Source organism: Heloderma suspectum, chromosome 6 (genome assembly GCF_057233095.1).
Source record: "Heloderma suspectum isolate Gila_16-S chromosome 6, 16-S_ref, whole genome shotgun sequence".
NCBI lineage: Eukaryota > Metazoa > Chordata > Lepidosauria > Squamata > Helodermatidae > Heloderma > Heloderma suspectum.
In genome coordinates this window covers 86,488,905-86,773,846 of record NC_139463.1, presented here as the reverse complement: position 1 = coordinate 86,773,846, position 284,942 = coordinate 86,488,905, and the positions used below count along the sequence as shown (strand labels likewise).

Sequence of the window (284,942 nt, the reverse complement as noted above, 5' to 3'; positions counted from 1 at the left end):
TGCCAGGGGTGGGGAACCTCAGGCCTGAGGGCCAAATCTAGCCCTCTTGGGTGTTGGGAATGTGCAAGTTACAGGAAGGGGGCAGTGTCACAGTTAGCCAGTTAATGCATGGGAATTTGGGGGGCATAGCTAACCTTAGGATCGCTATCGCCTACAGAGTGGTTTCCTGCTCTTCCCCTTCCTCCCCCCACCGACTTTCCATTAGGGATGTATGAATCCTGCGACTTCTGGGCCGGGGGGGGGGTCTGCAGCAGGGAAATCCAGGCCGCTTGGGGCCACGTGGATTTCCCCAGAGCCTTACCGCGTCTGTTGGATTTTGCGGGACAGCTCTCCTCCATTCTAACAGCACAGTCAGTTATTGGCGGCCGCCATTAGCCAATCGCAGGAAAAATAAGGCCATAAATTGTATAGTTTATGGAATTTGCAGCTGTGAAGCGCTTCCTTCTGTGTAAATTGTGGCCGTTTATGCCACAATTTACAAAGAAGAAAGTGCTTTATGGCCTCAAATACCATAAACTACGCAATTTGTGGCCGTATTTTGCCCACGATTGGCTAATGGCCGACACCATTAGCCGATTGTACTGTTTAGAATGGAGGAAAGCTGCTCCACAGGAAATACAATGGACCCGGAGGTAAGTGGGGTCGGTCCGCTACAGACTTCACAGGTCAGATGCTTGAGAATCCAGCCTTATTTGAATCCACAGCGGATTTCTCAGCTATCCCTACCTTCCACCACTGCTGGGAGCACACGTGTTTGCTCCTTCCAGTGTTATAGATCACAGCTAAATGGACTGAACAGACTTTGCCTGAAACTATATGCTGTACCTGCATTTTTATGCAAGAAACTGTGAGTAAACCATTTTACCTTTTCTTCACTAAAGAAGGGCGTGGTCTCCTTTTTTAGCCTTGTATGTGCATGTGTGGTCTCCCTTTTTTAGCCTCATGTGTGCATGTGGGACTGGTAAACCCACATTTTGTTCTGCCTTTTGTTTTTTCTCTGTTAACTGCCTTTTTAACAGGAGGCAGCAATATCAAATAGTTCCATCATTTTTCCCATTCTGAAAGGTTGAAATACCTCTCCTAAGGCTTCATTACTGGCATTAAGAGTAAGCAAGAGCTTTGAATGAAAATATGCGGGCCTTTTTGGTATTCTGGCCCCACCTCTTTTGCCTTTGGTCCCACCCCTTCTGCTTTTGGCCCCATCCACAACTGGAATACGGCCCACTGGAGTTTCTCCAAAATTTAATTTAGCCCTCAGGCTGAATGGGATTAACCACCCCTGCCTTACCACAGCTGGTAAACAGAGCCAGCAGCCTCCACTGTCCCCACTAACTTGTGGCAAACAGATCACAGCCACACCCACACACTTATGTCCAGGTTGCTCCAATGCATGGTGCAGGGCTGCCAAGTACCATGCTTGATCTCCCCCTGTCCTCCTCTGGCAATCTCAGTAGAATATTAACATTTAACTTTCAGCAGTGGGCACCCGGAGCAAAAGGCAGTGAGGCAGGGCTGTTGGGAGAGCGCTCTCCCTCGCTGCTAACATGTGGTCCTGATCAGGCTGACTCGAGCCAGTGCGGGCGCTAAACACCTGTGCAGGGCCCTGAAATCTGCCTCCAGTCCTCCTGTCCCTTGCCTGAGGGTAAAGCCTGCCGCAGCTGTAGGGCACTGCCTTCGTGCAGGCCCCTCACATGCCCTGGAAGAGTCTTGCTGGGTGTCGGTGCCTCTGTCTCTTCCTGCTGCCTGGCTCCTCTTTGCCTGAGAAGCTGAGCAACTTGGGGCCCTGTGGAGGAGGGGATGCACCCAGCATGGGGTGGGGGATAGTCTCAAACATCCTTCATAGAATCATAGAATAGTGGGGTTGGAAGGGTTTCGGGAAAACTGATCTGCGGACGACAGGATCCGAGTAATGAGTTTGGGGGATATGGATTTTGGCGTGATCTAGAAATGTTCTTGGGGCAGGATCTGGCTGGCCCCAAGTTTGGAGGCTTGGGGGAAATTGACTTTAGGGGGATTTTTCTATTTGGGGAAATAATTGGGGGAAATACATTTTAGAGTAACTTGAGGTGATTTGGGGGAATTATTGGCTTGGCTTTTGTGAAATGGATGCTCTGTTTGAGCAAACAAATGTGGGCTCAAAGGACTGCTTTGGTGTTGTTGTACAGGCCAGAAACACCCCACCCCTACCCCTCTGCTTTGCACTCATGAATTTAAATTTAACTTGCAAGTCTTATATTGCCCTTTCTGTGCAAACAGGAGTACTCTTTGTTCCTCCTACTGTGACTGCTTGGCTCCTCCTATGCTGACCTCCTGGCTCCGAGTTCCATTTCTTTCTTGCCTTCCATCCCACCATCTCCAATGGGCACTGGCCACCACTGAATCTAATGGCAAGACCTTGGAAGGTGTCGTGAATCATTGGATCTCTGTGTGAAAGGTCTGACATGAGGCTTTACTACCCATAGCTGTCACCTTAGCACTGGAAAGATTCTCATCTCCAACTAGGGATGTCAGTCATGGGAAAATCCAGCCCTTGGGGGGCCCGATTTTTGTGGTGCCCCTGACTTGGCTTGCATTTATGAGCCAAGCTGGGGGTTTGTTGCCAAAATCCGGGAACGTTTTCTTTTCTTTTTTCTTGGGGGCATGGGGGGTGTAAAAAGCAATTTGCACACATTACAGCTGCAATTTGCACAAATTATGCAAAGTTTGGCTGTAATTTGCGCAAATTCAGCTGGAATTTATGCAATTCCTACCAATTTCTTCGCACAATTTTTTTTAAAACCTGAAATCTGTGAGCTGGCCTGAGTCAATGAGATCAAGTTAGGCCAGTTTGTAGGAAAGCGAGCTGAAGTCCGGGGCACTGAGCTGATTAAAGTTTGGTGAGCTTCACTCCATGGACAGATTCCGCCAACATCCCTATGTCCAACCCTTCCCCACTGCTTTACAATAGTACATTATCTTCTTCTCCCACAACTGGGGCAAATCCGGTGTTCTCCTGGCTCAGCTCTCCCTAACTAGCCACTTTTCATTCACTAATGACCACAAATGAAAACAAAAATGTTGGACTTAATCCTGTTGCCTCTTGAGCAGGCCATACCGTGGAAGCCACTAAAAAAACCAAAAAGTATTGAGGTTTCTCTATCCTGATAACCCACATCATGTTCACAATTGTGCAGAAGAAACTGGATCAGGTAACTTAAGGGTTTTGGAGCACTGGATTCTAGGAGGCTTTCTCCTGCAATTTGACAATCCAGACCCAAAGGCAAAGGGACAGGATTCTCTAAAACAAATGAGGATTTTGCCTTCTGACTGCAGTCTCTTGGTGCTCTTTTTATAAGAGTCTGTAATGTGGACAAAACTGTTGACCCAGCTGACATAAAGCCACAGCATGGCACATGTGACAAGTTTAGGAGCTGTTGGGGAGATAGCAAGATGAGTACAAGATGTGTGTTGATAAAACGACTTCCTTGTGGCATGGAGACATTGTCCATTATCTCACTGGTCAGACATGTGCCTCTTCCATCTCTCTGAGGAAATGGATTCTGAACCATAAAATGGCTACTCTGCACCATAATGGCTGAAACCTGGCCCAAGTTACAGCAAGCAGGCTGGTGATGACAGAACAACTTGGAGAAGAATGTGAAGAGTGGGTTTGAAAAGTTTGCCTCAGCCCTAGGATATAAAGACTCAGAAGGCTGATAATGTAAACATGCATGCTTGTCAAAGAGCTGAGGATGCCCCTAGGGACTCTAATATTGTGCTTTACAGAGAACTTGGCAGACTCCATCCAGTAGACAAGCAAGCCAAAGATATTCCCAGACCTTGAGAGATTCCATACAACTGTATGTACATCTGTCTTCCAGGTAGGGATGTACGGATTCCCCACCGTCCGTTCTGGGGGGGAATCTGCCGGGGGGGGGGGGAAGCAATCCATTCCTCCCCTTGGAATCCTTGCAGAGTGGTTCCACTCTGCAAGGATTCCGCAGACCCGAGGGCCTCCGCTTGCCTGAATCAACCAGAGCCCTTTGCCTCTGCGCCGATGGCCTTTTTAAAAAAAAAAAAGAAAGGCATCAGCAGGATGTCCCCATAGACTTATACGCAAAATAGAGCCGTGAATCTTGCGTATAAACCTATGGACACATAGACTTATATGCAAGATTCATGGCTCTATTTTGCGTATAAGTCTATGGGGACATCCCACCAATTGCCTTTTTTTTTTTTTATGGCAATCGGCGCAGAGGCGAACGGCTCCCAGTGCAATAAGCAGCCATGCCATCCCACACAGAATCCTCCAGGACAGGAGGTAAGTGGCACCAATCCGCCATGGATTCCTGAATCTGCGACGGATTTCTCTAACATCCCAACTTCCAGGGCTTCCTCCTTGAGGTGTTGCCAGACCTGCCACCAGTGAGACATGAAAATGAATGACAAAAGTCTCTGAGATATTAGAATCACCAAGAGGTTCAGCTGGAAGAGGAGGGCTGAGGAGATGTTCCAGCTGAATGGGTTCTGCACATATGCTATATAATGGCCAGGCCCTGGACTCACCCACAAGGCAGCTATTGCTATTCCCAGAGAATTGTTGTGTTTCTTAACTACAGCCTGCTGCAATGTCTCAGAATATATTTTCCTGAGAAAATTTCTGAGATTCTCCTTTTTTCTCATCCTCTACTCCACCTCACCACCCCACCCAAACATAAGGCCACTCTGCAGAATTTTATTTATTATTTCATTGTATTGATTTATTTCATTTCTATGCCACCGAAGCTCTCTGGGCGGTTCACAACAATTAATTTTTCTCTGAATATTCTCCGCCATTTTTTGTGGTGGTTGCCACCGTCACCACAACAAAATTTCCCAGAACAAGGCTAGGTCCCGGGCATTGTGGAGGATGCAAAATGGTGGCCAGGCTGACAACACAGTCAAAGCTGCTGTCACTTGCAACAGCAACAAAAAAGGGGGGTGGGAAATGGGGGGGGGGAAGAAACACATGGTTCTACTGCCACTGCTAATGATGAGTCCTACCCCCAAAGAAACTCTTGGAGAATGTTCACCTGAAAACTTTTGGTGAAACTTTGGTAAACCACCCAGAGAGCTTCAGCTATGCGGCAGTATAGAAATGATGATGATAATAAAAATAATAATGCCTCTCCACTCAATTTCTCTGCCCACAAAGAGGGTGGAGACTTTTGAGAGACCATTTGCTGTAGTCTGAAGTGGAGGATTAACCGGAAGACCACTTTGTTTGCAAAACATTTGGCAGATGAATTATACTCGGGGCTCCATTTGTCCAGTTTCATTAGATATCTTTCACCTTTGGGGCGCTGAGGATGTGGACAGCAAAAAAGAATCCTTCTAGAAGTGTGACCAACCACTTGTGCTCTTGACCCTTGTCCATCTTAACTTGTGAAATCAATACGGTCGGGCGTGCACACTTGGGTCCCTAAAATAATGAATGCTTCCTTTTGGATCCCAAGCAAGCAAGATTGGGAGAGCCTTTACAAGTAGGTTGTCCACTATCAGAGATGCCACATGGTATAATTGCTCCTGGATCTCTCCCCTTCGAGTTGGTACTCTTGGCCCAAGTGTTGCAGCATAGCACAGGGTTGCTATGTTCAGTGTGTTGAATGATTTCAATCTCTCTTCCTTGCATGCACACACGCACACGCACACACACTATCACTTATGCCTCTGATATCTTCTCCAAATCTATTAATGTATCAGTGAACATACCAGTTTATGGGTTGCAATGAGGGAAGCAATAAAACAAAAACAACAAAAAACATTGCCTTTCAATCAGATATACGTGCTTGCTGTTTCTCCTTATGCTTCCTTTTGTGAGTTCTGTCTTTCAGAGATGAATGTGGGGGTGGGAGGCAGGCAGGATAGAGATCTAAGATTCTTTAAAAAATCTACAGGGGTCTTATGCCCAGGTTGTTTGGTATTAGGGATGCACTAGCATCTCTGCATTCAGCCCCAAAGAATCAAAAATCATAGAATATTAGAGTTGGAAGGGGCCTACAAGACCATCGAGTCAAACGCCCTGCTCAATGCAGGAATCCAAGTCAAAGCATCCTTGACAAGTGGCTGTCCAGCTTCATCTTGAATGCCTCCAGTATGGGACAGCCCACTACCTCCCTAGGTAACTGGTTCCATTGTCGTATTGCTCTAACAGTCAGGAAGTTTTTCCTGAAGTTCAGATGGAATCTAGCTTCCAGTAAGGTGAGCCCATTATTCCATGTCCTGCACTCTGGGATGATCAAGAGATCCTGGCCTTCCTCTCTGTGACAACCGTTCAAGTTCTTGAAGACCGCTATCGTATGTCCCCTCAGTCTTCTCTTCTCAAGGCTAAACATGCCCAGTTCTTTCACTCTCTCCTCATAGGGCTTTGTTTCCAAGCAAATGACCACAATTACCTCAAAGGCACTTCAGAAGCACTTGCAGCTGCCTTCCCCTTCCACTGCCTGAAGGGGAAAGAAACATAAGAACATAAGAAGAGCCATGCTGGATCAGACCAAGGGTCCATCTAGTCCAGCATTCTGTTCACACAGTGGCCAACCAGCTGTCTGCAGGAAACCCACAAGCAGGCCATGTGTGCAACAGCACCCTCCCTCTCCTGTTCCCCAGCAACCAGTGTACCTAGGCATACTGCCTCTGTTACTGAAGGTAACATAGAGCCACCAGGACTGGTAACGATTGATAGCCTTCTCCTCCATGAATTTGTCTAACCACCTTTTAAAGCCATCCAAACTGGTGGTCATCACTATGTCTTGCGGTAGCGAATTCCGTAGTTTAATTATGTGCTGTGTGGGAAAAGTACTTCCTTTTAGGTGTCCTGAATCTGTTCCTTTTACCTTTCCTGAATCTGTCCTAAATTTACCTTCAGGCAGGGGAAGGGAACAGCAGAGGGAACTCTCAGCCCTTGGTAGCATCTTTTCCCATTGGGACTAGACACACAGAGTCACTTTCCCGCTCGGGATGGAGCTGGGATTACATGGCCCGGCATCCCAGTGAGAAAGTGATGCTGTGCATCCAGTCCTCAGTGACAAAAGATGCTACTGGGGCTGGAAGTGCCCACAGCTGGCTCTGCCACTACCACTTCCACCTTTACCTTCCCTGTGCCCCAAGTAAAGTTTCAGGAGAGCCTTGGGGCAGAGAAGGTGGTTACAGCATAGGCAGCTCATAAGATTAGAGCAAATAGTTAAGAGCAGAGACATCACACTGACAACAAAGGTCTGCATAGTTAAAGCAATGGTATTCCCCGCAGCAACCTATGGCTGTGACAGCTGGACCATAAGGAAGGCTGAGCGAAGGAAGATAGATGCTTTTGAACTGAGGTGCTGGAGGAAAATTCTGAGAGTGCCTTGGACTGCAAGAAAATCAAACCAGTCCATACTCCAGGAAATAAAGCCAGACTGCTCACTTGAGGGAATGATATTAAAGGCAAAACTGAAGTACTTTGGCCACATAATGAGAAGACAGGATACCCTGAGGAAGATGCTGATGCTAGGGAAAGTGGAAGGCAAAAGGAAGAGGGGCCGACCAAGGGCAAGATGGATGGATGATATTCTGGAGGTGACGGACTCGACCTTGGGGGAACTGGGGGTGGCAACAGCTGACAGGAAGCTCTGGCGTGGGCTGGTCCATGAAGTCACGAAGAGTCAGAAGTGACTGAGCGAATAAACAACAACAACAAGCCTTACATTTGTAAGCACCCTTGATTGATTGCTCAAGACATCTCTATTTGGCATGCCACTTGAAGGATCAGTGCAGATGGATCTCTCCTCTTTGAGTTGGTACTGGCCCAAGTTTCCCCACACAGCATAGGGCCGCTACATAACAGATGTTGAAGGATTGTGTACACACACAGACACACACACACTCATTCAGTCCTGCAGTAGCTTCTCCAGATCTATTCAGATATCAGTTAACGAGCCTATGGGTTACATAAAGGGGAGTGATAGACCAACGGCAACCCAGATGGACAGATTGTCACTAACAGATCTGATTGTTGACCACATTACACATACTTGCTGCTTCATCTGTTTCCTTTTGTAATTTATGTCTATTGAAGAAATTTAAGATTATTTCAAAAATATATAGTTAAGCCTTTCAAGTTAACAGGAGATGACAGGAGATCAAGCAAGGGGAATGCGTACATGGATTTTGATGAGAGTTATGGTACAAGATGTCACTTTGCCTCTTTGCTTTTGCCTCTTTGCCTTACAAGGCCCCTTTTGTGATAGCTTCTTTTGCTTGTGTTTTTGTAACAGGTTTCTTGCCTGCTCCCTAGTTATGGTAAGCTTAGGGATGTCAGAGGAATCTGTCCCGGAGGATGACATTTACCAAGCTTTCAGCAGCTCGGTCCCTGGACTCAAGACTCAAGTTCGCTTACCCATGAACTAACCTGACTTGATCTGTATGAATTCGGGGAGGGGGATCTTAAATCAGCATTTATGCAATTTGAGCAAATTTCAGCTATGACATGCTTAATTTACATAAATTGCGGCCGTAATATGCTTAATTTGAGCAAATTTGAGTAAGATTAAGTATATTACAGCCAAAATCTGCACAAATTACACAAACTGTGGCTGTAATTTGCTTAAGTGGCAATTTAAGAAAAAAAAAGTTGCCAGCCTGAAAAACTGCTATAGGGACATTAATTTGAATCGTTGATGGTTGCACCCATCAGGTACATCCTTGCCACCAGGCACTCCCCTGCATGTCTGGGTCTGGGATCCACCATTTTAATTTACCACAGTGGAGTGCTTCTGCTGCCATTGTGTGTTGCTGCTAGCACCAGGTAAGCCTGGGGATAGGAGACACCAGTACAGGAGGGGATCTATCAGAAGGCATTTTTCCAAAGGCCCCATGAAGTTGGCCCTTTATGAAGCCATTGCTGGTCATGTTACAAACATTTCTTTAAAGACACAGGAAATGTGCTGTGGCTGAAGGGGCTGATCTGTGGCTATTCTTTAGCACAGCTAGTCAAAGGCAGCCTGTAGCTGGTAGGCCATGTGCCACTTTCTTCATGCTCTGCTCTCTTTCAAAATAGAAAAAATAGTCGGTTTTCAGATGAAAATATTTTCCTAGATGTCTTGTATCGCGTAATGCTGCACCAAAGGCTATGAGATCGGGGAAGCAATTATCTCCCTTGTCATTGTCAAAATTACTGGCTACTCTCTCAAAGGATTTCAAAAGGCCTCTAGCAAGAGGGAGGCCAACAATAACTGAATCTGAAAGGAGCCATTAAAAACCCACCACATTGTCGTTCAGAACTGGATTTAGGGATAAGGAGAGTTCTGCTGGTCTTTTAGATGATCATCTCCACTTTATATTTCTCTCCAGCCAATTACCCAACTTTAAAACACAAAAATACCTATTTTTGAACAACTCTGCACCCTAAACCCTTCACTTTTAGCAATTAGCCCTCAGCTTCAAAATGACCTCAAAAAATAGATATTAACTAACAGCAAATGAGGGAGAGAGACTTACTGCAAACTCTGTTATATGTTCTTTGGACAAACTGTATAAAGGTTTTTAACCTGCTTCATACGCTATCACAGGTTTTCTAGCTACTTTACAATTTTAAAGAAACTGATTGAAAATGCTGACTTTTAAGGTCTTTGTTTTTAGTTTTCAAGGGTTCTGCCCTTAAAGGCAGCCTAAACATAATTTTAAATAAGTATTTTAATTCTTTTTAATTTTTGCACATTGAGGCAAACTTCTTGATATCTGTAGCTTTGTTGTAGTTGTATGAGGATTTTTAAAAATATTCAGGACAAAACTACCATCCATTCATCTTGATACAAGATGAGGAGATTGAGCGAATACTCTGTTCAGAGATACTGATGGGCAAAATGTAACAAAGGGAGCCCTATTAACTGTAAGACAGATGCAAAGAGAGAGACCCTTAAGAGGCCAGATATTACCTCACTGTACCAACAGGGTTATCCGCCATTACACAGGGTTGTCTGCTATTCAAAGAAGGCTGTAACAATCTGATGCTAGCCAATAGCCAAGCACTGTTAATGATTTGGAGAATCTATGCCTAGAGGGGACATTTTGTCATCAGGGCCATGCTGATACTGATGTTTCTGCTTGTTCTACTACCAGATACTGCATGCAGGAAACATTAAATTAATTGCACTATATATGATGATCCCCACCCTATTCCTCATGCATTTTATCAGCCAGGTCACTTGCTCATTGGTGAGATGGTTTCTCAGGTCTTCTTCATGCATGACATTCCCTCTTTCATGGAACGGATGACACTGACGGTGCTTGACGAGCCTATGTAAAGAATACTTTTTCTCTTTGTTGGAAATGTACAGCTCATAATTAAGCAATAACGTGCTTAGGGGCACAATCCTATCTAGGCATGTTTAGACAGAAAACAGTCCTACAGCTCCCAGCATTCCCCAGTCAGAATACTGGGAGTGGTAGGACTTTTTTTCTGTCTAAGCATGCGTAGGATTGCACCCTAAATAAGATTTACCATACTTCCAGACAAGGCTTTATTGGGCAATAGCCCAGTCTTGTTCACACAATTCTACAGAGGGTCCAGACATTGTTGTCTTCCATTTGTAGCCCTCCTGTGTTTTCCCATCACTTCTTCCTTCTTTCTTTTTTTTTCTTACCACAAAACTTCCGTTTAGGAGGGAAAGACGGAATAACCGCACAATGTATTTTTAGCTGAGTGGTGGGATCTCTGAACAGGAGAACTCCATACTGCAATATTCTGCTGAAGGTTTTACTTATCCTTTACAAATGGCCTAGTCATTGTGTCTGAGTTGTGTCTGTGTGCAAAGAGAATGATTCCAAGGGGGCCAGCAAGCAATTTATTAAGTACAGCAATCCTAATCGTTTAAAGAGTTTAGCTCTTGCTCAGAGGAATGTATGTTTTAGAGGTCTTCCTTTTTTAAATTTTCGCCAGAAGGGAAGGAACTTTTAAGAAATAAGTCGACTGTTCTCTACATGGTTTTGAAATTACAACTCTATACACTTCAGTATTAAAAGCATGGAGAGTTGTAATGGACCACTAGGGAGGTGGGAAATAGCCTGACCTGATCTTGTGCCAAGTTAACAGCCATTCATTTTATGAGCAGTAACAGGTAACACTTTAAAGAATTGAGATACACTTGCAAATTGCTGCTGATCAAACAGCTATTAAAGGCATAGCTAAAGCAGACAGTTCAACATGTAGTAGCCCTACTGTGTGAGTGCATTTAACTGTTGCTAAACAGCCTGTCACCTTTGTTGCAGTTCAGTGTCAAAGAACTACGCGAATGTCTTGGCTTTGGTGTTTGCTGTAAAAGAGATCAATGAGAATCCCAACCTCCTACCCAACGTGACTTTGGGTTTCCACATCCTCAACAGCTACTTCACTCCAAGGCTGGCTTATAAGGTCACCCTGAGCCTGCTCTCCACACAGCATAGATTTGTCCCCAACTTCAAGTGCAATACTCAAATGAATCTTGTAGCCATCATTGGAGGACTTATCTCTGAACTCTCTGTCATGATGGCCATCCTGTTAGCCAACTACAAGATTCCACAGGTAGGCTGTATGTATGGGCATATAGGTAGGCTGTATGCAGGAACACAATATGCATGTAAGAACTGTAGCATATTAATTTCCCATTTGCTTGTAATCCACCTGAAAAAAGGACTGCACTTTTCTTTCAGCTCACATATGGATCATTTTCTACAGTGCAAGGTGACAAATTGCCATTCTCTTACTTGTACCAGATGGTCCCAAATGAAGCCTATGAGTACATGGGGGTTGTCCGGTTACTTCACCATTTCAAATGGACATGGGTTGGGCTCCTTGCTGCGGATGATGATAATGGGGACACGTTTTTGCAGACGATGGTGCCATTGTTTTCCCAGAATTACATCTGTTCCGCCTTCATACTAAGAGCACCAAAGCAAAGTTACTCAGATGAGTTTGTCAGCTCTGTTTTCAGAATTTTGGAACATTATCCCATTCTCTTGGACAGAAAAGCAAATGCATGTTTTGCATATGGAGAGCATATGTCACTTTTGAGAGGGATGCTGTTTGTGGCAGAAGTCTTGTCCTTGCCACCACTGGGTAAAGTGTGGATTGTTACGTCCCAATGGGATTTCACATCAACGTCCAGTCAAAAGGCTTCAGATATGCCAACTTTCTATGGTTCCATATCCTTCACCGTTCACTCAAATCAGCCATTAGGATTCCAAAAATTTGTCCAGATGATAAGACCTTCCTGGGCCAAAGCAGACGGTTTTATCCAGGACTTCTGGGAACAGGCATTCAACTGTTCACTAAAAATGTCTGATATGATGAAGGGGAGCAAGGACACCTGCACAGGAGAGGAGAAGCTGGAGTCTCTTCCTGGAACTTTGTTTGAAATGAACATGACCGGCCACAGCTACAGCATCTACAATGCTGTCTATGCTGTCGCACATGCTTTGCATGCCATGTACGAGTCCAGCTCCAAACACAGAAGATTGGTAGAAAGATAGAGACTGGCACTTCAGAATGTGCAGCCATGGCAGGTAATTGCATGTCAATACTTTTTTAAGAAGTAGGTGAGCTTATGATCCAGAGGAAAGGGAACTCTAATTCTGCATTTAAAAATGACTGCAAACCTGTTTGGTTTTGCATATCTATTTTGATGAGTAGTGTGTCTTAAATCTGGGGCCTGGTCCAGCCAGAACCCACACTAGACAATGCACAGTGGCTGTTACAGTCTGTACTTTCTTGTTGATACGGAAGTTCCTTTCCAAGGCCAGCCCAACACTTTTTGCTGCCTGAGGCAAAGGACAAGATGGCACCCTCTTCCATTCCATGTACAAAACCTGACTGGACTGGTGGTTGAATCTTTCTGCAGTGGGACAGCATCCTTCACCACACCCAAAGGCAACAGGCTAGCTTAGGAGCTGCAGGGCAGGCCGTGTGACCCACAGCTCTCTCCTCCAACACCTTACTGCCACCTCCCAGCATCTGCCTCCTGAAGCAATGGCTTCACTCTGCCTAATGGTAGGGCCAGCCCTGCTCCTTTCTATGCTGTGAGAAATTTACTTCCCTGCCAAGAGAGAAAGGCCTCCTTTTCTCCTTCTGGGTGAAGGCAGGATGTGTGTGTGTGTCTTCTGACAGTCTAAACTAGGTGATGAGACCAGCTGAATAAAATCCTGAGCAGATTGGCCTGTTACCTGTTCTCATCTGACAGGGGGAAGGTGCACCATCTGCTCAGATAAACAGCCCCAGGACAGCCCTGTTGCTTCAAGGGAACTGGAGTAACACCAATTGTGGGGACCATGGTCTACCAATTGAAGGGTGTGCATAAGCTTCTTTGCTTATTTTATTCTCTGCATCCATTTTCCATCAATAAACCCTATCATTCTTTCACACAAGTGGGCTTAAGTCATATTGGTACCTTCGAATCTGGTTAGTCTGGATCCTGGCTGGACCAGGCCCCAGATTTAGGACACAGTGTACATGTTCAGAAATCTAGAGCACTACTGGAAGGAGGGAGGCTGAAATTCTTGACTGTGGAGCCATGGCGGGGAACTCTACCTCAAAGACACAGCTCTATGTTTTTAAAGCAGGCCAACATATGATCCAGAGAGGGAGAGAAGTCTAACAACTTAAATCTGCGTAAAACAATTTCACTGAAATTGTGGTCACTCAGCTCTTTGAATGCATGCCATTAACTAGTGGTCCAGATGATAAAATACTGAATGTTCTACATCAGTCAATAGAATTGAGTGGAGGATATTTGTCTCAATGTTTAATTCATTTCAGTTTGTGCAGTAGTTGTATTAACTGGATTTTTAAAAGTCCTAGTCCAAGCTGACAGCTTAAACAATTATGTGTCTGAATTTTTTTAAAAATGGAATGAATGAAATCAGTGCAGAATTTCCCCTCCTCTGAAGGTTCACACTTTGCCATTCTCCTTTTCCATCAAGATACAAAAACTAGGGGGAAAAGACAGAATTCTAGCCAAATACAACCACCATATATACAGTGTTGCATAAGAATAATCTCACTCCAGATAAGCAAGAATTGACCTTAGTAAAGATTTCAGTGCCTTTTGCTCAGTGTGTTTCATTCTCTCTTTCAACCTAGCTACATCACTTTCTAAGAAACATCTCATTCAACAACAGTGTCAGAGACACTGTGCATTTTGATGAAAACAGAGAACTGGTTGCCGGTTTTGATGTTACAAACTGGGTGACTTTCCCAAATAACTCTTTTGTTAGAGTAAAGGTAGGAAGACTGGAACCTCAGGCTCCGCCAGGAAAAGAGTTAATCATTAATGATGATCGAATTGCATGGCATACAAGCTTTAACCAAGTGAGATACAGCTGCAGATGTTACAGCTATAAAGTAATTGGGGAAAGTTGAGTTTTAGCCCTGTGTCAGGTAGTGGTTAAGAGTGTTGGACTGGGACTTGGGAGATCTGGGTTCTAGTCACCACTCAACCATGAAGTTCACTGGGTGACTTTCGGCCAGTCAAGGCGCAATTCTGTGGGGATGGCTGTAAGTCTCCAAACTCAGAGGCTTATGGCCATCCAGTGCAGAGAAGGAGGAGGGGCAGAGGCAATGTTTGCCTCAGCGCTCCCCCAGCCCTGCATGTAACTAGACAGGCTTTTTCACCTGTCTAGCTGAGGCAATGGGGAGGGAAGGAGGTTGGGGAGTGTTGGGGATAGCTCATATCCCTGCTTCCCCAGTCCTCTCCCTTTCCCACCCACAGAACCACCCCCTTTCTGTCCTTTCCAATGTCATCTTTATGACCTCAGAGAGGTTCTTTCCATGCCAGCTCCGAGAGGGAAGGGGCAGGGAGCTCAGAGACTCCTGGGTCCAAGGTCAGAACGCTGTCTCCAACCTCAGATCCAGAAATCCAGGATAAGTGTTGTATGCCCCCCCCCAAAAAAAACCTCTGTCTAGGGCCCATAGGATTGCTCTCCCCTGACTCTCAACCTAACCTACCTCACAGGGTTGTTGCTAGAATAAAATGTAGAAGAGGAGGACCAGGTAAGCTGCTTTGGGTTTCTTAGAGGAAAAAGGGTAGGATATAAATGTAATAGATAAATGAAAAAAAATAGATAAATGTCTGAGTTCTGCCTGCCCTTTAGCGGCTGAATCGTCCCGCGTAGCCTTGCATCTTTTAAAACTTCAGTTCCTCCTCTTGGTTGCAAAGAATTCATACTATCCTGCAGAATAGCACAGAAAACATCCAAGCTTGTGAATTCATCTCAGACTAAAAGCTACCTCACCAACCATTTCAATTTTTGAGTTACGATCAACTTTGACCATGTATTCAGACTTTAACTCATGAAAACATCTTACTGGATTCCAGGCTTAATTCGGCTAAAATGTCAGAGCATTTCTGTCCTTTCATGAACCAATTTCTGAAAATAAAGAGCTGCAGATCTTGTCGCCAAAGCACCTTTATCATCTTGCTAAATATTTTTGCATGTGCCGCTGGGCATGAGGACAGGCAGCAAAGCATTTCCAATGGTCACTATCTATGCTTGTGAATCACTAACTTATCACACCTGCAATCATCCTTTCTTGACAGTAATCAGATAGGGCAAGTGTGGGCAGATGGCAGATCTCCAGGTGTTCTGGACTTCAACTCCCAGAAGTCCATGTCAGCAGGGCCAATGGTCAGGAATGCTGGGAGTTGAAGTCCAAAACATCTGGAGATCTCCCTTCTGCCTACCCCTGATATATGGGATTGCTAGCAGCCTGCTCCACAAATGGAACTCAGTTTAAAAACTCTGTGCTGTTACTATTTCATGCCAACAGCCTAATACATTCAGATCAGCTGTTCTCAATTCCTTCTGTTAATGCCAAGGTCCTTTTTGTGTTTTCGGACAGGTGCTGCCACTTTCTGTGTGCAATGACAACTGCTATCCCGGCTATAGCAGGAAAAAGAAGGAAGGAGAGAAATTTTGTTGCTATGATTGTGCTCCGTGTCCAGAAGGGATGATATCTGACCAGAACGGTAGGAAAAAGAATGCACAATAGGTTGGCCAGTAGGCCATTAAAAAAAAATTCAGACTGCCTCTTGTTGCTGTTTGAGATGCAGAAATCAGGCTGATGTGCAGACATTTTAGTGTAAGACTCCTTGCTGCAGACCAGACATTTCTTAACAGCATAGCTGTATCAGCACCACTGGGCAGCTTCTAGAGCTTGAGCCCCTGGCAAGTTCTACTGCCACTTGCAAAGAAAGAGAAATGTCTCAGGATGCTGGAACTAGGTTTTATTAGTGAAAAGCTTGACGCATTTCAGCCTGTTTTTATATTTATTTTGAGGCCTTCTTCAGGGGGCTGTAACAGTAATGAAAAGGTAGGACAATACATAAGTTCAAATATTAAAGCTTTTTTTTTTTTTAAATGACAAGGTACATTGCAACAAGGCCTGTGCATACAATTTACCATTAAAAAAAATCGATTTTCACTAATAAAAACTAGTTCCAGCATCCTGAGATGTTTCTCCCTTTCTTTGGCTCACCTTGGATGCTCACCCACCTTTGCGCGCGCGCACACACACACACACACACACATCCTACTGCCACTAATACTTGTTTTGACAGAGAATTTCGCCATGAATCTCGGGGAGGCCGAATGCCAGCGCATTCGGCCCCCCGATATTGGTGGTGAAACGGTTGCCACCCCCCGCCACCCCCCCCAGGACGGGACTTACCTTGGGCGAATCCTCATGGCGGTGGCGGCTCCGGTGGTGGTTCGGCGGCAGTTCGGCAGTGGCGGCTGCAGCGGCCGGTCTTCCGACCGGCTGCCACCGCCGCCATTTCCAGTAAAAAAAAAAACACCAAAAAAACGTGATAGGCTATGTAAAGATTTACGTAGCCTATCACGGCTAGATTTTAAAAAAATACCGTGATAGGCTATGCAAATGTTTACGTAGCCTATCACGGCTGAGTAAAAAAAACAAACAAACCCCGCGTACGCAAATGGCGGCACCCATGGGCGCCGCCATTTGCGTTCCTTATTTTGGCACGTCTAGTCTACGTAAACATTTACGTAGACTACAGCGAAAATAAGGGGAACGCAAATAGCGTAGCGTAGACGCTATTTGCGTTCCCCTTATTTTCGCCGTAGTCTACATAAATGTTTATGTAGACTAGACGTGCCAAAATAAGGAACGCAAATGGCGGTGCCCATGGGCGCCGCCATTTGCATATGCGCGGTTTTTGTTTTTGTTTTTTTACTCAGCCGTGATAGGCTACGTAAACATTTACGTAGCCTATCACGGCTGACTGCAGGGACGCAAACGGCGGCGGCTATGGCCGCCACCATTTGCGGCCCGGCCGGCCAGGATTTGTGGGTGGAGGGACGGAGCACCTCCCCCCCGGCCAGAATTTCGGGTGGAAGGGACGGAGCGCTTCCCTCCCCGGCCAGAATTTCAGGGGGGGGACGGAGCTCCTCCCCCCGCCAGAATTTCAGGGGGAGGGACGGAGTGCCTCCCCCCCACCGCAAATCAAATTTCATTCAAGGTAAGTGACTTTCGTACATCCCTAGCACCCCTCTGTTCTTTCCCCAGCTTCCCCAACAGCAGTTGCTGGTTCTGGAAAGCTGCCTGCCGTTTTAAATTCCCCACAATGCCCCTTAGGTCGTGATATGCCATCACTTTAGACCAGCCTTCCCCAACCAGGTGCCCTCCAGATTTTTTTTTTTGTACTACAACTCCCAGCATTCTTGACCATTGGCCATGCTGGCTGGGGCTGATGGGGGTTAAAGTTCAAGACATCTGGAGGGCACCACATTGGGAAAGGCTGCTCTGAGCATCCTGAGAAGTCATAAAGGTGGTTGGCTTTCCAGACTCAGGTGCTGCCAACAGGTAAGCTCACGACCAGCACCTTCACCTTGCCAGAGAAACCTCAAACTTGGAGTCAGCCCTGGACAGAGGTAAAAGGGAACAGTTCAATAATCAGCATCTTTAATGCAGGAGTACAGCTAGGGCTGGACTTTGGGGACAAATTCAAGGTCCTGCAATCCAGGTGGGGCCAAAATGACTTCCTAGAGAGTGGCAGGTGATAGGGGCAGCAGCAAACAGGCCCAACCTCAGCATCTGGGCAGGCAGGGGGCAGCTCACTGGGCATGTACATGGCTACAGATGCTCATTTTAATGTTTTTACATATATCCTTTTCTACAAGGAAGTGGTGCTTCTCTCCAAGTAAATGTGTTTTGCATGAGACGGTTAGATGCATACTCCATTTTATTCCTTAGTCATCATGGTGCTTTGATAAAAATGGGTTTAAAATGTAAAACTGTACAATGTTCATAGTATTTTTTTTTTTAAGATAAGAGTCTTTTTCCTCTTAACCTATCAGGAATATAGAAGCAGTTCTAATGTATGGAATGGAGGGGGCTGGAGAAGAGAAATATTAGTTGCGTACTTCACAACTGATTTATTGCACATGTTCATCTAAAGCAGGCATGGGGGGGCACATAAGAGTATTAAGTCCAGGGTGTAAAATAGCTGCTCTATGGGGGATGTACAAGAATTCTGTTTTCCATTTCCAAGACAGCGATCCTTGGCAGCATCCGGGGGGGGGGGGGGCATAGGATAGTTCAGATTCCTGGATCTGAGGTTGGAGTCAGCGCTCCAACCTCGGACCCAGGAGTCCAAGCTCCCTGCCCCCTCCCCCTCACAGCCACTATGGAGAGATGCCAGCTGCTTCTCTATGGTCACAAAACCAACCTTGGAGTATTCCAAGGGGGGAATGCTAAAGGGGGTGTTCCCATGAGCAGGGAGGGGAGGGGACTGGAAAGGATGGCTTCAAGGAATCCTCTGGCCTCCCAAGCCTCCTTTCCTCCCCCTCCCCGACACCTCAGCTAGATGAGCAAAAAAAGCCCATCTAGCTGAAATGTACAGCGGGAGGAGCGCAGAGGCAAACATCGCCTCTGCCACACCTCCCACTCTGCACTGGATGGCCATAAACCTCCAAGTTCAGAAGCTTACAGCCTTGTGCCCCAAATCTCTTAAAAATGCCCTGTTCACAACCCCAAATATGAGCACAAACAGGAGCACATGTTCTCCAAAAAAGATCGCAAATTCCCGAACTTGCATTCACATTTGGCAAATGTGCACTTTAAAAAATGTGCACTTTAAAAAATGCACATTTCAAAAAATTCATATTTTCGTGCTTTAGTCAATGGGGGGAAGGTGTGCACTTTTGAAAAATCCTCACTTTTCCCATTTGAAATGCATACTTTTCCCGTTCGAACAATGGGAAAACCAGGTCACAAATGAGTACAGGATCAAGCTGAACAAAGCTTTGAAACGAAGTTCAGAAAATTTTGGTGAGCTCAAGCATCCTTGGTTCACCCATCCCTATGCTCTATTGCCCTAAGGTAGAGATATCCTACAACAGAACATGTTCAATAAAACTAATGTATTTAAGGTTCATGAGGGAATTAGAAGAGCAGCTCCTCCTTGCTTAATAAGGTACATAAGCATAGGTTTCTTTCTCTTCAACTCATCAATAAATAATCCTGAAAAGTCAGGCTGTGGCTATTGGAATGTGTTTCCTTTCCAAAATGTTATAATTGTTTTGACTACATACATTAGACATAGCAATCTTCATTCAGGCCTTTGTTTTTATGGTCTTCTCACTGCTGTGGTTACTTTGAAGGATGTCCTTCAAGAGAGAATTCATAGATAGCTCCTAATGGAGCAACCTAACGATGGACTACTAAGATCATGTTATAGAGGGCTTCTCCTCTAGAGACCCCAACATCTTACTTGGGGGGATAAAACTTTAACTGCTGATTTTGACTTATAAAGACTGAATACAACTTATGTAGCTTCTCTATAATCCAAAGTAGTCTCCCAAATCAAATGTCATCTTGTCATATCAATAGTGATAATAAGCATTTCTAAAGTACTTTTTGAGTATTCAGATCACAGCACATTCATTATCTCAGTAATCTTAGGATAAGAGAGCAACTTGCTGAAGCCCGTCTAGTCAGTTAAGGGCTGAGATGAGATGTAAATCAAAGACTTCCTGGCTCATAGCTGACACTCTTAAGGAATGATCCTGTGGCCCCTAGACAGCATCTGAGGGGCCATAAGTTAGTTTGGATTCCCAGATCCGAAGTCCAAGACAGTGCTTTGACCTTGGAGCTGGTAATCAGAGCTCCGACCCTCCTCCCCCTCCCCATTGCAGCTGGTGCGGAAGGAACCATGCTCGCTGCCTCTTTGAGAGGCAGCCTTGGATTGGGGGGAAAGGGGGGAATTTCGCTGGGAGGGAAGGAGACTGGAGAGGCCAGGATATGAGCTATCCTGAGGCCTTTCCAGCCTCCTTCCTTCCCTCTCTGAGACAATTTTACTAGATGAGCAAAAAAGCCCATCTGGCAAAAATGCAGGGTAGGAGGATGGGGAGGCAGAGATCACCTCCATTACTCCTCCTGCTGTGCATAGGATGATCATACGCCTCTGAGTTTGGAGGCTTACATTCATCGCAATACAATTTCACCCTTAGTCACTATTGAATTGATTCCTCAAAACCCACACTTTCCAAGAACCCTTTGGCACAACTGCTGAGATTTCTTCCCTATGTGCAATGGAGAGCTAAAATACATGTTAAATTCATAGCACGTAGGTGAGCATAACTTTTTATTTTACTTTTATGTAAGCATGCAGGGGCACAATCTGGATTGGAACCACCACGTGTATGTATGGGGGAATTAAAGCTTCCCATCCAGCTGCTCTTTTTTTTTTTTTCAATCCTCCCCTGCCCCATTGGGAAAGAAAAACTCAATTGAATGGTGGTGATGGTGGTGATGTCTTTAGCCATGGTTCCAAGTTTTAACATACTTGAACATCTGCTCCTTTTTTCAGACATGGATGCCTGTGTCAATTGTCCAGATGACCAACATCCCAACATTGACCAAAATCAATGCATTCCCAAAGTTCTAAGCTACCTCTCTTACGCAGAATCTCTGGGGACCATCTTAGCTATCTTGGCTCTTTCCTCCTCCTTGATCACAACTTTGGTGCTTGGAACCTTTCTGAAGCACCAGGACACCCCCATAGTCAAAGCCAACAACCGGAGCCTCACCTACGTCCTCCTCAGCTCTCTGCTGCTTTGCTTCCTCTGCTCCTTGCTGTTCATTGGTCAACCTGGGAAGGTAACCTGCTTTCTCCAACCAACAGCTTTTGGCATCATCTTTTCTGTAGCCCTTTCCTCTGTGTTGGCAAAGACCATCACTGTGATCCTGGTATTCATGGCTACCAAACCGGGATCTGGGATGAGAAAGTGGGTTGGGAAAAGACTGCCGAACTCTATCATCCTTTTCTGCTCCTTTCTTCAAGCAGGAATTTGTACTCTTTGGCTAAGTACGTCGCCTCCATTCCCAGATACAGACATGCACTCGCTGGATGGGAAAATCATACTGGAATGCAATGAGGGCTCAGCTTCCATGTTTTACTGTGTCCTGGGCTATATGGGCTTCCTGGCCACTGTCAGCTTCACTGTGGCTTTCCTAGCCAGGAAGTTACCTGACAGTTTCAATGAAGCCAAATTTATCACCTTCAGCATGTTGGTGTTTTGCAGTGTGTGGGTGTCCTTTGTTCCAACCTACCTGAGCACCAAAGGAAAATATATGGTAGCTGTGGAGATATTCTCCATCTTATGCTCCAGTGCTGGGTTACTAGGTTGCATCTTTTTCCCTAAATGTTACATTATTGTGATTAAGCCTCAATTGAACAAGAAGGAGCAACTAATAAGGAGGAAAAAGTGAAATTATACATTTGTCTCTCTATTCTGCTTTTACAAACCTTTCTACATGAGGCTGTCATCGGCTGTTAATCCACAGTATCTACTTTCAGTTTCATTGCAGAATTGAGATTCAAGCACTACTCAAGAAGCATTTCCTTTCCTGCTTTTCCGCTACAAAACCTCTAAGTGGCACTGTGGCATAGCAAAATAGCACAAATACACACGTGAAAAATGCAGTTACTTTCACATTCACAAATTAATGCCGCATTTCCCCTGCTCTAAAAAAAAACTTGCTGAAAGTGCTGGTTAGACACAGAAGCTAAACTGGAAGGTCACAATGTCTTCTAAAGGACCCATAAATCACCATGAGTAGAGAATGACGAGCGCACAGTAAATGCATTGTATAGAAATGCCCCAGATGTATTTCTTTGGAAATTTCTAAAAACAATACTTCCTAAGCCACCTTGTGGGAAACCCAATCATTATGGTTAAACTGGTTTGGGACTGGTTTAAATGTATATTATCTTATTCTCTGAAAGAAGTTACTCTTTGAACTTGTGGTATGCAAGTCGTTAACCTCCAGGGCATCTCCTGCACTAAATGACCTTTATTCCATTATTAAATTGATTGGAGAGAATGAGGTATCAAATTACCCTGCTTGAGTTCTGTTTGAGTTCCCTCCAGAAAAAGGGAAAGCCTCAAGAAGAGGAGCGAGATCAATGAAACATATGGAAGACTCAGATAAGGGGGAGAAGGAGGGGGAAAGGGGATGGGGGAAAAGAAGCACATGTCAAGGGAGTCTGTCATGATCCTGCATTTAAAACAGAAGCAGAAAGCTTCTTTAAAATGTTCTTTAAAAGAACATTTTACTTTCAGCTGGCCTCCACATCTCCTTGAGCCTTGACACCCAAGCAGCCTCTCTTAATTTTACCTTCAACACACTTGAGGAGGTTGCTCAGTGTTTCCTCCACTATGTAGAACCCAACTGGAGGACCACAGTTGGTATCATGTAATCCAGAGAATTATCCACAGCTATTCTATAACATAATTTTGCCTCCCCAATTGGGGTGGCTCTTTGGTGTCTCTCTTGACTCATCTCAATAAAGATGAATATGTTGAAATGTTGAATTTTGTTTTATTACTGTTGTAAAATACTTTAAGGATAATGATGAAAACACTGTATACATGTATGTGTGTGTGTGTGTGTGTGTTTGTAAACTAAAGATAGTCATTCATATTTCTTTGCGCATGGGTAAAGTTGGCTCCAGGTTTTGTCATGCTTTGAACAGACCCAGTAAAGCCAATGGGACTTAAGTTAGATATGACTAAGAGAGCAATCCTGTCGGGATAGGTGGCCGCCTCCAAACTCAGAGGTGACCACCTATCCAATGCAGGTTGGGTGGAGCGTGATCTTCTCCTCTGCATCCTGGCCGCCCTGTATTCATGACTAGATGGCCAATTTTGGCTGTCTAGCCGCAGGACTTCAGAGCAGGGGAGGCCGGACGATGCATAGGAAGCATTGTATCAGCATTTCCACACACCCTGGCCCCTTCCAATCCCTGCGAACACCCCCTTTTGCCCCGCTCCATGCTGCTCTTCCAAACACAAAGCCCAAAGACAATCCGCACTGGCTACAATGGGGTGGGGGAGGAGCGTGGAGGTGGTTTTCCAGGAACCAACCTTGGAGTGCGGGCTCCGAGGTAGGTTCCTGAAAACCAAACAATCCTATGGCCTTCTAGGCACTGTCTAATGGCCATAGGATTACACCCTGGGTTAGATATGACTAACTTGATTTCTGTGGGTCTACTCTAAGCATGGCTAAGTCTAGATCCAACCCAGTCTGCTTAGGTGGGCTTTTTATCGGCCTAGGTTTTTATGCCAACTCTAATAGTTTTAATTTATCTTCTGTATTGTCTTTTTTGTTTTAAATCGTTCTTTTAATTGTTGTGAGTGTACTATTTTAATATTGTTAGTTGCCTTAAGCACTATTTTAAAGTGGAAATCCAAGATATAAAATTGTGCGTGTGTGTGTACAATTCATGATAGTTCTAATTATTATAACAATATAAATGTAGAATAGCAGTCTAAAAAGGTATAAAACTACAAAATTGCTAAAATTTTACACTTACAATGTAGAGAAACAACTATAAACATTAGTATTGGTATTACATCCAGGCAATAATAGGCTGACATTCAATCAAAAATCTTGGTTTCTGTTACTTTCCATCTCTCAATGTGATGCATTTAGATTAGTTAGGTGTGGCAACGGCCAAACATTCATAGAATCATAGAATCACAGAATAGTAGGGTCGGAAGGGGCCTACAAGGCCATCGAGGCCAACCCCCTGCTCAATGCAGGAATCCAAGTCAGAGCATCCCTGACAGACGGCTGTCCAGTCTCCTCTTGAATGCCTCCAGTGTGGGAGAGCCCACTAAATCCCTAGGTAATTGGTTCCATTGCCATGTTGCTTTAACAGTCAAGAAGTTTTTCCTGATGTTCAGCCGGAATCTGGCTTCCTGTAACTTGAGCCCATTATTCCGTGTCCTGCACTGATGATTGAAAAGAGATCCTGGCCTTCCTCTCTAAGACAACCTTTCAAGTACTTGAAGAGCGCTGTCATATCTCCCCTCAGTCTTCTCTTCTCAAGGCTAAACATGTCCAGTTCTTTCAGTCTCTCCTCATAGGGCTTTGTTTCCCGTCCCCTGATCATCTTTGTTTACTTATCTATTATTTTAAAATAAGGGTCTTGGGATATTATTTAAAAATAAGGGATTAAAATTGGGATTTTTCCAGTTTTAGCTATGACCAGTTTAGCAGCAGTTAGGAGATTAGAAACTATTACACAGTGTTTGGGGCATATTTAACTTAACAGTTTAATTCTACATATGCATGTCTACTCAGAACTAAGTCCCACTGAATTCAATAGGGCTTACTCCAAGTAAGAGAGTATGGGATCGCAGCCTTAATTCCAGAAGCATTTGTCAGGATCCTAGCGTTAGTTCATATCCAACCATTCCCTATCTTTTTTTTATTTGGGTCCAAGTTGCTTGAATAATAGGATACACAATCACCAAATCTGTAAATGTTCTGCTGCCCCTAAACCATATCTCCAACAAGCATCTGTGTTGTTTTTCAAAATTGTGTTCATTTTACGTGGTGTCAAAACCCCAAAATATTTTACCTTATGGGGGTGGAGGGCGGGGTGTCTTTTAAATTGACACATACAGAATTGATTGCTTCTCAGGAAAGTGCCAGTTTTCATTCAGTCTACTTGTTTATTTATTAGATTTATATCCTGCCCTTTCTCAAGCAGCTCAAGGCAGTGTGCGTGGTTCTGCTGCCCATTTTTAGCATCACAACAACCCTGTGAGGTAGGTGAAGCTGAGAGATAGTGACTGGCCCAAGTGAGTTCCATGGCTGACTGGGGATTTGAACCTGGGTCTCCCCAGTCCTCTGACCTTCTAACCATGAACTGTTCTCCCAACAGGTCTTAAAATAGTCCCCTTATGCAAGTTAATTGGTAAGTTTTTAGTCGCAGTACTCTGGAGTTTACAGTTGTTGCCAATAGTCTTTCAGACTCTGTGAAATGAGTTCTAAGGAAACCCTTCGTGACCTAATTACTAGTCCCAGACTACAAATCTATAGAAACTTAACCTTGGAGCAAGTGCCATAACTCATTGGGTCTTACTTCTGAGATGACATGTATAGGATTGCACTGTCATGCTTTGACTGCAAAAACTGAAAACACTCTGGTTGTTCAGATTCAATGTTTTTCTTTTGATCATCCCAGCTCTTACACTGTTGTGCCTTCAAAATATTACAGAATGTTAGTATTCCATGTTTTCCCCGGAAGGAATCTTTATTAGTAATAGGGGGAAATGGTGTTAATTAAAGATAATGATGGCCTTCAGTATTTTCCAAGTTTAGTCCAAATTTGTAGTGTTGCTAAAATCAATAGATTTCAATATATCGTGCTCCATTTGTTCCAAAACATCCCTTCAAATATAGGTTTATCAACGGCATGGGGGGGGGGTCACTACGGAGAGTGCAGCAACCGGTGAAGCAGCAGCCATATTGGAGAAAGGAGATGAGGAGGAAGTCAGTGTTACTAAAAAGAGCAAGGGAGGGTGAGTTTGGGTTGAAGAGTAGAAAAGGTGATGGCAAAAACTCTAGTTCAAAGCATAGGATTTACATTCAGATGAGGGGGGCAGGTCAGACCCCAAATCTTCATGGGGTTGGCATTCATTTCATAATGAATGAAAAATGGAGCACCTCTGGTTCAGCAAATGCCATGGGTAATGAATGAGTACGTATGGGTACAAATGGGCTGTTTTTATTCTCCCATCTGTACCCATTTGTCACTCACCATTTTATTTTCTCAGAATGCCTCAGACATGGCAACACTCAGAAACATTCTGGAAAAAAATGGCAGCTGCAAGAGGGGGCCTTTTTGTGGCAGCTGCCATTCCCCATGCCATTCCAGAGTGCCCTGGAACAATGCAGAGCTTGAGGCATGACTACTCAAAATGGCTATATACCTCCTCCAGTATCAGAGGGCTTTTCTACATGAGGCTTTTAACGCGCACTATTACCAAAGCTTCTCCTTCTGGATACTTTGCAGGATTCAGCTTGGCTCCTTTACACATGTTTTTTTCCACTGTTTTCCCCCTTCTTTTCTGCATGTTCCATTACACAACCACTAGGTGGTGCTGTGATGTAGCAGAATTGTGCAATTGCGCTACATTTCTATAGCACCATTCAGAAAAAATACTAGACTTCCCTCGTTAGGAAAAAAAACATGATAATAGTTGCAAAGCATGAAAGAGGTCCTGGAGGAGGAGGAGGATGTGTAAAGGACCTGCAAACTACAGTGAGTGAGCAATCGTGAGTGCACAATAAAAGCCTCCTGCAGAAAGGCTCAGAGGCAGTATGCCTTTGTGTACCAGTTGCTTGAAAATGTAAACGCTCATGTCCTACTCGTGGGCTTCCCACAGACAGCTAGTTGCCCACTGTTGGAACGGAATGCTGGAGAAGATGGAACCTTGGTCTGATTCAGCATGGTAGTAATTTTGGGGTGTGATGCACCCTCCCTCCCCCCTGACGGGTTCCAGAGGGGAATTGGCCCACAGACCTCCAGAAGTTGCCCTCCCCTAACCCTTAACATGATCTGCTGTCAAGTTCTTTTACAGCAAATAACCCCTTTTTCACATATCTCTTTTGCTCCTGGGTATGCAAGTGGAGCCAGGCAGCACCTCTCACTTGGCTAGGTTGGCCCGTGGCCCTGCAGTTGCTAACCCCTATGTTCCATTAAAGAATAATCTTTAAATTGTTCTCTGTAGTAACTGGGTCATGACTAACTTAAGTCCCATTCATTTCCATGGGTCTACTCTAGGTAGTACTTTAGTTGGATTCTACCCACTGACTCCATGGGGGAAAACTATTCATGAGCACTGGCCCACCAACTGCTTCAGGTGATTCTTCTTTAAAACCTTTAATAAGCTTTAAGAGTAAATGTCTGGGATGGCATGGAGAAAACCTGAGAGACAGCATCCATACTGGGAAGTTTAAAGTGATCTCCCCAAGGTGACCATATCATAAGCTCTGCGGGCCATGAGAACCCACCAGACCTTGAGATAGTCCCTTAGAAACAAGGACAAACAGAATGCTGAGGGGGTGGGTGGGGAGCCTAGATTATGTGGGGAAAGGGTAGCTATGTTGCAAGCTGCCTTGTTTGCCTCGTTTATTCAGCCCACGATATACAACTTTCCAGGCCACCATATTTGGCTGTTTGGAGAACAAGTTCTCCAGGGCCTAGCAAGGCTAGAAGAGACAATGGAACTCTCTGACTGACACTGAGTCAGCAGCACAAAGCTCTGGTCTGCCTTAGTCAGAGGCATTACCTGTAACCCATGTTTATCTGAATCCTACACACACACACACACACATCCCTTTATCTCCTGCCTTTTTCTTCATCTTGCAAAGAACCCAAGGGACATCTGAGGCAGGGAAGCTTATACCCATAAGCCTCCCTGCCTCCTGGAACCCTGCACAATCAGGGTTCCAGGGAAGCCTACACATGTAGGCTTCCCTGGCTCACATAGACAGGCTCTGCTTTTAACCTCTACTGAGTAGAGGAGCAGGCACAGGCTAGTCTAGAACAATCACAAAGCTAGACACAAAAAGGGAAAAGAGGCTATGGAAGGACAAGACTCTCCAGTGGTGGTGACCTGCAAGGTGTGTGCGATGTTTGTTTTCTTGCCGGAGAACAACATGGCCTACACCTGCAACAAGTGCAAGTTGATCACGCTGCTGGAGGAAAAAGTAAGTGGACTGGAGTGGCGACTGTCGACCCTCCGGGGAATAAGAGAACACAAAGAGTTCTTGGACAGAATGGGGGAACTACAGCAGCAAAGTGAAGACCAGAAGCTTGAAGAGCAACAGCAAGATGAGGCTGTGGGAAATGCTGAGGTGAAGAAAAATGGAATAGAGGATACTCCTTGGAAAAGGGTGACAGGAGAAGAAGAACTAGATGCCACTCTGCACCGGTGGAAGCAGTGGAGCTGTGGAACTGATTCCAGGTACTTGCAGATGAGACTGGAGGACAGCCTGCAGAGGAAGAATCACAGGGGAACCTGCATGAGAATGAGCAAGAGGCTAAAGGTCAGTCAAACAGAGGCGATGAAACCCAGGCCTACAAGAAGAAGAAGAGAAGAGTGGTAGTAGTGGGAGACTCCTTGCTGCGTGGGGTCGAGAGCCAAGTATGTCGCGAAGACCCATGGACTCGCCAGGTATGTTGTCTCCCAGGAGGACAGATTAGAGACGTGACTGAAAGGTTGCCTGCACTCATAAAGCCCACTGACAGGTATCCCTTTCTTCTCATCCATGTGGGAACAAATGATCCCGCCAAGCGGAGCTACGAAGCGATCACGTCAGACTTTGAAGCTTTGGGAAGGAAACTCAAGAACTTTGGGGCCCAGATAGTTTTCTCATCCATCCTTCCAGTAGTTAGAAGAGGGATAGAAAGGGAACGAAAAATACTCCGGGTGAATGACTGGCTACGAAGGTGGTGCCGACGAGAGAGATTTGGATTCTGGGACCACGGGCTATACTTCCTGGAAGATGGGCTGTTGGCTAGGGATGGGTTGCACCTCACAAAGGATGGGAAGAATGTGTTTGGCCACAGCATGAAGAACTTCATCAGGAGGGCTTTAAACTGAATCCTACGGGGAAGGGAGATGTAATGTTGGGGGTAACGATGGACATAGGCGCATGCACTGCAATGGAGAGAACAGCTCTGAGAGCACCCAATAATAGTCTTCAGACACATGTAGGAAGAAAGCCAGACTATGAAGCACATGGTCTTCGATGTCTATATACTAATGCCCAGAGTATGGGAAACAAACAGAACGAACTTGAACTCTTAATACAAGAGGGAAATTATGACCTGATAGGTATAACTGAGACTTGGTGGGATGACTCTCATGACTGGAATACAGCAATTGAAGGATATCACTTGTTCAAAAAGAACAGGAGGAACAGAAAGGGAGGTGGGGTTGCACTGTATGTGAAAAATACATATCTCTGCACAGAAATACAGGAGGAGGAGCTTGGTAGCCCCATCGAGAGCATCTGGGTTGAAATAAATGGAGCAAAGAATAAAAGGAACCTGGTGGTCGGAGTCTACTACCGGCCACCCAATCAAGGAGAAGACAAGGATGAAACTTTTGAAAAGCAAATAGCCAATGTTTTAAGGAAGCATGATGTAGTAGTAATGGGGGACTTCAATTTCCCCGATATTTGTTGGGAGACAAATTCTGCAAAACATGGCCCCTCCAGGAAATTCCTGACTTGTGTGGCGGATAACTTGCTCCTACAGAAAGTAGAGGAAGGAACTAGAGGATCGGCTATCCTTGACTTGATCCTAACCAACAGAGATGACTTAGTGGATAAAGTAGCAGTTACAGGAACTCTGGGGGAAAGCGACCATGTTGTACTTGAGTTCTTGGTTCTAAGGGAAGCAAAAGCCGAGTGTAGTCAAACACGTACCCTGGATTTTAGGAAAGCTGATTTTCATAAACTCAGAACAATGATCAGTAAGGTCCCATGGCAAGCAATGCTAGCGAGAAAAGGAGTCCAAGATGGGTGGGAGCTTTTAAAAAAGGAAATTCTCAAGGCGCAATCACAAGCAATTCCAACAAGAAGAAAAGGTGGAAGACGACAGAAGAAGCCAATGTGGCTTCACAATAAGCTTAGGGATGACCTGAAAACAAAAAAGGACACATATAGGAAGTGGAAAGAAGGCCAAGTAACAAAGGAAGAGTACAGGCAGATAGCACAGAATTGCAGGGATGGCGTCGGGAAGGCTAAAGCTGAGAATGAGCTGAGGTTAGCGAGGGATGTTAGAAACAACAAAAAGGCTTTCTTCAGCTACGTGCATAGTAAAAGGCAGAGGAAAGAAATGTTGGTTCAGCTATTAAATAAGGATGGCAAAACGATAACAGATGACAAAGAAAAGGCAGAGGTGCTCAATTCCTACTTTGGCTCAGTCTTCTCCCAAAAGAGGGTCTATGACCCCCCTGGCAAAGGCGAAGTACAGGCTGAAGGGGCAGGATTGCAGCTTGAGATCGACAGGCATATGGTCAAGGAACACCTCATTACTTTGAATGAGTTCAAATCTCCAGGGCCAGATGAACTGCATCCTAGAGTCATAAAGGAACTGGCAAAAGAACTCTCAGAACCGCTGTCTATTCTCTTTGAGAAATCATGGAGGACGGGGGAAGTGCCAGATGACTGGAGGAGGGCTAACGTTGTCCCTCTCTTCAAAAAGGGTAAAAAGGAGGAACCTGGGAACTACAGACCAGTCAGTCTGACATCAATCCCTGGGAAAATTCTGGAGCAGATGATAAAGGAATCCATCTGGAAGCACCTTGACAACAATGCCGTGATTACTCGAAGCCAACATGGATTTGTCAAAAACAAGTCCTGCCAGACAAATCTGATCTCATTTTTTGATCAAGTAACCTCCCTTGTAGACCGTGGGAATGCTGTAGACATCATATACCTCGACTTCAGCAAAGCTTTCGACAAAGTGCCCCATGATATCCTGATGAGCAAACTAGCTCAAAGTGGGCTAGATGAAACAACGATCCGGTGGATCCACAGTTGGCTACAGAATCGGACTCAAAGAGTGCTTCTCAATGGGACCTTCTCAAACTGGGGAGAGGTAACGAGTGGGGTACCGCAGGGCTCAGTCCTGGGCCCAGTGCTCTTCAACGTTTTTATTAACGACTTGGAAGAGGAGGTGCAGGGAATGCTGATCAAATGTGCAGATGACACAAAATTGGGAGGGATAGCTAATACTTTGGAAGACAGAAACAAAATTCAAAGTGATCTGGATAGACTGGAGCACTGGGCAGAAAACAACAGAATGACATTTAATAGGGATAAATGCCAAGAGAGACTGAAAGAACTGGGCATGTTTAGCCTTGAGAAGAGAAGACTGAGGGGAATGATAGCACTCTTCAAGTACTTGAAAGGTTGTCACAGAGAAGAAGGCCAGGATCTCTTCTTGATCATCCCAGAGTGCAGGACACGGAATAATGGGCTCAAGTTACAGGAAGCCAGATTCCGGCTGAACATCAGGAAAAACTTCCTGACTGTAAGAGCAATACGACAATGGAACCAATTACCTGGGGAGGTGGTGGGCTCTCCCACACTGGAGGCCTTCAAGACGAGGCTGGACAGCCATTTGTCAGGGATGCTCTGACTTGGATTCCTGCATTGAGCAGGGGGTTGGACTCGATGGCCTTGTAGGCCCCTTCCAGCCCTACTACTATTCTATGATTCTAGACGTTCATGCTAACACCTGGATGGCAGGGGTATCTGTGCACTGGTGGGGGCAGAGGCACTGCCCAGCAACCCCTTTCTACCCATGCTGTTCTATCACACAAGTGATGTGTGAAGGAGGCCATAGTAATTCAGAATGCAGTGACTGAGAACCCATAGTGGGAACCCAGGACCAACAAGTCCAAGTCTAGCAGTCTGCCCACTATGCCACAAGGACTCTGTATGTCAGATCATGGTAAGGCTTATTTGATCGTTCTCTTAACTATTTATAATATTTGTATACTGCCCAGTAGCACCCAGAAATGCACTACATAGCCATGAAAACAGAAGGAGTCAAAAGACAATAGTACCAAACACAGCACTTGCCATATGTATCAGCTGGGGTTGCACGGGCTGGAAGAATCGAAGAAGGCTGAAGTGGGGCAAAAAGTTGTAAGGATGTTCCAGCAGGACTTCACTATCTAAAATCCTCTGTGGGGTGGGATAAGGGTTTCAAACCACTAACTCTGAATTCATATTTATGAATGAAACAAATATGCTTCATTTAATATATAATGTATATGTAATGTGTGTATATGTAATGTATCTGTAACATGTGTAATGAATACATGCCATATATTTATAAGGTAAAGCTACCCTGCCATGGCTTACCATCTTACATAACCATCTAATTCTTTTCTTTTTTTTTAATAAGCAGTCACTGTATTATAACTCATTACATTTTTTAAAACGTACGTATATTTCTACCCCACCTTTCCATCTAAAGCAGGGCTGGGAAACTGTGGCTCTCCAGGTGTTTTGGCCTGGAACTCCCATCAGCCCTCATCATTGGCTATGCTTGCTGGGGCTGATGGGAGTTGTAGGCCAAAACAGCTGAGGGCCGCAAGTTGCCCACCCCTTCCATCAGAAAGGCTGTGCGTGCACACACACTTTTAAAACACTTCAAATACTTTTTTTTTTATTACAAAAGCACCAAATAAAATTAGTTTAAAAAATGTAGACAAGGTACTGAAACGAAACTGAGCAGATTAAATGCCCGGTGACCTGTGGCTAAAAGGCTGGCTTTTGGCTTATGTCTTGTACTGGCCAACGGCAACCTGTTCCTAGCAGGTCATATGCCACTTGACTTTGTAACTTCAAAGGAGAAAATAATCGATGTAGGGTTTCAGGAGGAATCCCAGAAATTGCATCATGTCTGGGACCACAACAAAAGCCTACACTCTAGGGAAATGCCACTTATGCATCCTACCATTGTCAAAATTACTGTTCTCCTGCTAGCCAATGGATTTCTAGGAGTCACCACCAAGAACAATAGCAACAACAGTATCTGAAAGGTGCTATAAAAACCCCACATGTTGTTTAGACCTGGAGGTAGGGGTAGTCAGGTACCCAACAGTATTTTATACGACTCTTTCCCCTTTTATATTTAAGCAATCTTTTCAAGCTGATTTCCCCACGATCTGTAACACAACAATACATATCTGGGGTTACTCTGCACCTAAATCTAACATATACAAGAGGTATTGTCTCTCATTCTCTTTGTCACTCTCCCACACCATATTACCACAAGATCGATTTATGCTCTTTTGGACAAACTTGGGATATAGGCCTCCTTCCTCCACTGCCACAGGTGTTGTTCCTAGTTTCCATTTTTTTAAAAGTCTGATTCAGTATTCTCAGCATCCCCCTCCACACATATACACACAAGCAAAGTCAGTGATATTTGTAGCTGTACAGTTAACGGAGAGGATTTCAAAGGACGGAACCTACACTGGGTCAATCCAGCAACCCAGATATCCTGAGAGGAGCATATGAGAGGAGGTAGAGAGAAGATGCTGTGTAGAGCCAAGGATTAATAAAAGGTAACAAAAGGAAGCCTTATTAAAAGCAAGACGGAGGCACTGGTGCAGGAGAGATAATGCTGTAAATGGAAATATGGGAATCTGCATTTGGAGGGGATGTTTTGTCACCTGGATGGTGCTGTTACTGGTGTTGCTGCTTGCACTGCTGTGTCATACTGTATGCAAGACACATTCTATTAACTGTACCATATACAGCGATCCCCTCCCTATTCCTCATCAATTTTATCAGCCAGGAGACCTTGTCATTGGTGACATTGCTGCTCACATCTTCTTCTTCTATGAAATTCCATTGTTCATGGAAAAGCCCACACAGAAGTTGATTGACAGACATATGTAAGGAGTCCTTTCTTTTCTTCCTCTAACATGTTCTGTTCATGATAAATGAGAGCAGGAAATAATTAAACAACACACACCTTTAGCAACACTTGACTTACCTTTCAGCATGAAAAGTAGCACTCGGGGAGATATTTTGGGTTCTCGGTCATTTTATTCTATTTCCCCTGCCTTTTACTTTCTTGCTGGGCACATAACATTCCACAGGGTAGTTCTCCTGTAGAAGCCCCATTGCAATGAATGAAACCTGTGCAATTCTATGGGGCTCATGCAGAAGAACCTGATGGTGGATTGTGTCCTGCCTTTAATTCATTTTTGATGTACAATTCCTGTATTTTTAACACTTCATTCCTTCTCATCTTCTGCCTCCATTTTGGTCTCCTCCATCCCTTTCAATGTTTTGTTCTTTTGAGAATATTACATTTGACAAATACCGTAATCTTTTCTTCTGACTACAATTTTCACCCCTGTGATTTTCTCTGCCCAATTTGGGGCCTTTTCATACATTACACAGGGGCAAACCAAGATTTGGTACTTGCGGGGGGAGGTATAGGGAGCTACCTACAGCCAATCCTGGCCCAATAAGGTTTGTTCATATAGATATAGATATAGATGTGAGATGCCATTCTCCTACCTCCATATATCTCTGATTTTTGATAGGGGATATTATCACTTCACTTGCTTAAACTGACTTCATTTTATTGTCTGTTTCCTGTTTTACTGAACTGGTTGGTACAGAGATTCACAGTGATAAGCATATATCGTTTGGAATTCCAAGAAAAGCAGTGATATGTCAAGAAAGTCATGCTCTACATTCCCTGTCTCCTTAGAATTGGCTCATCTGCTTTGTGCTGTGTTGTTTCTGGGTAGAAAGAGAATGACTCTAATGGGGTGCAGGAAGGAGTTTATTAAATGCAAGGATGGTACCAAACAACCCATTACAAGCATTTAGCTCTTGGTTAGCTGAAAACCTATCTTAGAATTCTTCCTTTTTTTTTTGCTTGCTCAAAAGTCCTGCTGTCTCCTGCAAGAACTTCATTCTGTATTTCTATGTAGCTTTTTATGCTGCACCTCAGACTTAAAAACTGAGCTGTGGTATAGAGCCAGTGGCAGGGAGAGTGTGTACTTAGACTGCTTATATACCAAGTTAAGGACCAACTGATAGACAGAAAGCACTAAGTACTTGTTTTCACTGTTACACACCATCACCTGCTAACTTCTGCAGATCAAAGAGCCGTTAGAAGCAGAGCTAAAATTGCCAAATCAAAAGCTGGCAACCCTACATGTGCTGATGAGGTGTACAAGCGCACTCTTTATTCTTTGGTGAAACCACCTGTAACTCTCATTGCAGTTCAGTGCCAAAGAAATACCAGCACATCCTGGCTTTGGCATTTGCTGTTAAAGAGATCAATGAGAACTCCAGACTCCTACCAAACATCACTTTGGGCTTCCACGTCCTCAACAGCTACTACGTTGCAAGGACAACCTACAAGGCCACCCTCAGCCTGCTTTCCACAAGACACAGGTTTGTCCCCAACTTCAAGTGTGATACCCAGAACAATTTAATTGCTGTCATTGGAGGGCTTGTGTCTGAAACCACTGCCAATATGGCCACCATCTATTCCATCTACAAGACTCCACAGGTAGGCCATATGCAAGGGGTATGAGTATTCCTCATCTGTGGCACACAGTCCAGTCATTCTTGAATAAGACTGATTATATAGGTCCTTCTCAAACTAGTTTCTGCCCTTGCATTAGGGCTGAAATGGCGGTCACCCTGATGGATGACCTACACAAGAAGTTAGGCAGGGGGAGTGTAACCTTGTCAAGTCTACTGTATCTCTCAGTGGCATTGGATAGCCATTGTATAGATGGGATGGGCTGAGGGGCATGGTTTTGCAATGGCTCTGGTCTTCCCTGGAGTGGCATTGTGGCAGTCACAGAAACTGGTACTAGAAGACTTCTTCTCCACCCTGTAGCCATAGGTCTATAAGGTGTTGCAAGGATCCCTCTTGTCTCCCATGCTGCTGAACATTTACATGAAACTGCTGGGTAAGGTCATCTGGAGATTTGGCCTTGATAATCATAAACATTTAGATGATACCCAGCACTGACTCATTATTTTCTGCTACTCCTGGAGCAGGCAGGCAGGGGGGTGCTTGGGAAGTCTTGAACTGGCTTTGGCATTAGTATTGGACTGGATGGGGGCAAGCAAGCTGAAATCATAATGTAGAAAACATAGAGGTACTGTTGATTGGTGGCACTGATGATCTGGGATTATGTTTATGGCCTGTTTCAGAATAGGTTTGCAGTCCCCCTAACAAACCACTTTGTAGCTTGATGGATGCTCCTGGAGCTAACCTTGCTCTTAGATTGGCAGGTGGTAGCAGAAAACAAGTGTCTTTTATCAGCTTTGGCTGGTATGTCAAAGAGAAATCAGACCTGGATTCAGTCATTCATGAACCATTGTGTGTGGATAACAACAAACTGTGGCAAATTCTTAAAGAGATGGGAGTACCAGACCACCTTACCTGTCTCCTGAGAAACCTGTACGAGGGTCAAGAAGCAGCAGTAAGAACCAGACATGGAACAACCGATTGGTTCAAAATTGAGAAAGGAGTATGACAAGGCTGTATATTGTCGCCCTGCTTATTTAACTTATGTGCAGAGTACATCATGAGAAACGCCGGGCTGGATGAATCACAGGTTGGAATTAAGATTGCCAGGAGAATTATCAACAATCTCAGATGTGCAGACGATACCACTCTAATGGCAGAAAGCGAAGAGGATCCAAAGAGCCTCTTGTTGAGGGTGAAAGAGGAGAGTGCAAAAGCTGGTTTGAAACTCAACATTAAAAAACTAAGATCATGGCATCTGACCCCATCACTTCCTGGCATATAGAAGGGGAAGAAATGGAAGCAGTGACAGATTTTATTTTCTTGGGATCCAAGATCACCACAGATGGTGACTGTAGCCATGAAATTAAAAGACGCTTGCTCCTTGGGAGGAAAGCTATGGCAAACCTAGACAGCATAGTAAGAAGCAGAGACATCACCTGGCTGACAAAGGTTCATATAATCAAAGCTATGGTTTTCCCAGTAGTAATGTATGGCTGTGAGAGCTGGACTATAAGGAAGGCTGAGCGCTGAAGAATTGATGCTTTCGAACTGTGGTGCTGGAGAAGACTCTTACGAGTCCCCTGGACTGCAAGGAGGTCCAATCAGTCAATCCTAAAGGAAATCAACCCTGAGTGCTCATTGGAAGGACAGATACTGAAGCTGAAGCTCCAATATTTTGGCCACCTAATGTGAAGAGAAAACTCTCTGGAAAAGACCCTGATGCTGGGAAAGATTGAAGGCAAAAGGAGAAGGGGACAGCAGAGGATGAGATGGCTAGATAGCATCACTGATGCAATGAATATGAACTTGAGCACACTCCGGGAGAGAGCGGAGGACAGGAAGGCCTGACGTGCTATGGTCCATGGGGTCATGAAGAGTCGGACACAACTTTACGACTGAACAACAATTCTCTCTGTGTGAGGCTGATTTGGGAGATGGTTTGGAAGCATTTGCTGGTTCAAAAATATGGACCAGACTATTAACTGGAGCCAGCAGGCCAGATCATGTCAACCCTGTATTAAGCCATCTTCAATAACTTCACTCTATTATTTCTTTTTGAGTTCAATTCAAGTGCTGGATTTAAATTGTAAATGGTCTGTCTGGGACCAGGATATCTTAAGATCCAGCTCCTCCAACCAACCAGTCTGAACAATGAGTTGACCATTACAGGGCTGTTCCATATCCTGCCCACCCGTTGGGCACCAAAGCTCTGGAATGCCTTCCCAAAGGAGGTCTGCCCACTCCCATCTCTTTACATGTCTTCTGGCAGGCAGTAGAAACTGCTTTATTTTGTATTTGTTTTATTTCAGTGGGCCTCTGGCCCTTTTAATGAGCATTTTGGCTAAGCTAGTTCTCTATTTCTTTATCTTTTGAATCTTTTGATTATATTTATAGATGTTTCAAATGTTGTTGGCCATGGTGGTCAAAGTTTAGATGGTAAAGCAGAGAGTAAATGACTGGAAGTCAATCAGGAAACATTTTCTTGTAATCCAAATGGGGACACAATCCCCACATATTTTCTTTCAGCTCACTTATGGATCATTTTCCCCGGTGCAAGGTGACACAACTCTATTCCCTTCCTTGAACCAGATGGTCCCAAATGAAGCCTATCAGTACATAGGGGTCATCCGCTTACTGAAGCATTTTGGATGGATGTGGGTCGGACTCGTTGCCGTGGATGATGACAATGGAGAAAACTTTTTGCAGACAATACAACCACTGCTTTCCCAGAACGGTATCTGTGATGCCTTCACATTAAGGACTCCAAAACGGGCTTATATGGAGGGGATAGCAGAATCATTGTTAACTCTGCTGGAACAATATCCAGTTCTCTTGGACAGGAAAGCCAATGTATGTTTTGTATATGGGGAACCTCCAACTATGCAGGTTTTGAGAATGTTGCTGTTTACAGCAGAATTATCTCTATCAGCTGCTTTAGGAAAAGTGTGGGTTGTTACATCTCAATGGGAATTTGCGTCACTATCCATTCAAACGATTTGGGATACAGAACCCTTCCATGGTGCTATATCCTTCACAGTTCACTCAAATGAACCACCGGGATTCCAACCATTTCTTCAGATCATAAAACCTTCCTGGTCCAAAGAGGATGGTTTTATCCAGGATTTCTGGGAGCAAGCATTTGGCTGCTCTTTGGGAAGTTCTCATGAGCACAGTCCAATTTGCACGGGAGTGGAGAAACTAGAGAGCATTCCTGCCATTCTGTTTGAAATGAACATGATTGGCCACAGTTATAATGTCTACAATGCTGTCTATGCTGTGGCACATGCTTTGCATGCCAAGTATGTCTCCAGATTCAAACATAACAGATCAACAGAAGGACAGAGGATGGTGTTTCAAAATGTAGAGTCATGGCAGGTAATTAAAACTTAAACACACAAATCTTTTTTTAAAAAAAGTAGATTGGCATATTATCCAGAGAGCCAGTGTGGTGTAGTGGTGAGAGTGTTGGACTGGGAGATCCGGGTTCTAGTCCCCACTTGGCCATGGAAGCTCACTGAGTGACTTTGGGCCAGTCACAGACTCTCAGCCCAACCTACCTCACAGGATTGTTGTTGTGAGGATAAAATGGAGTGGAGGAGGACCATGTAAGCTGCCTTGGGTTCCTTGGAGGAAAAAAGGTGGGATATAAATGCAATGCAATAAAATAAAATAATCCAGACAACGATGGAGCTCTGCCCAATATGACTACACAAAAAATTGCTCCAAAAGCTTTCTCACACATTTTTTCAAATGAATTTGGTGAACTAGTGCCAGTCTTGTGATCAAATATTGAAAGGTTGTTTATATATAATTGTGCTGGGTACCACTGAATTTTAAAACAATAGTTCCTTCCATCTCAAACTCCAAAGGGGGAAATGGCAGCATTCTAGCACAATAAAGCCAATGTATATGCAGTGTCAAATAGATCTAAGAAAGCCAAGACTTTATAACCTTCATTGTAAAGATCTCAGCGCCACTTTATTTTCTCTTTCATCCTAGATCAATAGCTTTCTAAAGAGCATCTTGTTCAACAACAGTGCCGGAGACATTGTGCATTTTGATGAAAATAGAGAATTGGTTGCCGGTTTTGATGTTACAAACTGGGTAACTTTCCCAAATAACTCTTTTGTGAGAGTAAAGGTTGGAAGACTGGAACCTCAGGCTCCTCCAGGCCAGGAATTAACGATTAATGATGACGAAATCATCTGGCATAGAAGCTTTAACCAGGTGAAACGTAGCTGTAGCCTATTAGGGGAAATAGCCATTTCAGACTTCTACCTGTCCTTAAGGTTGAAATTGTGCTGAGTTTCACTGAATTTGGAAACCATAGGTGCTTCCCTTACCTGTAAAGAAGCAAGGCAAAATTATGAGATCTGTAACACAACAGTAACACCTTCCTTGGTCTTATTACAGTGGAACAGACATGTGGTCAATAGACTTTTTCTTAAGGCTTCTCTCCCTTTATGTTTCTGGACAGGTGATGCCCCTTTCTGTTTGCAATGACAATTGCTATCCTGGCTACAGCAAGAAAAAGAAGGAGGGAGAGAAATTTTGTTGCTATGGTTGTGTACTTTGTTCAGAAGGGATGATCACTGACCAGAAGGGTAGGGGACGTAATGCACAGTAGGTCAGCCAACTGGCCATTCAATATTCCAGTTTGACCAGTTCTTCTGATTGATTTCTGATATGCAGAAATCAGGAGGTGATGTTTTTCATGGCAAGGGGATGAACCTCATCACTTGTTCAGTGCTGCCAACCAAACTTTTGTTAAAAGCACAGCTATCCTACAATAGCTGATCTTCAATAAAACTAATATCATAATGTATCTCACAGTCTGTGATCTGGAGGGAATGGGAATGACTTAATTTAACCAAGTTATTTTCCAAAATATCAGTTGGTTTTTCCAGTCAAATCGGTTTTTCCAAGCCCAATCTAAATTTGGAAGCCCTATCAATGGGAACACCACAGATTTTCTACATGCCTGTAAACACTGAATGAAGCTATTCATCGGCTGTTAATACAGTGTATCTCCTTTTAAGATCTGAGAATTGAGCACTACACTCACTACACAAAGTGTATGTCCTTTCCTGCTTTTCTGCTAGATAACTCTAGGTAGCATTATGCAAATACACAGTGAAACGAGAGGTTTCCTTTGCTTTCGCAATTAAATGCTGCAACTGCTGTGCTCCAAAAAATCTAACCAAAACTGTTAGTTAGACACAGAAGCAAAACTGGAGGGTCATGATGTTGTTTAAAAACCCATAAACAACCATGAGTAGGGAGTAATAAGTGCATGATAATAATAATTTTTTAAAAACATGTGTAAAGGAGCCTAATCCTACAAACCAACCAGAAACAGAAGCCTTGGTAAAGTGGCGGGTTAAAAGCCTCATGTACAAAGCCAAATGTGTGTACATAAGCCTGCATGTACATAATGAGCTGATTGTATATTTTTATCCTGTTTACTCTCCCCTCCATCTTCATTCCCCCCCCCACACACACACACCCCTGTATTGCCTGCCCTATGTTGAAATTTGTATTCTAAGCTTCTCAAGGCACAGATCAGACCATTGAGATTGGCAGTGCTAAATAAACAATACTAATACAACAAATAATAGGTGTCATAGTCGAAATGAATAACAGCTGTTTCAAATTAATTTATTGAGGATATTGATCAAAGCCTGGAAATGTTTCTGTTCTTTCAGACATGGATGCCTGTGTCAATTGTCCAGATGACCAACATCCCAACATTGACCAAAGTCAATGCATTCCCAAAGTTCTAAGCTACCTCTCTTACACAGAATCTCTGGGGACCATCTTAGCTATCTTGGCTCTTTCCTCCTCCTTGATCACAACTTTGGTGCTTGGAACCTTTCTGAAGCACCAGGACACCCCCATAGTCAAAGCCAACAACCGGAGCCTCACCTACGTCCTCCTCATCTCTCTCCTTCTTTGCTTCCTCTGCTCCTTGTTGTTCATTGGTCAACCTGGGAAGGTAACCTGCTTTCTCCGACAAACAGGTTTTGGCATCATCTTCTCTGTGGCCCTTTCCTCTGTGTTGGCAAAGACCATCACTGTAATCCTGGTATTCATGGCTACCAAACCAGGATCTGGGATGAGAAAGTGGGTTGGGAAAAGACTGCCGAACTCTATCATCCTTTTCTGCTCCTTTCTTCAAGCAGGAATTTGTACTCTTTGGCTAAGTACGTCGCCTCCATTCCCAGATACAGACATGCACTCGCTGGATGGGAAAATCATACTGGAATGCAATGAGGGCTCAGCTTCCATGTTTTACTGTGTCCTGGGCTATATGGGCTTCCTGGCCACTGTCAGCTTCACTGTGGCTTTCCTAGCCAGGAAGTTACCTGACAGTTTCAATGAAGCCAAATTTATCACCTTCAGCATGTTGGTGTTTTGCAGTGTGTGGGTGTCCTTTGTTCCAACCTACCTGAGCACCAAAGGAAAATATATGGTAGCTGTGGAGATATTCTCCATTTTATGCTCCAGTGCTGGGTTACTAGGTTGCATCTTTTTCCCTAAATGTTACATCATTGTGCTAAGGCCTGAGTTGAATAACAAAGAACAGCTAACAAGGAGGAAAAAGTAAAAGAATATGCTTGCCTCACTATGCTCTTTCTATATGTAGTTCCTTGAACATTTCAGAAAACTATAGTCCCTGTGGTTCACTGTGGGAAACCATGATGGGCAAAAGTGATAATAAAGAAAATAATCTCTCTCCATTATGAACAAACATTGCCCACATTTGAGACCAAAAAAGAAGGAGGTGAGCTTGAGACTGACATGCTGCATTTCCACTCACTCAGTACCTTAAGCCCTGTCTGGCACCTTATAGTGACCTTTAAAGTCACATGGCCACAACTGATTCCTTATCTTCATCCTACCTCTCATACTTGAGCCTTTCCACCCAAGTAGCCCCTCTCAGTGTTAACCAGGGCTCACCCAAGACACGTTGCTGCCTGAGGTGAAGGACAAGCTGGTGCCCCCTCCCCATTCCATATACAGAAGTTGACCGAATGGGGAGATGACTTATTTCAACACTGGAAAAGTGTTCTCCACTGTACCTGAGGCAGCAGGCTAGTTTAGGGGGCACAGATCAAGTTGTGTGGCATATACAGGCCTGTCCTCCCACAGAGGAGAACAGCTAGGGGGTCTGGGAGGAACTGCCAGGAGGCTGCCACTGCTGCACCCCAGCATCTGCCACCTGAGGCGATCACCTCACTTTGCCCAATGGGAGGGCCAGCCCTGGTGTTCACTTCAACGCAACTCTGCAGACTTATCCAGTCCATACCCCACACACACATAGATACTTTGCGGAGGCCAACAGGAAGACCAAAGTTTGGAACATGGGGTAAAATCCAGAATAAGCCCTACTTAAAGTAGACCTATGGAAAGGAATGGGACTCAAGTTAATCGTGTGTAACTGAAATCTCATTCATTTCAATGGGTCTACTCTAAGTAGGACTTACACTGTAGTTACCCCTTGCGTAAAAAGATCCCATTTGACATGAGTTGGTGGGCCATCAGAAGCAAATAAATGGGACAGATGAATGTGTTTTGAGGGAAACCTAGAAGGATCTTTTTATGTGTTAGACTAGATATGTGCAGATTTGTGATTTTGACGCTTAAATCGAGTAAGTGGTTGGTGAATGAGGGGGCACCAGATAGCTGGTTCAGGTGCCTTTGGTCCTGGGGTGAGTAAAGGAGCAACTGTAACTTAACCCTGTGGTAATGGGAGACAGAGACAGCAAAAATGAAATTGCAGGAAGAAAGAAAAATTCAGAGCTGCCTAGGGACAGAAGTGGTTCTATATTTGGGACAAATGGGTCAGGGACACCCCTGCCTGTCCACCCCCCCCCCCACTTATGGCAGAGAGATCACTCAACAAACAGGTACATTTGCTCCAATGTGTAGCTGACAAGTGCCACACATGGTCTTCTACTGTCCTCCACTGGCCCCATCAGACCCACCAGCCACAATGGGCACCAGCCGCCACTGCCTAGCAGCATAGGGTTAGAGCAGGTGAAGGCCATTTGGTGCCTTCCAGATGTTTTGGAATACAACTCCCTTCAGAACAGCTAGCATGGCCAATGGTCAGGAATGCTGGAATTGTAGTGCAAAACATCTGGAGGGCACCAGATTGGGAAAGGCTGGGATAGAAGATTATTGGTTTAATTCAACCCCCTCCCTGGTCCTGGCCATCAGGACTGCTGGCAAGGATGGTATGGGAAGGGGAGTGAGCCCTGGTGGGTGCCTGATTTTAAAAAAAGAGAGAGAGAGCTGGAGTCCTTCCAGCAGGAGGACTCCTATCGCTAACAATCAAAAGATATTGTGCAGCTATTCCATCTTTTCTTCCTTACCAGATTTTTTTCTGGCAAGAGAAAAGATGGAAGAAGTAATAAGAAAACACAGGATGGCTACAAGTAGAGGACAATGACATTTGGAACATAACAACCCACACACCATAGCATCCCATGAACGAGGAAGGCCAATTGCACAATAAAAGCTTCATCTGGAAGCACGCCTAGGCCAGATAGACACCTTGTATCATATCATTACGATCCCATCATGGTAACGCTATATCCCTCTTGTGCATTCTTACCTTGTAGAACACACAAGGACATTTGTTGCGGTATTTTGGATAATGTGGGATAAAAAGCAGGAAATAACACTATGATGGCAATGTATCGAATGTGTAATGTGGCCCAACAGTTATCAGTGCACTTCAATACCGCTATAAAGCAGTAGTGTAGATCTAGCCCTAATGATCACTTCCAGATAGTGAAGCGAAGTGGCACGGCGATAGAGGACAAGCTCCCAAAAAGTCAGCGCACATGTCAAAACTACACATTCCAAAGGATGGAAGCATAGCCCGATGGGCATCTACACATACAAAGACAGAGCTTCTCTTCCATTCCTTTCACACAAAGAAAGAAAAGTCAGGCTTTCTGCAGTCTGAGAGAAGATGGAATAAGCACAAGGAAAACACTGCAAGACCCTGACTGGATGATAATGGTGTCATGTGGTTGGAAAAAGTGAGTGAATGAAGACTGGCCATTCTGGAGTAAATAGACGATAATACACCTTTGTGTGTGTGTGTGTGTGTGTCTTATCTCGCTGGGGAGAGCGGGGGACACTAGATTATTGGCGAGGGGAAGCAGCCACTTGTAAATTTGCCTTAGAAGGGAGAGCAGTCAGTGGCCTTGAAGTTGCCCATCAGCAGTCAGCACATGGTCAGTGTTCCCCACTATGGTGAGATGTGTTATATTTCTGTTTAAATTATAGCTATTTCTAATATTATATATGCAAATGGTATGCAAATTGGTGCCCTCTCTTTTGGTGATGCAAACGGCCACTCTACCACCGACCTACCACTCGCTTCTGACAATGTAAAAAGCCTTTAAAAGGGAGGTGTGTGATGGCATGGGCAAATCCTTAAAAAATGGCTGAGTCATATGAACTGGCTGTGATAAAACTGGCCATGATTTAAAACACTTATACATACACACATGCACACACAATGGTCGGATGAGAAAAGGGACAAAGAAATGTTTAGCAGGGTGGGGGAACACTAGGTTATAGAGGAGGGGAGGCAGCTGCATGTAAATTTGCCTTGTTTATTCAACTCACAAAATTCAATTTGCTTTAGCACATGGTTTGAATGGACATAGCACAAAGTACTCGCTGCCTTCACCATACGAGCAGCCTAGCAGGGTCAAAAGTGAGACTGACCCAAGTTGGAAAGCCTTGATAAAACTTTCTGATATGTATTGAGACAACAGCCCAAAGCTCTGTTCTAACTTAGTGAGCGGCATTGGCTGCAACCTGTGTTTACCTGAACGCTGTTCTTGCCATTTAGTGCTCGCTCCCAAAGGGGCATCTCCCGAAAGTGCAAAGCCTACAATTAGGTCTAATTGCCACAGGCTGATCCAGCCAGTGTAATTACAGGTCACATCAGGCACACAAGCTCACTTTGGAACAAACTTTGCCAAGCAAATCGACTTGGCAAAGTTTGTTCCAAAGTTAGATTGCACTAGTATGGAGGAAGATGCTACATGCAAAGAAACCAACTTGACACTCAAGCAACAAATGTCATACCCGGTGGCCAAAGGCAAACACAGAAGTGTCCAGGGTAAAGCTGGCTGATGTTTCACTCTTCCCCCAGTGCTCTCAGGGCTGGCCCAAGGCATTTTGCTGCCTGAGGTGAAGGACAAAATGGCTCTCCCCCCACCCCCATCCTACATTCAGTGTACAGAAGCAAACTACACTGGAAGTTGAAACTCATTTCAGTACTGGTGACAGGACAGCATCCACCACACCTGAGGGCAGCGGCAAGCTCGCTTAGGGGGTGCAGGGCAGGCCTTGTCACACACACAGCTCTGTTGTCCAACAGAAGGGACTGGCCGGGACTCAGGAGGAATCAAGGCTCTTGTCACTGCTGCCCTCCACATACACAGCCAGCTGCCCGGTTCATTTTTTTGCAGCCTTTTTTTCCCCTTAGGACAGGTTGTGTTCCATCTCTAGTTTCTGCTTTTGTCCACACCTCTGAATACAAACTCCAGTATAAGAAACCACCCTCAGGGCCGGCCGTACCTCAGCCGATGGGTTTCCATGATCATGAATGGCAGAATGAGCCACAATGGCTTCCCCCCACCTCCCACGCATGCCGGTTGTGTGCTGGGGGGGATTGGCATAATTACCCTTAGCAGAGCTAAGGTGGTTTGTTGCTGTGGGTAAAAAACCACCCAGAACCCTACAACATCCCATGGGTTCTGGGTGGCTTTTTACACACAGCAACAAGCCACCCTGGGTTCGCACAATGTGAGAAGCTCCTCTGCCAAGCTGCGCTGGATTCGCATAAGACGGCAAGCTGTGCTGCTGAGGGTAATTTTGCTAATCCCCCCCCCAGCACGTTACTGGCATGGCATGGAGGAAATAAGCCATTGTGGCTTATTTCCCCCTCCATGATCATGTGAACCCAGTCAGCATCTGCCACCTGAGCCAGCTCCTTACTCTGCCTAATGGTAGGGCCAGCCCTGAGGGCGGTTTCTTATACTAGAATTTGTATTCAGAGCTGCAGACAAAAGAAGGGACTAGAGATGGAACAAAACCTGTCCAAAGATAAAAGGATTTTTTTAATGATTTTTTAAAAAATGAATAGAGTTGCAAGATAGGTAGGTAGATAGATTTTACTTTTAAAGAGCTGCATGAGTACCAGTGTTCCTAAACACGTATCCATCTGTATACTAAAATTTTGGGTTTAAATTTAAATACAAGCTCCAACATTCCTCAGGCCATTTGGGGGTAGGTGGGGGATTAAAGATTCATCATAGTTACTATCAAATAGCGTCCCTAAATGGAGATAAGTATATTACACCAGCAGCAATCACTTTTTTGAGGTTATCGGTTTTTCCAAAGCACTACTACAGGAGCACTTTTAAACAAACTTTTCAAAGCAGTTTGAGTGACGGCCCTGGCAAAATAGGGAGAAAATAACTAAGTGATGGGAGAAATCAGCCCCATGAATTATGAGGAACAGTACAAAGGGATAATGCCAGACTTTAAATAAGGGAGCTCATAATGCAAATCCCGCCCGCCAAAGGATCTGGCCTCATTTCAAGTCAGCTCCAAACCCCTTTGACTTGACCCCAACTTCAACTGAGTTTTTAACCCCGCCTACACTGCTGACCCTTTCCATGTGTGCCCTTACAACATTTCCCAGAATCCTTTGCAGCATGTAGGGTGAGCTTCCCCAACCTGGTACCCTCCAGGTATTTTGGACTTCAACTCCGATCAGCACGAGCCAACATGGAGAATGGTCTGGAATGCTGGGAGTTGTAGTCCAAAACATCTGGATGGCACCAGGTTGGGGAAGGCTGACATAGGGGCTCCAAGGCAGATGCATGCAATCCCAAGGCAGACAAGTCAATATGGAAGGTGCTTCCTGAAGATAGAGGGTTGGATCTAAACTGTTAGTTGTGCTTGTTTCCCACTGAAATCAATATGGAAAGCAAGTCATGACTTAACTTAAGCCCCACTGATTTCAATTCACTGGGAATGAAGTGCGACTAGCTTAAAATGGATCCTACCTGAGAAATTTGAAAACTGATGATCCCAAACTTTCAGTAATTGGGGGGGGGGACCTCAATATTTTTCAGATGGGCTTGGTGGGAGAGGCACTTATTTTGTCACTGAGTGGTGGTGACTCCCCACTTCCTATCATCATCATCATCATCATGTAAGATTATAATTCCCAATAAATCATATGGTTGCATTTCATTAGTCCAAAACATAACGAAAATAGACACTTTACCACTTAAAGGGAGGGGGAGATGACTCTGGTAAGTGTTTCTCCCCCCTACCTAAACCATTTTTTAAAAATACACACACACACAGATCAGCAAAATGTCCTCCCAAATTCACCATCTTCAAATGAGGTGGTTGGGCATTTCATTTCAGTCCTTGATAGCCATTCTCATCATGACCAACTCAGCTAGAAAACTAAGAAAAGTTCCCAAATAGGCAATGTTACAACTTTTATTGGATCTACTATCCTTCCAGTGGGGCTCTGCCAGTCAGATTTCTTACAAGGAATTCAAGAGCATGGGTATAACCCCACCACCACCTCCACCTTCCCCAATATTACCACTGCTTCTCAGAACTTCCTTAATTAACAAAATATAGCTCTTCCTCTCTCCCTCCTGTGAGTGTGAGTTCTCCTCTGGGACCAACCACTGCCAGCACTGGTGCTGACTGGAAAATGTTGGGCTGCCTAATAATGCCCTTTGGACTTGGCAGAGGGGTGCCTTCCATTGTCCTGTTCATGGTAATGATAGCTACATAGACCTTGGGAAACTGCTCTTGCCAAGAGAGAAGGTAGGATTTCCATCTTTGATATTGGCAGGAGAAACAGAGCACTGCTGGCAGAGCCGGGCCGAGGAGCGACTCAGCTCCAACAAAGGTAAAGAACTTCCTTCCTAATGGTGTTATGGTAGGCTAAGCTTGGAAATCCCCAATATTACACATATCATGTCTCATCTGTTGTGGCTTCTGATTACAGCTCTCCATCCCAATACTTTTTTTTTCTTCCCAAAGCTTGGGAAAGCAGATTAGCTAGCATATTTTACAGCAATGATGATGTTGACCTACAGATCCCATCATCCCTCATCACTGGTATGGCTGGTTGGGGCTGGAGTCCAACAACATCCAGAGGGCCTCAGGTTCCCCAACCCTGTTTCACAGGAACTGCATGTACATGCAACATGACGGCAACTCCCATACATCCTCAGAATGTTGCTCTCTTGGATTTTACTCAGGACTGTTGCTACTCTCCACAAATGTGAACATCTTCTATGAACTGCCTGAAAAACCTTTATGCACTAGATGAAATCAGCCACAGCCCTTTGTGATTTGGTATATTATTGTCATTAATGCTACTCTCTTTAATGCAATGCAATGCAAATGTTTTTTAAAAAATCTACCAAAAATAGAATTCAGGGAGAAATGTCTGAGCTGCAGAAACAGGAAAAGAGAAAGCAGGGAGTGAGAGTTCTAGACCTCTCTGAGTTCACAAAGTGTAAAGTTATGCCAATCAGGTTGCAAGAATCTTGAAGGAGAAGTGAGATTTGCAATGTGTGTTTGAAAAGTTCTACTATGCAGGGCTTTCTCTTGGAACATAGAAAGTACTCTTATAACAACTCAGACCATTGGTCCATCTAGCTCAGTGCATTGTCTCCTCTGATGAACTGCTGCAATTCAAGGTTTTATACTTGTAAGAGATTTGAGGGAGTGAGCCTGGGCAGGGCTGGCCCAAGATATTTGTTGCCTGAGGTGCCATGATTTCAGTGAATTTAAACTGCAGAACTGCATATGTTCAGTGTGTGTGTGTGTGTGTGTGTATGTATGTGTGTGTGTGTGTGTGTATATATATATATATATATATATATATATATAATAAAATATCAGGGTAGAGTAACAGAGTTTTTCTAATGTTTGTTTGGTCTAACGTATCAGGAATGTAGAAGCAGTTAAGCCATGGAACAGGGTGGGGAGAGAAGAGGAATATTATTTGTATGTTTCACAACTGAAGTAATGCACTTGGCTACTGAAATAGGGGACCCCTATAAGACCATTCAGTGCAGGGTTGAAAATTACCTAGCTACACTATTGCTCAAAACATATCCCTGAGCTCAAAATTCTTTCACTGTAAGGGTTCTTCCCAGTGAGACTTTTGGTATGCACAGACCCTGCCTGAAACACAGAATTTTATGGTAGGGGAGGCGGTTTACAGATGAGATGGGCTTCCATTTGTAACCCTCCTGTGTTTTCCCAGCATTTCTTCCATCATCCTTCAGAAGATCAGAAAAAATCTGTTAAGGAGGGAAAGGCAGAACTTTCAAATATTCTTTTGTTTGGTAGTGTTCGGAGCCTTCCATTTGGAAGCACTCTAAATGTGCGGTCCTATCGATGGTGCCCTCATCGATCAGAAGCTCCTAAATTCAGAGGTGTCCAATTATCCAATTCAGAACTGGGGGAGTGGCAGAGGTGATCTTCACTTCCCCATCCTTCTGCCCTGCAGATTTCACTAGATGGGCTTTTTTAGCCCGCCTAGTGAGGATGCTTTGGGGGGGGAGGGAAGGAGGCTGGAAGAGGCTCAGGATAAATCATATCCCAGCCTCTCCAGTCTCCTCCCCTCCCTACTCACTGGAACGCCTGCTTTTCTTCCCTCTGAGGTTGACTTTCCAACCTCAGAGTGCAGCCAATGTGGTTTTTTCCATGCTGGCCGCAAGGGGGTGAGGATGGAGAGTCGGATCTCTGACTCCCCCTTCTGAGGTCGGAGTGCTGTCTCTGACCTCAGAAGGGGGAATCCGAACAAACCTATGGTCCTTGGGATGTTCCCCCAGGGACCATGGGATTGCTTTCTCTGTGTATGTCTTTCTCACCAAGGTCTGACTGGTAGATCTCAAGGTTCTAATAAAAAGCAAAGTGGATCTCGTAAGCCTGACATCTGCCCCAATCCTGGCTTAGGGGGCGGAAGACAGCCTCACCTCACACACAACTCTGTCCACCACCACCTGGCCACTGCTCCCTGGCCTCCAGCATCTGCTGGCTGAGGCAGCCGCCTGAGCTCTCCTGATGCTGAGATGGTGCTGAATGGGTGTGGCTGGGTGGCAGTGAACAGATGTCCCAAGGGGGTAAGTGAGTGGGAAAGTTGGAGGGCACAGTGTCTACAGCGTGGGTGGGGAACCTCTTTCAGCCTGAGGGTCCATTTCAGTTTGCAGAAGCTCTCCAGAGCCATATTCCAGTGGTGGGCAGGGCCAAAGGCAAAGGTGGCAAAGTCAAAGGCCGAAGGGGTGGGGCCAACATACAAAAATATCAGCATTTTGTAGTTAAAAGTGCTTACTGCTGGTAACAAAAAATTAGGAGAGGCATTTCAGCCTTTCAGAGGGGGGGGATTCACAAAAACTAGGAAACCACCAAATGGTCAGTAGTTGGAGGAAAGATGTTAGGGCTGGGTAAAGAAGCATGGCTTTCTGGGGAATCCCAGAGGGCCCAATTGGGACCCCACGAGGACTGGTTTTGGCCCCCAAACCTGAGGTTCTCCACCTCTGGTCTACAGGATGTGAGATTGGGTGGGTGGAGGCTGGAGGGAGGGGCAAGGAAGGGAGAGGAAGATGAACAGTGCATGGGAAGAGGGAGAAATGGGGTGCTGGGTCAGAGGCTGTGAGGAGCTCATATATACAGAATCATGCATAGGTTCCAGGGCATAGTCTGAAGGTACATGAGGCAGCCACCTTGCTGAAGCTAAGGAGGTCTGGGTCTGGTCAGTAGGGAGACCACCTGGGAACACATGTAGCCACTTTGAGTTCCACAGTGGAAGAAAGGTGGGATATAAACGTAATAAAAATAGATGAATCCATAGGCAATTTTGCCCACAGGGTGCATCCCATAAGGTCAAAATACACGGGGCCAATATGCATGTGAGAAGGGGAGACACAGCATGCAGAGGAAGTCAAATAGAATAATTTTCAGGCAGGCCTTTGGCACAAAAGCTGGTCTGTTGCTGAAGGGGTTTTCATTGGTTGATGCTCTTCATTTCTCTTATTGTTGTGTTTGTCATGGTATCTTTAATGTATTTGTTTTTATGTTATGTTTTCATGAAAATTTTGTTTTTAATCCGGGTTTTGTTAGTGGCCTTGAGCACCATTTTTTGGCGGAAGGCAAGATATAAATAAACTAGATAAGTACATTTTGGGAATGGAGCAGAATTTTTTGGGCAATCCTATCCAACCCATGAGTGTGTGTAAAGACTGAGCTGGCTAGGCAGGTGGGTGACAGGGAGTAACTTCTAGGAATGTAGGAGGGGAGGTTGAGACACTGAAGCTATGCTTTTTGAGGGGAGGGGGTGGGAAGCACTAATCCAGTGCAGTTGGGGTGATCACCCCATAAGGCTATGCCAGGGAAGGAACATGGCTGGAGAGCGAGATAGGGGGAAGCAAAAGAAAATGCTAGAAGCACATTGAGGAGATGACACACCATGCCCCAAGAGGGGCACAAGACCCATGAGGTGAGAAAGCAGCAAGGAACCAACCCAGGGACATGCGGGAGGTAGACAGAGCTGTGAGAGGAAGGAAGACAGAGTGGTAGAAAGCCAAAGTGGGCATTTTGCTAAGCACAGCCTGGAGTTTGGCTTGCTCACTCGCTCCTTTGCTGTTCATGCATGCAGTTGCCACTGTAGCAGTGGCAAGGGGGAGCCAAGTCAAGAGGTTGACTGGCCAGCCTAGTCACATGTCCACCTGACCTATGATTAGCAAGGGTAGTAAACCCTATTTTACACTCCTAAAGTGGCCTTCCTCAACCAGGCACCCTCCAGAAGTAGTTGGAGCAGTATCCAGTGGGGCCACTCCACCTCTGGTGGTTCCATTGCACTCGTGGGACTCACCGCTTGTGCAATGGGGTTTTGCACTTCTAAAGATAACCTAGAGACAAGTGGAAATGCTTATTTCCAGATCAGGACAGGTCAGTGGAGCTCCCATATGCTTAGCCTTGAGAAGAGAAGACTGAGGAAAGATAGGATAGTGCTCTTCAAGTCCTTGAAAGATTGTCACAGAGAGGAAGGCAAGGATCTCTTCTCGATCAGCCCAGAGTGCAGGACATGGAATAATGGGCTCAAGTTACAGGGAGCCAGATTCCGGCTGAACATCAAGAAAAACTTCCTGACTGTTAGAGCAATACGGCAATGGAACCAATTACCTAGGGAGGTGGTGGGCTCTCCCACACTGGAGGCCTTCAAGATGAGGCTGGACAGCCATTTATCAGGAATGCTCTGACTTGGATTCCTGCATTGAGCAGGGGGTTGGACGTGATGGTCTTAGTGGCCCCTTCCAACCCTACTATTCTATGATTCCATGATTCTAGGACCTGCCCTGTTCCAGAAATGACTGTTTCTGCTCATTTCAGGTTAATTTTAGAACTGCAAAAGCTCCGCTGTACAATTGGTTGGTCCCACAAGCACATGGGCACAAAAAGATACTACCCTTGTATTACAACTCCCATCAGTCCCAGAATTTTGGAAGCATCCCTTCTTTGGAGTTCGCTTTCTCTCTTCCATTGAGCGTCCTAGCAGACAGACCAATTTCTATTTCTCGCTCCCCTTGCAGTGCATCATATTTCCTCCACGGGTGTGCACAAAATTCACATAAACTGAAGAATAACGTTGTGGCTCTTATTTGCCATTCTGGGGGACTTTTACTATTTTGTAGATGCTTGGGAGACAGTTGTTCTTGAGCTTTACTGACAAAAAGCACGTTTTCTACATATGTATTTACAGAAAAGAAATATAAGCTCCAAATCAAGTAATTAAAAAAAAGCATGATATTTAGGATAGCTGTGTCATGGTCTTCATGACATGCACTAGAGCCAGGAATTTTCACAGTATTTCTTTTCTGATTGGGTCCAAGCATATGGTATTAAACTCTCACCTTATCCTGGGGCAGGCAAGTTTGCATCAGCAGTTCCAAGACTCACCTGTCACTCTCTGTTTCTCCACAGATGAATTCGGGACAAGCCAGATACTGGGACAACCAGAGTACAGTGAATGAGTTCCTCTTGTTGGGATACCAAGAATATGAATATCCCTCTCTCCTCTTCAGTGCCTTCCTAGCCACATATATGGCTATATTACTGGGCAATGGTCTGATTGTGGTGGTGACAACATGGGACTCTGCCCTGCGCACCCCCATGTACTTCTTCCTGCGCAGCCTCTCAGGGCTGGAGATGTGTTACACCTCAGTCACCCTTCCCAAGATGATGGCCAATCTGGTCTCAGGAGATCTCTCCATCTCTCTGCCATCCTGTGCATCACAGATGTTCTTCCTGCTCTTCCTGGGGGCAACGGAGTGCTTCCTGCTGGCGGCTATGGCCTATGACCGCTATCTTGCCATCTGCCTGCCTCTCCACTACTTGTCCATCATGAGCCAGAGGGTGCGGGTGGGGCTGGTGGCCAGCTCCTTTGCCGTCAGCCTCCCAATGCAACTGGTGCAAATTGGGCTCATCTTCTCCCTACCATTCTGTGGCTCCAATGAGATGGACCACTTCTTCTGTGACATCCCACCGGTACTCAGCCTGGCATGTGCTGATCTCTACGCTAATGAGTTGGTCATCTACACTGAGAATGTCCTCTTTGTTATCATCCCCTTTTTTCTCATCTTGGCCTCCTACATACGCATCACCAAGACCATACTGTGCATGCCATCCACCACAGGGCGCCAGAAGGCCTTTTCCACTTGCTCCTCCCACCTTATGGTGGTCATTCTCTTCTATGGCTCTGCAATGCTTGTGTACCTGCGTCCCAAGACTCCCGACTCTGTGAAGGTTGACAAACTGCTGTCCCTGCTCTACACAATCATCATTCCTCTCTGCAACCCTCTTATTTACACTTTGAGGAACAGGGAGGTGAAGGCTGCCTTTCGGAGGCTCTTGGGAAGCAAAAGACCATTTGAAGTGGGCACAAGTGTGATGGTTTGAGTCCACCATCACAAGTTCACTCATAATAATACTTAGCATTGGTATAGTTATTCAAAGTGCTTCATGTTATCGTACAACAGTCCTGCGAGGTAAATGGGTGTTACTTTTCCCATATTGCAGATGGGGGCTGAGGCTGAGAGATTTGCCTAACATCACCCAGTCTCATGGCTCCAGGTCTGGAGGATCAGTGTCACCCCAGAAATGGTCTTGAGCTGAGTGAGACACTACTTACCCCACTCCAGGGAGGATCCTCAGAAACCCCTAACACATCCACCCTCCCGTCAGCCTCAGCCTCCAAGAATCACTCTCCCAACAGTCCCTTGGCCATGTAGAAATGTAAGGCTACCACAATTAGCTTTATTTATTTATTTATTATACTTATATCCCGCCTTTTTTTATCTTGTAAGGAACCCAAGATGTCTTACATTATCCTCCTCCTCTTCATTTTATGCTCACAACCTTTGAGGTAGGTTGGGCTGAGAGTCTATGATAGGCCCAAAGTCATCCAGTGAGATTCCATGGCCGAGTGGGGACTAGAACCTGGATCTCCCGGCTCCCAGTCCAACATTCTCACCACTACACCATGCTGGATCTCTAAGCCCTTTAAGGCTGCAGTTAACACCTAATGGGGGGTGGAGCTTCTGAGAGAGCTGAGATGACCAACCTACTTAAGCCCTTAATTGCTGGTAGCCTCTTGCTGGAGCAACAACTCCTTTCATGAGGAACTATCCCCAGCCCAGTAGATCCTGCAGAGCACTGTCCAAAGTGCTAGCATTTTCTGCCTTGCCCATAGTAGCCTCCTGCTACCAGAGTTACCTTGAGTGTCTGATTGACCAGCTGTTTCCCCTGGGGCCAGTGGCTCTGATGTCATGGGGCAGTGAATCTGCTCTGAGTTTCAGCCAGACCTCTAAAGCAGCTATCCAAGGTACTGGACCTTACTCCCGAACTAGGTTCAGCACCTTGGACAGCTCCTTCTGACTGAACCCAGAGTGGCTTCACTGCCCCATTGACATCAGAGCAACCAGCCTCCGCTGTCTGGGGCATAACCCCAGCCAGGACATGTGGTGAGTTCATAACAGAGATTAAAACGTGAACTGGGGACTTCCGGATCCTGAAGCTCAGTCTTTTAGTCACTGTGCTGCATCTCCTCTCCTGCCATCCGTTTGTTCAAAATCCCCTTTGTCCAAATACTGCAAAAACATGCCTAAGCGTAAAGTACAAACAAAGATGGCAGCCTTCACCTGTCCAATAGATGTTGCTATTGGGAGCGGGAGGGGGCTTTCCCATACAGATGTGGCATCACAAGGAACACACAAATCCCTGGACTTTTCCCTCTGGACCCAAGACTGTCTCTTCGGCAGCATGGCGTTCACACCGCTGGTACATACCACAGCTCATGGGAAACTAGATATAGCGCTGTTGTCAGATATTGGCTCCAAGCTTGAATGGCACTCATCAAAGTGCCCTCCATAGGCCCTCTACTACATCAGTGGGTTGCTCTGCCCATGGGCTACACTGAGGGTAGCCAGGTGTCCTACTTTACAGAGGACTGTCCCCTATTTGAAGAGCTATCAGAGGGCAGTCCTCTATTTCAAAAGGTCTGCTCTTTGATGGACTGCCTAGTCCATGTCTGGTTTAGAGTCAAAGAACCATAGGAAGGGAAAACAGGGGCTTGGACTTTGCCCTCCAAGAGCGAGCACTTGGACTGTAGACTGAGCAGGCACACAGGTCACCGGGTCAGTCTACCTCACTATGTTGTGATGCGTTGTATTTCTATTTAAATTAGTGTTATTATTTCTAAATTTGTATTTATTCATAGAAATTAGCATATGCAAATTAGTGTCCTCTTTTCTTTTCTTTTTTTGGGTGATGCATTTCTTTGAGGGGGGGGCTATCTTGGCCTACCTGGTGGCAGCATCAGGCACCACCCAGCTGCCATTTTAAATTTCCTGCAATGCCCCACAAAGATTCTGCATCAGTCACTTGGGGTCATGTAGGATATGTAAAAAGGCAGCTTGTAGCTGCCCAGGGCCCAGGGGTAGGACTTGGTACTGGTGGACCCTGGAAGCTACCCAATGTCCCTCCAGACATTTTTGGACTGCAATTCCCAGCAGCCCTAGCCAGCACAGCCAATGGTGGTGTAGTGTGTTTGATGGGAGTTGCAGTCCAACAAAGTCTGGAGGGCCATGCGATCCCCATCCTTGTTCTAGAGAAAAAGAGATGGCTTTCATTGGAGGGACTGATTTTCAGAGGAGGGACTGATTTTCAGTGGAGGGGTAATTTTCAGTGGAGGGGGTGATTTTCAATGGAGGGGGTGACTTTCAGTGTGTGATTTTCAGTGGAGGGAGTGACTTTCAGTGTGGGGGGTGATTTTCAGTGAGGGGGTAACTTTCAATGGAGGGACTGATTTTCAGTGGAGGAGTGATTTTCAGTGGAGGGGGTGACTGTCAATGGAGGGGGTGATTTTCAGTGGAGGGAGTGACTTTCATTGGAGGGACTGATTTTCAGTGGAGGGGTGATTTTCAGTGGAGGGGGTGATTTTCAGTGGAGGGGGTGATTTTTAGTGGAGGGGGTAACTTTCAGTGTGTGGGGGGTGATTTTCAGTGGAGGGGTGACTTTCAGTGTGTGGGGGGGTGATTTTCAGTGGAGGGGTGATTTTCAGTGGCGGGATTCTCTCAGCTCGGGTTCTCTGGGTGCCTGCAGAAGTGTGCCCCTGCTCACACACACACCCCGGATCCACGCTCGGGCCACCCACGAGCCCGGCAAGTAGGGATGTACGAAAGTCCCTTACCTGAACCCGAAACTTGATTCGCGGTGGGGGGGAGGCGCTCCATCCCTCCCCCCCGAAATTCTGGCCGGGGGGGAGGCGCCCCGTCCCTCCCGCCGCAAATCCCAGCCGGCCGGGACGCAAATGGCGGCGGCCATAGCTGCCGCCGTTTGCGTCCCTGCAGTCAGCCGTGATAGGCTACGTAAATGTTTACATAGCCTATCACGGCTGAGTGAAAAAAAAAAACTGCGCGTACGCAAATGGCGGCACCCATGGGCGCCGCCATTTGCATATGCGCGGTTTTGTTTTGTTTTTTCACTCAGCCGTGATAGGCTATGTAAACATTTACATAGCCTATCACGTTTTTTGTTGTTGTTGTTTTTACTTGGAAATGGCGGCGGTGGCGGCCGGTCAGAAGACTGGCCACCGCAGCCGCCGCCGCCAGGGACATTCGCACAAGGTAAGTCCCATCCCGGGGGGGGCGGGGGGGCAGACCTTTTCACCACCAATTTCGGGGGGTTTCACCTCCCCGAGATTCGTGGCGAAATTCTCTGACATCCCTACCGGCAAGTTGCCTAAACTCAGTGTGGTCCTGTCCGGTGAGCACCTGCCATTATTGCCGCCTTTGTTTTGTGCCTCTAATATTGCGCACAGGGCCCCAGACAGCTTTCCTGGCCCCAAACTGTGCATATTTAAATATGCGTGCTTTTTTACTTCCTTTTTGTGCACACAACAAAGGCAAGGAAATGGCAGGCGCTCACCGGACAGGATCGCAGTGAGTCCTGGAGGACACGAGTGGGGCGCAAGTGGGCACAAGCGGGGGGCGAGCGAGGACAGCTTCTTGGTGTCCAGTCGTCATGGGCAATGGACTCCCAGACCCAGTCGGGCACCCGCAACATCTCTACTTCTGGAAACCAAATCCGAGACAGCATCCTCATATGGAAGTATGAGAACCAGGAATGATTTCACATCTCATTCGTTCACTGCAATGCATCTGATTCTGACCCAGACACCAGCATTGGTGTAGATTCAGCCTTAGGCAAACACAGAATCAGTTTCTAGGACCTGTTTTTCCCTGAAATTCTTCCATGGTACATTGGGAGGTTCCAAATGGCCTTTTAAAAGAAAGAAAAACTATTACTTTCTGGAAGGAGAGATTCCAGAACTTGATTCTGCCTGACATCCGTTGATTAATTTCCTATAGATTAATCTTGATTTCACTACCTCAAACTGCACACATTAATGCACTTTAATGCACACGTACAGTATACACAAAATGACATACACTCACACACGTTCCTTTTATATGTTGTATAACTGGTATTTTTACTTTTGTTAGGTATTGAGCTCCCACCTAGGCCATTTTTGCTGTAGATGTTACATAAGCATATCAGTTATAGACTAAGATTTATAATTCATGAATTCCTTTGTTTCTTTAGTGAGTTTGAGTCATTATTATGTACATTCTTCTTTGTGTTGCCTTTATTTTGTTAATTTTATTTTGCAATAAAATAAAACTTCATGATTAAAAAAAGAAGAAACTATATATTCAAAAGTACATTTATGATCATGGAAAACCATACGAAATGTGATCCAGTAACAATAGATCTTTATGAACAATAGATCTTTATGAATTTTATAAGAGAGAACCAGGAGCTGAAGGGGCTCAAACTGGGACTGTCTGGGTCTCTGCAGGACTGCCCCAGAACTGCAGGTTGGAGCATCTGTCTAGGCCAGGATTGGGGAACCTGTGGCCCTTCAGATGGCGATGGATTTCAGCTCCTTTCATCCCTGTCCATTGTCTATGCTGGCTGGGGCTGATGGAAGCTGAAGTCCAACAACATCTAGAGGGCCACAGGTTAACCACAGTTAAGCACTTTAAGGCCCTGGACTAGTCCTGTCCACCCATTGGACCCTCCTGGACTGGAAGGAGTAATGCCCTGCGTATGCAACAAGGGTTCCCTGGCTCTGGTGCATTCCTGCATGTTCTTCAGCTTGCTCATCGGTCCTGTTGCCTGCTTGCCCTCTGACTGTCTTGCTCATCTTCAAGTTCTTGGTTCCTAGCTCTGAATTAATCCTGAGCAACTGCCTACAGCCCAGCCCTGGCAGAAAATGGGGGAGCTTTGCTCTCATTCTCACCCATAACTTAGTGCAGGAATGGGTACACTTCCGGCTTGAGGATATTCTTTTTTTCTTTTACTAGAATCCAGAGATCCACCAACTGAAGCCTGATGCAAACAACAGACTTAGGTTTAAAAATTCTGAGCCCAGGAATGTGTTTTGAGTACCAGAACTGAATGGAGCTCACAGACGTTCCACCCAAAAATCCCACCCCCCATTACTCCAAACTCTCCTCCTTTCAGCGGTTTAATGTAATACGTGTGTGTGTTTCATTTTGTTGCTGCTATAGTTAAACAACTGGGAGACAGACAGTCTTGCTGATCTACTGCAAATCACCCAGAGATCTACCGGTAGATCCAGAACTACCTTCTCTCCACCTCTGTCTCAGTGCATGAGATTGTATTGTACAAACACCCATTTTAAAGGCTTTTGAGTTCTTTTCTTTCGAGAAAAAAAGCTCAGTCGCTTCACCTGTACCCTCAAGGCCACTACATAACACATTTATTGTTGATTGAATGGGGTGGTACCCCACCTCCAGATTCGTTCAAAGCAAGACTAGAGGTGGTGGTCTATGAAGCATTTGTCTAGCAGCAACTGCAGGTGCTTCCTTACAAAAGGCCTGCCTCACAACTCTGAAAAACCATTAGCTGAGGATCAGGCCACCTTTCAGGTCACACACTAGGGATGTACGAAACTCACCTTTCCGCGGAATTTTTCGCAGTGGGGGGGAGGCGTTCCATCCCTCCCCCCAGAATCCTCAACGGGGGGAGGCGATCCAGTCCTCCCCCGCGGAATCCTGCCCGGCTGGTTCCGCTCCGCGGCAGCTCCGCGGAGCAGCCAGCCAGGCCCGTCCGCAGCCGGAGTTCCGGCTGTGGATGGGCTGCTGCGGACGCAAATGGCGGCCGCTGTAGCGGCCGCCATTTGCATCCAGACAGGCTGCCGTGATAGACTACATAAGTATTTACATAGCTTATCACAGCTAACCCCCCCCAAAAAAACCAGCATATGCAAATGGTGGCAGCTACGGCGGCCACCATTTGCATTCCCTATTTTTCGCCGTTCTAGCCTACGTATATATTTATGTAGGCTATTACGGCAAAAAAAGGGGAACACAAATAGCGTAATGGGCGCTATTTGCATTCCTTTTTTTTTCTCGCCGTAATACCTATGTAAATATTTGTGTAGGCTAGAACGGAGGGGGGGAAAAGGAATGCAAATAGCACCCACTACGCTATTTGTGTTCCCCTTTTTTCCACCATAATAGCCTACGTAAATATTTACATAGGCTAGAACGGCGAAAAATAGGGAACTCAAATGGTGGCTGCCGTAGCCGCTGCCATTTGCGTACGCTGGGGGGGGGTGTTTTGGGGGGGGCTTAGCCGTGATAGGCTAAGTATAAATACTTATGTAGCCTATCACAGCTGCAAGGACGCCAATGGCAGCCGCAGCAGCCCGACCACGGCCAGCCAGGAGACCAGCTGCCGGAGCTGCCACCACCGAAGCCGCTGCCGCCGGAACCGCCGCCGCCACCACCGAATCTGCCGCATCTGCCCCAGGTAAGTTCCATCCCTGGGGATTCCGCAGGGGGGTGGGGAGGCAGGAGGCCATTCTGCCATGGATTCCACCTACGCAGAACTCTGAATCATGCTTAAAGAAAACATTGCTTATTCTCAGCTACACTTTGGACACAGCTGGGTAAAAATGCAAATCTTTTTAGTCTTGCTGCATACATAGTCTCCAGCTTGTTGTCCTTCAATGAGACTCAAGCCCCACATTTTAATATTAAGGAGGTTCTGCACAGGAGGGGAGTATGGGGAAACTTGCCCAATTTCTGATGTACACACAGTGCATGCATAGGCAGGGCCAGGAGCTGGCATTGCTGGATGCCTGTGGAGGCCCAGACCCAAGCACTGCCAACCCTGGCCCTGATGTGCCTCCTCGCTGTCCCTTTCTAGGCACCTATCCTTCCTGAGTAAGTACACAAGCAGTGACAGGAATGCAAAAGAGAAGTCACCTCTGCTTGTCTCACCCTCTTCCTCTGGGTGGCTGAGTGGGTTGGGCGCAGAAGAGAAGAGAGCAAGCAAATGGGCAGTGGTGACAATAGCAAGAGAGAAGTGGGCACACTCAAGGAGGGAAGCCACTGAGGGCAACTTGTCCAAGAACCCCTGAAAAACTGGAGCCATCACTGTGTATAGGTCCTTCATTCTCAATCCAGTGGAAAAGTCTACACATGGGCTGTACACACACAGGTTCCACATTCAGCCCTTCCACCAAACATGAAGAGGTCAAAGGGCAAAGCTGGGAGGCTGTCATGGTCCAAGACCCTAAAACCTCATCCTCAGAGGATCCTGACCCCTTGTCCTCTGAAGAATAAGCTCCAGAATTAACAGTTCTGGGAGATGATTTAGTCACAGAAAGGCTTTGTGAGGCTTCCACCTCCCCAGCACCTAGTTCCCAGAAAAATCCTAAGAGTCAGCTCCCCTGTGTCCGAACAAGATTGCCTTGCCATCTTTGGACTCTGAGGACCCCAGCCATGAGGACAATTGCATGCCACAGACAATCTCACATTGTCACATCCTAAGGCTGCTAAAACAGTCCAGGCCCCCTTAAGAGACAAAGCCTCAGTCAGTGCAGAGATGGAGCCAACCAGCTTAAATGCTACCAAACTCCAACTTAAGGCTCAGTCCTGCACTGCTTCTCTTTGGCACAACAGTACAGATCTCTTCCCATTTTGTTTCCTTGAGAAACCTGACCCCTACTAAAGATCTGACCCACAGCAGAACCCATCAACCCAGGCTACAGTGCAGAGTATCAGCAGAAGCTATGGCCTGAAATGGGCACAGGCACATTAACATTTGGGTGGTGGCAGAAGGTGCAGCCTCACTCCCTCCGCCATGTGTTCAGTGAATGCATGGGTGGCACTTCTGAAAAGAGGGTTAGAATCAGCATGGCTTCTGCAAAGGGAAGTCCTGCCTCACCAACCTTTTAGTTTTTTTAAGACTGTCAGCAAGCATGTGGATAGGAATGATCCAATAGACATAATTTACTTGGATTTCCAGAAAGATTTTGACAACAAAGTTTTCCCACCAAGTGTTCCTCAGTGAACTTTGCAGTTGAGGAGTACAAGTATGGATTAGTAACTGGTTAAATACTTTTTTCTTAATAATCCCTAACAAGGAATTTGCCAGTTTCAGTGCCACAAAGTTTACATTTTCATGGAGGTATCTGTCATGCCTTCAAGATTTCTGTCCTGCTTAGGCACCACAAGTTCGGACTCCATCTCTGTAAATGTGAAATTGGATTTTCTACTCAAAATGTGCATCATGTTACACTTACATTGAACCTTGCTTACCATTTTGTTGCTCATTCACCCAATTTGCAGTCAAGGTTTTGGAGCTCTTCGCAGTCTGCTTGGGTTTTCACCATCCTCAATAATTTGCTGTTATCCACAAATGTGGCCACCTCACCCTTAACTCCAGATCATCTGTAACAATAAAAGATGTGGGCCTGTCCGTCCATTATGCCATAGTGCCAAAACCATGAAACCTAGACACCTAAAACTTGACAGGCATACTAAGAGGACCCTAAGGGTGTGCACCTCAGGCTTATTTTGCTTTTAAGTTGCATTAATTAATTTTAATTAATTTCAATATGTCTATTTGAAGCCTGCAGTATCATAATCAGTGGAGGCTGGTGGCTCTGATTTTGGCAGGGGGCGAATCCATTCTGGGTTTCAGTCAGAACCAGCCAGAACTCTAAAGGAGCTATCCTGGGTTCTGGACCCTATCACAAAAATACTGGATGGCTCCTTTAGAGTTCTGGCTGGTTCTGACTGAAAACCAGAATGGATTTAGAGGGCTGCCAAAATTGGATCCACCAGCCTGCACTGATCATGATGCCCTTATATAAATCTCCTTATCTGGAGCACTGTTTATGGCTCTAAATGCCCCATCTCAAAAAGGAGATTGCAGAGCTGGGGAAAGGTGCAGAAAAGGCAACCAAAATGATTGAACGGTTGAAGCCTCTTCTCTTCATGGTGGAGAACAGGGCTGGGGGACCTGGGGGACCTCCAGATGTTGCTGGACTCCAGCTCCCATCAAGCCCAGCCAATGTGGCCAGTGGTCAGGAATTTTGGAAGTTGTGGTCCAACAAGATCTGGAAGGCCACATATCCCCCCACCCCGGGGTAGAAATGATGAATGAAGGGAGACGGGAGGATAGAGGTTTGTAAAATTATACATCATGTTGAGAAAGTGGATAGAGAGAGGTTCTTCTGTCTCTCCCTTAACACTAGAACTTGGGGTCATCACCCAACTAAACTGATTGGCAGTATAGCCATTAGGGCTAGGATGGGCCTGTCAGCAGCAATTTGCCATGATAGCTATGTAGAACCTTCAGATTTAGAGGCACTATGCCACTGAAAGCCAGCTGCTGGAGAGAAACAGAGAGAGATGGTTATTGCCTTCAAACATAAGGACATAAGAACATAAGAAGAGCACTGCCGGATCAGACCAAGGGTCCATCTAGTCCAGCATTCTGTTCACACAGTGGCCAACCAGCTGCGCACAGGAAACCCACAAGCAGGGCATGAGTGCAACAGCACCCTCCCTCTCCTGTTCCCCAGCAACTGGTGTACATAGGCTCACTGCCTCTGGTACTGGAGGTCGCACATAGCCATCAGGACTAGTAGCCATTGAACCCTAGTGGTGAGCTTCCCCAAGACCACTGTTAAGAGATAGGATCCTGGATTAGAGGAAGCTTTGCTCTTCTCCAGCAGGGCTCTTCTTATGTTCCTAATTTTAAAAGTTCTTCTTCTGTTGTTTACCCAACTGAGCATATTATTCCCATTGGAGTCTGCCACTGCCGGAACTGATGCCAATGGAAAATCTTGGTGGTTGTCTAACAATGCCCTTTGGTGGTTGGGTTAGTTAGCAGCCAGCTATCCTCCATGTTATCCATCTTCACTATATCGACATTGGGGGAGGACTGTTCCACATGATAAAGGCCTGGAACTCCCTGCTGTGACCCTGGCAAGAGAAATACAGCACCCCATCCAGAGCTGTGAACAGGGGCAACTTGGCTGCAAAGAAGGTAAAGGTCCTCTCCTTCTAGAATAAGAATAACAGAGCTCTATCAGAACACCTCAATTACAAACCCTGAGGCTGCAATCCCATATCCACTTACTTGGGAGTAAGCCACACTGAACTCAATGAGACTTACTTCGGAGTAGAATAGAATTATGCTGTGAAAATGCTTTATTCAATGGAGTGTATGTTCATTTGATCCCCCAAATTACTTTGATTATCGCTCTCTGTCTTCCTCGTCTTGTTCCCTCCTGTTTTGGAAGGGCCGTGGCTCAGTGGTAGGGCACATGCTTTGCATACAGATAACCCCAGGTTCAATCCTTGGTGTGTCCAGGTTGAGCAGCGAAAGACTCCTGTCTGAAAACCTAGAGAACTGCTGCCAAACAGTGCAGACAATACTGTCCTAGATGAACCAATCGTCCGACCTAATATAAGGCAGCTTCCTGTGTTCCTGATCCTCACGTTTGTTTTGGCACGTTTGTTTTGGCCACCTGTTGCTGCTGTTGCTTATCCTATTTCATCTTTCATAGAATAGAGCAGCCTTCCCCAACCTGGTGCCCTCCAGATGCTTTAGACTACAGCTCCCATCATCCCCGACCAATGGCCATGCTGACTGGGGTGGATGGGAGTTGAAGTCTGAAACACCAGGTTGGGGGAGGCTGATAACAATATCCACAGGACCACTACAGGAGACGAAAACATTTGGAGGGTGGCACATTGGAGAAGGCTGCGGTAGAGAGAAGCAGGTTCATGGAACCAGTGAGTACAGTATACATAGTGCACCTTTCCCAATATGGTGCCTTCCAAAATTTTGGACTATACTATGCTGTCTGTTGTTTGTTATATGTATGTGTTCTTTATTATGTTGCATTTTATTCTTTTAAATATTTGTATATTTTATATTTTTAACTGTTTTAAAGTGGCATTTTGGTTTTTTAACTGGTTGTAATCCATCCAGAGAATACTGCTTATTGGGCAGATTACAAATGTACTAAATAAATAAATAAACAAACAAACAAACTATAGCCCCCATGATTCCTGGCCATTGGTCATGCTGGGGCGGATGGAAGTTGATGTCCAGAACATCTGGAGAGCACCCGATTGAGGACGGCTAAGGTAGCTGATAAGACTGCAGCCTTCCTCCATCCAAAGCTCCTGTGACTTCTTCTAAAGCAGGGGTGAGCTACTTGCGGCCCTCCAAATGTTTTGGCCTACAGTGCCCACCAGCCCTAGCCAGCATTACCAATGTTATGAATGATGGGAGTTGTACTCCAAAACATTGGGCGGGTATCACAAGTTGACCCCCCTGTTCTAAAGAGAGCATTCTGTACTGCCTATCTAATAATCTGTCTCATCAAATACCTCAATTTCCAATTCCTCAAGTTATTATGTTCAAAAAGTTATTAAGAACAATGTGATTTCCTTTATTGTGGATTATTTTATTTTATCTGTCCTGTAGATGGATATGATCAAATTTTGTGTACAGCCAACTAGGATTTCCTCTTGTGCAAGCCCCATTGAACTGAATTTGCTCAGGAGGGCCTCCCAGTCAACTGTACCTTTTGTTATTTTGACATCTCTGTCAGATTCACGGTCATAATACGTCTTCCTTAATTGTGTTGGTCTAATTTATTTTTGTTATTGCTGTTTTTATCCTCTTTGCCACATTCATACATGCTCAGAGATTTATTTATTGTTACTACCTGTTAGGACAACAGCCATGTGTGTCCAGTTGCCCTTTTTATTTGCTTGGTATAATACAATTTTTGCTGTACATTCAGAGCACCTTGAAATTCACCAGAAGGTCTTCTTTAAACCATTATGCTGAAGGTATGTGATGCTGAAACTGGCCCTGCCATAGGCAAAGTGAGCAGTGGTGTCAGACCTCTGAATTTAGGTGCCATGAATGAGTAGCAAATTGTTAGTTACTTAATGCATTGCTGTTGTATTTTTACCACCAGGGAAGGAGAGAAGTGCTTGAGGGATTTTCTGCCTCAGGTGGCAAAATGACTTGACCAGCCTTGGGTGCTATTCTGCACCTTCACTTTGGGGAAGGGGGGCACCATTTGCTGCTCTGCCTCAGACAGCAAAATGCCTGGGGTGGCCCTCCACACTGGAATTCTATAAGAAGGACCTTACTGTAGACTCACAATGAAATCCAATGTAAGTCCTACTTACAGTAGATCCATTGAAATGTCCAATGCCAATTCATTTCAAGGGGTCTACTCTAAGTAGGACTTAGTTGGATTTTACCCTTGGGAACTAAAAATAGTTCAGCCACCAGAAAACCTTCCTTCCACAACTTGAAAAACAGGACTTAAATGTTCAGAATTGGGAGGAAAGCTGCAGTCAGCCTGTGTTTGTCTGCCTCTTTGCATGCTCCACCCAAGTGGAAGCCTATAAAGCCTGCTTGCTGGCAGAGGACTTGAGGAAGGAGTTTAATTTAATCTGCTTTTTTTTCTTTTCTTTTTTGACTGAAGGTCCACTTTTTGCAGGTGGGCATAATTTGGAATGTTCTGTTCCATGATTAACTACAATAAATGTCTTAATTTTCAAACTCAGGAATCACCTTTAACTTTAATTTGCAAAAACGGGGTGACCTTTTTTATCCATTTTCTTCTCTTTCATGCTTGCTCTGTCTGTTTCTCTCCTTCTTTCCCCAGTTTTATCTTTCTTCTGTTCTTTCCATCTCGCACTCATGGTCCAATCCTTTATATGCCTACTTAGATGTAAGACCCATTGGGTACAGTGGGGTTTACTCCAAGATAAGTGGGTATAGGATTGCAACGCCATTCTGTCTCTCTCGGGCTGCAATCCTATACCTACTTACCTGGGAGTAAATCCTGCTGAACTCAATGGGACTTACTCCAGATGAGTTGTGCACAGGATAACACTATCAATCTATCTCTCTCTATCTCTCTCTCTCTCACTCGCTCTCTCTCTTTCTCCATCTTTTACCTTTCTCTTAAAATGTAAACAAATAAAACAAGAAAAAGGTGGCACTGGGGCTGGTACAACCCATGCCATTGGGGAAATTCCAGGTGACAGATCTATCTTCAAGGTTACTAACGAAGGAACAATGGAAAGGGGACCTATCCAAAAGATGAAATGCAGTGTAATCCTATGCCTGTTTACTCAGAAGTAAATCCTACTGTGCTAGATAGGGCTTACTCCCAGGGAACTGTGCATAAGATTGCATCCATAGTCACTACAGTGGCATAGTGTGAGTGTATGTGAACGCTGCTCCCTCTAGTTATGTGCCACAGTTCCTGTGCATCATATTCTAATGCTGCATCATTAATTTACGGAATTCGCTGCCCCTAGATGTGGTGGTGACCATTTGTTTAAAAAGGGGATTAGTACATTTTAAGCCATTAATATTTGTTTAAATCCCTGTTATTGTCTCCATGTGGAGTTCTGTTTTGTTTTGAAATGAAAAGTAACCATGGGAAGTTTCCAGTTTGAGTGCAGGAATGTGAGGGTGAGGAGAGATGGGCCCTGCTCAACCCTTAACTTCACATCTGACTGCATGATATCTAATTGCCCTAAATGTGATTACTCTGAGCTTGATGACCTGGCTCACATGGTTACAGGGTGATTAATAAGTCACCATGGTTTGTTCAATCCCCTGCAGGTGCTGGGGGGATTAGCATAATTACCCTCAGCAGCACAGCTTCCTGGCTCCCGTGAACAGGATGGCTTGGTGCTGTGTTTAACAAGCCACCCAGAACCTATGGGCTGCTGTAGGGGTTTGAGGTGCCTTATTAACCACAGCAACAAGCCACCCTGGCCAGGTTTGCATGACATGGGAAGTCAAGTTGCTGAGGGTAATTCATCCCTGCCCCCAGCACGCACGGCAGGGGAAATAAGCAACAGTGGCTTATTTCCTCCACCATGATCAAGCATGATCAAACATCCAGGACTTGTGCCTGGATGGGCACTCTAACTCCAGTGAAAAACACTGCCCCATTCATTGATCCACTAAGTGATGCGAGACCAGTGATGTCCAGCAATCTAGCAGGGACAGCACCAGTGGGGGTCTGACCATGCTTACTGGTGGCAAGGGAAAACTTGGATACACCCTCTGCAGTGATCTGCAAGCCCACCATTTTCACTTCCCTGCAATACTCTGATGTAACATCGCTCTGGCAGGGCACTGCAGGAAATTAAAAATGGCAGGAGGTGTCAAGCTGTCCACACTGACGTTAAAAAAAATAAAGCAGAATCCGGTACGGGCCATAGCCATGCTGGCTGGGAATGATGGGAGATGTAGTCCAAGAGAGCAGGGCACAAGGTTGAGGAAGGCTGGCCTAACCCATTCCTACTTGAGGTTTCACTACTTGAATGAATGGGCATCTGTCGCTGCATTACAAGTGCTCTGCAGACTATTATTTGGAAGTGGAAATTGGCCCTTGGACTCACATGCCTCACTTTCCTCTGCAGATGGATGCTGAGCAAGCCAGACACTGGAGAAACCAAACCACAGTGAAGGAGTTCATCTTGCTAGGATACCAAGAACACCCTACTGTCCTCTTTATTGCCTTCCTGGTCACCTATCTGGCCATTTTACTGGGCAATGGTCTGATTGTGGTGGTGACAACATGGGACTCTGCCCTGCGCACCCCCATGTACTTCTTCCTGCGCAGCCTCTCAGGGCTGGAGATGTGTTACACCTCAGTCACCCTTCCCAAGATGATGGCCAATCTGGTCTCAGGAGATCTCTCCATCTCTCTGCCATCCTGTGCATCACAGATGTTCTTCCTGCTCTTCCTGGGGGCAACGGAGTGCTTCCTGCTGGCGGCTATGGCCTATGACCGCTATCTTGCCATCTGCCTGCCTCTCCACTACTTGTCCATCATGAGCCAGAGGGTGCGGGTGGGGCTGGGGGCTGGCTCCTTTGCCGTCAGCCTCCCAATGCAGCTGGTGCAAATTGGGCTCATCTTCTCCCTACCATTCTGTGGACACAATGAGATGGACCACTTCTTCTGTGACATCCCACCGGTACTCAGCCTGGCATGTGCTGATCTCTATGCTAATGACTTGGTCATCTACACTGAGAACGTCCTCTTTGTTATAACCCCCTTCGTGCTCATCTTGGCCTCCTATGCACGCATTGCCAGAACCATACTGCGCATGCCTTCAGGCGCTGGCCGCCAGAAGGCCTTTTCCACTTGCTCCTCCCACCTCACTGTGGTTAGCCTCTTCTATGGTTCAGGGATGCTTGTCTATTTGCGCCCACTGACCAGTGACTCTGTGAAAGTGGACAAAGTGCTCTCCCTGCTCTATACAGTTATTATTCCCCTCGTCAATCCCCTCATTTACACTCTGAGGAACAGGGAGGTGAAAGCCAGCCTAAGTAGACTGCTGAGCAGGAAACAACCCTTCAAGGTGGCCACAAGATGAGCCAAAGCCACCAAGCAACTACTTTCATCTGTCTTTTAACTTGCTTGATAATGTCTTTCTCTAAAAACTCAGTCTACCTTTGAAGGATCCCAGCAGGGCCTTGACAAAGAAATCCAAGATGGAAACATTGGCAGAACCAATCAGTGTCACTCTCTAGTATAGGGGTGCAGAACCTCAAACCTGTGGACCAAATGCGGCCCTCCAGGGGCCTCCAGGTGGCCATGCCCCTTCCTCTGGCTCCATCCCTTTCCCCCCAACCACTGGTTGTTTGGTGGTTTCCCGGCTCTTCCATGTTTTTTTCCCCCATTCTAAAAGGTTAAAACGCTTCTCCTAAGTCTTAGTTGCTGGGAGTAAGCATGTTAAGTTAAAATATACTGTTAGTTTTGGCCCCACCCCTTTTGTCACCAGCCCTTCCCAACACTGGAATGTGGCCGCTGAACGTCTTTATCAAATGAATTCAGCCCTCCAGCTGAAAAAGGTACAACATTCCTGCTCTCCCTACCCCCACCCCACATTACTTTATTGAAAAGGTGGTATCCATTGATCCCGTGATCTTCAGTTTTGCCACAAATGAACGTGTCGTGAAATCCAAAAATGGTGTCATCCCTTCCACTGTCTTTGGGCTGTCTTTAAACTGGCTTGTGGAAGTAGGAGGAAAAGGGGAATGTTTCAGGAAAGTTTCTTACAAGCCTGACTCTTTTATTTTCTGCTCTGTTCTCCTGAATAAATGATATTTTGATTGAGTCCTCTTGGATTTCACACTGAGGGACTCAGGAGTTTTTCCTACGGCTTTCTTCACAAGGAGCTTTGATCCTGCAATTGAGATTGATCCTTCGTGGAAGTTTGCAGGCTCTTTATATGACGCCATGGCCCTCCAGGGCATCTCCTGCACTAAATGCCCTTTGTTCCATTTTTAAATAGATGGCAGATATTCCCTCCGTGAAAAGAGGAAAAGTGGCAAGAAGAGGAGCGAGATCAATAAAAGATAATGGAAGACTCAGATATGGAGGGGGGGGAAGGGGAGGGGGAAAGGAAGCGGGTGAAAAAGGGAGTTGTTGTGATCCTGCATTTAAAACGGAAGCAGAAAGGCCCATTTTAAATGCAGGATTTTAGGCTGGTGTAGAGATGCCCTCACGGTGGCTTAGTGGTTAAGACGCTGAACTGCAGATCGGAAGGTTGGCAGAACAGCAGTTCGAGACCCGAGTGCCGCGTGACGGAGTGAGCTCCCGTCTTCAGTCCCAGCTCCTGCCAACCTAGCAGTTCGAAAGCAAGAAATTGCAAGTAGATAAATAGGTACCACTTCGGCGGGAAAGGTAACAGCGTTCCGTGCACCTCGGTGTTCAGTCATGCCGGCCACATGACCATGGAAGCGTCTTCAGACAGCGCTGGCTCTTCAGCTTAGAAATGGAGATGAGCACCACACCCTAGAGTCGGACACGACTGGTTGGGGACACCTTTACCTTTTTACCTTTAGAGATGCCCTACATCTTTAAAAACCTCACCTGTGGTGCTGATATTACTATCCTATGTGGCTATTGCATACTTGGAGAGGGGGCTTTGAGAAAGGGAGAAGGCAGCAGGGAATTCCCTTCCTAGTACAAGGAAGCTCTGATTGTGTGCCTCAGATATCTGGCCTGCAGGATTAAAAGAAAGAACCAAAAAAAAACAGTTAAGTAGTACCACTAAAAAGCTAATAATAAGTACTTGGTCAGTTTATTACTCACTGGTGTATTTCAATTAGGGGTGGGCAGAAGTTAGATCTCTAAATGTTTTGGACTTCAATGCCCAGAAGCCCCTGCCAAGCTGGTCAATCATCAGGAATGCTGGGAGTTGAAGTCCAAAACATCTGGAGATCTAATGTCTGCCCATCCCTGATTTGAGCTATAACATATGACCCTATATATATAGATTACAAACATCAACAAGGACCAAAGGAGTTTGAGCATCTCAGACTGTACCAGCTATTTTATTCACTCCAGCACACTTTTCCCCTTTAGGATTGTCATGTTTTTACTAGGGATGGACGAAAGTCCCTTACCTGATCCCGAAGCTTGCTTCGCGGTGGGGGGGAGGCGCTCCGTCCCTCCCCCCGAAATTCTGGCTGGGGGGGAGGCGCCCCGTCCCTCCCCCCAAAAATTCTGGCCGGGGAGAGGTGCCCCGTCCCTCCCCCCCAAAATTCTGGCCGGGGGGGAGGTGCCCCGTCCCTCCGGCCGTGAAACCTCCTTTCCTGCCGGGATGCAAATGGCGGCGGCCATAGCCGCCACCGTTTGCGTCCCCGCAGTCAGCCATGATAGGCTATGTAAATGTTTACGTAGCCTATCACGGCTGACTTTGGGGGGGGGGAAGCGTGTATGCAAATGGCGGCGCCCATGGGCGCCGCCATTTGCGTTCCTTATTTTGGCACGGGTAGTCTACGTAAACATTTACGTAGACTACGGCGAAAATAAGGGGAACGCAAATAGTGTTCCCCTTATTTTTGCCGTAGTCTATGTAAATGTTTACGTTGACTACACGTGCCAAAATAAGGAATGCAAATGGCGGCGCCCATGGGTGCCGCCATTTGCGTACGCGCTTTTTTTTCCCCCCCCCAAAGTCAGCCGTGATAGGCTACGTAAACATTTACGTTGCCTATCAACGGTGTTTTTTAAAAATCTAGCCGTGATAGGCTACGTAAATCTTTACGTAGCCTATCACGTTTGTTTGTTTTGTTTTGTTTTTTACTTGGAAATGGCGGTGGCGGCAGCCGGTCAGAAGACCAGCCACCGCAGCCGCCGCAGCCACCGCAGCCGCAGCCGAACCGCCACCGAACCACCGCCGGAGCCGCTGCCGCCAGGGACATTCGAACAAGGTAAGTCCCGTCCCGGGGGTGGGGTGGGGGGGCAGACCGTTTCTCCACCAATTTCAGGGGGCCGAATGCGCTGGCATTCGGCCTCCCCGAGATTCGTGGAGAAATTCTCTGACATCCCTAGTTTTTACTGTCCCTTCTCTTGTACTTTTAACAGCATCCCAGCATTGTCAGGGACATAGTACAGAGATAAAGTGATGGAAAAAGTTTCATGCATTAAATGTCTGCATGTCCACCTGCTGTTAAAAGTGCAGATGCGGGGGGGGGGGGGCACCCTTATGTTGGTTGACAATTACACTTTAAAAGTTGAAAACAAAATTGGATGCAGACTTTTTTCTTTAAAGTAGGGCATCTCAAAATGGGATAGTTGATCCCTAGGGGGGAACCCATGAAGCAAATGGGGCAATGAGTAGTTGCAGACAGATTGCAAAAATAGCACCACCCTGATTTTCCTGTAGGGTGGTATTAGACTTGCCTTTTTTTTTTTAATCGACCCCTACTCCTATTCCTTAAGTAGGAAGTTGATGTGCAGAAATTAGCAGGTAATAATGTTTATCTTCATGCAATAGAAAGGTTCACCTACTGATTTCTGCAGATCAAGCTCCTTTTGATAGCACAAGAATAACTCTGAGCATTTTTTCCTGTCGGCAGCCTTGCTTGGCATGGATGAATGTTGTAATCTTTGATCCCAGAAGTGAAAAGTAAGGGCTTCACCACACAAGGCTAAAATTCCACATCCTTACCGGGGATTTTGCTTCTGGATTCCTTGCAGGATTAAGATTATCTCCTTTACACAGGCTGACATGTATTGTTTTTATGTCTTGGCATGTTCTATATGTTTCATTTTACAGCCACTAGATGATACTGCTGCTATAACACCATCATGGAAGTACACAGCAAGTAAAGCACTTCAGTGCGCTTTGAAGAGAAAAATTGGACTTTCCCCACATTTTACAAAGGCGGGATAAAGGACATAAACCGCAGGAGGGGGGCCTGGAGGTTGACGATGTTGTATCCCGCAAACTTCCATGACCCGCAAACTTCCATGAGTAACCAATCTTGATTGCACGATAAAAGCCCTGTGTGGAGAACCCCTAAAAGAAGTCTCTTCCACTACACGATTGTGTTGAAACTTCATTCATTTATTTTAAACAGCAACAGCAGCTTGGCACTTCAAACCAGCCATTACAAGGAGTCCTGAGTCCTTTCCCATCAAAACAAAAGCGTGGGTGGGTTAAGAATCAAGTTTCTGATTGGCCAGGCATTCAGCCAGACTGAGTGTAGTTCATAAGTGTGGTGGAGGGAAAGGACACCTCAGTCCCCACTGCACCACCTGAAATTGATTGTTGGCCAAGTGCTGAACCTTAGCCCTTGGAGGCTTCTGAAATTCCTATGCCCTGCCAGGCTGAAGCTGGCAGAGCAGGAGGAGTGGTGGAGGAGATCTTCACCTCCCCATCCTCTGTGTTTGGTGTTTTTTGCGAGATAGGCTTTTCAGCCTGTCTAGCGAGGGTGCTTCAGAGGGGGAGAAGGGCTGGGGAAGGCTGAGGATATCTTGTATGCTGGCCTCTCCAGTCTCCTCCCGTCCCACCAAAATGTCTCCTTTCCTCCTCCTCCGAAGTTGCTTTTCCAACCTCAGAGAGGCAGCCAGCACAGTTCTCTCCATGCTGGCTGAGAGGGGATGGAGTCTCGGATCTGATCTCCAACTCTCCCTTCTGAGGTCGGAGCACTGTCTCCAACCTCGGAAGGGGGACTCCAAACAATGCTGTGGTCCCTGGGACACTCTCCCAGGGACCACAGGATTGCTGTCTTAGTCTAAAAAATATAGACATTCATGGGGCTCAAACTCTTACCGCAGGGATGTAGGATGTGTGGCCCTTGAGATGTTGTAGGACTGCAGCTCCCATCAGCCCTAGCCAGCATAGCCAATAGTATGGGATACTGGGAGTTGTAGTCCAATTACATCTGGAGGGCCACACATTCTCCACCCCTGCCATCCTGTGTGAGGCTATATTTTTATTTTATTTTTTAGCAAGCTGGGCTAAGTGTAAAGGGTTTTGACAGATCAGGGGCTGGATCCTAGTGAATCAAGAGTCAATACAAAATATTTTAAGGGCACAATCCTATGCAGGTTCAGACAGAAAAATGTCCCACAATTCCCAGCATTCCCCAGCCAGCTATGCTGGCTGGGGTATGCTGGGAGTTGTAGGACTTTTTCTGTCTAAACCTGCCTAGGATTGCACCCTAAAGTCCCCCCAGCTCAAAATATCTTGTTTGTTTAATAAAATACTTGAAACCAAACCTGAAGCCTTAAAAAAAAAAAAAACCTAAATGGACAGGAAAAATACTTGACGGGTGGCAACCCAAGGGGCCAGTTGTACCTCCTGGCTCTCCCAAATGTGCAGGGCCTACTACATTTTAAAAGTTCTTTTCTCCTCTCCATCTCCCTCTCTTTGTCTCCAGTGTGTTCCTATGGGACTCTGTGCAGCCAGCTATCCTTTCCCCTCCTCTACATGAACGACTGCTCTACATATGCCTTGGGACGCTGTTGCTTGCCATAAAACTGTGCATGCAGAAGCTCACTGCTTTGCTCCTAGCAGGAGGAATGCACTCAGAGCTGGGCACAGGGGCACCTTGGCTGCAAAGAAGGTAACTGTTCCTCCTTCCCCGTGGCACTTGAGTAGAATTGGTTAGAGAGCAGACCCACAACTTTAGAGAGTGTGAACCAAATCTCTTTCCCCTATAATTTCTTGTCTTTTAACATTGGTTTCTGTTGTCTATATGACTGCCTGTCAAAACTCTCCTATTTATCTCATTTCATCACTTTCAGAGATGGGGGAAGTAAAGTGAAAGCACAAAAAAGAAGAAGAAGCAAGGATTTAGATCTAGAACCCTGTTAGGCCAATAAGGTTGACAAGAACCTCAGAAGAGAGGTGAGAAATACTGGGCCAAAATCCAAAGTATACTTTAGGATGGCATTCCACGGAGGTGAATTTGGGAAACAAATGGTGAGTTAGCTGTTGAGAAAATGAGAAAAGGGTGTTTTCAGGAAAGGTTAAACAGCCAAAGGCACAATGAGGATCCATCGATACAGGACAAAAATGTTGGTCATTGACACATCATTGCTTTTGAATTTATTCAAATCTTCATGCTTCCATCCTGCTTCCATTGAGAGGAAGATGGGCTGATTTCAATGCAATTTACTTGCCTGCACTTTGCTTGGAAATTGGATGTAAAATGGAAATAACTTAAAAAATAATAACAGAGGACAGGCAATGGGGGAATGGTATAATCTCATACCCAGACATATGATGTGTTGGTTTCTTTGGAGTTATATGTGGTAAGCAATATAATCAGGAGCAAACATCTCACCCAAGAGGATCGTCCTGCCCAATCTTACAAGAATCTAACGCACACGGAATCCTTTTGCAGCGACTGTGATAATCAACATGACAGTCTTGTAGAACAGTGCAGGAGGTGCATTTTCCAAGCACATAGAAAAAAAATCATCTGAACTTTGTCCACTTCCAGACATGGAAGTCCTGCTTGCAGCGAAGGTCCGTGATGCAGGTGCAAATCTAGACGTCCATGAACAGCACTGCTGGAAGTTCAATGTCTGTAAACGGCACTGATCATGGATGGAAAGAAGTGCAAGGTAGGCGATTTCTAGAATGCTGTACTAGAAATGACCGATTCTTCTGCAAGAAACCCCATGCTCTGGAATGCATTTGCCTAGTTGAGGTATGTGCATGATCTATATGAGCTGCATAATTTTTGTCCTAAATTAATACAGAAGAAGGGTAGGAAGGGAAGGAGCTTGGTGTTATGGGGAGCAGGGGGGACTGGCATCCCCAATTCTCAGAGAATCTATTTCTTACAGGGGCCACTTGGCCAGCCAGGTGGGAAGCTCATGTGGCTGCAAAGCAAGAACGCAACGGCCCATCCCCTGTTGTCTGTCTCCAGCCCCTGGTATTCAGATGCTGGATAGACTTATCCTCCATGAATTTATCTAATCTTTTTTAAACCCACCTAAGCCACCACCACAACTCATGGCCCTTAATTCCATACATCAGTTTTGCAGCAGGTGAAGAAGTAATGTCTTTGTCTGTCCTATCCTATTGCCAATCACTTGTACTGGATGAAAGATGTTTGCATGTTATGAGAGAGAACCCTTCCTTCCGGATTATTATCTTTTTAAGGAGCCCTTTCCCAGGATTGCATGTGTTCTGTTGCCAGTGGCAAAAGTCAGTGTGGAACTGGGGATAAGATCAAATATTGGTTGGTGGGGTGGGTGTGATATTTAAGAGAGCCAGTGTGGTGTAGTGGCAAGAGTGTTGGACTAGGAGCTGGGAGATCCAGGTTCTAGTCCCCACTCAGCCATGGAAGCTCACTGGGTGACTTTGGGCCAGTCACAGACTCTCAGCCCAACCCACCTCACAGGGTTGTTGTTGTGAGGATGAAATGGAGAGGAGGAGGATAATGTAAGCCGCCTTGGGTTCCTTGCAAGAGGAAAAAAGGCGGGGTATAAATGCAACAAATAAATAAATAAATTTAAATCACCTTTTCACACAAGACAAATGTGTTGGCTTGAATGGGGCATTCTGGGAGGTAAAAACTTTCTCAAAAGGCTCCCCCAATCAACTGTTTCATTGCCTCATCATGGTACTGGCCAGTGTTTGCTATTTGCAGTACAGAACTGGTGAAGGGAAGAGTGATTGGTGAAGAATAAAGGAAAGCACCCCCCTCCTTGCTGCCATTTCACGCTGTATTAGCATCAGGCAACACACACTGGTTTGAAAACACCACGTTTGTGACATAGGCTTTGATCCAGATTTAGTCATAGAGTACACCCTCTGAAATCAATGGGATGTAAGTTAGTCCAGTGCAATCACCCCATTACGTCTCGTGTGGCTCTGTGGCACATGGGATGACTCTCCAGTTTCTGTTCCAGACTCAGTGGCTAGCTTTTAGGCATGTTAGGTTGCTTTGTGCATCACCAGTTCCAAAGTGGGAAGTGCAGGACTGTCTTCTCTTTAGAAGAACTGTTTGATTTAGAGTGCTAGAACACAGAGACAATGCTAACACTCATTCCTAACCAAGGGTCCCAGAACCAAGCCAGAACCATTCCTCAGCCTAGGAAAATCCAAATTACTTCTCCAGTGCTCTTCTTGGCAACATTCTGAGGGCAGCAGGAATGCAATACCTCACCTTCTGCATGCATGTGTGCACACACAGCCACAGACACACACACACCTTGATTGTTAGAACTGTAGCAACTCCATTTCGGGAATCCTCCCACAACCCAGGATCCCACAGTGCTTCCAAATGAGGCTTTTATCACACCATTGCCCTGCCTCATTCATGGAATATTATGGGGAATCCAAGGGACGTGGTCTTCAACTTGCAACCCTCCTGTGTTTACCCACCACTTCTGAATGTTTTCCTACTGCAGAAAATCCATTAAGGGCACAGTCCTACACGATCCACTCTGGGTACTCGTAAGCCTCCTGTGCAGAGCGGCAAGCACACTGCATCTGCCACTCTGCATTTAAGCTAGATGGGCAATTTTGCCCATCTAGAGGAGACTTCATGGGTGGGGAGGGAAGGAGGTTGGGGCATCCATAGGATTCCTCATACGGCTGATGCCCTAGTCTTCTCCCCTCCTCACCCCCAGGGACACCTCTTTTTCCCATCTCCATGCTCCATTTCTGAGCGCAGAGACATAGCCAGCGTCGAGAGGACCGCGCCAGCTACAAGGGGGAAGGGGCAGGGAATGCGGTTTCTGGTCTCCAAGTTCAGACCCTGTTTTTGACCTCAGAGCCCATAAGCCAAACAATCCTATGTCTCCCACCCACCCACCCCAGACGCTGTCTGGGGGGGGGGGGCATAGGATAGTTTCCTAAGAAAGAAAAAATGGAATAGCTGCACAATGCCTTCTGACTTGTAACACAAGGAGCTCTCTGTCTGGAAGCATCCCTAGAGTAGAAACTATCAGAGCTTTCTTCCAGTTCACCAAACCTAGAGGCAGCCTCTGCCAGTCAGAAATGTGACTTTGCTGGGGATCTCATTCTTAGGGGTGAAGTCCAAATCCTTTACCCTACACAGGAAGAAATCAAAGGCAGTAGACTGAAATATTGCATGAGAGAGATTTCTTTCCATTCTATTGTTGTTATAACCTGGGTTAATTTGGGGGTTAATGGACTAGTAATGGGAACAGTAGGAAGGGCATGTGGATGATTTGCAGAGTAGAGGCCCATTTCCTTTTGAGGTCAAAGCACCATCTAGGAAATGTTCTGAAGCTAGCAGCTCCATCCTATTGCTAATGGGTGGAATTGGAGTCCCTGTAAAGCTGAGCCTCCTTAGTTCCTACCACTTCAACAACAACAAAATACAATCTTCCAGTACTAAGCACAAATGTAAACCAAAATCCCAGGCCAGTCTAGAATTTCAATAAGGCCGTCACTTATGGCCAATGCTTCACATGCCTTCAGTTGTACTTAGCGTGCATTCTGTTGAACTTGCCAGTCTAAGATTTTCGTGAGGTTACCACTCTATGGTGAAAGCTTCACGTTTTCTTGTTTAGTTAACTGACTGCAATGATACATTATCTGTGTGCAGATGAATAAAGTGATCTAAGTAGGTGGTGGAACTAGTAATTGGCTGGAATATTTTAGTGTAGGTTTCATTCTAGTGGTAAAAATGGGGCTTTTCAAAACCATATAAATTGGCTTACCTAGGTGACTCTTGTGGTAGCTGATTAAGGAGCCGGGTAAGAATTCTCTGAAGGATCCCAGGATACATCACGCTCGGCAAGTGACATGGAGAGTGTGTGTGTGTGTGTGTGTGTGTGAGAACATACCTGCATGCTGGACAGCCCTGTGTAGAATGAATTGTTCATTTTCGTTCAGGGCACCTTAGGCCTCCTCAAATTCAGGAGTCATATATACCTGTCTCCAGATGGATATCAAGCAGGCCAGACACTGGGGGAACCAGAGTGCTGTGAATGAGTTCATCTTGCTGGGATACTATAAGCACCCTGCCTTCCTCTTCATTGCCTTCCTGGCCATCTATCTGACTATTCTACTAGGCAATGGTCTGATTGTGGTAGTGACGACCTGTAATCCTGCCCTTCAGACCCCGATGTACTTTTTTCTGAGAAGCTTATCAGGGCTAGAGCTGTGTTACACCTCAGTCACCCTTCCCAAGATGATGGCCAGCCTGGCTACTGGGAACCGCTCCATTTCCCTGCCAGCCTGTGCCTCACAGATGTTCTTCCTGCTTTTCCTGGGCGGGACTGAGTGCTTCCTGTTGGCAGCTATGGCCTATGACCGCTACCTCGCCATCTGCCTGCCTCTCCGCTACATGTCCATCATGAGCCAGAGGGTGCGGGTGGGGCTGGTGGCCGGTTCCTTTGCTGTCAGCCTCCCAATGCAACTGGTGCAAATTGGGCTCATCTTCTCCCTACCATTCTGTGGCTCCAATGAGATGGACCACTTCTTCTGTGACATCCCACCGGTACTCAGCCTGGCATGTGCTGATCTCTACGCTAATGAGTTGGTCATCTACACTGAGGACACAATCTTCGTGCTGGCTCCATTTGTGCTCATCTTGGCCTCCTACGTGTACATCACCAGAGCTATACTGAGGATGCCATCAGCTGCAGGACGCCAGAAGGCTTTTTCCACCTGTTCATCTCACGTGATTGTGGTCAGTCTCTTTTATGGTTCTGCCATGTTTGCATACCTTCTCCCAAAGACCCCTGACTCTATGAAGGTTGACAAGCTACTCTCCCTTTTCTACACAATCATCATTCCCCTTTGCAACCCCCTCATCTACACTCTGAGGAACAAGGAGGTGAAAGCTGCCCTGAAGAGGCTCTTAAGTAGTAAGCGACCCTTTGACATGGGCATGGAGATGCGTTGAGAACATCCGTTGAATATTTCCCATGCTTTCACTCTGTCCAAAATACCTGCCTTACATATCCTCAATGTTTGTTCTGGGGAAAACTCAGCAAAGCCTCAATAAGGGAAGCAGAAATGACAAGCTTTTGGCCATCTTGGACTGACTGTTGCCCTATGATCCAAGATGGTGGCATCCATTGTTTGCTTCGCTAACCTCTTATCATTTTGAGTTGTACTTCTTCTATGGGAGAAGTGGGCCATATTTTTTTCTATTGAGGGTTGCATTCCTTCATGTGTAATCTGTTGGCGGCCACATGACATTGGTGAGTGGGGCAAAAGCCAGCACTGGGCAGGTCCAGAGCCAAAAGTGGATAGATCACTCTTTTCCATTCTCTTTCTGCCACCCCTTTTCTCTCTCCCCCTCTTCCTTCCCACACAATGGGCTGCCAGGGGACAGGTGGCTCTTGCCAGGGTCTGAACTGATGACATACAGCTTTTGAAATTAGGCTGAGAGACACAGGTTGCCCACCCCTGGGGCGACCAGATGCAAAAAAGGGCAGAGCTCCTACACCTTTAATAGCTGTGTAGAAAAGAGAACTGCAGCTGCTGTAACTTGTCAGGTGAGCTACAGCTGCTCAAATTCCCTGCTTTGCATCTGACCATCCTAACTTCTTCTCCTCCCTGTAATGCAATTTCTGGATACTACTAATAGTATAGCTGCATTATATAGTTGTATTACAGAATAGATGGATAACAGTTTTCTGATTCTTTCCACAGTTGGCCACTTATACATTCATTTTCACATTTCTTTGCTTTTTAGGATAGTTCTCTCCAGAAATGAAACTGCATTATACTCAACCCCAATATTTAAAAATAAGGGCTTACGTGTCCATCATTACTTCTCATTCCTCTTAGATATAAGGCAGGCTACAAATACATGGGATGAAGGAATAAGTAAGATCTAAGAGTTCCATTTACAAATACACAGGTTGAACTTAGGTAGAGGCACAGTGTAAACCAGGGGTAGGTGACCTTTTGGGGCCCATGGGCACATTTGGCAATTTGAGCAACTGTCTCAGGCACCACCACAAAATGGCCACCATGGGAGGTGTGGCTAGTCACAAAGTACAAGTAACCTGCCCAAAAGATTAAGTACAAGGTAAACTAAGTTTACCGTGGTGGGGTCTGAGCCCCAACACAGTAAACAACTCCTTTGCACCCAGAGTGTTCAGAAACCTGTTTCACCCAGCCCTGCAAGTTGCTTCAGCTGGCTCACGCAGACTCCGCTGGCTTCCTGCTGATTTCCCTACCCCTCTCCCTGCTGGATTCCCTGACCCCCTCTGCTGGCTTACCACGACCCTTCCTGCATGCCCCCACTGCTCTCCATAGCCCCCACCCAGTGGAAGCTGGTGGCTCCGATTTCAGCAGGGCTGCAAATCCTTCCTGGGTTTCAGTCAGAACCAGCTAGAACTCTAAAGAAGCTATCCAGTGTGCTGACCCCTATCCCCAAAATAGGGTTGGCACCTTGGATAGCTCCTTTAGAGTTCTGGCTGGCTCTAACTAAAACCCATCATGGATTTACAGCCCCACTGAAATTGGAGCCACCAGCCTCCGCTGCCCCTATTATTATCTTTAGCCCTCCCCCCAGGTTACCAGACAGAAGTGACAGGAGTCCTTTTACTTCTTTTCCCCTGCTTTTTCTTGGTAGCTGGCCATGCTGTAGAAGAAAGCTTCTGCCTGCCAGCTTCGTTTCCTAAGAATGTCTCTGAGCTCCGCCATGTAGCCCAGAGGCAGTCATGAAGATGACAGCAGCTGGAGGTCCCTCATTTCACTTTGAAGTGATCCCAGCTACCAGTAAGAAAATGTATTAATTCTTTTTAAAGTGGGAGGAGTAGGAGACCATGGCAGGCAGCAAGAAAGGTATATTGGGGACACATTGGTAGCCATGGGCACCACATTGCCTGTCCCTGTTTAAACACACCAGCAAAGCAAATCCCACATGTCCCACATCAGATCTCCAGAGAGGCACCCCTACACTTCCTGCATGTGACGCATTTGTATCTGATGTAGTATTAATATTTACTCGCCACTCCTTTGGTACGCATGGTACTTCAGGAAGTTACACAGGCAGATCCCTGATCCAAAGAAGCATGTTCAGCAGTAAACTGAACAGTGGTGAAACAGCAAAGATGAGGAGTGTAAGGCTCCAGGGGATCAAACCAGGGGCTCTGGCAACCGAACTCAAGCACCTTACCCCCTATGCCACCACCAGGGCAGCTTCCAGAATTATTGCCCTAATTTCTTCTGTGCTGCAGTGATGCCTCATGCTACGGCCAAAGATGGTATTGCTGCTCTTGAGTTCAGCTGGACCAGGTGATCTGAGGAGCCAATAGGGGCCTAGCTGGCCCTATATAATTGTCCTTCCATGCTTGATTCCTCAGCCATGTGTCTTGGTGAGTAGCAAACACAGTGCCAGCCTTGCAGCCTGACCATTGGCCTTGCAACATGACCACTGATTTTAGCCATGCACCTTATGAGATAATACAGGGATACCTTGGAGGCTTGAGGTGCCCTATAGCCTAAACTCCCCCAGGCTGAGTAAGATTTACATTTCCTGAATACAAAGACTTCTCTACTGCAATAGTTAGAAATTACGTTGCTTATGAGCACCCACAAAGAGGAGTGGTTAGGTTACCGGACACAAGAGATATGGCCTTCACGGTGGTGGCCCCAAAATTAAGGAACACCCTCCATTGGGAGATACCTTTAGTCCCCTCCTTATTGTCTTTTAGGTTGGCCTTGAATATGCTTTCGTTTCAATCTGCTTTTCATTCAGGATACAGTTCTGAGTTTTACTATGTTTGTTCTTGTGGCTCTGGTTTTAGATCTTATGGTTCAAAATGGCTGGCTAAAATAAGATGATTTCACCGCTCTTCTTGTTTGCTACTGCTTTGTTACTGCTCTTAATATTTTATCTTGTTTGATATTTTAATGTTGATGTGCGTCCTAATTGTTTATATTCTGTGTATGCCATCTTGGGGAGAACGTGTATTTTGAAAGGTGGCTGAAATCTTCTAAACAGAACTATGGAGAGGGCAAACCCATCAAATGCATTTCTCTTGGCACACATACCTTTACCACAGTTTTGTAATATTGACCTGACGTTATCGATGATTGAAACGAAATGCCTCTTCTAAAACTCTGCTGTTGTGCTAATCAATTTAAATTATGTCTCAAGAGTCAGTGAGCCAGACTGAGCGGGCTCCAGGTTTGAGTGGAATCTGGGCATAGTGCTGTCAGTGCCCCCACCCACCCACCCCCCCCAATAAGTTGTGCCAGCCACGTTGATGGCAGCATTGAGAGGAGAAAGGCCCAAGCATTTGGGGGGCCCAGTACAAACTTGTAACATGCGTCCTGTCCCACACACTTACCACAGTCCTATCCCAGCCATACAATGTCATGAGTTCTGAAAGAAAAATCTCCATCTTTATTCTGAATTTTATTCTGAACTGAATTTTCTATGTTTCTTTAACTACACCACGGCCTACACTGGGGCTTTTCTACGAACCCCTCCCCCATACCTTTCCTATTTTGCCTTTTTTATTTTATATATAACGTCCTGCCTGAAGAAAACAATGTATTCATATAACTTAGCATATGCAATTTTATGCAAATCAGTATCCCCTTTTTTGGTGAAGCATTTCCCCTTCCTTGCCTATTTGCTCACTTGCCCGTTAAGCGAGCACATGGCAGCATCAAGAGGAAGAGGATGCGGACCAGAAGGAGCTGGTGACAATGGTCGTCAGAAAGTCGACTCACTAACAGAGGGGGCCCATTGAAGGTGACATAGAATCATAGAATAGTAGGGTTTGAGGGGGCCTATAAGCCCATCGAATCCAACCCCCTGCTCAATGCAGGAATCCAGGTCAAAGCATCCATGACAGATGCCCAAGGGCCCACAGAAACCCAGAGCCGGTGCTGATAGGAAGGTTGAATAAAATTCAAGAGTAGGTGAGAGAGAAAAACTGTGGTTTTGTTCAGGCTGCAGCCGAAAAGACAGGCCTCCCTCTGAACGTTTTGAATGTTGCCATTGGTGGGAAAAGTAGAAATGCATTGTAAACATAATGAGGATGTGCTGGGATGTTGTAAAGCTGGAATGTTGTAAGTAGATAAGAAAACTGTGCTGGAAGGTTTTGTTCCCTGTATGTACGCGATTCAACTGTAGTAGCCCCCACTAGCATGTGATTGGCTGACAGCTATGGCACAGCAAGAAATTGCAAAATATATGTTACTGCTTATCTGTACCAGGGTGTGGACCTCCCGTGTGTGCGATTCACACATGCTGGTATACTCGGTTCAGAAAGGAACTTTTGATCAAGCGATCCACCCATACTCGCATGCTCTGCTTAATAAAGGCTCACAGTGTCAGAATACACCCCGCCCACCCAGCCTGCTGTGTTCCTTGGGAACACTTTCCTCCACATAGGTCCCACTTCACAACTTTGCTTGAGAAGCGCTAAATCTTTTCAAAATGTGTCCGCATCATTCTGAACATAGGGGGCGCTGTAAACCAGTCGATCAACCGAAGGCCGGCCAGGCCATATTCCCCGCTGGATTAAACTGGTCCCGCTGGTTCGTCCATAGATTCGGGTGCGCTGCGGCGTTTCTCGACGCTTCGGCGGGGGGGGGGGGGGGGGGCCGGAGTCGAGGGCGGAGATCGGGAAAATGACTGCGGACTCGCTTCTCGTGAGTTCAGCTCTGCTGCGGCAGAGGACGGGCCCCGGGAGCAAGACGCAGCTCTTGGACCTCCAGGTAGGGGAATCCTTTCCTGCGTGTCTGTCTCTCTCGCATCGAGCCACACCCTTCTTTCCCCTCCCTTCAGCCAAACACGCCTCCCAACGGCAGCCTGCGTCCTCCTCCTCCTCCAAGTCTCTCGCCCGCTTAATCGCCTCCTCCTGAGCCGGGACCTGTTTTGGAAAGCGCCCTTATCCACGCTCCTCCTTCCGCAGAAGCAACCGCCTCACCCGCAGCCAGCCCCGGTTCAGCCGGCCGCGCTCGCCCTTTCTCCGTCGCGATCTGGGTTGCCCCGTTTCACCCCTCGGCCGTCCGCAGGAGCAATTCCGCTTTGACGCTTGCGCGCGCCCTGCACGGCCTCCCTGCGCCCCTTGATCGTCTTGGCCCCTCCACTGAACCAAGGAGCATCCCGCCCAGGCAGTGTTGCCTGGCCAAGCTAGATAAGTAGCTTGTTGTTGTTCAGTCGTTCAGTCGTGTCCGACTCTTCGTGACCCCATGGACCATAGCACGCCAGGCCTTCCTGTCCTGCGCTCTCTCCCGGAGCGTGCTCAAGTTCATATTCATTGCATCCGTGATGCTATCTAGCCATCTCATCCTCTGCCGTCCCCTTCTCCTTTTGCCTTCAGTCTTTCCCAGCATCAGGGTCTTTTCCAGGGAGTTTTCTCTTCGCATTAGGTGGCCAAAATATTGGAGCTTCAGCTTCATTATCTGTCCTTCCAATGAGCACTCAGGGTTGATTTCCTTTAGGATGGACTGATTTGACCTCCTTGCAGTCCAGGGGACTCGTAAGAGTCTTCTCCAGCACCACAGTTCGAAAGCATCAATTCTTCGGAGCTCAGCCTTCCTTATAGTCCAGCTCTCACAGCCATACATTACTACTGGGAAAACCATAGCTTTGATTAGACGGACCTTTGTCGGCAAGGTGATGTCTCTGCTTCTTACTATGCTGTCTAGGTTTGCCATAGCTTTCCTCCCAAGGAGCAAGTGTCTTTTAATTTCATGGCTACAGTCACCGTCTGCGGTGATCTTGGAGCCCAAGAAAGTAAAATCTGTCACTGCTTCCATTTCTTCCCCTTCGATATGCCAGGAAGTGATGGGGCCAGATGCCATGATCTTAGTTTTTTTAATGTTGAGTTTCAAACCAGCTTTTGCACTCTCCACTTTCACCCTCAACAAGAGGCTCTTGAGATCCTCTTCACTTTCTGCCATTAGGGTGGTATCGTCTGCATATCGGAGGTTGTAGATAATTCTCCCAGCAATCTTAATTCCGACCTCTGATTCATCCAACCCGGCATTTCTCATGATGTACTCTGCATATAAGTTAAATAAGCAGGGTGACAATATGCAGCCTTGTCGTACTCCTTTCCCAATTTTGAACCAATCAGTTGTTCCATGTCTGGTTCTTACTGTTGCTTCTTGACCCTCGTACAGGTTTCTCAGGAGACAGGTAAGGTGGTCTGGTACTCCCATCACTTTAAGAATTTGCCAGAGTTTGTTGTGATCCACACAATCAAAGGCTTTAGCCTAGGCAATGAAGATACGCTAGCAGTCCTGGTTTAAGTAAGATAAGTATTTAAGATAAGTAGCAGTAGGTTTAATTGCTAAAAGGGGGGCGGGGCGGGGGCGGGTTCAACTATGCTTGGAAGTCACGTCATCTCGTCGCTCCCAATCCCTGTTCCTTTGCGCGTCATGTCTTTTTTGATGCTAAGCCTTCAGTCAGGGGCAGTCTTGTTTTTATCGCTTGTATGGAAGCTACTCCAGGTGGCTGCCTGGCTGGGGAGATTAAAAAAATAAATAAATACGCAAAATAAATATCCTAATTCCTCCGTGTTGGGAATGGGGAAGTGGCTGTTTAGCGCGGTGGGACAGGGCACTCTGTATGTGTTCCAGCGCTCAAGGACGGGGGATCGGGGAACACGCTCGAGGACACGCTTTGTATTGTTACTTTCTGGAAAAAAAAATGTGCTGGGAGGGGCTGGGCTATAGCTCAACCCAAGATTTTGCGGGGCAGGGAGAAGTTCTGCCAGTGCCGTTTCTCCATTTTCTTGAGGTTTTAGCAGTTTTGCTTTTGCACCACCACCACCACCCCCCATGCTGCTGGCAGAACAGATTTCTGTGCTGTCTAGCTGGCAGAGAAAAGAGCAGGCAGCTGTACAACTACAGAGCATGGATCCTTTCCAGGAGTGATTTGAAAAAGAAACCCTCCCTCCAAGGAGAAGGTGGCCGCATAAACAGGATCTTGGACTCCCTGCACTCTAGAGAGCACCAGACTGATAAATAAGGGTGCGATCCTATGCATGTGTTGACAGAAAGAAGTCCTACAACTTCTGGCAATCCCCAGCCAGCCCAGCTGGCTGGGGAATGCTGGGAGTTGTAGGACTTCTTTCTGTCTCAGCACGCATAGGATTGTGCCCTCAGCCATCCTTGACTCACTACACCAGCCTCCCGCAAATGGCCTTGGGCTACAGCTCTCCTCATCCCCAGCCAGCATAGCTACAACTCCTGTCATCCCCGGCATGCTGAATTGTAGTTGAACACATCTGGAGGACATCAGGACAGGTTGGGGAAGGCGGTAGTACCGTAATCAGGGCTGACATCAGCAACCAGTATATTTATCTAATTTGTATCCCACCTTTCTGCCCTAAAGTGCCGCTCAGGGGGGCTCCTTGGGCAGCGGCCGGGGCGAGGCCTCCATTGGCACGCTTCCTTGCCAGGCTGCAGGCAACTACAGGCCGCCATTTTAAATTTCCCGGAGTGCCTTCCATGGCATCACTCAAGGGCACTGCAGAAGGTCTGCCTAGCATGGAATTGTTGGCTGCCCATCGCTGGGTGGGTGGCCAACACTGGTCAGAAGAGCCCCACCACAAGGTAAGCCCAGTGGAGTAGAACAGGGGCAGAAGGGGGCTGGCAGAAGGCACCATCCCAGGCCCCCCACTCCCGAGCCTGTAGCCAGCCTTGATGATATCCCTTTATGAATCCTTGTTTCATTCCACAGTAACTGTTCCTAATAGACAATAGCATTCCTGCTCCTTTAGTTCCAAGAGTAGCTACTGACTCGTCAGAGTAACCCTATATTCCAATCTATATCTAAAGGGCAAAGAACAAGAGTCCAAGCAATACAAGTCCGTAAAGGATATCTTGGAGATTATGGCCAGCAGTCACTCTGGAATTGATGCTCAGACAGGGGTCCAGACCATTTTGTTGGCCTTTAAAGTGTCGCAAGGCTGTTCTTTTCATTTTGATTTCTGGGACCTAAACACAACTAACCTAAAGGGGGTTTAATGACACCCCCTCACACATACAGACACACATGCACTGAACAAACGTGTGATATATTTATTTATTTGGAGCATTTTTATCCCTTCCCTCAGCCAAAATGGCACCGGGAGCAGCTTATAGTCAATCAAAAACAAGACAGTCCCTGCCCAGACACTGACAATCTATAAAGACGCGACGCAAAAGGAAACAGGGATGGGGAGAGAAGATGAGATTTTGTCGCTTCCAAGCATGATTGATCCTACCTCCCACCTTTTAGAAATTAAAACCAGAATTTTAAACTGCATGGAGTGTTTGGGTGGGCTGTTCCTTGCGCTGTGTAGCCCTGCTCTGCACCAGCATATGTCCTAGCTATCCCCACTGGCTGCACCTTTGGTAACCATGTGAGGATGCCTTCCATGTATGGACCTGTATGTGTGTGGAGTGCCTTCATGCAGCTGCTGAAGAGGCCGCCAGCATGGGCACATCCAGCATGCGCATTGGTGGCGGGGTTACCCAGTGCGACAATCTTTTGATGTGCGAGGGGCTTCAGGTGAAGCCCCTTTTCATCTTGATCCAGCCTGCCATTACTCCCCCCTTTTCCCTTGATGTCTTCATCAACTATATCCCATGGTGAGACATCAGCCTGGTTTCACAGGAAGCCTGTGATGGGTCTATTCTGGATGATCAAGTGAGCCTTGCAGCTTCCCCAACCTGGCACCCTCCATATGTTTTCCACTACAGCCCCCATCATCCCTGGTTCGTGGCCATGCTCGCTGGCCTGACAAGAGTTGCAGCCCAAAACATCTGGAGGGCCTCAAGTTGGGAAAGGCTGCTTGGGGTTCATGGCCCTCTGTCTCACGCTGGCATCGTCGGCAATCTCCATCTATGTAAGCACAGCTGCTCATCTTTGATTTTAGCCTTTGCTCAGTGGCAGACCATATTCCTGCAATGACACAGCTGTTTGTCAAATGCTCAGCCCTTTTTGTAGGAAGCCAACAGTGCCAGGAGCGCTGTCACAGACTTGAGGCACAGCTACTGCCGTGCAAGAAGAAGCGAAGATACATGCCTTTTCCAGCATTTCCTGCCCGATTTTGGTTTCATTGCAGGTCCTGCATCTGTGTGTATGTGCTAGGGTGGCCAGTCATGAATTGCCAAGGAAGGGAAAATGCATCACCAAAAAAGAAGACACTGATCTGCAGAAAATTGCATATGCTAATTTATAGGAATAGATGCAAATTTCAAAATAATTATTCGATTTAAATAGAAATACAGTACGTCTCACCAGAGTGTGAAGAACTGGGACCAGGTGACCTGTGTCCCTGCCTGTTCAGGTGCGAACTGGTGATGGGCAACTTCAAAGCCCCTGCTCTCCTTTCTTATATCTTTAAGGGCACCATCCTGCCGGCTTGGCTGTAAGCCTCCAAACTCAGAGGCTTACAGCCATCCAATGCAGAGCAGAAGGAGCGGCAGAGGGATTTTCGTCTCAGTCTTCCTCCCACTCTGCATGTTGGCTAGACAGGCTTTTCACCTGTCTAGCTGGGGCTCTGCGAAACAGGAGAGGAGGCTAGGGAGGCCTGGGGATACATCGTAAGCTGGCCTCCCCAGTCCCCTCACCTCCAAGCCCACTGGCACGCCCCCTTTCCCTCCTCTCCAAGGTCACTTTTACGAGCTTGGAGAGGCAGTCTGTGCAGCCAGCTGGGTGGGGCAGAGGTGGGGAGCTCGGATTCCAGGAATCCAAACTATCCTGTGGCCCTCCAGTCTCTGTCTAGGAGCCATAGGATTGCTCCCTAAACTGGACCTGGACAGGACAGCCTTTCAAATAGACGACTGTTCTCTGTGTGTGCTCACAAATTTCTTAAAGTTAACAAAACCTGTTAGGTGACCCAAAGGTCATTTAAGAGTTCAACCCCCTCCCATTTCTTATTCATTTTGAGTTATTTTGGCAAAGATTGGCAGGGGGGCATCATGTCAGAGAACAAAAATGACACATTAGGCCTGGACGCAATGCTGGGGTGTCTTGTAGGGGACATCCTCCTGATAGTGGGGGAACGTGGGGTGGCCTAAAGCTTATTGGGGGGGGTGTAAAGGGGCCTGTGTTTCCTTTTTCATGGCTAGGGTGGCAAGGAAAGAACACAAGTCTTTTACATTTGTGTTATTATAAAATGTATAGCCTGCCCTGCAGTTCTAGCAGAACTCCCAAGGCAGCTACAGTTATTAAAATAAAACAAGGATGGGCTGCAATGCTAAGGACACTCCCTGGGGAATAAAGTCCTATGGTATACAGAATGGGAATGAGTAAAATCTTGCCCATGGGCACAGGCACTGCAGGATTTTAGTGGGGATATAATGCTAGATTTAAGGCAGTTCTACTTGAGGCTTCTGTCCCACAGATTTACAGGGCTTCTGCTTCTGGATTCTTTGTAGGATTAAGATCAGCTGCTTTATACATGCTTTTTTCTGGGGGGTTCTTCCTTCCTCCGCCTTTTTATATGTTTCATTATGCAGCTACTAGATGGTGCTATGGTATAGTGGAATTGTGCAATTACAGGCTACAAATATAATGCCATTCAGAAAATACTGCACTTTTCTTGATCTAAGCGCGTGCACGCACGCGCGCACGCACACACACACACACACACACACACAGAGTAATGGTTGCAAAACATGGGAGAGGCCCTGGAGGAGGAGGACGTCATGTAAAGGACCACCAAACTAACACGAGTGAGCAATCATGAGCACACAGTAAAAGTCTCATGTAGAAAGGCCCTAAGTGCAGTGTGGAGCCTCCGTTTTAATTACGCTTCCAGCTGATTGTGGAATAGCACTGCTTCAAGGGCCTGAGTGTGGGAAGGACCCAAGAGAAAGAGCAGAACCAAGAGGAGAGCAGAACTGGCACTTGAGATTCGGACACCACCACTGGAGACTGCTACATGTTTTGCCACGGTGTTTTGAATCCAGTTCATGTAGGAAGTGACTCGGGTGTAGACCCCGGGTCGGTTGGGCTCGGAACAACTCAACCCGAAGCTCACCACTCCAGCCAGGAACCAAGTGCCGTTCTTCTTGCAGACCAGGGGTCCTCCAGAGTCACCCTAGAAGAAGAAAGAAGGAAATGGGGACCCTCTCATGAGAAGCCAACGGGCAGTGAAACGCAGTAAAGATTTATTACATTTAAACTGAACTCTGTGAACATGACCCATAGGCCTTTCTTCCTGACCTTGTTCCAGCTGGGAGATGGCCTCATCCGAACCCTGAGGCTCTCCCTTGCTTGAAAAGGAAAAACAATATTTTTCCCAAAAAGTACTAAGGCTGCAGTCCTGTGGTCCCTGGGAGGGTGCCCCCAGGGCGATAAGGCTTTTTAGCCATCCCCCTGCTGCATCCTTGGAAGGGGAAATCTGACCTTGGATGCCTCCTACCCACTCCCATGGAAGTCTCTGCAGCCCTTACCTCCCTGATGTCAGAAGAGGCAAAAAGTGAGCAGATCTGGGGAGGCTTTGGATCTGCAGGACCGAAAGCCCTCCCAGTCCCCAGGAGCAACCCCCAAATGGGGGAAAATCTATGCCAGCCCTGAAGCTGGTGTACATAATTTTCCTCCGATTAGTTGCAATGGGAGGGAAATAGTTTCTTTTAAAAGCCGCAGCTCCCCAGAATAGGAAATAAGGGAGTAAAATGCTTCTCTTCCCTCCCTTCTGCCCTGCTGCGGTGAGCCTGGCAGGGCTTTGGATGAGGCCGTTTGTCTGCCTTGGGATTTGCTGGCCACGCTCAGTAGGGACTGCATCTTTAGTGTTTACATATTGTTTCAGAGCAGGGATGGGGAACCTCCAGCCCACGGCCAGATGTGGGCTGCGAGTCCCCGTTCTGCCTCTGCCAATTTCCCCTCCGCTCTTCACACTGCAAATGAGGCTTTTAAAAAGCCTCCATCGGTGACCGTGGAGGCTTTTAAAAGTCTAATTAGAGTGTGGGGGCATTTGGCAGGGAATACTACTGGGGAGGGAGGGGCTAACCCCTCCCTCCCAACCCCCTCCTGAAAAATTACCCCTCCCCTGCTGCATTAAAGCTTTAAAAGAGCCTCCTCTGTTGGTGCCAATGGAAGCTTTAAAAAAAAATCACAATGGGGAAGGATTTGCAGGGGAACACTGCTGGGGAGGAAAAGGCTAACACTCCCCTCCCCAACCTTGCAACAACCTCCCCCCACATTGCCCTCCCATACTGCATTTTGGCTTCTCAAGAGCTTCCATGGCCACCGACTGAGATTTTTAAAAACCTGATTTGCAGTATGGGAGGGGTGATGTGTGAGCGTGCGTATGAGTGTGTGAGAGAATGAATAGGGTCTGGGCAATTGTGTTGGCACCACATGCCAGCAGTGGGATGGCCCCGCCCACTGCTGACATGTGACACTCCGGCATGCTCGCCCAGAACCCATGCAGCCCTCTGCTAGAAAAAGGTTTCCCACCCCTGCTTTAGAGTGATCGAAGCATTTTGCCTCCGTTATTTCAGCAGTCCTTTTAATCTTGTATCAAATTACTTTGGCGGCTGTTCTGGGGTAAGGAAAATCAGTCAGATCTTCAAAAGTGCAACTGGTTAGCAAACAAATGCCAAGAACTATAACTCAAGTCAGCGAGCCCAGCTGAACTCTAACCTGGCTTCTATTGAACCTCATGTTGTGAACTGTCACTGTAAGCTCTAATTCTGGTTAGCCTACCTTTTTGCCCGTGTAAAATGTGTAAAATAGATGCTCGGTTATTTAAAACATTACGTGTTGCATTTTTGCATTTGTGTTCCACCTAGGGCTAATATGGAAATAAAACTAAAACTGAACAATCCCATGAGTTGGCATGATTGTCCTCCATGGCTTCATTAGTAAAGAGAGAGAGAAATAACGGCAATTACAACAGCCTCGAACGCACACCAGACATGGGGCTGGAGAAACTGGCTGTGGTTACTCTTAATGTGCCCAGGGGCACTTCCTTCTGAGTTATCTGTAATTCTTGATTTCACTAGGGATGTTGCAAAATGTCTCCCAATTTGCCTCAGAATGCAAACCCAAATGACTGTCTTTCAGGAGTCACATGTCAGTGGTGGGAGGGGCCAGATCCATCCCAGTCTCTCTCACACTCTTTCGATCATCACTGTCCCACACTCTTTGCTCCATCTCTCACTTATTTTCACAACCGCAAAACAGCTCAGCGAACTGATGGATCTCTTGAATAAGTGACAGTCTACATCTGTATGTTCCAGACCAAACCCTGATACTGAAAATGGGTTCTGGTTTAGCCCTGTCGTGGCCAGCCCTACTATTTGGCAGAGTGACATGGCTGCCTCAGGTGACAGACTGGGTGAGCAGTCATCGGGTACTGGAGGACAGCATTGTGTGTACCTGCATCTCCTAGGTTAGCCTGCTGCCCTCAGGTGTCGTAGAAGACAGTGTCGCATCCCCAGGGTTGAAGTAAGAATTCATCTGCCCACCTTGTTTCTGTTCATGGAACAGAGGGACACCATCTTGCCCTTCACCTCAGGCAGCAAAATGTCTTGAAACCTTATAGTCAACCTCAGCCTGCTTACCTCCACACAACACACACACATAATATCCCTTACCTGTGATCCCCTGCTCTGATCCACAGTTCTTACCTGGCAAGAGTCCTTCTTTCCTTCTGGGTACCCAGCACAGATCATGTCATTGTAGATAAGCCTGTACCCTTCTGGCACTGTCTTGGTCTCACTGTCGGTGGTGGAGTCATTGTGGTACATTTTGTCACACTCGTCTACATCTAGGATTGGCACCTCCAGTTCCTGCAGGGTCCGAGTGAAGAAGGGGGCTGGTGCAAGAAAAGGGAGGCACTGAAACTGAGCACAGATTCGATAGCACTTAATGTGGATTGCTTATCCCCCCTGGGCCTTTAACAGTCTCAAAATGAGTGATGTCACTGAATCTCATAATTGTCTGGTTCAGAATAAAGTTTTGCCCAGCTCGTAACTCTTTGGGTGTATTCCGACTAGAGCGTCATTTCCTCAAGAACAACATAGAGTCTTGGGTCACATTAAAGGCTAGACAATTTATTATGGGGTACACTCCTGCCATATTAAATGTGTTAGTCTTTAAGGTGCCACAAGACTCTGTTCTTTTTCCTGCAGCAGGCTAACAGAGCTAGCCCTCTCAAAACTATTTTCCCCAAGAAGTTCTTAAAATAAGACGCTGCCCATTCAAGAGCTTTCCAGGAAAGCCTCCCTGTGCCTGCTCCCCCTTGCAAAAGGCCACTTGGCCCTGTCCAGGTGCCAGCCTGAGAGACTAGATATGCTAGTCCAGACTTCTCCAGCCTGGTGCCCTCCAGGTATTTTGGACTTCATTTCCCAGCAGACCCTGCCAGCATGGCCAGTAGTAGCAGGGAATGCTGGGAGTTGCAGTCCAAAACAGCTGGAGGTCACCTGGTTGGGGAAGACTTCCCTGGTTCCACCTTCTTATTTATACGTTTTTGATCCAGTTTCCAATCTCCCAAACAGATACGATTCCAAACAAAGCCTGTGCTCCCTGCTCTGTCCCACGCCTCCCACAACACTTTTTCCCAAAGCAACAACACTTCCTATAAATCAGGGATGTGGAATCTCTAGCCCATGGGCCAAATGAGGGCCACAGGGGTTCCCCATCCCGTGTGAAAGCCTTTTCTTTTTTTTGCTGTTATCTTTGATCACTGATCAAAGATAAGAGGACCTTTAAAGGCAATTAACCTTGAAGCACCCAGCAAGGAATTGAAGTTGCAAAGATTTTGAGCTGTGCCTTTTGCAGGCAGGAGAGCTGCTTACTTGTGAGTAGGCATGCTTACTTGTGAGTAGGCTTGCTTACTTGTGAGTAGTACTTGGGATACTATTTGAAAGTGCTGCTGGTTCAGTCCTGCTTACTTCTGAATATACATGCAGAAGCTTTGTCCTGCTTACTTCTGACTAGGCATAAAATCCTAGTCACTCTACCTTCACCCCTGCCCACAAATAGAATGTGGCCCCTGAGTCCTTTCCTATTTTGCAACTTGGCTGTCGAGTTGAAAACATTTCACCACCCCTGCCATAAATACATGCCTGATCTAACAAGGCCCCAGCTTCATTCTTACCATCTGGATAGAGGTTGCCCCAGCCAGTGACCCAGCATGCCATCCCTGCAGGGAAGGGCTCAGGGTCTGAAGTACTGGGCAGGCAGACAGGCAGAATGGTTCGGGAGAAATTTACTGGCTCTGCCAGCCGCACCAGTGCAATATCAGCACTGAGTCCATCTCCGGCATAATATGGGTGCACTATAATCTGTCCGACGGCTGATGAGACCATGGAGTGCGCAGGTTTGGGGAGCTCATACTCCCCCAGGTGTACTCGATACGCAGATGGATTCAGTGGCCTGTGAAGCAAAAAAAAAAAAATCAGTGGGAAGGTCTGAGTTCGAATCCATGTTGGACGTTGAAGTTCACTAGGAAACCTTTGGGGAAACACTATCTCTCAGCCTAATCTACCTCACAGGGCAGTTTTTAGGATTGGGTGGATTAATAGTTGTCAAACATTTTATACATTTATACTTAACTGATCCCAGCTAAGTTGACTCAAGTTGCATTTATTTCACTGGAGTTTAGAAATTCAGCTTAAAATTAATAAACTTGGTAATTCAGTGATAAAGTGTCCATTAGATGCATGCAGTATTAAGTACTCAAAAGAACAGAACATTTATATAGCGGTTTTAGGCTGCAATTCTATATCCACTGACCTGGGAGTAAGCCCCAGTGAACATTACTTACTTCTGAGTAATCATGCACAAGATTGCACTGTAAGAGTGCTTCAGATACATTGTCCAGCTTTGGCTACAACAATCCTGTACATTAGACAAGTTTTATTATGATCAGATAAGGCTGACAGAGTAGCTTCTTTGTCAAGTTCCCAGCTAAACTACAATTTGAACTGGAAAAGTCGTGGCTCACAGCACATGTTTGAATCATTACTCTTCATCAGGTAAGAGTAAAACAATATAATAAACACAAAAATCATGAAAAAGTTGATTAAGTTTTAAGTTGATTACATTGGCAGAAGTAACTCTGCATTTCATGTGATGTACTATAACAGTCACTGGAAAAGACCCTGATGCTGGGAAAGATTGAAGGCAAACGGAGAAGGGGACGGCAAAGGATGAGATGGCTAGATAGCATCACCGATGCAATGAATATGAACTTGAGCACACTCCGGGAGAGAGCGCAGGACAGGAAGGCCTGGCGTGCTATGGTCCATGGGGTCACGAAGAGTCGGACACAACTTAGCGACTGAGCAACAACAACTGTAACAGTAATAACAATAATGTGTATTTATATATCCCTTTGGAGTTGTTAATTGGCTCCATGACTGAGATACACAGAGATACTCTTAATCAGTCCTAGCTCCCGTTGCTCCTTAGCTGGAGAACAACATTTCAGGTTCACTGATGCTCATATCTAATCATCGTTCATAAATGTATGCCATTTTGGTACAAGCAACATGGAGTTCATCTATTGCTGAATTATGCTGAATTGCCTCCTGAATTATGCTGAATTGCCCCCTGTTGCTATCTCCCTACCTCCACCTAGTGGTGCATTATGGCTTGCAGACACTCTGAGGAGAGCAAGAGTGCCTATTATTTATTTATTTATTTTGTACCCTGCCTTTCTACCAAAAAATGGCACTCAAGGTGCCTTATAAAAACAATTAAAATTGATTAAAAGAATAAACAGTACATTAAAATATTATAAAAATATAACAATTACAGAATAGAAAAAATAGCACTCAACCCAACAGACCTACTTACAGGCCAAAGGCCTTCTTGAATAAAGCGGTCTTTGCCAGCTGGCAGAAGGACAGCAGAGAGGGGGCGAACCTAGCCTCCCTTGGGAGGGAGTTTTTCAGACTGGGAGTGGCCACTGAAAAGGCCCTCTCTCAGGTCACCACCAAATGTGTCTCTGAAAGTGGCAGTCTCGAAAGAAGGGCAGCTCCAGAAGATCTTAAGAACTGGCAGGCTTGTATGGAAGAAGACAGCCTTTCACATGGTGTGGTCCCAAGCTGTTCAGAGCATAATAGGTCATAACCAGCACTTTGAATTCTGCCTGGAAAATACCGGAAGCAAGTCAAGCTGTTTTAAACAAGGGAGTCTCGTGATCCCTGTAGCTGGCCCCGGTCAACAGTCTGGCCACTGTATTCTGGACCAACTGAAGTTTCTAAACAGTGTTCGAAGGCAGCCCCACATAGAGGGGTTGGACTCGATAGCCTTGTAGGCCCCTTCCAACCCTACTATTCTATGATTCTATGAGAGTGCATTACAGTATTCCAAACAAGATGTAACTAAGGCATGACCAGGTCAGACATCTTTAGGACCTGAGCCAGTTGGCGCACTAGCCACAGCTGTGCAAACAGACTCCTCACCACTGCTGAGCCCTGGGCATCCAGGTTCAATGCCAAGTCCAAGGGAACACCCAAGCTGTGAGCCTGAGTCTTCCAGAGGAGTGTAACCCCATCCAGCACAGGTTGAATCCCTAATCCCTGATCTGCCTTTCAACTGACCAGGGGCATCTCTGTCTTGTCTGGATTAAACTTCAATCTGTTTGCCCTCATCCAGTCCTTTACCGAGATCAGGGACCAATTTAGAACCAGAACAGCTTTCTTTGATTTAGATGGAAAGGAGTGATAGAACTGGGTGCCATTAACCTACTGGGGGCACTGAACCCCAAAACTCTGGGCAATGTCTCTCAGCAGTTTCATGTATATGTTAAATAGCATGGGGGATAAGATGGAACCCTGGGGGGGGACAGGCCAACGAGCACAGTATCAAACCAGAATCTGCCAGCACCACTTTCCAAGAACGTCCTTCCAAGAAGGACCAGAGCCACCATATAACAGTGCCTCCCAGTCCCACTTCAGACAGACACCTCAGAAGGATACCATGGTCAATGGTATCGAAAGCCATTGAAAGCTCCAGCAGAACTAACAGGGACACACTCCCCCTGTCCAGATCCTGGTGTAGATAGTCCACCAAGGTGACCAAATCAGTCTCTGTCCCATAACCAGGCCTGAAGCCAGACTGAAATGGATCTAAATAATCCATCTCCTCCAAAAATCCCTAGAGCTGAGGAACCACCACATGCTCCAGCACCTTGCCCAAGAATAGAATATTGGAGACGGGCTGGGAAATTGCCCAATGCATGACAATGGAACTATAGAAAGTTCCTCTACCCGCAGATCGCCATCATCCCACCCTACACAGAAAACCAGATCCAAAGTGTGCCCTGCGGAATGAGTGGGGCCAGATACTAATTGGGACAGACCCATGATTGCCATGGAGGCCATGAAGTCCTGCGCCACTCCTGACAAGGTGGCCTCAGCATGTATGTTGACGTTTCCTAGCACAACGAGCCACGGAGACTCCAACACCAACCCTGAGACCACCCTGGCTAGCTCAGGAAGAGAGACTGTTGCGCAGTGGGGTGGGCAGTATACCAACAGAATCCCTATAGGAACATAGGGAGCTGCTTTATACTGAGTCAGACGGTTGCTCTGTCTAGCACAATATTGTCGACACTGACTGGCAGCAGCTCTGCAGGGGTTCAGGTAAGAGTTTTTCCAGCCCTACCTGGAGATGCCAGGGATCGAAGCTGGGACCTTCTGGATGCAAAGCGTGTGTGCTCTACCACCGAGCTATGGCCCTTCCCAAGGTATACTACCTAAGGTAGTATATTTTCAACACAATTTTTGCTGCTCACCCATCAAAGCAATGAGCAGCAGTCACCACCCACTGGGATGAGATAAGGCTTCCACCACACAAGTGCAATCTGTTTTCTCGTATGCTGACTTGCCACGGCCATTCCCCTTCGTCGGCCTTCTGCCCCCCAACGATTCGAGAGGAGTGCACTTTGGGTCGGCCACAGGCTGCAGAAGAACCAGAAGAGACGTAAGACATGGGCAAAAGCAGGGGTAGGTTGATGAACATCAGTATATAGGTGTTCATTACCATTCCACAGCAAATGCAAACCACACAGAGGTAGGTTTGCACAAGCGACCACTCTGTTGTGGGATATATTGCACACATTCAGAATGTTGTTGTAGATGTTTCTGTGGGACTGCAAAGGGGAGGAAGATTACAAATTAGCACAGAATACTTAGTCCACTGATGGATGACTTAGATAGAATGCAAAAAATGCAATCTGCGTATTTAAAAATTTAGTCAGCATAACAGATTTTAAATTTGGATTCTGATATGTTCAGGGCCACCCAGAGGAATCTGGGGGCCTGGGACAATGGAATTTTCAGGGGGGGCCTGTCACACACAAACATTACAATCGTTTTGAAATTATGTATAATTGAAAGACTATAAATCCCATTAAAAAGTTCCAGGTTCTTGAATAATTATAGTATACATATAATACCTACATAATTAAAATGTAAATATAAAAATATTTGTACCTAATAAATAATTATTCGTACATTTAATCTTTCTTCAATAGGTAATTAAAAATATTTCAGATCTAATGTTAAAGTGAGTTTGCAGAGCAGAGTCCCCTCCATTACTGGGCTGAGTATTTTCATGTTTAAATATATGTTGTTTATCTCTTACAAACTGACCATTTTTAAGGGAAATTTTTGGTGATTTTTTTTTTAAAATGTACTATTTTTCATTTAGTTAAAATTGCTGGGAGAAAAGGTATATGGCCTCCTCCTCCCCTTACCGCCACCCCTATCCTCCATTCACTGCTCCTAGAAGAACTATGCACACAGAGCTTTCAGATGCATAGTAACCACTGCCTGGGAAGTATTCCAGAACCAAGTTCTGAGGTGCTTCCTCAACTTGTTTTTGTCAGAAGCCTGGAACAGAATGCAATATTAATACAAAATATTAATACAAAACAACATGAGCTGATAGTTCATACTATGCCCTGTACCACTGTAATGCTATGCACAGTCAAGAGTGCAAGAGCCAGTACACCAATTGTGGCTTCAAAGTGAAAATGCATACGATTGAAAGAAGGCCTACAAGGTACACCACATAACCAGCCAATGTGGAGTAAGGATTATGACCAGAAGTTCTGTTATAATGGGTGACCTTTATAGGAAGAAATGATTGAAATGTTGCCCTTGAATATTTGGTATAGATAATCACAAGCTTTTTTTAAAGTGTGGCCCAGCAAGCAGGAAAAGGAGGAATTTAATCAGGAATATGTGTTCTAAGGCAACTTATCAATGATTGGAAGAAATGGGGGGACCCCATTTGACACACAGGGAAACTGAGGCAGCAGGCAATTGAAATCAATGCTGAGTATGGGTTACATAACCACAGGGTTTAAAACAATATTTTTGACCAGCAAATAGAAAACAGGAGAAATTTAGCCAGAAATGTGTGTTCTAAGGTGTGTTACTTTCCACCACCAAACGAAGGAAAGGGTAAAAACAGACTGAGAAGCATTGTACATCACCACAAAATGGAGGCCAATTAATTACTTAAGACAGGTATAACGGAAGACAAAAAAGGACCCAATTTAAAACCAGTGCAGACCACCCCAGCCCAGCCCCACCTCAATTTATCCAGAATAGCAACACAGAGAAAGCAATTTCTAGCAGAAGCCATTTAATGATTTTTTTTCCAGGCGGGAGCGGGAGAGGGGGGAGAGATGGTGTAAACAAGATGGGAACAAAGATTTTTGTTGCATTTTACAACCCAGCACCACCTATGAATTTCTCTAGACACCTAAAACAGAGACTGGAAAGATTTTTAAATGAAGGACATAATGTTATAAATATGAAAAAAATAAATACTGATGGTCTGGTCTGGTGTGGTCTCCCCCCTCCCTCCCTCCCTCCCTCCCCCCCCCCCCCGCTTCTACACATGAAGTAGGGTAGAGTGGAAATAAAGCAGATACTGAGCCTGTCACTCCACCCACTCCATTCAACTGGGCTTGGACCACCCAACATACCCACAAGTCGCTCTGATTGGCCACTGACTGGCCAGCCAGCCACCTACTCCATTTACTGGCCAGTCAATCAGCCAGACTTCTTGCTCTGTGCAACGCTCCTGCCCCACATCTCCCAAAAGTACCCCTCCCTTGTGGAGGGAAGGGGTCATCTTTCATTGGCCAGCTCAGGCTGTTAGCCTGAGCTGACCCTATTTTTTGTGGTGATTCCCGTCTCAATTAGGGGGGGCTGGCACTGGGCACCAGGCAGACTCTAAAGTCTTTCCAGTCCAGGGAAAGGCCTTGGAGCAGCAGGAACATTCTAAGCATGTGTGAACATGTTTTTTGAAATTTAAAAAAATGCTCTCCTTGCCTTGGCTCATGTGAATGGCTTGCATTTTATTAAAATAAAATAATGCTTGCCTACCCCCATCCCACCCCGCTGTGTGGGGCCCAGGGCAAACTGCCCCCTTTGCCCCCCCCCCCGAGCGGGCCTGGATATGTTCACTTTAAATTACTTTTTTAAAAAAAAAAAAGTTGTTTGCAAAGTAAAATCTATCATAATGACATTCACCACAACAACTGGGATAATTGGAATGGGAGAATAAATAGAATAGAAGGATAAAGAGAGAAATGGATGGATGGTGTTAGGGAGAGAGAGCTAAGCAGTCATGGGAAAACTGAACGTGTATGGGAAATAATGAGTGAATTAACAAACAAGGAAACTAGATAATTAGACAGAGAAATGTGGTAGAAGAATGTGTACGTTGTGGAAGGTTCGATGATGCGTTGAATAAATGACCATACATTCTATTATTATGTATACAGTGCGCTGGGAACCACTTTTTGATCATTGTTTCTCTGCATCAGGTACAAATAACATTGGTATGTGGACAGGTGTTTTCAGTTGCTGCTGCATACCTGTGGAATTATCTTCCACTGGGGTCTCACGAAAACCAGGGTCTAAACATCTCCAGAGATTATTTTTTAAGGCATTCTTGGTCTGTTTGGCGAAGTTGTTCATGGTTTTCAATTTTCTACTCAAATGTTTACTCATTCTATTTATTCTCCCTTTCTAATTATGCCAGTTGTTGTGGTGTATGTCATTATGATTGATATTATGATTGATTTTACTTTGCAAACAAGTTCTTTTTCTAAATCAAATTTAAAGTGAACATATCAGAACCTAAGGTCACAAGCCAATGGGGATAGTTGGCCACCTCCGAACTCGGAGGCGACTGACTATCCAATGCTGGGCGGGCGGAGTTTGGAGAGGATCTGTGGAGCCGGTGACGAAGCGCGCTGTCTATGAGGCAGCAGGGGAGGGGAGGAGTCGGTTTTCTGGAACTGACCTTGGAGCACTGGCTCCAAGCTCAGTTCCCAGAAAACGAAAAATCCTATGGCCGTCTAGCACTGTCTAATGGCCATAGGATTGTTCCCTAAATTTTAGCTCTGTTATTCTGACTACATTTTGAAACAGACAGCTAGATTGCGTTTTTCACATTCTATCTAAGTAATCTATCAATGGACAAGAATTCTGTGCTAATTTGTAATCTCCCTCCCCTTTGCAGTCCTGCAGAAACTTCTACAATAACAACAATAATTCTGAATGACACCTTCCATTAGTGTAAACGCCAGGGTGGTTCATAACTGGAAATAGTTAAATCAAAGCAAATTATACATCACGTGACTATTGTGGGCAGAAAGGGAGAGAGAGAGAGAGATTATGAGATTATGTGGGTGGATGGGTGTGGATCAAATGACAACGAAGTGGTGGGTGGATAGACCGAACTGTATGCTAAATATTAGGCTGTATAGAAAGATAAATAAGAGACTTATATTCGACTAGTTTTTATGAACAAAGAGAGTTCTGGAGAATGATGGGGTACTCCTGCTCATAGGTATTTTGGCCTCAGGTATGCTCAGTCAGTACATCTGAGGCCTATCCGTTACATAGCATCCACACACAAGCCATCCTGATTTCTCTCCTATGGCAGATGTGGGGGCAGTGACAGACTGTGGGCCTCCATATAGGGAAATCAGCTGTATGTGGGTGAGAAAAACCCCACAGCACACTTCGAGTCTTTTCTCTGGTGTACGCTCTTCCTTCCGACGTTTCTGGCTTTGCACTATAATGATGCACATGCAAATATGCCCTTCTTCAAACTGGAGAAGCTGTGTTCATTATTAATTTATTCAGGGTGCAATCCTATGGGGATAGGCAGCCATCTCCAAACTCAGAGGCGACCGACTATCCAATGCAGGGAGGGCAGAGCGCGGAGGGGATCTTTTCCTCTGCACTCCAGCTGCCCTGCATTAGCGGCTAGATGGCCGATTTCAGCTGTCTAGCCGGAGCGGGTCAGAGCAGGGGGAGGCCAGACTGCACATACGAAGCGTTGTAACGACGCTTCCGCTGTCTCTGCCCCCAGGTACACCCTCCTTTTCCCCATTCCACACTGCTCTTACAAGCACGGAGCCAGGGACGAACCATGCCTCTTATGAGGCTGCAGGGGTGGGGAGGTGGTTTTCTGGGAACCGACCTCAGAGCGCTGGCTCTGAGGTCGGTTCCTGAAAACCAGATAATCCTATGGCCATCTAGCCGCTGTCTAGCAACCATGGGATTACACCCTTAAAGTATTTTTATGCAGCTCCACAGCTCCAATAAGTAAAATTAGACAGTCCCTGCCTGCAGGCTTACTATCTGAAAAGACACAACAGGAAGGAAAAAGGAAAATAAATATATTTTCAGCAGGACTGATGGAATGGCCCTGCTTTGCCTCTCATCTCCTTGGAAGGAGCAGTACAAATGGCGCAGGCCCTGATGTTTCCTTGGCCTGCCCCTGCCTCCCTTGCTCCTCCATCTTCCTCACAGGGCATTTGATGTCAGGTAGCCCTATGGGGGTGAGGAATGTTGCACTAGCTGGACCACCACTGGTTTCTCTTAAGAGAAGAAAGAGAGAATCTGAGAAAGAGAGGGGGGACTCGGAAAGTAAGATATGTAGGGATATCCCTGTCAATCAAGGAAGTTTTGTATGTATATATGTGTGTGTATATACATATATGCACACAGCAGCATTAGTGAGCATTGTGCACTAGAAGAGGACAGGTCCCTGTCCCAAGGAGTTTACAATCTAAAATTCAGCACAGGGGAGATAACATAAGAAGTGAAGGGAACTGGAGGCAGAGTAAATAGGGAAGGAATAAATGGTTGTTTCAGTTGCACGTGATTAGTCTTCGATACAGGCCAAGTAACTTTTCTATCTCCCCATCCCGCAACCCAGAGTCTGTTCCCATTCCTCATTAAGTCTGGGTGCCTCTTGCAAGGTGTGTTTTCTTACCTTTTTGAGCAGAAGTATTTTCAGCACCTGTAAACAGAAAAACAATATGGAGTCAGAAGGACAGAACAGGGGACTGTGAGCATTAGAAGACAGAGGTCTATCAGTATGGCTTTGCACTGGTCCTGACTCACCAAGCACATTCTATAATGACACAGGTACTTCAAAAACCTGGGCTGGATCTACATGGCAACTGAATGTGAAGTGCTTTCACGTTTAATACGGATTTTCATGAAATTGGCTTTGGTCGATCAGGGGCACCTGAAGCAAAAAATGCGGAGTACACACTACCTTAAAACCCGCGTTTCACAGGTCAAACTGCAGTTTAATCCGCCTTACTTTGCAGTTGGAGGGGGGAGTCCCGCCAGTAGAAGCGAACGTCATCAACCCCACAGATGCTGCTCAGCCAGCGAGAGAGGCTTGCTCCCGCCCCTCTCCGTGCTCCACTGCTCAGGGAAGTTTAGTAGAAGAGATGAATAATGTGGGATAGTTTACCCTACACCTCTCCCCTTGCATCCACCGACCGCAAACCAGCAATACTGAAGACTTGGGACAGACCAAAGGGTGGGCAGACAAGAGGCACCTAGGTCCTGCATGGAGGTAAAGGGCTGTAATCTAGGACTCTTGAGTCAGCAGCGGGGACTACTGCTGCTGCCGCCGCCTTCACTTCCCTGACCAGATCTAAGCTTCCTTCCCCCCCCCCCCAAACATGCAGGATACATGCCCACATACAGGGGACTATTCTGAAGGGAAGACATGAATGAATCAGAGGCTGCTGTTTGTGAATGGGAAAAGCAAACTGCTGCAATACTCTGAAGGGGTGACCCAGCGCAGTTCCGTGATCGGGGAGGCTTGTTCCCAGCCCTGTCCATGCTCCCTTGCTGTACCGGCCACCTTTTCTCCTTCTCCTCTATGTATTCCTTCGTTGTATTGTGTGAATATAAAGTTGTAGGTGTATCGTGCAACTTCAAAGTTACAGGTGTATCACGACTGTGAAATACCGCACCTGGCCGCCCTTTCTCATCCCCTCTTTGTATTCCTTAGTTGTAGAAGTATTGTGCGAGTGTGAAATTGTAGGTGTATCACAGTAACGCGACCACGAAATAGCGGCTGCAGGCTCCTGCTACTGGCTGCCCTTTCTCCTTCTGCTCTGTATATTCTTTATTGTGCACTTCATATAAACGGGCTACTCCACTATTGTGAATGAAACAGAGCTACTGCTATTATGAATGGGAAAAGGAGGCTACTTATTGTGAAAGCAGCCCTACTGCAAATGGGGAAAAAAGAGGGAATGGGGGTCAAGGGGTGGCCCCACCCTTTGACCACATCACTGGTCAAAGCCAGTGACCACAGCCAGGTCACAGAGGCATACCCGGGATTTAATGCTGGGGCGGGGGGGGGGGGATGGAGCACACTGCTGTGGAACCACTCCAAAGCCACATTTAAGAAAAACACTAGAGTAAAAGGACTTTCCGAAAATGTGGCTTTTCAAGAGGGAAGCTGCTGATTGGCTTCAGATTGGCGGCAACATCATGTGTTGCAAAAGACCTCAAACTGCTCTCCCACTACTCTATCTTGCTTGTATAGATTGGCTCCAGGTCAGTGGTGAAAAGCAGCTGAGTCCGGGGTATGGCATGTTAAGCTGGGCCAGTAAAAGCCACAGAGGAATGCCAAAAGGAAACTTTTTGTCTAGCACTGTGATGAGATCTGCCTCTGACGTGTGATAAGCAGCAGTCCTAATCTCTCTAGCATTGCATTGCAGAAATGGGAACAGAGAAGTAAGCCAAACCTCCCATGGGGCCTACAGAGGCTAAGACAGTTTCAGTTCAGCTGAGAGTTTGCCGCGAAGCTAATTGTACAAGACAAGAAAATCCCGAATTGTTGCGTATTTAATTGCTGGGAGGGGAGATCTTCCCACATTCCAAAGTCCACAGTCTTCTGCACAGATGCATGCATGCAGAGAATCAGGATTACTAATGTGTTCTGGTGTATGGTGTGGGAGGCAGAAATAAAACAGGTGATTTCCCCCCTCCCCCACCATGCCATTTCCAAACCAGGGAAAAAAGTTACACCTGTTGAACATTTGCCAAGTGCGTAAAATGGCACAGTAGCCCTGGCAGGGGCATAAAGCAGTATCTAAATCTAAGAATTCGCTTTTAAATCTGCAGTTGGTATGGGTATTATATTGGATGTGTTTGTTTTTGTTATCATGTATATTGCCCTGGGATCTTGATGAAGGGTGGTTTATAAATTTGAGAAAGAAAGAATCAAGAAAGAATATTATTTAGACATCCTGGTTCTAAGACCTCCATGTGCTAATCCATTAGAACAGGGGGTAGGCAAACTGGTGCTCTCCCAGTATTTTGTACAACTCACACAAATCCCAGCCAACATGGCCAATGGTCAGGGATTATGGGAGTTGTAATTCCAACTGGAGGGTACCAGGTTGCCTACCTTTGCACTAGAATAATTTCCACCCATACCCCACCTTCCCCAGGTTGAGTGCACACAACACGCTAACCCACCCTTAGTGGTTGAGTGTGGGTTGTTGTTGAACTGCAGGGTTGTTGAACCGTGGGTTATCCCGCTGTCTGAATGCAACACATTTTCTGCAAGGCGAGTTATCATCTTATCTGAACACAATGTATTTCGTGCAGGGTGGCTTGTTAACCATGCAATGTGGCTTGTTAACCACCCTGAACGACCCAACAAGAAACCATGGGTTCTCAAGGTGGCTTGTTTGAGAAAAATAACCTACACCGCATGGTTAACAAGCCACCCTGCAGAAAATGTGCTGCATTCAGGCAACACAATAAACCACCCTGCAGAAAACGCATTGCGTTCAGACAGCATGATAACCCACAGTTCAACAACAACCCATACTCAACTACTGAATGTGGGTTAGCGTGTTGTGTGAACCCAGCCACAGAGTCCTGGTTCCTAACACCTCTTGCTTTAACAGACACACACACACACACACCCCTGAGAACTCAGGGCTCCCCGGGCCTTAGGACCACTGCTATGGAATTGCCCTCTCAAAGAATCCTTGCTCCCACATCCTCCCACCCATTAGACCTCTCCTCCCCAGAGAACCCAGGAGTCCTGAATCTTTCTTTTCCAAGGCAGGATTTGGTGGCCCAGGTGGGACACAGAACAAACCTATCTTCTACCATCTCTGGGGCATAAGTCCAAGGATTGTTCCCACATCCTTAGGTCACACACACACACGCATACACACACACTGCCACTCACCTCTCAGCAAAAGGAGTAACAGCACAATCTGGGAGCAGCAGAGACTCTGCATGGTCCAAGATCAGCCGGCTCTGATGCCAAGCAGGGAAGGAGAGAGGACAGAATGCCGGGGCTGGGATGCTGAGGCCAGGCACCTTCTGACTGGATTGGTGCACTGCAAAAGGAGTAGCTTCTTGGCGTGGCTGTGTACCAGGGAGGCTGCCAAAAAGCTAAACCTGAGCTCCTGAGTATTGTCCTCCACACTCCACCCGCATTTACCTGGTGGGGCCAGCTCAGCTGCCTACTCACCGGGAAGCCAAGCTGTTCCAACCATACCTATCTCCACCTCCATCGCTGCATGGGGAGAAGACACTAGTGGCTTTAGGGCAATATGAAAAGTAGGCAGTGTGTGTGCGCGGGGGGGGGGGGGAGGGAGAGAGGGAGAGAGAGAGAGAGAAGTGCCAGTAGCAAAGGAGGACAGTTATGGAGAACAGAACATTTCAGCTTCTGCAGGTTTTCATTTAGGAGAGAAAGAGAAGAAGCTGCGCTCCCTGATATCCCCTTTCAAGAACTGCACTGGATACTCATTTGTTTCTGAGCATAATTCACAATGCTGCTACCTGACCTTTTCGAGCTTTTAATTGGCTTGGAAACAGGGTACCAGAACTGCCTGCTCCACCAATCGGTCCTTTTCTTTAGTTCAGTTAGATGTTAAGGAATTGTACCGCAGTGCTTTACGTCTTCTAAGAGCCAAACTACAGGTTATGCTAATCGTGTCGTGTGTAGCTGAGGCTTGCCTTTTGTTTTACTCTAGTGTAAGTGCACGGGCCCCAATTTGGATTGGGACCAATGCACTCAGGGAGGGGAGGATTAAACCTTATACGTGTGCGCGCGCGCACATACACACACACACACAGTTTGCTTCCTGAAATCTACACACACAGACACCCATGGGGAAGGGAGGTTAACAAAAGGGGGGAAGTCTCTGTTGGTGTCCACATAATGTGTAGTTTGGCTCTTAGTATCATTGTAAGGAGGGAAAATGGGGACAAAACTGGAATCCGTTGGCTCTGCCTACCATTGCCTCTGGCTCTGCCTACCACTGGCTCCAGCTCCTCCTGCCTTTGCCACCCTGCTCTCTGCCGAACCAGCCACAGTGGGCACCAGCCGCCACTGTGTCTGTCTGTCCAAATCTTCTCAAGAAGCCCTGCTCCCTTTCTGAGGTGAGGTGGGTGGCAAACAGTGCCCTTTTGGTCATGCCACCTCACCTTTGGAACTCCTCCTCCCCCATCCATCTGCCAGGATCCTTCTCTGTCAATTTTTAGGAAGAAGTTGAATGCAATGCTTTTTCTTCAGCTTTTCAAATAAGGCCTGTTGCTGCTGCGGGTGCATTTATTGCATCCTTCTCTAACCTGGTGTCCTCCAGATGTGTTAGACTATAACTCCCAGCAAGTCCCCCAGCCAGCTAGTTGACTGTTTTGTTTATTGTAGGTTTTATCTACATTTCTGTGTGGTGTCATAGCCCACCATCTTATGTTCTTTGTATTTTTATCTTCCTTTGGGAATCTTGGCAATTAAGAGGCAGGATAGAAATGTTTTATAAAAATAATAAATGAAGACAACTGTGAAAAGGGCCAGAGACCCATCGTCCTTTGCATCTAGTCACTTTCTCAGCTGACGTATTCAGTCCAGAGATAAAATGGGCAGAGATGGAGTTCCACCAAAACCTTATAGACTTCCCATAAACCAGTTCAGCCACATTCATTAATGAGTAGCACTGCGGAAGTAGTTCTGGGCGGGGAAACACATCATCCGGGGATTCTTCCAGATGAGGCTTTTATCACATAATTGCTCGGCGTCATTCACAGAATTTTACGGAGGGGGGGATTACATTGTTGTCTCCATCTTGTAACCTTCCCATGTTTTCCCACCACTTCTACCCATCTTTTTTTGCACCACAGGAAATCCCTTATGGAGCAAAAGATGGAATTGCTGCACAGTGTCTTTTGACTGACAGCACTAGGAGCCCTCCATTTAGAAGCACCCCAGTTTCATTACTGAGTGCAAACCTCCTTGGAGGACTGCTTTGATACACAGTAGCCATGGGAAAATCCTGCATGGTCCAACTCCCAACCAGGGGCAGTCTAACTTCTGCAGAAGTACCTCAAGAAGTACATCAAGTACATTGGGTATAATCTGTAGGAACACTAACAGAGCAAATCTGAGAGATGTGTCCCAGGCAAAATATTAAAGAAGAAGGAGAAGGAGGACTGAAATTTGCCAGGATGTCTTAATCGGAACAGATGCTCCTTAACCTCCTATGCAAAAGATTGTCCTGTGGTTGTTCAGTGTTGAGGGAAAGGGATTCTTGGCCACGCACAGTAATACTCTCTCCTTTATGAGACGAAGCATTATGGCTAAGTATGCATCCCATGTGCCATGGAGTCCCCTGGCTCAAATCTCACCTTGGTCACAAACTCACTAGATGGCCTTTCACAAGCTGTTATTCTTGCAGCCTCATTGTCACACACACACACACACACACACACACACACTGCAATATGGTGGCAATAATGGCAGCCTACCTTGTTGAGGTGTTGTAAAAAGGAATATAATAATACATTTGAAAGGTTTTGAGCACGCTAAAGCATACTTTAAAAGCCAAGTATTATGCTCTAGAACAGGAATGGGCAGACCTCAGGCTTGCAGGATCTGTTCTATGTTACAAGGCCCACAAAATGGAGTCAGGTGCAAAACAGTGGCTCAGGTAGATAGGAACTGAGTGCCTCTGAGCATCTACTCAGCCCAGTAATTTGTTTTTCAGTACTAGAACTGAGCTCACGGTCCTTTTACATACACACAAATTCACTCCAGGCCCCTACCCAACCTTTCTTCATTTCTCCTGCCTAATTTGGGGGATGTGGGTGCTTTTTGTTGTTGCTATTCTTAAACAATTGGAAATCAGAAATTGTTGCCAATCACCTGCATATCACCCAGAACTCTCCCTTCTGTCCGCTTCTGCTCTAGAATTTGAATCTTGGCTGCTCGTTCACAGAATCTGGGCTCTGGTCTGTCTCTTATTTAGGCCAGCAAAGCACAGCTACTATGCATCAAAATCCAATCGCTGATGACACTGTAACTCCCCCAGTTTCTCCTACAGTGTAAACTCAGCTTCCTTCCTGGCTTCTCTGGTTTTCTGATCTGCCCTCCAGCTCCACTCACCTCCCATGGGAGCAACCGTGAACCTGGGCACTGGAAGAGCCGGTTTCCCTTACATCGTGCTGGCAAACAGCATTGTAACTGAGATGTCAGCATACGCTGCAAGCCAGGTGAATCACACCAGCACACTTCCAGAAGCTGTCAGTGTACATTTCTCATGTACATTTTCTAAGAAGGGCATTCCATTTTAAAATGCACCATTCTCCAACTATAATGCATTGCTTGAATATACTTTCTATCCATTACAATTTCATAAGCAGCTTTACCCACGGGTGACATTTAGGGAATGCCCCTCCCCAAGTCCCCACCTGAGGGTCCACCATGTTTCAGGCTGTATGCAGGAGATACCAAAGGTTTACCTATATCTCTGACCAGCTCACTGAGCCCACAGAGTGACAAAGTTCCAAGGGGCAGCCATGTTCAACTGTTGTAGCAATAAACAAACAGGGCTGGTTTTTTATTTTGTTTTGCTTGGCGGGGGGGTTCATTTTTCAATACGAAATTGTTGCAGAATTTAAGTTTCCTGCTTCTCCCCTCTCCGTCACTGACCAGAGATGGTAGTTCGAGCAGATGTTTTATTCAAAGCAAACACCAAGGTGTGGTACAATCAAGAATGGCTCAAGACTGGACCCTGAACAATTAGCTTACACAAAGTTTTATATACACATGAAAAAAAATCCATGGACAGGGCATTCTTCTTTAATATGATTGGTCTTCAAGATTGAAACATGTCAGAAGCATCAGTTAGCCTTCCCCCTTGGGGTGCTAACAGTCAACTTATTTTTACATTGCAATATAATGAAAAATTGAACTTATAGAAATTGTTTTTCAGCCAGAAGAGACACACTCAGCCACAGATTTATTTTAGACAACTTGTGGTTGCAGTTGTCTGCTTTCAGTTACCTTTAGTCATTTCAACCATTAAAGAAAGTGTAAAAGGTTAAGCAGCTTTAGTTCACTGTTAAGACACAATCAGCTGAAATGACAGAACAAAATGGAGGCACAGAGGCTAAGAGATTTCTGTCACAATACAAACAGTAAACTCTCCCTGCCCTCCTGCCCCCATTCCATCCCATTTAGGTTCCCTCCTACCTTCTTCATACCATCTTGTACTTAAAGAGTAAATGTTCCATGTGTTTATTTTATATCTCTGTGTAACAAAGCTGTTTTTAAAAGTGCAAGCAGACACAAAATGAGTAACCCTGTGAGTCCCCTGGACTGCAAGGAGGTCAAATCAGTCCATCCTAAAGGAAATCAACCCTGACTGCTCATTGGAAGGACAGATACTGAAGCTGAAGCTCCAATATTTTGGCCACCTAATGCGAAGAGAAAACTCTCTGGAAAAGACCCTGATGCTGGGAAAGACTGAAGGCAAAAGGAGAAGGGGACGGCAGAGGATGAGATGGCTAGATAGCATCACCGATGCAATGAATATGAACTTGAGCAAACTCTGGGAGAGAGCGCAGGACAGGAAGGCCTGGCGTGCTCTGGTCCATGGGGTCACGAAGACACGACTGAACAACAACAACAACAACAACAACAACCCTGTGAGTGTAGCCCACTGCTGGAATGTCTACAGTTCAACCCCTTTTTGACCCTGAGGGCTCTGACAGGAGAGAGAGGTTCTGTGGAGACTGTGACAAGAAGAAAGGAGGCACAGATCTGGAAAAGAGCTTCTGAGGAAACTCTGAAGGCCAAAAAAAAAAGAGATCTTCAAGAGGCTGGGAACAGAAAAGAAAGCAGAAGCATTCTGACACACACAGCTGCTAGTCACTTGATGCTTGACAAACTGTCAGTAACTGAGGACTATAGTTATTTCTGAGTCCTGGACTGCACACTTAGAGGCAGGTTGTAAGAAATCACCTACCTCTGTGGACTGTATGACTGTTGGATTCCCTCCATTTTATTCTTTAGTGGTTTACTTTAAATTGTTTATTTATCAATTTAAATGTTGTTTTGCTTCCTCCATCCTTTTCCCCTGCCCTGTTAAATGAATTCAATAAAACAAAAACATTTTGGTTTAACATATGCTAAGGGCTTTCCATGTTCACTCAAAGCTCCAAAATGCCAAGGAAATTATGGCTGTTAAGGGCCATGCCCTTAATAGATGTGTTAATGAGGCAATATGCATATGGTACAGTATCCTCAGCTGTGGTTGGTTCCAGGTTCACTACCCCCTTGCAGCTGGGTGACTATCCATGGCAGAAGTGGTGGTCCTCAATCCCAGATGTATCTATTTGCTGGAATAGGCACATGGAGTCTACGCAACTGAAGCTCTCATGAATCTAAAGCTACCATTCTACATTACAAGTACCCAGCTGGCAACATGATGTACAAAGTGACTGATAACAATATGAAATGTAAAGTCTGGGCTCCTCTAGAATACCAAACCCTGATCAAGCATACTCATTTTCTCCTCCTCTTGCTAAAGACATTCTCCACAGACTCCACTGCTCCTCTGAGTGTTCACCAATGTTTCAAAGATCAAGGAAATCATTCTAGAACACGAAGACATGTCACGTTCCTGACATGGCATGTGGAAAGTTGTAGGGAGAAGAACATACTCTACCAAGTGGTAAGGTGGTACTCTAGCAGGTGGTAATGTGTAATGTTCCTGACATGTCATGTGTAAAGTTGTAGGGAGAAGAACATACTCTACTACTACTACTACTATTATTGTTGTTGTTGTTGTTGTTGTTGTTGTAACACACACTTCCACATCAGTGAGACTCTGCTTTTAACCTCTACTGAGTAGAGGAGCAGGCACAGGCTAGTCTAGAACAATCAGAACGCTAGACACAAAAAGGGAAAAGATGCTATGGAAGGACAAGTCTCTCCAGTGGTGGTGACCTGCAAGGTGTGTGCAATGTTTGTTTTCTTGCCTGAGAACAACATGGCCTACACCTGCAACAAGTGCAAGGTGATCACGCTGCTGGAAGAAAAAGTAAGAGGACTGGAGCAGCGACTGTCGACCTTCTGGGGAATAAGAGAACACCAAGAGTTCTTGGACAGAATGATGGAACTACAGCAGCAAAGTGAAGTCCAGAAGCTTGAAGAGCAACAGCAAGCTGAGATAGAAGTGGGAAATGCTGAGGTGAAGAAAAATGCAGTAGAGGATACTTCTTGGAAAAGGGTGACAGTTAGGAGAAGAAGAACTAGATGCCACTCTGCACCAGTGGAAGCAGGAGAGCTGTGGAACCGATTCCAGGTACTTGAGGATGAGACTGGAGGACAGCCTGCAGAGGAAGAATTACAGGGGAACCTGCATGAGAGTGAGCAAGAGGCTAAAGGTCAATCAAGTAGAGGCAACAAAACCCAGCCCTACAACAAGAAGAAGAGAACAGTAGTAGTAGTTGGAGACTCCTTGCTGCGTGGGATCGAAACCCAAGTATGTCACGAAGACCCGTGGACTCACCAGGTATGTTGTCTCCCAGGAGGATGGATTAGAGACATGACTGAAAGGTTGCCTGCACTCATAAAGCCCACTGACAGGTATCCCTTTCTTCTCATCCATGTGGGAACAAATGATCCCGCCAAGCGGAGCTACGAAGAGATCACGTCAGACTTTGAAGCTTTGGGAAGGAAACTCAAGAACTTTGGGGCCCAGATAGTTTTCTCATCCATCCTTCCAGTAGTTAGAAGAGGGATAGAAAGGGAAAGAAAAATACTCCAGGTGAATGACGGCTATGAAGGTGATGCCGGCGCAAGAGATTTGGATTCTGGGACCACGGGCTATACTTCCTGGAAGATGGGCTGTTGGCAAGGGATGGGTTGCACCTCACAAAGGCTGGGAAGAATGTGTTTCGCCACAGCATGAAGAACTTCATCAGGAGGGCTTTAAACTGAATCCTACAGGGAAGGCACCACATTTTAAGAAGGATGCAGACAAACTGGAGAAGGTTCAGAAGAGGGCAATGAAGATGATCAGGGGACTGGAAACAAAGCCCTATGAAGAGTGACTGAAAGAACTGGGCATGTTTAGCCTTGAGAAGAGAAGACTGAGGGGAGATATAGTAGCGCTCTTCAAATACTTGAAAGGTCATCACAAAGAGGAAGGCTAGGATCTCGTCTAGATCATCCCAGAGTGCAAGACACGGAATAATGGGCTCAAGTTACAGGAAGCCAGATTCTGGCTGAACATCAGGAAAAACTTCCTGGCTGTTAGAGCAATACATCAATGGAACCAATTACCTAGGGAGGTAGTGGGCTGTCCCATACTGGAAGCATTGAAGGCGAGGCTGGACAGCCATCTGTCAGGGATGCTCTGACTTGGATTCCTGCATTGAGCAGGGGGTTGGACTCGATGGCCTTGTTGGCCCCTTCCAACTCTACTATTCTATGATTCCAGCAGGTGGTGGAAGCAGATAGTGCAGAGAAAATGGACCATATGAGCCCAGTATGCCAAACCATGAAGGAGCTCATTTGCATGTTGAACAGAGTTGTTCATATGTTTTACTGTAACTGTTAAAATGAGCTTTAAAAAAAAAAAAAAAAAGCAAAAGAGGTGTTTGGGACCCTTGGGATTTTGTTTTCCTTGTAAGCCACCCGCAGTATAGGTGCTGGCCTGGCATGAACATTTTTGGCCCTTGGAGAGCAGGAGTCACATTTCTGGTTGGGAAGCGATTGTGGGACTGGGAATTACTGTTTCCTTTTGTGAAGAGAAGAGTTGAACTGCACTGGATTAGCCGCATGCTGGAAGCTATTTTCTGTTTATGAGGAGGAGAATGAAGAGCTGAGCTATTCCCCTGCTGAAAGTTTAAAGCAGGGAATTGCTAAGCTTTGCTAGAGTGTTCCTGTTCCAAATCACTATTGGCTGAAGTTACTACTACAACAAAAGGATTAGAGCTACACTAGTACTGTGAGCTGCAGAGTCACAGAAGTTCTGCTGCTGTCTGCTGGTGCAAGAAATTGCATGCTCCCCAATCCTGCACCTACCTTCCTACTGAAATTGCATGCTCCCCAATTGCATGCTCCCCAGTTGCTCCCCATTTCTGCACCTATCTTCCTACTGAAATTCTGCTTCTGTCTGCTGGTGCAAGAAATTGCAAGCTCCCCAATCCTGCCCCTACCTTCCTACTGCCAGATGCTGCTGCTAACACCTGTGGGTACAAAATATTGCAATGTTCTCAAATCCTGAGAGGGTCCTTACGCATTGGCTGCATCCCTGGATGAACTGTGAGTAAGGTTAAAGGACACAGACTCCCACTGGCATATCTAGACCTTGGGAGTAAGTGGGACATGTTGGATTAAATGGCATTTTGTAATTCCCCTCTATGTTGCCGATCTCTTCAAGATTCACTGTTGTTTGTTGTTGTTGTTCAGTCGTTAAGTCATGTCTGACTCTTCGTGACCCCATGGACCATAGCACGCCAGGCCTTCCTGTCCTCCACTCTCTCCCGGAGCATGCTCAAGTTCACATTCATTGCATCGGTGATGCTATCTAGCCATCTCATCCTCTGCCGTCCCCTTCTCCTTTTGCCTTTAGTCTTTCCCAGCATCAGGGTCTTTTCCAGTGACTTTTCTCTTCGCATTAGGTGGCCAGAATATTTGAGCTTCAGTTTCAGTATCTGTCCTTCCAATGAGCAGTCAGGGCTGATTTTCTTTAGGACTGACTGATTTGACCTCCTTGCAGTCCAGGGGACTCGTAAGAGTCTTCTCCAGCACCACAGTTCGAAAGCATCAATTTTTCGGCGCTCAGCCTTCCTTATAGTCCAGCTCTCACAGCCATACATTACTACTGGGAAAACCATAGCTTTGATTAGACGGACCTTTGTTGGCAAGGTGATGTCTCTACTTCTTACTATGCTGTCTAGGTTTGCCATAGCTTTCCTCCCAAGGAGCAAGCATCTTTTAATTTCATGGCTACAGTCACCGTCTGCGGTGATCTTGGAGCCCAAGAAAATAAAATCTGTCACTGCTTCCATTTCTTCCCCTTCTATATGCCAGGAAGTGATGGGGCTAGATGCCATGATCTTCATTTTTTTAATGTTGAGTTTCAAACCAGCTTTTGCGCTCTCCTCTTTCACCCTCAACAAGAGGCTCTTTAGATCCACTTCACTTTCTGCCATTAGGGTGGTATCGTCTGAGGTTGTTGATAATTCTCCCAGCAATCTTAATTCCAACCTGTGATTCATCCAACCTGGCGTTTCTCATGATGTACTCTGCATATAAGTTAAATAAGCAGGGCGACAATATGCAGCCTTGTCGTACTCCTTTCCCAATTTTGAACCAATCGGTTGTTCCATGTCTGGTTCTTACTGTTGCTTCTTGACCCTCGTACAGGTTTCTCAGGAGACAGGTAAGGTGGTCTGGTACTCCCATCTCTTTAGGAATTTGCCAGTTTGTTGTGATCCACACAATCAAAGGCTTTAGCATAGTCAATGAAGCAGAAATAGACGTTTTTCTGGAATTCTCTTGCTTTCTCCATGATCCAGCAAATGTTGGCGATTTGATCTCTAGTTCCTCTGCCTCTTCGAAACCCCGCTTGTACTTCCAGTAGTTCTCGGTTCACATACTGCTGAAGCCTAGCTTGTAGGATTTTGAGCATATCTTTGCTGGCATGTGAAATGAGCGCAATTGTACGGGAGTTTGAACACTCTTTGGCATTGCCCTTCTTTGGAATTGGAATGTAAACTGACCTTTTCCAGTCTTGTGGCCGCTGCTGAGTGTTCCAAATTTGTTGGCATATTGAATGCAGCACTTTAACAGCATCATCTTTCAGGATTTTAAATAGCTCAGCTGGAATACTGTCATCTCCGCTAGCTTTGTTATTAGTAATGCTTCCTAAGGCCCACTTGACTTCACTCTCTAGGATGTCTGGCTCAAGTTCAGTGACCGCACTTTCATGGCTATCAGGGACATTAAGATCTTTCCTGTATAGTTCTTCTGTGTATTCTTTCCACCTCTTCTTAATCTCATCTGCTTCTGTTAGGTCCCTGCCTTCTTTGTCCTTTATCATGCCCATCTTAATATCCTTATTTGTATATACATCCCAGGAGTGTATGTTGGGGAGAAGGTTGTACTCAGACAACCACGTTGGTGTCTCAGGTTTCCTGGGTAGGGGCTTGAGTCAGAGCTAGAATAAGGGAAGAACAAACCCTAGGCACTGACCCAAGGGTTACACATGTGATGTTAGCACTGTTGAGATAAGGGCATTGATGCCAGAAAAGATCCAATAACACATTCTTAACTGAAACTGCAGTACTGTATTTGTGTATCTGGTAAAAATCCAACAGTATGTTGGTGCATCTGTGTGTGTGTGTGTGTGTGTGTTTGTTTGTTTGTTTGTTTAAAAAATCCCTGCACATAGAAAATGAATATGTCCGTTACACTAACGTTCATGCACAAACACGTCAGGCACCTTAGTGTTCATACACGATCATTTGCAGGCATGTGCACAAAAGACAAAGTCTTTATTTCCCCACTCAGAGATTAAACCCTTGGAAGGGTTGTCTGCCATTTCCTAGCGGGCCAATGTGGTGTAATATATCGGCTGTTAGATTTTAGGTTCCCACACACACATACTGATGTGAGTTATGTTCTAAATTAATTATGTTTAAAACTTGTGATTGTAAGGCATGTTGGAGGCTCCATGTGAAGCTGAAAGGTGGGATTTTAGAAATACATAATATACATTCTGACCAGGAAGTAGTTGGTTCAAATACAGTAAGGGCCAGAAATATTGGAACAAGGATAACTGTTTTGGCAGTTGGCCTCTGTATACCACCACATTGAAGTTGAAAGGAAACACACCCAGATGGAAGTGAAGTCAGGACTTTCAGCTGTAATTCAAGAGGTTTGACAAAAGTGGGGCACTAACCATTCAGGAAGTACAGCCAGTGGCATACACACACACCCATCATGGGTGGCTCATAAGTAATGGAACGAATGGCTGGCAAGCAGCTGCATGGCCAGGTGTGGCCTGTTTCCTAGGTACGCCATGACCAATCAAGCAGATAAGAGGCTTGGAGGTGGTTCTGAGTGTTATATTTGCATTTGGTAGCTGTTCACTGGAACTCCCAACATGAGGTCCAAAGAGGTGTCCATGCCAGTGAAGGAGGCCATCATTAGGCTGAGGAAACAACATAAACCCATCAGAGAGATAGCAAAAACAGTGGGAGTGGCCAGCACAACAGTTTGGAAAATCCTGAAAAAGAAGGAATTAACTGGCAAGCTCAGCAACAGCAAAAGGCCTGAAAGACCACGGAAGACAACTCAAGTGGATGACCGCAGAATTCTGCTCATGGTGAAGAGGAACCCTTTCACAAAATCTAGCCAGGTCAAGAACACTCTTGCGGAGGTAGGCATGTCATTGTCAACATCTACAGGCAAGAGACGGCTTTATGAATGTAAATACAGAGGCTTCACAACAAGGTGCAAACCACTGGTAACACTCAAGAACATAAAGACCAGATTAGCCTTTGCCAGTAAACACCTTAAAAAGCCTGCCCAGTTCTGGAATAAGATTCTTTGGACTGATGAAACCAAGATTAACTTGCACCAGAATGATGGGAAGAGAAAAGTATGGAGAAGGAAAGGAACACCTCATGATCCAAAGCATACCACATCATCAGTCAAACATGGTGGAGGCAGTGTTATGGCCTGGGCATGTATGGCTGCCAATGGAGCCAGGTAACTGGTATTTATTGATGGCCTGACTGCTGATAAAAGCAGCAGGATGAATTCTGAAGTGTATAGAGCTATACTTTCTGCTCAGAGGCAGCCGAATGCTGCCAAACTGATAGGACGCCGCTTCATATTGCAGATGGATAATGACCCAAAACATACAGCAAAAGCTACCCAAGAGTTTCTCAAGGCAAAGAAGTGGGATGTTCTTCAATGGCCAAGTCAGTCACCTGCTCTCAACCCAATAGAGCATGCTTTTCACTTACTGAAGACAGGAATGAAGGCAGAAAGACCCACAAACGAGCAACAGCTGAAGGCAGATGCAGTAAAGTCCTGGCAAAGCATCTCGAGGGAGGAAACTCAGCATTTGGTCATGTCCATGGGTTCCAGACTTCAGGCAGTCATTGACTGCAAAGGATTTTCATCCAGGTATTAAAGGCGATCCTTAAGTTTGAAATGATGTTGGTTTGTTCCATTACTTATGAGCCACCAACGATGGGTGTGTGTGTATGCCACTGGCTGTACTTCCTGAATGGTTAGTGCCCCACTTTTGTCAACCCCCTTGAATTACAGCTGACAGTCCTGACTTCGCTCCCATCTGGGTGTGTTTCCTTTCAACTTCAATGTGGTGGTGTACAGAGGCCAACTGCCAAAACAGTTATCCTTGTTCCAATATTTCTGGCCCTGACTGTACTTGTTTGGCCATGAAGCTGACTGGATGATCTTGGCCAGTCACTATATCTCAAGTGAACCTGCATCAAAGGGTTGTTGTCAGGATCAAATGGTTGGGGTGGAGGAGAGCTCCATACGCCATATGGAGCTCTTTGGAGGAAAAGACATATGATCTCCTTCTAATAATAAAGTGGGTGGAACCAAACCTGCATGTATGCCCTACCGATCTTTTGGTGGCTTCCTGGCTTTTGTGCTATTTTTCCCCATTCTAAAAGGTTGAAATGCCTCTCCTAAGGAATAGAGTTACTGGCAGGAAGACCCTTAAGCTAAAATATGCTGGTATTTTTGGAATTTTGGCCCCATACTTTTTTCCCACCACCAAATCCAGCCCCTGAGAGCTTCTCGGAAATGGAATTCGGCCCTTCCTGAAGGAGTTTCTGCACCCCTGATGTAAGGCAACAAAACCACCCAAGCGGGGGACTGTGTTCTGCACACAGAAGGTCCCAGATTCCATCCCTGGAATCTCCTAGTGGGGCTGGAAAAACTCCCACCTGAAACCCTGGAGACCTATTGCCAGTCAGCATAGGCAAAGCTGGGCTACGTGGACCATTGATCCAACTCAGGATTCTTTCTACATTCCTATTAGTTGATCTGCGGTTAGTCTTATGATTCACCAACTGAGGTGAGGAGCTGGGGTGGGGGTGGCTAACATAACCAGAGCAGCTCTAATTTCTTTGCCACCTGAGTCCCCAGACCAAGAATGGCCATAGCACTGTGAGAACTCATGTCTGCTAAGGAATTTGTTGACCCTCCTTGACTGGAGGTGGGGATAACAGAAATCTCTTTAGATCTTCCCCAAAAAGATTTACTTTCAGTTCTGTTCAGCTGTTGCAGAGAGAGGTACATAGGGAAAACCTTTCATGCAATTCCTCTCCGTGGGCTTGTCTGTTTAGCTTCCCCAAACAAGAAAGATTTGATTTTTCACCTAAGCACATGTTCTGTCCAATTGCATCCTGGACCCCTCCAGATATGTTGCCACAGGCCATGGCATCCTGGACCTGTTTGAGACCAAAACTAGCTCCCTTTGCTATATTTTCTGCCCCACATTCCTTGCTTGGTGGTCACTGCTGCAGCCATGGGCACCATGTTGCCAAATCCTGATATAAGTAGTCATTTTTCAGTATGTGGGAATTCATTATGTGTTGTTTGTTCTGGATTAATATCGGTGTAGATTGCATTTGCTGATCTGGATTAAAATAGTGCTATCTAACATTTTGTGGAAACTTGAGGAAATGATTGTGCTAAAGGCAAAGCAATCACCACTGGGTGCCTCATCTCATACAATACAAAATGGTCTGACCAAGCTAGTGGAGGTGCTACAGAGAAGGGCAGGAGAAGCCTCATTGTCAGACTCACAGAGAATTCTAATACATGTCTATCAGAAGTAAATATATGGAGGATTGCATTGTTACTCACATGGACACTTCCCATCTCTCCAAACAAAATAAAAACAGAAATATAATATTTTCCACAGTTAATCGGTGTGGTGCTAGTGCTTCCTCTTCAGTGATTGTCATCAACTATAACTACCTGTGGCCTTCTCACATCATCTCAGGAACCAGGTAAACACCCTGCCTACGGTTATTCAGTTGTACGTCTGGAAAATGACAAGTATGGTTTGCATGTATAGGCGACAAATCATGGATTAATTAACCCATGATTTCCTGAGCCGTGTGCTAGTGTCTCTTTAAATATACAACCTCCAATCGGCACGATTGGAGGTTGCTCCATGACATCTGAACTCAGATGCTATGGGTTAATCATAGGTTAAACAACCCAAAGTTAATCTACAATTCATTGTTAGGTTAACTTTGGGTTGTTTAACCAATGATTAACCTATAGTGTCCAGGTTCAAACGTCATGGAACAGCCTCCAATTGGAAGTTGCATATTCAAAATGGCAGCAGCACATACTAGACATACACTATGGCAGGCCACGATTTGCCACTGTTACATACAGACAAGGCCACTCTATACTGTTTAAAATATCCACTATAGAGCAGCTTACTAGTTAATGGTACACAGTTGTGTGGCTTTGCCGATCCTAAACCACCTGGCTGCCCTAGGAGTGGACTTAGGAACCCAGGTGACTGTAGTGGGCTGTGAACTCTGGGGGCCAGGGCTTCCTGCTCTGGATCAGGCCAGGCCTTGAGCTAACCTTTCTGCTTCACTGTTTCCTTGCCCCAGTGCCCTTGCGAAGCATCTCCGTGGATGTGGTGGTCCGGGGCTTCGTAGCTGACCTGGTATCTGAGCTTTGGTACCAGAATGAGGGGAAGAACCCACTGGAGGTGGACTTCGTCTTCCCTCTGGACAACGAGGCTGCGGTGTATGCCTTCGAAGGCCTGATTGGTGGGACGCGTATTGAGGCCCAGATCAGAGAGAAGAAGCAGGTACTGCAGGAGTCCTGGGAAGATTAAAAGTATTCCCAGATTCCCATAGCTCCTTTCATCTCTTCCAGAAAAAGAAAAAACCCACAGGGGATCCTGCAAACACAACCCCCCTTTGTCATGTCAAGTGAGACTTTTCACATGCCATAGAATTGCTTAATCTGACTGAATAGCATGTGTGCTCTGACATCTTCCATTTTTACCCATCCTTATTCTTTCTGTTCCCAGATCTTGGAAACTGCAGCGCTTGTAATCAACTTGCACAAGCAAATTCGAAAAGCATGAAAGCCAATTACTCAAAACCTGTGTTCTTAACAAAGCCCAGACAGGTCCTTACTTGTGAACAAACTGGTCTGTGCCCTTGATTTCTCCCCATCTGACGCTCCCTCCTCTCCACCCCCCGACTACAGGCAGAACAAGAGTACGAGGATGCCCTCAGTAAAGGCCACCAGGTGTTCCTGCTCAGAAGGGAAGACAACACCAGTGACGTTTTCACCTGCAGTCTGGGTAACCTTCCCCCCGATGGGGAGGCCACGCTGACTCTGTGCTACATTCAGGTACTGGCTCCAGAGCCTGATGGGGCCGTCCGCTTTGTCCTGCCCGCAGTCCTGAACCCCCGCTACGTGCCGCAGGGTAAAGGCCTGACTCCCAAAATTCAGACGCTAATAAAAGCCTCTCCTAAAAGTTGTTTGCTGTGCTGCATATGTAGCCCAGACCTAAGTCTAGGGTCAGGTTTGCCACCACACCTTCTCAAGGTGCCTATATTTGGATCAGCCCGATTCCTCCTCCCTTTGATGCTAGAAATGTGCATCATGTAGTGCCAAGGTTCCCCTTATGACCGGGACCCTCTGAGCAACTCCTTAAGGATCTCTTTCCTCCTTAAGAGTCCCACTATCCTTCTTTTACCTTCCCTTTTCCAATAATGTGGGGTTTAGGCTCTAGATGTGGGGTGATTGATGCTGTAGACACAGAGTTTAACCAGAACAGTTTAGTGGTAAATTAAAGCAAGCAAATCACAACCAAAGGTATTTAGCAATTAAGCTGAGTGATACAAAAGGCATTTAGCAAAAATAAACATTGCAAAAATGCAAGTACCTCTACCCTAGCTGCACTGAGACTTCTTCAGGCTGCTTCTTCCTGCTCCCTCTTCCTGCTCTGCTCTTCCGGACTCTGCTCGTACTGCTCTGATCCTTATGACTCTCACCTCTTATGCCCTCCTCCCTCAAAACTGAAAGTACTGCTTCAAACCTGAAGAAATTAAACTTAACTAGGGAAATGAAACTGAAATTTAACCGAGAAAATGAAACTGAGCCTTTCAGAGATGCCCCCTCCCAACAAAAAAAAAACCAGGCTGCTAGACCTGGCCTTTCTCTTTCCTTGCCTCTGTAGGCCTCAAACCTTCACATGTAGCATATGTATATAGTGGAGCATCAGTATGCGTGCTGTTGATGTGCTCCTCAGCCCCTGAGAGATTGCCCACTGTGTTCTATAGCTGTGGCCTTGGATGTGCCTCTCTCCACAGGTTCAGAAGGCATCACCATTACCAGGAGCTGCCACCAGTGCCCAAGGGGAAGATTTCTTACAAACTGGCCCTCAGTGCCAAGCTCGAGTCTCCCTACAGGATCAGGCGTGTGGAATCAAAATGCAGCCTTGAGCCCCTGCGCTACACAGCAGAGGACCATACCACCGCCCAGGTAGGACTAAGGATGAACTCAAGATGTGGGGTTGGTGGGAGCTTGTGAAAAGGGGTGCATCTTTTTTTCCTTCGGTTCTCCACTGAGAATGGAGAATATCCATCCCACCTCAAATCAGTGCTGTTGGTGGTTAGACCTATGAGCCAAACTCATCAGTTTGTTGTTCACACGGTTTGGCTTTACACAACTGATTATCTTTTTAACAAATGCCCAGTTTTTATGGGGAGGATAGACTGGGGCCATGGCATGTGTGTGTGCGCGTGCGGGGGGGACCCTTCATCTCTTTGCTCCTGCCATGATCCCGATCGTAACCTCCCCACTTCTCCAAGCTTATTGTTCATAGGAAAAAGAAATTATCTTTCCAGGGTTCACGCTGGTCTGGCCCAATGTAATTTGCTCACTTGCTCAGCCTGCCTGGGTGACTGCTTGGCTGGCTGGCCAGCCCAGCCGCTCCTGCCTTGTGTCCCAGCCATGGAGCTCTCGCAAGAGGTTGGCCAGACGACCTCTCATGATAGTTTAGCCAACTTCTCCAGTGAACCTGGCAGCTGGGACATGAGGCATGAGTGGCCACCCGCAGGAAGAAGAAGCAGCGGCGATCTAATCAGGATGCACTGGACAAGCCTGCCAGCTGCTCTCTTGCAAATGCCACCGCGGGAGAGCAGCTGCCGGGGCTCTCCAAAGCACCCACTGGAGGAGGCCGGGAGGCAGAGGAGGGCCCTCCTGGCTGTGTTGCAGGGCGTGAGAATGGTGATATTTGCCACTATGCCCACTGTGACACCTGATGCACATGCATGACGCCACGTAATGGTAAGGCCAGCCCTGGACTCACCCAGACGGCAGGTCAGTAGGCTGTCGAACACTTTGACTCACACAAATCTTTCATAATTGGGTAAATCTGTTATCAGAACTTTGAAGTTATCTCATGACACACAGTATGGTAATTAATCATCTGCAAAATGCACTTAAATAGAGGTGTGAGCGGGGCTCCTTTGTGGAACTGAAATCTTTTCTAGTAAGTGAGGATGTTCGTTTTTGTTTGTTTGCTTCTCCTTGCCATCCCCAAGGTCTCCTTGGCTGCAGGGCACCAGTTTGACCGAGACGTGGAACTGCTGATCTATTACGAGGACGTTCACAAGCCCAGCGCCCTCCTGGAGGCTGGGAAGCCTGGAGCTGCCTCAGGTGAGCAAAGCCTGAGGTGATGGAGTGAGGTGGGTGGGGACTGAAATGCAAGGGTTGCTGGGAGGCGAAGGGGCACCACCTTGGGTGAAAATGCCGACTGGGTCTCCTTCTCTCCTGCCAACCACAGGGTCGCTGATGGGGGACCCGGCCCTTCTGCTCACCCTGTACCCCAACATCCAGGCCAAAGCCAGGGCAGAATGCCCCTGGGGAATTCCTCTTCCTGCTGGATCGCTCTGGCAGCATGGATAGCAACACCGACCACAGTCTTGATTCACCATCACGCATTGAGAGTACCAAGGTGCCCTGTGGATGGAAGACTGCATGGGGTGTTTGTGGGCTGCTAGGTATAGGTTGGGTATACAGGAGGGGAGATAAAGAATTGTACTGCTTCCATGGCATTTTTGTCATGCCCTTCCTCCAAGATGTGTACGTGGCTCCTTCCTGCTCACCCATTTGATCCTCACGACAATGCTGTGAGCAGACTGGGCTTGGGGATCATGACCGGACCAAGGTCACAAAGTGAGGCTCATGGGTGGAGTAGGGTTTGAACTCAAGTCCTACACTTCAGCTGCTACAATACACTGGCAGAAGAAGGGCACTGTGAGAGACTGGAGGTGGATGAATGCTTGGGAGGAGAAGGGCCCTGTGATGTTGAAAGAGGCCTGAAAGGGTAGGTTGGGATGGCCAGGGAGACTCCAGCCTCTTTCTCTCCCCCTCTCAGGAGACCCTGATCCTCCTGCTGAAGAGTCTCCCTCTGGGATGTTACTTCAACATCTATGGCTTTGGATCTGGCCATGACTCCTTCTACCCGTGAGTATCAGAACAGCCAGCATTGTCAAACGCTCGTCTCTTTCAATGTTGTTTCCCTGTGTTCTTGACTGAAAATAAAACTGGGTACTAATTAATTCTGTGGAGAGTTGGATGTTCCTCTTGATCATCTAACTCAGGGGTGACAAAACTTGTCACCGGAAGGGCCAAAATTCCATTTCAGAGAAGCTCTCAGGGACCGCATTCCAGTGTTCAGTGGGCCCAAGATAAAAGCGGGCGAGGCGCAAAAACAGGTGTGGCTGAAAATTCCACCCCTCCTGCAATTGTTAACCATTTATAGCATGAAACCTGTCTATTCAAAAGTAAGCATGAGCTCAATGTCTACTCAGAAATAAGAAGGACCGAATCACTCAGAAGCTTCTTCCCCTGTCCCTGACCCCTCTGCCCCACAGCGGAGAGCACTTCGATTAGCACTGATCAGAGATAAGAGCTTTTTCCTCTGAGGCAAAGAGGACAGGACCAGGGGAAGAAGATGCCATGCCTGATGGGAAACCCCTCCAGACCTTTTCAAGCCCACGGGCTGGAGTTCCCTCTCCCTAGTCTAAAATCAAGGAAAAGGAAAGTTTAAGAAGTGCCAAAATACTTAACCAAGTACTTGGAAAGAAAATAGAAGCCCTGTATTTTCTTCTTGAGGTGAGAGGATTGAATCTGCATTATAGGGTACTGATTGGCATTTGTAATGGAGAATAAGTGGGTGGTCCCCATGGGTGTGGGGAAGGTTGAAAAATAGCTTGGTGGGGAACTTGGCAGAGCTTGGGGAAAGCACGTCCTCTGCCTCCTTGACTCTCTGGCTCCCTCTGCAGGCAGAGTGTAGAATACACCCAGCAGACCATGTCGGATTCCCTCCAGCGTGTGAAGAATCTGAAGGCTGATTTGGGGGGCACAGAGATTCTTCACCCACTGAAGGCAATTTACAGCCAGCCATGCCGGGAAGGACATCCTCGCCAGGTACGGAGAGCTTTGTTGGCAGCCAGCTCCCTTCCATGGGAAGAGTCATGAAACATACATGGCCACATTGAAGATACTAGGTTTGATCTCACCACCCCAATCCTAGGCCATTGTCACACTCATATAAGTGAGCAGAGATGAGTAACTGAGCGTCCCGGCAACTCCCAAGTCTCTGGGGTTGGTTGAAACTTTGCTGTAGGGCTCTAAGTGGGGATGCAGGGGAGAGAACATGCTTGTACCCGGAGCTCGAGACCAAGTGCTGTGTTGACCCAATGGAGTGTGTGTGTGTGTGTGTGTGTGTGTGTGTGTGTGTGTCTGGTGGTAGGTTCTTGAAATACCTTTCAGGAGTACCACATTTTAAGAACCACTTGAATAATATTTTTGAAGGTTACTCTCCTATTCTCAGGACAGAACTGGACACAAGAAGGTTACTTGAATGAGACTGCCCTTGCCTGCTCTCCAGCTTCTCCTCTCTGCTATTGAGTCATCTCATGCCTAAGATAGCCTTTGATCTCTCATCTCTCTCTCTCTCTCCAGGTCTTTGTGTTCACTGACAGTGAGGTGTCTAATACAGACACGGTCATTGCTGAAGTTCAACATCACAACAACTCCCACAGGTAAGAGAAGGCAAAGTGAGTTCTGCCCTTCTCAGGTCCCCACACCCTGGTTTCTGTCCCATTCTGAGACCCAGTCTCTTCTTCCCCTCAACCCCCAACAGGTGCTTCTCCTTTGGCATTGGCGAAGGGGCCTCCACAGCCCTCGTCAAAGGCATCGCTCGGGCAGCTGGTGGCAGCGCTGAATTCATCATGGGCAAGGAGCACATGCAGGCCAAGGTGAGGTCTTGGAAGCTCTGCCTTCCTCCCCCTGTCCTCCTGGACTCCACCAGTTTCACCTGAGCTGTATGTAACTCACTAGATTCCTCTCAGCCTCTCAAAATGCATTTTGACTTTGGAAACCCAGTTCCCTCCTCCCCAAAAAAGCATGCAAGCTTAATCTGAAAACCATGCCTGAAACCCAAATAAACGAGGAACGGTCCCTCCAGATTTTGCCTCAGAGCACGGAGGCCAGGCCTTGAAGCATACCTTGTATCAGTAGTTTAGCTTAACCTTCTCCTTCCATCCCACTGTTAAACTTAGTCATGCCCAATGGATTTACAGTGAATATTTCTTGGGGGAGGGGAATCATGCTGGAAAACAATAAACCTGCCTTAAAGAAGTACACCTTTGAACTGATCTTTTGGCTCAACCTGTCCTCTCCTCTCCCTGTTTCCCAGAATACCCATTTAAACCTTGCCCTGCTTGTAAGGTCCGATGGTCTTTACATCAAGATTTTCCTTCAGGGAGTGGGTGATGATACTTTAATGGATCTGCTGGAAAACAACATACTTTCCAGTTCACTACATGCCAAAGTGCTTCCCAGCCTCTGCTCAAGGAGCTTCCAAAACACCTTAAAAGGACCGGAAAAAGCTGAGGATAGGTTATACCGCACCCACCCCTTCTGGCTTCTTTCAAAGCATTGTCCACACAGTTGTAAGCACAATTTCACATCTATAAGGACTAGAGACTTGCGTTTATTTATTTTTAAGGGATGGATGACTTTTTTATTTTGCAGGGGCGCCCAAGTTCCCTCCTCCCCCCATTGTAAGATTGTTATCTTCCTGCAGGCACTGCGGTCTTTAAACAAGGCCCTGCTGCCAGCAGTGACGAGGATCTCTTTCTGCTGGGACTTGCCCTCCCGTCTCGAGGCCGTGGTTGTGGGGTCAGGCCCGCAGGTCATCTTTGAGGGGCAGCGCTGCCTCATCTATGCCCAGATCTGTGGGCAGCATCAGGCGAGTAACCTTCACCCACATCTTAACCAGTTACGATCCTCGCCTCCCACCCTACATACCAGATCCTGCCTCAGCCTTTGCTTGTTCAGTCGTTCAGTCGTGTCCGACTCTTCGTGACCCCATGGACCATAGCACGCCAGGCCTTCCTGTCCTGCGCTCTCTCCCGGAGCATGCTCAAGTTCATATTCATTGCATCAGTGATGCTATCTAGCCATCTCATCCTCTGCCGTCCCCTTCTCCTTTTGCCTTCAGTCTTTCCCAGCATCACGGTCTTTTCCAGGGAGTTTTCTCTTCGCATTAGGTGGCCAAAATATTGGAGCTTCAGCTTCAGTATCTGTCCTTCCAATGAGCAGTCAGGGTTGATTTCCTTTAGGATGGACTGATTTGACCTCCTTGCAGTCCAGGGGACTCGTAAGAGTCTTCTCCAGCACCACAGTTCGAAACCATTGATTCTTCGGCGCTCAGCCTTCCTTATAGTCCAGCTCTCACAGCCATACATTACTACTGGGAAAACCATAGCTTTGATTAGACGGACCTTTGTCGGCAAGGTGATGTCTCTGCTTCTTACTATGCTGTCTAGGTTTGCCATAGCTTTCCTCCCAAGGAGCAAGCATCTTTTAATTTCATGGCTACAGTCACCGTCTGCGGTTATCTTGGAGCCCAAGAAAGTAAAATCTGTCACTGCTTCCATTTCTTCCCCTTCTATATGCCAGGAAGTGATAGGGCCAGATGCCATGATCTTAGTTTTTTTAATGTTGAGTTTCAAACCAGCTTTTGCACTCTCCTCTTTCACCCTCAACAAGAGGCTCTTTAGATCCTCTTCGCTTTCTGCCATTAGGGTGGTATCGTCTGCATATCGGAGGTTGTTGATAATTCTCCCAGCAATCTTAATTCCGACCTCTGATTCATCCAACCCGGCATTTCTCATGATGTACTCTGCATATAAGTTAAATAAGCAGGGTGACAATATGCAGCCTTGTCGTACTCCTTTCCCAATTTTGAACCAATCGGTTGTTCCATGTCTGGTTCTTACTGTTGCTTCTTGACCCTCGTACAGGTTTCTCAGGAGACAGGTAAGGTGGTCTGGTACTCCCATCTCTTTAAGAATTTGCCACAGTTTGTTGTGATCCACACAATCAAAGGCTTTCGCGTAGTCAATGAAGCAGAAATAGACGTTTTTCTGGAATTCTCTTGCTTTCTCCATGATCCAGCGAATGTTGGCGATTTGATCTCTAGTTCCTCTGCCTCTTCGAAACCCAGCTTGTACTTCCGGTAGTTCTCGGTTTGCATACTGCTGAAGTCTAGCTTGTAGGATTTTGAGCATCACCTTGCTGGCATGTGAAATGAGCGCAATTGTACGGTAGTTTGAACACTCTTTGGCATTGCCCTTCTTTGGAATTGGAATGTAAACTGACCTTTTCCAGTCTTGTGGCCACTGTTGAGTGTTCCAGATTTGTTGGCATATTGAATGCAGCACTTTAACAGCATCATCTTTTAGGATTTTAAATAGCTCAGCTGGAATACAGTCATCTCCGCTAGCTTTGTTGTTACTAATGCTTCCTAAGGCCCACTTGACTTCACTCTCGAGGATGTCCGGCTCAAGTTCAGTGACCGCACTATCATGGCTATCAGGGACATTCAGATCTTTCCTGTATAGTTTTTCTGTGTATTCTTGCCACCTCTTCTTAATCTCATCTGCTTCTGTTAGGTCCCTGCCTTCTTTGTCCTTTATCATGCCCGTCTTTGCACAAAACGTTCCCTTGAGATCTCCAATTTTCTTGAAGAGATCTCTAGTCTTTCCCATTCTCTGGAACTCTGCATTCAGTTGGGTATATCTTCCCCTTTCTCCCTTGCTTTTCGCTTCCCTTTTTTCGTGAGCTACTTGTAAAGCCTCATCAGACAGCCACTTTGCTTTCTTGCATTTCTTTTTCTTTGGGATGGATTTCGTTGCTGCCTCCTGAACAATGTTACGGACCTCCGTCCATAGTTCTTCAGGCACTCTGTCTATCAGGTCTAATCCCTGAAATCTATTCCTCACCTCCACTGTATATTCATCAGGGATATGATTTAGGTCATACCTGAACGGTTTAGTGGTTTTCCCGACGTTCTTCAATTTAAGCCGAAATTTTGCAAGAAGCAGCTCATGATCTGAGCCACAGTCAGCTCCAGGTCTTGTTTTTACTGACTGTATGGAGCTTCTCCATCTTTGGCTGCAAAGGACATAATCAATCTGATTTCGATATTGACCATCTGGTGATGTCCATGTGTAGAGTCGCCTCTTGTGCTGTTGGAAAAGAGTGTTTGCTATGATCAGCATGTTCTCTTGGCAAAACTCTATTAGCTTTTGTCCTGCTTCATTTTGTACACCAAGGCCATGCCTGCCTGTTATCCTGGTGATTTCTTGACTTCCTACTTTAGCATTCCAATCCCCTATGATGAAGAGGACATCTTTTTTTGGTGTTAGTTCTAGAAGGTGTTGTAGGTCTTCATAGAACCGATCAACCTCAGCTTCTTCGGCATCAGTGGTTGGGGCATAGACTTGAATTACTGTGATGTTGAATGGTTTGCCTTGGATTCATACTGAGATCATTCTATCATTTTTAAGATTGTACCCCAGTACTGCTTTTCCCACCCTTTTGTTGACTATGAGTGCTACTCCATTTCTTCTAAGGGATTCTTGCCCACAATAGTAGATATGATGGTCACCTGAATTAAATTCGCCCATGCCTGTCCATTTTAGTTCGCTGATTCCCAAGATGTCGATGTTCAATCTTGCCATCTCATGTTTGACCACCTCCAGCTTACCTTGATTCATTGATCTGACATTCCAGGTCCCTAAACAATATTGTTCTTTACAGCATCGGATTTTCTTTTCACCACCAGACACATCCACAGCTGAGTGTCCTTTCGGCTTTGGCCCAGCCGCTTCACTCTTTCTGGCGCTACTTGGAAATACCCTCTCCTCTTCCCCAGTAGCATATTGGACACCTTCCGACCTGAGGGGCTCATCTTCCAGCGTCATATCTTTTAGCCTTGTGATACGTTCCATGGGGTTTTCTTGGCAAGAATACTGGAGTGGGTTGCCATTTCCTTCTCCAGTGGACCACATTTTGTCAGAACTCTCCGCCATGACCTGCCCGTCTTGGGTGGCCCTGCACGGCATAGCTTATGGCTTCACTGAGTTATGCAAGCCCCTTCGCCACAACAAGGCAGTGATCCATGAAGGGGTAGCCTTTGCTAAGGGGCTTCTATCACCCTAATCCCAGACTGCACTTCTCCTCCAATGGCTACTTGCCTTTCCCTCCTCTAACACTTTCTGTTCTCTTGCAGTCTCCAGGCTCCAATAAGCTCTGCAATATTGGACAATTGTGGCTATTAAGCACCATGCCCTGAACAGCTGCACTGATTAGGCAATATGCATGTAGTGCAGTATCCTCAGCTGTGGTTGGCTCCAGGTTCACTACTACCTTGGAGCTGATGACTGTCAGTGGCAGGGTGGTGACCTCAATCCCAGATGTATCCGTTTGCTGGAATAGGCACATGGAGTCTATGCAACTGAAGCTCTCATGAAACTGAAGCTATGTTACAGGTGCCCCACTGGCAACCTAAGGTAAAAAGTGACTGATATTGATGTGAAACGGAAAGTGAGTGGTCCAGGCTCCTCTGGCATCCCAGTCCCTGGTCGAGCATTCTCATTTCTCCTCCTCCTGCCAAAGACATTCTCCACAGACTCCACCACTACTCTCTATGGAGTAATGTTACTAATGCTTCCAAGTTCAAGGAACTTGTTCTTGATGTGAACACCCCTTCTCTGACCAGTCATGGGATAGCAGCACTGCTGAGATAAGGGCACTGATGCCAGAAAAGATCCAGCAAGACATTCTTAACAGAAACGGCTGTATTGTGTGTGTGCGTCTGGTAGAGTCCAGCACACTGGTGGTGCATCTTTTCTGTTTAATCCCTGCACAGACAAAACTAGTGCATCAGGTGCACTGCTGTTCATACACATACATCGCAGGCACTTCAATATTCTTTCACATTCATTTGCAGGCATGTGCACAAATGACAAAGTGCATCAAAGTAGTCATAATTCCCTCACTCAGAGATTAAGCCCTGGGGAGGGTCCTCTGTCATTTCTTAGAGGGCCAGCGTGGTGTAAAATATGGGCTGCTGGATTTTAAGCTCACACACACTGCTGTGAGTTATGTTTTAACTGAACTCTCTTTAAAACCTGTGATTGTAAGTCATGTTGGAGGCCCCGTGTGAAGCTGACGAGTGGGAATAACAGTATTTTATAAATACATAAAATAAATACCGACCAGGGAGAAGGGGATTCAAATACTAGCTTGGCCATGAAGCTCACTTGATCTTGGGCCAGACACTATCACTCAGGTGAACCTACCTCGCAGGGTTGTTGTGAAGCTCAAACAGTGGGCGGGGGAGAACCCTGCAAGCCACACAGAGCTCCTTGGAGGAAAGGTGAGATATGATATTCCTCTAATACTAACGCGGGTGGTCCCATGCCTGCATGTACGCCCTGCCGATCCTTCCCCAGGGGGTTCCCCAGATGGCTGCGCCCCCTTCCCTGCACCCCTTATGTCGCACAACAAAACCACCCGAAATGGGATGTCGCTCTGAACACAGGAGGCCCCAGATTCCATCCTTGCAGCCCCAGGTTGGGCTGGCAAAAACTCCTGCCTGAAACCCTGGCGAGCCACTGCCAGTCAGCGTAAGCCGAGCTGGTCTAGATGGACCAGTACTCTGGCTCGAGAGGGCAGCTTCTTCCTGCGTTCCTATCAGCTGATCTGCGGTTAGTCTCCTGATTCGCCAACCGGAGAGGGGGGCGGGGACTAACACAAGCGCAGCTCTTATTTTTTGCCACCCGAGTCCCGGGACCGGGGAGGGCTGCAGCAGGGCGAGAACTCGCGTCCGCGAAGGAAGGACCCTGTTGACGCTCCCTGGCTGGAGGCGCGGATAACGGGGATCGCTTCGGATGCTCCTTTGAAAAGAAGTTTTACTTTCGGTTCCGTTGCGCCGTTGCGGGAGAGGATCGGGGACGCGGCGGCGAGGCACCCGGCGCCGCGAGGTACGCGGGGGAGCCCCGGGCGCGCGCCCTCGCTGCGCGGCTCCCCGGCCCAGGGCCCCAGCCGCGCAAGCGTCTGTTTCTGGCCGAGGCAGGGCTCCGGCCCGCCCGCTCCGTGGACCTTCCGCGCACGAGGCGCCCCGGAGCTCTGAGAGCGGAGCCGGCCCCTGCGCCCCCCCCCCGCTCTCGCGGGCCGCCCTCTCAGCGCCGCCGCCGCCGCCTCCCTCCCGGGCGAAGCCGCCTGAGCCCGCAGTTCCCCGCTCCGACTCCCCCGTTCGGGCTCGCCGGCGGTGGCCCCTTTGCCTCGCTAGGCGCCCCCTGCCGCCCCCTGCGCGTCCCGGCTGCAGCAGGGTCCTCGGCCTCCCCCCCCCCGCGCGCCCCTATTTCCGCAGCGGGGCGGAGGAGGGGATTCCGACGGGGGCTGCGGGACCGCAACGTGGGGCGCCCTCCCGGGTGCGGGGGGCCTGGCTCTCTGCTGGGTGCTGCTGTGGAAATACGTTCTGGGTCTCGGGGGAGGCAAGCTGGGGGCCCCGAGATCTTGTGGACACCAGCGCGCAGCCAGCACTACGGCACTGTGCGAGTTGTCGTCCAGAGCATCTGGGGAACACCGGGTGGCCGGGCCTTGGCGGGGGCTTCGCAGATGCCGCTTCCCCAGCCTCTGGAGCGTTCAGAAATGTTTCCGCCAGCAGAACCGGGGCTGGATTCCTGCACCCTGTTGCCGGAGGGGAGAAGAGAGTGACCCGGAGCACTACCGCTTGGCAGCAGGTTCTTTCCTTTGGGTTGGCCAAAGGGAGATCCCCTCCGCCACTCCCTCCCAGCGAAGGTGACTCAACTTGTTCCTAGGAAGCCCAGCCCACGTCAGGCATCCTGAGGGAGACACAGCTGGTGTGGTGTTTGTGCGTTGGACTGGGATGCCAGCGCCTCCATGCGCTCATCGAATTATTTATTTATTTTATTTGAACCCCGCCTTTCTACCAAACAGTGGCAGTCAAGGTGGCTTAAAAAAAACTATTCAAATGGATTAAAACAGAATACAAGCACAACAATTTTAGAAAACAATATTACAAACTACTCAGCCCCACAGTCTGACTTACAGGCTAAAGGCCTTCTTCAGTAAAGGGGTGTTTGCCTGCCAGCCCAAGGGCACCAGAGACAGAGCAAACATAGACTGCCTTGCGGGGGAGTTCCAGAGCCTGGGAGCAGCCACCAAAAAGACCCTCTCTCGGGTCACAACCCAAACATGCTGCTGGGCTGCTTAGCACACTGGAGCTTTTCAGACTTTTTCAGTGCAAAACAAAGGCTTTTTCTTCACAATTCCCAGGAAAAACATGAGGCAAGGGGTATATGTGCAACTTTTTTTCTGAAAGAAAAAACAATCGGATTTCAACATTCTCCTGTTCCTGCATAGGGATGGGCCATACTCCATCGCAGAGCACATGTGACGCATGCAGAAGGCCCTGGGTTCAAAGCCTTCTAGTTCTGGGTAGGGCTGGGAAAGACCCCAGTCGGAAACCCTGCAGAGCCACTGCGACTCAGAGTAGAAAATACGGAGCTCGATGGACGAATGGTCTGACTTGATGTCTAGTCCCTTATATCCCAGCCCTTGGCCTTTTCCAGCATGGCCCATGGAGACATGGTGAGCCTGTCCAAAGTATCCCTTGTTAGCATTAGAGCTAGCTAGGGAAAGCCTGGGACTTTGCTCTCCGTTCTTTCGGGAGAGATCTGAGGTAGGGGAACTGTTTCCTTTGCTAGTGCTTGCAAGGAAAGCCCTGTGTGTGAGCAAGAGTGTCCGTATATATGTATGGGGTGGCGAAGATGAGTCTGAGTATATTGTGTGTGTGAATGCACGTGTGCTGCATACTGATGTTTTTTCTGGAAAATTTTCCAGTGCAAATAAAGTTATTTGCATAGAGTCATCTGCACTCAAAAAAACTCAGTTTGCATCAGAAAATCACTAGAGAGGTATCTTATTTAGCATGTTTACTAATTTAGCATGTTGTGAATCACCCAAGAGCTTTGCCTGTTGGGCACTGTGGAAATGTAATAAATAAATACAAGTCAAATAAACAAAGCTTTAAAAAAGTACCCCATGTTAACTGTATGTCCCAGTACACCACAAGTATTTGACCTGAAATATTTGAGGGGAGAAATTACAGCACACGTAATGCAATTATGTTAACGTTATGTAGATATTTTTATGGAATAGTTATAAAGATTTAGACAATAGCATGTGCTTTGCTTAGTTTAAATGCAAGAAAATAACAAAAGGTACTGAAAACGGCTGATACACGAATTCATCCTTCCCCAATCTGGTGCCCCCAAGTTATGTTGGACTACAACTCCTAGCATCCTTTAATCACTATCACTGGCTGGGGGTGCTGAGAGTTGTAGTCCAACACATCTGAGGTTGGGAAGGGCTACACTAATTATTTTCAGCAACACAAACAACTGTGCATGAAATGCTGAGAACCGTTCATCTATTTGAACAGAGTTCGTCTCTCTTCCACTATGGTTGTTGGGGCACATTCCATTTCACTGTCACTGACTCACTGTCGCTACTTATTAGTTCCATTTCACACCGAGACATATATTTTTCAATGATACGTATGTATTCTCTCACACACTCTCTAGGAACAATCACCAGGAAACACTCATTACAACTCTGAACCTGCCAAGCTTGCCTAATATAGTATTTGCACTGATTTTTCAATGTAGGGGAAGTCATTACGTGCTGCTTGTCCACTAGGCAACTGCTTCTTCTCCAGCGTCATCTTCAGCCATGACTACCTGTGGCCTTCTCACTCAGTCTAAGAAACCAGGTAAATGACCTGCCTATGGTTACTCAGTTGTATGTGTGCAAAACGGCAAATGTGCTTCACATGTAACGGCGGCAAATTGTGGGTTCATTAACCCATGATTTGCCAAGTCAGCTCCCACTGTCTCTTTCAATATGCAACCTCCACTCAGGGCAATCCGAGGTTGGTCCATGATGTTTGAACCCAGAATCAGTGCTAATCATCAGTTAAACAAACCAGAGTTAACCCACAATTAGTTGTTAGGGTAACATTGGGTTGTTTAATTCACTATTAAACCATAGCATCTAGGTTTTGAATGTTATGGAGCGGCCTCTGATCTGAAATTGTATTTTCAAAATGGTGGTGGAACACACTGGGTATACGTCAAAGCACGCCACGATTTGCCACCATCATGTGCAAACAGGGCTGATGTATGCTGTTTAAAATGGCTACTGTAGAGCTTATTTCTTCACAGTATGTAATTGTGTGGCTTTGCATGTCCTAAACCAACTGGGTGGCCTAGGAGTGGACTTAGGAGCCCAGGGGCCAAGGGTGGGTTTCCCCACTGTGCTGCTGAGCGCTGAACTCTGGGATCAGGCCTTCCTGCTCTGGGCCGGGCCGGGCCCTCAGCTGACCATTCCGTTTAACTGCTTCTTTGCCCCAGTGCCCTTGCGAAGCATCTCTGTGGATGTGGTGGTCCGAGGCTTTGTAGCTGATGTGGTATCTGAACTTCGGTACCAGAATGAGGAAAAGAACCCAGTGGAGGCAGTCTTTGTCTTCCCTCTGGACGACGAGGCTGCGGTGTATGCCTTCGAAGGCCTGATTGGCGGGACCCGCATTGAGGCCCAGATCCGAGAGAAGAAGCAGGTACTGTGGGAGTCCTGGGAAGGGAAAAAGTCTTTGGCGACAGGGCGTGGCTTAGTTTTTGAGGGGCACCACAGGGTTTCTTGAACATGACTGTATCTCCACATAAAAATCTTATCCCAAGAAACTTACTTGTTGTGAGTTTTCCCCCCATGGCAGTGTGGTTTCAATTCTGGGGAGGGCCGCAGGAAGATGGGTAAATCCCATTAGATGCCCAAGGCTGCTTTGATCTCTTCCAGAAGTAGAAAAAACCTGCAGGGCATCCTGGAAACACAATCTCCCTTGTCATGTCTAGTGAGACTTTTCACATAGCATGGAAGTGCTTAATTTGACTGAATGGCATGCGTGCACCGATATCTTCCATTTTTACCTATCCTTATTCTCTCTGTACCCAAATCTTAGAAACTGCAGTGCTTGTAATCAACTTGCACAAGCAAATTAAAAAGGCCCAGGTGGCCCTTTGCTTGGGACGACACCTGTCTGTGTCCTTGATTTCCCCCCATCTGACACTCCCTCTTCCCCACCCCCCGACTGCAGGCAGAGCAGGAGTACCAGGATGCCCTGAGCGAAGGCCACCAGGCTTTCCTGCTCGGAATAGAAGACAACACCAGTGACATTTTCACCTGCACTCTGGGTAACCTTCCCCCCGACGGGGAGGCCACGCTGACGCTGCGCTACATTCAGGCACTGTCTCCGGAGCCTGACGGGGCCGTCCGCTTTGTCCTGCCCGCAGTCCTGAACCCCCGCTACGTGCCGCAGGGTAAGGGCCCTCCTCCCAAACCCAGGGTTCAGGCCCCAATAAAAGCCTCTCAGAAAGGTGATTTGCTACCTCCAGACCCCGACTACTCACCCCTAAACTTTTGTTCTGCTGCATATGTCTAAGATCATTTTTATCACCACTCCCATCAAGGTGCCTCTACTTTGGATAGCCCCTCCGTCTGATGATAGAACTGCGCATCATGTAGTGTACATAGCCATGTGTCATGCAGCATCAGCATGAATGCTGGTGATGTGCTTCTCATACCCCTGAGAGATTGCCCACTTTGTTCTTTAGCTGGGGCCTTGCATGTGCCTCTCTCCACAGGGTCAGAGGCGGACACCGTGACCGAGAGCATTCCACGAGTGCCCAAGGGGACGCTTCCCTACACATTGGCCCTCAGCACCAAGCTTGAGTCTCCCTATGGGATCAGCCGTGTGGAGTCAAAATGCAGCCTTGAGCCCCTGCACTACGTGGCGGAGGACCATACCACTGCTCAGGTAGGACTATGGATGAACTCAAGATTTGGGGTTGGTGGGAGCTTGTGAAAAGGGGTGTATCTTCTTTTCCTTCAGTTCTCTGCTGGGAAGTCCATATCCATCCCACCCCTAATCAGTAGTGTTGGTGGTTGGAGCTATGAGCCACACTCAACGGGATGTTGTTTAAATCATTGCTGATTTTCTTTTTACCACATACCCATTTTGTATGGTGGGGATGGATTTTGGCTCATAGCCTCCCCGCTTCTCTAAGCTATTTGCAATGGCAAGAAGTGATCTTTTTAGTCCAGGACTCACCCAAATGGCAGATCAGCAGGTTGTCAAGCATTTTGACTCACACGAGTCTTTCACGATTTCAGCAATCTATTAATCAGAGCCTTGAGGTTCTCTCACGACACGCACTGTGGTAATTAATCATCTGCAAAATACACTTCAAGAGAGATGTGAGCGTGGTTCTTTGTGGGACTGAAACCTTGTCCAGTATGTCAGGGGTTTTGTTTTTGCTTTTCTGCTTCTCCTTGCCATCCCCAAGGTCTCCTTGGCTGAAGGGCACCAGTTTGACCAAGATGTGGAGCTGCTGATCTATTATGAGGACGTTCACAAGCCCAGCGCCCTCCTAGAGGCTGGGAAGCCTGGAGCTGCCTCAGGTGAGCAAAGCCTGAGGTGATGGAGCGAGGCGGGTGGGGGCTGAAATGCAAGGGTTGCTGGGAGGTGAAGGGGCACCACCTTAGGTGAAAATGCCGATTGGGTCTCCTTCCCTCCTGCCATCCACAGGGTCGCTGATGGGGGACCCGGCCCTTCTGCTCACCCTGTACCCCAGCGTCCCAGCCGCAAAGCCAGGCCAGAATGCCACTGGGGAATTCCTCTTCCTGCTGGATCGCTCTGGCAGCATGGATAGCAACACTGACCACAGTCCTGATTCACCATCACGCATTGAGAGTGCCAAGGTGCCCTGTGGATGGAAGACTGCATGGGGTTTTTGTGGGCTGCTAGGTATAGGCTGGTTATACAGGAGGGGAGATAAAGAATTGTACTGCTTCCATGGCATTTTTATCATGCCCTTCCTCCAAGATGTGTATGTGGCTCCTTCCTGCTCGCCCATTTGATCCTCACAACAACGCTGTGAGCAGATTGGGCTTGGGGATCATGACCGGACCAAGGTCACAAAGTGAGGCTCATGGGTGGAGTAGGGTTTGAACTCAAGTCCTACACTTCAGCTGCTACAATACACTGGCAAAAGAAGAGCACTGTGAAAGACTGGAGGTGGATGAATGCTTGGGAGGAGAAGAGCCCTGTGATGTTGAAAGAGGCCTGAAAGGGTGAGTTGGGATGGCCAGGGCGACTCCAGCCTTTTTCTCTCCCCCTCTCAGGAGACCCTGATCCTCCTGCTGAAGAGTCTCCCTCTGGGATGTTACTTCAACATCTATGGCTTTGGATCTGGCCATGACTCCTTTTACCCGTGAGTAGACACAGTCAGACAGTTATCTCTGTCTATATTGTTTCCCTGTGTTCTTAGCTAGAATAAAAATGGGCACAGATTAATCATGGGAAGAATTGGATGTTCTTCTGGAGCATCTAAACCAGGGGTGACAATTCCAGGGCCAAATTCCATTGAATCTGAATTATAGGGTATTGATTGGCATTTGTAATGGGGAGTAAGGGGCTGGTCCCTATGGGTGTGAGGATGTTGAAAAATAGCTTGGTTAAAATATCCTATGCCTCCTTGACTCTGGCTCCCTCTGCAGGCAGAGTGTGGAATACACCCAGCTGACCATGTCGGATTCCCTCCAGCGTGTGAAGAATCTGAAGGCTGATTTGGGGGGCACAGAGATTCTTCGCCCACTGAAAGCCATTTACAGCCAGCCATGCCGGGAAGGACATCCTCGCCAGGTACGGAGAGCTTTGTTGGCAGCCAGTTCCCTTCCATAGGGGGGATCAACTCTTATGTAAAAATAAAAGGGCCTGCAGAATGGCAATGAATGCAAGTGGCCGGGGTGTTAGGCACATGGGAAGAGGGTGGAACGTATGTAACCACATCGAAGATACTAGGTTTGATCTCACCACCCCAAATCCTAGGCCATTGCCACCCTAATAGCAGCAAGCAGAGATGAGTAGCTGAATGGCCTGACGTCACTCCAGTCTCTGAGGTTGGTAGAAACTTCACTGTAGGCCTCCAAGTGGGGATGCGGGGGGAGAGCATGCTTGTACCCAGAGCTGGAGACTGAATGCCATGTTGACACAGTGGATTTTTTGTGAGTGGCTCTGGTGGTAGATTCTTGAAATATCTGTGAGGGCTACCGCATGTTAAAAACCACTTCAAGGTTACTGTCCTATTCTCAGACTGAACTGGACCTAGGAAGGTTGAATAAAACTGCCCCGTGCCTGTTCTCCAGTTTCTATCTGCTCTTGAGTCACCTCATGTCTAGGATAGCTTTGATCTCTCCCCCTCTCTCTCCCCAGTTGTTTGTGTTCACTGATGGTGAGGTATCTAATACAAAGGAGGTCATTGCCAAAGTTCAACATCACAATAACTCCCATAGGTAAGGAAAGACAATGGGAGTTCTGCCCTTCTCAGGTCCCCACACCCTGGTTTCTGTCCCATTCTGAGACCCAGTCTCTTCTTCCCCTCAACCCCCAACAGGTGCTTCTCCTTTGGCATTGGCGAGGGGGCCTCCACGGCCCTCGTCAAAGGAATCGCTCGGGCAGCCGGTGGCAGCGCGGAATTCATCACGGGCAAGGAGCGCGTGCAGGCCAAGGTGAGGTCTTGGAAGCTCTGCCTTCCTCCCCTGTCCTCCTCGACTCCACCAGTTTCACCTGAGCTGTAGGTAACTCGCTAGATTCCTTTCCACCTCTCAAAATGCACTCCTCACCAAAAAAACACAGAGGCTTAATCTGAAGATCATGCCCGAAACCTGAACAAATCCCTCGTGATTTTCCCTTGGAGCACAGAGGCCAAGCCCTGAAGGCTCCGATTTCAGTGGGGCTGTGATTCCATTCTGGGTTTCAGTCGCAACTCTAAAGGAACTATTCATGACACTGAACCTATTTTGGGGATAGGGTTCTGCACCTTCGATAGTTCCTTTAGAGACCTGGCTGGTTCTGACTGGAACCCGGAGAGTATGCACAGCCCCACTGAAATCAGAGCCACCAGCCTCCACTGCTTCAAGGTCCAGCTTCTGTGCTCTTACAGAAAATCCAGAGTAACAGTTCCTCTTTTATTCCACCGGTAAACTTAGTGATGGCCAATGGATTTACATGGAGATTATCTTTGGAGGAGGTGGGACATTTTAACAGATCTGCTGGAAAGCAGCATACTTGCATGTTTGTGTTGAAAAGAGGATACTCCCATTCCCTACATGCTAGAGTGGTTCCCAGAGCTCAGCCTCTGCTCAAGGGGCGTTCCAGACATGTACAAATGATGGGAAAAAACAGAGGACAGCTTATTCATCCCCCCTTCTGGTTTCCTTCAAGGCACTACCCACACAGTTTTAATCAAACACCCATAAGAACTAGAGACTTGGGTTTTTTTAATTTTTGAGTGATGGTTGACTTTTTTATTTTGCATTGGAGCCCAGGTTCCCTCCTCCCCCCATTATAAGATTGTCATCTTCTCACAGGCACTGCAGTCTTTGAAGAAGGCCCTGCAGCCAGCAGTGACGAGGATCTCTCTCCGCTGGGACTTGCCCTCCGGTCTCGAGGCCGTGCTTGTGGGGTCAGGCCCGCAGGTCATCTTTGAGGGGCAGCGCTGCCTCATCTATGCCCAGATCCGTGGGCAGCATCAGGCGAGTAACACCCCCCCCATGGCCTAACCAGTTACGAATCCTCGCCTCCCACCTGACATACCCGATCCTGCCTCAGCCTTTGCTAAGGGGGTTCTGTCACCCTCAGGGGGCATTATCATCCCAGAATGCACTTCTCCTCCAGTGGCTACTTCCCTCCCCCTCCTCTGACACGTTCTGTTCTCTTGCAGTCTTCAGGCTCCACAGAAGGGACTGCTGTTCTTCAGTATGTCTTCCAAGACCAGACGTACACGGAGACAATGAAGTTCCCACTCCATGCTGAAGGGAGGGACAGGTAGTTCTGTTCTATTTGCCCTCCTGCCATTAGGAAAGATGATGGGATAAGATCTTATAAGATTTACTTAATTACAAACAGAACTGGGGATATCTCATCCTATCATATTCTGCAGGACAGTGGAAAATCTAGTGGCCCTCACTCACCCTCTGGATCTACCAGCCTTAGCTCCATGCCCAGCATCTTGGCTAGAAATATAGCCATGTTGGTCCTGTTAAATGTGGAAATGGTTGGGAAATGGGCAGAACTGCACTATCTACAGTAGGTTTGAAGAAGCTCTGGGAAATGTGTCCTTTGTTGGGCCCCCTCCTCTGTTGATGACCCCTCTTGGATTCACTGGCCATTATGGTGGACAGCAGTAGTGCTATGGGGAGAGGGCATTTTAATGTCCCACAATGCTGCAGGATGACATTTTTCACGGCTAATGTGGGAAGCTAAAATGGCAGCTAGACCCAAGTCTGTCTAGTTCCACTAGGAGCATAAGAGCAGAGTCCCTTTTAAATTTTTTTTTTTTAACCGGAGGACCTGGTTCTCTGGAGGCTGTGTTCACACAGTCTGGAGAATCCTGATTTATCATGGCTGAGATATCTGCTGGTGCACACAGCCCGCTCCTTCCTGCATTGCTCCTCTCTGCTAGCACAACTGCTAAGAAAGTCAGGAACAGTTTCTTTTCCTGGTTTATTGCTCCCAAACAAGCCAGGATTTGAAAACGATGAACAAATCCTGGTGGGTGATCCTGGCTTGTAAAGGGAGTGACAAACCAGGATCCCTGGTTTAGGTGACACAATAAAGAAACCCATCCTGCTTTTGTTCAGTAGTCGCACTTGATGTGAGGAGCAGAGCAGGAGTGAATGGGCTGCATGCCCCAGCACAAAACTCATTCACAGTAAGCCAGGATTCTTATCATTTCATGCTAACATGGCCAGTGTGTTGAATTGTAGGGTTTTTCCTTGGACCATGGACTCCGAATTAAAATCTCTGCTCAGCCGTGAAGCCCATATGCTGAATTGGACCACTTTCTTGTTCTCAAGCTGTTCTTGTCTAGCAGGCAATATTCAAAGAACTAGGCAGTCCATATTAAGTATGGGTTTGAGACGGCACGCAAGACATATGGCAACACATGAGTAAATCCAGATGGTTTCTTGGAGTCCCAGCACACGCACGCGCGCGCGCACACACACACACACAGTGTATTAGCCAGATGCTGACGCTTAAGGCCATTATTCACATTGTCCCGCCATGACTAAGTGGCTTACTTTTCCACAGCAATGCAGGCGAAATGTGAGCAATAGCAAGTAGCAAAGGGCTCCTGACTTTCAGTGGCTGGGTGTTAGCGCTCCTGGGCAAGGCTCTGGACTCTCCATAGGTCAGCTGTGCTGAACAGTCTCCACATTTCTCACACCTGCTTCTCTCTCAATTCAGGCTCCCCGTTCACCGGCTGGCGGCTCAGGCCCTGTTGCAGGAGCTGGAGGAGGCCAGGGAGAAGAAAGAGGAGAAGCAGCACCTGGCGCTGGAGACGAGCCTGAGCTCTGGGGTGGTGTGTTCGCAGACGGCCTACGTGGGGGTGAACACGGAGCTGGGCAAGCCGGTGAAAGGACCCCTCACCCGCAGGGATGTCCCACTTGCATGTGAGTTGGGGGAAATGCCTGTGGGTGTGGCCCAGGTCACTGAGGAGCCGTTGAAGGCCATTTTATCTGCGCCATCTAGCAGAACTTTTCCAGGTGATAAGGAGTCTGTTGGGGTCTCAGGAAGATCATTTGGGGCCCTCAGCAGCCCACTGAGATTTAGTTGCTCAGCATTTTGCATCCACCCCATTGGACTCCAGGTTCACTGTTATTCAAATGTGGGTTGTCCCTTTTGTTCAGGGGGATGGCCACCTACAGCAGTCCAGATGTCCAACCCCCTTCCATGCTCACTAGCATGGGCAGTAGTTAGGGATGATGGGAATTGTAGTTCAGCAACAACTGGGGGCCACACATCCCCCTATTCCTGCTTTAGTACTATCTTCTTTTTGCACTTGCTTGTCTGAGTTTCGGTTGCTGTAACCTCGGGACACTAGAAAAGGGGCTTCCTGTTACTTGTGCCCTTGATCTCATCTTGGCTTTTAGTATCTTGATGAGGGAGGAGTGATTGGCTGACTCCAGAAAGGGGTTAATGACGTCTTGAGAGAGAGGACAGTCCTAATCACCCTGAAGGAGGCAGTTGTGAAGGCCTTTCCAAAGGATGTGATGATCCGTTGCACATCTCTTCCTTTTTGTGGTTTTGGAAGCCGTAGTCCTAGGTCACCATAGAAGCAGGAAGCCAGGCTGCAGGCCTTTCCTGGGAAGTCTTAGGTGGAATCTACTCCGGAGCTCCTTTTGTGCCACCATTTTTCATATTTCAGATTTCATAAATAAGATGAAAAAGTATCCTTTATTTATTATTGAGTGATAACTCAAATCACAAGAGCTTCGTCTTTGTTTTCCCCAGATGGAGGTGGTGGAATAGGATATGCAAGTTCTCCAATGCAAGTAAGAATTGGACACACTGCTGTACATACATCTGGGGCACTCGGTGGTTTTGGTGGTCCCTGTCGAGGTAAGTGTATATATTTGGGGTTCTGATTCTGTCAGGTCCCAGTCAGAGTAGATTCTTTTGTTTACCAAGCTGAAACGAAGCCACGTGTGCAAAAGGATTACAGTTTCTTGATAGAAAACAGATGCAGAATAAATATGCAAAGGAAGCCCGCACCTGTCATCAGCCGATGAAGCTGTCCCAACTGAAGTGTCTATCTGGACCCCCAAGATAGATGGAGAAGCTGTTGCTAGGGCACAGATTTGTCCAGGCTGGTAGCACGCTTTCCCCCTTGGATCGAGACCAAAGCGCAAAGCCTGTGGATTGGTTCTTATAAACTTTTCTGCTAGATGCCCCCCTCTGGCTCATGAGGTGACAGGCAACGCCTCTCCCCCCTATCAGGAGTTAACAGGCAGCACATACACATTCTGGAGAAGGGTGGCTTCTCCCCGCCAAAGGTGCTCAAGACATTGCAGGCTGGGAAATCAGTCACCCTTCCTCTGACACCAGGGCCTCAATATTCCAGCTCCTGGGAGGGGGAAGTCTCCCAGCTCTTCTGGGTGAGAACCAGGGCACAACACCCATATCTCTCTCACTTCATCAGATAATTGGGCAAAGGCTTAGCAATGTACAGTTGTTGACATATGGAGCTGTACTTGCTTGGAACCAACTAAGGCCTGAAGTAAAGGGCCTGCTTACTTAATCATGAAGCTGCTGGTTAAGCCAAATTACAGAGGTCTACCACAAACAAATAGGAACTCTGTGAAGTCCACTTTTTTGCTCACTAACCAACTCACTACAGCAAGTCCAGTCAGTCAAAAGCAGTGCAGCCATCACAGACTCCCTTTGTATTCTGAATGGAAAAATCTGGCTCTAGCTGTCACCAAATGCCTCACAACAGGACATTTATTTGCATCCTTGATTTGGGTTGCACTGTAATTTCTTATGATGCTGGCATTTTTGAACTGGAGAGGTAGCTGGCACAGGATGTTTCCTTGAAGGGAAATGCTAGAGTCCCAATATAGGGCCTTGTAACAGCCCCAGGCCTGTAACCAAGTCACCAGTAGTTTTAGAGAGGCCTAGAGATCCATAATGCTTTCTGCTTTGGTTCATTATTAGTGCAATTCTCTAGCTAGTGGGCCTTTTGGCTGGTAAGATGAGTCAGAGGTCTACATCGCCGCATCAGCGTGTTCCATGCTAACAAGCTCTGAACCGTTTATCTTACCAGGGTCTAGGATGCACCTGAGAAGTGGAGCTGTGTTTGTGCTAAGCTACAGGTGTCTGTGCTGGGAAAGTTCTGACTGCTTTCCTCCTCACCAAGCACTGTTATTCTATGATGGGAAAGTGGTCAAATGAACACTAACACTTGCTTCTGTCATGCTGCCTCACTGCTAACATGTATGGTATAAAACCCATTTTACCCCATGGCTCTGGGTTCAGAGAAGCTGTCTGATCCAACCATTGGGTATGCCTGTGTGCTGTAAGTACTCGATAAAGTCTCCTTCTAAGTAAACCTAGATCTGGCTTATCACTTCCGCGGCACCTCCAAACCTTAGCAGCCCACAGCCGGAGCATACAGGCCTATATATAGACACCTGGGATTTGTGCTCCCCTGCCCCCTCCCTCCTCCTGACAGAGGATGTCACTCAGCTCCTTCATTATTCCGAACAGGTAGCAGATAAAGACTCTGGAAGCATAATGGTTATTAACTGACTGTGGGGTCTAGACACTTGCTCTGCAAAATGGAGCTTTTCAGTCTCTCAGAGGTTCCATATGAGCAGCCATATTCTAGGACTGGGAAGAGTGTGGCAAGCTTTGCCATGATTGTCAGAGTCTAACCCAGTCTGATAAACCAAAAACAGAAGGTGCCATTCAGAGACTGGATTTATCTGGATACATCATCACTCCAAACAGAAATTAACAGAAAATCGTTTCATTTTTTAAATACTTTCTGCAGCAGGTCAGGCCAGTAGATATTAAACAAATTAAGAGAATATTCACAGAAATTGGGAATATTGCAGTGAAATGAAATCACTTCTTGTTTTCACAGCTATGGCTCAGGGTCCAGTGGTCAGACAATCAGGTAATGCATGAAAAGGGCTTTGTTGGACATAGAGGATCGTTGTAGAACTAATGGACAAGAGGAATCAAATGGTGTTGCTGGATCTGCAATACACTGGCGTGATCTGAATCGCAGTCACCCGAGAGAGAAATGGAATGTGGATTGTATAATCCACGATAGATTGAACTAGGAATCTCTAGTTCCGCTCGTGTGTAATCTGCATGAACGGGTCCTCAAATGACGACTGAGGGACTGGAGTACGGCACTGGCCCTGACCCCAGATATGTGCGTGTAGGAATGGACACTGCACTGGCAGAACCTGCACATAAACAGGTGCCCACATGTTGCTTCATCAGTGCAAATATCTCTGCCAAAACAGCACAAACCAGCTACCCAGTCCTCATGTGAGCAGCCGTTCAGGCAATTAACGCACTAAGGGGCTTCTTTGCCAGGTCATAAGGTGGCAGGTGGAGGATGGAGGTCTGGGGAGCTATACCCTAGGTCATGTATGTGTTATTGTTCGTGTTTTAGTGCAAGTACTGGCCAGAAGCCACAGTACTGTACTGTAATTGCAGGAGAAGTGGGAGGTTATGCTGCTCTTTCGGGGTTTAAGTCTGGAAACAGCATGCACAGGGTTAAATATATATTGTGTGGTTAGTCACAGCTGTGCATCTCTATAGGTATGCAGTGAAAAATAGCCCCAAAAAAGATCACTGATTTCCTGCCTGCAAAACACCTGCAAGGAAAGAGCAGGGAAGTGGGGAGAAGGAAGAGAAGAAAGCTGGGTGGAAGGTGGTACCCAAAAATGATGCTTTCTGCACTTTTAAAATCACTCTTGCTGGTAAGAGTTATAATGCTGCTAGATTGGAATACACATGACTCAGTGCTGCATGGTAACCACAGTTGCCGAAAGACGGTCATAAATATTGTTTGGAGAAATACAGTATATTAAGAGAGAAATAGCTTGGAGGTAATGGGTTGTGGAGAGTGTTGTAGGCCATCCAAGTAGAATACAGATGTTGAAATTCTGTGGTAAGATACTAGTGTCGGTTGGCCCCAATTTTTTTGGAGCTTTTTTCCAATGTTCCCACCTCACATTTCCTGTAAAGGAGACAGCTGACCATGTATCAGTTGCCTGGACCTAGACTATCCCGCTCGGGAGACGAAGAGCAGGATACAAATAAAATGACATTTGCTGCATCACGTAAATTGTTATTTATCTGTGTTACTGTCCTTCACTGCTTCATTGGGGTTTTCTGGTTGACCTTCTAGGATTACATTGTGTTTTATTGGTTGTGCCCCGCTTTGGGATTGTGTTATGATTAAAAGTGGGTAATACATTTCATAAATAAATATTGATCAAGGAAACTTGTTAATCTTGGATGCCAACAACTCAAATCACAAGAGCTTTGTCTTTGTTTTCCCCACATCTACTTGGCGATGGTGGACTACCTCATGCAATGAATCTAGGGCCAGCAAAGAAATTTGGTGGACCTGCTTTGGGTAAGTCCAATAAGCCAAGAGTAACCCTGCTGTCACAGACTCCCATTCTGTTCTGAATGCACAGTATTCAGTGCAGCCATGCGCTGTAACAGTTTGCCGTAAGGGTAAGTCCAACCAACCGAACACAATGCAGCTGTTGTGGATTCCCTTTGTATTCTGATTGGAAGAGTCAGTCTCTGGATGTATTAGTGTTTGTATGTGTGTAAATAATAACAGAGGGAGTGCTCCTATGCCCCCCAGATACCATGGGGGGAGGATGGGATAGTGCTGTTTCCTGGCTCCAAGGTCGGAGATAGGGCTCCAAACTCAGAGTCAGGAAACCACACTCCCTGCCATCCCCCTCGTAGCTGGCACAGAGAGAACTGCACCGGCTGCCTCTCTGCCATCAGAAAATGGAGCACGGAGACAGGAATAAGGGGGCATTCCCAGGGGCAGGGAGGGGAGGAGACTGGGGCAGCCACCCCAGCTTCCTTCCGCTCCCTCTGTGGCATGGCCAGTAGTCAGGCAAAATCACAAATCTTAAGCTGGAGCATGGAGGTGAAGATCACCCTGGCTGTGCTCTCACCCTGCATTAGATACTCGGCAGCCTCTGAGTTTGGGGCCTGCCAGCAATCCACATACAATTGTGCCCTAATTCTATCACTTAATTCCTTCACAGCAGGACATTTATTTTCATGCTTGATTTGGGTTGCACTGTAGTTTTTTCTGATGTGGACAATTTTGAACTGGAGAGGTGGCTAGTATGGGGTGTTTCCTTGAGAGGAAATGGTAGAGTCCCAAAATAGGGCCTATAGATAGAAGCCTGGGATTTGGGCTCCCCACCCCCCTTCCCACTGAGTCTTGATTCAGGATGTCACTCAGCCCCCTCCATATTTCAAACAGCTAGCAGATCCTAAGTTTTTTTAAAGTGTACTCTGAAAGTGTAATGGTTGTTAACTGACAGTGAGGTCTAGACACTTTGCTCTTCAAAATGGAGCTTTTCAGTCTCTCAAAGATTCCATGCTTGCAGCCATATTACATGATTGGGAAGAGTATGGCAAGCTTTGGATTGAAAGGGTCTAACCCAGGCTGACAAACTAGAAATGCAAGTACCAGTCAGAGACTGGATGTATCAGTATATGTCTTTGCTCCAAACAGAAAGTAAGAGAAAAGCGTTTTAAGCTTCAGCTGATGTAGAAATTCCCTGTGGCAGGGGTGTGAAGGGAGGAAGGTGGTACCCTAACTCCCAGCAGTGTAGGCAAGGACAAAAGGTTACTTGCACAGAACACCAACCCAGCAAGGTAGGCTGCCACCACCCCTTGCATACAAGTCAGCCTTAGCCAGGAGACACTCAGACTTTTGGGGGCACGCCTAAGGCTTATGAAACAAGGGCCCAAACCAGCACCCTCTTTTTCAAAGCCTTAAGCCTGAAACCTTAGAAAATACTAACAATTGTTAGTACAAACGCTAATTGGAATAAAGCACACACATTACAATATGATAGGTGGTAATTTTATTTACAGAAAGGGGGATAACATAAAAAAGAAACAGAACAGTATTTGGAAGCAGTACTTCCAGGGCTAAACAACAAAACTGGTTAAACCTGCCTATATGTACCTGTGGCATGGGTCTTCAATAGAACAGGAGCTCAGAAAGCAAGCCCTCCAAAGCAAACCTTGGACAGGGAAAATGAAAGCAAATGGAAGACCAGAGCAGCTCCCCACCCCCCTGACTTTATACCCAAAAACTTTCAGCAAATTTGAGGTGATCACTGTTAACCAATCATGAGCTAGCTGGAAACTAACTCTAGGAAGGTAGAAGGATTTCACCAACCGTCAGCTGAACTTTTTCGTCCGGATCAGTAAAAGTTTTACTGTGGCCTTGAAGCCAGGGAAAGCACGACATAATGCGCACAGGTGTCTTAACACAGGTGTGCAGGCCCAGCCTTCTGGAATGGAACTATACAGGCTGCTAAAAGACAGAAGGAAAAATGGATTCTTGACCGGGGGTGTTGAACCAAGGTCCTAAGGGCCAAATCCAGCCTACCAAGGCTCCCCAGATGGCCACACCCCTTTCCCCTGGCCCCACCCCCTTTTTTCCCACCACCAGTCATTTGGTGTTTGCAGGGCTTTTGTGCATTTTCCCCCCATTCAAATGTCTCTCCTAAAGTTGAGTTACAGGATGGATGAGCTTTAAGTAAATAGTGGTATTTCTGGTGTTCGATTCTAGCTGCTTTGAATTTGTTGGTTTTTTTCTTCCCATTTTGCCCATTGCAGGGAGAAAACAGCCCACCCCCAAGAAAAAGGAATCACCTCTCTTGAGCCTGGTGTCTCTGCAGAATGCTGATGGCTCCTGGCTTCTTGATTCTGGCTTGGCCAACATCCTAGGCCTGAAGGAGGCTAAAATCTCAAGCAAAACACCTCCCCAGGTAAGTTCATGGCAGAGCCTGTAGAATCTGCGTTGGGCAGAGGAAAGGGATCATTACTCTCCATGGGTACTTCTAGTTAGACATGGCCATTGTAGACAACTACACTTGGGGAGTGGACAAAAGAACTAAAGGCTTGCTGGTATTGACAGAATGGTTCCATGCAGACGTAACATTGCTAGTACTACTCAAGGTCTCCTGCCTTATGTCAAGTTATGATTCCACATACTACCTCCATTGTCAGACGCAGCATGCCCTGTATGCCATTTGCAGGGGAACATGAACGGAAAGGTACTATTGCATTCATGTCCCACTAGTGGGTTTCCCATGGGCAGCTGGTTGGCCACTGTGTGAATACAACGCTCTACTAGAAAGATCCTTGGTCTCCTCCAGGATGGCCCTTTTTAAGTTCTTAATTTAAGGTTCCATACAAAATGGGAACTATGGATTTAGATTTCATGGAAATGTAGAGTTGAATCTTCAGTGCTGACAACTATGTTTTGCAAGCCCACTTCAAATCAGTTTCACATCCTGGACTATGGCTGATGGATAACCATAGTTTGGTATTGAAATGTCACCCATCACAGTGTTGTGTTTTAAGAATGGTTAAGTGCTTATTCTGTACAGGACCAATGAGTGAGCAGGACTCAATGTGTCTCTTGTCTCCTAATCATTATTGCCAGGTGGCGCCAGACACATGGGCAACAGTGCTGGCTATCCTGTGGCTCCACTCCCGTGCTGCAGAGCAGAAGGATGAATGGGAACTACTGGAAGCCAAAGCTCTCAGCTGGCTCCATGCGAGTGCAGGTAAGAAGATGTGGGCACTGTCAAAGGGACCTGAGGATGGGATGAGAAAGAATGATGGAGTGCAGAGGCTGGAGGTTAGAGGCTGAGGTTCCGATAAAAGTTCCCTGGCCCAACCAATCCCTTCTTAAGGCCATAGACCTTGGGGTCGGGGGTTCATCCCTCTTTGGACCACAGTCCAGTCTTCCTTCCCCCAAATTTAGGCTGTGTGGTGTATTAAATTCAGATCCATTCAGAAAAGAAATACTGGCCCAACCCTGGAGCTTCCATTCATTGCATTGTCTCTCTCCAGGGTTCACATTAGAGATTTCTTCGAACGTAGGCTGAGGAAAGCTGTGATACAGTCTCCTTACCTTGAATCTGGAGGTGGCTGGGACGTTCCCTGCTGTATCTTGGCTCACGGAAGAGAGCGTAGATGGGAGGCCCCCTGCATAGTAATCTCCAGCCATGTTTGGATGGTTTTTTTGTGCTTTTATGTGCTCCTCTTTATTGTTCAGTGTCCACATTCAGAAGATCAATTGTCTCACTCGTGATAAGGCTGTTTCATATATGAAAGGCCCTGCTAGTATATTGTGTGTGCCTGCTTAATTGTGATACTTTGAAGAATTGTACTCCCAATCCCTAAGTAGCAAAGAGCTATGTCTTTTTCATTTTTACTCTAGAGTAGGCATGGAGAGTGCAGTCGGGATTGGCCCCATCACAGGGGGAAAGCACACCACCTCCTAATCCTTGAGATAGGGTCCAAGTACAGATCAGGCTTCCTAGGCCTAATCTAGAGTAAAAATGAAAACAAAAAGACATAGCTGTTGGCTACAGGTCTAAGCTAAGGCCTGATTTGTCCCCGAGATGATGCATTGAAAGAGGCCCAAATGCTTGTGCGGGGGCGAAAATGAGGTGTGTATGTGTGTGGGGGGGTGCTGATAGTGCCTAATCTCTTCTGTCTCTTTGCAGGGCCTCAGTTAGCTGAATGTGTGAAGGCTGGCAACGCAATGTTGGGAAGCAGTGTAAGCCCCCAGGCCTTGGGGCTTTGAGCTGCACTATGTAACCGTGCTCCTTTAACCTGGAATTTCTGCTTCACTCCCTTTTCTTCTCCTGCCAAAGTGTGCCCTGCTTCATTCCCATAAGGAGAATTGTGTAGCCCACTGGTGGAGAGTCCAGTGTTCAACCCTGTTGACCCTGAGGGGCTCTGGAAGGAGAGAGTCATTCTGAGGAGACTGTGAGGAGAGAAAAGGAGGCAGAGATCAGGAAAAGAGGTTTCTGAGGAAATTGTGAAGAGGGAAATACAAGGACAGAAAAAAGAAGTTTAGGGAAGAGAGCAGCAGCATTCTGCCCTCCCCCTGGTTACCAGTCGCTTCATGATGGATGAACTGTCAGCAAATGAGGCCTACAGTTATTTCTGAATCCTGGACTGCACACTTAGAGGTGGGTTTTAAGAAATCACTTGCCTCTATATCTATATCTATTGGATTCCCTATCTATTGGACACCCTTCCCTCCGTTTTTTTCTTTAGTGACTTTCAAATGAATCAGTGATTTAAAGTAAGTTCATTTTGCTCCTCCCTCCTTTTTCCTTGCTCTGTTAACTGAATTCAATAAAGAAAAAACCTCTTGGTTTAACATGTGTTAACAGCTTTCCACGTTCACTCAAAGCTCTGCAATATTGGACAATTGTGGCTATTAAGCACCATGCCCTGAACAGCTGCACTGATTAGGCGATATGCATGTGGTGCAGTATCCTCAGCTGTGGTTGGCTCCAGGTTCACTACTACCTTGGAGCTGATGACTGTCAGTGGCAGGGTGGTGACCTCAATCCCAGATGTATCCGTTTGCTGGAATAGGCACATGGAGTCTATGCAACTGAAGCTCTCATGAAACTGAAGCTATGTTACAGGTGCCCCACTGGCAACCTAAGGTAAAAAGTGACTGATATTGATGTGAAACGGAAAGTGAGTGGTCCAGGCTCCTCTGGCATCCCAGTCCCTGGTCGAGCATTCTCATTTCTCCTCCTCCTGCCAAAGACATTCTCCACAGATTCCACCACTACTCTCTATGGAGTAATGTTACTAATGCTTCCAAGTTCAAGGAACTTGTTCTTGATGTGAACACCCCTTCTCTGACCGGTCATGGGATAGTAGCACTGCTGAGATAAGGGCACTGATGCCAGAGAAGATCCAGCAAGACATTCTTAACAGAAACGGCTGTATTGTGTGTGTGCATCTGGTAGAGTCCAGCACACTGGTGGTGCATCTTTTCTGTTTAATCCCTGCACAGACAAAACTAGTGCATCAGGTGCACTGCTGTTCATACACATACATCGCAGGCACTTCAATATTCTTTCACATTCATTTGCAGGCATGTGCACAAAAGACAAAGTGCATCAAAGTAGTCATAATTCCCTCACTCGGAGATTAAGCCCTGGGGAGGGTCCTCTGTCATTTCTTAGAGGGCCAGCATGGTGTAAATATGGGCTGCTGGATTTTAAGCTCTCACACACACTGCTGTGAGTTACGTTTTAACCGAGCTCTCTTTAAAACCTGTGATTGTAAGTCATGTTGGAGGCCCCGTGTGAAGCTGACGAGTGGGAATAACAGTATTTTATAAATACATAAAATAAATACCGACCAGGGAGAAGGGGATTCAAATACTAGCTTGGCCATGAAGCTCACTTGATCTTGGGCCAGACACTATCACTCAGGTGAACCTACCTCGCAGGGTTGTTGTGAAGCTCAAACAGTGGGCGGGGGAGAACCCTGCAAGCCACACAGAGCTCCTTGGAGGAAAGGTGAGATATGATATTCCTCTAATACTAACGCGGGTGGTCCCATGCCTGCATGTACGCCCTGCCGATCCTTCCCCAGGGGGTTCCCCAGATGGCTGCGCCCCCTTCCCTGCACCCCTTATGTCGCACAACAAAACCACCCGAAATGGGATGTCGCTCTGAACACAGGAGGCCCCAGATTCCATCCTTGCAGCCCCAGGTTGGGCTGGCAAAAACTCCTGCCTGAAACCCTGGCGAGCCACTGCCAGTCAGCGTAAGCCGAGCTGGTCTAGATGGACCAGTACTCTGGCTCGAGAGGGCAGCTTCTTCCTGCGTTCCTATCAGCTGATCTGCGGTTAGTCTCCTGATTCGCCAACCGGAGAGGGGGGCGGGGACTAACACAAGCGCAGCTCTTATTTTTTGCCACCCGAGTCCCGGGACCGGGGAGGGCTGCAGCAGGGCGAGAACTCGCGTCCGCGAAGGAAGGACCCTGTTGACGCTCCCTGGCTGGAGGCGCGGATAACGGGGATCGCTTCGGATGCTCCTTTGAAAAGAAGTTTTACTTTCGGTTCCGTTGCGCCGTTGCGGGAGAGGATCGGGGACGCGGCGGCGAGGCACCCGGCGCCGCGAGGTACGCGGGGGAGCCCCGGGCGCGCGCCCTCGCTGCGCGGCTCCCCGGCCCAGGGCCCCAGCCGCGCAAGCGTCTGTTTCTGGCCGAGGCAGGGCTCCGGCCCGCCCGCTCCGTGGACCTTCCGCGCACGAGGCGCCCCGGAGCTCTGAGAGCGGAGCCGGCCCCTGCGCCCCCCCCCCGCTCTCGCGGGCCGCCCTCTCAGCGCCGCCGCCGCCGCCTCCCTCCCGGGCGAAGCCGCCTGAGCCCGCAGTTCCCCGCTCCGACTCCCCCGTTCGGGCTCGCCGGCGGTGGCCCCTTTGCCTCGCTAGGCGCCCCCTGCCGCCCCCTGCGCGTCCCGGCTGCAGCAGGGTCCTCGGCCTCCCCCCCCCCGCGCGCCCCTATTTCCGCAGCGGGGCGGAGGAGGGGATTCCGACGGGGGCTGCGGGACCGCAAACAGATGCATTAATTGCCTAATTAATGCCCTGAACAGATGCATTGATTAGGCAATATGCATATGGTGCAGTATCCTCAGCTGTGGTTGGCTCCAGGTTCACTACTACCTTGGAGCTGAGCCCCCAGGTTCAGCTACCTTGGAGCTGAACCCCCAGCAGGGTCCTCGGCCTCCCCCCCCCGCGCACCCCTATTTCCGCAGCGGGGCGGAGGAGGGGATTCCGACGGGGGCTGCGGGACCGCAACGTGGGGCGCCCTCCCGGGTGCGGGGGGCCTGGCTCTCCGCTGGGTGCTGCTGTGGAAATACGTTCTGGGTCTCGGGTTGAGGGGGAAGCAAGCTGGGGCCCCCGACATCTTGAGGACACCCTCTCGCAGCCAGCACTACGGCACTGTGCGAGTTGTCGTCCAGAACATCTGGGGAACACCGGGTGGCCAGGCCTTGGGGGTGGTTTCGCAGATGCCGCTTCCCCAGCCTCTGGCGCTTTCAGAATTTTCCCCCCCAGCAGAACCGGGGCTGGATTCCTGCACCCTGTTGCCGGAGGAGAGAAGAGAGTGACCCAGAGCACTACCGCTTGGCAGCCGGTTCTTTCCTTTGGGTTGACTGATGGGAAATTTCCCCCCAGCCGAAGGTGACTCACTTGTTCCTAGGAAGCCCAGCCCGCGTCAGGCATCCTCACGTTCAGCCAGTGTTGTGCAGTCAGGAGTGGGGCTTCGCCTGTTCCAAAGTTGGCCCCTCCCGAGCCTGCCTTGTCTTTGTGCATTGGAGATTAGGGGACAGGGATGCCAGTGCCTCTGTGAGTTCATTTATTTATTTATTTTTAACCCCGCCTTTCTACCAAACAGTGGCACTCAAGGTGGCTTACAAAAACAATTCAAATGGATTAAAACAGTAAAACAAAACATTAAAACAGAATAGAAGCATAACAATTTTAGAAAATAATATTACAAACAGTACTCAACCCCACAGTCTGACTTACAGGCTAAAGGCCTTCTTAAATAAAGTGGTTTTGCCTGCCAGCCCAAAGGCACCAGAGACAGCAAACGTAGACTGCCTTGTGGGGGAGTTCCACAGCCTGGGAGCAGCCACCAAAAAGACCCTCTCTCGGGTCACAACCCAAACATGCTGCTGTGCTGCTTAGCACACTGGAGTTTTCCAGACTTTTTCAGTGCAAAACAAAGGCTTTTTCTTTAGAATTCCCAGAAAGAATATGAGGCAAGGGGTATATGTGTAACTTTTTTTTTCCTAAAAGAAAAAGCAATCAGATTTCTTCATTGTCCTGTGGAGGGGCCAGTACTCCATTGCAGAGCACATGCGATGCATGTAGAAGGCTCTGAGGTGTGAACTGCCCAGAAATCTTTGGCTGTTGGGTGGTATGGAAATGTAATAAGAAATAAATACAAGTAAAATAAACAACAAAACCCCATGTTACCTGTATGTATTTGAAATATTTGAGGGAGGAAATTATAGCACATGTAATGCAATTTAAATGTTAATATTATGTTACATAGGGGTTTTTTATTGGAATACGTGTAAATGTATAGACAATAGCATGGATTTCCCTTACTTAGTTTAAATGTAAGGAAGTAACAAAAGGTACTGAAAACGGCTGACACACCAATTCATTCTCCCCCACCCTGGTGCCCCCAAGATATGTTGGACTATAACACCTAGCATCCTTTAGTCATCACTGCTGGCTGGGGATGCTGGAAGTTGTAGTCTAACACATCTGAGGTTGGGAAAGGTCGTACTAATTATTTTCAGCAACACGAACAACTGTTCATGAAAGGCTGAGAACCGCTCACCTGTTTCAGCGGAGTTCATCTGTTTCAACAGAGTTTAACTCTCTTCCACTGCGGTTGTTTTTGTTTCACTGTCAATACTTATTAGTTCCATTTCACACCAAGATGATTTAAATTATATATTATATTATTCTCTCACACACTTCCCAGGAACAATCACCTGAAAACAACTTTGAAACTGCCAAGTTTGCCTAATACTGCATTTGCAGTTGGCCTCCATTCAGTGTTACTGGTGAACTTATACAATGGTAAAATTTCCACAGAAAAATAAAGCACTGGAAAAAGTTTCCACCCCACAGCCCTGCTTGGTGGGCACAGCAGCACCCACAGGAACCAGGTTGTCAAAGCCTGCTGTGAACGCCCATTTTTCAGTGTATGGGAAGTCATTATGTGTTGTTTGTTCACTAGGCAACTGCTTTCTCTCCAGCGCCATCGTCAGCCATGACTACCTGTGGCCTTCTCACGCAGTCTAAGAAACCAGGTAAATGGCCTGCCTATGGTTACTCAGTTGTATGTGTGCAAAACTTGTTAGCTGAACCCTGACAAGACCGAGGTACTTTTGGTGGGAGACAAGAGGAGGTTGGGGGATGTTGACCTGGTATTGAATGGGGTACGGCTACCCTTGAAAGACCTGCAGCCTGGTCTGCAGCCTGGGGGTCATTTTGGACTCCCAGCTGTCCATGGAGGTTCAGGAGTCAGCTGTGAGCCAGACAGCGCTGTACCAACTCCATCTGATACAGCGGTTGCACCCCTATCTTCCCAACTATCTGCTCCCATCGGTAGTACATGCCCTGGTCTCCTCTCGTTTAGACTACTGTAATGCACTCTACGTGGGGTTACCCTTGAAGACGGTTTGGAAGCTGCAACTGGTACAGAACGCAGTGGCTCGCCTGATTAAAGGCAGCCGCCGTCGAGATCACATCACTCCAGTGCTGAAGGAGTTGCACTGGTTACCAGTTGTTTTCCAGGCCAAATTCAAGGTGTTGGTTTTGACCTTTAAACATCTATATGATTCCGGCCCAGCCTATCGCAAGGGGTGCCTCCAGCAACACCAGACAGGCCACTCAACAAGATCAGCCTCAGATGGCCTTCTCTCTGTCCCATCAGCCAGGACAGCTAGACTGGTGGGGGCGAGGGAGAGGGCCTTCTCTGTGGTAGCCCCCACTCTAGGGAACTCTGTGGTAGTCCCTAGGGAACTCTGCCATGCCCCCACTTTAATGAGCTTCCACCGCGCATTAAAAATGTGGTTGTTCAGGCAGGCATTTGGGGTGGGTTAGGGTATTTTTAGAAATATGGTGTTTTTACTTTAAAATTTTATTGTTTTAAACTGTTCTATTATACACTCTGTACATCACCCAGAGTGGCTGGGTGACCAGCCAGATGGGCGATTTAAAAAATTAAATAAATAAATAAATAAAATAAACAGCAAGTATGAGTCACATGTAACGGTGGCGAGTCACATACCACTCTTTATAGATATGCAGAACTCGTATGCTCTAGCTAAATCATCGGTTAAACAACCCAAAGTTAACCCACAATTAGATGTAAGGTTAATCTTGGGTTGTTTAGCCCATGGTTCACCCATAGTGTCGGATGTCAAAGAGCAGGCTCCAATCTGAAGTTGCATATTCAACATGGCTTCGGCACAACTTGCCTAGTCGCATCCCACTGTCTCTTTCAATATGCAACCTCCACTCGGGGCAATTGGTTGTTCTATGCTATGGGTTAATTGCTGGTTAAACAAACCAAAGTTAACCTACAATTAATTGTTAGGTTAACACTGGGTTGTTTAATCCACTATTAACCCATAGCATCCAGGTTTGGACATTACAGAGCAGCCTCCAATATCAAATTGTATATTTCAAAGGGTGGTGGCACACACTGGGCATACATCAAAGCAGGCTACGATTTGCCACCATTACGTGTGAACAGGGCTGCTGTATGCTGTCTGAAGTGGCCACTCTGGAGCTTCCTAGTTCATAGTACGTAATTGTGTGGCTTTGCATGTCCTAAACCAACTGGCTGGCCTAGGAGTGGACTTAGGAGCCCAGGGGCCAAGGGTGGGTTTCCCCACTGTGCTGCTCAGCTGTGAACTCTGGGGTCAGGCCTTCCTGCTCTGAGCCAGGCCAGGCCTTGAGCTGACCATTCTACTTAACTGCTTCCTTGCCCCAGTGCCCTTGCGAAGCATCTCCGTGGACGTGGTGGTCCAGGGCTTCATGGCCGACGTGGTATCTGAGCTTCGGTACCAGAATAAGGAGAAGGACCCAGTGGAGGTGGTCTTTGTCTTCCCTCTGGACGATGAGGCTGCTGTGTATGCCTTCGAGGGCCTGATTGGTGGGACACACATTGAGGCCCAGATCCGAGAGAAGAAGCAGGTACTCGGGGAGTCCTGGGAAGCATAAATCTCTTTGGGGACTTTTTTGAGGGGTACCACAGGGTTTCTTGGACATGACTGTATCTCCACATGTAAAAAAAAAGGCCATGTTGTGTGTTTTCCCCCCATAGGCATGTGATTTCTTTTGAGGGGAGGGCCAGCAGGAAGGGGGTTAAACTCCATTACATCCCCAGGCACAGTGGCCCCAATCTGATCCTGGATGTCCACAGCCACCTTGATCTCTTCCAGAAGAGGAAAAAGCCCACCAGGGATCCTGCATCTGTCTGTGCCCTTGATTTCTCCGCATCTGACGTTCCCTCCTCTCCACCCCCCGACTGCAGGCAGAGCAGGAGTACCAGGATGCCCTGAGCGAAGGCCGCCAGGCTTTCCTGCTCGGAAGAGAAGACAACACCAGTGACATTTTCACCTGCACTCTGGGTAACCTTCCCCCCGACGGGGAGGCCACGCTGACGCTGCGCTACATTCAGGCACTGTCTCCGGAGCCTGACGGGGACGTCCGCTTTGTCCTGCCCGCAGTCCTGAACCCCCGCTACGTGCCGCAGGGTAAGGGCCCTCCTCCCAAACCCAGGGTTCAGGCCCCAATAAAAGCCTCTCAGAAACGTGATTTGCTACCCACAGGCCCGGACTGCTCACACTTAATCTCTTTTTCCACTGCATATGTAGACCAGGCCTATGTCTAGGGTCAGTCCCCCCACCCCTGCCCTCCTCAAGGTGCCTCTTCTTTGAGCAGCCCCATTCCTTCGCCCTCTCCTGCTGGAACTGCGCATAGTGCAGCGAGGATAGCCGTGTGTTGTGGAGCATCAGCTTGCATGCTGTTGGTGCGCTTCTCGTGCTCCTGAGAGATTGCCCACTTTGTTCTTCAGCTGTGCCTTTGCATGCGCCTCTCCCCACAGGGTCAGGAGGGGACACCGTGACCAAGAGCATGCCACGAGTGACCAAAGGGAAGCTTCCGTACACACTGACCCTCAGCGCTAAGCTGAAGTCTCCCCACGGCATCAGCCGTGTGGAGTCAAAATGCAGCTTTGAGCCCCTGCGCTACACAGCAGAGGACCGTACCACTGCCCAGGTAGGACTATGGATGAACTCAAGATTTGGGGTTGGTGGGAGCTTGTGAAAAAGGGTACCTTTTTAACATACCACGCTTGTGTTGGGGGGTATGGATTGGGGCCATGGCATATGGCAAGGGGGAATTCATCCTTTTGCCCTGCCATGATCCTGATCATAACCTTCCCTCTTCTCGAAGCCTGCTATTCGCAATAGAAAGAAATGATTTTCCCTTTAGTCAGGGACTCACCCAAAGGGCAGATCAGCAGGTTTTCGAGCACTTTGATTCACACGAGTATTTCATGATTTAAACAATCTACTATCAGAACCTAGAGGTTATTTCCTAACACAGAGAATGGTAATTAATAATCTGCCAAATACACCTAAAAGGAGATCTGAGCGGGGTTTCTTTGTGGGACTGAAACCTTGTCCAGTATGTGAGGGGTTTTGTTTTTGCTTTTCTGCTTCTCCTTGCCATCCCCAAGGTCTCCTTGGCTGAAGGGCACCAGTTTGACCGAGACGTGGAGCTGCTGATCTACTACGAGGACGATCACAAGCCCAGCGCCCTCCTGGAGGCTGGGAAGCCTGGAGCTGCCTCAGGTGGGCAAAGCCTGAGATGATGGAGTGAGGCGGGTGGGGGCTGAAATGCAAGGGTTGCTGGGAGGTGAAGGGGCACCACCTTAGGTGAAAATGCCGATTGGGTCTCCTTCCCTCCTGCCAACCACAGGGTCGCTGATGGGGGACCCAGCCCTTCTGCTCACCCTGTACCCCAGCGTCCCAGCCGCAAAGCCAGGCCAGAATGCAACTGGGGAATTTCTCTTCCTGCTGGATCGCTCTGGCAGCATGGATAGCAACACTGACCACAGTCCTGATTCACCATCACGCATTGAGAGTGCCAAGGTGCCCTGTGGATGGAAGACTGCATGGGGTGTTTGTGGGCTGCTAGGTATAGGCTGGTTATACAGGAGGGAGATAAAGAATTGTGTTGCTTCCATGGCATTTTTATCATGCCTTTCTTCCAAGATGTGTATGTGGCTCCTTCCTGCTCACCCATTTGATCCTCACAACAACGCTGTGAGCAGACTGGGCTTGGGGATCATGACTGGACCAAGGTCACAAAGTGAGGCTCATGGGTGGAGTAGGGTTTGAACTCAAGTCCTACACTTCAGCTGCTACAATACACTGGCAGAAGAAGGGCACTGTGAGAGACTGGAGGTGGATGAATGCTTGGGAGGAGAAGGGCCCTGTGATGTTGAAAGAGGCCTGAAAGGGTAGGTTGGGATGGCCAGGGAGACTCCAGCCTCTTTCTCTCCCCCTCTCAGGAGACCCTGATCCTCCTGCTGAAGAGTCTCCCTCTGGGATGTTACTTCAACATCTATGGCTTTGGATCTGGCCATGACTCCTTCTACCCGTGAGAATCAGAACAGCCAGCATTGTCAAACGCTCGTCTCTTTCAATGTTGTTTCCCTGTGTTCTTGACTGAAAATAAAACTGGGTACTAATTAATTCTGTGGAGAGTTGGATGTTCCACTTGATCATCTAACTCAGGGGTGACAAAACCTTGTCACCGGAAGGGCCAAAATTCCATTTCAGAGAAGCTCTCAGGGACCGCATTTCAGTGTTCAGTGGGCCCAAGATGAAAGCGGGCAAGGCGCAAAAACAGGTGTGGCTGGAAATTCCACCCCTCCCGCAATTGTTAACCATTTATAGTATGAAACCTGTCTACTCAGAAGTAAGCATGAGCTCAACATCTACTCAGAAATAAGAAGGACTGAATCACTCAGAAGCTTCTTCCCCTGTCCCTGACCCCTCTGCCCCACAGCGGAGAGCACTTCTCTTCGATTAGCAGCTGATCAGAGATAAGAGCTTTTCCCTCTGAGGCAAAGAAGACAGGACCAGGGGAAGAAGCTGCCATGCCTGATGGAAAACTCCTGCAGAACTTATCAGGCCCATTGGCTGGAGTTCCCTCTCTCTAGTCTAAAATCAATGAAAAGGAAAGTTTAAGAAGTGCCAAAATACTTAACCAAGAACTTGGAAAGAAAATACAAGACCTGTATTTTCTTCTTGACGTGAGAATTGAATCTGCATTGTAGGGTACTGATTGGGATTTGTATGGCGAATACGTGGGTGGTCCCCATGGGTGTGGGGAAGGTTGAAAAATAGCTTGGTGGGGAACTTGGCAGAGCTCGGGGAAAACAAGTCAGCTTCCTTGACTCTCTGGCTTCCTCTGCAGGCAGAGTGTAGAATACACCCAGCAGACCATGTCGGATTCCCTCCAGCGTGTGAAGAATCTGAAGGCTGATTTGGGGGGCACAGAGATTCTTCACCCACTGAAGGCAATTTACAGCCAGCCATGCCAGGAAGGACATCCTCGCCAGGTACGGAGAGCTTTGTTGGCAGACGGTTCCCTCACATAGGGGATCAACTTCTACATAAAAAATCAAAGGGTTTTCAGAATGGCAATGAATACAAGTGGCCAGGGGTGTTAGGCACACGGGAAGAGTTATGGAAGATACATGACCACATCAAAGATACTAGGTTTGATCTCACCACCCAAATACTAGGCCACTGTCACACTCATATAAGTGAGCAGAGATGAGTAACTGAACGTCCTGGCAACTCCCGAGCCTCTGAGGTTAGTAGAAACTTCACTGTAGGCCTCCAAATGGGGATGTGGGGGGAGAACATGCTTGTACTGAGAGCTGGAGACCACATGCCATGTTGACACAGTGGTGTTTGTGTGGGGGGGGGGCGCTCTGGTGGTAGGTTCTTGAAATACCTTTGCAGGGTACCACACCTTAAAACCCACTTTTAACCCACTTAAAACTCTCTCTCTCTCTCTCTCTCCGGCTCTTTGTGTTCACTGATGGTGAGGTATATAATACAGACATGGTCATTGCTGAAGTTTGATGTCACCACAACTCCCATAGGTAAGAGAAGGCAAAGCGAGTTCTGCCCTTCTCAGCTCCCCACACCCTGGTTTCTGTCCCATTCTGAGACTCAGTCTCTTCCCCTCAACCCCAAACAGATGCTTCTCCTTCGGCATTGGTGAAGGGGCCTCCACGGCCCTCATCAAAGGTATCGCTCGGGCAGCCGGCGGCAGCGCGGAATTCATCACGGGCAAACAGCGCATGCAGGCCAAGGTGAGGTCTCGGAAGCTCTGCCTTTCTCCCCCTGTCTTCCTGAATTCCTCAAGACTCACCTGAGCTGGATGTAACTCACTAGATTCCTCTGAGCCTCTCAAAATGTGCTTTGACTGTGGGAGCCCAGTTCCCTCCTAATCAAAAAGGCTCAGTGGCGTAATCTGAAAACCATGCCTGAAACCCGAACAAATGAGGAACTGTCCCACCGGAGTTTCACCCAGAGCATGGAGGCCGGGCTTTGAAGTGTACCTTGGATTGATAGTTTGGCTTAACTTTATCCTTTCTTCATGCTGTTGAACAATGAGGTTGTTCAGACGATCAGTGGGGGAAACAACGCAGCATTCGTTGTTCCCCCTGTCTGTGCCACTGACGCAACCAGGATTCCCCTAATTCCCTGTGCTGTGGGTTGCCGTGTCGTCCAAACACGGCATGCAGTGTAGGCATGATGAATGTTCACCCACCCCACAACCCCTACTACAAGCCATGGGTGCAAATTGGGTGGGTGAGAATTGATTACCACAGCGCAGGTATTTAGGGTAATCCCGGTCTTGCAGCCAGCACACAAGGGGGCAGGGGAACCTGACTATTCCCTTTTGAACCGAAAAATGCAAGTATGTTGTTTTCCAGCAGATCAGTTAAAATGTCATCCTCCATTCCCCGAGGGAAAATCTAGGTGTAAAACCATCGGAATTTAGTAGTGGTGCAAGGTTTAAATGCATATCTAGGGAAACAACAAAAGGAAAGGAAAGATTAAGGCAAAAGGGTGCACTTCTTTTAGGCGGGCTTATTGTTTTCCAGCAGATCTGTTAAACTGTCCCTCTCCCCAAAGTAACCGAGACGGAAATCTACTTGGCGACACTAAGTCCAGGTTTGGATGACCAGCGGAGGAAACAACGCAGCATCAGTTGTTTCCCTCACATCCACCGTTCCTATATCATACCTACGAAAGTGCTTCTCAGAGCTCAGCCTCTGCTCAAGGGGCGTTCCAGACATGTACAAAAGATAGGGAAAACAGGATAGCTTATTCATCCCCCACACACCCCTTCTGGCTTCTTTCAACAAGGCATTGTCCACACAGTTGTAAGCACAGTTTCATATCGATAAGGACTAGAGATGTTTTTTTTTATTATTTTTGAGTGATAGTTGACTTTTTTCTTTTGTGGGGGAGCCCAGGTTCCCTCCTCCCCCCATTATAAGATTGTCATCTTCTCACAGGCACTGCAGTCTTTGAAGAAGGCCCTGCAGCCAGCAGTGACGAGGATCTCTCTCCGCTGGGACTTGCCCTCCGGTCTCGAGGCCATGCTTGTGGGGTCAGGCCCGCAGGTCATCTTTGAGGGGCAGCGCTGCCTCATCTATGCCCAGATCCGTGGGCAGCATCAGGCGAGTAACATCCCCCCCCATGGCCTAACCAGTTACGAATCCTCGCCTCCCACCCGATATACCCAATCCTGCCTCAGCCTTTGCCAAGGGGGTTCTCTCACCTTTGAGGGGCCGTAATCATCGCACCTTCTGTTCTCCTGCAGTCTCCAGGCTCCACAGAAAGGACTGTTGTTCTTCAGTACCTCTTCCAAGACCAGACGTACACGGAGACGATGATGTTCCCACTCCATGCTGAGGCAAGGGACAGGTAGGCTTGTCTCTTCGATTTGCCCTCCTGCCTTTAGCAAGGATGATGGGATTTGCTTAATTACAAACAGAACTGGGGATTCCTCATCTTATAATATTCTGCAGCAAGGTGGAAAATCTAGCATCCCTCATTCGCCCTCTGGATCCCCCACCCCCGGCTCCGTGCCCAGGCGCCTTGGCTATAAATATAACCATTTTGGTCCTGCTATATGGGCAAAACTGCAATATCTACAGCACGTTTGATCAGACCCTGGGAAATGTGACCTCCGTTGGGCCCCTCCTCTGGTGCAGACCCCTGGTAGACTTACTTGGCAGTGATGGTGGGCAACGCAGGCGAAACGCAGTAGTGCTGCAACGCAGGCGAAACGTGAGCAATAGCAAGTAGCAAAGGGTTCCTGGCTTTCAGTGGCTGGGTGTTAGTGCTCCTGGGCAAGGCTCTGGACTCTCCATAGGTCAGCTGTGCTGAACAATCTCCACATTTCTCACACCTGCTTCTCTCTCAATCCAGGCTCCCCATTCACCAGCTGGCGGCTCAGGCCCTGTTGCAGGAGCTGGAGGAGGCCGGGGAGAAAGAAGAGGAGAAGCGGCGCCTAGCGCTCGAGACAAGCCTGAGCTCTGGGGTGGTGTGTTCGCAAACGGCCTACGTGGGGGTGAACACGGCACTGGGCAAGCCAGTGAAAGGGCCCCTCACCCACCGGGGTGTCCCACTTTCATGTGAGTTGGTAGAAATGGCTGTAGGTGTGGCCTGGGTCACTAAGGAGCTGTTGAATTGGAGGCCATTTTATCTGCTCATTGCCATCTGGCAATGGTTTTCCAGGTGATAGGGAGTCAGGTGACTGTGCATCAGTTCCCTGGATCTAGACCATCCCACTCAGGGGAGGAATGGCAGGATTGGGAGATCTTGACTGATGTTGTATGATTATATTGTTTTGCCTTGGTTGTGTCCTGCTTTGGGAATATTGTATAATCAAAAGTGGGTAATACTTGTCATGAATTAAAGCTCTGTCTTTATTTTCTCCAGGTCTATGTGGTGGTGGCGAAATGCCACCTGCAGTATGTTCAGTTCAGTCATACTGTTGTAAGCCACAAATTAGATGTGCAGCGCCTCAAATAGCATTTAACCGTGTTTTAAATGCTCCTCCTATGTGTAAGTCTCAGCGGCCCAAATCAGGTACGGAGAGCCGCAGCCAGCAGCATTCCGTGGTGGCGGAATGCTGCTTGCGCTATGTTCAGAGACACACCATTGTATAGAATCAATCATAGAATAGTAGGGTTGGAAGGGGCCTACAAGGCCATCGAGGGGCCTACAAGGGGCCTATAAGGCCATCTTCTAGCACGAAGAAGATGTGCAGCGCCTCAAACGGCATTTAACCATGTTTTAAATGCTCCTCCTATGCGTAAGTCTCAGCGGCCCAAATCAGTGCAGCCATCATGGAGTCCCTTTCTCTTCTGAATGGATGAGAACTACTCTTCTAGTAGTTACTGAATTCCTCACAACAGGAGATATGTTTGCACCTTGATTTGGGTTGCTCTGTAGTTTCTTCTGATATTCATGTTTTTGACCTGGAAAGGTGGCTAGTACAGGATATTTCCTTGAGTGGAAATGGTAGAGCCCCAACTGAGGTGCTATAGACAGAAGCCTGGGATTTGGGCTCCCCCCCCCCCTTCCCACTGAGTCCTGACTGAGGATGTCACTCAACCCCTTCGTTATTCCAGACAAGTAGCAGATACCAAGATTTTTTTCAAACAAAGCGTAGCGGTTAAGACGCTGAACTGCAGACTGGAAGGTCGGCAGGACAGCAGTTCGAGACCCGAGTGCTGCGTGACGGAGTGAGCTCCCGTCTTCAGTCCCAGCTTCTGCCAACCTAGCAGTTCGAAAGCAAGAAATTGCAAGTAGATAAATAGGTACCGCCTCGGCAGGAAAGGTAACAGCGTTCCGTGCACCTCGGTGTTCAGTCACGCCAGCCACATGACCACGGAAGCGTCTTCGGACAGCGCTGGCTCTTCGGCTTAGAAACGGGGATGAGCACCGCACCCTAGAGTCGGACACAACTGGTTGGGGACACCTTTACCTTTACTTTTTAGCGGTTGTTAACTGACTGTGAGGTCTAGACACTTTCCTTTGCAAAATGGAGCTTTTCAGTCTCTCAAAGGTTCCCTATTAGCAGCCATATTCTAGGATTTGGAAGAGTGTGGCAAACTTTGGCATGATTGTCAGAGTCTAACCCAGGCTGATATATCCAGTCGCCAACTGGTACTTCGCGTTTCTGGTGTATCAGGATCCGTCTGTGCTCCAAACAGAAATTAACAATAAAGGACTTTTTAAATACATTCCACAGCAAGTCAGGGTAGTTGATAATAAATGCAAGGTATATGCACTGAAATCAGGAACACTGCGGTGAAGCTAAATCCCTTCTTTTCTTCTCTTCATAGTTGCAGCCTGCTTCAAGTCTTTAAAGACCAGCGCTTCAGGTAACACATGAGAAGAGCTTTGTTGGACATAAGAGGACACGTGGACATGGTTGTAGAATTAATGGACAAGCTGAATAGAACAGTGTGGCTGGATCTGCAATATGCTGACGTGCAGTCATCCGAGAGAGAAATGGGAGGTGGATTTGTACAATCAATGATTAAAATGGATCTCTAGCCCCAGTCATGGGTAATCTGCATGGACAGGTCCTCAGATGATGACTGAGGAGCTGGAGTGGGCCACTGGTCCCACCCCCCAGATACCCGCATGTTGGAATGGCCACTGCACTCGCAGAACCTGCCGGGGAGCAGCCACTTGCATGTAGCTTCATCAGGGCAAACATCTCTACCAACACAGTGCAAGCCAGCTAGCTGGTCTTCATGTGAGCAATTGATGCACTTCAGGCAATTGATGCACTAAGGGCTTCTGTGCCAGGTGATTTATAAGGGGATGGGAGATCCAGGAAACCAAACCCATCAGCTCAATTGTCAGAAAGCATAAATACCACTGATCCAATCAGTAGCGTGAAGGAGGCGTCATCCATGCGTTTGTAAGTAACTTCTGGCATGGAGTTCTGCAGTGCACTCTGTGTGGCTTCCTTATAAGGAGCAGTCCTCCTCAAGCTGGTGCTTTCCAGATGTTTTGGACTGCAGTTCCCATCAGCCCCAGTTAGTATGGCCACATTCAGGCCTTCTGGAACTTGTACCTGGAGGGCACCAGGTTGGAGGAAGGCTGGTATAGACTGTTTGCGGGTTATAAGCTTCAGCTGATGTAGAAACTACTTACGGCAGGAGTGTGAAGGGAGGAAGGTGGTAACTCCAAGCAGTGTAGGCAGGGATGACAGGATGCTCTGATGGAACACCAGCCTAGCAACATAGATTGCCATCACCACTTACATCCAATTCAGCCTGGGCCAGGGGACTCTCAGACCTTTCAGGACAAACCTAAGGCTTGTGAAACAAGGGGCCACACCAGCACCCTCTATTTCAGCCTGAAACCTTAAACAGTGGGAATAACCAAGAGGAAAGCTCTGGACTTAGTACCAAGGCCAATTGGAATAAAGCCCAGATGTTCCAATAACATAGGCAGTAATTTTATTTATGGAAAGGGGATAACATACAAAAGAAACAGAACAGTCTTTGGAACATACATTAGAAACAGAACAGTCTGCCTAAACATGTCTATAAGTACCAGCAGCAAGGATCATCGATAGAACAGGAGCTCAGAAAACAAACCTTCCAAGGCAAACCTTGGACAGGGCAAAACAAATGCAAACGGTGACCAAGGCATCCTCTACCCCCACCCCCACGCCCTTTTTATACTCAAAAGCCTTCAACAGGCTGAACCCTATTAACCAATCATGAGGTGAACCCTATTAACCAATCATGAGCTGGCTGGAAACAAACGGGGCGGAATATCTCATCAACCATCAGCTGAATTGGTTCAACCCAATTAGTGAATGTTTTACTGTGGCCTTGAAGCCAGGGAAAACAACATAACACACCCACGTGTCTTAACACAGACGTGCAGACCAAGACATCCAGAATGGAACTATAGTGCCTTGCATAAGTATTGACCGCCCTTTGACTTTTCCACGTTTTGTTGTGTTACAACCTGGAATTCAAATGGAGTTAATTAGGGGTTCTTGTCACTGATCTACACAAAATAGTCCATAATGTCAAAGTGGGAAATCTACGTATTTTACAAAAGGATTTACAAATAAAAACGTGAGAAGTCTGGATTGCAAAAGTATTCATCCCCTTTGCTGTGACACCCCTAAATAAGCTCTGGTGCAACCAACTGCCTTCAGAAGTCACCTAATTAGTTAAATGGAGTCCACCTGTGTGCAAGTCAAGTGTCACATGATGTCAGATTAAATACACCCATTTCTGGAAGGCCCTAGAGTTTGTTGGAAAGCATATCTAAACAAACAGCATCATGAAGACCAAGGAGCTATCAAAACAACTCCGGGATAACGTTCTAGAAAAGCACCAATCAGGGTTGGGTTATAAGAAATATTCCAAACTATGAACATCCCCCAGAGCACCGTTAAATCCATTATTACACAATGGAAAGAATATGGCACAACCGTGACTCTGCCTAAAGGAGGCTGTCCACCAAAACTCTGGTCAGGAGGGCATTAGTCTGAGAAGCAACCAAGAGGCCAATGGGAACTCTGAAGGAGCTGGAGAGAGCCGCAGCTGAGATGGGAGAAACCCTCCATGGGACAACTATCACCTGGATGCTCCACAAAGCTGGGCCTTATGGAAGAGTGGCGAGAAGAAAGCCATTGCTGAAAAAACCCATGTCAAATCCTGTTTGGATTTTGCCAAAAGGCATGTGGAAGACACAGCAAACATGTGGGAAAAGTTTCTCTGGTCTGACGAGACAAAACTGAACTTGTTGGCCTTCCCGCAAAACCCTATGTTTGGCACAAAGCCAAGAGCGCTCATGCCTTGAGAACACCATCCCCACGGTGAAGCGTGGTGGTGGCAGCATCATGTTGTGGGGATGCGTTTCATTGTCAGGGCCTGGGAAACTGGTCAGGATTGAGGGCAAGGTGGATGGAGCCAAAAACAGGGCAATAATAGAGGAAAACCTGTTTTGGTCTGCAAGGGACCTGGGACTGGGGTGGAGGTTCACCTTCCAACAGGACAGTGACCCTAAAAACACAGCCAAAGTTATACTGGAGTGGTTTAAAAGAAGAACCTGAATATCTTACAATGGCTCCGTCAAAGCCCAGACCTCAATCCAATTCAGAGTCTGTGTGCAAGACTTAAAAATTGCTGTGCAGCAATAGTTCCCATCCAACCTGGCAAAGCCTGAGCAATTCTGTCAGGAAGAATGGGCAAAAATTGGAGGATCCAGATGCACAAAGCTGGTAGAGACTTAACCCAAACGACTCACAGCTCGAATTGCTGCCAAAGGTGCTTCTACCAAGTATTGGCTCAGGGGGGTGAATACCTATGCAACCAATGAATGCCAGTACTTCTTCACACAGCTCATAGTGAAACTATGGAATTCGCTACCACAGGATTGGTGATGGCCGCCAATCTGGATGGCTTTAGAAGGGGGTCGGACAAATTCCTGATGGAAAAGGCTATAAGTGCCTACTAGTCCTGATGGCTACGTGCTACCTCCAGTACCAGAGGCAGCGAGCCTGTGTACCCCAGTTGTAGGGGAACATGGGTGGGAGGGTGCTGTTGCGCTCATGTCCTGCTTGTGGGTTCCTGGTTGACAGCTAGTTGGCCACTGTGTGCACAGAATGCTGTACCAGATGGACCCTTGGTCTGATCCAACAGGGCTCTTCTTATGCTCTTACGTTCAGTTTGGTTTTGCTTAATTAACTTTTGTGCCACAATACAAATATTTTGCACTTTCAAAGTGTTAAGTACGTTGTGTAGCTCAGATGGTAAAAATCCCAATTAAATACATTTCAATTCCAGGTTGTAGCATACCAATGTGTGGAAAAGTCGAAGGGGGGTGAATGCTTATCCAAGCAAAGCACCGTAGAGAGGCTGCTCAAACACAGAAGCAGAAATTGATTTCTTGACAGGGGCTGTTGAACCAAGGGCCAAATGTAGCCCACCGGGGACCCCAATCCAACCCTCTGAGCGTCCCCAGGTGGCCACACCTCCTTCCCTTGGCCCCACCCCTTTCCTTCCACCACCAATCATTTGGTGTTTTCCTGGCTTGTGGCCACTTTTTCCCATTCGAAATGACATGGCACTCCTAAGGCGTAGTTACTGGGAGTATGCACGTTAAGCAAAGTTGTGGTATTTTTGGCCCTGCCCTATTTGCCTTCTGAATGTGCTTTTAATTTAGCTGCTTTTAATTTGTTGTTTTACTTCCCCTTTTGCCCATTGCAGTGGAAAAACAGTCCTTCACCATGAAAAGGGAATCCCCTTTCTTGAGCCTGGTGTCCCTGCAGAAGGCTGAGGGCTCCTGGCATCTTGATTCTAGCTTGGCCAACATCCTAGGCCTGAAGGAGGCTAAGCTCTCAAGCAAAGCACCTCCCCAGGTAAGTTTGAGGCAGAGCGTGTAGCATCTGCACTGTGCAGAGGAAAGGGATCAGTTCTCTGACTGGGTACTTCTGGTTAGAAATGGCCATCCGAGACACCTATGCTTGGGCCTTGAGGTAACAACTAAGAGTTTGCTGGTATTGACAGAATGGTTCTGTGCAGACGAGATAGATCTTTGCTCTGATCCAGCACGGCTCTTATGTTCCTAAGTTAAGGTTCTATACCTAAAATGAACTGTGGATTTAGATTTCTAAGCAAAGCCTGCTGTGTGGAGGGCGTGTGGAGTAAGGTACCAGAGAAGTCTCTGCTTGTTGGCTTTTTATGGAGAGGGCCCTGGAGAGGCAACAAACCTGCCTTAGCCAGGGGCTGCTCCTCAGAAATGTAGAATTTAATCTTCAATATTACGAACTGTGTTCTCCAAACCCACTTCAAACCAGGGTGTCACATCCTGGACTGCAGCTGATCCATAACCATAGTGCGGTATTGAAATGTCACAGTGTCTTGTTCTAAGAATGGTTAAGTGCTAAGGACTAACAAGTGAGCAAGACTCAGTGTGTCTCTTGTCTTTTAATCAGGCGGCCCCAGACACACGGGCGACAGTGCTGGCCATCCTGTGGCTCCACTCCCGTGCCGCAGGGCAGAGGGATGAATGGGAGCTACTGGAAGCCAAAGCTCTCAGCTGGCTCCGTGCAAATGCAGGTAAGACGATGTGGACACTGGTTAGGGGGACCTGGGAATGGGCGGGAAAGGATGGAGTACAGAGCCTGGAGGTCAGAGGCTGAGGTTCCGATACAAGTTCCCTGGTCCAACCAATCCCTTGTTAAGGCCCTAGATCTTGCGGGTGGCTTTTTCATCTCTCCTTGGATCCCAGTCCAATCTTCCTTCCCTCAGATTTGGCCTGTATGGTGTATAAATTAAGATCCCTTAAAAAGGAAATACTGTTCCACCTCTGGAGCTTCCATTCATTGCATTGGGTAGTACAACGTGCCTCTTTCCAGGGTCCATGTTAGAGATGTCTTCAAATGTAGGCTGAGGAAAACAGTGATGTAGTCTCTTTATCTTGAATCTGGAGGTGGATGGGACGTTCTCTGCTGTATCTTGGCTCACGGAAGAGAGAGAGAGTGGAGGCCCCCTGCATAGTAATCTCCAGCCATGTTTGGATGTTGGCCTCTCCAGCTCAAAGCACAGAGCTCCCTGCAGGAGATTCTTCTCTGTGCTGTCCTGAATGGCCAGTACTGGGCTACAGAGTAAGAGCAGCCTAAACACCACCTTTTCCCCATTCTCCATGTTCTGTCTCTTACCACCCCGATGTCCTGCAAAGGTCTTTCTCCTCATCCATCCATTGTACTTTTAATGCTCCTCTTTTATTTTTATTTCTCAGTATTCACATTCAGAAGATCAATTGTTTTATTCCTGATCAGGCTGGCTCATATATGACATGCCCTGCTGCTATATTTTGCGTGTCTGCTTGTCTACGTGTAGTATTTTGAAGAATTGTGCTCCCAATCTCTTGTGCTAGAGCACACAGCTAATTAAACCATTTTTTTTTTAAAGGTGGGGTGAACACTGGCAGTGGTACCTTCTTTGTATGCAGACTATTACACGTGAATGAGGGCTAAAACACGCATTACACTAAAGATGTAGATAACAGCTATGTCTCCCTTTACTTTTTACTCTAAAGTAGCATGGGAAGCATAATCTGGATTGGGCCCATAGCAGAGGGAAATCTTTAAAGCCTTCTACTCCTCAAGATAAGGTCCCAATTCAGATCAGCCCCCCTATGCCTACTCTAGAGTAAAAATTTTAAAAAGACACATCTGTTGGCTATGGTAACCAGGAAAGGCCTGGTTAGTCCCTGAGATGATGCATTGAAAAGGACTTGCCAAATGCATGTGCAGAAAATGAGGCCAAATACTTGTGCGAGGACTAACATGAGGTGGGAGATGCTGACAGAGCCTAACCTTTTCTGTCTCTTTGCAGGGCCTCAGTTGGCTGAGTGTGTGAAGGCCGGCAATGCAATGCTGGGAAGTAGCGTAAGCCCCCAGGCCTTCGGGCTCTGAGCTGCACTATGTAACCGTGCTCCTTTAAGCTGGAGTTTCTGCTTCACTCCCTTTTATCTTCCTGCCAAGGTGGGACCTGCTTCATTCCCATAAGGACATCAGTTGTGTAGCCCACTGGTAGAATGTCCAGAATTCAACCCATTTTGACCCTGAGGAGCTCTGACAAGAGAGACAGGTTCTGAGGAGAGAAAAGGAGGCAGAGATCAGGAAAAGAGGTTCTGAGGAAACTGCGAAGAGGGAAAGAAGGACGGAAAAAAGAAGTCTTCAGGAGGCTGAGAAAAGACCAGGAGAGTGGCAGCAGCATTGTGACCTCCCGATAGTTACCAGTCACTTGATGTCAGACACTGAGGCCTAGAATTATTTCTGAGGCCTTGACTTCACACCTAGAGACAGGTTTCAAGAAATCACCTACCTTTGTGGCCTGTATAACTATTGGACTCCCTTCCCTCCATTTTATTGTTTAGTGACTTACTTTAAATCACTTATTCATTTGAAAGTTCGTTTTGCTCCCTCCCTCCTTTTTCCCTGCTCTGTTAAATGAATTCAATAAAGAAAAAACCTTTTGGTTTAACATGTGTTAACGGCTTTCCATGTTCACTCAAAGGTCCAAAATGTCGAGCAATTATGGCTGGTCAGGGCCATGCTCCTAACAGATGAATTAATTAGGCGATATGCATGTGGTGCAGTATCCTCAGCTGTGGTTGGCTCCAGGTTCACTACTACCTTGGAGCTGATGACTGTCAGTGGCAGGGTGGTGACCTCAATCCCAGATGTATCCGTTTGCTGGAATAGGCACATGGAGTCTATGCAACTGAAGCTCTCATGAAACTGAAGCTATGTTACAGGTGCCCCACTGGCAACCTAAGGTAAAAAGTGACTGATATTGATGTGAAATGGAAAGTGAGTAGTCCAGGCTCCTCTGGCATCCAAATCCAAAGTCGAGCATTCTCATTTCTCCTCCTCCTGCCAAAGACATGCTCCACAGCTACTCTTTACAGAGTGTTCACCAGTCAAGAAAACTATTCTGGAACATGAAGAGCCTTTTCCTGACAAGTCCTTTGAAGTTCTCACTGTTAAGGGCACTGATGCCAGAAAAGATCCAATAAGACATTCCTAACAGAAATTGCTGTATTGTAGGACAGGATAGAATCCAACACACTCTTGGTGCATCTGTTTTTAAAACAAAACCTGCACATAGAAAACTAGTGCATGAAGTGCACTGATGTTCATCCACATTCATTTACAGACGTGCATCAAAAGACAAAGTGCATCAAAGAAGTCATAATTCCCTCACTCTGAGATTAAGCCCTGGGGAGGGGCCTCTGTCATTTCTTAGAGGGCCAGCGTGGTGTAAAATATGGATTGTTCGATTTTAAGTTCACACACACACACACACACGAGTTATGTTTTAACTGAACTCTCTTTAAAACCTGTGATTGTAAGTCATGTTGGAGGCCCCGTGTGAAGCTGACAGGTGAGAATAACAGTATTTTATAAATACTTAAAATAAATTCTGAATAGGAAGAGGTGGGTTCAAATACCTGCTTGGCCATGAAGGTCACTGGGTAGTCTTGGGCCAATCACTATCTTTCAGGTAAACCTACCTCACAGGGTGGTTGTCAGGATCAAATGGTGGGTGGGGGTGAACCCTGTAAGCCACATGGAGCTCCTTGGAGGAACAGTGATACAATTTCCCTCTAATACTAACATGGGTGATCCTATAATTGCATCTGGACTTTACTGATCTCTTGGCGGCTTCCTAGCTTTTGTGCTATTTTCCCCCATCCTGAAAAGTTGAAATGCCTCTCCTAAGGCTTAGTTCATGGCAAGAAGAGCACTAAACTAAAATACGCTGGTATTTTTGGCATATGGGTCCCACCCCCTTTGCCTTTGGCTCCGTCCACCACCAGAATGCAGCCCCTGAGAACTCGAAAATGGAATTCATCCCTTGCTGGAGGAGGGTTCCGCACCCCTATGTAGGGCAAGAATACCACCCATGAGGGGACTTTGCTTTGCAGGCAGAAGTTTGAGATTCCATCCCTGGCATCTGCTGGTGGGGCTGGGAAAAATTGCCTGAAACTCTAGTGAGCCACTGCCAGTCAGCATAAGCCAAGCTGGGCCAGGTGGACCATTGGTCTTGACTCGGCATAAGGCAGCTTCCTCCTCCATTCCTGTCAGTTCATCTGCGGTTAGTATTATCATTCCCCAAATGGGGCGGGGACTAGCACAACATGCTTCCTGTCTGGAGGCGAGGATAATGGGAATTGCTTTGGATCCTCCTCAAAAAAACAACAGCTTTCCGTTCTGTTCAGCTGTTGAGGAGAGAGAGTAGGAGGGCAGTGCAGCAAACCCCCCAAGCCCTTCAAGGTACGCAGGGAAACCCCGTGGTGCGCTTCATTTCTGAGTGGGCTCATCTGTCCAGCATCCCCAAACATGCACACTTTTCTTTTTCACACAAACAAAAGTTCTGCCAGCTCGCATCGTGGACCCCTCCAGGTACATTGCCACAGGCCATGGGGTCCTGAACCGCTTTGAGACCGAAACTGGCCCCCTTCACCCAACCATCTCTCATGGGCTCCTCTGTCAAAGCCACCACCTCCCTCCCTGTTTAAAGCCATGTGAATCCCTAGTTCCTCATATCAATTCACCTCTTCAGGTGTTGCTGTTAATGGCCCTTTTGCCTTATTCTGCAACCCCCTTCCGCTACCTGGACATCCCCGATAAAGCAGGATTCTCTGCCTCTTTCCCCCTCCCCTTCTTTATTTTCAAAAAGTACGTGGGGGTGGAGGACTAGATTCTGACTGGGGGCTGCGTGATCTAAATGTGAAGCTCCCCTGCCGGGTGTGGTGGGCCTGACTCTCTTCTGTTTCCTGTTGTGAAAATACTTTCTGGGTCTCAGATTAAGGGGAAGGCAAGATCGTTACCTTGTCATGGTGCTGGAGCTTGAGCACCTCAATGACGCCATGAGCTAAACCGTGAAGGGACACCCAAGACGGGAAGGTTATGGCAGAGAGGTCAGACTAAATACGATCCCTGGGGAAGGAAACGGCAACCCACCCCAGTATTCTTGCTATGAAAACTAAATGGATCAGTACAACCAGAGATATGTCGGTATACCATCGGAAGATGGGACTCCCAGGTCGGAAGATGGTCAAAATGCTACTGGGGAGGAAAGGATAAGTTCAACTAGCCCCAGATGTGATGATGCCGCTAGCTCAAAGCTGAAAGGACAGCTAGCAGCCGACGGTGCTGGTGGTGAACGATGAATCCGATATTCTAAAGATCAACACACCATAGGAACCTGGAATGTAAGATCTATGAGCCAGGGCAAACTGGATGTGGTTATTCGGGAGATATCAAGATTAAATATAGACATTTTGGGTGTCAGTGAACTGAAATGGACTGGAATGGGCCACTTCACATCAGATGACCACCAGATCTACTACTGTGGACAAGAGGACCACAGAAGAAATGGAGTAGCCTTCATAATTAATAATAACGTGGCTAAAGCAGTGTTTGGATACAATCCAAAAAATGATAGAATGATCTCAATTTGAATTCAGGATAAGCCATTTAACATCACAGTGATCCAAATATATGCTCCAACCACAGATGCTAAAGAAGCAGAAGTAGATCAGTTCTATGAGGATCTGCAGCACCTACTGGATAATTCTCCAAAAAGAGATGTTATTTTCATTACAGGAGACTGGAATGCTAAGGTGGGTTGTCAAACGACACCTGGAACTACAGGCAAGCATGGTCTGGGAGAAGCGGGACATAGGCTGACAGAATTTTGCCAAGACAACTCACTGTGCATAACGAACACTCTCTTCCAACAACCTAAGAGATGACTTTATACATGGACTTCACCAGATGGTCGCCACCGAAATCAGATTGACTACATCCTTTGTAGCCAAAGCTGGCAGACATCTATGCAGTTGGTAAAAACAAGACCTGGAGCTGATTGTAGTTCAGATCACGAACTTCTTATTGCACAATTTAGAATCAGACTAAAGAGAATAGGGAAGACCCACAGATCAGTTAGATATGAGCTCACTAATATTCCTCATGAATATGCAGTGGAGGTGAAGAATAGATTTAAGGGACTAGATTTAGTAGATAGGGTCTCGGAAGAACTATGGACAGAAGTTCGCAACATTGTTCAGGAGGCAGCAACAAAAAACGTCCCAAAGAAAAAGAAAACCGAGAAGGCAAGATGGCTGTCTGCTGAGACACTGGAAGCAGCCCAAGAAAGAAGGAAAGCAAAAGGCAACAGTGATGGGGGGAGATATGCCCAATTAAATGCAAAATTCCAGAGGTTAGCCAGAAGAGATAAGGAATTATTTTTAAACAAGCAATGCATGAATGCAGAAGAAGATAATAGAATAGGAAGGACAAGAGACCTCTTCCAGAAAATTAGAAACATCGGAGGTAAATTCCAGGCAAATATGAGTATGATCAAAAACAAAGATGGCAACGACCTAACAGAAGCAGAAGAGATCAAGAATAGATGGCAAGAATATATGGAAGATCTGTATAGGAAGGATAATAATATCGGGGATAGATTTGACAGTGTGGTCAGTGTGTTAGAGCCAGACATCCTGAAGAGTGAGGTTGAATGGGCCTTAAGAAGCACTGCTAATAACAAGGCAGCAGGAGATGACAGTATCCCAGCTGAACTGTTTAAAATCTTGCAAGATGATGCTGTCAAGGTGATGCATGCCATATGCCAGCAAATTTGGAAAACACAAGAATGGCCAACAGATTGGAAAAAATCAACTTATATCCCCATACCAAAAAAGGGAAGCACCAAAGAATGTTCAAACTATCGAACAGTGGCACTAGTTTCACATGCCAGTAAGGTAATGCTCAAGATCTTGCAAGGTAGACTCCAGCAATTCATGGAACGAGAATTACCAGATGTACAAGCTGGGTTTAGAAAAGGCAGAGGAACTAGAGACCAAATTGCAATATCCGCTGGATAATGGAGAAAGCCAGGGAGTTTCAGAAAAACAACTATTTCTGTTTTATTGGCTATTCTAACGCCTTCGACTGTGTGGATCATAACAAATTGTGGCAAGTTCTTGGTGCTATGGGGATACCGAGTTACCTTGTATGCCTCCTGAGGAGTCTGTATATCGACCAAGTAGCAATGGGAAGAACAGACCACGGAAAACGGACTGGTTTAAGAATGGGAAAGAAGTATGACAGGGTTGTATACTCTCACCCTACCTATTCAACCTGTACACAGAACACATCATGCGACGTGCTGGGCTTGATGAAGCCAAGGCTGGAGTTAAAACCACTGGAAGAAACATTAACAATCTCAGATATGCAGATGATACCACTTTGATGACTGAAAGTGAGGTGGAGCTGAGGAACCTCATGACGAAGGTGAAAGAAGACAGTGCAAAAGCTGGGTTGCAGTTAAACCTCAAAAAAACCAAGATTATGGCAACCAGCTTGATTGATAACTGGCAAATAGAGGGAGAAAACGTGGAGGCGGTGACAGACTTTGTCTTTCTAGGCGCAAAGATTACTGCAGACGCTGACTGCAGCCAGGAAATCAGAAGATGTTTACTTCTTAGGAGGAGAGCAATGACAAATCTTGATAAAATAGTTAAGAGCAGAGACATCACACTGACAACAAAGGTCCGCATAGTTAAAGCAATGATATTCCCCGTAGTAACCTATGGCTGCAAGAGCTGGACCATAAGGAAGGCTGAGTGAAGGAAGATAAATGCTTTTGAACTGTGGTGCTGGAGGAAAATTCTGAGAGTGCCTTGGACTGCCAGAAGATCAAACCAGTCCATACTCCAGGAAATAAAGCCAGACTGCTCACTTGAGGGAATGATATTAAAGGCAAAACTGAAGCACTTTGGCCACATAATGAGAAGACAGGACACCCTGAGGAAGATGCTGATGCTACGGAAAGTGGAAGGCAAAAGGAAGAGGGGCTGACCAAGGGCAAGATGGATGGATGATATTGTGGAGGTGACGGACTCGACCTTGGGGGAGCTGGGGGTGGTGACGGCTGACAGGAAGCTCTGGCGTGGGCTGGTCCATGAAGTCGTGAAGAGTCGGAAGCGACTGATTGAATAAACAACAAGATGGTGCTCCCGAGATCTTTTGGACACCAACTCCCAGCCAGTACTATGGCATTATGGGAGTTGTAGTCCAGAACATCTGGGGAACACCAGGGCCATGTTTCCATGACAACAGAAGGAGGAGTTCGGGCTGTTTTTTAAAGGAATCATTTTCCTTTGAGCAGGGCTTCATGAGCAGATTCTCTGGACCAGTATAAATTGCTTCACAGAACATAATTCCTGGTGGGTGTGGGGGTTGACGTCATCTGACTGGCCGGGGCTGCTCCACTAATAAGAGAGGCTTTTTTCCCCTTCCCCCACCCCATTTCCTCCTTTCCTCTGAAAGTCCAGATGCTGCATTTCAGGAGCAAGCCTCATTGCGCACGATGGGAGTTTCTTCCAAGTAGACACACATATGCTTGTGCTGGGAAGTGGGGGGGGGACGAGAACCCAAAGAAGGAAACTAGCCCCCATTTCAACCCGCAGGATCTCATTGACCACAATGGGAGTTACTTCTGAGGAGACACTAGTGGGTTTGTTGTGGGAAAGAGAGCAGTAAACACAAAGACAGAAACCAGCCCCCATTTTAACCATCAGGATCTCTATAATGAAGAGTCCAAGTCGTTTCGAGATCATGCTGTGCCATGTCAATTGAGGGGGTTCTCTTTAATTTCTGTGTGCATTCAGAGGGCAAGCGTCATTCAGCACAATGGGAGAAAACACCCCTTGACTGGGGTCACAGTGAAAGGCACACTCCTGGGCAGGGCTAGCATACCCGAGCTAAATGGGGTTGGGGCATACAACAACTATACCAGGGAGAACCTGACTTAAGGAAAAGAATCAGACTTTAAGCAGTCTCAGGAAATCCGTTTTTTCCCTGATAAGCTCCGAGGTGGCTGCTGGATGGTCATCTATCCCTAACAACCTCAATACGCAGCTGGCTCCAGTAAATCACTGGTGGAAACACCCCCCTGGTTGCCAATCCCTGGGAGAGATTTTGCAAATGCCACATCTCCAGTCTCTGGAGCTTTCAGAAATTTTGCCCCCAGCAGAACCAGGGATGGATTCTTGCACCCTGTGTCTCCTGGAGAAAAGAGAGTGATTGGGAGTGCAACCCTTTGGCAGTCAGTTCTTTCCTTTTGATTGCCTCAAGGGAAATTTCCCCCCAGGCAAAAGGTGGCTCAGCTTGTTCCTATGAAGCCCAGCCCACTTCAGGCATCCTTACAGAGAGACACAGCCCATGTCATGGAATAAGGCTTACACCTGTTCCAGTTGCCCCTCCCAGCCAGACCAGGCCTGTTTGTGCATTGGAGATAAGGGGCAAGGATGCCAGCACCTCTGTGAGTTTAAATAAGGAAATAAATATTTATTTATTTATTTTATTTGTACCCCGCCTTTCTACCAAACAATGGCACTCAAGGTGGCTTACAAAAACAATTATAATTAATTAAAACAATAAATCAATACATTAAAACAGATTAATAACATAACAATTGCAAACTATATATATCAAAAACAGCACCCAACCCAAAAGACCGACTTACAGGCTAAAGGCCTTCTTAAATGAAGTGGTCTTTGCCTGCCAATGGAAGGACAGCAGAGACAAAGTAAACCTAGCTTCCTTTGGGAGGGAGTTCCATAGCCTGGGAGCGGCCACCGAGAATGCCCTCTTGCCACGAAACACAATGCTTCTTTTTTGTTTTGAGGCTGCTTAGCCCACTGCCATTTTTATGTGCCATCTCAAACAAGCTCAAAAGGACCAAAAAGGTGCAATAGTGTCAATTATAAGGCTGTTATTGCTTGTGCGGAGCAGAGAGAGCATAAATATGAAATACACGAGATTTGTTAGAAGGTTTATATACAAATTCAAAAAATACTTTCAAGATTTACTTATATATCACGCTGTCTCAAGTTAATTATTTCTGACAGGGATAAAGGCACTTATGCTTAGTAAAGTCAATACAATTAGTGGTTCGAGCAAAATTGTCTAAAGTACATTTGGACAATTACAGAGCAATAATACTTGCTAAATACAATTATCTTTTAAAACAAAATGGTCTTAGGTAAATACAGTCTCAACATAATGATATTTAACAATACTTACTGTCTCAAAGTAATATCAGACAATGATAAAGGCAATCATACATAATAAAGTCAACACAACTGTTTATACAAGGACAACAACTCTGGAATGTCGTGTCATTTCTACACTTCAGAAAACTGATTGTGTGACTCAGTTGTTTGATGTACAGCCAAACTATGTTCCTCTCTTAGTCACGCTGAATGAAGGGCTGTGGGATAAGAAATGGGGGAAATATGGATTATTGTCACGGAGGCCTAAGATGATGCTGTTTAAAAAATACTGCCGTATAAAAAATAAATGAACTACTGCCTTCAATTGTTGTTGTTGTTGTTGTTCAGTCGTGTCCGACTCTTTGTGATCCCATGGACCATAGCATGCCAGGCCTTCCTGTCCTCCGCTCTCTCCCGGAGTGTGTTCAAGTCCATATTCATTGCATTGGTGATGCTATCTAGCCATCTCATCCTCTGCCGTCCCCTTCTCCTTTTGCCTTCAATCTTTCCCCGCATCAGGGTCTTTTCCAGAGAGTTTTCTCTTCACATTAGGTGGCCAAAATATTTGAGCTTCAGCTTCAGTATCTGTCCTTCCAATGAGCAGTCAGGGTTGATTTCCTTTAGGATGGACTGATTTGACCTCCTTGCAGTCCAAGGGACTCATAAGAGTCTTCTCCAGCACCACAGTTCGAAAGCATTGATTCTTCGGCGCTCAGCCTTCCTTATAGTCCAGCTCTCACAGCCATACGTTGCTACTGGGAAAACCATAGCTTTGATTAGACGGACCTTTGTCAGCAAGGTGATGTCTCTGCTTCGTACTACGCTGTCTAGATTTGCCATAGCTTTCCTCCCAAGGAGCAAGCGTCTTTGAATTTCATGGCTACAGTCACCGTCTGCGGTGATCTTGGAGCCCAAGGAAGTAAAATCTGTCACTGCTTCCATTTCTTCCCCTTCTATATGACAGGAAGTGATGGGGCCAGATGCCATGATCTTCGTTTTTTTAATGTTGAGTTTCAAACCAGCTTTTGCACTCTCCACTTTCACCCTCAACAAGAGGCTCTTTAGATCGTCTTCACTTTCTGCCATTAGGGTGATATCGTCTGCGTATCTGAGGTTGTTGATAATTCTCCCGGCAATCTTCATTCCAACCTGTGATTCATCCAACCCGGCGTTTCTCATGATGTACTCTGCATATAAGTTAAATAAGCAGGGTGACAATATACAGCCTTGTCGTACTCCTTTCCCAATTTTGACCCAATTGGTTCTTCCATGTACGGTTCTTACTGTTGCTTCTTGACCCTCGTACAGGTTTCTCAGGAGACAGGTAAGGTGGTCTGGTACTCCCATCTCTTTAAGAATTTGCCACAGTTTGTTGTGATCCACACAATCAAAGGCTTTAGCGTAGTCAATGAAGCAGAAATAGACGTTTTTCTGAAATTCTCTTGCTTTCTCCATGATCCAGCGAATGTTGGCGATTTGATCTCTAGTTCCTCTGCCTCTTCGAAACCCAGCTTGTACTTCCGGTAGTTCTCAATTCACATACTGCTGAAGCCTAGCTTGCAGGATTTTGAGCATCACCTTGCTGGCATGTGAAATGAGCGCAACTGTACAGTAGTTTGAACACTCTTTGGCATTGCCCTTCTTTGGAATTGGAATGTAAACTGACCTTTTCCAGTCTTGTGGCCATTGTTGAGTGTTCCAGATTTATTGGCATATTGAGTGCAGCACTTGAACAGCATCATCTTTTAGGATTTTAAATAGCTCAGCTGGAATACTGTCATCTGCACTAGATTTGTTGTCAGTAATGCTTCCTAAGGCCCACTTGACTTCACTCTCTAGGATGTCCAGATCAAGTTCAGTGACCACACTATCATGGCTATCAGGGACATTCAGATCTTTCCTGTATAGTTCTTCTGTGTATTCTTGCCACCTCTTCTTAATCTCCTCTGCTTCTGTTAGGTCCCTGCCTTCTTTGTCCTTTATCATGCCTGTCTTTGCACAAAATGTTCCCTTGAGATCTCTGATTTTCTTGAAGAGATCTCTAGTCTTTCCCATCCTATTGTTTTCTTCGATTTCGTTGCATTGTTCATTTAAGAAGGCCTTCTTGTCTCTCCTTGCTATTCTCTGGAACTCTGCATTCAGTTGGATATATCTTCCCCGTTCTCCCTTGCTTTTCTCTTCCCTTCTTTCCTCAGCTACTTGTAAAGCCTCATCAGACAGCCACTTTGCTTTCTTGCATTTCTTTTTCTTTGGGATGGATTTCGTTGCTGCCTCCTGAACAATGTTACGGACCTCCATCCATAGTTCCTCAGGCACTCTGTCTATCAGGTCTAATCCCTGAAATCTATTCCTCACCTCCACTGTATATTCATAAGGGATATGATTTAGGTCATACCTGAATGGTTTCGTGGTTTTCCCTACGTTCTTCAATTTAAGCCGAAATTTTGCAAGAAGCAGCTCATGATCTGAGCCACAGTCAGCTCCAGGTCTTGTTTTTACTGACTGTGTAGAGCTTCTCCATCTTTGGCTGCAAAGGACATAATCAATCTGATTTCGATACTGACCATCTGGTGATGTCCATGTGTAGAGTCGCCTCTTGTGCTGTTGGAAAAGAGTGTTTGCTATGATCAGCGTGTTCTCTTGGCAAAACTCTATTAGCCTTTGTCCTGCTTCATTTTGTACACCAAGGCCATGCTTGCCTGTTATCCTGGTGATTTCTTGACTTCCTACTTTAGCATTCCAATCCCCTATGATGAAGAGGACATCTTTGTTTGGTGTTAGTTCTAGAAGGTGTTGTAGGTCTTCATAGAACCGATCAACCTCAGCTTCTTCAGCATCAGTGGTTGGTTGAATTACTGTGATGTTGAATGGTTTGCCTTGGATTCGTGCTGAGATCATTCTATCGTTTTTGAGATTGTACCCCAGTATTGCTTTTCCCACCCTTTTGTTGACTATGAGTGCTACTCCATTTCTTCTAAGGGATTCTTGCCCACAGTAGTAGATATGATGGTCACCTGCATTAAATTCGCCCATGCCTGTACATTTTAATACGCTGATTCCCAAGATGTCGATGTTCAGTCTTGCCGTCTCATGTTTGACCACCTCCAGCTTACCTTGATTCATTGATCTTACATTCCAGGTCCCTAAACAATATTGTTCTTTACAGCATCGGATTTTCTTTTCACCACCAGACACATCCACAGCTGAGTGTCCTTTTGGCTTTGGCCCAGCCACTTCACTCTTTCTGGCGCTACTTGGAAATACCCTCTGCTCTTCCCCAGTAGTATATTGGATACCTTCCGACCTGAGGGCTCATCTTCCGGCATCATATTTTTTAGCCTTGTGATACATTCCATGGGGTTTTCTTGGCAAGAATACTGGAGTGGGTTGCCATTTCCTTCTCCAGTGGACCACATTTTGTCAGAACTCTCCGCCATGACCTGCCCGTCTTGGGTGGCACTGCACGGCATAGCTTATGGCTTCACTGAGTTACACAAGCCCCTTCGCCACAACAAGGCAGTGATACAAAATTATTTAGGGAAAATTAGAGTGGAGAGCTTCCAATTGTTTTCACTGAAGTTTGTTGGCTTCAACATGGAAACTTCTTTTGTTGCCCTAAAGTTTCAAGATAATGCAGTAAGTATGGAGAATATGTATGGAGAATACTTCCTACAATAAATTTTTTTTTGCATCCTGAGAACCCGTTTCTCTTCTTTGTGATCTGCTTTGGAGGCTCACCTCCTTCTGTTTTCTTGGACTACAACTCCCAGCATTCTTTAGTCACCACTGCTGGCTGGGGGGTGCTGGGAGTTGTATTCCAACACGTCTGAGGTTGCAACACTCATTATTTTTAGCAACCCAAACAACTGTGCGTGGTATCCTGAGAACCACTCACCTGTTTCAACAGAGTTCATCTTTCTTCCACTATGGTTGTTGGGGCACCTTCTGTTTCACTGTCACTACTTATTAGTTCCATTTCACACTGAGATATATATTTTTCAGTGATGTATATATGTATTCTCTCACACAAATTCCAAGGGATGATCACCTGAAAACATTAATTAAAGCACTGAAATTGCCAAGCTTGCCTAATGTTGTATTTGCAATTGGCCTCCATTCGTTGTTACTAGTGAACTTATACAATGGTAAATTTTCCGCAGAAACACAAAGCACTGGAAAAGTTTTCACCCCACAGCCCTGCTTGGTGGGCACAGAGGCACCCACAGGAACCAGGTTGTCAAAGCCTGCTGTGAACACCCACTTTTCAGTGTATGGGAAGTCATTACGTGCTGTTTGTTCACTAGGCAACTGCGTCCTCTCCGGTAGTCAACATCAGCCATGACTACCTGTGGCCTTCTCACACAGTCTAAGAAACCAGGTAAATGGCCTGCCTATGGTTACATAGCATCCAGGTTTGGACATTACAGAGCAGCCTCCAATATCAAATTGTGTATTTCAAAGGGCGGCAGCACACACTGGGCATGCATCATAGCAGGCTACGATTTGCCACCATTACATGCGAACAGGGCTGCTGTATGCTGTCTGAAATGGCCACTCTGGAGCTTCCTAGTTCGTAGTACGTAATTGTGTGGCTTTGCATGTCCTGAACCAACTGGCTGGCCTAGCAGTGGACTTAGGAGCCCAGGGGCCAAGGGTGGGTTTCCCCACTGTGCTGCTCAGCTGTGAACTCTGGGGTCAGGCCTTCCTGCTCTGAGCCAGGCCAGGTCATGAGCTGACCAATCCACTTAACTGTTTCCTTGCCCCAGTGCCCTTGCGAAGCATCTCCGTGGACGTGGTTGTCCAGGGCTTTGTGGCTGATGTGGTATCTGAACTTCAGTACCAGAATGAGAAGAACGCAGTGGAGACAGTCTTTGTCTTCCCTCTGGACAATGAGGCTGCGGTGTATGCCTTCGTGGGCCTCACTGGCAGGACAAGCATTGAGGCCCAGATCCAAGAGAAGAAGCAGGTACTGTGGGAGTCCTGAGAAGAATAAAAGTATTTGGGGATTTCGGCCATTGCCCAGTTTTTGAAGGGCACCACAGGGTTTCTTGGACATGACTGTATCTCCACATGAAGGTCTCGTGTCAAAAAAAGGCCATGTTGTGTGTCTTCCCCCCATGGGCATGTGATTTCTTGGGGAAGGGGCAGCAGGAAGGGGGTTAAACTCCACTAAATTGCCCAGGCACTCTGGCCCCATTCAGATTCCAGATTTCCACAGCTGCTTTGATCTCTTCCAGAAGAAGAAAAAACCGCACAGGGGATCCTGCAAACACAATCTCCCTTGTCACATCTAGTGCGACTTTTCACATGCCATGGAAATGCTTAATTTGACTGAATGGCATGTGTGCACCAGCATCTTCCATTTTTTCCCATCCTTATTCTCTCTATACCCCAAATCTTAGAAACTGCAGTGCTTAGAAACTTGCAGTGATTCCCAACTGATTCCAGCAGTTGGGAATCAACTTGCACAAGCAACTTCAAAATGTATGCAAGCCAGTTAGTAAAAACCCATGTTCTTAAAAAGGCCCAGATGTCCCTTCGCTTGGGACCACACCTGTCTGTGCCCTTGATTTCTCCACATCCGATGCGGCCTCCTGTCCACCATCCAATACAGGCAGAGCAGGAGTACTAGGATGCCCTGAGTGAAGTCCACCAGGCTTTCCTGCTTGGAAGAGAAGAGGACACCAGTGACGTTTTCACATGCACTCTGGGTAACCTCCCCCCCGATGGGGAGGCCACGCTGATGCTGCGCTACGTTCAGGCACTGGCTCCGGAGCCTGACGGGGCCGTCCGCTTTGTCCTGCCCGCAGTCCTGAACCCCCGCTACGTGCCGCAGGGTAAGCGCCCTCCTCCCAAACCCAGGGTTCAGGCCCCAATAAAAGCCTCTCAGAAACGTGATTTGCTACCTCCAGGCCCAGACTGCTCACTCTTAAACTTTTGTCCTGCTGCATATGTCTAGGGTTATTGTTACCCCCCTCCCAGCCCCCTCAAGGTGCCTCTTCTTTGAACAGCCCCATTCCTTCTCCCTGTCATGCTAGAACTGAGCATCATGTAGAATAGAGTCGTTTCTAGTGTAGTGTCAGTATAGATGCTGGTGATGAGCTTCTCAGGCCCTGAGAGATTGCCTACTGTGTTCTTTAGCTGTAAGTTTGCATGCACCTCTCTCCACAGGGTCAGGAGGGGACACCGTGACCAAGAGCATGCCACCAGTGATCAAAGGGAAGCTTCCCTACACACTGATCCTCAGCGCTAAGCTGGAGTCTCCCCGCGGCATTAGCCGCATGGAGTCAAAATGCAGCCTTGAGCCCCTGCGCTACACAGCAGAGGACCGTACCACTGCCCAGATAGGGCTACTGATGAACTCAGATTTGGGCTTGGTGGGAGCTTGTGAAAGTGGGTGTATTTTTTTTACATACCACATTTGTAGGGGGGACCGATTGGGGCCATGGCAAGTGGAGGGGAGCTTATCCCTTTGCCCCTGCTGTGATCCTGATCACAACCTCCCCACTTCGCCAATCCTGCTCTTTTTAACAAATACCCAGTTTGCAGGGGTGGGGGTGTGGCATGGATTGAGGCTCATTACCGCCCCACTTCTCCAACCCTGCTATTCACAATGGAAAGAAATTATCTTCCATTTAGTTTAAGATCCACCCAAACAGCAGATCAGCAGGTTGTTGAGCACTTTGACTCACATGAGTTCTTTCATGATTTAAGCAATCTATTATCAGAACCTTGAAGTTATCTCATAACACACAGAATAATTAATAATCTGCAAAATGCACCTAAAAGGAGATCTGAGTGGGGTTCCTTTGTGGGACTGAAACCTTGTCCAGTATGTCAGGGGTTTTGTTTTTGTTTGCTTCTCCTTGCCATCCCCAAGGTCTCCTTGGCTGCAGGGCACCAATTTGACTGAGACGTGGAGCTGCTGATCTATTACGAGGACGTTCACAAGCCCAGCGCCCTCCTGGAGGCTGGGAAGCCTGGACCTGCCTCAGGTGAGCAAAGCCTGAGGTGATGGAGTGAGGCGGGTGGGGGCTGAAATGCAAGGGTTGCTGGGAGGTGAAGGGGCACCACCTTAGGTGAAAATGCCGATTGGGTCTCCTTCCCTCCTACCAACCCACAGAGTTGCTGATGGGGGACCCGGCCCTTCTGCTCACCCTGTACCCCAACATCCAGGCCGCAAAGCCAGGCCAGAATGCCACTGGGGAATTCCTCTTCCTGCTGGATCACTCTGGCAGCATGGATAGCAACACTGACCATAGTCTTGATGCACCATCACGCACTGAGGGTGCCAAGGTGCCCTGTGGATGAAAGACTGCATAGGGTGTTTGTAGGCTGCTACAAACATAGGTTGGGTATACAGGAGGGGAGATATTTATTTATTATTTTTATTTATTTAAAACATTTGTATCCTGCCAGATATCATTAAGATCTCAGAGCAGGGTACAGATAAAATCAATTTAAACAGTATAAAATAATAAATAATTTGAACAGCTAAAAACATATTAAACCATTAAATAAGCTAATACCAAATAAAAGACTAAAACAATAAAACAGTAAAAACGGTGTGTTACTTTAGGGAATGAATTTAGCCTCAAAGGCTTTGGTAAAGAGCCATGTTTTAATTTGGCGCTGAAATGAAACCAATCAGGCTTCCAAGGGGAGGGCATTCCACAACTGGGGTGCCACAGCAGAGAAGTCCCTCTCCCACGTCTCACGAAAGTATGTCCCACCACTGTTGGGATGCTTGGGAGGGCCCCTCAGATCTTAGTCCTCGGGCAGGCATATATAGATACAGAATTTTATTGCTTCCATTACATTTTTGTCATGCCTTTCCTCCAAGATGTGTATGTGGCTCCTTCCTGCTCACCCATTTGATCTTCACAAGAACGCTGTGAAGCAGATTGGGCTTGGGGATAATGACCGGACCGAGGTCACAAAGTGGGTGAGTAGAGTTTGAACTCATGGGTGGAGTAGGGTTTGAACTCAAGTCCTACACTTCAGCTGCTACAATACACTGGTACAAGAAGGGCACTATGAAACACTGGGGGTGCGGAGATCCTAGGGAGAAACTCAAGCCCCATAGTGCCGAAACGGGCCTGAAAGGGTGGGTTGGGATGGCCAAGGCGACTCCAGCCTCTTTCTCTCCCCCTCTCAGGAGACCCTGATCCTCCTGCTGAAAAGTCTCCCTCTGGGATGTTACTTCAACATCTATGGCTTTGGATCTGGCCATGACTCCTTCTACCCGTGAGAATCAGAATGTCCGATGTTGTCAAACTCTCATCTCTTTCAGTTTTATTCCCCTGTTTTATTTGTTACCCAAATAAAACTGGGTACTAATTAATTATGTGGAGAACTGGATATTCCTCTTGATCATCTAACTCAGGGATGACAAAACCTTGTCACCAGAAGGGCCAAAACTGAGCCATTTTATCTGCTCAGTGCCATTTGGCAGAGCTTTTCCAGGTGATAAGGAGTCTGTTGGGGTGTTAGGAAGATCCTTTGCAGCCCTCAGGAGTCCACGGGGATTTAGTTGCTCAGCATTTTGCATCCACCCCAACTTGGACTCTAGGCTCACCATTATTCAAATGTGGGCTGTTCCTTTTCTATATGGGAGTGGGGACCTGCAGTCTTCCAGATGTTGTTGGACTACAACTCCCATCAGAGCCCACTAGCATGAACAGTAGTTGTGGATGCTGGGAGGAATGACTGGCTGGCTCCAGGAAGGATTTAATGACTCCTCGAGCAGAGGGATAGCCCTAATTGCCTTGAAGGAGGCAGTTGTGAAGGCCTTCCCAAAGCCTGTGTTGATCAGTTGCAGCTGTTCCCATTTTGGAGGCCCAAACCTGGTTTTGAGAGCCATGGTCCTAGGTCACCATAGATGGGGGAGCAGGTAGCCAGGCTGCAGACTTTTGTTGGGGAACCTGTGGTAAGATCTACTCCGGAGCCCCTTTTTTGCTAATATTTTTCCCCAAACATAATTACTACTCTGTGGGAAAATGTTAATGAAAGAAGAGGAGCATCTGTTTACGATGCAATTAAATTCCACCCGTTAATGGATATTGGAATTGGAGAAGTGGGAGGAATCGGAAAGGTCATATCTGTATTATCGTTTGGTTTATAGCGCAAGCACAGGCCACTAGCCACATAGTACTGTAAATGCAGGAGAACTGGGCAGTTATGCTGCTGTTGCAGTTTGGGAACTGCACGCACACCCGCGTAGCTATGCAGGGTTAAATATATTTTATGTTGTTATTCACAACTGCTCATCTCTGTAGGTGTGCAATGGAAAATAGCCTCAAAAAAAGAGCATTGATTCCTTGCCTGCAAAATCCATGCAAAGAGAAAGCAAGGAATGAAAGGAGGAGAAATCTGGGGAGAGAAAATGTTGCTTTCTGCCCTTTTAAATTCACTGCTAAGAGTTATAATACCATATGATTGTGACACACATGACTTAGGGTGTCTCTACATTAAGCAAAAGCCCACATCCTTTCCGGAGCTTCCTGCTTTCGGTTTCTTTGCAGGATTAGGAAGGGCTTCTTTACAAGGTAGCCACACGGTTTGAACTGAGGGAGTGCCTTCCTCCCTCCCTGGCACGTGTGCAAAGGAGGGGTGTGTGTCTTGTTTTTGTAGCTTAACTGCTGTTGTACTGTTTTCTCACAGCCCCCAGGAAAACTCTGACTTACTTCTGTGTACACATAAAATGTAAGATGGTGCTGTAAGTCTGCAACCCTGGGCACACTTTATGTGGGAGTAAGCCGCGTTGAACTCAATGGGACTTCTGAGTAGACATAAGATCACCCTGTAAGTCTGCAACCCTCAGCACACTTACTTGGAAGTAAGCCCCATTGAACTTAATAGGATGCTCTGAAACAACAGAGGACGTTGCTTCTGAGTTTGGTGGGGTAGGGGATCAGATGTGTCTTCATTGCAGGGAGGCATTTTACCCTGTTCTCCCTCCAATTGAGAAATGCAGAGGCAGGATTCACAATTGGAAGGTGATTCTTGACCTTGCGCCTGTCAAATCTGCTCAGTCTTCTTTCCTGCAACCCCTCAGGATTTCCTGAGTACAACACGCCCCGCAGCCCATCCTCAATGCCTTCGTCATCCTGACCATGCCCCCAACAACTGAAAACGAATGCCCACAGCAAGCAGACAGAGTGGTTTCTTCTGAAATTGGAGAATTTCATGGGGGGGTCATGGCACTCCTGTTCCATGGGCTGGAAAAAATACATTTTTCTCATTTGGGGAAAACACAGGATAGGCTGGGGGAAATTGTGGGAGGCAACTTGGAGGTTAATGGTGTCATGTAAAGAGCCCGCAAACTTCCGAGAGAGAGCCATCTCAATAGCAGGGTAAAAGCTGCATGTGATGAACCCCTTAGTGCCACATGGAAACTACAGCCGCAGAACAGTTGTAAAAGCAGTTTGGGGAAATGTGGAATATTGAGGGAGAACTAACTCCCAGGCAATTGGATAGGGAGAATGTTGTATGCCCTGCATGCAAACCAGATGTTGACACGCTGTGCTAAAACACTAGTGTGGATTGGGCCCCATTTGGGGGGGAGCTTTTCTGAACATTCCTTCCTCACACTTACTGACAGGGAGGCAGCTGACCATCATGCATCAGTTGCCTGCGTCTAGATCATCCCGCTCAGGGGAGGAATGGCAGGATTGGGAGGTTCTGGTTGATGTTGCATGATTATATTTTTTTTTCTTGGTTGTGCCCTGCTTTGGGAACATTTTATAATCAAAAGTGGGTAATAAATTTCATAAATTAGAATGAAACTCTTTCATCTTGGCTGCTAACAACTGAAATCTTGGGAGCTGTGTCTCTGTTTTCCCCAGATCCACATGGGTGGTGGTGCTGCTAGAATACCTTATGCACAATATTCAGTGCCTCAATGCTATTTAAGGTCACGAAGAAGACAGTACCGCGGAGGGCATCTGTGGTACCGCATGTCTTAAAGATTCCCACAATTGGTAAGTCCAATCAGCCAGCACCAATGCAGCCATCACGAAGTCCCTGTCTCTTCTGAATGGATAAGTCAGGCTCTAGTAGCTACTGAATTCCTCACAACAGGAGATATGTTTGCATGCTTGATTTGGGTTGCACTGTAGTTTCTTCTGATATTGCCAGTTTTGAACCAGAAAGGTGGCTAGTACAGGATGTTTCCTTGACAAGAACTGGTACAGCCCCAACAGAAGTCCTATAGCCTGGGATCCCTCCCCCTTCCCACTGAGTCCTGACTGAGGATGTCACTCAACCCCTTCTTTATTCCAGACAAGTAGCAGATACCAAGATTTTTTAAAACAAAATGTAGCGGTTGTTAACTGACTGTGAGGTCTAAACACCTGGCTCTTCAAAATGGAGCTGTTCAGTCTCTGAAAGGCTCTAATTAGCAACCATATTCTATGATTGGGAAGAGTATGGCAAGTTTTGGCATGATTGTCAGAGTCTAACCTAGGCTGGTACACCAGAAATGCAAAGTACCAGTCAGAGACCGGATATATTGGAATACATTTTTGCTCCAAACAGAAAGTAATAGTAAAGCACTTTTTAAATACATTCCACAGCAAGTCAGGCTAGTAGATAATAAACAAATGCAAGGTATATTCACGGAAATCGGGAACACTGTGGTGAAGCTAAATCCCTTCTTTTCTTCTCTTTATAGATGCAGCCAGGTTCAAGTCTTTAAAGGTCAAAACTTCAGGTAATGCATGAGAAAGTCTTTGTTGGACATAAGAGGACAGGTGGACACGGTTGTAGAATTAATGGACAAGCTGAATAGAACAGCGTGGCTGGATCTGCAATACAATGACATGATCTGAATTGCAGTCACACGAGAGAGAAATGGATTGAAATGGATCTCTAGCCCCAGTCATGGGTATTCTGCATGAACGGGTGCTCAAGTGATGACTGAGGAGCAGGATGGGGCCACTGGCCCCACCCCCAGATGTCTGCATGTTGGAATGGACACTGCACTCGCAGAACCTGCCTGGGAGCAGCCGCTCCCACGTAGTTCCATCAGTGCAAACATCTCTGCCAACACAGCGCAGTCCACCTTCCCAGTCTTCATGTGAGCAGCCCTTCAGGCAATTAACGCACGAAGGGCCTTCTGTGCCAGGTGATTTGTAAGGTGGCTGATAGGGGTGGGAGATCCAGGGAACTAAAGCCATCAGCTTAATTGTCAGAAAGCATCATTAGGGATACAGCTGTCCAGCCAATGAAAGGGAGGAAGCACCATCCATGTAAGTAACTTCTAGCATTGAGTTCTGCAGTGCACTCTGTGTGGTGTCCTTATGTTGAGCAGCCCTCCCAAACTTTGTACCGTCCAGATGTTTTGGACTGCGATTTCCATCAGCCCCAGCCAGCATGGCCACGTTGAGGCCTTCTGGAAGTTGTTGCATTTGGAGAGCACCCGGTTGGAAGAAGGCTGGTATAGAGTATTTGCGGGTTATAACTTTCAGCTGATGTAGAAACTATCTATGGCAGGAGTGTGAAGGGAGGAAGGTGGTACCCTCACTCTCAGCAGTGCAGGCAGGGATGGAAGGTTGCTCGAATGCAAGACCAGACCAGCAACAGAGGCTGCCACCACCACTTACATCAAGTTCAGCCTGAGCCAGGGGACTCTCAGACCTTTCAGGACAAACCCTGAGGCTTATGACACAAGAAGCCAAACCAGCACCCTCTATTTCAGCCTGAACCTTAAACAGTAGCAATAACCAAGAGGAAAGCTCCGGACTTAGCACCAAGGCCAATTGGGATAAAGCCCAGGCATTCCAGTATGAGAGATGGTAATTTTATTTATGGAAAGGGAAAAGGGATAACATACAAAAGAAACAGAACAATATTTGGAAACAGTACTTACTGGGCAAAACTGCCTAAACCTGTCTATAAGTACCAGCAGCATGGATCATCATAGAACAGGAGCTCAGAAAGCAAACCCGGGAAGGCAAACCTTGGACAGGGCAAACCAAATGCAAACAAAAACCAAAGCATCCCACCCACACTGCTTTTATACCCAAAAACCTTCGACAGATATGAGGTGAGCCCTATTAACCAATCATGAACTAGCTCAAAACAAAAGGGGGAGGGGATCTCACCAACTGTCAGCTGAATTAATTCATCCCAATTAGAGAAAATTTTGCAGAGGCCTTAAAGCCAGAGAAAGCATGAGATAATGTACCCAGGTGGCTTCATAGATGTGCAGGCCCCAACATCCAGAATGGAACTATAAAGGCTGCTAATACACAGAAGGAAAAATGGATTCTTGACAGTGGTGTTAAACCAAGGGCCAAATGCAGCCCACCTCGGACCCCAATCCAGCCCTCGGAGGTTCCAGATGGACACCTCCTCCCTACCCCTGGCGACACTCCCTTTTCTCCGACCACCAATCATGTGGAGTTTTCCTGGCTTGTGGGCATTTTTTTCCCATTCAAAAATGTTGAAATGGCTCTCCTAAAGCTTAGTTACTGGGAGTATGCACTTCAAGCTAAATTGTGGTATTTTTGGCATTTAATTCCAAATGTGCTCTGAAGGCTACTATCTGAATTTGTTGGGGTTCTTCTTCCCGTTTTGCCCATTGTAGTGGAAAAACAGTTCACCCCCAAGAAAAAGGAATCCCCTTCCTTGAGCCTGGTGTCCCTGCAGAAGGCTGATGGCTCCTGGTTTCTTGATTCTGGCTTGGCCAACATCCTAGGCATGAAGGAGGCTGAGATCTCAACCAAAACACCTCCCCAGGTAAGTTTGTGGCAGAGCCTGTAGCATCTGCATTGGGCAGAGGAAAGAGATCATTACTCTCCCTGGGTACCTCTAGTTAGAAATGGCCAGCTGAGACACCTACATCTGGGCCTGCTGGTAAGGGTTTGCTGGTATTGACAGAATGGTTCTGTGCAGATGTAATCAAGGTAATGCTACCCACCATTTCCTGCCTTATGTCAAGTTAAGATTCCATACACTACCTCCATTGTCAGATGCAGCATGCCCTGTATGCCATTTGCAGGGGAACATGAATGGAAAGGTGCTATTGCACTCATGTCCTCCTGGTGGGTTTCTCACAGGCAGCTGGTTGGCCACTGTGTGAACACACTGCTGGACTAGAAAGATCCTTGGTATGATCCAGCATGGCTCTTCTTATGTTCTTAAGTTAAGGCTCCATAGCTAATGTGAACTTTGGATTTAGATCTCCAAGCAAAGGCCCCTCTGTGGGGGGCATGTGAAATGTGGTACAAAAGAGGTCTCTGCTTGTTGCCTTTATATGCAGAGGGGCTGGAAAGGCAGCAGAACTGCCTTAACCAGGGCTTGCTTCAGGGAAATGTAAAGCTGAATCTTCAATACTGAAAACTGTGTTTTGAAAACCCACTTTAAACCATGGTTTCACATCTTGGACTGTGGCTGACCCATAACCATAGTGTGGTATTGAAATGTCATCTGTCACAGTGTCTTGCTCTAAGAATGGTTAAGCGTTAAGCCTTTACAGGTCCAATGAGTGAGCAGGACTCAATGTGTCTCTTGTCTTCTGATTGCTACTGCCAGGTGGCCCCAGACACATAGGTAACAGTGCTGGCCATTCTCTGGCTCCACTCCCATGCTGAAGGGCAGAGGGATGAATGGGAGCTACTGGAAGCCAAAGCTCTCAGCTGGCTCCATGCAAATGCAGGTAAGACGATGTGGACACTGGTCGGGGGACCTGAGAATGGGTGGGAAAGGATGATGGAGTACAGAGCCTGGAGGTTAGAGGCTGAGGTTCTGATACAAGTTCCCCAGTCCAACCAATCCCTTGTTAAGGTGTAGATCTTGCGGGTGGCTTTTCTAACCCTCCTTGAACTCCAGTCCAATCTTATTTCCCCCAAATGTAGGCTGTATGGTGTATTAAATTCAGATCCATTCAAAAAAGAAATACTGGCCCAACCCTGGAGCTTCCATTCATTGCATTGGGTAGTACAACTTGCCTCTCTCCACGGTCCATGTTAGAGATTCCTTCAAACATAGGATGAGGAAAGCAGTGATACAGTCTTTTTATCTTGAATCTGGAGGTGGATGGGATCTGTATATAATCTGCTGTATCTTGGCTCATGGAAGAGAGCGTAGAGTGGAGGGCCCCTGGTAGTAATTTCCAGCCATGTTCTGCAAGGGTCTTTCTGCCCATGCATCCATTGTATTTCTATGCTCCTTTTTTATTGCTCACATTTAGTAGGGCAGTGTTCTCAGTCCTGATAAGGCTGCCTCTTATATGAAATGCCCTGCTAGTTTATTGTATGTGTGCATGTTTAATTATTCCCCTCTTGTAATACTTTGAAGAATTGTGCTCCCATTCTCTCGTGTTCTGTGGGTTGAACACCCTTTCTTATATATAGACTATTAGTGGATAGGGAGACATTTATCTCCCTCTGCCATAATCCCGTGAAGCTGATTGGTGGGAGCTTCAGGACAGATAAAAGGGATGCACTTCTTCACACGGTGCATAGTTAAACTGTGGAATTCACTATCCCAAAATATAGTCATGGCAGTCAATTTGGATGGCTTTAAAACGGGATTGAACTGGAAGAGAAGGCTGTCAATGGCTATTTGTCCTGAGGGCTATATGCTACCTCCAGTATCAGAGGCAGTATGCCTATGTAACCCAGTTGCTGGGGAGCATAGGTGGGAAAGTGCTGTTGCTCTCATGCCCTGCCTGTGGGCAGCTGGTTGACAACAATGTGAACAGAATGCTGGACTAGGTGGACCTTTGGTCTGATCCAGCACTACTGGTCTTATATTCTTACTTGTGAAGGTGGGCCAAAACAAACATTACGTTGAAGACACAGCGAACAGCTATGTCTTTTTTATTTTTAGTCTAGAGTAGGCACAGGAAGCCCAATCTGGATTGGGCCCATAGCACAAGGAAAGCATTAAAGCCCCCTATGCCTCAAGATAGGGTCCTAATTTGAATCAGGGCCAAGAAATTGCAAGTAGATAAATAGGTACCGCTTTGGCGGGAAAGGTAACCGCGTTCCGTGCACCTCGGTGTTCAGTCACGCCGGCCACATGACCACGGAAGCGTCTTCGGACAGCGCTGGCTCTTCGGCTTAGAAATGGAGATGAGCACCACACCCTAGAGTCGGACACGACTGGTTGGGGACACCTTTACCTTTTATCTTTTACCCTGTGCCTACTCTAGAGAAAAAAGGCAGGGCAGGGGGACAGCCCTAGCTGTTGGCTAGAGCTCTAAGGTCAAGCCTGTTTTGTCCCTGAGATTACACATTGAAAAAGGACTTGCCAAATACTTGTGCCAGGGCTAAAATGAGGTGGGAGAAGCTGATAGAGCCTAACCTTTTCTGTCTCTTTGTAGGGCCTCAGTTAGCTAAATGTGTGAAGGCTGGCAATGCAATGTTGGAAAGCCTTGAGGCTCTGAGTTGCGGTATGTTACCATGCTCCTTTAACCTGGAGTTTCTGCTTCTCTCCCTTTGTTCTTCCTGCCAAAGTGTGTCCTGCTTCGTTCCCATAAGGACATCAGTAATCCTTGGGCTGCAACTCCATCTGATACCTCAAATGCCTTTAATGCAAAAGTGCTGTAGTTTCCTCTTAACTCAATGTGCCTTCACCAATGCTCCTGTATTGTTACCCCCACGCTGCGCATAAACCTGCTACTCATAGAACAAAAGATGCGCTTGTTTGTTTGTTTGTTTGTTTAAAAAGAAACAAGTGAAAGAACACATTTTTACAAATTGTAGAAGAGAGAATGAAAGCGAACATTCAATATCTAACCCAAGCTTATCGCAAAACGGTCTTGACCATTTTTCTGCTGTAACTTGCAACCCAAAGTCTGCAACAGCCTTCCCCAACCTGATGCCCTCCAGATGTGTGGGGTTGCAACTCCCATCATTCCCACCCAGCATAGCCACTTGCTCCCTGAGGATGGTGGGACTTGTAGTCCAACACACCAGGTTGCAGAAGGCTGATCGATAACATTAATGATACCTGCCTTTTGAACAATATTTGTTTTGTATTCCTTGTTCCTGTGTGTGTGTGTGTGTGTGTGTGTGTATAAAAATCAGTTTCAGTCCACATAACCATAAATGTATTATTAACAGTGTGAATAGTCGCAGTCATGATAGTTCATAAGTGCTTCAGTTCAGTGGTGGGGAGGGACAATTGTGTCGAGAATTGATGTTGTATTTTGTTAACGAGCACAACGGTCTTAAAATTTTGCATATAATTTGATTCCAGGCTGGCCCAAGACGTTTTGCTGCCTGAGGTGAAGGATAAGAATTTTGTACTTTCCATGTAAATTCCATATACAAAAACCATCCTTGACTGGCAGTTGAATCTTAATTCAGCACTGCCAGTGGGACAAGGTGCTGCTCTGCACCCGAGGGCAGCAGGCTGGCTCAGGACAGGCAGGGCAGCAAGGCACATGGTACACAAAGTTCTGCCCTCCATCACCTCACTGCCACTTCCCAACGTCTGCCACCCAAGGCAGCCACGTCACTCTGCCTAATGGTACATTGGCCCTGATTTGATTGGTATATTATGGATCTAAATTTCATTTCTGTATGTACCGAACCAGAAGGTCAGAAGTTCAGAGAGCCAAGCAGCTCCTTTGAGTTTGGCCTCCCAAGATGCTGTTTTGAAAAAATTGCAGCCATTATAATACATGCTACCATAAAAATGGAAGAGTTGCCAGCTTCTTGTCTTGTCTTGTTCAGTCGTGTCCGACTCTTCGTGACCCCACGGACCATAGCACGCCAGGCCTTCCTGTCCTCCGCTCTCCCCCGGAGTGTGCTCAAGTGCATATTGATTGCATCGGTGATACTATCTAGCCATCTCATCCTCTGCCGTCCCCTTCTCCTTTTGCCTTCAATCTTTCCCAGCATCAGGGTCTTTTCCAGGGAGTTTTCTCTTCGCATTAGGTGGCCAAAATATTTGAGCTTGCCAGCTTCAGCAAGCACTAATTCTTGTTTATGTTTAAACAGAACGTCTCCAGAAAGCGGGGGAGGAAATTGCCCGGAAAAGCCCATAGCTCGGTGTTAAGAGCAGATGCTTGACTGGCAAAAAGCCCCGCGTCATGGCGGGGATTGCTGTCTGAATCCCTGGAGAGTCGCTACCAGTCGGTGTAGTGTCAACAGTAGTGCGCTAGACGGCGCAACGATGGCCTGCTTCGGTACGAGGCACCTTCCCGTGTTTCTGACGCGGCGAGAGCATCCAAAGCTTTTTGCTCTGCGGGTTCGGGATTTTCTCTGGCAGCTTTTACTTTCCGGAAGGGCTCTAGAGGTGAGTGACGTTTCCCTTTAGGGCAAGGCAGGTGGGGGGGCCAGGATGCCACAGCCCCAGGACAGAAGCTACGGCAGCTCCAGCGCGGCACCGCAAAACACACGCGGCTGGTTAGGCGCACAGAAGCGCCGCCTGCATTCCTCGTGGCTGCAGAGCCTGTCGGTCTTGCGCAACCCAGCCCGAGAGAAAAGGTCAATGGATTTGCACTTGGTTTTATGTTTCAAAGGCGTGGGCTCTGGCTAGCAGACCGTGGGAGGGTATTTGATGGTTTGCTTGTTTTTTGCGCATTCTTTGGTCCCTCGCCGAGAACGGCCATTGGCGCTAGTTGCTCGGAGGAATTTGCTGGCGGTCCCTGGCCGGGGGTGACGGCGATGACGAACCTCGTTTGCTTACTTTCGATTCAGGAAAGAACAACAAGCCGCGCCAGCCCTTCCAGGTAGGGAAATCCCCTCTGATCATTCGCTCCTGCCGGGCTCCTCTCTGTAGCACCCCCAAACACTCCCCAACACCCCCCACCTTCTCCACCCAGCCACTCCCGTCCAGTTAAGTTAAAGCTCATCCCATTTTCGTTCTGGATCCTCCAGATTCATTGCTCCAGCCGCCTGCAGCCTGAACCTCTTTGAAACAGAAACACGCACATCCGCGCGCCCGCGCGCACGCACCCTTCAGGCAAGTCCTGGGGCGTAGTCCGAAGGCACACGAGGCAGCCACCTTGCTGAAGCTAAGCAGGCCTGGGTTTGGTCAGTGTTTGGAGCGGAAACTACCTGGGAATCGCATGTAGCCACCTTGATTTCCATGATGGAAGAAGGTTGGGCTATAAGTGTAATAATTATTTTTATATTATCCATCCAGTCGTGTCCGACCTTGGGCGGTTCTGTGCATCATCTCTCTCCACGTATCCCGATTTTGTACTATTTAAATGTAATAAACAAACAAACCACCACCCACCCTGATAGGTTGGCTAACCTAACCCCTTTCTCGAGCTGTATGCTACCACGAAACTGGTACACAGGTTCCCTTCTCCCTTTGTATTCTGGGGACCTTCACTAAGCTAACAGTAATAAATGATTTAACACTAACCCCTCTTTTGAGCTGCGTGCTAGCAATGCCGCCCGCCCTGCAGGGCCTGGTGTGCAAATTCTCTGCCGCCTTGGTATTCGGGACCCCCCCCCCCCATTAACGCGCTGCTCCCCGTTGTCCGGACAATCTACGTAAGGGCGTAAGCCTATGCATGTTGAGACAGAAGAAAGTCCTACAACTCCCAGCATTCTGCAGCCGGGAATGCTGGGAGTTGTAGGACTTCTGTCTAAACATGCATAGGGTTGCGTCCTAAGTAACGCTGCCGCCCCTTTCTCCAGCCGACGTTAATCTTTCGCCCGGGGGGAGAGGGGGGCCGTGCTTTCTGGAAGTCAGGCGATCTCATTCCCGGCCTCTCTGACTCATCTGACTGCAGTTGTTCGGTGCTGACGGGAAGACGCGTAGCCTGTGCTGCGATCGTTAAGGCGCTCTCTGCATCGTTGCCGGTGCGGGCTCGTGGCCGATGAGGCTGGCCGGGCAGAGGCGGAGTCCAGAGGCCGACAACGACTGCTTTTCCTACACAAAAGCAACCGAGCATCCATTGCTTTTCTTCCAGGCAATCACAAACCCAAATAAATTGTGAAAAAAGAGAAGCCCAGAGCTATTTTCCTGTGACCCCAGACCCATCTGAGCATGCACGCACACACCGTTCTTTTATTTTTTGAGCGGGATGTGGTGGTTGTGGGCAGCGGCATTTTTTTTTTCTTCCCCTCAGCAAGATACTGCAGTGGGCTTAGGGACAGAAAGCAGAAATGGGTCTGATAAAAATTCCCAAGCCCACTGCAATATCTTGCTCAGAAAAAAAATGCTGCTGCCCCACAACCGCCATGCTACAACCCATCAAAAGCAAGCATTCAGCAATCGTGCCAAACCACACTTTCCTTTTATGGGTGTTTCTATATTAAGCAAAACCCCCGCATCCCTTCCTGGAGCTTCCTGCTTTTCGTTTTTTTTTGCGGTTTCTTTGTGGGATTAGGAAGGGCTTCTTTACAAGGCAGCCACAGCTTTGAACCGAGGGAGTGCCTCCCTCCCTCCCTGGCATGTATGCAAAGGGGGGGGGACCCCAAAAAACCTCTGATTTCTGAGTAGACATAAAATGTAAGATTGTGCTGTAAATCTGGAACCCTTGGCCCACTTATGTGGGAGTAAGCCGCATTGAACTCAGTGGCACTTCTAAGTAGACATAAGATCACCCTGTAAGTCTGCAACCCTCGGCACACTTACTTGGGAGTAAGCCCCACTGAACTTAATAGGGTGCTCTGAAACAACAGAGGACGTTGCTTCTGAGCTTGGTGGGCTGGGGGATCAGATGTGTCTCCCTTCGTTGCAGGGAGGCATTTTACCCTCTTCCTCCAGTTGAGAAATGCAGAGGCAGGAGACGCAATCGGCAGGATTCTTGCCGTCGCTCCTGTCAAATCTCAACCTGACCCCAACAACTGAAAACAAACGCCCACAGCAAGTAGACACAGCGGTTTCTTCCGCTAGCAGAGAATTTCATGGGGAGGTTTGGCGCTCCTGTTCTGTGGGCTGGAAAAAATACCACATTTTTTGCGTTTGGGGAAAACATGAGATAGGCTGGGGGAAATTGCAGGAGGCGTCTTGGAGGTTAATGACATCATCTAAAGAGCCCGCAAACTTCCAAGAGAGAGCCATCTCAATAGCAGGATAAAAGCTCCGTGTGATGAACCCCTATGTCTGAACCAGTGCCAGCTTGCAAAACCATGGTTCATTGGGGAGTGGGCACCAAGCCAGAATATCAAACCCATGGTTTCAAGCTGGTTTGCAAAGGGTACTATATGGCAGCCTTCTCCAACCTGGTGCCAGTTGAGAGGAGGAGTGGCGCACTAATGGCTTGACCCACCCCGCATCCTTCCCAATGGGGGAAGGTATGGGGCAGGTCCACCCCAAACAAGGTGCTGGTCGCAGGAATGCTCCTCCAGCAGGCGCCTCGGTTGGGGCGGTTTTGCTGCACCTGGGCTTTCCTTGGTTGGTCCCTGACTGAAGTACCAGCTGTGCTAAACTGCACACAACTGGAACACACAAGTATAAATTATATAATATTGTAACATAAGGGGACAACAAACAGTGTGTATACAAAAAAGACCACTCACTTCCCTGATGCAACCAAGGTAAAGAGTCTTCTATGGCTACCTCACCTGCCTAAATTCACCACCACAGAAGCCTCTTTACCTTGGTTGCATCAGGGAAGTGAGGCAGCATTCTGTGGAAGAACGGAGGGATAATCAGATGTGAAGTCTTCCATTGGATAAACAGTGCTTCAGTTGGGTATAGAGATCATTTTCACTCCTACGTCTTTATCTCAGCCATGGCATTTGTATGATTTTCCCTTCTGAGGAAGCCTGTTGTGAAACAGGAGTATATCTGGATTCCTGTAAAAATGGAAGGCCACAGGTTCCACGGCGTGGTTCTTCCAGCTGCAATTAATTGCTGTTCGTCCTTGTAGCATTTAGCCAGTTTCATCTACATTTTGTAATTCTGTTCTTTGTATCGCGCTGTTATTTTTGTGGTCCTTTTTGTATACACACTGTTTTTTGTCCCCTTATATTGCAATATTATATAATTTATACTTGTGCGTTCCAGTTGTGTGGAGTTTAGCATTCCTGAGTTTGGTTTTGTTACGACTGGTGCCCTTTGCACTGGTCGGTGAAGTACCAGCTGGAGCAGCTCTAGCCAGTGTTTTGTTTGGGGACCAAATGATTTTAAAGGTGTGACCCCCCTCCCTCCCCACGGCATCCAGACCATGGAGGACCAGGTGTGTGAGGGGGTCACCTGCCCCCACTCCACTCCAGTTCCCCACCCTGCTGTAACCAAAGGTAAAACAGAAATTGTTGTTTTTCTTGGTATGTGTGTCACTAGGCAATTGCTTCCTCTGCGAAGATAATCATCAGCCATGACTGTCTGTGGTCTTCTCACTCAAGCTGAGGAGCCAGGTAAGTCCCCTGCATGCAGTTATTCAGTTAAGTGTGAGTAAAACTACTATTATCCAATGCTTAGAACTGAAACTGTAGGAAATCACAACTTCTGAAACTGGCAAATGTATTGCGTCCTACTTTCTGAGAGGTATTTGGAGGGATGCAAAGCCACAGGGCTGACCACTAATGGCCGCCGAGAGTGGGTTTCTCCAAGGTGCTCCCGAGCAGTGAATTCTGGAGTCAGGGCTTATGGACCTGGACTAGGCCAGGCACTGAGCTGATGTTTCCGCTTCACTGTTTCCTTGCTTCAGTGCCCTTGCGAAGCATCTCCGTGGATGTGGTGGTCCAAGGCTTTGTGGCTGATGTGGTGTCTGAGCTTCGGTACCAGAATGAGGAGAAGAACCCGGTGGAAGTCAGATTTGTCTTCCCCTTGGATGCTGAGGCTGCTGTATATGCCTTTGAGGGCCTGATTGGTGGGACGTGGATTGAGGCCCAGATCCGAGAGAAGAAGCAGGTATGCCAAATATAGAAGGTGTTAATGGAAGAAAACCTTTTAAGAAACCAGTTTTTTAAAGTCCCCAAAGAGTTACAATTCTAGTCTTATCTCAAACATATTTCCTAGCCTGTTTTCCATGTAATTATGTCCCCTCCCCATCATCCAATACAGGCAGAGCAGGAGTACGAGGATGCCCTGAGTGAAGGCCACCAGGCTTTCCTGCTTGGAAGAGACGAAAACACCAGTGACGTTTTCACCTGCAGTCTGGGTAACCTTCCCCCCGACGGGGAGGCCACGCTGACACTGCGCTATGTTCAGGCGCTGGCTCCAGAGCCTGATGGGGCCGTCCGCTTTGTCTTGCCCGCAGTCCTGAACCCCCGCTACGTGCCGCAGGGTAAGAGCCTCCTTCCAATTCCCAGTACTGACGCAAAGATAAAGTCACCTCAGAGAAGTGTCTCGCTGCCACCCAGACATCATTGCACATTGAGGCCTTCAAGAGTTGATCTAAGCTGCTGTATAACTTGGCACTGGTGATCCGGATGAGGCCTTCCATTCTATCCTGCCACTTTATATACAGGCTTGTGCCCCCATCACTGCCATATACCAGGCCCTCCAGGGAAGGGCGTGCCAACAGACAGCTCTAGACTAGGCCAGAGGGTTCGGCCTCATGGTGCCTGTAGAACAATCATAACACCAGCTTGACTCTTTCCTGCGAGGGTGTGTCCACTCTGTCCTATAAAAACAGCTTTGCCTGTGCCTCTCTCCACAGGGTCAGAGGGGGACACCGTGACCGAGAGCATTCCACGAGTGCCCAAGGGGCAGCTTCCGTACACACTTACCCTCAGTGCCAGGCTGGAGTCTCCCCATGGCATCAACCGTGTGGACTCAAAATGCACCCTTGAGCCCCTGTGCTACACGGCAGAGGACCATACCACTGCCCAGGTAGGACTACTGACAAACCGAGGATTTGGGGTTGGTGATAGCTTCTGAAAAGAGGTGTGTTTCTTCCTTTCTCCACTGGGAAATCCACACATCTCTGCACCCCAGCCCAAGTCATTGCTGTGGGTGGTCAGCTCTATATCATGGCCCCACAGTTTTCAAGGAAGTCCTTCGTGGTTATGCCCTCGCTAAGGGCATCAGCTTCCATGCCTTGAAGTTAACTCAGTAATTTTTCAGACGTAGCAGAAGTGCTGCCGACTAAATTGGTGAACGCTAGAAATGCTAGTATGGTGTGGGGTGAGGGTGCAGAAAGGCTGTAGCCTTGCCCTGGTATGGAGCAAACATAATTCAGTGGTACAGCACATACCCTGCCTGCCCAAGGTTCAGCTCTTAGTGCCTCTATTTAAAACAGGGGTATTGAACCTCAGGCCTGTGGGCCAAATCTAGCCAGTCTGAAGTCTCAGTCTGGCCCTCCATGATTCTCCAAAGGGCCCCTTTTCCTCGGCCACCAACAGTTTAGTGGTTTCCCAGCTTTTGCACTGGTTTCCCCCATTCTTAAAGGTTGAAATGCCTCTGCTGTGGCGTAATTACTGGCACTAAGCTAAAATATGCTGGTATTTTGGCCCTGCCCCCGAGAGCTTCTCTGAAACTGAATTCATCCCTGGAGCTGAAAGAGATTCAACAGCCCTGTCTGAAAAAGTCTCAGGTCTGGTAAAGATCTGCACCTGAAGTCTTGGGGAGTTGCTGCTGGTCAGAGTAGATAATACTTGTTGGGCTGGAACAGTCAAAGGTTGATGTAACTGTGGCAATATGCAGAACAAATTTCTTTGGGGTTCCTCTCCCTTATTGCAGTGGACTCTCCAATTTCATTTTACAGGATTCTAAATTTGACATCATTGTTCTTGCAGATGCAGGATTAGCCCCATTTCATGTACATTCCCTTCCATTTCTGTCCAACCCCAGTATTATTTAAGGCAGCGGGTGGGGATTACGGGGTGTCATTTGGTTGCTGCTGTTGTTAAACAATTGGGAGCTGGAAATCCTTGCTGATTTACTGCAAATCATCCAAAGATCTACTGGTAGATCCGGATCTACCGTCTGCCCAATCCTTCTTTACACAGTCTGAGCCCTCATGTGTTTATCTGGACACCTGAACTATACTGACTGTACCATAAAACTAGAATGAATTCAGAAATGAATGCCATTTTGGTGGCTAGGGGATTCTCTCAATAACTGCCTCCAGCCTCTCTTTGTTAGCTCCGCAGGAGAGTTTGGGAAGGTACTTTTTTGCCTGCTCTCCCTCCTTGCGGATGGCCCTAGATCAAGAGGGGACAGCTTGTTGTTTCTGCTCTTCCTTTCATTGCTCTAGCCCCCCCACGTCTCCTGAACCATCCTCCCATGTCCTCTACAGAAAACGTGGGAAGGCATGAGATACTGGGACCTCCTGGGGAGAGGAAAGCAAGGCACAAATAACCTCTCCGTGTTACTATAATTATTTATTTCATTTCTATCCTGTTGAAGCATTCTGGGCGGTTCACAAAAATTCATGTCTCCATGGTTGGGAGGATCAGTAATATCCAGGTAGCAAATGGAGCAATGCACACAATTGCACATGTATATAAAGTGCTTGTACAGCAATAAACGGGATCTGTACAGTTTTGAGGGGCCCAGTCTGTGTATGTGCAGCATGCTCATATGACAGGCGTGTGCACATGTACAACATTGGAAGTTTATTGTTGCATAGAATGGCCCAAGGGACACGCAATGCACAGGATGACACAGGAATACCTTCCCGCAGTGGAAGGTGCATGAGAGGAGGGCAGGTCTGTGCAGTAAATTATGGAGAAATGCACTGAGCAGTTGCCTCCATAGTTGCTCCAACTGAGAAGACAGTCATTGTTTATAAGTAATGTATTTCTTATATCACTCTAGCATTTCTCTCGAGGAACACAATTTGGGAGTGAGCGGCTTCACCCCTCAAGCAAATATTTGAAAGCAGATGAGGGGGAAAAATATTGGAGACTGAAATCTTGCCCAGCCTTCCATGTTTACTTCTCTTTATTATTCTCTGCTCCCAAAGGTCGCCTTGGCTGAAGGGCACCAATTCGACCGAGATGTGGAGCTGCTGATGTACTATGAGGATGTTCATAAGCCCAGTGCCCTGCTAGAGGCTGGGAAGCCTGGAGCTGCCTCAGGTGAGCAAAGCCTAAAGGGAAGGCAGGGGTGGGGGCTGAAATGCAAGGGTTGCTGGGAGGTGGAAGGGCTTCGCCTTTAGTGTAAATGCCTATTGGATCTCTCCTTTCCTCCTGCAAATCACAGGCTCACTGATGGGGGACCCAGCCCTTCTGCTCACCCTGTACCCCAGCGTCCCTGCCCCCAAACGTGTCCAGAATGCTACGGGGGAATTCATTTTCTTGCTGGATCGCTCTGGCAGCATGGATTGCAGCACTGGCAGTAGCTCTGATTCACCATCACGCATTCAGAGTGCCAAGGTGCCCGGTGGATAGATGGGTACATGTGTGGGGTGGGGTGGAGGCGCCTGTGCAAGAGGGACAGTGATCTGGGGACAGAACAAATGGGTTGAGTAGACAGTGGAGGATGAGATGGGAAGCGATGCCGGCACTAACATTAGGCAGACCTAGGCAGCCACCTCAAGCGGTGCATGAAGGGGGTGGTGAGAAGTTGGAGGATGGAGACGTCTGTGCCACGCAGCCTGCCCTGCACTCCCTAAGCTAGCCTGCTGCTCTCCGGTGTAGCAGAGGGCACTGTCCTGGTACTAGGGTTAAAGTAAGATTCAACCACCAGTCCAGTCAGCATCAGTCCTTTGCCTGAGACAGCAAACTGTCTTGGGCCAGTCCTGGAAATGAGCTATGGAAGGCTGGAGATGGACGGACCCCAGGAAACATTGAGGCTATGCAATGTTGAAAACAGCCCAAAAGAGTGGAGTGGGATATTGAGGGTGACTCCAGCTTTTGTTCCCTCCATCTCAGGAGACGCTGATCCTCCTGATGAAGAGTCTCCCGCTGGGGTGTTACTTCAACATCTATGGCTTTGGATCTGAGCATGATTCGTTCTACCCGTGAGTGTCAGAATTTCACGTGCATCCTGTCAACCATTTTGGTTCCTTGCTTCTCCAGCAGCAGCCTCATCTCTCCACATACCCTCCCTGAGGCAGTGGGAAACAATAAAGGGAAAGGGTATTGTGACTCATCTGGAGTTTTGACGAAGGAAGGATGAAAACCACAAAATGGTTTAACCAAGAAGATGAAAAGGAATAGGGAGGAATTCTTGGTCAGGCAAACCAGGAGGGGCCATTACACAACCTACCTCCTTTCTGTGACTCCCCCATAACCTCCTCCTTCTGCAAGGCAGATCCTCGACCACTAAAAATGCCCTTGTCTTATGCTGCTGCTACAATTCCTCCTCTCCCCATCTTTGCTTTCCAAGCCCTGTGGTTCCCCTCCTTTGTACGGTACAGAGCCCGTTCGATATTAGCAGGTTAGAATGGGCTTGAATCTGAGTGCATGGTGGGCTTGTGGCTAGAATGGCAATTATAGAGTAAATGGATGGCTTGGGGCGTTTGGGGCAGCACTAAATGGGTAGATGTGGCTATGAATGTAACTGGAGGGTGCTGGGCTGGGTGTGGCAGCATGTGGAGAACATTGGGAAGGAGCAAGGTGGAAGACATGGTTGTGCCTCAGCTAATGAGAACCTGGGACATCTACACCCTTGACCCCTTGGCACCCTCTACAGGCAGAGTGTGGAATACACCCAGCACACCATGTCGCAGTCCCTCGAGCGGGTGAAGAAGCTGGGGGCTGATTTGGGGGGGACGGAGATTTTGAAGCCGCTGAAGGCCGTTTACAGCCAGCCCTGCCTGGACGGGCATCCTCGTCAGGTATCAAGAGCTCTGTCGGGGTCCGTTTCCACTTCGTATTGTGCCCAGGCGTAAAGGAATACTGGCAAAGGAGCAATGGCTGCATGGTGAGCAGCATCAAAGTGTCAGTGTGATCTAGGATGAACAGCAAACACATGGAAGACTCTGCCTCCCAGGCAAGCCGACGTGAATCAGCAGCTCATTTCCCCAGACAGCCTCTCGGCTCAGAAGAATCTCTGTTGTGGGGGTCATGGTGGGGAAAGGCCCTGCTTTTACCTAGGGTTGGAGAGTGGGTGCCATGTGGCCACAACGAGTTTCCTAGAATAGTAGGGTTAGAGGAGCCTACAAGGCCTTCGAGTCCAACCCCCTGCTCAATGCAGGAATCCAAGTCAGAGATCCCTGACAGATGGCTGTCCAGCCTCGTCCTGAATGCCTCCAGTCTGAGAGAGCCCGCCACCTCCCTAGGTCATTGGTTCCATTGTCGTATTGCTCTAACAGTCAGGAAGTTTTTCCTGATGTTCAGCAGGAATCTGGCTTCCTGTAACTTGAGCCCATTATTCCATGTCCTGCACTCTGGCATGATCGAGAAGAGATCCTGGCCTTCCTCTCTGTGACAATCTTTCAAGTACTTAAAGAGCACTATTGTATCTCCCCTCAGTCTTCTCTTCTCAAGGCTAAACATGCCCAGTTCCTTCAGTCTATCTTCATAGGGCTTTGTTTCCAGTCCCCTGATCATCTTGGTTGCCCTCCTCTGAACCCTCTCCAGCTTGTCTGCATCCTTCTTCAAGTGTGGTGCCCAGAACTGGACACAGTACTCCAGATGAGGCCTAACCAGTGCTGAGTAGAGGGGAACTAGTACTTCCCGGCATTTGGAAGCTATGCTTCTATTAATGCAGCCCAAAATAGCATTTGCCTTTTTAGCAGCCACATCACATTGTTGGCTCATATTCAGCTTGTGATCGACAACAATTCCAAGATCCTTCTCGCTTGTAGTGTGGTTGAGCCACGTATCCCCCATCTTGTAACTGTGCCTTTGGTTTCTTTTTCCTAGGTGCAGAACTTGGCATTTATCCCTATTAAATGTCATTCTGTTGTTTTCTGCCCAGCACTCCAGTCTATCCAGATCACTTTGAATTTTGTTTCTGTCTTCCAAAGTATTATCTATCCTGCCCAATTTTGTGTCATCTGCACATTTGATCAGCATTCCCTGCACCTCCTCCTCCAAGTCATTAATAAAAATGTTGAAGAGCACTGGGCCCAGGACTGAGCCCTGCGGTACCCCACTCTTTACCTCTCCCCAGTTTGAGAAGGTCCCATTGATAAGCGCTCTTTGAGTCCGATTCTGTAGCCAACTGTGGATCCACCGGATCGTTGTTTCATCTAGCCCACTTTGAGTTAGTTTGCTCATCAGGATATCATGGGGCACTTTGTCAAAAGCTTTGCTGATGTCAAGGTATATGATATCTACAGCATTCTCACGGTCTACAAGGGAGGTTACTTGATCAAAAAATGAGATCAGATTTGTCTGGCAGGACTTGTTTTGGACAAATCCATGTTGGCTTCGAGTAATCACGGCATTGTTGTCAAGGTGCTTCCAGATGGATTCCTTTATCATCTGCTCCAGAATTTTCCCAGGGATTGATGTCAGACTGACTGGTCTGTAGTTCCCAGGTTCCTCCTTTTTACCCTTTTTGAAGAGAGGGACAACGTTAGCCCTCCTCCAGTCATCTGGCACTTCCCCTGTCCTCCATGATTTCTCAAAGAGAATAGACAGCGGTTCTGAGAGTTCTTCTGCCAGTTCCTTTATGACTCTAGGATGCAGTTCATCTGGCCCTGGAGATTTGAACTCATTCCAAGTAATTAGGTGTTCCTTGACCATATGCCTATCGATCTCAAGCTGCAATCCTGCCCCTTCAGCCTGTACTTCACCTTTGCCAGGGGGGGTCATAGACCCTCTTTTGGGAGAAGACTGAGCCAAAGTAGGAATTGAGCACCTCTGCCTTTTCTTTGTCATCTGTTATCGTTTTGCCATCCTTATTTAATAGCTGAACCACCATTTCTTCCCTCTGCCTTTTACTATGCACGTAGCTGAAGAAAGCCTTTTTGTTGTTTTTAGCATCCCTTGCTAACCTCAGCTCATTCTCAGCTTTAGCCGTCCTGACGCCATCCCTGCAATTCTGTGCTATCTGCCTGTACTCTTCCTTTGTTACTTGGCCTTCTTTCCACTTCCTATATGTGTCCTTTTTTGTTTTCAGGTCATCCCTAAGCTTTTTGTGAAGCCATATTGGCTTCTTCTGTTGTCTTCCACCTTTGCTTCTTGTTGGAATTGTTTGTGATTGTGCCTTGAGAATTTCCTTTTTTAAAAGCTCCCACCCATCTTGGACTCCTTTTCTCGTTAGCGTCGCTCGCCATGGGAGCTTACTGATCATTGTTCTGAGTTTATTAAAATCAGCTTTCCTAAAATCCAGGGTATGCGTTTGACTACATTCAGCTTTTGCTTCCCTTAGAACCAAGAACTCAAGTACAACATGGTCGCTTTCCCCCAGAGTTCCTGTAACTGCTACTTTATCCACTAAGTCATCTCTGTTAGTTAGGATCAAGTCAAGGATAGCCGATCCTGTAGTTCCTTCCTCTACTTTCTGTAGGAGGAAGTTATCCGCCACACAAGTCAGGAATTTTCTGGAGGGGCCATATTTTGCAGAATTGGTCTCCCAACAAATATCGGGGAAATTGAAGTCCCCCATTACTACTACATCATGCTTCCTTAAAACATTGGCTATTTGCTTTTCAAAAGTTTCATCCTTGTCTTCTCCTTGATTGGGTGGCCGGTAGTAGACTCCGACCACCAGGTTCCTTTTATTCTTTGCTCCATTTATTTCAACCCAGATGCTCTCGCTGGGGCGACCAAGCTCATCCTCCTGTATTTCTGTGCAGAGATATGTATTTTTCACATACAGTGCAACCCCACCTCCCTTTCTGTTCCTCCTGTTCTTTTTGAACAAGTTATATCCTTCAATTGCTGTATTCCAGTCATGAGAGTCATCCCACCAAGTCTCAGTTATACCTATCAGGTCATAATTTCCCTCTTGTATTAAGAGTTCAAGTTCGTTCTGTTTGTTTCCCATACTCTGGGCATTAGTATATAGACATCGAAGACCATGTGCTTCATAGTCTGGCTTTCTTCCTACATGTGTCTGAAGACTATTATTGGGCGCTATCAGAGCTGTTCTCTCCGTTGCAGTGCATGCGCCTATGTCCATTGTTACCCCCAACATTACCATCTCCCTTCCCCGTAGGATTCAGTTTAAAGCCCTCCTGATGAAGTTCTTCATGCTGTGGCCAAACACATTCTTCCCAGCCTTTGTGAGGTGCAACCCATCCCTAGCCAACAGCCCATCTTCCAGGAAGTATAGCCCGTGGTCCCAGAATCCAAATCTCTCTCATCGGCACCACCTTCATAGCCAGTCATTCACCCAGAGTATTTTTCGTTCCCTTTCTATCCCTCTTCTAACTACTGGAAGGATGGATGAGAAAACTATCTGGGCCCCCAAGTTCTTGAGTTTCCTTCCCAAAGCTTCAAAGTCTGACCTGATCTCTTCGTAGCTCCGCTTGGCGGTATCATTTGTTCCCACATGGATGAGAAGAAAGGGATACCTGTCAGTGGGCTTTATGAGTGCAGGCAACCTTTCAGTCACATCCCTAATCTGTCCTCCCAGGAGACAACATACCTGGTGAGTCCACGGGTCTTCGCGACATACTTGGGTCTCGATCCCACGCAGCAAGGAGTCTCCCGCTACTACCACTCTTCTTCTTCTTGTAGGCCTGGGTTTCATCGCCCATGTTTGATTGACCTTCAGCCTCTTTCTCATTCTCATGCAGGTTCCCCCGTGATTCTTCCTCTGCAGGCTGTCCTCCAGTCTCATCCACAAGTACCTGGAATCGGTTCCACAGCTCCACTGCTTCCACTGGTGCAGAGTGGCGTCTAGTTCTTCTGCTCCTAACTGTCACCCTTTTCCAAGGAGTATCCTCTATTCCATTTTTCTTCACCTCAGCATTTCCCACTGCCTCATCTTGCTGTTGCTCTTCAAGCTTCTGGTCTTCACTTTGCTGCTGTAGTTCCCCCATTCTGTCCAAGAACTCTTCGTGTTCTCTTATTCCCCGGAGGGTCGACAGTCACCGCTCCAGTCCTCTTACTTTGTCTTCCAGCAGTGTGATCAACTTGCACTTGTTGCAGGTGTAGGCCATGTTGTTCTCAGGCAAGAAAACAAACATTGCACACACCTTGCAGGTCACCACCACTGGAGAGTCGTGTCCTTCCATACATAGCCTCTTTTCCCTTTTTGTGTCTAGCTTTGTGATTGTTCTAGACTAGCCTGTGCCTGCTCCTCTACTCAGTAGAGGTTAAAAGCAGAGTCCCACTGGTGTGAAAGTGTGTGTTACAAGACAAATAAATGGAAAAAAGTTAGTTAAAAAAAATAAAAAATGTTAGGGGCCTCCCCCTTGACCTCCCCTGCCAAACTCCCCTGGCATTCCCTGCACCTCCTCATCCAAGTCATTAATAAAAATGTTGAAGAGCACTGGGTGCTCCTGTATCTGGTGGCAAATGATTGACTATCTCCAAGGAGGTACCCCAATTTCAGGTAGTGAACTCTGTGCTGGTGGGTCATCACAAGGCCAGAGCAGGCTTTGGGACTGCAATACCTGACGGCACGCCTCTCCCAAAATGAACCTACCCATACACTAGGTTCAGCATCTAAGGTCCTCCTCCGAGTGCCTCCTCCAAAGGGAGCTTGGAAGGCAGTAACGAGGGAGAGGGCCTTCTCAGTGGTGGCCCCCGATCTGTGGAACAAGCTCCCTGATGAGGTACACCTGGTGCCACATTATTATCTTTTCAGTGCCAGGTTAAGACCTGTCGCTTTTCCCAGGCATTTGGCAGCACATGATGAGTTTTAATCGGTCCTGGATGTGTCTTTAGCTATCACTGATAGTTCAATGTTGTTTTTAGTTATACGTTGGTTGTGTATATTGTCTGTATGCTTTTATGTGCTTTTTTGAAAATGGCTTTTAAACTTTTTAGATTGTATGTAATGTTTTAACTTCTGTAAACGACCCAGAGAGCTTCGGCTATGGGGCGGTATAGAAATGCAATAAATACAAATAAATAATAAAATAAATAGAGCAGGCTTTGATCCCACATCTCTCTCCTCAGCTGTTTGTGTTTACCGACGGAGAGGTGGAAAACACAGATGAGGTCATCGCTGAAGTCTGCCGTCACAGCGGCTCCCACAGGTAAGAACTGGGACTGGGAGATCAAATGCTCTCTACACCCTGGCTGGGGCTCCTTCTTTGACTCCCCCCCCCCGACTCCCAACAGGTGCTTCTCCTTCGGCATTGGCGAAGGGGCCTCCACGGCCCTCATCAAAGGCATCGCTCAGGCAGCTGGCGGCAGCGCTGAATTCATCACGGGCCAGGAGCGCATGCAGGCCAAGGTGAGCTCTCGGGAGCTCTGCCTCCCCCTTCCAGTCCTCTGCACTCCCCCACTTTCACCTGAGTTGTAGGTCGTGCACTAAATTTTGGTCCTCCCCTGAAAATGCAATTGGACTGGGAGATCCCCTGTTCCTCCTTGCCAAAAAAAATCAAACTGGATTAATTAGAAAGGCCTGCATGCAATGTGAATAAGCAAGGGGTTGTTCCTTTTTTGTTTTTTTTATCTCGATTTTTCCTCAGAGTATGAAAGCCGGGCCTTAAAGAAGTGTACTCTTGGATTAGTGCTTTTGGCTCAGTCTTCTGTGGTTTCCATGGGCTACCTGTTTTAAGTCTTGTGCAGCTTGGAACACCCAGAGTGTTACTTACATTTTTCTTCTCCATAAGAGTAATCAATTTTCTTAATATCTGCCATTTCTATAGCAATTCAACACTTATTTTCATGCCAAGGTAGTAGATAACTGATGATGGATGGATGGATGAATGGATGGATGGATGGATGGATGGATAACCAAGTTCGCTCTGTCTCCTCAGAGAGCTTGCAACCCATGTACACTAGATGGGGGAAATAGAGAGGACGTCTTATTCAGCCACACTTCTGGCTTCCTTGCACTCACTGCCCACACAGCTTCATGCAAAATCCATCAGAACTATTCCTCTTTTCTTTTTTGCTTGATCTTCTGTCAGAGCATGGAGGCCATGTTTTAAAGAAGTGTGCCCCTTTCCCATTGTTTCCGTGGTCTGCCTATTGAAGCCTTACACAGTCTGCAACACCCAAAACATTATTTATGTTTTCTATCAGAATACTCACTTTCCTTGACCTCTGCCATTCCTTATTTATTGTCCTCTGAATGCCAAGTGTTTTATAGAGCTAGTCTCTCTTCTCAGAGGGCTTGCAATCCATGTACAATAGAAGGGGGAAATAGAGAGGACATCTTATTCAGCCATGTTTCTGGCTTCCTTGCACACGCTGCCCACACAGCTGCATGCAAAATCCATAAAAACTAGAAGCTTACTGTGTTTTTTTCAAGCTGCAGGTTGAGTTCTTTATTTTGCAAATGTGCCGTTGGGTCCATTAGCACCCCCATTGTAAGATTGTCATCTTCCCGCAGGCACTGCAGTCTTTGAAGAAGGCCTTGCAGCCAGCATTGACGATGATCTCTCTCCGCTGGGACTTGCCCTCCGGTCTCGAGGCCGTGCTTGTGGGGTCAGGCCCGCAGGTCATCTTCGAGGGGCAGCGCTGCCTCATCTATGCCCAGATCTGTGGGCAGCATCAGGCGAGTAAACCCTAACCTCATTTCAAATTCTGCCAGTCTTAAGTGAGCAAGTTGTACACTTGAGATCTTGGTTCACTGGAGTTTATAATCCCACAATCTATTCCTCCTTAAAGGGACTTTTTCCTCCTCCTCCTCCTCTCTCTGTTATGACACCTTGTATTCTCCTGCAGTCTCCAGGCACCACAGAGGGGGCTGCCATTCTTCAGTACGTCTTCCAAGACCAGACTTTCACAGAGACGATGAAGTTCCCACTTCAAGCTCAGGAAAGTGACAGGTGGGACAACCCAGCAGCCAGTCTCCACCATGGAGTTTGGGCTAGAAATGTGACATGTGTGGAAATGCTGAGTGTGGCTGGTCAGGAGTGGGGAGTAGGAAACACAATTTTATTGCATATAGCCAGAGGCTGTTGCAACCTCTCAATCCATACATTACATGAATAAACTATCAAGCATTATATTATATGTTAACAATATCATATCCATCATAATTAAAATCAAGATTAAAATACCACAATTAAGAATCCAGGTGGAATCCAGCGGGGTGCTTATGACCCTGCCGGTTCTGTGGCGCAAACGGTGGGTCCCGCCAGTTCCACTGTATGAGCAGGACCCACCGCTTGTGCAGAAGAGATTTAGCGCTTTCCAAAGGAAGCCCTGAAATGAGCAGAAACGCTCATTTCTTGATTGGGACACGTCAGCAGAGTTCCCTTATGCGACCTCCGCTAACCTGCCCCATTCCAGAAGCAAGCATTTTTGGTTGTTTCCAGTTGGCTTGCTAAATCTTCGTTGCACAAGCGGTGGGCATCACTTGTGAATGCGAATTGGCAGGGCATAAGAGAATCCAGGGAGGTGTAAGCGCCCCATTGGATTATGCCCTCTGTATCAGTGATGATATAATGTAATTAGTATTAATCCATGTGGTTGGTGGGGAAGTGAGAAGTAAGGGTCAACCTAATGTGAACTCTGCGCTTGCATTTCACAGATATGTTTGTTTGCTTTGAAACAGTGGCTACGGACACCTCAGATCAGGATCAGGAATGCAGGAAATGGTTAACCCTTTCCTTCTATGCCACAGTCCCTCCAGGAAGGGAGCTCCCATTGGCACCAATGGCAAATTCCCTCCCAGGGGCAGTTTTTGTCAGGACTGTGAGGAAAGGGTTGTGTTGCAATGCGTGCAGTATGTTTCCTGCCTGTATTTGTAGAGCTTTAGAGAGTGAGCCTGAAGGCTAGAACTTTTCCTTTGAGAGCAGTGTCCTAAGAGGTTTGCCAGCAACGTTTCATGCCACTATTAGCTGCATCTCTTATCACTCCTAAACTGGGAAAACCTGCAAAAGCCTAATGTTTCTAACTATATTCATGTACATGCTAAGCAAGTTTCTGTATAATACATTCATTTAATCTCAGAAGTCATGCACCAGATGTAGATTTAAGCACAATTGCTGTAGGACAATCTAAGGCATGGGGAGACAACCTGGTGCCCTCCAGATGTGTTAGACTACAACTCCCATAATCCCTGACCATTGGCTATGCTGGCTGGGGCTTATAGGAGATGTAATCCAAAACGTTTGAGGGCACCAGGTTGCCTACCCCTAAGGAAAGGGCTCAGGATGACAACCACACTTACACTGACTCCTCTAAGTTAGTAATGTGCAGAAGCTGCCCTCTGGCAATCCAGTCTGTGCGCACTAAATATTGCTTTGAGATGGCGATCAAAACTTTGCTTTACCTTGGAGAATTTTTCTAGGAACTGATGCATGGATATATCTTGCCTTGAATTCAGTGTTGACAGAGCGGGGCTTTGCTCACATTAGCAAAATGATGGGACACTTCCAGGCAAGATTAGAGGTTTTTCTTCCCCTGCCAAAGCAAACTCACTAATAAACTTGCACATTAAATATTAGCGAAGACAAGACAGCTAAAACACAGTAAAGGCTGCGGCTTGAACAAGGTAGCTCCTCAGGAGTTGCTCCTTCCTCCTCAGGAGTCGCTCCTTCCTCAGGAGTCGCTTCTTCCTCCTCAGGAGTCGCTCCTTCCTCCTGAGTAAACCCTGGGCGAAAGGGTCTTCTGGCAGTCAGGCAGGTGCTCCAATGACTACTGTGGGCATCTTACCTGGTCCGTTGCAGCCAGTGCTCTAGAGAGCTGTGGGACAAGGGAAGAGACACAGAAACCACAATAGGGCTGAGGTCAAAGAGGGTCTTTGAGATGTCAGGCGAGCCATCCGTGCAACAGGACTTCTGTGCAGAGATTGGTGCTGCGGGATTGAAATCCTCTTCTACTGAAGAGGTCTCCCCTGGGCCTGGGCTGGTGACAAGCTCCTGAATTTCTGTATTTGGGGGTGCTAACACTCTCTTTGGTGCCTGAGACAAGGACCAGAGGTTTCACGCTGATCACATTTGCAAATAGTCCCCTCTTTTCTCCAGGCTCCCCGTTCACCTGCTGGCAGCTCAGGCCCTGTTGCAGGAACTGGAGGAGGCCGGGGAGAAGGAAGAGGAGAAGCAGCGCCTGGCGCTGGAGACGAGCCTGAGCTCTGGGGTGGTGTGTTCACAGACGGCCTACGTGGGGGTGAACACGGCTTTGGGCAAGCCACTTCAAGGGCCCCTTATCCACCGAGAAGTCCCACTTGCATGTGAGTAGAAGGAGATGTATGAGGTGACGGTCCAGATCACTGAGGAACTTGTGAACCGAACAGAGAGGACCTTCTTGGACAATTAGAGCTGGACAAATTCTCCTAGAAAGCAAAGTGCTTCGTATTTTTGGCTTTCCTCAGCTGAGCTGAACACAACAAAGAAGAAAATGCCAGCTGTCTCGACAGGGCTATATTGACCGCCATGGAAACGGCATCTACATTTCATGCTAACTAACCCGACCACATGGAGGCTGGTGTGAGCAGCTTCCATGTGGCAAGTCTTCCCACACCATAAGAACTGTGTGGAACATCTTATTATGTGGATGTATCCTGCATTGCATGAAGTGTGTCAATGCGACCGCCATGACTGGCAGAGGAATGGGCACTGGTTCATGTCATTCTGGGCAATCGGTATAGGAAATTGCTGTCACTACATTAGAAGCTGTGTGAGCCTCCGTGGGGCTGATAGACATAAGATGTGCTCTGGCCTCACATCATGCCGTGAAACGTCCACACTGGGCGTAGGTGGCTCCATTTCGGGGCTGAAGACCTCCTGGCTCAGTGTTGTCAAGAGGATTAGATAAATTCATGGAGACCAGCTCTGTCAATGGATATTACCCATGTTGTTAACCAAAATAGAACTTCCATAGAAAGAAGCAGTATACCTCTCGATTCTTGTGGAAAGCATCACCATTCTCTCTACTTGTGAGCTTCCCAGAGAAACTCTCTGGGCCCAGCTGGCAACAAAATGCAGTACTGTATGGAATTTTATCTGAATATTCAAGAGACCAATACAGATAACTAATCTGAGGATAATCAATTCTTATAGGGGGTAAGCAGGCTGATTATATCCACTGGCCCTGACCCTTGATCTCTGTTTGCTGATTGGCACTTATGCACAAGTACAATCAATGCATAGAGTAAGAGACTTGGGCTAAAGTACAGACCCACTTCTGTCTCCCACACCTGCATTGATCACCTCCCAAATGAGTTGTCTCCATGATGCTAATTAATTAGTGCATACATTTGTGCCTATTTCTCCTTCTCCCCTTCCCCACTGATTTGGAGAAGCCTATGGAAAATAGAAGATGCCCTGCTGTCCTTGTCTACCTGCTAGGGTGTAGAGCACATGGCCTGACATCTACCTGTTCAAACTGATTGGCTGCTTTCAGATGTAATACTAAACTGTGGTTTTCTATTACATGATTGAGCCTTGACCTTGTCAGCTCCCCATTCCCCTCTCCTCCCCTGGTATGGCCATGAAGAGATCAGAAGCTTTCGCATCTATTTTTAATTGCAAGTTAGCGATATGTCCAAATCCAGACAAATTGAGGTTGGTCTTAACTATGGTTTACTGAAATAAGCCAACTTCAAGCCATGGGTTATGAAGCTGGTTTGTTTCAATAGAACATAGTTAAGATTAACCACAGTTTAGGCTTTTGACATAATACTAAACTGCAGTTAATTGGAAATGGAGGCCTTTTGATCTCCTCACAGCTGCACCAAAGTAGGAGAGGAGAAGAGGGGGCTTACGAGCTCGAGACTTGAACAAGTAACACTAAGCCATTGTTTATCCTTATGAGTGAACCCAGCCTCTGAGAGAGAGACAGAGTCAGAATGGCACTATATACCCTGGTCAAACCAAGATATGCATTCATGTATGCTCAAAAACGTAAGGGAGGCATTGGGAAGGAGTTGGCAGTTTCCCTTGCAAGTAACCCTGATTTCCTTTAAGGAGTTGAGCCCTAGGATTGGAGAGCCATACTCCTTAGCCATCATAGGGACAGGGCAGGTAGCTATAGGATGGCGCTTTTCTGGGGAGCTTTAGAGCTTTTCTACACAAGGCATTTATTGTGCACTTGTGATTCCTTTACTCACGATTGTTTACAGGCTCATTAGATGATGATGTGATCCTCCAGTTTTGCTTCTGTTTTTTCAGAGCACTTTCCCAGTTTTTTTAGAAAGGGGAAAATGGGCTACTTTTTAGAACAGGGAAAATGGCACTCTTTCTCCTTGTTAGGGATGTCTGTCGTTTGCAAATCCAGCTCTTTTGGGGCCCGATGGATTCTCGCTGCTGGCTTAGCTCAGATTGCCTTTGCGAGCTGAGCTGTGTTTTTCCCAAAATCCGGGAACTTTTTTCAGCATTTTATTCGTAAATAGAAATGTGTACAAATCGCAGGTACAATTTGTGCAAATTTCTGTGTACAAAAAAAAGCTCGGAAAATCCTCAAGCTGGCCTGACTCAATGCAGATTGAGTCAGGCCAGCTTGCAGGTAAACGAGCTGAAATCCGAGGAGGCCGAGCTGATGAAAGCTCGGTGAGCTTCACCCCTTGGACAGATTCCTCTGGCATCCCTACTCTTAGTGTATTTCAGCCATTCCCTTGTAGCATAGCTCCACTTATGTAGTGGAAAAGCTTCTACAACTCACACTTAAGTAAGATCACAATCCTAGGCCTGTTTAGACAGAAAAAAAAGTCCTGGCTGGGGAATGCTGGCAGTGATAGGACTTTTTTTCTGTCTCATCAGGCCTAGGATTGTGACCTTTCTTAGTATGAGGGAAATGGGTGTTCACAAGGTCAGATGCTTGGGGGTCTGTTCCACTCTGAGCTCAGTGGAGGTATGGCAGAACACAAAAATTATGTTAAAAGAGAAGGGAGGGAGGGAGGGAGGGAGGGAGGGAGAAAACTGCTGTTGTCGTGGGTGCCAGGGGCGATACCCACTCATAACGCTGTCTGTATTTTCCCCTTACTCTAGACTGCTTTGGCACAAAGAAAAAAAAACCCTCTGCAAAGCGAATGAAACGCGCAGTTGCTTTTGGCCAATCAGGTAATGGAAGCAGTGCAGCCGTTTGAGGTTCTAACCCTGAATACTGTAAAGTTATATTTGAAATAATATAAATCTGGATATTTATTGGATTGGGTTGGGCTGGGTTGTGATTTCGTTTGTTGTGATAGATGAGGGTTGTTGTTTTTTCATTGGAAGTGGGCAGCATGTGGTGTTGATTTGCAGGGAAATATTAATGGATGGTGTAGGAGATTGATGCATCAGGTGGAGAAAGATGTGGTAGAGAGGCACGTGGGATTTGTGCCCCCTGAATTCCCATCCCTGTTGACTGAGTGCTTCATTCAACCCCTTCTGTTTTCCAGACTGTGGGCATGTCCCACCCATTCAGCTTCCAGCGATCTGTTTGGTGTGAGATCTAGAAAAGTTATTTTAAATTTCCCGGAAGTTCCATATCCCATGACTGGGCTGATCTATTGCAAATCAGCTGTAGAATGGTTGCCAAGACCTACCCCAGGCCAATGAACCAGAAATTCAAGGGGCTAGCCAGAGATGGGATGCAGTCATATATCTATTAGCTTCAAGCATTCAACATAACTGTAAGGAATTCCATCAACATGTCCTGGATCAGAAAGCCAGTTAGTGACAACAAGTAGGGCTCTTGGATAAATAAAGCCTTCCAAGGCAATGGAAAAATCGCAGTGAAGCTAAATCCCTTCTTTGTATCTTCCTTCACAGCACTGCGTGTAGAAGAGGAGATGCCTATTATGGTCTTAGGTCCCCATGCAGTTTGCACTGCATCTTCAGGTAACATACTTCAGAAGGACTGTTCTGTATAAAGGGGATCTAGGAACAATTTGCAGAAGTAATAGACAAGTCAAACAGTATTGTATAGTCATCGCCCAGGAGAGAATGAACTGTGAATTGTGTCATTTTACCACTGAAATTAATCTCTGTGCCAGGTAACTGGAAGGTGGCCAGTGGAGTAGGGAAGCCCAAGAATCTATAAACCCAATGGCATAATGCAGGCAGGCAGAACAGTTTTAGGTTGGGGTGCCAGATTCCTCCCCAATGGGACATCAGGGGTTTTCTTCTTCATTTCTCCATACTGGAAGAAGCACGAAGTTCCGTACCTCCTTCTAGCATGGAGAAATGGATTCGGCTGGCCCTGGCAGAGTCCCTGGCTTTGCATGGCTCCCAGGCATTCCCTGGACACCATGTGCCCTGCAAAGCTACCAGGCCCATGTTAAGAAGAGCAGCTGCTCGTTCCAGCATGGGTTGAGTCAGGTCGCCCAGCGTCCCTGCTGTTATCTCTGATCTCAGGGATGTGGGACGGCTGGACATAGCTTGTGGTGGGAAGAGCGGCATGGGCCATATAGCTTTGTGAGGTGCAGGGTGTCCCTTTCTCAGACTGAACAGCTGGGGTGAGGGGATGTGGAGAGTCTGGACTTGGCCAGTGCTGAGAAAAGTGGCCGCTGTTCCTAGCATGGGTGCATCCTGCCGCCCTGCATCCCCTGCTTTTTGCTGCTGGGGATGTGGAGCAACTAGACTTGGCCCACACTGGGAATAGCAGCTGTTCTCCCAGCACGGGTAAGTCCCACTACCCTGCATCCTTTGGAGTCAGGAGTTATGGTGTTGGTGCGTCCCAGCTGAGCAATCCCCACTGTTATCTCCAATCCTGAAGCCCACACCCTACCCCTGGGGAAAACCCCAAGAGGCTCTGCAGGCTGGATTGGGGTCCAGCCCGTGGGCTGCAGGTTCTATACCCTTGGCTTATCGTCTCACCCAGGTAAATTGGGAGAAAGCATAATTGGGGCTAGGGTTGTCTGGCAGGTGGATGAAGGAACTGACATCCATGCTTCCATAAGTAATCCAAAGGACCAAGGACTGCTATTCATTCTTTGGAGTTTGCCATTGCAAAAAATTAAAGAAGCAACATATTGGAATAACCCACCTGCTAATGGGAACTGGAGTGGGAAGATATAAAAAATCAGCAGTGCAACAATTGCACTGGTTCCCTGTAAGCTTCCAGAACCAATTCATGGCTCTTAAAATATAGGAATTGCCTTGCTGGTTCGGACCAAAGGCCCAGCATTCTGTTTCCAGCAGTGATCAGCCAAATGCTTCTGGGAGGCTCACATTCACAAAGCTGCAGCCTTCTTGTTTGTCCCCAGCATCTCATCCCCAAAAGTGTGCCACCTCTGAATATGGAGGCACCATTTAGGGTGCTTCCAATAGGATGGGTCCTAACACTAGCTGTAAGCTACAAGCGGAATGGCAGCTGACTTTCCAAACCATCAGAGATATTGTGCTTTCTCTGTGTGTCTATCCTGCTACGTTCCGTCCACACCAGTCCCCATAAAGTTACTCTTCTGGGTTTTTTTAACAGATGGGGTTTTGACATGGGCAGTCACATTTCTGGCAGTTGAATCTTATCACAGCTCAGCATACGTTCACTACCCTTTTCATCCCCAGTTTATTTTTAATCAGGCTTTTAAGTAGCACTTCAACATTTGCCTGAGTGCCTTTTTTAAATATTAAAATGACCACAAAAATAACTTAAATCAGGGATCTCCAATGTTTTTGGGCCAGTGGGTACAATATGGGAAATTTTATACTGGAACAGCGTTCAATATACAGTGATGTACGTGCTCTTTTACATTCTTTACCTGCTTCATGGAAATCAGCGTAAATGGATTCTCCACACCGTTTTGGCAGCTAAAAGACTGATAGTACAACATTGGAAGGATAAATGCTCATAGAATCATAGAATAGTAGTGTTGGAAGGTGCCTACAAGGCCATCGAGTCCAACCCCCTGCTCAATGCAGGAATCCGAGTCAGAGCATCCCTGACAGATGGCTGTCCAGCCTCGTCTTGAACGCCTCCAGTGTGGGAGAGCCACTTCCTATAATGCAATGGATTGAGGCCATTACAACACTTTCAGTATTTGAAGAGCTGGCATATAGAAGCCACCTTCAAATAGATAATTATTTAGGTATTTGGTCCACTTTTTTTTAAGCCTATGTATAACATGGTGGCAACTGGAAAGGTTTATTTTATTTCATTTTTTGGTATAGCAGTATCCCTGTATAACAATATAATGCTGCTTTTAAAAAAATATTATTTAAAAAAACCTTTATGATTACTGCCATTAACCTCCTTGCTAAAATGGTAGTGACAGGAAAGGGTTTCCCCCCATCCTTTATTTATAGATGGATGGATGGATATTTACTTACATTATGAAGGTATATAGTGCTATAACTGTTTCATTTCACTAGTAAAATGGTATTTCACTAAGTGTATTTCACTATTATTTATTCATTCATTATTTTTTGTGATAATTTTTGTGAACTGCCCAGAGATCTTCAGCTATTGGGTGGTATAGAAATGTAGTAAATATATAAATAAATTATTATTATTGAATTTATATCAGATGGCACTCAAGATAGCTAACAATAATAAAATACATATTAAAATAAATCTCAATTAAAACATAACATTAAAATTGATCCATTAAAACACATTCAAACCCCCAATAAAAGAAACTCGGCACCCAGCCAATGAAAATGGGGGTTGGACTCAATGGCCTTGTAGGCCCCTTCCAACCCTACTATTCTATGAAAACCCCCTTCAGCAACATACCAATTTACAGGCCTAAGGCTGGCCTGGATAAAAACCTCTTTGCCTGCCTGCAGAAGGCCAAAAAAGGGGGAGCCAACCTAGCCCCGCTTAGCAAGTAGCTCTAGAGCCTAGGAGCAGCCACTGAGAAGGCCCTCTCTTGTGTCTCCCACCAAACATGCCTCCGATAGCAGCAAGACTGACGGCCTTCCCAAAAATCTTAAAACCCAAGCAGGTTTTTTATGTAGCCAGGTCCCAAGTTGTATAGGCTTTATAGGTCATAACCAGCAATTTGAATTGTGCCAAGAAACAGACAGGTTGCAAGTGAAGCTGTTTTAACAAGGGAGTCATACGCTCCCAGTAACCGCCCCCATTCAGCAGTCTGGCAGCAGCATTCTGGATCCAGATTTTATTATTATAAAAAAAAAAATAAACCAGTGCCCACCACAAAACACTATGCCAAATGTGTGCCGAGGTATGATAGGTTAATCCACCTGACAGCTCACTGCCCATGCCATAACCTTACCTTTTAAAAACAGATGAAAGTGTGCGGCATCTACATCTGCGGAGAATAAGTTATTATTCTGTTCCCAATAAAGTTGGGCTTTCTGCAACAAGAAAAATGATGGAAGCAGCACTGGGAAAACCTGGGGAGAGGGCGAATTGATGACAATGTCATATGGGCACCTGTCAGGGCCTAGCTGCAGCACTGCAGTGGGCCTTGTAGTTTATATCTAGAATATTTACTTACTTACTTACTTACTTACTTACTTACTTACTTACAAACAATATTTGTATACCGCCCCATATCTAAAACAGATTTTGGAGCGGTGAACATAAAACGTAAAATAGTAAAAGGGTAAAAAGATTAAAACACCATATTAAAATTATGCTTTTTAAAAACAGAGTGCCAATGAAAACCATTGCTGGTCAGTTAAGGAATGCCTCCTGGAACATTGCTGTGGGATGTGATCAGAAGCAAGGCTCCTATAGCTAGAATTTGATCAGACCAGCGAGGGCCCTGTTTGGACAGGGCCTTGCAGGGTCTGGGCCTATTCAGCAAGACCTCTGTCCAAACAAGGCGTCACCGTTTGGTCCTCCAGCATTGACACTTCAACCTGGCCTGACCCTTCAGCAAACCCCACCCCACTTCTATCAGATTCTCAGAGAGAGCTTCCAGCTTCCCTCCTTGCCAAGGCCAACCAGCAGCTGGATGGGTAGCAGGGTGACTCCCCCTCAGCTCGGCTCTGAGAATGCTGGCAGAGATAAACTCACACAGATACAGACATTCCACAGGCTGAATAGGGCCAGAAACTTCCAGACAACTTCGGATCAAATTCTAGCTATAAACTACAAGGCCCACTGCAGTGCTGAACCTGGGCCCTAATAGCAGCCCACTCTCATAAAAATGTGAGTGTGCGAGCCCAGCCGCTGCAGTTCCATCTTAAGTGCCTGGAAGCAGCCTTAGTAAATAGCTGGCTAATTTCTCCATGAATTAGTCTAGTCCATCAGTGCTAATGGCCGACATCACATCTTATGGTACCCAGTTCCATTAGCACCCAGCTCTTACCAGTCTGGAGACTGCGTATTTTAGGAAGGCCCCCTCTCCTTTTGAGCCTTCCTATCCATTAAACATCTCACCAGAAAGAGGTGATTAAGCAAGAGAAGAAGAGAGAAGAGACTGTTATTATCAAGGGCAAAATATTGCAGCTGCAGCGATGAATTCTAGCCACATATATACATTGATGATTCTGAATGTGCCATGAATGTGTGAACCACCCTAAGGTCAAACTACATGTTATGTTAAGTGATTATAGCTGCATTTTATAACAGGCAACCCTGGGGGAAATGATCAGGACTGGGGAAGGTTAACCCTTCCCTCTTCATGCTGCTTTCCCACTTAAGTCCTTTGTCCTAGTGCTACTTTTTTCTCCAGAAGCAACTTCCTTCTGCAAATGTCACTTTGGGGGCCAAATAGCAGCTGTGGGAGGAGGGATTTTGGAGGAAGAAAGGGTTAATTCCCTGCTCCATAGTGCGAGTCTAGATCAGAGGGCTTTAGTGGATCATTTTTGACAGTCTGCCTTGCCCCCTGTAGATGATGAGCCTATCCCCATGGACAAGGAATCTCCTCTCTTGAGCCTGATTTCCCTGCAGAATGCTGATGGGTCCTGGCCTCTTGAATCTGGCCTGGCTAGCATCCTAGGCCTGAGTGAGGTTGACATCTCGAGTAAAATACCTGCCCAGGTGAGTTTGTGAGAGGGGTAAGGTTTGGCATTGGATTGAATGCCAGTAGCATCTACTGTGGGCAGTAGATGCCATTCTTCAACTGATTGCACATCTCCAGTTGGAATGGATTGTCTCAGGGATGTATTTATCTAGACTTACTCAAGGCAAGAACGATTGCTTACTATTTCTGATGGAATTTCCCAATGCAGATATACAGTGTCTTGCATAAGTATTCACCCCTTTGACTTTTCCACATTTTATTGTGTTATAACCTGGAATGGAAATGGATTTAATTGGCATTTTTACCATTTGATTTACACAACATACTTAACACTTTGAAGGTGCAAAATATTTGTACTGTGGCACAAAAGTTAATTAAGCAAAAACAAATTGGCATTTGTTGGTTGCATAAGTATTCACCCCTTTGAGTCAATACTTGGTAGAAGCACGTTTGGCACAACTACAGCTGTGAGTCTTTTGGGGGTAAGTCTCTACCAGCTTTGTGCTTCTGGATCCTGCACTTTTTGCCCATTTTTCTTGGCAAAATTGTTCAAGCTCTGCCAGGTTCGTTTATTTATTTATTTACACTATTTATATACCACTCCACATCAAAAGATTTCGCAGTGGTGAACAGCAAGGATAAAAGAATAAAACACCATGTTAAAACAGTTAAAACATTTTAAAAGAGACAAGTTCTGATAAGGCCAAATTTAATAAACCATGGCTGGTCACTCAAGGAAGGCTTCTCAAAATAACAATCTCTTCAGGAAGTTGCAGAAGGAACACAACGTTGGCGTGTGCTGACCTTAAAAGGCAGGGAGTTCCACAGGAAGGGGGCCACCATACTGAAGGCTCTTTTCCTGGTGGACTCCAACCGAGCCATAAGTCCACATGGAACCACCAAGAACCACCCTCTGATGACCTCAGTGACTGGGGAGGTTGGTAAGGAAGGAGGCACTCTCTCAGGCTGGATGGGGACCATTGGTGAACAGCAATTTTTCAAGTCTTGCCACAGATAGAATTGTCCTGTATTTGGCTCCATCCATCTTTCCCTCAATCCTGACCAATTTCCCAGGCCCTGCCGATGAAAAGCATCCCCACAACATGATGCTGCCACCACCACGCTTCACTGCGGGGATGGTGTTCTCAGGGCATGAGCACTCTTGGCTTTGTGCCACACATAGGGTTTTGTGGGAAGGCCAAATAAAGTTTGGTCTCATCAGACCAGAGAACCTTTCTCCACATGTTTGCTGTGTCTCCTACATGCCTGTTGGCAAAATCCAAATGGGATTTGACATGGGTTTTTTCCAGCAATGGCTTTCTTCTTACCACTCTTCCATAAACCCCAGCTTTGTTGAGCATCTGAGTGATAGTTGTCCCATGGAGGGTTTCTCCTATCTCAGCTGTGAATCTCTCCAGCTCCTTCAGAGTTCCCATTGGCCTTTTGATTGCTTCTCAGACTAATGCCCTCCTGACCACTGAGTTTTGGTGGACAGCCTCCTTTAGGCAGAATCGTGGTTGTGCCATATTCTTTCCATTGTGTAATAATGGATTTAATGGTGCTCTGGGGGATGTTCATAGTTTGGGATATTTTTTATAACCCAACCCTGATTGGTGCTTCTCCAGAACGTTATCCCGGAGTTGTTTCGATAGCTCCTTGGTCTTCATAATGCTGTTTGTTTAGATATACTCTCCAACAAACTCTGGGACCTTCCAGAAATGGGTGCATTTAATCTGACATCATGTGACACTTGACTTGCACACAGGTGGACTCCATTCAACTAATTAGGTGACTTCTGAAGGGAGTTGGTTGCACCAGAGCTTATTTAGGGGTGTCACAGCAAAGGGGGTGAATACTTGTGCAATCCAGACTTCTCAGTTTTTTATTTGTAAATCGTTTTGTAAAATATGTATATTTTTTCCACACTTCGACATTATGGACTATTTTGTGTAGGTCAGTGACAAGAACGCCTAATCATATCCATTTGAATTCCAGGTTGTAACACAACAAAATGTGTAAACATCAAAGGGAGGTGAATACTTACGCAAGGCTTTGTAACATGGTTAGCGCTAATAACTGTTTCTTGCCTTCTCCATTTTTAAGACTGCCATGCCTACAGTGCAAACACCAAAAAACAGTTCTGTCCTTAACCACTTGCCATCACCAAACCAGAATAGGTTGAAGGAAAATTATAACAACATTTTAATATAAATACTAATATTCCACACAGAATTAAAGCAATTGATTAGCAGTCAAAGCATGCCCATCAGTATATCACATATATATGGTCTCAGTACTGATTTCCAAATCAAAGGCTGTACAAATACAAAATACCAATATCCCAAATGGGTTTTGACTGATCTGGTCCTCTCTAGTGGGAGAAAATATAAACAATAATTACACCCTTATAAAAACATGATTTAACATAATGTTTGAATTCCTACATGGTACCTGTAAAGCAAAATCCACAATCTTAGAGATACGTGAGATAATATGTCATACCCAAATAATCAGATAAATATATACTAATAAAACATCAGTTTACCAGTAATTGTTATCTATACAAAATCTGAAATCCACATCATGCGACTGGTAACTGCATACAAGAACAGGGGGAAAGAACATTCCCTCCTACATTCTGAAACATGTAAAGAAATAAAACAATCCTGTGTTAATTTACAATGTAACCCACAATTTAAAAAAAACTAAAAGGATCTTACCAAAGAGGATTAATTCCTTCCATCCATTATGGTAAACAGCTGCTACAGACAAAAGGAATTAATCCTGTTTGGTGAGAATGTTCTAGTTGTTTTTGGTCGTGGGTTCCTCTTTGGATTCGTTGTGCTGCTTTCTGCATCATGGTTTTGTCATATGTTAGATATACCCGGGACATTACTGTAAATTAGCATAAACATGTTAAATCATGTTTTAATAAGGGCTGTAATTATTGTTTATACAGTCAGGGCCAGAAATATTGGAACAAGGATAACTGTTTGGCATTTGGCCTCTGTACACCACCACATTGAAATTGAAGTCAGGACTTTCAGCTGTAATTGAAGGGGTTTGACAAAAGTGGGGCACTAACCATTCAGGAAGGACAGCCAGTGGTATACACACACTCCCATTGTTGGTGGCTCATAAGTAATGGAACGAATGGCTGGCAAGCAGCTGCATGGCCAGGTGTGGCCTGTTTCCTAGGTACCCCATGACCAATCAAGCAGATAAGAGGCCTGGAGGTGGTTCTGAGTGTTATATTTGCATTTGGTAGCTGTTCACTGGAACTCCCAACATGAGGTCCAAAGAGGTGTCCATGTGAGTGAAGGAAGCCATCAGTAGGCTGAGGAAACAACATAAACCCATCAGAGAGATAGCAAAAACAGTGGGGGTGGCCAACACAACAGTTTGGAACATCCTGAAAAAGAAGGAATTAACTGGCAAGCTCAGCAACAGCAAAAGGCCTGAAAGACCACGGAAGACAACTCAAGTGGATGACCGCAGAATTCTGCTCATGGTGAAGAGGATCCCTTTCACCACATCTAGCCAGATCAAGAACACTCTTGAGGAGGTAGGCATGTCGTTGTCAACATCTACAGTCAAGAGATGGCTTTATGAAGGTAAATACAGAAGCTTCACAACAAGGTGCAAACCACTGGTAACGCTCAAGAACAGACAGGCCAGATTAGCCTTTGCCAGCAAACACCTAAAAAAGCCTGCCCAGTTCTGGAATAAGATTCTTTGGACTGATGAAACTAAGATTAACTTGTACCAGAATGATGGGAAGAGAAAAGTATGGAAAAGGAAAGGAACACCTCATGATCCAAAAGCATACCACATCATCTGTCAAACATGGTGGAGGCAGTGTTATGGCATGGGCATGTATGGCTGCCAATGGAACCAGGTCACTGGTGTTTATTGATGACCTGACTGCTGATAAATGCAGCAGGATGAATTCTGAAGTGTATAGGGCTATACTTTCTGCTCAGATGCAGCCAAATGCTGCCAAACTGATAGGACGCTGCTTCATATTGCAGATGGATAATGACCCAAAACATACAGCAAAAGCTACCCAAGAGTTTCTCCAGGCAAAGAAGTGGGATGTTCTTCAATGGCCAAGTCAGTCACCTGATCTCAACCCAACAGAGCATGCTTTTCACTTACTGAAGATAAGACTGAAGGCAGAAAGTCCCACAAACAAGCAGCAGCTGAAGGCAGCTACAGTGAAGACCTGGCAAAGGGAGGAAACTCAGCATTGGGTCATGTCCATGGGTTCCAGACTTCAGGCAGTCATTGACTGCGAAGGATTTTCATCCAGGTATTAAAGGCGATCCTTAAGTTTGAAATGATGTTGGTTTGTTCCATTACTTATGAGCCCCCAATGATGGGGGTGGTTCGGTATGCCACTGGCTGTCCTTCCTGAATGGTTAGTGCCCCACTTTTGTCAAACCCCTTGAATTACAGCTGACAGTCCTGACTTCGCTCCCATCTAGGTGTGTTTCCTTTCAACTTCAATGTGGTGGTGTACTGAGGCCAACTGCCAAAACAGTTATCCTTGTTCCAATATTTCTGGCCCTGACTGTAACTTATCCCACTGAAGAGGGCCAGATTGGTCGAAACTTGTCTGGGATATTTGTATTGTTAATTTGCACAGCCTTTGATTTGGAAATCAGTATTGTGACTATGCATATGTAATGTATTGATGTGTATGCTTGGACTGCTAATTGTTGTAATTCTGTGTGAATATTAGTATTTATATTGCAATTTTGTTGTGTTTTGGATACACATAATTTCCCTTCACACCAACAGTGCAATCATGGTTTAGCTTGTTGAGCAAAGGCAACACTAGGGAGACTTTCTTGTCACCTTACAAGCTGAGTGCCTTCGCCGTGGTTTGCACAGTGCAGACGTTAACAATGGTCAACTTATGCCCTACTTCCGGGAGGGACTGTAGCTCTGATAGAGCACTTGCTGGTTCAATCCCTGGCATCTCCAGGTAGAGTTGGAAAAAAGCCTACCTGAAACCTTGGAGAGCCACTGCCAGTCCACGTCAACAGGTCTGGGCTAGATGGACCAGGGTCTGACCCAGTATAAGGCAGTGTAAGAGAGAGCCAGTGTAGTGTAGAAGAGAGCCAGTGTAGTGTAGTGGTGAGAGTGACGGACTGGGAGCCGGGAGATCCGGGTTCTATTCCCCACTTGGCCATGGAAGCTCACTGGGTGACTTTGGGCCAGTCACAGACTCTCAGCCCAACCTACCTCACAGGGTTGTTGTTGTGAGGATACAACGGTGAGGAGGAGGATAATGTAAGCCGCCTTGAGTTCCTTGCGAGAGGGAGAAAGGCGGGGTATAAATGCAATAAATAAATAAATGCAATAAATAAAAGGCACCTTCCTATTTCCCTAAGCCATCCTGGGGACCATCTTCAAAGCCGATTTAGTGCGGAGCGGGGGCACTTCGAGGTCATATACGTCACATGACATCATTCCAGTCCACAGCCATCCAGCAGCTTTCGTCCTGAATAGATGCATTTTCAGAAACTCCTTTTCCTCCAGTTTTTTAAGTTAAAGCAGCCCTCAAGCAGTCCCGCTGCTGTGTGCCCCATCCCCCTGCATTCAGTCCTGGGTCTGCCTCTGTGATGTGGCTGTGACCTGGCAATGACATGGTCAAGTGATGGGGCCGCCCTCCCCCCCACAATTCCCTTTTTTTCCCATTCGCAGTAGGGGCTTTTGGAGGCTTCCTTTCCCAGTTCCCACTGTAACCTCTTTGCCCATTAACAACAAGCAGCCTGCCTTTCTGAAGTCATCTGTGAGACAGGGAGGGAGCAAGCAAGCAAGAGACAGCGGGGATGGTGGAGTGGGGAGCAAAGTAGCAGCTCCACTCTCCGCTGTTTCTCATTCATAAATCAGTCAGGGGAGGAGGAAGCCGCTATGCCCCGCTATCCTATAGGAGGGCAGCAAGTCCCATTGAAGTAAATCGCCATTCTGACAGGGAAGAATAGCCCTGTGGTGCTTTTATGCATGAGCGAGGCAAGCTAGTTAGTCCCATTGAAGTAAATCGCCATTCTGATGGGGAGGAATAGTGCTGTGGCACTTCGATGAATGAGCAAGGCAGGCTAGTTAGTCTCATTGATGTAAATCGCCATTCTAACAGGGAGGTATAGCAGTCTGTTGAATGGGCAAGGTGGGCTAGTTACAGAATTGGTATTACTTGCTCTCCCATTCTTCGGGGGAGCTAGGGATGAGAAACAAGCCTCTCTCATTTGCCGCGTGGCACTTCCTGGGCTGATGACATTCAGCTCTCCTCCCAGACTCTGCCCACCCAACCCCAAAGTTTCAAGCCCGTGACTGGAAAAGTGGTTTTTTGATGCTGTATGTCCAGTTTTCTTGTTTCGTACGTCCCTGACAAACCCAAGCCGATTTCATGAAATTCCAGATAATACCCCGATGCACTTTCATTCCGTTGTCATGTAGATCTGGTCCTGGTCTGTGGCCAAAGTGTAACCGCTGTCTAGCTATTCAGATGTAATGTTTTAAGATGTAATGCTTAAGCTACATAATTATTAAAGAATACAAAGCATGGTTAGCTGCAGCATTATGTCTGCACAGGTTCAATGAGAGACCAGGGCTCAGTGTGTCTTTTGTTTCCTAATCACTACCGCCAGGTGGCCCCAGACACATGGGCAACAGTGCTGGCCATCCTGTGGCTCCATTCCCATGCTGCAGGGCAGAGGGATGAATGGGAGCTACTGGAAGATAAAGCTCTCAGCTGGCTCCACGTGACCGCAGGTGAGATGTTGTGGGCGCTGGGCAGGGGAACCTGAGAAAGGGGTGAGGAAGAATGATGGGCTACAGAGACTTGAGCCTGAAGAATGAGGTTCCAAAAACAGTACCCTCTTCCCTGCCCCCCTGAGCCTCTGGTCCAATTAGTCTCCTGCTGCAGATACACTTTTCGGTTGAAAAACCTGTACGCAAGCAATTGCATCTGTAGTTGCATCCCAGCTCAACACTCCTTGCATTGGGGTTGGGATATGTTGTGTGTAACTCCAGGTCCAGTTAAGAACTGAAATTTGAAATTCCGGCCCAGCACTGGCATTCTCGTACTTTGGACAGGGTAGCATGACTAATCTCTCCTCTGGCCCGTATTGGGGATTTCTTCAGAATTAGGTATGGGAAGGCAGTGACCTATTGAAGATGGTGTAAGATAGGCAGTCTGTTTTGATTTTTAGAGATGGGAGGGGTGACTTAGGAGGAAAGGAACGGATGTCTTTTGGGTACCAGCGGCCAGTCACAAAAGCACGTTCACCAGTCCAGCTCAAAACAGGAATGCTTGCTTACCCACTGTTGCTCCACAGATGTTTACCTGCTTCCAATCTGCTGTCTTTAATGACCTCTCGATGCTTTGGGCTTGGGGATGAGGCCAGCCTAGGCATGGAACATATGACCTTGCCCCCTTCTTGCTAATCCTTTAAGAGTCTTTCCATACAATCAGTTCATTGCACTTAAAATGCAGCTTTGTTTCTCATCTGTCACCTGCCATTCACATTTGATGGGCCAGTGGTCTCACTCTAGATAAGGCTGCCTTATACATTCGCTACCCTGCCATTTTGTCAGCCATTTTGTGGGGGCTTTTAAAAACTGTGCACCCAGACACCTGCACTGGAACACACAACTAGCCAGCAGGGAGAGCGAAGGGGGAAAGTGAGGAGAACATCAACCAGGCTATCTCCCTGACGCAGAGACTGGTACATGTTGATGGGATGTTGCCCTGTTGTTATTTAAAGGGGACTTGCAGAACTCTTATTCAGAGGCTCAAATGGAGTTCGAGCATGTTTCCGTCATACTGAAATACTGTCTTTCTCTCTCACAGGGCTTCAGCTGGCTGAGTGTGTGAAGGCTGGTAATGCTCTGCTGGAAACCAATGTGAGCCCCCAGATTTTTCTCCATTATGTAACCTTTTGACTTGAAACGGAGTTTCTGCTTCTCTCGCGCGCACGCTTGTCTTGCTTACTGGACCTGCCTGCCTCTCTACAATTTACATCAGTGCCTGCTCCTGCATCGATTGTGGTTGCGTCTTACAGTGCCTTACTGCAAGGGTAGACAGAAGGTAGATTGTGGTCCACCGGTTGGCTTCCAGCAGGGTGGCTGGGCCTAGCAAACTGATTAAATTCATAAGCAACAGAACACACACAGAATCAATACAGTGTAGTTTTGCCTTAACTGTTATAAGATCCAAATTTTGCACACTTAGTTTTAACAGTTTTGCCCATTATCAGTAGCTTTTGGGAATCCAGATAAGGGTAAACAGAGCATGCAAGAGCAAAGTCATCCAATTCCTGCCTAAGGGTGCAATCCTATGCATGTTCAGACAGAGAAAAGGCCTACAACTCCCAGTATTCCCCAGCCAGCCACGTTGGCTGAGAAATACTGGGAGTTGTAGGCCTTTTCTCTGTCTGAACATGCATAGGGTTGTGCTCTAAGTTTCTTTCCTCAGTGATGGCATGCATATATTGTAACCCAAGGCTGTCTGATCTAGGGTGATCAGTCCCAGTCAGATCAGGGGCCACAAAAGTCTTGGGGTCATGAGGCTGCCCACAAGAGCTCCTCTCATCTTAAGCCAATTTATTAGTTCACAAAAATTTGCAAATAGAAATTGCACTTAAATTCAAACCAGTACAGACATGACATTTTGTCCCTATCCAGTCATACTTCGATGAGAGGCCAAATCCCATTCAGTGAGACTTTGCTCCAAAGAATGTGGGGTCCCAAGGTGCACGCCTTTCTGATGTCCTGGGAACTACGACAGGGACTTTTGTTATGCCTACTTGATATACATTTTTCCAGTTACCAGTTCACCTCACAGATTCTTTCTATTATTGTCCTGCCTTTTAGATGTTGACTCACAGTCAGTAATACTTATTGCTGATGGTGCAAGGACCCTGGGTGAAGCTTGCTTATTTCCATAGGATGTTGTAACTGCTATTTCGAGTTGTTGTTCCACAGGATGTTGGAACTGCTGACGCTAAAGCTACTGACTCTGGACAGACTGGAAGGGCCTCTTCACCCAGTCTCCAGAAGTGCATATGGCAGGATTTTGGGGACCCGCAATACTCCATAGTTCATGGCCTTGCTGGAACCCATCAACCCTCACACCACTCATTCATTTATAGTGTGATGCATTCAATGGATACATAAAATGTGATGCATATAATGGATACATGGTGATACATAACATGTGATACACAAAATGTGATGCATAGCCTCACAATATTTTCCTTCGCTCAAGATGGCTGCTACTTTCTCCATGCCTCACTTGCCAGATCAAAACTGAAAAGAATGGTTGCATCTTTCCCACTTTTTTAGGTGTTGAAGAATGACATAGCATAGAAGAGGGCAAAGATATATTACAGGAGGGTAGATTTGGTTGAACATTAGGAGAAACGAAACTTATTTATTATTTGTACTTATTAGATCAGTCTTCCCCAACCTGGTGCCTTCCGGATGTTTAAGACTAGAACTCCCATAATCCCAGACCACTGTCCATTTGGGTCAGGGCTGATGGGAGTTGTAGTCCAAAACATCTGGGTAGCACCAGGTTGGGGAAGCCTGTATTAAATGTTTTATATACCTAGTTGTACAAAATCAGTGATGCAATAAAACAAAATCCAACAATAAATCTTAAAAACCCAATCCAGCAAAAGCACCAATCCCAACATAATAAAGATACAGTACAAATCATAATAACTTATAAGAGTAGTTCAACAATAGAAGCAGTTAACAGAACGGAGAGCTTGGTTCTTCTTGCTGGAGGCCTTAACACAGAATCTGAAGAGCCACCTGGAATGACATTTTTCTTGGAAGAAAGGCAGGGTATAAATCAAATATCTGTTGGGGGTGCTTTAGCTCTGGGTTTCCTGCATCAAGCAGGAGTGTGGACTAGATGGCCTACAACGCCTTTTCCAGTTCTGTGAGTTAAATCCCATGTCGCATGAGCACATTTCTGCTCTCACAATGGGACTCCTCCTTGCAGGCCCCTGCACATGCCCCAGATTTGTTCCAGAGAGCCCCCCAGACCTCTAGAGAATAAAGGCTGAGAAGTGTGGGAGATGCAGATGTCAGTCTTGGCACAAGATGGAAATCAACAATTCCCTTTCCTGTAAATGCTTGCAGCAGAGTCCAGTGACTGGGCTAGATTAAACTATATGGAAAATGCACACCTGTCACCTGCTTCTTTCCAGGTGTTTTGTGTTGTTCCCTGAGGGTGGGGGACTGCAGGGGTTATTTCCAAGATTTACTTTCCCCAACCTCCTCTTCTGCTCCCTCTGTCCCTGTAGCTGCGTCAGGAGCAAGTCTTGTGAGCCAAGTCTTCTTTTTAGTTGAACAGTTGGATAACTCAACCCTTTTTTTCCTTTGAATTTGCAGGTGGACAATAGTGCTTCTTTCCTAAATACACAACTTGTACACAGGAGAATTTAAGGTTGTTGCAGTTTTGTGCAGCAGTCATAGCTGGTGCTCATTGAGGCTGGTGGGGCAGATGGGCCAAGGGCCCACCAGAGATGGAGCAGTCTTGAATCCCCAGCAGCCTGCAACCCACAGGGGAAACTGAGGCATACAAACTTTAAGATCATTAGTGCACTGTGGGGAGTGGGAGAGAGAATCCACGCATCTACACAAAAGCACTTATTTGGACCCACATTGTCCTGTTTCCATAACCTGTCCTATTGCGTAAGAAAATCAAGTGACATTAAGATCATGAGTGCAAAAGGGCGGGGAGTATTCACACAGCCTAATAATAAATAAATATGCCCAAAGCCACAGAGAAAAGCAGTCTTTGAAACTCAGCAGCGAGTTCTGAGAGCATCCAAAATCAACCACTTTGCATGTTATAATATCTTCAGAGCCACATAGAAAAGCATCCAAAATCCACCTCGAACATCTCCACAAGCGCTCCTCTGTCTGTATACCTACTCAGAAGTAACAGCAGGAAGCAGCACAGGACAAAAATTCAGCTTGTATATCTACCCACAGTTAAGAAGGGTTGAGTTTCTCAGGAGTAAGCCCGGTCAGCAAGTTCTGAGCATCCAAAACCCATTTCTTTGCTTAAGCATCGCCACAGCCATCCCTCTCCAAAAGTCCTCATAAATAACAGCAAGAAGCAGGTCAGTACAAAAAACCAGTTTATGAATGGCTACTCACAAGTAAGACGGACTGGATTACTCATGAGTAAGCATAGCCAGTATGTTCTGAGTATCCAAAATACACTCCTTTACAGGCGTATACCTGCTGATTCCTGCTGCAAAATCCATGTAATGTGCTCTGTTCTGCTTAAGAAGGAAAGAAAACACTACAATAGCCAGCCAACCATTTCCTCCTCCTGTGTACCTCGGGGAACAGAATTTGCACCTCTGATTGGGTGTGGGCATTCTCCTTGCTGCCCATTTTCTTTTCTGAATCCCTTGGATTCAGCCACCGAGGTGGGGAACCAGGTATGGCCTTGTATGGCAACCAGGCAGTGTGGGAGAACCTGACAAACTGTCTGGTATGGCAGAGATGACTGGAAAGGAGTAAGCACAGACCTCTGTTCCTTTTTGTACATGTGTGAAACCCTCCAGAGCACGGAATGGCTTGGGGAGCATTGCAGTCAGCATGATGCCTGCCACGCTGCAATATACGAACAAAATTAACCCTGTGAGTAACAGAGGGGGAGCGCTTTCAGGGATTGCTGCATGGAGTCCCCACCCCGATAATACCACATCTGTATGCAAGACTTCAATTTTTTTTAAAAAAAAATTTAGGAACAGCTCAGTTACTTGTACATAGAGGGTGTGCTTCCAATGCAGGACGTTTAGCGTATACTTCACATTTATACATCCCAATGGATAGATGAACGAAAAGGATGACCCTGTACGCACAGACAAGAAATGTTTGTTAAATTCAGGGGAGCACCTGAAGGAGAAAATGATGAGCTGCAAAATCACATCAAACACAGAGACCTGATTGCACTTTGGTTTGGTTACACTGTGACTAGTTAGGAGAGGAACTTAAGGGTTGAGAGAGGAAAGTATACAGTTCAGATCTGCCAGAGAAATGCTGGTTGGTTGAGAAAGGAGGGCTGGTGTTTGGTGTGCAGTATGTGGCATGGCTTGAGAAATCCCATGTGCTTGTGCACCTAAAACCTTTGGTGGTGGTCATGGAGGCATGGTGCATTGGCAGGAACAGAAAACAAAGGCTCGGTACCCAGGAATTTGAAACACTTTTACAGCTGTGGGGCAAGTGTTTCATGATGTAGACAGGGCTGGCTCGAGAGATTTGCTACCTTGGCATGGAGGAGGGTGTGGGGAAGGGGCAATGACATTACTGTATGAACTTGGAGAGTTCCCTAGAGCTGTTCTGCTGTTGCAGAGCTAGCCATATGAGAAACAGTGCAAAGGTAACACCCACTGCTTCAGCCTTTGAACTGTGCCACCTTAGGTAGCTGCCTCTTTGGCTAAGATGGTCCTACATTTAAGCTAGTTGAGATGGATTCAGATGATGCAAAAGCAACTACTCTGTAATTTTTATTTTGCTCTTACTGTGTAATTGGACTTGCACAGACATGAACCATATGAAAAGCACCATTTTCTTTGTCGTGCTTTTGGCAAGCAAATGTTTTAAGCTCGGTGACTACAGATTTGATTCCACAGGGCAGGGGAAATGGCTATGCAGAGTAGAAAAATGTTGCTTGAATGAGCCTTTTGGCAGTAGCCGGTAGATGGCACTCAGCACTTGGAGGACGTGGGAATCCCCAGCAATGGCACAGTTACATCTTCCTACTTAACGAGAGCACTGGTCGGGGCAGGAATACTTTGCATATCAAACTGCTGAGACACCAAAACCAAATGAAAAATCAAGTCCAACTATTCATACATACAGCTAATGTGGTCCACCAGTCGGGCTGAATGGGAAGTTTATGTATTTAGCTTTCCTTCCTTCCTCCCTGCCACCCCACCATCTCTCTTACGTTTCTTCCCGTCTTTAATTCCCTCGAATTTCCTCCCATTTTCCACCTTGGTTCATGGCTGTGCTCCCAAACACCTGTGAAGACTACAGAACTGGATCACCACACGCTGTTCCTGGGTCCCACATGTGATGGGTAGCTCTGCCACTCAGCTGACAGAAAGCAGAGTTTGCCAAAGGCCTTTGAGCTTTGGAAAGCTAATAGAGCAGGGGGTTGGACTTCGTGGTTTTGTAGGCCCCTTCCAACCCTATGATTCTATATATAGTACCTGACCCAGGTGAAACAGAAGAGGGTGTGAGGGAATGATTGACAGCTGAAATGTTAAACATGGAATGTTGGGTGGAGTGAGGGCTGCTGGAGAAAGTTAGAAGGGGAAGAGGGAGTTGAACTAGGAGAGGGACCATGAGAGGAATTAAGAGGTCATAGTTAAGTTAGGGTGGATTCCTATGCAGGTTTAGACAGAAAAAAAGTCCTACAACTCCCAACGTTCCCCAGCCAGCCATGCTGGCTGGGGAACGTTGGGAGTTGTAGGACTTTTTTCTGTCTAAACCTGCATAGGATTGCACCCTTAAGTCAGTGATGGGTTGTGAATGAGAAGGGAGGAAGAGAAGATACTGAATGCAGGGATGTGGTGTTTTAGAGCCATATTATGTATCGGTTATTGTTCTGAATATTGACCTATTAAATAAATATATGTTTATTCTTTTAAATACCTTTTTTCTAGTTGGGTGGATCTGAAGATTGGCGTAGCTCACCCCACATGCTAAGGATTGAAAAGGAGAGTCTTGCAGTTCTCTGTAAATCAGGAAGCGGTGGGATCTGGTACTTTGGTTTGCTGGGAAAAGTCTGGCCTCAGTGACCTCTAGGGTCTTAAGAGGGGACCCCTACATTACATCACATCAAGGCAGTGGAGGCTGGTGTCCCCAGTGTCAATTGGGCAGTGAATCCGCTCCAGGTTTCAGTCAAACTCTAAAGGGGCTATCGCTCCATTACAGTTCTGACTGGTTGTGACTGAAACCCAAAGCAGATGCCCCCACCCCCGCCCCAGACATTGGAGACACCAGCCTCTACTGCCCCAGGATCAGGTCATTTTGTGTTCTGAGCCCATTTCATGTGATTGCACTGATCCAAGTAGCAGGGAGCCAGGAAAGGATCACTGCATTTACAGTGGCAATGTTCTAAAGGCATGGGCTCAGCCCAGAAGGAGCTGAAAACATAGGCACAGCTTTTATTTCCTTCGTGGTTTCATTGGTCACTCGCTGCCAAAGAAGGGTCCATCATTGGTGCTTGGGTGGTCTGGCAGAGGACTCATGTCTATTGCAGAATTGGCTGGCACTCCCTTGGTAGTGGGTGGGGATGGAGATATCCAGGATTGTTTTTCAATCCTGGTACAGAGAGCTCACTTGCCGTTTAGGAAAGAGCGAACAAGCCCTTCCAGGTAGGAAAATCCTTTCTGTACATTACATCCTGGGCCGGCTCCCCCCTTTAGAACCCCCAAACCCACAAGCTCTACACACATACACACAACCTTCACCCTAAGTAAAACTCAGCCCATCTTCATCCCGGATCCTTCAAGTTCCTTGTCCCGCTCGTCTGCACTCTCAGCGTGTTTGGAACAGAAACACATCCATGGGCATTCCCTTCTCCTGTTAAGACCAGCTAAGCGGCTAAGCAACTACCTCTCACACTGCTAAGCCAACACCAGCCCCTCTTTCCCGCTGGCCCCGAAGGGCTTGGGGCACAGGTTCTCCTCTGCTTTCTCTTTGGGAGCTCCTTGGCAAAATACCCGCCACCCAGCCACCTACCTTCCTTTCTCCTTCACCGCAGTCCAGACAATTGACATCAGCCCTCCTCATGCTGGTGCCCTCCAGATGGTTTGAACTTCAACTCCCATCAGCCCCAACTAGCATGGTAAGGAATACTGGGAGTTGTAGTTGGGGCGTTCCTAAGAATAAAGCCTTTTCTTCTTCTTCTTCTAGCACTGTGACACCTGTTCTATCTTTGGGGAGCAGTAGGTCAAAATATCCACAGGGCACCAGGCTAGGGAAGTCTGATCTAGGGGGTGTCTCCACCAGCGATTTACTCCGAGCTGGCTGCATGTTGAGGTCATTAGAGATACATGTCGTCGTGGTCATCCAGCAGCCACCCCGAAGCTTATTAGGGAAAACCTGGATTTCCTGAGACTGCTTAAAGTCCGATTCTTAAGTTGGGTTCTCCTCGGTATAGTTGGTGTGTACCCCAACCCCCACATTGACCTCAGCTATGCTAGCCCTGCCCAGGGTTGTGCCTTTCACTGTGACCCATTCAAGGGGTGTTTCCTGTCCCCGGAAGTATGTTCTATGAATCGACTTAACATGAGGTGATGCACACCCTCATGGGAGTCCCGCCTGGACCAAACTTGGCTCCTATAAAAATGCAGGTAAGCCACTCTTCCCTTCTTCTGTTGCTGTGGAGTAATGTTGCTGCCAGCTTTCCCCACTCCCACTTTAACCACAAAGTTTTTGGGAACGGAGTCAATTCTGCCTGGAAGTCTGGTGATCTAGGGGTGGACGAGCTGAGTGATTGCCCAGGGCACCAAGCTGAGCTTGCAGAGCACTAGCAAAGGGGGGCAGCATCTGCAGCAGTACTAATAATGATAATAATAACAGACACTGCTGTGGCAGTGCCTCTAAGCCCAGGTAAAATAAGGCTCAGTTTGCCCATCCCTTCTTCCAAGTAAGCATGATTACATAGAGCTCAATGAATGGATATTTAAAGGGAGAGGCAGCAATGGAGCTGTTTTAAGAAAAAGGGCTGGCAAAAGAATTCTCCCGACTCCTCTGTTCCTGTAGCAAAGTGCAACTGGGGGCAATGAGTTACTTCCAGGTAGACATTTAGACCTCTGCTCCCCCCACATGACTTTCCTTCCGCCAATCAGTGCCACTTCCACCAGCCCGCAGCGAAGCCAGCTGAGGTCACACAGAATGCCAAATTGAAAAGGCCATCACAAAACAAGTATGATTTAGGGCAAGAAATGCCACACTAGCTACGTGCATGATCACACATGATCGAATTGGGGGTGGAGTAGAACTGGAGTAAAAGTGTCCTGTAGATACCCCCTGGAGCCCTGTAATATTGAAAACAGCCTGAAATAGTAGAATGGGATATTGAGGGTGACTCCGGCTTTTGTTCCCTCCATCTCAGGAGACGCTGATCCTCCTGATGAAGAGTCTCCCGCTGGGGTGTTACTTCAACATCTATGGCTTTGGATCTGAGCATGATTCGTTCTACCCGTGAGTGTCAGAATTTCACGTGCATCCTGTCAGCCATTTTGGTTCCTTGCTTCTCCAGCAGCAGCCTCATCTCTCCACATACCCTCCCTGAGGCAGTGGGAAACAATAAAGGGAAAGGGTACTGTGACTCATCTGGAGTTTTGACGAAGGAAGGATGAAAACCACAAAATGGTTTAACCAAGAAGATGAAAAGGAATAGGGAGGAATTCTTGGTCAGGCAAACCAGGAGGGGCCATTGCACAACCCACCTCCTTTCTGTGACTCCCCCATAACCTCCTCCTTCTGCAAGGCAGATCCTCAACCGCTAAAAATGCCCTTGTCCTATGCTGCTGCTACAATTCCTCCTCTCCCCATCTTTGCTTTCCAAGCCCTGTGGTTCCCCTCCTTTGTACGGTACAGAGCCCGTTCGATATTAGCAGGTTAGAATGGGCTTGAATCTGAGTGCATGGTGGGCTTGTGGCTAGAATGGCAATTATAGAGAGTAAATGGATGGCTTGGGGCGTTTGGGGGCAGCACTAAATGGGTAGATGTGGCTATGAATGTAACTGGAGGGTGCTGGGCTGGGTGTGGCAGCATGCGGAGAACATTGGGAAGGAGCAAGGTGGAAGACATGGTTGTGCCTCAGCTAATGAGAACCTGGGACATCTACACCCTTGACCCCTTGGCACCCTCTACAGGCAGAGTGTGGAATACACCCAGCACACCATGTCGCAGTCCCTCGAGCGGGTGAAGAAGCTGGGGGCTGATTTGGGGGAGGAAGGAGATTTTGAAGCCGCTGAAGGCTGTTTACAGCCAGCCCTGCCTGGACGGGCATCCTCGTCAGGTATCAAGAGCTCTGTCGGGGTCCGTTTCCACTTCATATTGTGCCCAGGCGTAAAGGAATACTGGCAAAGGAGCAATGGCTGCATGGTGAGCGGCATCGAAGTGTCAGTGTGATCTAGGATGAACAGCAAACACGTGGAAGACTCTGCCCCCCAGGCAAGCCGACGTGAATCAGCAGCTCATTTCCCCAGTCAGCCTCTCGGCTCAGAAGAATCTCTGTTGTGGGGGTCATGGTGGGGAAAGGCCCTGCTTTTACCTAGGGTTGGAGAGCGGGTGCCATGTGGCCACAACGCGTTTCCTGTATCTGGTGGTGGCAAACGCTTGACTATCTCCAGAGAGGTACCCCAATTTCAAGCATTCAGCTCTGTGCTGGTGGGTCATCACAAGGCTAGATCAGGCTTTGATCCCACATCTCTCTCCCCAGCTGTTTGTGTTTACCGATGGAGAGGTGGAAAATACAGATGAGGTCATCGCTGAAGTCTGCCGTCACAGTGGCTCCCACAGGTAAGAACTGGGACTGGGAGATCAAATGCTCTCTACACCCTGGCTGGGGCTCCTTCTTTGACTCCCCCCCAACTCCCAACAGGTGCTTCTCCTTCGGCATTGGTGAAGGGGCCTCCACGGCCCTCATCAAAGGCATCGCTGGGGCAGCCAGCAGCAGCGCTGAATTCATCACGGGCCAGGAGCGCATGCAGGCCAAGGTGAGCTCTCGGGAGCTCTGCCTCCCTCTTCCTGTCCTCTGGACTCCCCCACTTGCACCTGAGCTGTAGGTCGCGCGCTAAATTTCAGCCCACGCCTGAAAATGCAATTGGACTTCGAGATCCCCTGTTCCCTCCTTGCCAAGAAAAAGCAAACTAGCTTAATTAGAAAAGCCTGCATGAAACATGACTAAACAAGGAACTATTCCTCTTTTCTTTTTTGCTTGATCTTTCCTCAGAGCACAGAGGCCAGGTTTTAAAGAAGTGTGCCCCTTTCCCATTGTTTCCGTGGTCTGCCTATTGAAGCCTTATGCAGTTTGTAACACCCAAAATGTTATTTACGTTTTCTATCAGAATACTCAGTTTTCTTGACCTCTGCCATTCCTTATTTATTGTCCTCTGAATGCCAAGTGTTTTATAGAGCTAGTCTCTCTTCCCAGAGGGCTTGCAATCCATGTACAATAGAAGGGGGAAATAGAGAGGACATCTTATTCAGCCACGCTTCCAGCTTCCTTGCACACACTGCCCACACAGCTTCAAGCAAAATTTGACATCCGAGAAAGGTTTTTTTTTTAAGGTGCGGGTTGAGTTCTCTATGTTGCAAAGGTGCCCTTGGGTCCTTTAGCACCTGCATTGCAAGACTGCTGTCTTCTTTCAGGCACTGCAGTCTCTGAAGAAGCCCTGCAGCCAGCAGTGATAGGAGTCTCTCTGAACTGGAATTTGCCTTCTGGTCTCTAAGCTGTGCTTGTGGGATCAGGCCTTCAGGTCATCTTCCCGGGGCATCGCTGGCTCATCTATGCTCAGATTAGGGGTGGGCGGATCACTTACCCCGTTCCAGCTGGGAGGGTCCACGGGGGGTAGGCGATCCCTCCCTCCCTCGGAATCCATCCAGGCCAGCTCTGCTCCACGGTGATCCTGCGGAGCTGGCCACTGGCTCTGCAGCACTGGAGTGGGGTCCGTGGCGGAACAGAGCACAAACCTCCGCGCCCCTCCGGAATCCGTCCAGGCTGGCTCCTCCACGTGGTGATCCTGCGGAGCCGGCTGCCGGCTCCTCAGCTCTGGTGATACGGCCGGCCGCCATTGCCGTGCCGTATCACTGTGCTAAGCCTGGACGCAAATGGCGTCCACTACGCCATTTGCATCCCTGTTTTCACGCGATAGGCTACGCAGATTATATTTACGTAGATATTTGCATAGCCTATCGCATGAAAAAACAGGGACGCAAATGGCGTAGTGGACGTCATTTGCGTCCAGGCTTAGCACAGTGATACGGCACAGCAATGGCAGCCGGCCGTATCGCCAGAGCTGTGGGGCCGGCGGCTGGCTCCGCAGGAACACCACATGGAGGAGCCAGCCTGGATGGATTCCAGAGGGGCGCGGAGGTTTGTGCTCAGTTCCGCCACGGACCCCAATGGGGCCGGATTCTTGGAATCCGGCCTCATTGCGGTCCGTGGCGGAATTCTCCAACATCCCTAGCTCAGATCCATGGTCAGCATCAGGCAAGTAACTGTGGACCAGTCTCACTACTCCTCAGTTGAAAACAGTAATAGGCATACTCCAGAAAAGCGATGTTTGCTCAAGCTCCATTGAAAATTAATGGGCCTCAAAAGCTTACCTCCTGTGCACTTAAAACATATTGAACTTGATGTAAAGTGTGCTTAACTTAATTGACTGCACTCAATGAGTTTGGATGATGATAATTGTGTTTTGAAATTTACAAAGCAATTTCACATAGGTACTTACCTGCAAATAGATTAGATTTATCTGTCTTTAACCAGGAATATATTCTATTTTATTGCAGGCCGAATATAATAAAAACTTGCCAGTTTAACTGGAACTCCTAAATATTAATCAAGGAACAACCCTCAAAATCCTCTTTAAAACTGGACTTATTTTACAAAAACAAATCTAAAAAGTTAGAATAACTGTACACTGCATCCTGCCACAAGACTCTTTGTTGTTTTGCTGCAATAGACTAACGCGGCTGCCCCTCTGGAAAACCAATACTAATAACATCAGTCATAATTAAAATCAAAATTAAAATACCACAAATAAGAATCGGTATCAACAATAATTGCATAGTTGGTGGGGGAGTGGGGAATAAGCGCCAATCCGGACAATATATGAAATCTGTCATTGCATTTCACAGGAACTGCAGATCAGGATGGGAACTGCAAGGAGGAAGGTGGGGTTAACCCTTTTGTTCAACATCACAGTCCTAACAAAAATCCCTTCCCTTCCCAGAACAGCTATTTCCCCCAGGAAAGGGAACTTCTGTTGCACCAACAGCAACTTCCCTCTAAGGGGCAATTGTAATCAGGCCTCAAATGCAGAAGGAAAGGGTAAATCCCACGCCCACATGCACCAATCTCCTGATCCATTCTTAATCCTGGTTACTATTTTTTTAATAACTCCCCACATGCAATGTAATTTACACATCTCATATATTGTCTAAGTTAGGGGTGCCTAATGTGGCACCCGTGGGCCCCTCCAATAGCACCCATGAATCAGGTCCCCAATGTGGCACCTGTGGGCACCTGCAAAACTGTTAAAAAAAATAAAGAAATTTAATTTTTTAAAAGTTTTTCTTAATATATATATATGTACATGAATTTGTATATATCCCTAGCAATGAATACGTATGAAACACACATAACTTTCTAGCAATTATATGTAGGCTTCAACAAAAGTGGACTAAATATCCAAATAAGTATCCATTTGAAGATGGCATGTACATGCCACCCATTCAAATATTGAAAGCATTGTAAGGTCCTCAATCCGTTGCTTATAGGAGGTGAGTGTTTATCCTTGCCATGTTGTAATGCAGTCTTTTAGCTGTCAAAAGGCATGGAGAATCCATTTACACTGACCATTTGTTAATTTCCACAAAGCAGGGAAACAGTTTAAAAGAACGTGTACATCAGTGAATATTAAAGACTGTTCCAGTACAAAATTTATCTGTGTAATAACCTCCTCCGAAAAAGAAGCAACTACCGGACATTGCAAAATTATATGTTTAAAAGAAGCATGAGCCGCATTACACCACAAGCAATTAGCCAAATTAGACAATTAAAGAGATGTTGCAGTGTCCAATAGACATGAAACAAAAGTTTTTGCTGAATAAGACGCAGCCTAAGATCCACAGGCACAATAGGTAGACTCCAAAGCGGCAATCCACTGATTAAGCATTTTGTGGTGGTGCCACAAATTCCCAATGTGCCCATAGGTTCAAAAAGGTTGGGGACCCCTGATCTAGGTTGGCTGTAAGAATAAGCAAAGTGGGAATATCTGCTTATATGTTGTATGTTTCTTATAAAGTATGTTTCTTGCCCATGTTTGTAAAGCTTCAGAGGGCAATACTGAAGACTAGTCCTCTTCCTTTGAACGCTGTTCCCTAAATGGTTCATTAGTAACATTTTATACCATTATTAGCTGCATCTCTCATTATTGTTCAAATGGAAAAACCTACAGAAGCCTAACATTTTAACTATATTAAATACGTTCTAGATTTTTACTTACATGCTAGATTACTAAATTATTCAATCCAAGTTTGTGTATAATACATGTATTTGCTTTCCAAAGTCGTGGGTTTTAGATACAATTGCTGCAGGAGAGTGTTTGGATGACCATATTTGTGGCAACTCCTCCAACCTGGTAATGTGTGGAGATCCAGGCTGGACGCACTGAATACTACTTTCAAATGGTGTGCCAAACTGTGCTTTGGCCTATAGAATTTTGCTGGGAACTGGCCCATGGACATATCTAAAATGGCCACTGTGAATTCTGCCTCACAGAATTATGTGAGGGTTTTTCCCCACATAAGTTAGGCATGATTAGAGGATTCCAGGCCCACTCAGAGGCATTCTCTGTCAATGCGATCTCAATAATAAATATTCACATTAAATATTAGCAGAGGCAAACAGCTGAACGCAGTAAAGGGCTCCTTGATTTCTACATTTGGGGTGCTAACATTCTCCATGGTGCCTGAGGCAAGGGCCATGAATTTCATGTAGATCACCTTTGCCAAATGCTCCTGTGTTTCTCCAGGCTTCCTGTTCACCAGCTGGCAGCTCAGGTCTTCTTACAGGAGCTGGAAGAGGCTGGGAAGAAGGAAGAAGAGAAGCAGCGCCTGGCACTGGAGACGAGCCTGAGCTCTGGGGTGGTGTGTTTTCAGACAGCCTACGTGGGGATGAACATGGAACTGGACAAGCCAGTGAAAGGGCCCCTCGCCCGCCGAGATGTCCTCTTCAAGGCCCCATTATTGATGTTGCCCTTGCTAGAGGTGAGTTGAAGGAGAAGCCTGAGGTGTTGGCCCAGGTCACTGGGGGACATGTGAACCAGAGAGGGCCTTTTGGAGAATTAGAACTGGACAAATTCTTCTAGAAAGCAAGGTATGTAATATTTTGCTGTTCCAGTATGGAATGCGGACGACAAAGAGGAAAATGGCAACTGTCTAGGCAGAGCTATATTCTCACATCAACCATTGACCACAGTTGGTGCATTCCACAGAAACAGCATCTAGATCTTGTGCTAACTAACCCAACCACATGGGTTAGTTAGCTTCCATGTGGCAACTGCTCCCACACTGCGAGCGCATCATGGGGAACATCTTACTATGTGGATTTGTTCTGCATTACATGAACTGTGTCAGTGTAATCAGTCAGCCCTGGCAGCGGCATGGGTGCTAGTCCAAATGATGCTGGCTGATCCACGTAGGAAAAGCTCCACAAATTGCTGTCACCAGACTGGAAGCCGATTGAGCCTCTGTAGGGATGGTTGACAAAAGATGTGCTGTGGCATGGCCTCACATCATGGAATGCTGAAACAGGATGTAGATGGCTCCATTTCAGGGCTAAAAACCTGGCTCAGTGATATCTAGAGGATCAGATGAATTAATGGCAAGCAGCTCTGTGGATTGCTAGTATTATCCATGTTAGCCACAATAGAACTTCCACAGGCAGTATACTGCTGAATTTCCTGGGGATAGTATTGCCTTTCTGTCCTACTTGTGAGCTTCCCAGAGAAACTCTAAGCCCAGCTGGCAACAAAAGGCAGCACTAGATGGATTTTAATTTGAACCAGCAAGAGTCCCATACACATAACTAATCTGAGGATAATCAATGCTGGGGGGTGGGGGTGCAGGTTGATAGCACTCACTGGCCCTGACCCCTGGTCTCCATGTGTTGATTGGCACTTGTGCACAAGTACAATCAATGCATGGAGGTAAGAGGGTTCGACCAGGGTTATACATCCCCACTTCCATCTCCCGTGCCCACATTAATCATCTCCCAATTTGTTGTCTCCTCTAAGATAATTTATTGATGCATATATTTGTGCCCAATTTCTTCTTCTACCCTTCCCCATTGGTTTGGATAAGCCTATGAAAAAGACTGACCTGCTCCCCTTGCCTCCCCTCTGGGGTGTAGAGCTCATGGCCTGACATCTACCTGACATTATACCTCGGGCTCATCAGCTCCCCCTTCCCCTCTCCTCCAGCATGGCCACAAAGAGATCAGAATCTTTCACTTTAGTTTTTAACTAATCATAGTTTGGCATTATGTCTGAACCCAGATAAATTGTGGTTAAGTATGGTTTACTGAAATAAGCCAACTTCAAACCATCTTTAGGAAGCAGCTTGTTTCAATAAATGGTAGTTAAGATTAACCACAGTTTAGCTTATTGTCATAATATTAAACTGCAGTTAATTGGAAACAGAAGCCATCTGATCTCCTCACAGCTGCCCTGAAGTAGGAGAGGGGAGGAGGGAGCATGTGAGCCTGAGGCTTGGGCAAGTAACGCTAACCATAGTTTAGCATTATGTTTGAACCAGACCACAGAGAGAGTGAGTTAGGGCAACATCACACGCTTTTATTGTGCACTCGTGGTGGGTCACTCATGGAAGTTTGCGGGTCCTTTTCATGAGGTCGTCAACTTCCAGGGCACATCCAGAGGTATTTCCCAGTTATTTCATGTTAAAAAGATCCAGAGATTACCGAGCTAATAAAATATTCTGGATTTTCCTTACTGTGTATAGTCGTTGTTGTGCTATTAAAACAACCACTAGATGGTGCTGTTTCATTGAGGTCTATGGAACACTGAAAACTAAAAACTTATCTCTGCAATCATTTGCTCACCATCTAGGAGCCTGTGGTAAACACAGAAAGGCTCCACAATGGAAGGACTGCAGGGAGTTTCTTTAATATAGAGATGCCCTTCGAATGGCACTGCATGTCCCGGTCAAACCAAGATATGCATACATGCATGCTTTAAGAAGTGAGGGGAAAACTGGAAAGGAGCTGGAGAAATTGGGAAGTGACTCTAATTTCGTTTATGGAGGTCAGCTGTGGGATCTGAGAGCCATAATCCTCAGTCAGCAGAGGGACAGGGCAGGGCAAGTAGCTATAGCATGAAGCTTTGTGGAGAAGGTTTAGTCCACAGGAGCTGCTTGGATTTTCCAGTCTTGTACTTAACTGCGAGGGAAATAGGTGTTCACCGGGTCAGCTGCTGGGGGTGTATTCCACTCTGAGCAGAGTGAGGGAATGGCAGGACACAAAAATTACCTTAAAATAGAAAGAAAACTGCCTTTACCTTGGGTGGCAGTGGTGCTACTCATTCCCAACACTGTCTGTCTTTTCCCGATAGCCTACTATCATGATCTACAGCTGGTTAGTTGGACAGCCCTGCCCGATGACCCCTACGACTTGATAGGTAACAGAAGCAGTGCGTCTGTTGAAGATTCCCTTCCTAACTTGAGGGGAAGGTTCTAACCCTGAATGCTGGGGCAGGCGGGAGTTTCTAAATGTATATTTGAACTAATGCAAATTGGAATATTTATGAATGATTGTGTTTGGGTGATCTCATTTGTTGTGATAGTGAATATTGTTGTTTTTCGTTGACAGCCTGTGGTGTTGATCTGCAGGGAAATGTTAATGGGATGTGGTAGGAGACATGCATGGGGTGGAGCAAGAGATGTGATACGGGACCCATAGACAGAAGCCTGGGATTTATACCCCCAGAATTCCCATCTCTGAGGGCTGAGTGCCACATCCACCCATCTCTGTTTTTCAGACATGTGGCAGATACCACCAATTCAGCTTTCAAGGGTCACTTTGGGGGGTTTGTGTGAGGTCTAGAAATGTTTGCTTGTCAAAATGGAGCTTTTACATCTCTTTGAGATTCCATATTAGCAGCCATATCCCATGGCTGGGCTGATGTGTTGCAACTTTAGATTGATTACCAAGACCTACCTCAGGCTCATGAACCAGAAATTCAAGGGGCCAGTCAGATGGCATAGAATAGGATATATCTTAGCTTTAAGCATGCAATATAACATAAGGAGCTTCTTAAATATGTCCTGGAGCAGAAAGCCTGTTAGAGAGAATAGGCAGAGTTGCTGGATAATAAAAGCCCTCCAAGGCAATGGAAAAATCACAGCGAAGCTAAATCCCTTTGTCTTATCTTCCTTCACCGTACAATGTTCCCCTTGTCTTACGTTCCCATGCAGCGAACTCTGCATCTTCATGTAATCTACATCAGAAGGGCTGTTCTGTATAAAGGCGATCTAAGAACAGGTTGCAGAATAGACAAGTCAAATGATATTGTACTGTCATCGGCCAAGAGAGAATGAACAGTGAATTATGTCATTTTACCACTGACATTAATCTCTGTGCCAGGTAACTGGAAGGTGGCCAGTGGGTGGGAAAGCCCAAGAATCTATAAAGCCAATGGCTTAATGTCTGTCCCAGGTGAATTGGTGGAAAGCATCATGAAGGATAGAGTGGTCTAGCAAGTGGATGAAGGAACCGACATCCATGCTTCCATAAGCAATCCCGAGGATCAAGTACTGCAGTTCAATCTTTTCAGTCTGTCTTTGCAAAAAATTAAAGAAGCTGCAGAACACAGCAGCTCACCTGCTGATAGAAAGCAGACAGCAGGAAAATAAATACGATCTGCGTTGCCACAATTGCTCCAGCTCCCTGTAAGCTTCCAGGCCCAATTCATAGTACTGGTGTTGACCTACGAAAACCCTTAAAATATAGGAACTGCCTTGCTGGGTCAGACCAAAGGCCCAGCATTCTGTTTCCAGCAGTGATCACCAAATGCTTCTGGGAGGCTCACAGTCACAAGCCATAGCCGTCTCCTTCTTGTTTGTCTCCAGCATCTCATACCCAAAAGTCTACTGCAAGGATGTTGAGCCTCTTTCTTCCTGAGGGCTGAATTCCTTTTCGGAGCATCTCTCAGGGTCTGCATTCCAGCGGTGGGTGGAGCCAAAGGCAAAAGGGTCAGGACCTAAAATACCAGCCTATTTTAGCTTCAAGCTGTTACTGCCGGTCAGTAAGCCTTAGGAGAGGCATGTCAACTGTTTAGAGTGAGGAAAAAAATGCACAAAAGCCAGGAAAGCACCAAACAATCAGTGGTCGGAGTGAAAGGGGCATGGCCATCTGGAGAACCCCAGAAGGCCAGATGGGACCCCAGGCCTGGGATTCTGCACCCCTGTACTGCCTCTGAATATGGAGGCACCATTTAGGGTGCTTCCAGTTGGATGACTCCTAGCACTAATACTCTGTATGCTACAAGGAAACTTGCAGTTGACTTTGCAAACTTTCCACAGTGCACATCCCACTATGTTTATCCACGCCAATGTTGTTAGAGTTATTCTTCTGTCTTTTTTAAGAGGTGGGGTTTTGGTATAGGCAATGGGTTATCAGGCAAGTGAATCTTACCACAGCTCAGCACACAGTGATCCCTTCTACACCAGGCTTTTATTGTGTGCTCATGATTGCTCACTCACAGTAGTTTGTGGGTCCGACATTATCTTCCAGGGCTTCTCCTGTGTCTTGCACCCATTATTGTGGGAGGGTTTTCTTAACGAGGAAAGTCTGGTATTTTGTTGAATGCCCCTGTATTTATAGTATATAATTGCGCAATTCTGCTATACCATAGCGCCATCTAGTAGTTGTATAATGAAACATATAGAAAAGCAGTGAAAGAAAACCCCCAGAGAAATGCACCTGTAAAAGAGCTGAGCTTAATCCTGCAAAGACTCCAGAAGCAGAAGCCCCAGTAAAGTTGTGGGATAAAAGCTTCATGTAGAAATGTGCACTTACTACAACCTTTGTGGTGGGTGCCATTTTATCACCAGTTTATTTTACTTTTAATTGCTTTTTATTTATTCTTTCATAACAATTATATACTGCTGAAAATATAATCTCTAAGCAGTTTTAAGTAGTGCTCACTAAAACACGTAGGTAGCTATTTAAAAAAAAATATTAACATAATAACAAAACAGTTGTCTAGCTATTCAGATGTAACACTTAATCTATATAATGCTTAAGGAAAACAAACCATGGCTAAGCTGCAGCATTATGTCTGCATAGGTTCAATGAGAGAGCGGAGCTCAATGTGCCTCTTGTGTTCCCATCACTACCACTAGGTGGCCCCAAATGCATGGGCGACAGTGCTGGCCATCATCCTGTGGCTCCACTCCCATGCCGCAGGGCAGAGGGATGAATGGGAACTATTGGAAGCCCAAGCTCTCAGATGGCTCCATGCGAATGCAGGTAAGACAATGTGGACACTGGTCAGGGGGACCTGAGAATAGGGTGAGGGCACAGAGGCTGGAGCTTGGAAGAATGATGGGGCACAGAGGCTGGAGCTTGGAAGATGAGGCTCACTACCCCCAGTCCAACCAGTCTCCTGCCAACAGATACATTTTGGGGTGACAAACTTGTGCGGGGTGAATGTTTGCATCCCTGGATGGGTCTCAGCTTAACAATCCTTCTACTGGGGTTTGGCTGGGTTCTGGCCCAACACTGGCATTTCCCTATATTGGATACGGTAGTACAACTATTCTTTCTATAGGGTAACACAAGGATCTTTCCACACAAGCAGTTTGTTGCACTCAAAATGCAGCTTTGTATCTCATCTGTTGCATGCCATCCACATTCAGGGGATCAATGGTTTGATTCTAGACAAGGCTGCCTTATGCATTCATACAAAATGCTTTCCATTTTACAAACGTTTTTGGTTTGGCTTAAAAAAAAAATAGTTTTCTCTCTCAATATTTCCCAGGCTGGTCCTCATGCACTGGAACGCTCAGCTAGCCAGTCAAATTGGAAGGAGAGGGGAGGGGAGAGGGAAAAGTGGGGAGAACAGCAACAAGGGTATCTCCCTCTCATAGAGACTGTTACATTTGTTGCACTGCTGTTATTTACAGAACCCTTGTTCAGAGGCTAAAATGAGGTTGGAGCATGTTCTGGTTGTTCTGAAAGTTCCAATATTGTCTTTCTCTATTGCAGGGCCTCAGATGGCTGTGTGTGTAAAAGCTGACAATCTCCTGCTGGGAACTAGTGTGACACCCCCCGCCCCCCAATGTTTGGGCTCTGGCCTCCATTATGTAACCTTGTGACCTTAAATGGAGTTTCTGCTTCTCTCCCACACACACTCTTTTTGCCTGCTGGACCTGCCTTTCTACAACTACATCAGTGCTTCCTCCTGCCTGAATTGCCATTGTTTCTTACAGTGCCTTAATGCAAGGGTGAGTAGAAGGTAGATTGTGGTCCACCAGTTGGCTACTGGCTTTTTCTGGTGGGCCACCTAGCACCTGGTGCATACTGTTATTTTTGCACAGTGCTTGACTCAGTGTACCGTGGGTGGACCAAGCCAACTGCTTAAATTCATAAGCAAGAGAGCATCGTCAGAATCACCACAGAGTAGGTATGCCTTAACTTTTATATGAGCCAGAACTTGCATGCTTAATTTTAACAGTTCTGCACATATCAGTAGCTTTTGGGAATCTAGTAGCATGCAAGAGTGAAATCATCTTCCCTACCTGCTTTCCTCACTGATGACATAACACTATTTGTCCTTGCTTAGGATGGCTGCTACTTCCTCCAGCCCCCATATGCCATATCTCAGCAAGCCTCTACTTCTTTTCCCAGTACTCCACATAGAATCATGTTTCATGAAAAGTGGAGAGAACAGTTGCATCTTTACCACTTTTCTAGGTGTTGAGGAACGACGTCAGTAGGCTGTCACACAAAATCGGACAAAGATGTGTTCTCTGCTGCCCAGAGGGCAAGGCTAAAATAAAATGTATTTTTCTCCTATTTTGTCTATTGGTTGGTTGATTTTGTCCTATTTATTATTTATGGTTATTAGATGTCTTTTAACTATCATAGGCATGAGACAACCTTGATTAAAATAGATCAGTGATACAGTAAAAAGAATCCAACCCCTCCACAATAAAAATGCAGTACACATCACAGTCATTTCTTAAACATAAGAGTAGTTCAGGAATGGAAAGGGGGAGGGGACTGCCATCTGTGTGGGATGCTCTAGCTCTGGATTTCCTGCATTGGGGAGGGGGTTATACACTAGATGGCCTACGGGGACCCCAGTGGTCTAGTGGTAAATTTTGAAGTGCAGGCACTCATCTTGACAGCCCCCATAGCCTCGCCCCCAAGGAGAGTCCAAAATTGCAGGCAGCTGTGTTGATCCCTGTCAACATATCAGTTCTAGGAGTTTTCAGCTGCTAGGAGCAGGTCATTTGTAAATCTAATGAGTCTTAATTGCCCATTCCATTCCAAGCCATCCCGAAAGACTTTATATTACAACAAGGAACAATATATTATTGCTGGTGTAGTAGTTAAAGTGTTGGACTGGGGGGTTCTTTACACATGCTCCCCCATTGCTTTTTTGGGGAGGGATTTCCTTTCTGTGCAAGTTCTATATGTTTCATTAAACAGCCACTAGATCACAGAATCATAGAATAGTAGGGTTGGAAGGGGCCTACAAGGCCATCGAGTCCAACCCCCTGCTCAATGCAGGAATCCAAATCAAAGCATCCCTGACAGATGACTATCCATCCTCATCTTGAATGCCTCCAGTGTGGGAGAGCCCACTACCTCCCTAGGTAATTGGTTCCATTGTCGTATTGCTCTAACAGGCAGGAAGTTTTTCCTGATGTTCAGCCGGAATCTGGCTTCCTGTAACTTGAGCCCATTCTTCCATGTCCTGCACTCTGAGATGATCAAGAAGAGATCGTGGCCTTCCTCTCTGTGACAACCTTTCAAGTACTTGAAGAGCACTATCATATCTCCCCTCAGTCTTCTCTTCTCAAGGCTAAACATGCCCAGTTCTTTCAGTCTCCCTTCATAGGGCTCGATGGCACTGTGGTGTAACACAATTGCACACTTTATACACAGCAATATCACACGACCCAGATTTAATACCACTTTTTCCCCCTTAAGGGGAAATCCGTGACATTGGTCACAAAGGACGGGAGAGGCCCTGGAGGTTGACGGCGTCGTATAAAGGACCCACAAACTTCCATGAGTGACTAATCATGAACACATGATAAAAGCCTCGTGTAGAGAAGCCCTGGGACTTGGGTTCTAGTCCCCACTTGGCCATGAAGCTCACTGCGTAACCTTCTGTGAGTCACTGACTCTTAGCCTAACCTACCTAACTGGTTTGTTGTGAGGATAAAATGGAGAAGAGGGAGATAATGCATGCTGCTTTGAGCTCCTTCAAGGAAAAGTGGGATATAAATGTAACAAATAGATAAATTCTGTGAGGATTGCAGCTAGGCTCAATGGGAACAGGGAATTCTGAGGGGTGGCAGATGACATCAGCATCCATGCTAATAAAAATGGTGGTGCTACATCCCTGTGAGCAATGTCTCCACTACACCACTGAGAGCCCTTCCAAATCTGTCCTTCTATATATATAGGATATATAGATATAAAGCCTGAGGGGAGGTATAGATGTGAACTTTAGTCTTGGCATACAGTGGAAATAAACCATTGCCTTTGCTATACCAAAGTGCATACTTGAGGCAGAGCCCAGTCACTGGGCCAGATTAAACATGAAAAATGTCTGTCAATCTGCTTCTCTTTCTATTATTTCCTGAGGGTGGGAGACTGCAGGGGTTACTTACTTCCCACATCTTCTTATACTGACCTGTGTGTCCCTATAGCAGGGTCAGGAACAAGTCCTGCTGATAAGTCATCTTTCTAGTTAAGCAGCTGGGGAAAAGGGTTTTGTTTTCTTGATTTTGCAGGTGAGCAAATAGTACTTGAGACTCTTTCCTAAATACACGGCTTGATGTACAGACGATAATTCACAATTGTTGCCCTTTCGTGCAAGAATCATTCTTTTTTAATAACAAGAAAAGTTTGGGAACAGCTCGGATATTTGCATAGAAAAGGTGTGTTTCAAATGCAAGGAGCTTGGTATGCACATCACACTCGTATGTCCCAATGCATAGGTGGACAGAAAGAATGACTGCAGAATGACCCCATGCACACACTTAATTTGTGTCTAATAGTGGGGAGCACTGGAAGGAACAAATGATGGGCTGCAAATGCGCTATAAGCAGCATGACTTGATGCCAGGTGAGATAGAAAAATAGTGTTGGTTCCACTGTGACAGGTTAGGAAAGGAACCTGGGGGATGGAGGAGGAAAGTAACCAGTTCTGATATGCTATGGGGCACTGGATTTATTACAGGTGTATTCTGGGTGATTCAGTAGGAGAAGCGGTGTCTGGTGTGATGTGTATTGCATGGCTGGAAAGATCCCATGTGCTTGAGCACCCAAAACTTTTGGTGATGGCCACAGAGGCTGAGTGCATTTCATAGAATCTTAGAATAGTAGGGTTGGAAGAGGCCTACAAGACCATCAAGTCCAACTCCCTGCTCAATGCAGGAATCCAAGTCAGAGCATCCCTGACAGATGGCTGTCCAGCCTCGTCTTGAATGCCTCCAGTGTGGGAGAGCCCACCACCTCCCTAGGTCATTGGTTCCATTGTCGTATTGCTCTAACAGTCAGGAATTTTTTCCTGATGTTCAGCCAGAATCTGGCTTCATGTAACTTGAGCCCATTATTCCGTGTCCTGCACGCTGGGATGATCGAGAAGAGATCCTGGCCTTCCTCTCTGTGACAACCTTTCAAGTACTTGAAGAACACTATTGTATCTCCCCTCAGTCTTCTCTTCTCAAGGCTAAACATGCCCTGTTCTTTCAGTCTCTCCTCATAGGGCTTTGTTTCCAGTCCCCTGATCATATTTGTTGCCCTCCTCTGAACCCTCTCCAGCTTGTCTGCATCCTTCTTAAAGAGCAGCGGCCAGAACTGGACACAGCACTCCAGATGAGGCCTAGCTAGTGCTGAGTAGAGGGGAACTAGTACATCCCGGGATTTTGAATCTATGCTTGTAGTAACACAGCCCAAAATAGCATTTGCCTTTTTTGCAGCCACCATGACATTGTTGGCTCATATTCAGCTTGCGATCGACAACAATTCCAAGATCCTTCTCGCTTGTAGTGTTGATGAGCCACGTATCCCCCATCTTGTAACTGTGCATTTGGTTTCTTTTTCCTAGGTGCAGAACTTGGCATTTATCCCTATTAAATTTCATTCTGTTGTTTTCTGCCCATTTGCAGAAACACACAACACAGGTGATATCCAGGAATCTTTTACAGCCATGGAGGCAAGTGGTTCAAGATTTCTGCTTCAATAGGCAGGGAGAAGAGTATGTAGAAGGGACAGTGACACTGTGATATTAACTTGGGGTGTTCCCTAGAACCCTTCTAATGTCGCAGAGCTGGCCATGCTGGAAATAATGCAAAGGTAAGACTCATCCACTGCTTCAGCCTTTGAACTGTGCCACCCTAGGTAGCTGCCTCTTTGGCTAAGATGATCCTGTGTCTAAGCTACTCGAGATAGATTCAGATATGCCAAGTCACACTTACCTGTGATATTTTGCTTTAATTTTGCTCTTAACCATGTAATGGGACTTGCACAGAGCTAAACCATATTAAAACCACCATTTTGGGCAAGCAAACATTTTAAACATGGTAACTTCAGAGTGAATTACACAGGGGGAAATTGCCATGCAGAGTAGGCAAATGGGGCTTGAATGAGCCTTTTGACAGTGGCCACCAGATGGCACTCCGCACTTGGAGGACATTGGAATGCTCCAGTAATCGGCAGTTACATCTTATTTAACAGAGTACTTACCAGTCGGGGGCAGGAATACTTTGCATAACAAACTGCTGAGACACCAAAACGAAATAAAAAAAGAAGTCCAACCACCCATACAGCTAGTGTGGTCCAGGAGTCATGTTCAGTTGGAAGTTTCTGTGTTTAGCTTTCCTCCTCCCTGCCACCCCACCACCTCTCTCTACATTTCTTCTCATCTTTAATTCCCTTGAATTTCCTCCCGTTTTCCACCTTGTTCATGGCTCTTGCTACCAAACCCCTGTGCAGATTACAGAACTGGGTCACTACGTGCTGTTCTTGGGTGCCACATATGATGGATAGTTCTGCCACTCAGGTAACTGCCAAAGGGCATTTGAGTTTAGGAAAACTAATACAGTATCTGACCCAGGACAAGATCATTTTCAATTACTTTTGACCCCAGTGAATCTAGTTAAACGCATATGCCCCCTCTCAACTACTCAGTGCCGCAGGCAGAATTATTTTTCTCTGCCCTGGCCTCATTTATCACAAATGGCCACGAGGTACAGAACAAAATGGAGGCTTTGGGCTTACTTCAAGCACATGCCTGAAGCATTTATCATTGAGTGAATCCATCATGGAAGTTCTAGACTGGCCACTTTTTTTCAGTTCTCCACTGCGGCATTCTAGAGGATCTGCTTTAGTAGACTTCGTCCTTTTCAAACCCTGGACCCACCTTTAACCCAAGCATGCATTTTACAATGTATTTGTATGGTGGTAACGCTGTTGGTTTGCTGACACCCCCCCCCCCCCCGGCCAAGCTATGATCTACTAGTGGGTCCTGACACATCAGCTGAAGACTAATGGATGTTTTGAAGCTTCTCACACAGAGTGGCAGCTTCACCTAGTTCCTAGAAAGGTCTGATTTGTTTGAGGGGGTGTGTGTGTTTTTCCGTGTGTGTGTGTTTAGACTGCAGTTTTGGAGAGCAGCATGAACCTGGGGTGGCCAGTCCAGCCTCTTCTCCTCTTCAAGGCCGACAGTCTATGCCCTCACAAGTCACTTGTTCCAAATGCTTTCAGTAACAGACTTCACCCATTCCAATTTTCCAGGGCAATTGATCTCATTTTTCAGTTGTTCTTAGGTTAGACTGTAGTGCCTGCTTCTATGCATGTTTATTCAGAAGTAAGTCCCACCTAGTTCAATGAGACTTCTTATAGAATCATAGAATCATAGAATCATAGAATAGTAGGGTTGGAAGGGGCCTACAAGGCCATCGAGTCCAACCCCCTGCTCAATGCAGGAATCCAAGTCAGAGCATCCCTGACAAATGGCTGTCCAGCCTCGTCTTGAAGGCCTCAAGTGTGGGAGAGCCCACCACCTCCCCAGGTAATTGGTTCCATTGCCGTATTGCTCTGACACTCAGGAAGTTTTTCCTGATGTTCAGTCGGAATCTGGCTTCCTGTAACTTGAGCCCATTATTCCGTGTCCTGCACTCTGGGATGATCAAGAAGAGATCCTGGCCTTCTTCTCTGTGACAACCTTTCAAGTACTTGAAGAGTGCTATCATATCTCCCCTCAGTCTTCTCTTCTCAAGGCTAAACATGCCCAGTTCTTTCAGTCTCTCTTCATAGGGCTTTGTTTCCAGTCCCCTGATCATCTTTGTTGCCCTCCTTTGAACCCTCTCCAGCTTGTCTGCATCCTTCTTAAAGTGTGGTGCCCAGAACTGGACACAGTACTCCAGATGAGGCCTAACCAGTGCTGAGTAGAGGGGAACTAGTACTTCCCGGGATTTGGAAGCGATGCTTCTATGAATGCAGCCCAAAATAGCATTTGCCTTTTTTGCAGCCACATCACATTGTTGGCTCATATTCAGCTTGTGATCGACGACAATTCCAAGATCCTTCTCGCTCGTAGTGTGGTTGAGCCACGTATCCCCCATCTTGTAACTGTGCATTTGGTTTCTTTTTCCTAGGTGCAGAACTTGGCATTTGTCCCTATTAAATGCCATTCTGTTGTTTTCTGCCCAGCACTCCAGTCTATCCAGATCACTTTGAATTTTGTTTCTGTCTTCCAAAGTATTAGCTATCCCTCCCAATTTTGTGTCATCTGCAAATTTGATCAGCATTCCCTGCACCTCCTCCTCCAAGTCATTAATAAAAATATTGAAGAGCACTGGGCCCAGGACTGAGCCTGGGCCCAGTGCCCAGGCTCGAGCCTGGGCCCAGTGCCCAGGCTCAGTCTTCTTCCCACATAAGTGCACACAGGCAGGAGGCCTAAATGTGCCCTTTCTTGCAAACTAAACTGGCTGGACCTTTTCCTTCTGCCCGTGGCACTGATGAAAAGTTGCTCTCCCTTTTCTTTGTGGTTTTCTTGCCCAATATAAATGAATAGACACATTCGTTCATTTATGTAAAATCTATGTTGTATATAGACAAGGCCTACATGACAATCGGGACTGCTGAGCTAAATGCAGACTACCTGTCATGTAGGAGCCTGTTAGGGACTAGATGAAACTTAGTTTGAAAAAGAAATGAGGGCTGTCAAGTGCCTGGCAGGCTACAGCATGTAGCTGGTGGATTCTTCTAATACAATACCATATGAAACCTGCACACATCTCTCACTGTGGCTTTCTTCACTGTGAGATTGCTCCTTCACAGAAGTTTGCAGGCTCTTTACATGAAGCCATGATCATCCAAGGTGTCTCCTGCACTAAATGATCTTTGTTCCGTTTTTAAATCGATCACAGATAATGAGCTATCAAATTGCCCCGTTGTGTTCCGCTTGAGTTTCCTCCGTGAAAAGAGGAGCGAGATCAATGAAAGATAATGGAAGACTCAGCTATAGGGAGAAGGAGGGGGGAAGAGGAGGGCAGAAAGGAAGCACGTGAAAAAGGGAGTCGTGATCCTGCATTTAAAACGGAAGCAGAAAGCCCCGTTTTAAATGTAGGAGTTTAGGCTGGTGTAGAGATGCCCTGTGACTGTCCACCAGTCGGTGGACCACTGTTCCTTGACTGTTTTTAAGAAGTTATGCTCAGAATATACAGACTTGGGGAAAATGGCCTACATTTTGTATTACTGAGCCTTAATGTACAGCCTGTGCTTTCCAACTTAATTTTTCTTGGCAGTGGCACATAGTTTAGCCTTTCTTGGCATGCAAAGCTACACAACCTACTCTTAGATACTTGAAAACTGCCATCCTATCCCTGCGTAGTTTTTCTTTTCTTTAAAGCTAAATATATCTTTAAACATTTTCCCTATGTATATGCCATGTGTGCCAAACCCGCTATCATCCTTATTAGAAATGTCCCATGCTGTTTCTGTCCTTCAAGTATGACAATCTAAACTTGCCAAAATATTCCAGCTGAGGCTTTGCCAATGTCAAGTAGTCCATTTTTTAGGTTGCCACCAGGCCAGTTTGTGACCAGCCTACTTGTTTTAAATGTACTGGGTGGCTTCCAGATGAGGTTTTCATGGCACCATAACCCTGTCTCATTAACTGAATTTTACACAGGGTCTCAAGCTGCAATCCTGCCCCTTCAGCCTGTACTTCGCCTTTGCCAGTGGGGTCATAGACCCTCTTTCAGGAGAAGACTGAGCCAAAGTAGGAATTGAGCACTTCTGCCTTTCCTTTGTCATCTGTTATCATTTTGCCATCCTTATTTAATAGTTAAATGCCATCCACCATTTCTTTCCTCTGTCTTTTACTATGCATGTATCTGAAGAAAGCCTTTTTGTTGCTTTTAGCATCCTGCTAACCTCAGCTCGTTCTCAGCTTTAGCCTTCCTGACGCCAACCCTGCAATTCTGTGCTACCTGCCTGTACTCTTCTTTTGTAGCTTGGCCTTCTTTCCACTTCCTGTATGTGTCCTCCTTTGTTTTCAGGTAATTTCTAAGCTTTTTGTGAAGCTTCTGGCTTCTGTTGTCTTCTGCCTTTTTTTCTTGTTCTCATTGTTTGTAATTGTGCCTTGAGAATTTCCTTTTTGAAAAGCTCCCACCCATCTTGGACTCCTTTTTGCGTTAGAGTCACTTGCCATGGGACCTTACTGATGATTGTTCTGAGTTTATTAAAATTGGCTTTCCTAAAATCCAGGGTACACGTTTGGCTACTCTTGACTTTTGCTTCCTTTAGAACCAAGAACTCAAGTATAACATGGTAACTTTCCCCCAGAGTTCCCATAACTGCTACTTTATCCACAAAGTCATCTCTGTTGGTTAGGATCAAGTCAAGGATAGCCGATCCTCTAGTTCCTTCCTCTACTTTCTGTAGAAGGAAATTATCAGCAACACAAGCCAGGAATCTCTTGGAGGGGCCATGTTTTGCAGAATGTACCCCCCAACAAATCTCGGGGAAATTGAAGTCCCCCGTTACTACTACATCATGCTTCCTTGAAACCTTGGCAATTTGCTTTTCAAAAATTTCATCCTCATCTTCTCCTTGATTGGGTGGCCAGTAGTAGACTCCAACCACCATGTTCCTTTTATTTTTTGCTCTATTTATTTTAACCCAGATGCTCTCGATGGGGCGACCAAGCTCATCCTCCTGTATTTCTGTGCAGGGATATGTATTTTTAACATATAGTGCAACTCCACCTCCATTTCTGTTCCTCCTGTTCTTTTTGAGCAAGTTATATCCTTCAATTGCTGTATTCCAGTCATGGGAGTCATCCCACCAAGTCTCAGTTACACCTATCAAGTCATAATTTCCCTCCTGTATTAAGAGTTCAAGTTCGTTCTGTTTGTTTCCCATACTCTGGGCATTAGTGTATACACAATGAAGACCATGTGCTTCATAGTCTGGCTTTCTTCCTACATGTGTCTGAAGACTATTATTGTGCACTATTAGAGCTGTTCTCTCCGTTGTGGTGCATGAGCCTTCATCCATTGTTACCCCCAACTTTACATCTCCCTTCCCCGTAGGATTCAGTTTAAAGCCCTCCTGATGAAGTTCTTCATGCTGTGGCCAAACACATTCTTCCCAGCCTTTGTGAGGTGCAACCCATCCCTTGCCAACAGTCCATCTTCCAGGAAGTATAGCCCGTGGCCCCAGAATCCAAATCTCTCATGCCGGCACCACCTTCATAGCTAGTCATTCAACCGGAGTATTTTTCTTTCCCTTTCTGACCCTCTTCTAACTACTGGAAGGATGGATGAGAAAACTATCTGGGCCCCAAAGTTCTTGAGTTTCCTTCCCAAAGCTTCAAAGTCTGACGTGATTTCTTCGTAGCTCCACTTGGCAGTATCATTTGTTCCCACATGGATGAGAAGAAAAGGATACCTGTCAGTGGGCTTTATGAGTGCAGGCAACCCTTCAATCACGTCTCTAATCCGTCCTTCTTGGAGACAGCATACCTGGCGAGTCCATGGGTCTTCACAACATACTTGGGTTTCGATCCAAAACAGCAAAGAGTCTCCCACTACTACTACTCTTCTCTTCTTCTTGTTGTAGGCCTTGGTTTCATTGCCTCTGCTTGACTGACCTTCAGCCTCTTGCTTGCTCTCATGCAGGTTCCCCTGTAATTCTTCCGCTGCAGGCTGTCCTCCAGTCTCATCCGCAAGTACCTGGAATCGGTTCCACAGCTCCACTGCCTCCACTGGTGCAGGGTGGCTTCTAGTTCTTCTGCTCCTAACTGTCACCCTTTTCCAAGGAGTATGCTCTACTTCATTTTTCCTCACCTCAGCATTTTTCTCTTCTGCCTCAGCTTGCTGTTGTTCTTCTAGCTTCTGTTCTTCACTTTGCTGCTAGAGTTCCACCATTCTGTCCAAGAACTCTTTGTGTTCCCTTATTCCCTGGAGGGTCGACACTCACCGCTCCAGTCCTCTTACTTTTTCTTCCAACGGCGCGATCAACACTTGTTGCAGGTGTAGGCCATGTTGTTCTCAGGCAGGAAAAAAAACATGGCACAAACGTTGCAGGTCACCACCACTGGAGAGTCTTTTCCTTCCATAGCCTCTATTCCCTTTTTGTGTCTAGCTTTCTGATTGTTCTAGAGTAGCCTGTGCCTGGTCCTCTACTCACTGGAGGTTAAAAACACCGGCCTGCTGGTATGGAAGTGTGTGTTACAAGAAAAATAAATTTTAAAAAATGGAAAAAATGAAAAAGAAATTAAAAAAAAAAGTTAGGGGCCTCCCCCTTGACCTCCCCTGCCAAACTCCCCTGGGCAACTCCTGTTGGCTTGCCCTGTTCACTCGCTCTCTGGGAGCTTGCTTGCATCTATAGTCCCTAGACCAGCTGGAGCAGCTTTCTCTGCTCTGCTCTGCTCAGCTGGGAGGCGGGAAACTTCTTCCACCAGACCATTGTTTTCCTCACAACTGTGAAGTAGGTTAGGCTGAAAGATGTTGACGGTTCTAAGATCATCCAATGAGCTTTAAGGCTGAGCAGGGATTTGAACTGGGCTCTCCTCTGGCCTACTCCAATATTTGAACCACCACATCACACTGGCTGTCCTATCCATGTAACACTTTCATGTGTGGCAGGTAGGAAAGCTGTTGAAGAATGGGAACTTCTGGAGTGTGTGTGTATATATACGGTTAATTTCGTGTACATAAATTTGGCTTCAATGCATTGATGTAATCATTACATGTCCAGGCTTGCTGCCAGTGCAAGTTATATCCAGCAGTATAAAAGAGATGATTACAGGCACGTAGTCAGTTCTGTAGGGGAGTGTGCTAATAGTTGCACATGCGTATGTTTTCTTTCTGGTGTGGCCACCTTATTACCCTGCTGCTGGCCTTTAGTTTCGCCCACACATTACCCAGCCTCTCCCACGTCAGTATCCAGGCTAAGGAGCTGCAGCCCAGCATGAGTGGCATGGTTAGTCACCAGTGGCAAAATCAGATGTGATGGGTCAACAGCCACTTAAGGCCATGCTAGCTTTGGAACAAGAGAACCTCCACCATCACCAGATGTCCATCAGAAAACAAGGCTGCACGTTGCACCAGCAGGAATGGAGGACCCATTTCTAACAGCAACTCTAAAAAGAAAGGGGTAGAACTGAATTCTGGGAGAGAAGATAGGATAAAGAAGATACGAGAAAGGGAGTGGGAAGAAGAGACGGAAAGACAGGTTTTTAAAACGTGAAAAGTATCAACCTCTTCATCACTTCTGTTGCATCCCACATCTTGAGCACAACACTTGTAAAAAAACGGAAGCCAGGTGGGTGAGTGGTCCCCGAGTCCGGGGAGATGGGCTCATTGCCTATTTTGGATGGGGCTGCACTCTCTCTGAAAGATCAGGTCCGTAGTTTGGGGGTATTCCGACATCCATCACTGTCGCTGGAAGCCCAAGTGGCCATGACAGCTCGGAGTGCCTTTTACCAGCTTCGGCTGGTTTGCCAGCTACAGCCTCTCCTGTACAGGGATAGCTTGGCCACAGTGGTACAGGCATGAGTAACCTCAAGAATGAATTAATGCAATGCATTCTATGTGGGGCTGCCCTTAAGGCTGCTCCGGAAGCTGGAGCTAGTGCAGAATGTAGCAGCTCAACTGCTGTCGGGAGCTGCCCCTTTTCAGCATGTAACTCCTTCGCTGAGGGAACTGCTCTGGCTGCCTATTCACTACCGGGCCAGGTTTAAGGTTTTAGTATTAGTGTACAAAGCCTTAAACAACTTGGGACCAGGATACCTGAGAAAGAGCCTTCTTCTTTACCAACCTGCCCGGTCACTGAGGTCATCGGAGGGCATGCTCCTGGTGGTTCCACATGGACCTATGGCCCAACTGGATTCCACCAGGAGAAGGGCCTTCAGTGTGGTTGCCCCCTTTCTTTGGAACTCCCTCCCCCTGGAGGTCAGGCAGGCACCAACACTGTGTTGTTTCCGGCATCTCCTGAAAACAGCACTGTTCCAGGAGGTAGTCTTTAATTGACCAGTCATAGTTTCTATTGGCATCCTGTGTGTTTTTTAAGTATAATTTTAATATGGTGTTTAAATCTTTGCTTTTACTTTTTGTCTTTTGTGTTCACCGCTCCGAAATTGTTTTAGATATGGAGCGGTTTATAAATATTGTAAATAAATAAATTAATTAAAATATTAAGCCCCCTTTGCAGCAGTGTCCCATTAGCATTCAGCTTGTAGATCCTTTTCAGTGGCGCTTTAGCCTGGACAGTTGCCTCATATTTATATACAAGTGGTGCCAGGAACAAAATGTTGCAGCATATCTTCACCTCCTAACAAGAGTGCCTGTTCAGGGTGTCAGCCAGTCCTCCAGAGTACTCCATTCCATCTGCCCTTTCCAGGTTTTCCAGTTTTCTTTTCCAACCAATGCTCAACATTCCATTGGTATTGAACAAGTTCTATCTTCATTGCGCTATTTGTACAGAGGGTCCTTCGTCCCCCCTTAGTTTTTTGGGGGAGGGGAGTTGCTTTTTTTGTACTTTTGCAAACCTCAGGGTTTCTACCAAGCATGTAGATCCCTGCTCTTGTTCCTCAGGAACGGAGCCCTGTTTGGACTCCAATCCTGTCAGCACACACTACTTGACTTCGCTATTAGAGTGATTTTTAATGTGTGCACATTCATGTTTCCTTTTCAAATGTGAATTACTTCACTTTTGCTTGTCATGAATTTTACTTACAGCCCAGTGCTTTAGTTTAATTGAGAGTGACTTGAATTTTAATCCTCTCTTCAGAAGTGTTTGCAGTTTCTCCCAGTTTTGTGTCACATGCAAATGGGATGAGTGTATTCCCAAATTCTTTAACAAGTGAATCAGTGGGTATGTTGAAGGATATTGAGCCCAGGAGTGGCTACCTCCTCCCAGCCAGTCACTATTTCATTAATTGCTACTCTTTGGGTGTGACTTTCCAACCAATTGTATTGTGACACCTTCTAAACTGTGTTTCTCTATTGACTCTTAAGAATGTCAAGTGGAACCATGTAAACAGCTTGGTTCTGTCAAGATGTATTATATTATCCGTGCCAACCAAATCCTGACAGAAATGGAAATTAGATTGGCATGGCGTGGTTTGTTCGTAGTATCAGGGGCATCCCCATTTGGGCTTGCCACTTGCTTTCCTGATAGATTTCTATGTATTTACCAGCTGTATGGGGATGGCTGGTCAGAAATTCAACAGGTGCTGCTTACTTAGAACTGCAGCTCTGACAAGAAAAGCTGCATCTGTTGAACTTACTGCTATACGGACACGACTGAACAACAACAAAGAGATGAGAAAGGAGGCAGTAACCCTACCCCATTCCAAAAGTACATGAATTATCAGGAACCGGGTAAGGATTTTTCCGTTAACTGTCCATCCTGATGAGTAGTTTCATCCAAAAGAAGAGCCTGTACTTGCTTCCCCTCCCACTGTCATTCTCATGTTCTCCAACTCTTAAATTGCTAAGTCTCTCCCTCTGTCCCGCCCTTCTCTTTCCTGCCACCACTGGAGGCATGTTTGGCAGGAAGGTGAGCAAGGACCTTCTCAGTGCCTGCTTCCAGGCTGTGGAACTCCCTGCCAAGGAAGACCAAGCTAGCTCCATCGTTGCTGCCCTTCTTATCAGCAGGCAAAGACACTTTTGTATTCAGACACGCTTTTGGTTTTTAAGCACATAATCCGATGCATGTTTAAACCAAAAAAAGTCCTACAATTCCTAGCATTCCCCAGCCAACAGACTTGTTTGTATCTGTGGATAATAGCTGACTTCTCAAGCTGTCCTGAGATGCCTTAAATCCAAGGTTGAACCAAACTATTTTCAAGAGTAGAGAACCAATCCGAGATGAACTGGGAGCCCCTAGATAGTCAGGGGCACTTTGTTCTGTTTATATTCCTGACAATAACACAATCATTATCTCAGGAGTGCATCTGCCTCCTCACAGGGCCAGGCCTAATGCTTACAAGAAGACCACAGTCAGGGCATGAAGAATCGCCTTCCTGCATTGTTTGCCCCAGAGCAACTGGGATTCAGTGGCTTCTGAATACGAAGCTTCCACAGAGTTGGCACGACTAATAGCCATTAACAGCCACTGATAACAGCCTCCACTGTGTATAGGCAGGTTCTTCAGTATGGTCAGGTGCCTCAGATTAAAACTCTGTGATTCTGATTTTTTTTAAAAAAAACAACAACAACCATGTGTAGCTATGGCACTGAAACTACCGAAAACTGGCACTTCTGGGTGCTTATGAAATTGGTACAGTTGGCAAGCCAAGCTGGCTTAGTGGTGAGTGAGTGACTCCATGACCTAGAACTGGACGGCTGCAGCAGGCAGCAGGAGTTAACTCCTCACTCGTGCAAAACCGGATGTTTCAGGCGAGCGAGGATTTCATCCACCTCTGGCAAATGCTGCCACGCAGACTTAGAGTCTGGCAGGCTCAGGAGGAAGCTGGTTAAGGAACCAACACGCACACACACACTTTCCACCCCAGCTCTCTCTTCCCAAATCAGAGCAATCAGCTGGCTCAGGGAGAACAATCCCGGGGCTTTCCCCCTTCAGCTTTGATCATGGGGAGCCCAGGAGGTGGGGGTCTACAGGGGTAGAATAGATCCGGCCCTGGCCTGCTCCTCCTGGCTGCTTGCCGCTTGGTGCCAACACATTTCCAGGCTCAAAGCCAGTACCTTTTGGACTGGCACCCCCCTTCTCCCCAAATTGCCATGGAAACCATCCCCACAGTGAAGTCTACCCAGATTACCCTCCCCAGCCACCTTGCATTTTTAAAGGTTCCCCCCTAAAGAGGCCTTCCCTCGGTGAAACACCCCTTGACACAAAACCCAGTCGCTGGGAGCTCAGGATCAGGTCTAAGCTGAAAAGAATCATATAAGGGGGTTGCTGTTTGTCAAGCCTGCAAGTCCCACGCCTTGGCAGGCCAGCCCTGCCATACAAAGGGGCATTGAGAAGTCCCTCATTCACTCTCTCTCACACACACATACACACACCCTTCACAACACCCAGCATCGGATCTTTTGTTCCCTTCACTGGGAAAAGTCGACTCACCCAGAGTCCTGGCTCGGTGGCAAGCCAAGGCCTCACACGGGTGGGAGGAAGTAGGGAATAGAGGATCTTTGCAAGGGCAGCTGTTGGCTGCCTCCTCAGTACGGGCCAATACTTGTTTTGCTGTACTTAAACAGCTGAGTGAGGCAGAAATTCAACAGGTGAGTTTCCTCAATACCACCTATTGCATTTCTACGATTACACAGTTGTTAAAGGCATAGAAGACCAGCCAGAAAAAAGGTGGCAAATCCTCTGAGAGATCCCTCATGTGGCCATCAAAAATGGTCCAAAGTCTCACAGAGGCGAAATGAATGACTTCCTCACCACCACCTCCACATAGTATAGGTTATTCTTCCCTGACTACAGTATAAATTACTACACTCTTTGTTAAATATTTGAATCTAGAAAATTCCTTGGAACGCCAATCTTCTCAACTTGGCCATTCAACATATTTTTCACCCCAGGAAGTGTGCCTTTTGTGAATAAACCACAAAGAGGACAGGTGTGACATGTAATTCTTGTACTCTGTGATAGTTAATCCAGAGTAACTATCCGCAGCAGTCTCTGTGCTTCCTGTCAATATTATGAGGATTAGAACCCACCTAGGTAAGAAGGCATTACAAAGGTCAGGAAATGCTGCTGTTAATCACTCTTTCACTGCTGAGGGTGCAACAGAGTGGTTAAAGGGTGTTTCAGGAGTGGCTAATCTGGATAAATTTTTAACACCACTTAACATGATGTCCTGACGTCCAGGTCCTTTCACTCTTCAAAAGAGAAATTGGCTTCCTGTAATGCTTGTAGAGAACAGGGAATATCAGATGCTGCAGCTTTTCTCATCCCTGCCAATTCTTACTTCTCTTCACAACTATTAAAAGTATAGAATCTCTGTTCTCCTTTGCCTCTGACTGCCCTCATTTAAATAGAAGAAGTGCCAGTTCCAAGGTCTTGACCCTCCGCTTTCCTCACTTAACCTGTAGGCTCTTCTTACTTTCCAGCCAAAATAATATGCCCGTTATTTGATCTGGAATAGATTCTACAACCTGGTTACATACACACGCATCAAGGGTAGGCATGGTTGAGCACTTGCCAAGGGCCCACATCCTAGCAGGGGCCCACTGACAAGAGCCCCCTAGACTTGCTCCTATTCTTCACCATTGCAACCTGCTTGTTCACCTGCTTCTGTCTGTGGGCTAGACAATGGTGATGGTGAGGGGGAGCAGTAGATGCCACTAATCCTTCTTGCTCACTGGCTCTCTGCCTATCAAGTAAGTAAGTGGTAGTAGTGATGAGAAAGAGGAGGAGCAATAGCAGCTGGTAACATGGTGACAATGGTGCTGAGAATGTGGATTTATTGAGGGAGGGGCCTATTGAGGGTGTCTTGCTCAAGGGCCCTCAAAAACATGGAACCCACACTGCATCCTATAGATTTACAGTTCCCCACTTCATCAGAACACAGAGTAAGGGATGGGGATGAATACACACATTAGCCATGTAAATACAGCAGGGTCATTAAAGTGAGTGGATTAAATCTAATTCATGTTAAAAATATCTGGGTGTAATGTTTTGTGCTCCTTACCTTCCAAACTACCCACTATAAAGCATAGCTAGGCCCATTATTTCCAAGGATCAGAAAAGGACCCAGCAGGAGTCCTAGCTCTTAAGAGACATCCCTCCTACCTACTCTACCCACTAGGTAATACTTTCTTCCCTGAGAATCCAAGGGGTCACATTTCCCATCCTTCCTTCCAGCTCTAAGCCAAGGGTGGGCAGAAGGGAGATGGGGATCTACTATTAGATCTCTGGGCAATTTGCTGTATGCTGGCAAGGATTTCTGACTTCCATTTTTGTTAAGGATTGTTGTTGTTTATTCGGTCAGTCGCTTCCGACTCTTCGTGACTTCATGGACCAGCCCATGCCAGAGCTTCCTGTCGACCGTCGCCACCCCCAGCTCCCCCAAGGTCAAGTCCGTCACCTCCAGAATATCATCCATCCATCTTGCCCTTGGTCAACCCCTCTTCCTTTTGCCTTCCACTTTCCCTAGCATCAGCATCTTCTCCAGGGTATCCTGTCTTCTCATTATGTGGCCAAAGTACTTCAGTTTTGCGTCTTACACCCCCCCCCCCCATTATACTGCTGAAATGAAGACAGCTGCTAGGAGTTGGGAGGTAACCCGATGTGGTTTTTGTATGGAAGAACTGTGAGCTCTTTTCAGTTCTGTTACTCAAAACAAATTTCTGGACTCAGAATTCTAAGTATGTCTTTTGCACCAGACTCCAGTTGTTGGATCATCTCAGGGTTCTAGTAAAAACAACAACCACAAAAGTCAATCTCATAAACTTGCCCTGAAGCTTGTCCAATGCCAACCCCTGCTCTTATCCATGACCTCCTGTTTCCTCCAAGAGGTGGGCGAGGGGTGGGGGAGAAGCCCAGGAGTTCAAGTATCTCACCCTGTCACTCCTCCTCCAAACTGTTGGCCCCTTATGGCCTGGGAACAGCTGGTTCCATCTAGAGTAAGGAGGGATTAGCTCTCCCTGTTGCCCAATGTGGGGTTAAGTGGCATTTTGGGCCCGATTAAAGGACCGATGTCTCCCACGCCCCACGCCTCTCCGGTGTCCCTTTAAATCAATCCTTGTTCGCCTCCTATGCTCTGCCAAGTGTCCTATTTTTAGAGACAGCTCCTTGTCTCCAACCCGACCCCCCTGGACTTGTTTTGCAGCTTCCCCTGCCAGCCTCTCTTGAGCCTGGGCCAAGCAGGGCGGGGAGCCCAATCCCAACTGCTTTGCCCACCCTGAGATTGTCCCTCTGTGTCCCCATGGCTTTGCATTCCACTTTCCATTTTCCCCATCACAGGTCTCCCTGTAAAACTGGCCAATTGCACACAAGACCACCGCAAAGGCTGGGTCTGTCCACTACATACACACACACACACACACACACACAGCCCCAATCTACTAAAAGCTCTTAGCAGCAATTGGCCGCTCCCTTCTTTCCTAATCTAGCCCAAACTACTCACTCTTTACTAGAGACTGCCAAACATTATCCCCCCCACCCTGCTTTCAAAGCAGCCTGCGAGAAGGTTTCACCACAAACTACATATTGTTGTATGCTCAGAGGCCTTCTTTTTTCTTCAGCTGTCCCCCTTTACAGCTTGAGAGCAGAGGAGAAAAGAGCTGAGCTGAGGCACTGGCATTTCTGCACTGATTGGGCAGGCCAGGAACAAAATGTCCCAGAAGTGAGTACAAAAGGAAAAAAATGGGGCTGAGAGTTTGGAGGAGTAGGAGAAGGAGAAGAGGAGCAAGGACTTCCCTTTAAGTGCCAGAAGGACCAACCGGGTATTCATGAGAGGCATGAAGGCCCAGCTAGGCTAATTTAGAACCAACACTGAAGAGGGAGGCTGACAGTGAGATTCAGGGCTGGCCCGGCTATTAGGCTGATTAAGGTGGATTTCGGACACCCTTCAGTGGCAGTGCGTGGTCAATGCACCATTTCAGCAGCAGTACGTGATCAATGCACCATGGAGGTGCCATTTGAGTTTTCTTCCTCAGATGCGAAAGATATCTTGGGACAGGCGTAATAAGGTGGCCTTCAATCCAGTGTCTGAATTACAGGGGGGCACAAGGGGCCTGCCCCCTTACCTTTTGTAATGCCCCCCTTAGCTACTCTTTTATAAAACTACTAGCTGATATCCCTGGCGTTGCCCGGGATGTAATTTTGTCATAGGCACTATTTGTTAGAAACACATTAAGGTAGGTTTATGCTTCTCGGAAAGGCCCCATAAGAATGGTGAAAAGTTGAATCCACCAGACTTGATTAAAAAAGCACAACAATTATAATGAGCAGATTGAATAAAAAACACTACTAAAAATGCAAGAGACTGAATCTGTAAGCACTACTACAATATAATCCACACTGAATCTCATACCACTATTAAAATGTTCAACAGAGGCTTCCTTGCTGTTACTGGATATTGCAGGAACAGGGGAGAGAAACTAAATGCTCTGCACAGTCAGAAAAGAAACTATGAGTAAAGGGGAGGGAACAAACAGCTGCCAGCCAATCCAAGGTGAAGGAGGTCAGAGTGACTGGGAGAGAGACCAATAGAATGAAAGGTGGCCAATAGGACGACTCATAGCTGAAATCAGAAACCTGGCCTGCACCATGATTGAGTGGGTGTACTTGTTAGTAAGGGAAAGTATAAACAAAGTAATAATGTAACCCAGTGACTCCTGTCATACACTCTGGCAAGTGAGAATGTGAACTAAAAGCAGCAGGAACTCTAGGGCCCAAATGGCAGGCTCAGTGGCCCTTGCAGTGTGATTAGGCCCAGGGCAGCTCCCCCTTATGCCCTGTCTTGCAGACGGCCCTGCAGCGAGCCACAAACACACAAACCCAAAAATCTTCAATTCAGCTACACGTAAAATTCCGCTATTTTGCCCTTCATTTTGCAACTGCCTTCCCAATTCCCCCCAGTTCATTCTTTTATGAATAAAGCCTTAAGTCTCCACTCCACTGTGTCATCCCAGCCCCTCAGGCAGGCAAGCACACACCGCACCACATTTCACATTAGTGTTAATCACACACTACTAACAGATACATCTAGCAATGAAAGGGGTAAAGATATTTAACACTAGCTTGCCTGCTCGCTGGATATTGCAGGAAGAGGGGAGAGAAACTAAATGCTCTGCACAGTCAGAAAAGAAACTATGAGTAAAGGGGAGGGAACAAACGGTGGCCAGCCAATCCAAGGTGAAGGAGGTCAGAGTGACTGCGAGAGAGACCAATAGAATGAAAGGTGGCCAATAGGACGACTCATAGCTGAAATCAGAAACCTGGCCTGCACCATGATTGAGTGGGTGTACTTGTTAGTAAGGGAAAGTATAAACAAAGTAATAATGTAACCCAGTGACTCCTGTCATACACTCTGGCAAGTGAGAATGTGAAGCAAAAGGGGCAGCAACTGTAGGGCCCAAATGACAGGCTCAGTGGGCCCCTACAGTGTGATTACACCCCAGCTCCCCCTTATGCCCTGTCTTGCAGACGGCCCTGCAGCGAGCCACAAACACACAAACCCAAAAATCTTCAATTCAGCTACACGTAAAATTCCGCTATTTTGCCCTTCATTTTGCAACTGCCTTCCCAATTCCCCCCAGTTCATTCTTTTATGAATAAAGCCTTAAGTCTCCACTCCACTGTGTCATCCCAGCCCCTCAGGCAGGCAAGCACACACCGCACCACATTTCACATTAGTGTTAATCACACACTACTAACAGATACATCTAGCAATGAAAGGGGTAAAGATATTTAACACTAGCTTGCCTGCTCGCTGGATATTGCAGGAAGAGGGGAGAGAAACTAAATGCTCTGCACAGTCAGAAAAGAAACTATGAGTAAAGGGGAGGGAACAAACGGTGGCCAGCCAATCCAAGGTGAAGGAGGTCAGAGTGACTGCGAGAGAGACCAATAGAATGAAAGGTGGCCAATAGGACGACTCATAGCTGAAATCAGAAACCTGGCCTGCACCATGATTGAGTGGGTGTACTTGTTAGTAAGGGAAAGTATAAACAAAGTAATAATGTAACCCAGTGACTCCTGTCATACACTCTGGCAAGTGAGAATGTGAAGCAAAAGGGGCAGCAACTGTAGGGCCCAAATGACAGGCTCAGTGGGCCCCTACAGTGTGATTACACCCCAGCTCCCCCTTATTCCCTGCGTTACAGACAGCCCTGCAGCCAGCCACAAACCCACAAACCCACACACATTTTTTGACTTTTATATATATAGAAGATGGTGCAAGGATGGAGGGTGGGAAATCAGAGGATGGAGCTTGTGAATTCCATTAAACCCGCCTCACTTTCTCCCCATAATTTCAACCCTGTACCAATCACTAGGGATGTTCTTCATCTTCCAGAAAAACCAAATCCAAATTCTGTGTACACACACAAAAGAACTCTCAGGTTTCTACAGCAATGGAGTGAAGGACACCTGCATGTACATCGTTCTGTTAGTCAGCACTTAAATACTCCCAGGTGACTGTGTGAATTGTCTACACTGAAAAGTACTGGGTTCGAAGGGATCAATCAATGATAGCCATTTTGTCCATCCAAATAGATTTTTGTAAAATGTTTATTTGTATTTAATTGGGATTTTTTTAACTGTACCTACTCCACATAGGCTCATCGTGACTTAGAATAAGAAAAAAAACCCTTATTAAAAAAAAGTCATAACATAAATATTATGACAGAGAATAAGATAGCTGAAAGATCACAGTAACACAAAACTCTAGCTGCTTTCCCCAACCTGCCCCTCCAGATGGTTTGGACTACAATTCCCATCATTCCTGACCACTGGCTATGTTGGGTGGGGATGATGGGAGTTGTAGGCCAAAACAGCTGGAGGGCACGAGGTTGGGGAAGGCTGCCTACAGCATACCAGCCAAAGCCCATGAATCCCACAAAGGGTTACTGCAGTAATTCTCAAACCACATGCATTGGGACAACTGCCCCATGTGCTGTGAGAAATAGATTAACAGTGCTATCCTATGTATGTCTACTCAGAAGTAAGCCCCACTGTGTTCATTGGAGCTTACTCCCAGGTAAGTGTGCATAGGATTGCAGCCTTTATAATGTAAGGCTTTCCATAAGCACAAATCACCCATCCACAGAGGAGGCTTAGCCACTGTATCTCTGTATGATTTATCACTCTGGCCTTGCCTTCTTTCTACCAGCTTCAGATAGAAAGGAGGCAACACCAGAGCAGTAAAGCCTGCTGCATCTCTGCATTGGATGCTGAATCATTCAGTCAGTCCTGATAGATTAATACAACAGAATTTCCACCTATAGAGGGGCTGCCTGTTGTACCTCAGTATGAATGATCGGGGCTTGAATGCATGCTCAGAGAAGTGATTCACACAGAAACAAGGGTATCTGCAGCAGTCCTCTGAGAGTAGCCTATTCTCCCCCTCTTGTGCTCTAAAACAGGGATGGAGAAATTCTGGCCCTCCGGATGTTGCTGAACTACAATTCCCATCATCCCTGGCCATTGCCTCTGCTTGCTGGAGGTGATGGGAGTTAGAGTCCAACAACATCTGGAGGGGCCACAGGTTTCTCACCCCTGCTCTAAAAGCAGATTTTCCAGGTATAAGAGAGGAACGTAATTCCAGTTTTAATTCAGAAAGAAAAGGGTTCCTCCCTGCTCTGCGGTTTGGAAAATGCTGGCTTGCTGGAAATCCTGCTGAAAAAGGCAAGAGAAAAAGGCAATTCACATGACACAATAGCCCACTGTGGCTTAATTTATGCGCTGTGGCTTGTCATCTCTCAAACAACAGGAGTATCTATCCCTCTATTGTCTATCCCTCAAACAGGAGTTGTTTGAGGGATAGACAACCCATGGTTTGTTCTAGGGTTATCCGAGGGTTGTTTAGCCTTCACATAACCCACGCTGCCCAAGCTCGCACAACACAACAAGCCACAGCACGCATGAACTGTGGCTTGCATGTTCAAAATGGCACCAGCACATGTTGCAACCTGTGGCTTAAATAAGGCAAGGACAAGGTAGGCTGTGGGGATTGTGTGAACCCGGTCATAGCCTTACACTGTTTTCAGAATAACAGGAAGGCAATTCCTGGGGCCACTACTGTGAAGGTCCAGCTGTGTGCTATACCAGTTCTCACTTCTTTAAGTGATGGGACTTTGAGTGGATGGTGATGGACAAAGAGAGTAATAAGAGGTTCACATCCCCAATTGTTATCATCTGATATTGGATTCATCAAGGGACTGACAGATCTGTGGGAACTTGCTGTCACATATACCTTCATTTGTATGTGTGTGTTTATGCAGGGATAGCACTAGATGCTTTGATGCCTGAGAGGCAGAAAGCCCAATTGGGGGCCCCTCCCCCATGGTGGTAAAAATATATACTAAATAACTACCAATGTGCTGCCCTTTTATGGTACCCAAAAATCTGCTGCCAGAGGCAGGCGGCCTCATTCTAGGTCAGGACCCATGTCTCTGTTGTCCTCTGAAGCTGCAATCTGAATTGTTCCATAAACCTAGAATGTTGCCTGAAAGGAACAGGAGGAATGATATGGGGTGGATCATTTAAACAATTAAATATATCATTTGCAGCATCATTTCAGTGCTGTTGATCCTTAGAACGTTTGAAATCTTTATTTATTTTTCAAGGCTTGCTTTGAATGTGATTGCTTAATTGAACTCTTAAGTCACCTTGCTCTTTTTGTGGTAATAAATCTTGTAAACAAATAAAATAAATAATGAGGTGTATGTTTGTTCTCTCACTATAAAAGGAAACTTCTCTTTCACTTGGTTACCAAGTTTATGCTGTGTGTGGTGAGTTTCTAGCATGAGCAATGCCGGCCATGGAAAACCTGATGTCCCCAATCCCAGATGTGTGTGTGTTGGGCAAGTGAGCTATGTGGTTACTTACTAGTGACCAGAAAGCATTGTTCGTATGCTTCAGATGCTATGAATCTATGACAATCAAGGGCTGATCTCAAGCTACAGTGAAGTTTTGTCTTAACTCAGGGACAAAAAAAAATTATGCATCTTTCATCTAACATGTTGTTTTCATGCAAATTGCATCTGTTTTGGGGTCTGATAATTAATGGGATCAGACCAGCCATGGAGAAGGAATTTAACTTTTTCCTCCCCTGCTGCACTCTTGAAGAAAATCCTTTCAATGTAGCTAGTATTTGCATTGGAAGGAAATCCTGCATTGGCATGGGGGGTGGGGGATTTACCCCCAAAGCAAATACCATCTTCAGATGAAAGAGCCATTTTCCTTAGGACCACGGCAGGAGATGAGAGGGTTAAATCCCCCCTCCTCTCCTGCTCTGATCCCCATTAATGATCAGCTCCCCTCCCCAACTGATGCAACTTGGGTTTTTAAAAACCTGGCATGTTAAATGCAATCTCTAGTTTTGGCCTCAGTTCATGTGCAAGCTCCACTTTGGTATCAAGTTTAGGATGGTGATGGTTAGGGGTCAGTGTGGGCATTTTTAAGCTGCCAAGCACAGTATTTGACTTAGGAAGTTGGGTGGCTGCTGGCACATCCCCCCACCAAGGGGAAAAAAGAGGACACTCATTTGCAAAATATTTGCATATGGAAATGTATGTGCATTGGTGCAAGTTTAGAAAAAAAAAGTATTGTTTGAACAGAAATATGGGACCTCTCACCATAGTGGAGAGACTGATAAAGGTGACCTGTATAACTACTAAGTCTGCTGCCCAGATGCCAACTCTTGGGCAATTTCAAGGCCCCTGGTGCTCTCCCTCCTGAAAGATCTTTGACTTTAAACCAGACTTAGACTGGACAGCCTATCAAATAGAGGACACCCTCAAATGGAGGACTGTACTCTGCCAGCTCTCTAAAATAGAGAATTGTCCTCTGTAAAGTAGGATACCTGGCTCTGTGTGTGTGTGTGTGTGTGTGCGCGCGCGCGCGCACCTGTCACGGATGGTGATCCTGCACTAGGATTAGTCCAGGAGGCAAACAGTACAGGGCCTAACTGGTTTGACCAGATAGACATGGCCAAGGAATGTGCCAGGCAAAACAGTCCCACCCAGTCCTGACAGAAAAAGCAACATTTCAGTGGGTGGGTTAGGAACAAGACACACAGCCGCTAGCTGCAACTGTGAACTGAGAAAAGTCGGAAGCTCTGAGAGAAGTAATTTTCTGAGGCTCACAGCTGCCTACCTCAGACACAGTCAGGATTTGGCTAGCAATGTGCGCAGTTTGCCATTGGGAAGGGCACGTAGGTGGGCCTTTCTTATCCGTGCAGGTCTGTGACCTACCAAGCTTACCAGCAACCTGGCCTACCGTGTAGGAGACTCAGTTAAGCCTCCTGTTTTTAGTCCCATCCTGGGAAGGCAAAAACTGGAGGGGGTGAGGATGGCATGCAATCAAGAAGCACCTGATAGGCCACAATAAATGGCTGGGAGGCTCTGAATTCAGCTCAGTAGACTACAAGTTATTCAGGCCTACATTGGGTGCAGCAATACTATTCAGGGGAGAATGTGGCAATGAGTTTGAGGGCTTTATTATATTTCTAGGGAGCGCAGGTAGATGTTTACAAGGCCCCATAACATTCCTAATTTTACCACCTTTCCTCCAAAAAGCTGAGGGCAGTATGCATGTTCCACCCCACACCCTTTATCCTCCCAATAGTCTTGTGAGGTAGGTTAGGCTGAAAAATGATGACAGGCCCAAGGTCAACCCATAAGCTTTGTGAGTGAGCAGGGTTTTCCTTCATATTATGTTGTTTTATTGTGGTATTTGTATCCTGCCTTTCTGTGCCAAAGGCATACTCAAGGCAATATGCACCGTACAAATATATATGTATAAAAACAAACTGAAGTACAACTCTAAAAGCAGCAGCAAGAATATCCACAAAAGCTATAAAATGGTATTATAAAACCCACCAGGAACAGCAGATCAAATAGGAGCTCTAGTTAAAAAATACCTGCTGAAATAAAACAGTCTTATGAAATCACTTAAAAGTGGATAAAGAAGGGGCCAAATGTATCTCCTTTAGGAGTCTGTTTCATAACTGGAGTGCCACAACTGAGAGGGCTCCTCAGGGCTGCAACCACAGGATGTGGCTACAGGGGGCTGGCTCCCTCCTCAGGATGTTCCAGGTCCTTTCCCTGAAGTTTCAATTATCTGGTTTGCTTTTAAAGTCCCTTATTTATGGAGATACTTAAGAAATGCCCACCATTATGGCAGCCGGGCCATCCACCCTTGGAGTGGAACACTGCTTTTGCCCCATTATCTCTAAATGCATCCCTACAGAAGTGACTAGCTTCCATTCACTTATGTGGGAGAAACTAAAAGGGAGCCCTTAGATACTTCTTTAGGATGGGAACTAAACCTGCTGCTCCTTTCTGATTAGCCCCACCCTAAGTTCGATTTCTTGATCATGCTTGACTGTGACCAAAAATTGTTTTTTGCTAGAGATAAGGCACTACTCTACCCAATTAAGTGCCACAAATGAAAATAAACATGCACCAGTCATGCAGTGTCCTGGAGAGTATATGTAAGGGTACTGAGTTTATTGCCCACACACACACACACACACACTGCCCCTTCAAAAATAGATTCAGTTAGATTTAGGTCTCTACTGTTTCCCTCTTGACTGTTAAGATGATCCCCAGCACAAAATTCCTGGCTACTGGCCTGTTTACCCCCACAATCACATGGAGGAAGTATTGAGTAAAGCTAATCAGATGTAGCTTGAGCACACTCCGGGAGAGAGCGGAGGACAGGAAGGCCTGGCGTGCTGCGGTCCATGGGGTCACGAAGAGTCGGACACGACTGAACGACTGAACAACAATCAGATGTATGCAGCTAGAAGAACCCCCCATTATTATTATTCTCAACCAACCACTGAAATAATTCTTGGAGAAGTCATATTCTGTTTATTTATATCCTATCCTTCTTCCAAGGAACTCAGAGTAGTGTACATGGTTCTCCTCCCCCACTCATTTTATCCTCACAACAGTCAGGTAAGGCAGGTAGGCTGGGAAATAGTGACAGGCCCCAGGCCACTCAGTGGGTTTTATGACTGACTAGCTATTTGAACTTGTGCTTTCCCCACCCTAGCCTAACCCTCTAACTACTACACCACATTGGCCCAAAATCAGGTTTGCTTACAAAACTTCAAATGTACATTTTCCTTCTTTGAATGGTTTTCAGTCTTCTTAATGATGAATGCTGTTGATAGGGTGGTGTGGAGGACACTAAACCTGGCAAGTTGCCTTAAGACTAATCAACAAATTTTAGTGTTTGTCGAAGTTGACACTCAAAGCAACATTTTCGAAAGGGGAAAAAATCAAACTCTGACATAGTTTCATCAAATGTTGAATTTCTGCAGGATTTTGTTTCAGATCTACCTCAGCCACCAACATCTGGAAATCCCTCGGGTTCAGCTTTTGGTGAACCTCAAAAGGAAGAGAGTTCCAGAGCTGGGAATCAACCACTAAGAAGGCAACTCTGTCTGAAGTAGGCACATAGGCTTAAAGCGGCACTTTAATGCTTCCATTCTATCTATGCAGTCTTGTTTTTGGATCCAGTCATACAGAAAGCAGTGGGAGTTATTTCTGAGCAAACATGGGTTGCAAAGAAGGCTTTCTTGACTGATCTGATTGCAACCTGGAAAGAAGAACTGAGGATGAAAAGCTGGGAACAATGTGCTTGGTTCACTCAAGTGAGTTGA

The 284,942-nt window shown here is 46.7% G+C and overlaps 11 protein-coding genes and 2 pseudogenes across 33 annotated transcripts in view; 11 read left to right on the top strand and 2 right to left on the bottom strand.

Moving 5' to 3' along the window:
* Positions 1 to 5,395, bottom strand: part of LOC146341714 (erythroblast NAD(P)(+)--arginine ADP-ribosyltransferase-like) — a 22,430-nt gene extending 17,035 nt beyond the window's left edge. The window contains exons 1-3 of the mRNA XM_084807622.1: positions 5,312 to 5,395; positions 4,312 to 4,395; positions 1,692 to 1,783 (exon numbers count right to left, since the gene is read on the bottom strand). Of these exons, the coding sequence (XP_084663748.1) occupies positions 1,692 to 1,783; positions 4,312 to 4,395; positions 5,312 to 5,395 (260 nt within the window). The remainder of the gene's footprint in view (positions 1 to 1,691; positions 1,784 to 4,311; positions 4,396 to 5,311) is intronic.
* Positions 5,396 to 15,874: 10,479 nt separating this feature from the next.
* Positions 15,875 to 21,757, top strand: LOC146341713 (vomeronasal type-2 receptor 26-like). The gene is made up of 2 exons (XM_084807621.1): positions 15,875 to 15,992; positions 20,856 to 21,757. Exons 1-2 carry the CDS (start codon positions 15,974 to 15,976, stop codon positions 21,755 to 21,757), a joined length of 921 nt encoding a protein of 306 aa, XP_084663747.1. The 5' UTR covers positions 15,875 to 15,973.
* Positions 21,758 to 41,103: 19,346 nt separating this feature from the next.
* LOC146341712 (vomeronasal type-2 receptor 26-like) lies at positions 41,104 to 42,003 on the top strand. The gene has a single exon (XM_084807620.1). It carries the CDS (start codon positions 41,104 to 41,106, stop codon positions 42,001 to 42,003), a length of 900 nt encoding a protein of 299 aa, XP_084663746.1.
* An 11,462-nt stretch (positions 42,004 to 53,465) lies between these two features.
* LOC146341711 (olfactory receptor 10C1-like) lies at positions 53,466 to 54,440 on the top strand. The gene has a single exon (XM_084807619.1). The coding sequence runs from the start codon at positions 53,466 to 53,468 to the stop codon at positions 54,438 to 54,440; it is 975 nt and encodes a 324-aa protein (XP_084663745.1).
* A 14,414-nt stretch (positions 54,441 to 68,854) lies between these two features.
* Positions 68,855 to 69,814, top strand: LOC146341710 (olfactory receptor 10A7-like). Its single transcript, XM_084807618.1, has one exon. It carries the CDS (start codon positions 68,855 to 68,857, stop codon positions 69,812 to 69,814), a length of 960 nt encoding a protein of 319 aa, XP_084663744.1.
* Positions 69,815 to 79,613: 9,799 nt separating this feature from the next.
* On the top strand, positions 79,614 to 80,579 carry LOC146341709 (olfactory receptor 10AG1-like). Its single transcript, XM_084807617.1, has one exon. The coding sequence runs from the start codon at positions 79,614 to 79,616 to the stop codon at positions 80,577 to 80,579; it is 966 nt and encodes a 321-aa protein (XP_084663743.1).
* A 10,782-nt stretch (positions 80,580 to 91,361) lies between these two features.
* LOC146341708 (serine protease 30-like) lies at positions 91,362 to 105,011 on the bottom strand. The gene is made up of 5 exons (XM_084805209.1): positions 104,874 to 105,011; positions 99,355 to 99,520; positions 95,707 to 95,984; positions 94,235 to 94,422; positions 91,362 to 91,698 (listed from the first exon to the last, which is right to left on the bottom strand). The coding sequence occupies exons 3-5, from the start codon at positions 95,915 to 95,917 to the stop codon at positions 91,405 to 91,407; spliced, it is 693 nt and encodes a 230-aa protein (XP_084661335.1). The 5' UTR covers positions 95,918 to 95,984; positions 99,355 to 99,520; positions 104,874 to 105,011; the 3' UTR covers positions 91,362 to 91,404.
* Positions 105,012 to 122,199: 17,188 nt separating this feature from the next.
* LOC146341707 (von Willebrand factor A domain-containing protein 5A-like) lies at positions 122,200 to 128,929 on the top strand (annotated as a pseudogene). The gene is made up of 10 exons (XR_014784066.1): positions 122,200 to 122,239; positions 122,864 to 123,066; positions 123,474 to 123,696; positions 124,453 to 124,757; positions 125,822 to 125,936; positions 126,064 to 126,234; positions 126,658 to 126,746; positions 127,568 to 127,712; positions 128,250 to 128,329; positions 128,431 to 128,929. The product of XR_014784066.1 is annotated as a von Willebrand factor A domain-containing protein 5A-like (transcript).
* Positions 128,930 to 134,431: 5,502 nt separating this feature from the next.
* Positions 134,432 to 156,088, top strand: LOC146341706 (von Willebrand factor A domain-containing protein 5A-like). Of its 8 annotated transcripts, none has more exons than XR_014783872.1 (22): positions 134,432 to 134,626; positions 135,313 to 136,259; positions 137,339 to 137,442; positions 138,083 to 138,285; positions 138,820 to 139,042; positions 139,367 to 139,539; positions 140,069 to 140,183; positions 140,311 to 140,483; positions 140,907 to 140,995; positions 141,282 to 141,426; positions 141,997 to 142,076; positions 142,178 to 142,292; positions 143,154 to 143,318; positions 143,507 to 143,610; positions 145,033 to 145,238; positions 146,080 to 146,187; positions 148,214 to 148,246; positions 149,696 to 149,728; positions 151,984 to 152,135; positions 152,816 to 152,939; positions 153,229 to 153,370; positions 153,888 to 156,088. XR_014783872.1 is itself a non-coding variant. In XM_084805197.1 (22 exons), exons 4-22 carry the CDS (start codon positions 137,403 to 137,405, stop codon positions 153,965 to 153,967), a joined length of 2,361 nt encoding a protein of 786 aa, XP_084661323.1. In that variant the 5' UTR covers positions 134,432 to 134,626; positions 135,313 to 135,446; positions 136,032 to 136,259; positions 137,339 to 137,402; the 3' UTR covers positions 153,968 to 156,088. The 8 variants fall into 8 exon arrangements, 6 of the variants coding, with proteins under 6 accessions (XP_084661323.1, XP_084661322.1, XP_084661324.1 ...); XM_084805197.1 differs by lacking the exon at positions 153,229 to 153,370 and having other exon boundaries at positions 135,313 to 135,446; positions 136,032 to 136,259; XM_084805196.1 differs by lacking the exon at positions 153,229 to 153,370 and having other exon boundaries at positions 136,032 to 136,259.
* Positions 156,089 to 156,129: 41 nt separating this feature from the next.
* LOC146341705 (von Willebrand factor A domain-containing protein 5A-like) lies at positions 156,130 to 175,999 on the top strand. Of its 8 annotated transcripts, none has more exons than XM_084805201.1 (16): positions 156,130 to 156,324; positions 157,260 to 157,382; positions 158,981 to 159,034; positions 160,726 to 160,928; positions 161,269 to 161,491; positions 161,842 to 162,014; positions 162,478 to 162,592; positions 162,720 to 162,892; positions 166,351 to 166,515; positions 166,659 to 166,762; positions 167,270 to 167,475; positions 167,783 to 167,908; positions 169,195 to 169,233; positions 173,101 to 173,252; positions 173,829 to 173,952; positions 175,234 to 175,999. In XM_084805201.1, exons 2-16 carry the CDS (start codon positions 157,358 to 157,360, stop codon positions 175,311 to 175,313), a joined length of 1,962 nt encoding a protein of 653 aa, XP_084661327.1. In that variant the 5' UTR covers positions 156,130 to 156,324; positions 157,260 to 157,357; the 3' UTR covers positions 175,314 to 175,999. The 8 variants fall into 8 exon arrangements, with proteins under 8 accessions (XP_084661327.1, XP_084661326.1, XP_084661329.1 ...); XM_084805200.1 differs by having other exon boundaries at positions 167,783 to 167,932; XM_084805203.1 differs by having other exon boundaries at positions 158,962 to 159,034; positions 167,783 to 167,932; positions 175,234 to 175,998.
* An 11,811-nt stretch (positions 176,000 to 187,810) lies between these two features.
* LOC146341704 (von Willebrand factor A domain-containing protein 5A-like) lies at positions 187,811 to 201,476 on the top strand (annotated as a pseudogene).
* Positions 201,477 to 201,760: 284 nt separating this feature from the next.
* Positions 201,761 to 239,267, top strand: LOC146341703 (von Willebrand factor A domain-containing protein 5A-like). Of its 3 annotated transcripts, none has more exons than XR_014783870.1 (20): positions 201,761 to 202,163; positions 205,682 to 205,755; positions 206,049 to 206,251; positions 206,405 to 206,627; positions 207,003 to 207,175; positions 209,253 to 209,367; positions 209,492 to 209,664; positions 210,163 to 210,251; positions 210,926 to 211,070; positions 216,259 to 216,338; positions 216,424 to 216,538; positions 217,646 to 217,810; positions 217,981 to 218,084; positions 220,230 to 220,435; positions 223,191 to 223,262; positions 223,956 to 224,024; positions 228,932 to 229,080; positions 235,720 to 235,843; positions 236,925 to 238,529; positions 238,650 to 239,267. XR_014783870.1 is itself a non-coding variant. In XM_084805186.1 (20 exons), the coding sequence occupies exons 2-20, from the start codon at positions 205,716 to 205,718 to the stop codon at positions 239,139 to 239,141; spliced, it is 2,355 nt and encodes a 784-aa protein (XP_084661312.1). In that variant the 5' UTR covers positions 201,761 to 202,163; positions 205,682 to 205,715; the 3' UTR covers positions 239,142 to 239,267. The 3 variants fall into 3 exon arrangements, 1 of the variants encoding a protein (XP_084661312.1); XM_084805186.1 differs by having other exon boundaries at positions 236,925 to 236,977; positions 239,085 to 239,267; XR_014783871.1 differs by lacking the exons at positions 228,932 to 229,080; positions 238,650 to 239,267 and having other exon boundaries at positions 236,925 to 237,019.
* Positions 239,268 to 244,172: 4,905 nt separating this feature from the next.
* LOC146341702 (von Willebrand factor A domain-containing protein 5A-like) lies at positions 244,173 to 257,951 on the top strand. 6 transcript variants are annotated; one of them, XM_084805191.1, is made up of 10 exons: positions 244,797 to 245,323; positions 246,001 to 246,301; positions 246,570 to 246,649; positions 246,732 to 246,846; positions 250,891 to 251,125; positions 253,486 to 253,551; positions 256,277 to 256,403; positions 257,142 to 257,380; positions 257,474 to 257,559; positions 257,719 to 257,950. In XM_084805191.1, exons 2-7 carry the CDS (start codon positions 246,266 to 246,268, stop codon positions 256,351 to 256,353), a joined length of 609 nt encoding a protein of 202 aa, XP_084661317.1. In that variant the 5' UTR covers positions 244,797 to 245,323; positions 246,001 to 246,265; the 3' UTR covers positions 256,354 to 256,403; positions 257,142 to 257,380; positions 257,474 to 257,559; positions 257,719 to 257,950. The 6 variants fall into 6 exon arrangements, with proteins under 6 accessions (XP_084661314.1, XP_084661319.1, XP_084661315.1 ...); XM_084805190.1 differs by lacking the exon at positions 253,486 to 253,551 and having other exon boundaries at positions 245,106 to 245,323; positions 246,001 to 246,146; positions 257,850 to 257,950; XM_084805187.1 differs by lacking the exons at positions 244,797 to 245,323; positions 257,719 to 257,950 and having other exon boundaries at positions 246,198 to 246,484; positions 257,474 to 257,555.
* The last annotated feature ends 26,991 nt before the right edge of the window (positions 257,952 to 284,942 follow it).

Excerpts from the sequence above, each read along its gene's own strand:
- LOC146341712 (XM_084807620.1), top strand. The coding sequence starts at position 41,104 with ATGGATGCCTGTGTCAATTGTCCAGATGACCAACATCCCAACATTGAC.
- LOC146341711 (XM_084807619.1), top strand. The coding sequence starts at position 53,466 with ATGAATTCGGGACAAGCCAGATACTGGGACAACCAGAGTACAGTGAAT.
- LOC146341710 (XM_084807618.1), top strand. The coding sequence starts at position 68,855 with ATGGATGCTGAGCAAGCCAGACACTGGAGAAACCAAACCACAGTGAAG.
- LOC146341709 (XM_084807617.1), top strand. The coding sequence starts at position 79,614 with ATGGATATCAAGCAGGCCAGACACTGGGGGAACCAGAGTGCTGTGAAT.
- LOC146341708 (XM_084805209.1), bottom strand. The coding sequence starts at position 95,917 with ATGGTCTCATCAGCCGTCGGACAGATTATAGTGCACCCATATTATGCC. Across the intron at positions 94,423-95,706 it reads GGGCAACCTCTATCCAGATG|CCCCCTTCTTCACTCGGACC; the intron begins GTAAGAATGAAG and ends TTCTTGCACCAG. Across the intron at positions 91,699-94,234 it reads GAAAGAAGGACTCTTGCCAG|GGTGACTCTGGAGGACCCCT; the intron begins GTAAGAACTGTG and ends TTCTTCTTCTAG.
- LOC146341706 (XM_084805194.1), top strand. The coding sequence starts at position 137,403 with ATGACTACCTGTGGCCTTCTCACTCAGTCTAAGAAACCAG. Across the intron at positions 140,996-141,281 it reads GGCCATGACTCCTTTTACCC|GCAGAGTGTGGAATACACCC; the intron begins GTGAGTAGACAC and ends CTCCCTCTGCAG. Across the intron at positions 152,136-152,815 it reads CAAGCAAAACACCTCCCCAG|GTGGCGCCAGACACATGGGC; the intron begins GTAAGTTCATGG and ends CATTATTGCCAG.
- LOC146341705 (XM_084805200.1), top strand. The coding sequence starts at position 157,358 with ATGGGAAATTTCCCCCCAGCCGAAG. Across the intron at positions 160,929-161,268 it reads AGATCCGAGAGAAGAAGCAG|GCAGAGCAGGAGTACCAGGA; the intron begins GTACTCGGGGAG and ends CCCCGACTGCAG. Across the intron at positions 167,933-169,194 it reads GTCTCAGCGGCCCAAATCAG|TTGCAGCCTGCTTCAAGTCT; the intron begins GTACGGAGAGCC and ends TTCTCTTCATAG.
- LOC146341703 (XM_084805186.1), top strand. The coding sequence starts at position 205,716 with ATGACTGTCTGTGGTCTTCTCACTCAAGCTGAGGAGCCAG. Across the intron at positions 207,176-209,252 it reads AGGACCATACCACTGCCCAG|GTCGCCTTGGCTGAAGGGCA; the intron begins GTAGGACTACTG and ends CTGCTCCCAAAG. Across the intron at positions 216,339-216,423 it reads CGTCACAGCGGCTCCCACAG|GTGCTTCTCCTTCGGCATTG; the intron begins GTAAGAACTGGG and ends GACTCCCAACAG.
- LOC146341702 (XM_084805187.1), top strand. The coding sequence starts at position 246,266 with ATGAACAGCAAACACGTGGAAGACTCTGCCCCCCAGGCAAGCCGACGT. Across the intron at positions 246,847-250,890 it reads AGGAGCGCATGCAGGCCAAG|GCTTCCTGTTCACCAGCTGG; the intron begins GTGAGCTCTCGG and ends GTGTTTCTCCAG. Across the intron at positions 253,552-256,276 it reads TGACCCCTACGACTTGATAG|GTGGCCCCAAATGCATGGGC; the intron begins GTAACAGAAGCA and ends CACTACCACTAG.